The sequence below is a fragment of the Dama dama genome, chromosome 19 (assembly GCF_033118175.1).
Source record: "Dama dama isolate Ldn47 chromosome 19, ASM3311817v1, whole genome shotgun sequence".
NCBI lineage: Eukaryota > Metazoa > Chordata > Mammalia > Artiodactyla > Cervidae > Dama > Dama dama.
The window spans coordinates 54,400,898-54,689,255 of NC_083699.1; the positions used below are offsets into that span (position 1 = coordinate 54,400,898).

The 288,358-nt window shown below is 42.0% G+C and overlaps 5 protein-coding genes across 8 annotated transcripts; 2 read left to right on the forward strand and 3 right to left on the reverse strand.

Moving 5' to 3' along the window:
- The first annotated feature begins 2,928 nt into the window (after nucleotides 1-2,928).
- On the forward strand, nucleotides 2,929-31,340 carry TMEM39A (transmembrane protein 39A). The gene is made up of 9 exons (XM_061167103.1): nucleotides 2,929-3,233; nucleotides 4,384-4,570; nucleotides 11,996-12,218; nucleotides 16,352-16,435; nucleotides 20,516-20,670; nucleotides 24,959-25,307; nucleotides 26,096-26,283; nucleotides 28,259-28,379; nucleotides 30,856-31,340. Exons 2-9 carry the CDS (start codon nucleotides 4,458-4,460, stop codon nucleotides 31,087-31,089), a joined length of 1,467 nt encoding a protein of 488 aa, XP_061023086.1. The 5' UTR covers nucleotides 2,929-3,233; nucleotides 4,384-4,457; the 3' UTR covers nucleotides 31,090-31,340.
- A 5,841-nt stretch (nucleotides 31,341-37,181) lies between these two features.
- Nucleotides 37,182-158,616, reverse strand: ARHGAP31 (Rho GTPase activating protein 31). The gene is made up of 12 exons (XM_061167102.1): nucleotides 158,396-158,616; nucleotides 91,071-91,173; nucleotides 88,488-88,632; nucleotides 80,023-80,105; nucleotides 78,754-78,861; nucleotides 77,733-77,875; nucleotides 72,926-73,124; nucleotides 66,161-66,285; nucleotides 56,299-56,361; nucleotides 53,223-53,798; nucleotides 46,602-46,882; nucleotides 37,182-44,231 (listed from the first exon to the last, which is right to left on the reverse strand). Exons 1-12 carry the CDS (start codon nucleotides 158,493-158,495, stop codon nucleotides 41,802-41,804), a joined length of 4,356 nt encoding a protein of 1,451 aa, XP_061023085.1. The 5' UTR covers nucleotides 158,496-158,616; the 3' UTR covers nucleotides 37,182-41,801.
- A 30,253-nt stretch (nucleotides 158,617-188,869) lies between these two features.
- B4GALT4 (beta-1,4-galactosyltransferase 4) lies at nucleotides 188,870-216,377 on the forward strand. Of its 3 annotated transcripts, XM_061167104.1 has the most exons (9): nucleotides 188,939-189,005; nucleotides 190,742-190,810; nucleotides 191,704-191,745; nucleotides 199,263-199,658; nucleotides 202,967-203,199; nucleotides 205,468-205,655; nucleotides 211,609-211,731; nucleotides 213,586-213,690; nucleotides 215,455-216,377. In XM_061167104.1, exons 4-9 carry the CDS (start codon nucleotides 199,406-199,408, stop codon nucleotides 215,585-215,587), a joined length of 1,035 nt encoding a protein of 344 aa, XP_061023087.1. In that variant the 5' UTR covers nucleotides 188,939-189,005; nucleotides 190,742-190,810; nucleotides 191,704-191,745; nucleotides 199,263-199,405; the 3' UTR covers nucleotides 215,588-216,377. The 3 variants fall into 3 exon arrangements, with proteins under 3 accessions (XP_061023089.1, XP_061023088.1, XP_061023087.1); XM_061167105.1 differs by lacking the exon at nucleotides 191,704-191,745 and having other exon boundaries at nucleotides 188,929-189,005; XM_061167106.1 differs by lacking the exons at nucleotides 190,742-190,810; nucleotides 191,704-191,745 and having other exon boundaries at nucleotides 188,870-189,005.
- An 8,633-nt stretch (nucleotides 216,378-225,010) lies between these two features.
- UPK1B (uroplakin 1B) lies at nucleotides 225,011-254,312 on the reverse strand. Of its 2 annotated transcripts, XM_061167109.1 has the most exons (8): nucleotides 254,223-254,312; nucleotides 240,120-240,207; nucleotides 238,687-238,887; nucleotides 236,358-236,432; nucleotides 235,554-235,676; nucleotides 232,590-232,769; nucleotides 227,409-227,492; nucleotides 225,011-225,932 (listed from the first exon to the last, which is right to left on the reverse strand). In XM_061167109.1, the coding sequence occupies exons 2-8, from the start codon at nucleotides 240,186-240,188 to the stop codon at nucleotides 225,882-225,884; spliced, it is 783 nt and encodes a 260-aa protein (XP_061023092.1). In that variant the 5' UTR covers nucleotides 240,189-240,207; nucleotides 254,223-254,312; the 3' UTR covers nucleotides 225,011-225,881. The 2 variants fall into 2 exon arrangements, with proteins under 2 accessions (XP_061023092.1, XP_061023090.1); XM_061167107.1 differs by lacking the exons at nucleotides 225,011-225,932; nucleotides 227,409-227,492 and adding an exon at nucleotides 230,986-231,612.
- TEX55 (testis expressed 55) lies at nucleotides 252,728-276,243 on the reverse strand. Its single transcript, XM_061168033.1, has 4 exons — nucleotides 275,023-276,243; nucleotides 274,342-274,485; nucleotides 270,564-270,626; nucleotides 252,728-252,832 (listed from the first exon to the last, which is right to left on the reverse strand). Exons 1-4 carry the CDS (start codon nucleotides 276,241-276,243, stop codon nucleotides 252,728-252,730), a joined length of 1,533 nt encoding a protein of 510 aa, XP_061024016.1.
- Nucleotides 276,244-288,358: the final 12,115 nt, after the last annotated feature.

Consider the following 288,358-nt stretch of genomic DNA (forward strand, 5'->3'; position numbering starts at 1 on the left):
TCTGTGGAAATACAAGATGAGATCTGTGTCCTGAAGAAATTTAGATCTAGTAGGGAGAAAAATATTCTTCCCGGGAGCTTATTTACAATTTAAGGCAATAACTAAATGCTACTGGTTTCAGTGAAGGGAAAGATCAATATGGAAATCTGTAGAAAGAGGCAGGAAGGGTATATTGTATTCCAGGCCGAGGAAAAGGTAATGTTGCAGTTCATGAATATTGTGCTAGAGATGCTGAAAGGGGGGAGGCCATAATTTGCAGGTGGGAGTAGAACCTGGGTTGATGGTAGTGAAGCATTTAGGATGTATGTTGAGGAATGGTGGAAGATAAAATAATGTTGATTAGTTAGGAATGGCTATGTAACTCATTTTGGGTGAGTGGGGAAGAGGAGAAAATGAATCCTTAATGCTGTATCTTACAAGCCTTTAGGAATCTAAATGAAAATGAGTCAGTTTCTTCTACTTCCAGGAAAGTGTGCAATACTTCAAAGTGGATAATTAATCAAAAGCCCACCGAGCAAGGTACTACATAGATGAACACAATAAACTTCCCTTCAAAGTTAGTTTAAAGTGAATACAGTGGAAAACAAATATCCTTCCCTTCAAAGTTAGTTTAAAATGAATATAGTGGAGAACAATTATAGAAACTCTAATAAAGTAGCTTAGTTTCCACAATTACAGTTTTCTGTGATGATGGAAATCACTTCATTCTGTAAGGTCTTTGAAATGAAAATAAATCATATTTTCTGCAACTTTACAATGTTTATATTTGAAGTGAGAGATCAAGAGTAAGTGAGCCCTCTACACAGGAGGAATAAGGTACACATGAATTTAAATATTACTTGTTTCATTTCCTTAACTGGTAAGATTTTATTTCCAGTGGTTGCTATATGTGAATGAGTGCTAGAAGTCTCCTGTGAATTAAGAAAACCACAGATCAAAAAAAAAAAAAAAAAGAAAACCACAGATTTCTAGGCCTTTGCCATGGTCATTAATTTAAAATGCAAACACTGTAGTTTAATAAAAGACCCTCCATGTTCAAGCTCATTGTGTCTTCAAAGTCATTTCATGCTCACCATAATCTGGCTGTACAGCTTTACACTGAATTTCTCACACATGCCAAGTTCTAACCCACCTTAGAATCTCTGCCTAAGTTTTGTTTTCCATCTGGATTGTTTTTCTCTCTCATCCTGGCATCTCTGGTTCCTTCCCAACATTCAAGTTTCTGCTGAAATGGCATTCCTTCAGACAGATTCCCCTCAAAACAGCACCCTAATTTTCTACCTTACCCCCTTATTTGTCTAGTTCATAATACTTAAAAACAGTATTTTATTGATATTAAGTAAATGTGTCTCTCAGAATATAAGCTTCATGAGGGAAGTTACATATCTTATTCAGAAGCACAATGTTTGGAACATAGTAGGCACTAAATAAATAATTGCTGAATGAAAGATGAACGCTGGTGAGCCAATGGAAAGCGGCAAAGAGTTTCAGAGTAGCAAGCAGTAGTTGATATACTGAAAAGAAATGTATCATAAGCCTACAGGTGAATAAAATGAAAATATGTAATCATCTATATTGCATGAAAGAAAGCTCTGTGGTACACAAGGACAGTAAGAATACTTGCGAATATTACTAACTTTAGTGGTTCCAATATTGGTCATTCTGGCTGTAAACTCGGTCTGTCACTTACTAGCTGGATATTAGCTAGGTTTCAACAAGTTATTTTTCTTACCTTCAGTTTTCCCTGTAAAAAACAGGAATACTATCAAAACATTGAGCTTTAAATCAAATATGTAAAGCTCTTAGTCTAGTGTCTGACACCAAACAAAAAAACCTCTCAATAAAGGTTAATCATATACTGGATAATGTTTTCTCTTAAGATGCTTAAAATCTGCAAAGCGAGAGATCTCACGCCAAGAGTTCCGTTGATACTCTTCTGCTAACACCAAACTATAGACAAGTTTCTGAATTCACCACTGATGTTGCCCTCTTTCTTACCTTTCTGTCGAACACTTCCTTTACTAGTAATAGGAAGTTATTCTCCCACAAACTCCCTATTCATCCTTGCTGTCTTGTCTTTTAAACCCCAAGCTCTCTGTGAAGATTTTCTTGGGACTGACACCAGCACCACTGCACAGAACTTATTAACCTGTCTTGCCTGTTATCTGGACCTTGGACATACTTTTGATGTTGCATTTATTGTAATAAATTGTAATTTTCCTGGTGTCTTGTCTCTTCCACTAGATTGTGAGCCCTTTGCGGTATTCACTTTTGTAACTCCAGCATTCATTTAGTACTTTCTCAACATACAACATACTGGCTGCTGAAGCACAACTGCGTCTTGATCGCCTTCGCTAAGCGTTGACTTTAAATGACGTCTCCTAACCTTCCCCAGGGGATTCCCTGGTGGCTCAGACAGTAAAGCGTCTGCCCGCAATGCGGAAGACCCGGGTTCGACCGCCAGGTCGGGAAGATCCCCTGGAGAAAGAAATGGCAACCCACTCCAGTGCTCTTGCCTAGAAAATTCCATGGATGGAGGAGCCTGGTGGGCTACAGTCCATGGGGTCGCAGACTCGGACACGACTGAGCGACTTTTCACTTCGCTTCACTTTTCACAACCTTCCCCATCTGTAAAAAGGGAATTGATAATTTGAACACGGTTGTTACTAGGAGTCCATGAGATAATAACAGGAAGGACCCTAGCATGCTGTCCGCATATCGTCGGGGCTTGGTGACCGAGGCTCGGGGAGGAAATACTTTCTTCATCGCTGGCTGGGGAACGAGAGATCGCGAGACCCCCGGAGAAGGCGAATTCCACTGCGCAGCTGCACGCAAGAGAGGGCGGGGTGCTCACTCCTCGGACTCCTGTGTAGTTCCGGGGGCCTGTTTGCCGTTCCTGGGGCGGGCGGCCGTCGCCGAGCTGACGTCATCGGCGTGCGCTGCCACGTCTGCTCAGCTCCGCGGTAATGGAGGCTGAGGATGAGTGCTGACGGGGCCGGCCTCTGCCTCTAGCTTTGGCTCTGGCTCTGACTCTGGTACTGACTTGGGGTCTGGGTCTGGCAGCCCGAAGCCGGGACACCTTTTCTCGACTCTCCGGGAGGGGACAACCCACAGACAAGCAACTGGTTTGCAGCGCCTCAACGTGGGCTGGGAGTTCTGTTGCTTGGGGTCTGTCTGTAAAACCGCCGCCTCCTCCCAGGGATCCCGCCCCGCTGGCCTGGCCTCCTCCATGCGTGAGTATTTCCGAGCTGCCGCGCTGTCCGATTGTCCCGGGCCTGCTTCGGCCCTCCAGGTTGCGCGGCGGGGACCGCTTTGTCCCCTCATAGAGGCCAGTCTGTTGAAGTATGTGTTCTCTCGCTGCTCACCTTCCACCACCCCATCCTCTCGCCTTCTTCCGTCCCAGTTTTTTGCTCTACACTTTTCTTTTCCTTTGCTCGTTAATTGAGCAAGGACCAGCTGCCCTTACATCCAGCGGTTTGAATGCTTTGTCTCACCTGGCGTTTGTTAGTCTGCAGCCGAGAGCTGTTAGGAATAGGGAACAGAATATCTGCTGTAACGTTTTGAAAACCAGGGTTTTTCCACGGTGTCATTCTTCAGTTTTTAAGTTGTATTGTTCAGGAAGCAGATTCTTGGTATTCATATTGACAGAACCATAATTTTTCCATAGATTAATGAAAACAGTTTCTTTTTACTGAGGGTCTTTATGTATTACTTTTAATCCTGCAGTTTCAGTAATTTCTAAACGATTTTACATCAGTTTTTCTGGAGTGGGCATCCCTTTGATCTCTTTACAATATTTTCACTCTAACATATGGAGATAGCACTTGAACAGTTTTACTGTTAAAGAGTTAAAAGACCTTCTGATGTACTTTAACCCGTCTCTGTCAGTTCTGACCACCGCCTCTGTAGGACAAGGAATGCTTTTTTTTCCTGATGAGGAAACAGACTCAGAGGTTAAATGCCTCAGAGTCAGGTAATAAATGATAACAGCTGATCTCAGAATCTAGATACCCTGATAACATAAGCTAACATTTTGGACAGTGCTGACTCTCTTTTATTTCAAGGGCCTGAATGTGAAATACCACGTCTGTGTTGGAACTGTATATATTCAGTGTTTCTTGTAAACTGATGGTAAAATCTTTCCTGTAGAACAAGTCTGCTGATGAAAGACACAAATGTGACTTCCCTAATGCTGAACAAAGCTTGGAACTTAGGCTTCTGACCCACTGTAGTCTTGAGTAGTCCTTTCATTAGAATGAAGTCAGTGATAGACATTGGGAGCATTCTTTTACATGGTCTGCTTACTCAGTTTTTCTGGTTGTTTTGTTACATTGCCTACTTTAAAGATAGCAAACTGATATTTAAATGTCTCTTTTTGTTCAGCGCTGAAACAGGCTGACAGCCATTAACCTGGGTTGCAACTATAGGTGGCACTGGAAGCAGACTGGTTCCCGGACATGCCCGGTGGAAGGAGGGGCCCTAGTCGGCAGCAGCTAAGCCGTTCAGCTTTACCTTCTTTACAGACTTTGGTTGGAGGGGGCTGTGGCAATGGAACAGGCCTGAGGAACAGGTAAAGAAGAAATAAGACAAACAATTTGTAATATTCTATGATTAGTAAGGCTAATACAGAAGTCATCATACTATTCAGATATTTGCTTATCAGGATTATTTTTTGACACTGAAGTAGAAACCCTGACCCTAAACACTGGAAGCTGAGTATTTCAGAATACTTTGGAGGTAGAAAGTTGTGATGCCCACAAAATAAGAAAAAGGCTGATTCATACTTACGGCCAGTAATCCAAATTCTAGTTGTCATCTTTTTTTTTTAGCTATTAAAAGAAGGTGGAAGTGAATTACAGTTCAAGATGAATGTGATGATTTACTTTCTAGGATTCTTTTTCAAGGAGGGCAAATTAAAGCTATTAGTTAACATGAGATTCTAAAATTGTCATATCCCAACAGGGGTCTTAAAAATTACTTTGTTCCAAAAGTTGAAATGAATAAACTTATCAGCTCTAGCCTAAACATCTTAAGATTAGTGTCATATTGCATGAGAATAAAGAATTTTATTTTCTTAATGGAAATGTATTTCTGTTCCTAATTTTCAAAAGTTAGAATGAATTATTTTTAAAATTATCCTGAATAATGTATCAGGAGGTTCGATCATGTCGCAGTAGAAAGATGGTTTTTACTAGATTGTTTGGTCAAGATAATTTTTTTTTCCCCTATTTCCTATCTGAATAGCATTTTCTCTGGCCTGGATTCTAATGTTCACAGCTAGCAGTCAGTACTACTCTTGTCTTTTTAGGCTCTCCTGATGTTATTTGTTTACCTCTTTCTTTCTGACCTTCCACCCCAAGCTCTACTCAGTCTTCAGAGTCAGTTCTGATCTTGTCATTTCAGTGGGGCTCTCCCTGAAGTTCCAGTTTGAAGGGATTTTTCCAGTCTCTGATTCTCATTATATTAATTTTCAATCCAAATTTTGTACTCATTTTAAAAATGATAATACTTTCTGTTTCATAAATACTTTCTGCTTGGAAATAAATGAAGTAGTAAATTGCAGTAACTTTTAAAAACTTTACTCTGAATTTTCCAAAATTTCTACAAATAACACATTTTTTTTTTAATAAAGAAAAATTTTAAAATGAGGATATGTGAAAATGCTCTTAAGGAAAGGTGCTATCCAACATAGAGACTGAGATGAAGGATGTTTCCTATTTGAAGTTCATGGCTCAATTTTACTAATATGTACTGACTACTTATTTAGTGATTCAGTGCTTTCAAATTGCCATAGAAAATTATAGCTGTGCCTATCTTGGCTTTCAGGGTTTTTGTTAGGATTGCCTTGATTCTCATTTAACATATATTTCAGCTTTCCTCCTTTAACATATATTTCTTTAGCAATTAATTGGAATGGTGGGGAGAAGGACTTATTTTTCAACAGATTAGAATAAAGTGAAAAATAACAATTGCTCATGGTTTGAAGTCACTGAAACTGTTATTGAGGGATTATTTTGTGACATTTTTACCTAAAGGGGTTATTTGGGAAGAAGACAGTTCTGTGTTTCTTTTTCTTTTTTTCCCCTGATTTTATTTATTTATTATTTTTAATTGAAGGGTAATTGCTTTACAGAATTTTGTTCTTTTCTGCCAAATATCAACATAAATCAGCCATAGGTATACATATGTCCCCTCTCTTTTGAACTCTCCCACTCCCTCCCCTCCCACCCCTCTAGGTTGATACAGAGCCCCTGTTTGAGTTCCCTGAGACATACAGCAAATTCCCATTGGCTATCTGTTTTACAGATGGTATTGTAAGTTTCCACGTTACTGTCTCCATACATCTCACCCTCTCCTTCCTCCTTCTTGCTCCCCATTGTCCATAAGTCTGTTCTCTATGTCTGTTTCTTCAATGCTGCCCTGCAAATAAATTCATTGGTACTATCTTTCTAGATTCCATATATATGCATTTATATACCATATTTATCTTTCTCTTTCTGATTTACTGTTTGTGTTTCTCGATGGGAAAGAAGCAGCCTGGAATAGGTTGTTTTATAAGACATGGGGAAAGGGTATAAAAAGTGTGGATAAAACCAGTGTTAAATAGCCTACAATATAGTTTGAGGAGGTGTGTTTCTAAAGAAAAGCAATGTCCACATGTGGAGAACTCATGGAGTGTCTGTATTGAGGAGAGAAATAAGTAATTGCTTGAGTTTTGGATAATGTATTTGATTCTGCAAAGCAGAGATCAGCTGAAAAAACGTTTGCCTCGGTTAGATGTTTATGACCTGTTTGGTGAAATTAAACTTGAGAATGTCAAAAGAGCTTGTTTGGTGACACAATCAAAATTGAAATCCATCCTGTCCTGCTTTCCACCTATGGGGAGCAGGAATTTGTTCTTGGAACTATGTGCTTAGATGATTGCCTTCTAAGGAAGGAGAATATACTGTGAACTTCTGAGTGTTCTGCTGCTGCTGCTAAGTCGCTTCAGTTGTGTCCGACTCTGTGTGACCCCATAGACAGCAGCCCACCAGGCTCCCCTGTCCCTGGGAGTTTCCAGGCAAGAACACTGGAGTGGGTTGCCATTTCCTTCTCTAATTCTGAGTTTTCTAGAGATCTTTTAGTTGAGGGAGACTCTTACTTGAGAAGGACTAAGAGTGATTTTGTTTTGTTTTGTTCTTGCATACTTAGTTAATATCACCTGAGCATGTTCAGATGATCACTGCTTTCTCTGTCCCTTTTAGTTCTTTTTTATTCCTTTAAATTTTTCTAGACTTACCTGTTTTCTTACCTAAAATCTGCTGCTTGCTAGTTCCATAAAGGCTAGTCTTAGGTCTGCAGTGTTAACTCTTTCCTGCATACAAGGACAAAATGGAGTTCAGCATGATTCATATTGTTTGCACAGACAGTTTAGGGACAGTAAGCCACTCTTACTATTTAGAGAAACTTTTGTGTCAGTGGGGGAAACTATTTACCAGTTAAGTTCCCAGATGCCAGTCTAGTAGCCAGTCCTTTCTACAAATTGTTACACTGAACACCTGCTTTCCTCTCAAGAGTCTGGAATTTTGTTAGTGCTAGCTAAAGAGTGTTTGCGAGGTGAGGCAGGCCTCCAGTAAAAACGCTGCTTGCTTAGTAATGAACCTCCCTGGTAGAAGGACTTTACACATGTTGTCATAACTAGTTGCTAAACTAGTTAAGTGCATCCTATATGACTCCATTGAGAAACCCTTGGAAGTTTGCACTTGGTTTCCTCCAGACTTTGCTTGTTACCTTTTCCATCTGCTGGTTTTGATTTGTATCCTTCTGCTGTTATAAATTGTAGCTGTGAACACTGCTACATGCCTGGTCCTCTGAGTCCTCCTAGCAAATCATCAGCTTAGGCATGATTGTTGGGACTGCAGCCCTGTTTGAAAGAGAATATTCAGTGTGCATTGAGAAAATTTCTTTAAAGAGAATCTTTTCCAACCCTTGTATTGTAGATGAAGAGACTGAGGCTCAGGGATGTAAAGTTTTTGTCTCAAAAACCACAATTGGGGGACTTCCCTCATGGTCCAGTAGTTAAAAATCTGCCTTCCAAAAACAGAGGACATGGATTCGATCCCTGGTCAGGGAACTGAGATCCCATGTACCCCAGGGCACGTAAGCACGCACACTTCAACAAAGACCCAGCATAGCCAAAAACAAACAAAAACAACAAAAAACCCACAACTGGTTAATGGGAAATCTGGGACTGGAACTCTCCCACATTGTATCTCAAACCTTTGTGTCACTTTGCTTTTCTTGAATCTATTTTATATTATTTCAGAGGAACAATGCTTTTAACTTTTCTTAAGTGATTTGTCTCTAAAGTTTCTCAAATTTTTCTCTAATTAATTTTCTGAGATGTATTGACTAAGTCTATTTATTTTAGCTCTTTTTTGTTTGTTTTTGGTTTTAAAATGCTTTGATCATATACCCTCTCAAATTTTCAATGTATGCAAATACTTTGCTCTTTTCCTCTGGTGCTCTGGATCACTTTATTTGATGTTTGTCTCTGTCTTTTGGCTTGAAGTATAATAGTCAAGTTTGTATAGGATATCACAAATACAGATCTTTAAGAAAAATTTTTTTTAACTGACAAAGCAAAAGACTTTATTGGGAAGGGGCACCCAGGTGGAGAGCAGCAAGGTAAGGGAAGCCCAGAGAACTGCTCTGCCGTGTGGCTTGCAGGCTCAGGGTTAGCTTTCCAAGTTGTCTCTGGCCAGTCATCTTGCTCTGCCCATATTTGGTCTGACTCAGAGTACTTCCTGGTGGCACACTCCATTCTTCAGCCAGGATGGATACTAGCATGAAGGTTTCTGGGAGGTTAGAGGACATATTATGAACTCCATCTCCTTCCTCCTTTCGGCCCTTCCCAAATTCTTCCAGTTAGTTTTCAGCAGCAGTACTATTTTCCTTATTGGGATTTCTTGTTATGAGACAACTCATGCAAGCAGTTATTATTATGCCAAAGTGGGTGGTTTCGATCAATGGTTCCCTAACATCTTGATTTCTGATTACAAGTGGCTTACTGCCCAACAGGGGTGAAAATATTTCAGTGTTAAATGATAAATGCGATAAGGGAACTAGGGACCAAATTTTAATGGGCATTCAGATGAGTGGCACTTCTCCAAATAGAGGGGAGAAGGATTGAGTGAATCCTTTTTTTAAAAAAATTTTTTTGGAGAGTAGTTGATTTACAAAGTTGTGTTAATTTCTGCTGTACAGCAAAGTGAATCAGTTCTATATACACATATATCCACTCCATAGCCATATAGATCATTATCGAGTATTGAGTAGAGTTTCCAGTGGTGTACAGTAGGTCCTTATTAGTTAGTTCTTTTATAAATAGTAGTGTATATATGTCAATCCTAATTTCCCAATTCTCCCTCCCCTACACTTCCCCCTGACAGCCATGTTTGTTTTCTACATCTGTGGTTTTATTTCTGTTTTGTAAATAAGTTCATTTATAGCTTTTTAAGATTCCACATATAAGCTCTCTATCATACAGTACTTGTTTTTCTTTTTTTTTTTTTAAGACTTGTCTTTTCTGTGTCTGACTTAATATGATAATCTCTGGGTCTGTTCATGTTGTTGCAAATAGTATTATTTCATTTTCTTTTTTTGTGGCTGAGTAGTATCCCATGGTATTTATGTACTACATCTTCTTTATCCATTCCTTTGTCGGTGGACATTTAATTGCTTCCATATCTTGGCTGTTGTAAATGGTGCTGCACTGAGCATTGGGATGCTTGTATCTTTTTGGATTATAGTTTTCTCTGGATATATGTCCTGGGGTGGGATTGCTGGATCATATGGTAGTTTCACAGATATCGATCTTTTGTACTTTGTTTTGAATATTTTTCTTGAAGCCCGGAGTGTTAATAACTTTGTTAACGGCAGAAGCACATTAGTCTGCTTTATTTAGGGAAATTCTATGAAAACCATTTTAACCTTTAAATCATAACAAATAGTTTAGCATATACTTTTGACTGAACAGGAATAGGAAATTTTATTTGTTCTAGAGAATATTTAGCTTGTTCTAGAGTAGAGACTCTTCAGAATTTTTTTCCCTTATTTTCTGATTAAATGGGGTGAGGGAGTAGAACAGTTGCTGGCATTAATTCTCTCCAGTCAAGTCCACCAACTTGAACAATTCCAGAGAGAATCTTTCATGTCCTATTCTTTATGAATAGCACTTCCTGGAGTTGCATAGTGCTGTGGCTCAGCTCCCAGAACAGATCAGAGGGCATTGGTGTATTAATGATTAATTTATAATTGAGCAGATGAGGTTTTGAGACCTACTGGTAGATCACAACCCACTCCTTGGTAAGCTTGCTCTATTGCAATGTACTCTGAGATTGAGGGGAAGGAACTTTTAAAATTTTTTCCAACCCTCGCCCATCCCTGTTCTTCCCTTCTAGCTCTCTTCCCCTCTGGTTTCTGCCATGGTATTCTTAACTATTCAGAATGGTTCAGAATGAGCAGAGTTTGTAGTCCATGAGTCACTCTAAGTGCTGTCAGTGTCACATCCTAATGCTAGAATTCTATATTTGGAAATTTTAGAGTAGAATGTTAACACTAATGTTATTCCCTCTTTAGAATCTTCTTTGGAAATAGCCAAATGAAGCCTCTTTTCCTTGTTCTATTAACAGCATAGACCCTTAGATCTCTCACTGTTCACAGGCATACAGATAATGGGAAATTTAATTCTTTAGCCTTATCTTATCATTTTAGATAGTCCAGCTAGTTGTGACCTATAAGAGAGTGTAAAAGAAAGAATAAGATAGGGATTAAAATTTCTACATTTTAATCTGTGTTTTGAGAGATCTCCCTCTTTTTCATGACTATATTGGTATACTGTCTTCTCAACCTAAAGGTATATAATTGCAGTGAACTAGGAGAAGTACTGTCTCCATCATTAAGATTATGATGATATACAGAAAGATGTATACAAAAAGTTACATAACAGTATGAAAAAATTGTATAACAATTTTTTGAAAATTGAACAATTGAGAAGTGCAATAAAGGCATTGTTTAGGTGTAATAGTGGCACATAGGAGAGATGAATTGATTTTGATTGAGTCAGAGTAATCTTTTAGAGGTTTTGTTTGATTATTTAAAACAGTCTCGAAAAATTTTCTCTGTAAGTGTATATGTGAAGGGTTAAGGAAGGTGGTTTTAGAGGACATTGCTGGTAAAAGGAATATTGTGTACAAAGCATATATATATTCACAGATAGCAAATAGCATGGGTAGTGTTTAGGGTGCATGTGGAGGAGTGATAAGAGATGAGACTAGTCTGTTAAGCAGAGAGCCTCATAGGAATAAACATTTTTGGGTATTATGCTAACAGCAGTAGAGAGCATTGAAGAGTTTTAGGCAAGAGAGTATACTATCAGAGTTTCACTTTAGAAAGATGTTTAAAGGCAGGTTGGAGGATTTGGTGAAAATAGACTTGAATTTAGAGGGATTACTACAGTAGTTCAGGTGAAAAATGGCAACTCCTTGAACTAAGGCTATGTGTTTAGAGAGGAGAGTGCAATTTGGAAAAAGATTTATGAAGTGGAGTATATATGATTTAGAGAGAGATCTAGAGAAGATTCCTAATATGACTCCCAGGTTTCTGATTTGGGCAGCTAACTAGGTGGGCCATAGACTATGATCAGGATTTTAGGAAGAGAAACACAGAGATGTCCAGAAGACAGCTTGATGACGTGGATCTAAAATGCAGCAATGAGCTTTATGGAGAGAAATTTTAGTTTTCAGCATGTAGGAGATAGCGGAAGCCATGACCATGTATTACATGACTGAGAGAGTGTTGTAGAGGGAAAAGAGAAGAGCGAAAGGTCCCAGAGTAGAGTCTTGAGGAAGGCCAACAGTTAAAAGTGTAGGTGACTAAGGAAGCAGGACTCCTTTATGCTCTTTGACACTGAAAGGTATCACCATTTGATTTAACTGTAGTTTTCTCTTTTCAGGAATGGTAGTGCTATTGGCCTTCCGGTCCCACCTATCACAGCCTTAATTACCCCAGGTCCTGTTCGTCATTGCCAAATTCCTGATTTGCCTGTGGATGGGAGCCTGCTCTTTGAATTTCTGTTTTTCATCTACTTGCTGGTTGCTCTTTTCATTCAGTACATCAACATCTATAAAACAGTGTGGTGGTATCCTTACAATCATCCTGCCTCTTGTACTTCATTGGTAAGTCTTAATAGGCCTCTAAGTTCTTCATGTTACTTAGCCAAGAAACTAGTTGGAAAACTTTCATGTAGAAATTATTTTTATTGGAATAAAATGTTTTTATATTAAAGCACAGATTACTTTCATAATGTAATGTCATAAAATTGTTAAATATCTGGCTTTGGTCCATAACCAGAGATAGTAAAAATATAAATGAAAATGTGGAAAACATTTAAGTAATTTATTATAACAGTATCACAAAAAGGTTTTGATATTTAGCTTTTTCTACATCCAAGGTGGATGTGATCTGTCCCTGATTACCAGAAAGAGAAAAGAACATAGGGAAACATAAAGGAGAGTGCTTTCATTTAGACCAGGTTCATATCATTTTGACATGTATCTGCTCCTAACTGTAAGAGAAGCTGGACAATATAGCCCCTTAGCTGGGTTCATTAACTGTGGATAAAATTGGGTTCTGTTACAAATATAAAATAGAGGCAAGAACTAGCTATCTCTGCTGAAGTACATCAAAATATATTGTAGGTTTCTTCTGCCATCTTTCCAGTTTTTAGGAACACTGTGGTAATGTTCCAGTTCAGGGTAGTCAGGTGACCTGATAGTTAAGTGGTTGGCAATGGCAGATTTGGATGGATGATAGAGATGTGCTTTAGGAGAAAGACTATTGTCCTGGTAGATTATATGTGTCTAAGACTTGTAAATGATTATAAAATCTCCCTGGTCTGGTGAACATAGTAAATGTGGACCAAAATATTCAAGACTGTATGAGAAGGAAATAAACAATTTTATTTTAAATATTTGTATTACTTGGTTGCTCCTAAAATTAACTGTTAAGAATTTTCTTTCCGTATTGACCATCTCTCTGCTTAATACCAGGTGAAGAAAAGTTTAGTTTCTTTATTTTAAGAATTATAATGATTTAGTGCCAAATAATATGCTTTTTTTAAAATAGCTTTTTTTTTTTTCCTACCTGGATTATGAGTTTATTGAGTATAGGAACCCTACTTTATTCATCCTTCTTTGGCCATGGTGTCACAGAATGAGAAGGTTGGATTAGATGATCTTAAGGCTTCTTCCACTATGTAGTTCTATACTCTAAATACCTGTATCATAACAGTGACATTGACAAATACTTATTAATATATTTACTATGCTATTTGCAAGTATTATTTATTTGTTCTAAAAACAGATAGGTATTATTCTATGATTCCCATTTTATAAATGAGAAATACAAAACCTAGAAATTATGAAACTGGCTTAAAATCACGTGTGATCAAGTGAGCACTCAAATCCAGATCTATCTGCTATGCTCTACTCCCTGTATTTATTCTTTATTTACTCCATGAGTACCGTTGGTTAGTTCATTATACTGTTTCCACCTTGACATCCTATGGAAACTTCTCACTTACTGAATTTTCAGGTTAATCACAGAACTCTTCCCAGTCAACTTCTGACAACTTCCCAGTCAACTTCTGACAAGAGTCTTGTAAAAGTCCGTTACAAATGTTGCCTTGAAATGAAGGGAGCCAGTGCTCCTGTTATGATTGGGAAACTGCTGACTCTAGAATTATGCTTCCTTTGCTGTGACTCACACCACCAAGAGGGGCCTTTTACTCTGCCCCTCTCCCCACTTCACTCAGTTTTTGTGGTGCCTGGTGGCTGGCAGATACTAAATCTAGTAAGTTCAGTTACAAGAAAGTTTGGGCATGTAGTTTTTAGCTTTCCAGTCTCTACAGTAGAGGAAGGCACTCTTAAAGGAGAGTGTCATGTGAACTGGCTAACTTATCTGTCACGTGTGATTCTTGATCACACAAAGCTTAAAATTTAATTGTGGAACTATAAGTAGCATATGTGGAATAGCAAATAAGATTTTAGCTCATGAATCTGAGGGCCTGCATCAGTGAACTGTTAAAGATGAATGGACTGCCAGAGATCTGATTCCTTCGTGCCACTGAAGGAATTCAAGCCTAGCCCATAACAGCTTGACTGGGACATTCGCCATGGGATTTACATTTCAGCTAGTGATTTGTCTCTTTTAAGCTTTCTTCCATTAGGCATGCCTGACTCAGATGCTTGTCAGATTTATATGTTAGGTTTTCCTTTTTCCTTTTCAAGATCTTAATAATTATCAGAAAGAAAATGTGGGCACCCAAATATGTAAAATATCATTCTAACTATCAAACAATTATCTGAGTGAGTCTTAACCCTAAGAAAAATACAAGCTAGTAGTAGTATAGGAAGTTATTCAGAATATTCAGGATTGGAGTGCTCTGATTAATCAAATATTCTGGTTTGTAAAGGTTAACCAAATGTAAATTACTATTTTTCAATGATTTAGAATATAAGTGTGTTTAACAATGAAATATCCTAGGCACTTAAATTTTTTTTATAATAAAAATGTCTCAGATGGACTGGTGATACATATAAATAAGACCCCCAGACATTAGCTAGGGGATGTAGTAAATTTGCTTGCATTATTTTAAAGGAGTAGGATGAGCACGGAGGAGTCTCAAGAGGGGATAAATAATTGTTAGGATCTAAACACTTCCCTGGTGACTCAGATGGTAAAGCATCTGCCTACAATGCGGGAGACCTGGGTTCGATCCTTGGGTCGGGAAGATCCCCTGGAGAAGGAAATGGCAACCCACTCCAGTACTCTTGCCTGGAAAATCCCATGGATGGAGGAGCCTGGTAGGCTACAATCCATGGGGTCGCAAAGAATCGGACACGACTGAGTGACTTCACTTTCTTTCTTTCTAAACACTTAGAGATAGAGAAAAGGAAATAGTGTGAGAAGCAGTAAGCCATTCATTCTCTTGGCATTCTGACTGCTTTACCTTTAAAATGTATCCCAGATCTGACAACTCCCAATTGCTGCTGACCCTGTTTGAGTGATCATGTTCTCTCACCTGAATTTAAAGCAATAGCTTCTTAACTGATCTTTCCCCAATACAGTATATTTTCCACACAGCAATCAGTGTGAGAATTTTAAAATACAAATAGAATCATGGCACCTTTTGCCTGAAACACTCCTGTAACTCCCCCTTAGGAAAAAAAAGTAAACTCAGTCTTTATTGCTCATTACCTCATTTCAGCCTTCTTACTGATTTTGAGACATACCAGGCGTATATTTTCCTGCCTTAGAGCTATGTGATTACTTTTTCCTTGCTTGGAGTGCTCAGCACCTGATCTTCTCTTGGCTGGTGCATTTTTGTCATTCAGCTGTCAGCCTAAATGCTGCCTTCAGCCAAATGCTGCCTTCTTAGAGATATCCTTCCTAATTAGCAGTTTAAATTGGTTCTACACTTCCCTTCCCAGTCATTATTGTTTTTTTTCTTACCAGCATCGTAACTGTTTGAAATGCTTTTGCTTGTTAGCTTGTTTATTGTTATTGCCCTCCCCTCCTAAGCAAACTGGGTGCCCAGCTCATATTTATTGAATGAGTTGAGAAATTCTGGAAGGAGAACAGTAGAACAGAAACTTAGAGACCTTTTGATCATCAAAATTAAAATATATCCTATTTTTTTGTCACTAATGACTTTTTATTTTATTATTACAGTTAAATATACAGACTTAGAACTAGAAGGAACGTACACAGCATCTAGGTAATGCTGTCATTTTATAGGAAGAAGAGATCAACATAAGACATGTTTCTAAATCAAGTTAAGGGGAAAGACTGAATGTGTTGATGTATCAGTAAGTTAGGGAGTTTAGGTTAATAGATGCCCCTTTAGATTAATTTAAGTTTTCTTAAAGAGAAACCAACAACAGTAGCTCTTGTAGACCGGGAATTTAAATTTGACACTCATTATAAGTATGGCATTTTAGATAAGTTATTCTTGTCATAATTCTGCAGGTTGGTGCTTGTTAACCCAAAACTGCAGTCATTTCCTTTTAATACAGTAAACTTTCAAGAACAGAGAAGATTATATTCCAGATAGTTTAAAATAGTGTTTTAGAAGTTAAAGCAATTTGCCATGAAAGAAGGAGAAGGTCTTTAAGGTCTCCCAAATTCCTGTGGTCTGTAAATGTAAGGTGATATAAGAAGACCTTTTGAGGGGGCAAGCTTCTTCATGTAGTAGTTACAGCTGGATATCCATATTTCTTTCTGATGTAGTTATTTGTTTCTCTTACAGAATTTTCATCTCATTGATTACCACCTGGCAGCATTCATCACAGTGATGCTTGCAAGGAGGCTTGTATGGGCCCTCATCTCAGAGGTAACTGCTCATTGACTGTATTCTATCACTTGTAGCTAGAGCTAGTCACTAGGATGTGTTCAGGTTGAAAATGTGAAGTGTCAAAGTATAATTTAAATGCTGTAATAAATAATTTCTTTACTCTCACATGAACTGTGCTAGTTTTTTAAAAAAGGTTTTCTCATAATATATTCAAAATTCAAGTGTGATATACTAATTCAGCTGTTAGAAATTTTATTTGCCCAGTAGGAGCTTGATTCTAACTTCTGAGTCCTTCAGTATAATCTTTCTAATTTTGATAGTTATAGTAAAAATAGGATGGATTTTAGGTAACTGTTACTAGGGAAAGTTGCGTCTAAAACTGTGATTCAAGTAACATTCACTTGGAATTATTTATATATCATTTTGGAGTTGCTAGCAAGAGACATTTGAGTTTATTAAAACTTAGAATTTTTAAAAGATAGCATTCACATTTGCATAGGACTAATCTTGAAGATTAGAACCTAATTAATTAAAAAGACCATGTTAACGTTAATATGATCTTTTTATGAAATGGCCATTGTTAAAATAATTTTTTTATATTTGTAAACCCCAGTGAAGAAGGTAATTGTGTTTTTTAAAAATTTATCTTGTGCCCTATAAATGAATACAAAAACAAAAAATGTTAACTAAAATGGCTAATAATTTTAATTTGTTTTTAACTGTGAAATTTTGAATAAATCATTGCTATAATCACAGCTAACTTAGGGTCAACTCTTTTCTTCTAAAACGTACATGGGAAGTCTGTGTCTGCAGGCTCTTGATTTTCAGGAACCTTATTTCTGTGAGCACAGAATAATTGCAGATAATTAAGTCATAATCTGAAAGCTATTTGAAGTTAACTTTAAAACTTTGATAGTAAGAGTACAAGAGTGCAGTAAGAGTTGAGAAAGGCTGTCTATAATTTTTTAATCCCAAGGTCTTTATTTAGGTCATGGAATTAAGTTCTTGCTTTTGGATGTTTGAGAAAGTCTCTTCTTTCTTCAGAGGAACTCAGTGGGATTTTATGTTTACATCCGTTAAAAGCAGCAAAGATTGATTTTGTTTCATCTTTTCAGTTACTTAGAGATGGTGCTTGTGTATGTCAAGTTAGTATGTAAACCCTTCTAGTTAGTGTGTAAGTCCTTCATAAACAGAGGTTTCTACTTTGGAGCTACAACAGCTATAACTCGAAAAACTCTATTGTTTCTTTTACTTAAGAATAGTTTTAACAGTTTTGCATGACTTTAGAGAGTTTATTGTTGTTTAGTCGCTAAGTAGTGTCCAACTCTGCGACCTCATGGATTGAAGCACTACAGGCTTCCCTGTCCTTCACTGTCCCTGGAGCTTGCTCAAACACATGTCCATTGTGTCAGTGATGCCACCCAACCGTCTTGTCCTCCGTTGCCCCCTTCTCCTCTTGCCCTCAGTCTTCCCTAGCATCAGAGTCTTTTCCAGTGAGTAGGCTCTTTGCATAAGTTGGCCAAAGTGTTGGAGGTTTAGTTTCTGCATCAGTCCTTCCAATGAACATTCAGGGTTGATTTCCTTTAGGATTGACTGGTTTGTTCTCCTTGCAGTCCACGGGACTCTCAAGAGTCTTCTCCAGCACCACAGTTCGAAAGCATCAATTCTTTGGCGCTCAGCCTTTTTTATGGTCCAACTCTCAACATCCATGCATTGACCACCGGAAGAACCATAGCTTTGACTATGTGGACCTTTATTAGCAAAGTGGTATCCCTGCTTTTTAATATGTTATCTAGATTGGTCATAGCTTGCCTTCCAAGGAAAAAAAATATCATGGGTGAAGTCACCTTCCACAGTGGTTTTGGAGCCCCCCCAAATTAACTCTGTCGATGCTTCCTCTTTTTCCCCATCTATTTGCCCTGAAGTAATGGGACCAGATGCCATGATCTTGGTTTTTTGTGTTGAGTTTTAAGCCAGCCTCTTTACTCTGCTCTTTCACCCTCATCAGGAGGTTCTTTAGTTCCTCTTCACTTTCTGCCATTAGAGTGGTGTTATTTGCTTATCTGAGGTTGTTGATCTTTCTCTCGGCAGTCTTGATTCCAACTTGTGCTTCATCCAGCCCAGAATTTTGCATGATGTACTCTGCATAGAAGTTAAATAAGCAGGGTGGCAATATACAGCCTTGACAAGCTCCTTTCTCAATTTTGAACCAGTCTGTTGTTCCATGTCTGGTTCTAACTGTTGCTTCTTGACCTGCATACAGTTTTCTCAGGAGACAGATAAGATGGTCTGGTATTCCCACCTCTAAAAAATTTTCCACAGTTTGTTATGATCCACACAGTTAAAGTCTTTAGAGTAATTAATGAAGCAAAAGTAGATGTTTTTCTGGGATTCCCTTGCTTTTTCTATGATCCAGTGGATGTTGGTAATTTGATCTCTGGTTCCTCTGCCTTTTCTAAAACCAACTTGTACATCTGGAAGTTCTCAGTTCATGTACTGTTGAAGCCTAGCTTGAAGGATTTTGAGCATTACCTTGCTAGCATGTGAAATGAACACAGTTGTACAGTACTTTGAACATTCTTTGGCATTGCCCTTCTTTCGGATTAGAATAAAAAGACTAGTCCTGTGGCCTCTGCTAAGTTTTCCAAATATGTTGACGTATTGAGTGCAGCACTTTAACAGCATCATATTTTAGGATTTGAAATTGCTCCGCTGGAATTCCATCACCTCCACTAGCTTTGTGGTTAAGAGCTTGGGCTCTGGAATATGGCAGAAATGATAAACACATTCAGGTTCTGCTGCTATGGTGACACTAGGCAGAAACAGCCTTTTTTTTTTTTAACTAACCATAAACATTTGAGAGTGGAGGCACTGAAGTAATTCCAGTGACTTAAATGCCTTCTCTTGACTGACACATGAGGTACACTGGCATGAAGTATGTATCGGGAATGATATGCAACTATTTGCCATGCTATTACTGAGAACAACTTGAGCCTACTCCACAATTTTGAGGCTCAGGCAGTAGTATTAATTAACTGCTTCTATGCTTTTGTAAGTAACTACACAAACAGCATATATTGTGTGTATATTATTTATGCTGTGTATTGATAGCATGTGGTTGAACTAAGAAATGGATACATAGAAGGTACCTGGAAAACTCCTCCTTTTCTATGTGCTATTGACTCCAGAGAATTGTTTTTCTGAGTTCTGACATTGCTTTTTCAGAGCTTATAAGAATCTGTCATTTTCCCCTGCATTTCACTCATTCTCTCCTTTCTGGTTCAGTTTGTAAGAAAATTACCTTGCAGAGCCTCATGTTTAGACAACTGTGGTTTCTTACTGTATTTAATCAGTTTTAAAGATTCAGGATTAAAGAAGAGTATTTGAACAGCTGTGATGTGAAGAACTAGAAGTAAGGACCATGCGTTATTTTCATGTTTGCTAAAGTAAAACAACAACAGCAATAAAAACTTCTGTTTATATAGGGATTTATCAAAGAAGATCTCATTATTTTTTGAAGTTTCCATAATTTATTAAACATTAATTCAGCAAGCATATTGGGGGGAAGATTCAAAGAAAAATAGAAACACTGTTGCTGCTGTTGAGGCCATTGCAGTCTAGTCTGGAGTCAGACTAGTGGCTCACAATTTTTATGTATATCAAAATCACTTGATAGGTTGTTAAAATACAGATTCCTTAACTTGTGAGTTTGTTCACTATACCTGATAATGAAAGCAAGTAGGAATTTGCATGTGCAGTGAGCAGCCCCAGTGATTCTGATGAGTATGGTTAATGGAACATACTTCAAGAAGCCCCAATGTAAATAAATTAGACAATTTCATAAGAACGTGTGTGGAGGTCTGTGTGAGGCACTATGGGAATGCAAGGAGGAAACAGCTAACTACCTGGAGTGATCTGAATCTTCAAGAAAGAGGAAAATAAGGCAGGATGGACAGTTTTTCTTCTGTTCTTTTCTCCTTTCCTTCCTTCCTTCCCCCCCAACCCCCCCCCCCCCCCAAGTTTATCTTCCTCTAAATTTACTAAGTCCTTACTGAAGTCACATTGCTTTTAAGTAAGGTCATTTATAAACTTTTATTTTTGGTGCTTCCAAACTTATAGGCCACTAAGGCGGGTGCATCATCAATGATTCACTACATGGTTCTGATATCAGCTCGCTTGGTGCTACTTACTTTGTGTGGATGGGTACTTTGTTGGACCCTCGTCAATCTCTTCCGAAGCCATTCAGTCCTCAATCTCCTTTTCCTTGGCTACCCGTGAGTACTCCAGTTTTACTTATTTTATTAGTAAGTCTTAAGAAATTATTTGGGTCATGCCAGATGATGGTATAAAAGGGAGGGAAATGAAATTCTTCAATGCAAATCTGAAGTTTAGGCAATTCAAAAAAATCAGTGGGTAGGGTGACCATATAATTTATTTTCTAAACTGGAATACAGTTGGGGCAATAGATATAAACTAAGATTGTTCCTGAGTGGTACCAATGGAGAAGATTTTCATGAGCTTTATTTGCCATATAAAATTCGTATACAGTAAAATTCACAAATCTTGTATACATTTACTGAGTTTTGATAAATGCATATACCTGTGTAAATCAAAACCTCATCCCAGTGTGGAATGTCGCCATTACTCCAGAGATTCCTTCATGTCCCTTTCCAGTCAAACCCCACCCTCTGCATCCCAGAGGCAACCACTGTTTTGATGATTTTTTTCCCCCACCATAGATTAGGTTGCCAGTTGTAGAATGTCATATAAATGGAATTGTTCAGTATGTACTCTTTCAAACCATCCTTGACTCAGCATGTTGTTTTTGAGATTTGTCTGTGTTTACATATTATCAGTAATAGTTCATTGCATGAATATACCATAATTTATTTTCCTTCTGTTCGACATCAGGGTTGTTTCTATTTTTTGACTACTCTTTTAAAAAAAAACAAACTATTATACACATTCTCATACACGTCTTTTATTGTAAAGCTACCTTTACATTCTCTTGGGAGAATTATATGTAGGAGTGGCATTGCTAGGCCACAAGGTAAGAGTATGTTTAGTTTAATAAGAGCCTATCAGACTTTTTCCCAAAGAAGTGGTATCATTTTATCCTTTCACCAATACCGTAAGAGTCTGACAGCTACACAGTTTTGTCAGCATTTGATGTTTTCCATTTAAAAAATTTTAGCCATTCTGATGGTTGAATTGTGGTGTTTTATTGTAGATATTAGCTTATTAAACTAAATATCTTGCATAGTTTTTTAATTTGTATACCTGTATTTGGCTAAAACCTTCTTCATTAGATGTTAACAGATAGCTATCATTTATTCAACTCTTATTATGTGTTAAGTGTTGGGCTAGGTGGTGCTTACAAACATCACCTCATGAAATCATTACAATCACCCAGGAAGTAGTATATTTAATCTGCTGTAACAGATCCAATATACTAGAGGCTTTAAAAAGTTAGAAATTTATTCCTCTCTCCTGTACAGTGTGTATTTTAAGTTATGGTGGATAGTTGTAGTAACTCCATGGTGTCAGGACCCAAGCTTCTGTTATCTTTTTGCTCCACTTTCCCTAGTAGAATACATTGTAAGGGAGTCTGGAAAACTGAATCTTTAGCAGGGGAGCTGTATCTCGACTAAAATTTCTCTTGCTATGAAAGAACAGGAGAACAGTAGCTATTGGCAGACAATTAGCAATTTTTGACATAGGTAAAGACAGATTAAGCAGTTGAAATTTTTTCCAGTGGTTAGACAATTAATTAGAAAGACCCAGGTCTTTTTGATTCCAGAGCCATTGTCTTAACCATTACTCTAAATTCAGTAGTTCTCAAAATGTGGCTCCCAGAACAAGAGCATCACTATCTCCTAGAAATTTGTTAGAAAAAGAAATTCTCGGAATCAACCCCAAACTGAAACAGAAACGTTAGAAAGTATGGCCCAGCAATTTGTCTTTTAACACAAGTCCTCCAGATGATTCTGATGCTAGGTCAAATTTGAGAATCATTGCTTTATACCATTTATGATGCTATAACATAAGCATGAATTTATATGCGTTGTGAGTGTATAAAATAAAGGTATACTCAGAGACTGTTCGGCCAAGTCTGACTTTGTGGCAGGAAGAGTCTTTCTATTGGTTGTACTCTGTTAGGTTCTAATTATAATACTTAAACAATTATTTAAAGCACTCATCAACTTGGTTCATACAGAATGAATTTTCTTTGTTATAAACTTCATTTTTCATGATTCAGATTCTTTATGAGGTGTATATTTTACATCAGTTGTTTCTGTATTTCTAGATTAGCATTTCACCTGTCTGAGTTGAAAACAAATTATTTATTCTGTTTACCAGCAATATCTGATTGAATCATTTAGAAGATTAACCATATCTAACTTGAAAGGCTAATTATGGATATATCAACGAATATTTTGGCTAGACTGAAGAGAGTTACCATCATCAGAATGACTAGCAAACCTTTTCATTTCTTTTTAAATATGTAAAGAAGCTTATTTTGGGAGGCTATCCATACCCTTGTAAAACAATGAAATAAGCATGTAATTCAAACAAATTTTATGTCTAAATATATTTAGTAACCCTCTTTAAAATTCTTGAATGAATCATTTTTGTACTTCACAAAACTCTCCACGCTCTAAGCCTTTGATGCTACTCTGTATGAGTTATCTCTTGACATATGATGCTCTAACAAACATCCGCAGAGCTGTGGTAGCGTACATACCTCTCTCTGTAGTTATTGTGCACATGTTGGGATCAACTAGACGTTAAGAGGCTCTCCCAATCTTATCTTAGCTGGGTTCAGTCACATGTTTGAGATTGATGACTGTCTATTTAGGCAGCTAGGACAAGTAAGCTCTGTTCCATGAGTCTCTCATGCTCTGGCAACCTTCTTTGGACATGGTCACATGAAACTGACAGAGTGGCAAAAGAACAGGCCTGAATGTACAAGCCCATCTAAAGCTTCCCATCCTAGCGTGTCTGCTGACATCCCATTGGCCAAAACAGATCACATTGTTGAACCCAGCACGGAGATTAGGCAGGGTCACTGCACACGTGGAAGGAGGGCTGTGCAGTTACGTGACAGTGGGTGAAACTACTGGGAAGGGTAAAGAGATGGGGCCATCGTTGCAATCTACTACACACCCCAGCTCTCACCCCCACTCCTGCATGTGTGGTTTCAGCAGTATTGAACTTGCAGCCTTCTCTAGTTTTTGCAGTTTTGCACATGTGTGAGTTCTGCCTGATACTTTTGCATTTACTCCCCTCCCATTCTGCTATTCCAGGGCACATTCACTTTGGATCCCAGAGCCGCTGCTCATCGTCCTCTTAATTAATAATAAACTCATCCTCTCTCCCTCTACAGGGAACTATGAACAAGTGACATTTGTTAATTTTTTAAAAATAAAATTTACTAAATAAAATGTCTTTTTATTTGCTATTTTTAATATCTAAATTTATATCACTGAAATGACCGCTTTATAATACAGACTAGGTTACAATGTGGAAGTTTCTTAAGACTTAGGGAAGTGTTTAACATGTTTTTAAGGAACCAAAGTTTGTAGTAACTATAAGAAGTTATGAAAAGTCTCACAAATTTTTAGTCCTCTAGCCAAGTAATTTTACCTGTAAAAATTTATCTATTGTACTTCTGAATTGTTTTTATTAATCTTATCAGGTATTTATTTAGTGCCTACTATGTTTCAGCCTCTATTATAAGTATCAAAGATTTGTATAGCAGTGAACTAATAAACAGATTAAAATCTCTGGTTCCTGGAGCTTTTTACATTGTAGTAAGGGGAGGTCAGACCAACGGAAAAAAACCCCAAATAAAAAACCTAATAAACATGTAAAATACGTGATCTTACCAGTTCAGTGGAGAAAAATAACCAAGGGGAACTAGGATGGTGATATGGGTGATGTTGTGGGGAGGCAGGGGAGCCCTGTCACTAAGAAGAGAAAACGGGAAGTAAAAGGCAACCCTTCAAAAAATACCAGATGTACACAAAGATGTGTGTGGGAAATTATTTACTCCATTGGTAATTACGATAGTGGAAAATAAGAAATAGTATGTTACTAACAAGAGAGAAGTAGGTAAAGTATGGTGTAGCTATATGAGAATACTGTAGTACCTTTTAGAATTGTTAACAAAAACATTTAATGACATGAGAAAATACTCAGTACATACAAGCTACATAATCACACACCCAAAGTTAAAACAGTAGTATACAAAAGTTTATACTGTGTGAAGCTAAACATAGAAAAAATATAAAGCCTATGCACCCAATTGTAAAAATTATAAAAATGGTGATTTCTAGGTAATTGTCACAATTTTTTTGTAGTTTCTTATCCTACAGTGAATATATATTGCCTTTGTGGGAAGAAATTAAAGAGCTTCCCAGATAATGAATTTACCATCAGCCAAGTCCCCATTACATTAGGTTCATTCTGAAGAGTCATGACTATTTTACTAACATAGTTATGAGATCTGATATTAGGTGGCATCTGTGGTCTCATTTTCATACTCGTGTTTTTCTACAGGTTTGGTGTTTATGTTCCTCTCTGCTGTTTCCACCAAGATAGTAGAGCTCATCTCCTCCTCACAGACTTTCCCTACGTGGTTCAGCACCAGGCGGTAGAGGAAAGTGCCTCAACTGTGGGTGGCTTGGCGAAGTCCAAGGACTTCCTCTCCTTATTGCTGGAGTCTCTAAAAGAACAGTTTAATAATGCCACGCCCATCCCCACCCACAGCTGCCCACTGTCTCCTGACCTCATTCGCAATGAAGTAGAATGTCTGAAAGCAGATTTCAACCACAGAATCAAGGAAGTTCTCTTCAACTCTCTCTTCAGTGCCTACTACGTTGCATTTCTTCCCCTGTGTTTTGTGAAGGTAAGTGGTTACGTGCTTTTCTGTGCTTCCTGGATTTGTGTGTGGATGACGTAAACTGGGTATTTCTTATTTAATCCCCCTTTTCTCTGTCTCCCCTTTGGCAGCCTGGATGGTGGAGTTCGGCTGCATCTGGAGTGCACTAATACCTGGTTGGTGGATAGATATTTCCATATCTGTGACGCACCCGTGGTGGTCCCCTCTTGTTTTCTTTCTTTCTTTCTTTCTTTTTTTTTTTTTTTTTTTAAGATTTCCCCCACCCCCAGTTTCTGGAGAGAATAAACTTGTACTTAGAATCAGTATATGGTAGCGTAAGAGGACTGAAGTTTCAGTAAAATACAGCCTACCATGGTTGATCTTAACATGGTCATCAGGAGTTTCCTTGAATTTAATCTAACCTTTATTTAAACTTTATTTTGGTAGAAGAGAAAAATGGTCTGGATGTCACTTGGGCCCAGAATCTTTTGGGTCATTTTAGTGCCCTTCCTTCACCCATTGAGAAGCACGTCTGCAGCTGGAGTGGTCATTCACAGAGAGCATTCACTTCTTCTAGAAAGGAAGGACTTAAAGTATAATTGCCTCTCCCTCCCAACCCTAACTCATGCAACCAGAAAGTCAGGTTGAAGGATTTTGGAGGACTCTGCTCTTGAACTTTCTGCACGGACAGCAGGACAACAAATGCATGTGTGACTCAGAGTGGCATTGTCTGCAGGGCGTATGTACACGCACCCATCCCTGCCTTCCTGCTCACCAGTACATGGATCATTTCTCTCTCTTCTCATCTCTTCCAGAGTACCCAGTACTATGACATGCGCTGGTCATGTGAGCACCTCATTATGGTGTGGATCAATGCTTTTGTCATGCTCACCACACAGCTGCTGCCATCCAAGTACTGTGACTTGCTGCATAAATCAGCTGCTCACCTGGGCAAGTGGCAGAAGCTTGAACATGGCTCCTACAGCAATGCTCCCCAGCACATGTAAGTAGGTTAGAGGGTCAAACCATTTAACACCTTTTTACATGCTGCTGACCATGTTTATTTGCTTTGTATGTCATTCTTGTTCTTGGCTTTGAACATTTAATTTTTAGTTTTTGCCCACATGGGTGCTTGTCATCACTCTAAACTGAAAGCAGGGAACATTAACTCATTTCCACCACCATCCCCAGTCCCTCCTCAAATGCCTTCTGCCTTTCAGCTGCCCAGTCACTCTAGAGTGTGTAATTTGTTTCCCAAACTATCATCTTGGAGTTTTCTTTCAGTCCTAACCATTTGCCCAAATTCAAAGACTCATGATATATTTTTAATTTTCTTTATTGTGAGAGTCATCTTCTTGTTTTCATTGCCACAGTTAAATAGCTGCTAGCTAATTGTCTTAGGCAGCTGGCCTTTGCTTCTCTCATCTTTTCTTTCTAATAAATGTAGATTTGCTCTAGTAATTTTCCTAGCCAGCATCTTTGTTTACTTATTTTTGTTTCTTTGTTTTGTTGCTGTATTAGCCTGCATCTTTGTGCATTTCTTTTCCTAAACTCACTAATGAATGTTGCTCTGCTTTTCCTATATTCAAATGAAAACTGTCCCTAATTGAGTTCTTTTTGAGTATTCCTTTCATTGTGTCCCCCTGTCAGTCATTTCTCTGCATGGTCCTTATGGTCCAAAATGACTTGACTTTAGAATCCTTTTATTGTCTTGCTTCTGAGCCCTTCATCATGCCTTTCTCTCAGACCTGGACCATCTTCATCTTCCTCCCTTTTATAATTTGAACATTTCACAAATTTCATCACCTAGAAATTCTTTCCTAATTAAATTAGGAAATTAAAGGTGTCCTAATTAAAGGTGACATTCCCTTCCCCTCTTCCCCTCAGAGTGCTCCCTTCAATTATTTGCCTTGATGTCTGATACAGATTAGCACAGGCCTTCAAGCCCAGGAACTGAAAGAGATTGGGCCAGGCTGAAAAGAAACCTGACTGTGGGCAAAGGACAGATTTCAATAAAAATTGAAAATCCAATGCACAGTGCTAGTACTGTACATCTTCAGGCTCCTGATGGCACATGGCCATGAGGTGTGTCTTCACTTTAATGCTGGTAAGTGTGAGCAAGGCTGATGGAACATTTTCTGAACTGGGAAAGCTTCAGGGTGCTAGACTTTTTTTTTTCTTTAACATATTTAAAATGCTGTCCCAGTTCTTACCCTAGGAAACTAACCTTTCCAAAATCAGGAAGAGATGAATTAACTTAGATTTTTTTTAAAAAAGTTTAACCTGAAGATCCCCCATCCCCACCCCAACTCCATTATGTTGGTGCTGGAAAGAGTGAAGCTTCTTCCTTAACTTCTTTTTCCTAGAGAAACCTCTATAAAAATAAACCAGGAAAGCAGTAAAAAGAAAAGTGTGTGTTGGTACCTTGTGTGTCTCTATATTCTTCTGTATAGCTTCTCACAATATGAAGCACTTGAAATGTGTGATAAATGAATAGATTTTCTGTAGCTTGTGGGATGTAATTCTGCAGTAAATGTCATGCTAGTTTGATAATGTGTTAATTTCTCCATTCGTCTTGTTACCATCCACTTTTCTCTTCTTTGTTTCCTCTAGCATTTCCACCAGTGGACTCTGCTCACTTGGGATTGAGGTGACAGTCCACCTGCTTATACTCGATTTTCTGGCTCATAGATGCCTTACTTACACATTTGTTTCTGCTTGTTCTCCTAAGCCTCTTAAGTCCTTTGACACTGAGTTAACTTTGCAGTTAACTTTTCTCTCTATTATATAGCAATGAAGTTATAATAAATCCTTTCTAATTCCTTCCAGTCTGACCACGGAATTACTATCTTTTCAGAATTCAGGCAGATGAAGACTTGAATACTTAATCCTTTCCATAGAAACATAACTGGTTTTGCCAGACACTAATCTTATCTGTAATTGCCAATATGCTAACATTGCATTTCTTTCTCCCTTAGTTGGTCAGAAAATACAATATGGCCTCAAGGGGTGTTGGTGCGACACAGCAGATGCTTGTATAGAGCTGTGGGGCCTTACAACGTGGCGGTGCCTTCAGATGTATCCCATGCCCGCTTTTATGCAAGTACCGCTTATTTCTTTTCAAACATAAGCTTAGGAGTATTAGGAGGCCACTCTGTGTGTAAACATTTAGCACAGAGTATAACATTTAGCACAGGACATTAATACAGGGTAATTATTTTACTACTATAATGGCCTCTGTCCTTTGGGAATACTTCTGAAAGGCAGATTGAAGGTGAAATGCCAGTATGTCAATTTTAATAACTTGACTGGTTTCTCTAGTTACAGTGGAATTTGTTGAGTTTAATATTACTTGAAAGAAGTACACAATTATTTAAGACTTCCATTTTCATCTTACAGTCTTTAATTTTGTAATAGCTTGGTTTAGCGGTATCCCTATTATATCTGTGTATCATTAAGCAATATTTAATATAGTAATAATGTGATGATTTTATTTTTTGATATTTCTCATGTATATCATCTCCTTCAAATACTTAGACTTCCTCTTTGAAACACAGGCAGATGGCATGATCTGTGGTCTTTTACCTTTTTTCAAATTAAAAGGAAAAAAGGCTTAAAAGTTTGAAAGGAAAAAAGCCATAGATGCCCACTAAACCTAGTTTTGTCCCATTTGATTTATGTCTTGGGTTATGTTCAGTTTGATCTTTCAGTTTCCCAGAAATTCTGGCTCTAGGAGGGAGAAATATTTACTTATTAAAGAAAGACAAACTGATTAATGGGAGTGGGGAATAGAAGGTACATGCAGGGAACTGTTTTCAGTAAAAATGCACAAAGTGCAGTGCATTGCCTTTGAATGGAGATCATATTCTGAAAAAGAATTGGGAGATTTTATTCATTCATTCATTCATTTGATACTTGAATCCCATTCTCGCTCCCATCCCTCCCTTCATCCCTCCCAGTTCCTTATGAGGGTACTTGGACATTCTGGTTCTGCGAGTGTTCAGTACTAAGGACTTTTTCATTGAATACTGGAAACTTGCATCAGGGCAGGATGCTTATAAATAGGGGTGGGTGGGCTGAGATGGAGGGCCTTTGAATGAGGGAACTACAACAATTTCTTTGACTCCTGTGGGATTGGCCTTAAGATGGAGGAGTGGACTTAGGTTATAACTGCACAAACATCTGGTTTCTACACAGAATATTTCATTCAGCCAGCTGAATTCCACAGGCTGTTAACGGCATCTCTTGGCCATTGTGGTCCCCTGGAAGCTGACAGTAACCAGATAGTTTATTAAAGTTTTCTGCTTCAAAGATAAATATTTTCCTTGCTAGTGTTGGACAGCTGAAGAATCAGGTGGAAACCATAGAAGAAAGATTAAGGAACTTATTACTGATTTTGTGTGACCAAACAGGTAAATCAGTGCTTCTCAGAGTGGTGGTTGGGTCCCTTAGAGTCAGATCTCTGAAGAATCCTAGGAATTTGCATCATTTACATATTTGGAAATAATTCTTAAGGCACACTGAAGTTTAGAATGGGCCTGCTACCTGTAACTGTGGCTGTCCTCACATTTCTACTCAGTTTATAGCCTACCTACACATTTAATTATATTTGGTATAATTGCCACAGAATCTGAAATTGCCTGGTTTTTTTTTTTAAGAATGTTAATTCTGAGCCAGTATTATACATGGTATTACTGGGGATCATGTAATAAAATCCAGGGTAAGCATGTTCTTTCTCCTGCAGAAGAATCCTGAGAACCCAGACCCAGTTAAACCTTTCAGAGCTGTTGTGATGATTTATTTGGCTTTATTCTCAGATTTGAGCCCCGAGGTCTGACTTATTCTTTTAGATCTGATATACTACCATTAGCACAGTTTGCAGTCTGTGACCACTGTCTTCTATTCATAATCCATTTTTATTAGTCAACTAGGATTCAGCCTCTTAGAGTGATGAATTTGGAGCCCTGTATTTAGCCAATCTCTTTAATTCTAGCTAATTTTTCCTTCCTTCTTCACTGTTCTGCCTTTGTATACCCTACTTCTCAATATCCCCTACTTCTCAATATCCAGAAAAACTGGGCAAAAGAAAACAGCTTGGTGGGTAACAGTTTAAGAAAAAAATTAAGAAATTACTGTATTGATATTTCAACTTATATTACCACCCTCCCTCCAGACTTGTTTAGTGTAGGTGTTTATGTCTTAGATCAGCCCACAAACCACGATTTTTACATTTTTAAGCAGTTACATTTTAAGTGGTTATCTTAAATAAAATATTTGAGATAAGACATAATCTAGGAAAAACTTTTTTTTTTTTTTTTTTGAGAAAGAGTTCTTTTGGACAAATCTGTTTCTATGTCTCAGGGGTATTGAAATAAAATGTATTTCATTATACCTTAAGCAAAAAAGAATGGGTTTGGATCTCTATAGCAAGAAATAGCCTGATTGACATTCAATAAGCAGATCTACTTGTTAGTGTACATAGGAGCCTATAACTGTAAAATGATTTTTGAAAAAAAGTGAGAATAAATTCCGTCTTTTCTATGAAATAACATTTTGCTTTTTAACTTCCTTACAGTTCCTGTTTCATCGTCCATTAAGGCTGTTAAATCTGCTTATCCTTATTGAGGGCAGTGTTGTCTTCTACCAGCTGTATTCCTTGCTGCGGTCAGAGAAGTGGAACCACACACTTTCCATGGCTCTCATCCTCTTCTGCAACTACTATGTTTTATTTAAGCTCCTCCGGGACAGAATAGTATTAGGCAGGGCATACTCCTATCCGCTCAACAGTTATGAACTCAAGGCAAACTAAGCTGCCTCTCAACAATGAGGGAGAACTCAGATAAAAATATTTTCATACGTTCTATTTTTTTCTTGCGATTTTTATAAATATTTAAGATATTTTATATTTTGTATACTATTATGTTTTGAAAGGTGGGAAGGGCAAGGGATATTAAATGTATCCATAAACAAGGTGATGTGATCTTTCATGTGTTAGTATATTTGAATAATATACAGAGGAGAGGTGCACCTCTCTAGTAAAGAGATTGCTTTGTTTGTTTGGCCCTGGAATAACTCATTCATTTCTGAAAACATCTCATATATCACTTGACATGGTACCTTTTGTGTGTATGCTTTCCTTCCAGTCCTCCTCATCTTTAGTCTTTGGTTGGCCTTATTGTTACAGAGAGATCAGTGGAGTTGCCTGACAGCACTCATCATCTTTTGTTTGGTGTTTTTTTTTGACTGGCAGATAGTATTGGAGTGCCCGGGGCAAGAGTGGGTTTAAGTCCTGGTGGGGTTTTCTTTGTTGCCTGCTGGGAAGAAGCATTTCTGAGGTAGGAACTCAGTGTTCTGCCTGCCCTATGACCTTTAAATATACTTTTGTGAAAGCTCTTATCCTGAAACAGGATATTACACTCATTTTCCCTGTTCTTCTACTTTTGCTTGAAAAGATTTTCCTTTTCTTGTTAGCTGTTTTGAAATAATGCTTTTAAGGACAGGATAGAGTGCCCAAACTTATGAAGAAGTTGGGTGTGACTGGATCAGTGGGAGAAGATGAGCACAGATCCCCTGGCCTGGGGTCTGGCAGGTTGAACACACCCACGTAACTGGAGGAATGGATGCAGTCTAGCAGCAACCCCCCTATCATGGCGTATTTGGAGTTATGAGTGGAAGGAAAATAGGAGAAGTTACCTCTTTGTCCTCAAGTAGTTTGATCTTGTGTGTGTTCTTAATTTCCTACTCCAGAACCTTTATGTCTGTGAGTATTAACCCCTTTTAGTCCATTTTCTTGAAAGGGAATATACCTAGTCAATTGATGTTACTAGTCAACTAAATTTCTGAGCATTGTCTTGAGAGCCTGAAATACATTTTCATGTGTTTTCTATGTTCCTTTTGACCTTTTTACACTGTGAAGCTTTTGGTGAAACACAATATGGCTTATGAAGTAAAAACAAACGTAATCATATAATTCCTATACTGGCTCTGTAAACAGTTCCCAGCAGGTTTCAGCAAAGACAGCTGAAATACAATATGGCTTATGAAATAAAAACAAATAATCATACAATTCCTATACTGACTCTGAAAGTTCCCAACAGGTTTCAGCAAAGACAGCACTGTGAGGAATAGGTGTATATATAGCTACCCAAAGTGACTGCTGCCTGTGACCATTGTTTCCTTAAATTTTGATGGATATACTTTTTTTTAAAAGTTACATTATTTGGAATTCGTTCTGAGTCAGTTCAGTCATTCAACAAATATGTGTTGACCACCAGGCACTATTTTAGGCACTGGGGATATAGCAGCAAATAAGAAAAGTAAAGGCCCTACCTCATAGAGCTTACAGTATGCAGAACGGGAGGTGTGAAATATGCTGTAAACAAACATATCTAATGTCTCTTGCTAGTAGTGATAAGGGTGGTAAAGAGAAAATAAGTCAGGATAAGGAAATAGTGCTAGCAATGGCACCAATGGAAGGCATCCTCGAGGAGACAGTCCCTCAGGTAGGAGCAATTTTGTGTGCTATGTGCTAAGTCGCTTCAGCCGTGTCCAACTCTCTGTGACCCCATAGCCTATAGCCCACCAGACTCCTCTGTCCATGGGATTCTCCAGGCAAGAATACTGGGGTGGGTTGCCGTGCTCTCCTTCAGGGGATCTTCCCGACCCAGGGTTGAACCGACGTCTCTTAAGTCTCCTGCGTTGGCAAGTGGATTCTTTACCACTAGTGCCACCCGGGAAGCCTGAGCAATTTTGGTACACTGGAAAAATAACCACCAGTGTGTTGGTGGTTTTTTGTAAAGTGGTTCAGCCTACATATGGTGGTTCTTGTAGTGGGGGAAGGTGGCAAAGCTGCCATTTCAGTGTACTTTCCTTAGACTCTTGATGATACGCTTTTTTTAATTTTTAAAATTTTATTATTATTTCTGGCCACACTGCATAACATGTGGGATCTTAATTCCCAACCAGGGATTGAACTCATGCCCCCTGCATTGGAAAATGGAGTCTTAACCACTGGACCACTGGGGGAGTCCCAAGATATGCTTCTTTTGACTAACATTTTGATGAGATTACTTGACAACTAGGAGTAAAATGGGTGGCCGAGGCACAAAGATGTTTCATCACAATGATCCCAAATTGGTTCTGTCACTGTGAAGTAGCCCAGATAACTGATTATAGAGATTAATAGACTGGTCTTGAAAGCTGACATGATTCCTCCTTCCGGTTTGACTTGGCTGTGTTCTAAAGAAGTAGCACAGAAGGACCAGATGCCAGCCTGGCCAAACAAATGAGCGAATATAATAAATAAAAATAAATTTTGACTGACGGAATTGCACGGTACCCCCCTTCTCCTTCCAGATACGATAGCATCAGAGGTAAAACCTTTCAGTTTTGTCTACCTATTTCAGCTGACATTTTCAGGTGTCACATTCAGAGGAGAGAATTACTAGTTACTTGTGTATCCTGTTTCTTAGGGATCATGTGAAAGGACACCATCTTTATTTAGTGATGGGGGAGATGCATGCCCATTAAATAGCTTTTTAAAAATTGTTAAATATCGGGAAATGGTGTGTGAAAAAAATGGTATAGGTTAGGTGAACTTGGGATACTGCAAAAGGGAAGATTCTTGACCAGTTGTCTGGATGGCTTAAGGTGAGTAAAAGTGTCTGAGTGAAAGAGGGTGGGTAACATGCATTAGCATGATGGTAACATGCATTAGCAATATGTTTCCTGTGATTCCATGTTTCCTAAGCTGCTTTCCGTTCCCTCCCTATCAATTACCTCTACACAATCCCTCTCATTTCTATTTATTGAGCAATTACTATATGCTAAATATTGTTGAGTACCAGAGATGCTGATGTTCAGAGTGCATTAACTAGAAGGCAGAGAAGTCAGTCAATTATAACACAAAGGTGCTTAGTCAAGGAAGTACATGCAAGAGAGTGCAGAAAAGTGATCAACTTTGCTGGGGAGCTGTAGTGTCAGGGGATGCTACAGTGCATCAGTCACACACGTGATGCCTTTTGAAGGAGCTCTAGTTTACTATAGAGATGAGGGAGGGAGGGCTTATGCAGTGTGAACAGTATATACAAAAACTCACATAGATTTTTAAGGAAGAGTTCAGTAATGCTAAAGAGCTAGGCAAGGAATAGATTGCAGAGGAACTTGAATTCCACATTAAGTGGTTCAGATTTTTATTATCTTCTAGGTCACAGATTGTCAAAGGAGTGATTCTTGGGCTGCATCAGATCTACTAAGGATCTTGAGGGTGAATCCCAGTAATAAACACTTTTCACAAGCACTTAAGATAATTCTTAAGTGGACAGAAGGACATCTAATGAGAGATTTTAAGCTGAGGACTTAGGATGACCCAAAGAGTTCTCAGGCCAAGGGTTCTGGAAGTGTAATTTCTGGACCAGCAGCGTAAGGATCACCTACCTGGGAACTTGTTAGAAATGGAAATTATCAAGTCCTACCCCTGAACTGAGTCAGAAACTCTGGATGAATACAACGGTCTGAATACACCCTCCAGGGGATTTTGATGAGAACCACTATCTTAGATAACTTTAGCAGCTGTACATAGGCTAGGCTTGGAGAATGGGGGGATGTGAGACTTAAAGCAGGAAGATCAGTTAGCCAACCACTTTGGAAGTCCATGTAAGAGAAAACAGGAAAAGTGAGGGTGGGGTGTCACCACTACTGGGTGATAGAAAAAGCTATGGACATACATACAGTAATGTAGGGAAAGTATGTGGAGTGAAAAGAGGACAGAATTCTGATGAATAACAACACTCAAGAGGAAGCTTTCAAATGAATCAAAGGGAATGGAAGTCCAAGAGATAAGATGGAATCGAGAGGTTCCACAGAATCATGATTACAGTATCGAATATGAGGTAAGTCAAGAATTGACTTGGCTTTGGTGTGATACCACTGGTAACTTTAGCAAGAGAAGTTTAATGGAGCACGAGGGTGGACTGCTTCCTCTCAGAAGTTTAGGTATACACATGAATAAGGAGACAAGCATTGTGTGAGGTAGAGGAAACATATCTTAAGCATAAACTTGTGAAAGTCGCTCAGTCCTGTCTGACTCTGTGACCCCACTATAGAGTCATGGAATTCTCCAGGCCAGAATACCGGAGTGGGTAGCCTTTCCGTTCTCCAGGGGATCTTCCCAACCCAGGGATCGAACCCAGGTCTCCCACATTGCAGGTGGATTCTTTATCAGCTGAGCCACAAGGGAAGCCCAAGAATACTGGAGTGGGTGGCCTATCCTTTCTCCAGCAGATCTTCCCAACCCAGGAATCGAACCAGGGTCTCCTGCATTGCAGGTGGATTCTTTTACCAACTGAGCCATCAGGGAAGCCTGTATAAACTTGTGAAGTAAGAAGCCATTAGGTTTCGAAAGGAGCAGTCCATCTAGAATACTGTGTCAGTTTTGAGAATGAGGCCACCCTGAGGTGATAAACCATAAACTTACAATGGCTTTCATCATGGTTTTATGATTTTCTCTAGTTGAACTCAATAGACACAGTAAAAGAGTAGAGAAGTTGGGTGGTAAGAGTCCTGCTCCTGGTTTTGAGTTTTGCCGTGCAGGTATAGCTGAAGGATGAGTGGCCAAGGAATTTATGAGAATAACTGAGATGATGGAATGATGTACTTGGGGGTCTGGAAAGGCTAAGGATGAAGGATGAAGTCTGGTGGGGGTAATGGCCATCAGATAGAGGCAGGCTGGGGCATGCATTCATGATCTTGAGCAAGTAGAAGAAATGAAGCAAAGACAGAAGTTCTGAGAAAGGAATATGGGAGTTTAAGATCACAGACTTCTGTGTTATGAAACAGCCTGATGTGTAACTGTGGAAGCAATAGTTGAGGCAAAAGCTGTAAGCAGTTGGGGCAAATTTTCCTCAGGAACATTGAAGTCATCCAGGATGATGATGGGACATGAGGTAGAAGGGAAATGGAGCCTGGTACCAAAGACTGGAAATCTGGGACAAGGATTACATCAGGGCCACAGAGAATGGAAAAATTAATAGCTGGATGCCATAAATTCTAGTAGTGAGACTTTTGTATGAGATGGGAAGAAATGGTGCAGAAGCAGGAGTGGGAAACTATAAATTTTCTGGGCTTTTCCTAGTCTGTGTAATTTGTGGGAGAAATGGGCAGAGAAAGAATTGTCCTCAGGTGAATGCCAAGGTTTTATTGAAGTCGAAGAAGTGGAGGCAACATTCAGTGAAGAGGCTGCAAGGAGGGGAGGACCCTGGAATTGGAGGAAAGATTAGGAATGAGGGGAACTGTTGTTGCCAGACTGGAGATGGGGAAGGGTGGTGGGCTCACTCAGGAGAGAGAAACAGGAGTGTGGGGATCTGGGAGTGCATAAGAAAAAAAGGCATTTATAACAGTAATGAAGGAAGAGGAGCAGGCCTGACTGGTGTAAAGTTCTAAATAGGATATTGCCAAAATGCTTGAATTTTAATCCTCTTGGTAACTACTTTTCACTGCAAATATCACCAAGTTGTGAGCCTAGGCAGTATCTTTTTTTTTTTTTAAGCCCTACATTTAAACTCATTGAGTGCCTTTCCCTCGTCCCTGCAACCCCCTTTTGAGGTAGTATATGCCAGAATAGCAAACTTTTGCTTTTTTTCCTTCAGAGCACCATTAACAAAAATCACTGAAACAAATAGTCCTCCCTAACTCAAGTAATAGAAAAACTTGAATGTGAGTTCACGTTTCTGTAGGTAGATCCACACAACTCCTTAAGCTGTGGAGTTCTGAGAATAACTTTTTTTTCTTCTCATTTTTCATTATAACATCCATTGATTTATACTGGGTATCTTGGGTGACATGTATGACTGCAACAGTAAGAGAGTGAAGTTGTAAATATTTGACAATTATTAAAATGCAAGATAACAAAAGCAAGAAAATTTTACTGAAGCAAATCATCAGGATTTTTGCCTTGTGGAGACCAAACCTTGAAGTAATTAAAAAAACCAAACAAAACAAACTAGAACAATGAGCCAGAAGGCATATAATCCATTTTTCCTATTATCGATGTAGATGACCCATGTCCTCTAGTTCATAGTGCCATCATGAGCATTATATAGCATTTATTAGAGTACACTTTAAAGCATAACAATCTTAATTACACTTAAATGTCTCTATGGATAGGTTTAATATTTATGCTTCTTTAATCAATAGAAAAACATTTTGATTATATCTTTGGAAACATTTATCAAGCTCAACAAACAGCTGAAATCATGTGGCTTTCCGATAGACTCCTTTGAGAAAGTGCTTTACCTTACAGAATTACAAGCCAGGAAGTACTATGGCATTAAGTTAATGCAAAGCATTTTGATTCATCCAGTAAAACACATGACTCTGTATTTCATGGGTTTCTTATATTTAACTACACCCTCCATCCTCCTAGAAGTGATCCCTGTATTGCTCATAAACTTCAGTGCTACTAGATGATTTACCATGTGTCAGTCAAATCAGTGGTGGCCCCAGCTTGACACCATCTGGACCGACCCTGATCTTAAACCATCATGCTTCCACCATCTCCCATGTCTCTCCATGCTTGGAAAGGTACTGGCTCCCTCTTCTACCTTTATTAGGAAGGTGTTGACAAAGGAGGACACATTCTTTATCATTCCACATTTTGAACTGATCTTCCTGCTGGAGATGCCTAAGATCACACTCCTGGCAACACTTAACCCCAAGATTCACATGGTAGAATGTGACTCTAATCAGTCCCTGGGGGGAAATGGACCTTCCCTGAACCTCTCCCATTACAATCCCAGACAAATTAATCCCAAGTTTCCCAACAGCTTTTCAAGCAGAACAGGCCTGTGTAGACAAATGACTGTTTCACCCAACTTGAGGCAAATGTTATTACCATGTGTTAAACATTAGACATGAAAGTAATATATCTTGGACCTATGACTTCATCACCAACAGGAGTTAACCCATTTTGTGATGAATGGAAGTGTCTAAAACCCCCTCTCAAGGAGTATGGAACCCTGATGTTACCTGGTTCATCTGCAAAGATCCAAGAGGATTTCACAGCCAAACTAATTAAGACCATGCAAAACCTCAGAATTATTTATTCTTAGTCACCACTCTAATTGTGTTAATTGACCAAAGCAGAATTCTCAACACCTGAATGTCTTCCTAGTAGCTTCTACTGGATTTGTAATTGTGTTTCATTTGAGTAGAGTCAGTGGGTAACTTGCGCACTATTAGCAATCATCCCCCTTCTGCTTTCATTTGGTAACTTAATGGGTCTAAATCTTGCTACTAGTTGCTTATAGGCCATTTCATTTGCTACCATCCTTCTCCCCCTTTTCACTAGAGTCTTCAAGAATTTCAGAGTTCTAAAGTGCCCAATTATTACTAAGTTCTTGCCAAATATTGTCTGTTGAGGATGATGTTTACATTTTTAATCTCCCCAGAATACGGAATTTTGCCTTGGCCAATATTTTGAATTTTAAGGCTTAGATTAGGCTAACAGTGTCTTAATGGGGTTTTTGGTCAGGCCTCTTCATATTCCATTTGAAGCAGAGAATAAAAGCCAAATTCCTTCTACCTGGTACATTTTGGCAAAAAAGTGGGGGGGAAAGGTTGGCTTGCGAGGGCCATTTTGCCAAAATATAGGTTATCATCCTCTTAAGCAGCCATTAACACTGAAAGAAACATTAGAATATGCATGTTTTCCACTTTAAATTCAAGTTTTAAATCAGTCACCCCCATGTTCAGGACCAATAGTTGAATTTGAGCCACCCCCATATTGAGGACCAATAGCCCTTTGAGAATCTGTTTCTGTAGCCCTTTCTCGGGCACCATGTAGATCCTCCTATAAACAGCAGCACCTCTTCTCTTCCTTCCCCTGGATAGAATCAGGCAGTCTAATTTCCATCCAGCCATTCTCAGAGGGGTTCATTTTTCAGCCCCAAGTGGATATCCAAATAGATAATCTCAGATTTGGGGGGAACAATTTCAAGAGAGAAATGTAATGAGTTTTCCCTGTCATGCAATGGAATGTCATCAGTGCCAGGCCTGCCCCAGGAAGCTTATGAAGATGGAGAGGTCCACACTGTAGCAGCAGGACACTGACCAAGAAGGTGAGTCAGCTTCCAAGGCCTTCTGGATTGATTGGCCAGGAAAACTCAGAGTAGAGAATATCTTCAGCTGTTATTTCATGATGACATCCACACATAAAAGCCCCTGAAGATGCTACAAATGAAAGATGTCACAATCTAAGCAACAATGGCAGTCATTTAATAAATCTACATGGGTGCCTCAAGTTGAACTCACTTGTTAATGGTGACTTCTCAGTCTATCCCCAAATTAAAATATATCGTCTAAGTGTTACAAACAAAAATTTAAAATCATCATAAACTTGGCTCAGAGTTCTGATGGTGAAGCAAAGTGCAGTTCCCTCCTTCTCTCACCTCCTAACTGGAACATGATCTTTATCAAAACGTAGATACCACGGTGTACGGAGATTGACATACAGCCTACTGGCCACATTTGATAAGGCAGAAATGTCCTTTTCAAATCTGAATGTGGCCTTTCTCATCTGATATCACTATACTCCTTCACCTTGCTTGCCTAGGGGGAAAAATGCTATGCTTGAAGGACTTTTCTTATGGGTTTACATCTCACTAGCTGTTGGTCCGACATCTTGCTCACCCAATGAGAATGCAAAAAACACAGACCAAAGGCCTATTAACTGTTCCCCTTACTCACTCAGTGCCCTCTGAGAGCAGAGCTCATTGGCTGGCCTGCCAGTTATCTCTGCCATAGATACTGATTTTAAAAGTATAGGACAAGGTTTCAAAACTCAATAAGACTTATCAGGGAAGAAGGGAAAGAGCAATATGTAACTGTTGGAGGGCATCAGCTTCCAATTTCTCACTTGAGGAGGTAACTTCAGTTCAGCCCCTAATCCAGCCCAGTACCAGCCTCGGTGGTGAGGTCAGCCCAGAGGTACTGCTAGCTCTTAAGAGAAATATGTGCAGTGACTGAGCTTCTGGACAGAGTTCAGCCAGCCTTGAACCTGAGAAGAGGTGCACAGGGCTAAAAATAGGTCCTATGCTTTCTTTGTTTCTCAAACAAGATAGTTGTCCTTGAAGGTCTGAAAGTGTTGATACCTTGATGGGTTTTGCCTTGAGCAGGGCTCCTGTGAAGATGCCCTTTTTGGAAAAAGCACCAAAAATCTGTCAGCAGGTTATGTTAATCCTCCTTTCTCTCTCCAGTTGGAAAGAACCACTTGATGTTCTAAATAACTGAAATAAGATCAGATTGGTTTATTGCTTCTGCTTGCGTACAGACAGGAGAAGAGCAAGGCTGAGCACTGGGGTGGGTGGTGGATGAGGAGGACTATGGAAAGGGGAGGAGTGCCTCAAAGCTGCTGTTCAGCAGTGGAGGGACAATGAGGAAGGCAGGCATCAAGAAGCGCAGCGGTCAAGTGGGCATGATGGCCGCCCTACATGGGTCCTTCTCTCTCCTCCTGGGATTCCCCCCTTATCTTCTCTATACTCTGGCCCCAGCTGAAGAAGGAGAGTGAAGCTAAGCTAGAGGTGTTTTTTACGAATGTCCCACTGACTTAAGTACTGCAAGTTTAGAATGTAGTTCTGCCTATGTGTGAGGCTTTTCTCTATGATGACATCCTGTTCATGAACTCTGACACTGGAAGGAGAGCAGATCACTATCACACACCTAAATGAATATTCAGCACATTTCACTGAGGTAACCCTCAGCTCAGCTCCCATCCTCCCCAACTACTGAATTTATAAATCAGAGGCAGGACAGTGGAGTCCCAAATTAATAAAAGCCAGACCCAGAAAGTCGTCTTGAATTGTGCCAGTCTCAGAGTTTGCTCTTGAGAATACATTCTGATTTTCTATGCTGGTGTACGGAGCCATCTGGGACAGGTCTACAGGGATTCAGGGAAAGCATGGGTAAATTTACCCACTTGGATATCTAAGTGTACGTTAGTTTGCATTTCCAAACCTGCTTCTACTCTGGATAGTACACTTTTACAAAGCTTATCAGAAAACTGGTCTAAAAGAACACATGCTTTAAAGAGCATTAAAAAGCATGAAGTAAATAGGAGGCCTTCAAACCTCAATAGCAACATTTGTCAACATTGGCAAAAGGTTTCTCTTTCAAAAGATATTCTCACATCCGCCTCTTAACAGCACTAGATAATGGCAGTGGGGGAGTGATGCAACATGTTTAAGCCCCACATATCACTGGAGGCCAGCATTTCATCCTTTTCCCTTACCTGAACTTTCCCTGCCTGCTCAAGTAGGCTTATTTAAATGTCAGCTCTTGTCCTTCCCCTGACCTCTCTTCTGGAAAATGGCCTAATTAATAAATGGTCAAAAGGCTAAAGAAAGAGAAGAAGAGGCCAAAATAAGCCCAAACTTGGATAATCTCTGCCTGGAATATAGGCAAGGAGCCTTTGTAATAACTTCCAGATGAATCATGACATTTTCTCAGGTACCAGCAGGCGAACTGATGTCATTCTATTTGCCTTCCACTTCTTCCATCCAGAATCACTGATCTCCGCTGGGGCTGGTAAAAACAGCTTGTTGAGGTCTCCAGTCTCTGGCCATTCTTAGGGATGGTCATTTTATTCCTAAGTGTAACCCCTTCTGGTGTGACCCATGTGTTTTCTGCCAACTCCCCGCAAAGCAGGCCAGGGGAAATTGTCTGCGTGGGACTTCTGATAGGGGACAGCAGGACCTTGGAATCTGTCCCTGTAGATGAGGGGGGTGGGTGGTCCATAATGGGGAAAGGAGGACTGAATAAGATTAGGCTCTGAGGTCTTCCTGGTCTAGACCTATGGAAAGGCTTAGAACCCCCTGATGAGCGCTCTATTTTTGAAGAAAGAAGGTTGTCCCCAGATGGCTCTGTCTCTGATGTGCGCTTTCTACACTGCACTACTGCATCCTGAGTGGTCAGCAGGTTGGTCAAACCTGGTTCTGGAGAAAGGGTGGGTCCCTCGCACACATGAGATGCAGTGGTATCCACTGGCAAGGACTCAATGGCTCCTGTATCTTGCTTTGGCTTTTCTTCCTTTGGGCTTTCCAAGGAGGAAAGAGAATCATCTTTGCTAAGTCTCTGAGAGGTCCCACCAGTGGAGCCAGGTTCCTCTTGGTTCCTCTCCAGGGGCTGAGCCCCACTCTCCTCTGAGCTCTGAGAGGGCAGGGGCTGTGGGATCTGAGTGTACTGAATCTTGGGTGGGATGACTGGGACTGCCCTGGCCTGGCACATTTTGACCATGAAGGAGGTTCTCACAGCTGACACACTCACAGGAGCTGAGTTACGGCGGCCCGTCAGGGCATGAGCAACCATGTCCAGGTCCTGAGAGTCCTGGGAGTAAACCCTCCAGGGGTCTACTTTACCATGAGATGAGGTCAGCCATGTGACCTTTGGGTCTCCTGGCTCAGAGAGTTGCACTTCAGGTGACCCAAATGAGGCTGCATTCTCAAACCGGAAGAGGTCAGTGATGGGAACGGTGGAGTCCAAGTTGAGAGACGAAGGCCTATTTTTCCCCTTCGCGGCCCCACCCTCACTGCTCTTGAGCTGGAACTTAGGGGGATGCTCTCCAGGTGAGGTGTGGTCCTGCACACCAGGTGAGTTCTCCTTGCTGCTTTCTGGCTCAGGATCACCACCATGCTCAACCTGAGGGTTGTGTGGCCCCAAGTGTGTCCCCAGTTGCTTTCCTTCTGCTAGACTGACAGGGCTGGATTCTGCTGATGTGGGCTGCAAACCACCTGGTGCCTGCTGCTTAGGAGGAACCTCTGTCCTTTTCAGGCCAGAAAACTCTTGAAAGGACCTCATGGCTTTCTCATTCCACCCAGTAATCTCACTCCTGGGTGCCAAGGGCTGCAGGGGGTTGGAATTCCTCTCTGCTTCAAGATCAGCACAACTGCTGGAGGAGGAACCCTTGAGAGTCCACTGGCTCTTAACCATGGTTTTGCCATCTAGAGAATGACTCTGGCGAAGGCTGGGTCTGTGAGAAAGCCTCTTTTCTAGTCGGTGGCCCTGGGGGCCCTGCATTTGGGTCTCTTGTATATCTTTAAGGGTGGGTGAGTGCAGGGGGCTTGTCACCCACTGGGGCTCCTCCCAGGGCTCCACCATCTCCAGGCCATGCTGGGCAATGTCTGTCACAGTGTCATCGTCATCACAGTCTGAGGGCTCCTGTACTGAGTGGGCAGCATCCTCCTCTCCTTGTGGGGAAATCTCAGCCTCCCTGGTTGGGCTAGGAGAACTAGAGCCTTTGCTCTCAGGAGCAGCACTCTTTGAATTTTGCTTTTCACTTTCTTCTGAAGAGGCCTTGTCTCCCTGACAAAGACTGGGGATCCCAGTGCTGCCTTTGGGCTTCAGCTGGTCTGCATATGGATTGGTTCTCAAATTCCCAGATGAGTCTTCTCTCTCAGGGCCACTCTTCAATAGCTGGACTCGAGGTTCCTCCTCTAAAGGTGTTGGAGGGGGAGCAGCAGGTGGGAGCAGAGGAGACAGATTCCCTGGGACTCCCACTTCCATCCTTGCTTGTGGAGAAGACTTCTCCAGTGGAACTATTTCCAGAGGAGTCAGGCTGGCAGGGTCTGGGCGCTGGCCCTTTTCCGGCTCTGGCTCAGATCTAGGGAGGATGCTGGCTGTCTCCAGCTTTTCTCTATTGGCTGCTGTGGAAGGGCCCGGTGTGCTCTGATTGGTTGGATTCTTAGTCCACTCCTCCAGAGGGGTGGAGACTGGAGCTGGGGTGGAGCTCCCAGGGGGCTCCGGGGAAGCAAAAGGCCCTGGACTAGATTCAAGAATAGGCTGAGTTGGGCTGATCTTTAGAGCAGGTGGTGCCAAGGAGGAGAGTTCCTCCTCAGATTCAATAATTTTCAGCTCCTGTTGAATCTCAGGCCAGATCAGGGCGTTGACCAGATCATCTTCATCCTGAAAAACATCAAGGAACTGATTACTTTAGAACCAAAGACACTGGGCGCAGTTTCCCAGGGACAGAAGGGACTGCACTACGAGCGGCGCTACCCCAGCACACAAAGGATACAGCATTAATGGTAACTGAGGATGTTTATTCATGCTTACGGTGCACCACAACACACATTAAACGTATCTTCTTAATTGTCCCAAGAACCCTAAAAGATAAATGCTACGGTAATTACTCCCATTTTGGAGATGAGGCAACCTATGTTCAAACAGATAGACATTTTGCCAAAGTCACATAGCAGCAGATCAGGATTGAAATCCAGGTTAGTCTACACCAGAACATAAGCACTTAATCCCTGTTGATTGTTGCCTTGTGAAACCAACCCAATCCCTGATCTCATATAACTTCAGATTGATCCAATGGCTCATAAGAATGAGGTTCTCCCAATGGAATGAAATGTTAACTCTTGCCCTGACACCTGATTTCCAAATAAATACAGCTATCCCTTCTCACTACTGAAAAAATACATATTTCACATGGAAAAAAGATATGGTACATATTAAGAATGAAAAACAGCAAAATGGGACTTCCTGGTGGTACAGTGGTTAAGAACCCACCTGCCAATGTAGGGGACATAGGTTTAATTCCTGGTATGGGAAGATTCCACATGCCATGGGCAACTAACACCTGTGTGCCACAGCTACTGAGCCCAAGCACTGCAACTACCAAGGCCCCTATGCCTAGAGCCTGTGCGCCACAAAAAGAGATGCCACCGCAGTGAGAAGCCATAATGAAGAGGAGCCCCTACTCACCATGATTAGGGAAAGCCCAGGTGCCGCAACAAAAAATAGATAATAATAAAATAGTTGTTCTTTTTTAAGCTATAAAATTCTGAGCAAATCAGAAGAGTTTCCATTGCCCTTAGGTTAAGCTCCAAATCCCTTCCAAGCAACCCTGCATGACGTGACCCACACTTTGCTCTGAGCCTCACTTTCTCTAGTCCATGTTCCCATTCTCCAGCCTTGTTTTTGTTCCTTGAATGTTCTGTGCTCTTTCCCATTTCAGATTCACGGCACATCTTACTCTTCTGCCTGGGAGTCTCTCCCTCCCTATTCTGCTCCCTACCCCTTTCTCCTAGCTTAAGCTTTGAATAGAAACATCTATTCTTCAGAGATGCCTTCCCTGAGCCCCCTCCTCCCTCTGACTAGGTTGGGCCCTCCTGTGACATGCTCCCACAGAAGCCATATCTCCATAGCATCCCAGAAAAGACATGGTTCATGATCTTTCTATCTATTAAGCTGTCAGCTCCAAGAAGACAGAGATGGTGATCATCTTGTACACTGCAGTGATCCCAGTGCTCAGCAGTGTGTCTCACACAATATAGGTATTTAATACATGTTTTTAAATGAATGAATTGTTGCTTTCACTTGTTCTCATGAATCCAGCCTGGTTCTCCTAGCATAAACTTCATCTGCTTCTCAAAGCAATGTCATTCGTACTTTATCCCTCCCAGAATTCAATCCCCAAAATAATCTTTGCATCTTTCTGCTTCTATAAATACAAACATAACTTACAGGAACCCTTAATCAGCCCTCCGGAGGCCACTGTGGTAGCCCTGCACTGCCCTAACTTCTAGCCCATAAGCCTTTTATACCCGTCCCAGAGACCAAGTTCCTGAAAGCTACTTAAAAGGCAAAGTTCTTTTCTCCTCTGGCATACTTCTCCAGGTCACACTCAGGTCACCAGAGCTATTTCCCAAATGCAAGACTCCTCTCTCGGTGTCCCTGGAAAACCTCCTCAACTTCAGCATGAGCAATGATATCCCTTCCCCCAGAACCTTGGAAAATCCCACCTCTGAAAGGTGGAAAAGGTTCAGCATGCTCTGACATCATGCTTAAAGTTCTCCAGAGCCATAGGAGGAAGGAATAGATCCTGAAAATATTACAGAAGATTTTTATAAACAAGCATAGATAACTGTCTATCCAGAATGTCTGGAAGAGAGTTGGCTCCCATGAGTGGTCATCATGTTTGGGACCAGGACATGACAAGCAGGTTTTATCCTGATTTCTGGATTGAATGTCATTACATTCCCAGGACAAATTACTGATTTATGGTGACTTCAGGTCAGAAATATTTAGAGCTGAGTTTGTCCTAGGGAATTTGAGCTGAATGGTTACTTATTATCACCACAGGACCCCTGAAAAGTTCACTGCAGGAAAAAGAAAAAATCCCAGACCTGATCAGAATGCTGTGCTCTTTGGCAGAAACTGGTTCTTCAAACAAATAAACAAACAGCAACAAAAAACTTTAAACTGTACCAAGAGCCCTTGAGAAAAAGAAAACCCTACTGACTGGACCAGGCCATGAGTCTACCTTACCATCTCATGGAGAAACACTGCTTCGGCTCTGGCCCCGGGGTTCTCTTGAAGAGCACTGGCCGCCACCTGGCTGGTCTCTCCCCTCTCCTCCACCACCTTCTCTGCATCCAGCTTCTTCTCTAGTTCACTTGAATTCTGAGAGCCTAGGGGGCTTTCTGAGGTTTTCTTCTCCTCCACTTGGGTGCCTTGCTCCAGGGGAAGGTCTTTGCTGCATTCCACTGTTCTCACCGTGTCTGGTCCTGGCTTGGTATTCTCGAGAGCTGCCTTCTTAGGTACAGATGCTGCAATGAGGATAAGAGTTATCAGCTGAAGGAGACTCCATGTCAAGAGAGGCCATTCCCAGCACAGTCATAGTCTTGGACTAGCTCTGCTACACAAGGATGGAAGGGATTCTCCCAGCTCACTACTCCCCTCACATTCTTTACTCTTTCCTCCTATCAATGATCTGTCCTCATATCCCAGAGTCTCAGACTGCTGGAAGTGGGAGGGACCTCGAAGATCATCTAGTCCAGTTGTTTTCAACTGGGAACCATTTACTCCTCCCCTCTCGAGGGGACATTTGGCAATGTCTGGAGACACTTCTTGTTGTTGCAACCAGGTGGGGGAAGTGGCTACTGACATCTAGTGGGTGGAAGCCAGGAACACTTCTAAATATCCTACAAAGCATAAGACAAACCCCCACAAAGAGTTACCCAGTCCAAAATGTCAATAGTGTTGAGGATGAGAAACCTGGTACTAATCCAATCTTTTGCTTGCTGTCTAAGGTCACAGAAATCTTATCTACACTAAGCTACAAAGATGTATTATGATTATAACTGCAGCTTCCTATGTGACTCTTTTCAGGGATTACATGCACAGTCACTTGGATATATATTTACATCTAAAGTGATTAAGCTCTGATCTTAAACAGTAGAGAGAGACAGTAGAGGCAGCAGATCTCATGTTTGGCCGCTACTGCCTTTCATGAAGAAGGTCCTATTTCACCATACAAGGCTGTTTCCACAGTGTAGGATAAAGTCTCCATGCCTTGCATGTGCTGGTTATACAGAAGATGCTCAGTGATATTATTTGCATTGGAATTAAAGAAGTCTGAGTTCAAATGTTAATTTTTCAATGAATCTTGTAATCTGGGTACATGGCATAATACTATATAATAATATATTACAGGACTGTTGTGAAGATAAAGAAGATTAGGGAGGCAAAGCACCCAGTATAGAGTCTGACATAGAGTACAAGCTCAGAAAAGTTTATTGATTAAGAACAAATTCTTTTCATTGCCACTAGTTATGCTGGTGACTTAACTCAAGGCTTCTGACCACATGATGGCCTTGAAGCTCAGTCAGACCCAGTAACAGCATCCTGATGTTGGAACTAATAACACTTCAGACCTGACAACAGTGCTATCTTCTCCTGCCCATCACTTAGCAGACTTGTTTTTTGAAATTTAATTTAGTCTTTGAATATGTAAAACAACTACAGAGTTGAAAAGTTAAAATTATATGAATCAATGACCTCAGAAAAGTTTAGCTTTCATTCCTGTGTTGCTTCCAGTCTGTTCCACACCCTGTCTCCTGTGGATAACCATTTTTATTAGTTTCTAGTTTATTCTGCCATAGTTCATTTCTGCATAGATAAGCAAATACTTGTACCATCTATTTTTTATTCCCCACCTTTATTACACAAATGTGTAATATGATCTATATTACACATGTGATCTATACTGTTCTTGCTTTGCATTTTTTTACTTAAGAACCTATCTTGAAGTCTATGCCATGTTAGTACATAATGAAATTGACTGTTCTTTAGGATGTGGGCTTCCCTTGTGGCTCAGCTGGTAAAGAATCCACCTGCAATGCAGGAGACCTGGGTTTGATCCCTGGGTTGGGAAAACCCCCTGGAGAAGGGAAAGACTACCTACTCCAGTATTCTGGCCTAGAGAATCCCATGGACTGCATAGTCCATGGGGTCACGAAGAGATGGGCATGACTGAGCAACTTTCACTTTCTTTAGGATGTGGCTGAGTTTGAGTTCCCCTCAAAATAGAGCCTTAGTCAAGGTCCTGGCAGCAGGCAGCTTATTTGAAAGGTGGTCCCTGGAAACAGGAGTGAGGAGGTGAGACAGAGATGGAGGAAATGGCAATAAAGTGGTTACCACAACCAGAGCAACCAGAATGCAGTCCTTGGTGACCCTCTGAAGAACCGTGAGTAAACGTGCCACATAGTTATTCCACCAAGGGTGGGCAGCAGGCTCATTAGTCCACTGACTCCCATTGCCTACTGGTTGACAGCTGCCTTAGTTAAACTCCACACTTCTGGGTTTGCTTGAGCAAGGGCTGGGTAAGAGTCTCCCTTCAGAAAAAGCCCTGAGGCAGAAAACCAGAAACACAAGGCAGACACTTGAGACAGAATACCATCTGTGTGCAAAGAAACTATCCCTCACAGATGCATAAGAGTCTGAGGAAGTGGTGCAGGGCTCACAAAGCTATGAACCGCATGGAATTCAACAATGGGAATGCATCCTAGTTATTCAATCCATCCCCTAAAGATGACATTTGAGGTGTATCCTGTCTTTTGCTATTATAAATAATGCCATGATATGCATACACATTTTGTGCTTGTGCAGCTACTTATTTAGGACAAATTCTTGGAAGTGAAACTTCTTGATAAAAGGGTAATGTATCAGTGATTTTAAGAAAATATTTTCTTCCCCTTTTACTAAGATCTCTTGGTTGGATGTTGGCCAGTGTCTCTTTCTGCAAAGCTTGGGATCTTCCATTTGTTGACCGTAGACTCTTAAAGTGAGGGGTGGAAGAAAGGCCTGCATTTCATGTGAGCTTGTTCAGGTCACTCTCTGTCCTGCTCAGAGCCCTCCTCAGTCTGGCCCAGCCACATGTCCACTCCCCTCCCACCCCCTGGGGTAGACGCTGAGCAGACCCAGTACCCCTGACCGGCCTTATACTCCCCTGCTCTGGTCCTTCCTGAGATTCAAACCTTCCCCATTTCAAGACATTAACCTAATAACATATCTTTTGGAGCATCCCCAGACCATGCTCTCCTTCTCCACTTCCTGCAGCATTCACTGTTATTACCTGTGTGTGGCTAAGCCATCAGGTTACCATTTTCTTTCCACTCGTATGTGACACCCATCCCTGGGTTAAGCTTCTTAGCACAGAGGCAGTACCTATGTCAAGAAACTATCATGTAAGGGACTAGGAGTCCAGGTCTTGTTGTGGCTGGATACCTGTAAGCAATAAAGGAGTCTCTGTAGCTCAAAAGAGGAGGAGAGGCATCGTCAGATTGCCAGCATGGGATGCTTTATATATGAAGTGGGTGACCATGGAGATAGAGACTTCTAATGTCCCCTAGTGTCCTTTCTCTTGCTTATTTTGAAATAGAACCATCTCAGCCACTCAAGTTTAGCTAGGTACCTGACCATCCACTCAGCCACGCTTCTCAGCCTCCCTTGAAAGTCAGCGTGGCCATGAGAGTTTTGAGATGAAAGTAGAAGTTTGGCCAAAAGTAGAGGAATGGGTTTGAGCAGAGTGACTAAAACTTTGAATCAGGTTACCTGGAAAATTGTCTTAATTCTTTTTCTTTTATCTATTGCTATTGCACAGAAGAAATAAAAAATAATGTATTAAGGAAGGTGGAGTTCTTCATTTGGAATAATTATGAAAGAAAGTAATTAGAATCGATGTTAACCTAACCCCACCAGAGACAAAGGTGAGCCCGCCACCCGCCCCACAATGTCCTTGAAACTTTTGGCATCTCCCTCTGGCCACTGGTCCTAGATTCACATGGCTGCCTCCTATAAGGTCCCTCATTCTGCCCTGGCTGTCACTAATCACAGTCAGGGAAGCAGGCTGGAGCCTCCATCAGTGTCTTTCCAAGACCAATTTGATACAGACTGGGTATTCTGATTTACAGAGAGATGGAAGGAGAGGGGGAAAAAGGTAATAGATTGTCTGCCAAAGACCCCTTGGGGTCTGGGGACCCTCTCTTTTAAGAAGGACAACCAGTCACATAAAAGCCTTTAGAAACATTTTTTTCCTCAAAGGTTTCACTTCCTCTTCTAGCCCTCACCCTGTTCCACCCACACCAACCCATAGAGCATTCTCCAGACAGGGTATCACTTAACACCCCTAAGTTTTTACTCCTCTTATGCCCCATCCTGAAGGGAAGGGGGAGGAGAATGTTTACTGAGCATCCTGAGGGCCACACTCTAAGCAGGCATTTCATGAACAGTCTCCTGTGCAGAACTCATCCCAGCCCTTGAGACGAGAGCCATCTCCGCTCTGCAGAAGAGAAACAGGCTCAGAGATACCAACCAGCTCTCATGTTGCCCCAAAGTGGTGAAGCTCAAATCTGGACCCTTCCAGCTGGAGTCCAAAATCTATACACTTCTCATAACGGTCCAGTGCCTCTCAGCCCAGAACACCCTTTTCCATATCTTCTGAATTAAAAAGTTCTACACGTTAATGAAGGGCCAAATGTCACCACTTCTGAGAAGGATTTCTGGAATCCTCCTGAGAGGACTGCTTCAGGCTATCTTTTCTGAACCCCTCTTTCATAATACTTTGGGAACTTATGCACTCCCTCATTCAAAAAGCCCAATGGAGCATATATCCAGACAAAACTACAATTAAAAAAGATACATGCACCCCTACATTCATAGCAGCACTATTCATAATAGCCAAGATATGGAAAAACCTAAATGCCCATCAACAGATGAATGGATAAAGGAGATGTGATACATATGTACAATGGAATACTACTCAGCCATAAAAAAGAATGAAATAATGCCATTTGCAGCAACACGGATGCAACTAGAGATTATCATCCTAAGTGAAGTAAGTCAGAAAGAGAAAGACAAATACCATCTGATATCACTTGTATGTGGATATTACTTGAATACAGAATCTAAAATATGACACAAATGGGAACGTCCCTGGCAGTCCAGTGGTTAATACTTCACCTTGCATGGTAGGGGGTATGGGTTCAATCCCTGGTTGGGGAACTAAGATCCCACATGACTTGTGGCCAAAAAACCAAAACATAATACAGAGACAATATTGTAACAATTCAGTAAAGACTTTAAAAATGGTCCATGTAAAAAAAAAAAATCTTCAAAATATGACACAAATGAACCTATCTACAAAACAGAAACAGACTCATGGGCATAGAGAACAGACTTGTGCCTGCCAAGTGGGAGGAGTTTCGGGAGGATGGGGTTAGCAGATATAAATTTTCATTTATGGAATGGATAAACAACAAGGTCCCACTGTATAGCACAGATAACTATATTCAACATCCTATGACAAACTTTAATGAGAGAGAATATTAAAAATGTATATGTATGTATAACTGAATCACTTTGCTGTACAGTGAAAATTAACACAACACTATAAATCAACTATACTTTAATTTAAAAAATAAAATCTCAAAAAAGAAAAAAAAAAAAGCCCAAGAAGGGTGTTAGGCTACTTCTACCAGTTGACCCTGTGTTGCAGGAGGGTGCAGGGTTTCAGTTTCCCTTCCTAGCCTGTGAGCTTGCTAGGGGAAGGGACTGCATTTTAAGAATCTTTGTAACCCTACAGCCCGTGGCAAACATGAGAGGGAGCATGGCAGAATGCTTGGATTTTTTAAAAGTCTGGATTAAAATCCTGACTTTTATATGTCCTTGCTAGGAGCCCTCAGGCAAGTTAACAATTTCCTCTCTTAGCAAACAGGGATAATGGTAACTATATAATAACCTCAAGGAGTTGTTGTGAGGAGAAATGAGATAACACATGTAGAACATTTAGGACAGTGCCTGACATCATGATAAGTAATCAGAAAAAGTTAGCTAATATTAATTGAAATAGAAATATTCTTAAACCACAATGAGAATCTGTTGGTTTGTCTCTCAGTCATCCTTTCCTCTGAGGTTCTTATTATTTCCCTTCTGTGTTGCTCACAGTTGGTTGTTGGTTCTCATTCCAGAGAAGGCCTGGAGACTCAAGCTTGGCCAATCTTAGAATCCTATTCATCCAGCCACAGTGACTGGCCCAAGGTTGGGGGCGTGACCCAAGCAGACCCAATCAGAATCCTTGCTGTGTCTGATACAAGGAAATTGAGAGGTAGATGCTCCTTCTCATTGCTAAGTCTGCTAGCCATGTTCCCGGCAGACATGAGGTAGAAATTTGGGATGGGTGGATGGAGAGATTGTGTCTGAAAGAGCTGAATCCTCATTTCCAGCTCTGCATTCCATTCCGTGAGTTTCCCTCCCCTTCCTTCTCACTATGTGAATGAATAAAATAATAATAACAAGTAACATTTACATAGTACTTGTTACGTACTAGACCCTGTTCTGAGGGCTTTACATGTATTAACTAATATTCACAATTTAATATTCATTAACATTATTCCCATTTTACAGATCAAGAAGCTGAGGCATGGAGTGGTTATGTAAACTTGTTGAAGACTGTACACCAAAATGGCTGAGCCTGGACTTATAACCAGGCAGTCTGGCTCCAGAGCCCATGGTCCTAACCACTTCACTACATTGTCTTGCAACAAGACAATGTTTAAGTCTGGTTTTTCCTCTCTTGCAATGGAAAGAGACCCTCTCCTCTCTTTTTACCTGTAGAAGTCTCAGCGCTCAGTGGCTTCTCCTCTTCGGGCCACTCTCCACTCTCTGAGCCCTGGAAAGAAAACTCTTCCAGGCTGGAAAGAGACTGTAGCTCCTTTGGGGGGGTTCTGCATGGGGTGCTGTTGGTGCTGATGACAGCTGACACGCGGAGTGGCACAGACACAGCGAAGGGCTTGGAAATGTTCAGGGCCTTGCGCTGGTGACGGGGAGAAGGCTCCATTTGGAAGAGGCTGCTAGTAAAGACAGATCTGCTGGGGCTGTCGTTTGAGGTGTAGAACATACCCAGCATCTTCGGGGCTGTTTGCTCGCTCTCGGGATCTTCGATGGGTCGGAACACCTTTAGCTGCTCAGGCGGGGCCCGGGCCTGAGCGCCCTGCAGCTGGCTTCGGTCTCCACTCACATCAAAGCCGCCCTCCGCCCCTGCCGGCATCCCCTCCTGGCCCCATTCACCCTCCTGCTTGCTGAGGTCACAGGAGCTGCCAGTGCTAGTCGAGTGCATTTTCGCTGCTGGGATGAAAAATCCACCAGTGGTGACGGTTCGACCAAAATTTCCTTTGGTTTCTTTCCCTAGTGGAAAAGCAAACAAACCTGGTCAGCAGCCTGAGTACAGGCATCACTGCAGAGACTTCCAGGAAGGGCCGGCACACAATATTTGAATATTGGACAGACTGAAAAGACACAGCATGCTAATAAGGGTATGTTGTTGTTGTTCAGTCACTGAGTCGTGTCCGACTCTTTTGTGACCCATGGACTGTAGCCCACCAGGCTCCTCTGTCAAAGGGATTTCCCAGGCGAGAATACTGCAGTGGGTTGCCATTTCCTTCCGCTGGGGATCTTCCTGACCCAGGGATGGAACCTGTGTCTCCTGCATTGGCAGGCAGATTCTTTACCACTGAGCCAGCAGGGAAGCTCATCAGTAAGGGTATAGCTATCCTAATAAAGACAGGTACATAACATTTAGTTGACAAGAGGAAACATGTGCACAGAATTCTGTTATGATATCTTGATAGAACCTTCTTCTGTTGCATCACATGTATCATATTCAAACCTATGATTTTTCCAGTAGTCATATACGGATGTAAGAGTTGGATCATAAAGAACACTGAAAGTTGCCGAATAGATGCTTTCTAATTGTGTGCAGGAGAAGACTCTCTTAAGAGTCCCTTGGACTGCAAGGAGATTAAACTAGTCAATTCTAAAGGAAATCAACCCTGAATATTCACTAGAAGGACTGATGCTGAAGCTGAAGTTCCAATACTTTGGCCACCTGATGTGAAGAGTCGACTCACTGGAAAAGGACCCTGATGCTGGGAAAAGTGGAGGGCAGGAGGAGAAGGGGATGACAGAGGATGAGATGGTTGGATGGCATCAACAACTCAATGGACATGAATTTGAGCAAACTGTGGGACAGGGAAGGATAATGGAGGGCAGGGAAGCCTGGCGTGCTGCAGTCCAAGGGGTCGAAAAGAGTCAGACACAACTGAGCAACTGAACAACAACACATGTATCTGAATTAAACCTTGCAGGTAGAGCAGTTTCCAAAAGAAAGATACTGCTGAAATGGCTAAATGGAACAGTCATCCACCAAGCATTAAATGTAGATCATGAAAAAATAAAAAGATGATGGGAGATAACAAAATGATGTTTGCTCAAAATGAAGGTGAAGACAAAAAGGCCAAAATAATAGGAGTCTTATTTCACTTTAAAACTTTAAAACTTATTGTTTTAAGTTTTCTCTGGCAGATGGACCCAGACAGGGGTTGGATTTCCCAGCAAGGAAAGAGATGCTGTGTTCAGCTAGACCTTTCTGCCTTTTGCCAGGCTTCTTCCTGCTGATTCAGAGGCTCAGAAACTAGAAATGTAAATTAACTAAATGTTAGAAATCACAGTTGTGAGGAGTGAGTTCCTGACTGACTTAGAAGTGAAGGCAAAGAAAAGTCTGTATGGGAAATAACGAAGCTGAGGCAACAACAACCGAATTGCCAGGGATCTGGAAAAGAATTCTCACAAAGTGCTACATCTTGGATAACACTGGATTTAAAATTCTTAAAAACACTCTGTGGGAGAAGTGTAATTATCTCCCTGAACACATGAGGAAATGAGAGGTTAGATAACCTCCCCAACGCCCACAGAAGTGGTGACCTAGCTTTTGAAATATTAAAATTCTGCAAAACTAGGCAAGAACTGCCCCCAAGAGGTTTCAGAACCAAGCAAACTGATGAATATAAAGGTGAGAAAATGCTAAAAGGATCATGTCTGCTTAAGAAGACCTCATTGAATATTTTACAAGTTTAGAATTATTTTTTGAAAGTCGTTTCTAAAGATTTTTTGTTTTGTTTCACGCTGCCTCATTTATCAAAGAGCAAAATATCTTGTATTAAAGGGATTGGGGAGTTATGGTTTAAGTATGGGGGAGTTTAAACAGCCTGCTGCTAGGGAAGCCCTGGGTCTCACATGTAGCAATGCTTGCTAGCTACAAAACTGCTTGTTAGCTTGTTAGTTAACAAAAACAGAAGTGAAGGCGACAGCACGTCAGTCTTTTAAGGCTGAAGCTGTAAGAACCAACACGGTGAGGTGCTGCTTTGGTGATGGGTGTCAGCTGGCATGCAACTGTATGCGCATCTATTCCAATAAGCGAGGACCAGCTATGTCCCAGGCTGGTGCCATCGGTGTTTATTAATGAATGAAGGAATGAATCTCCCAAATCAAAATCCTGAATTGACAAGCACAATGAAGCCAATGCCTATGTAAACACCTAAATTCAAAACTCTTCTTTATGCCCCAAGAGGGAGCCACTTCTGCCTTAGTTTTCAGGTGCTGATCTATTATCTGCTTCAGGATTGAATGTAAAGAGGCTGTTGTCTCCAGCTACGGTTGGAGCAAGGCTGGAGAAAGGGGCTATGTGGGCGTCTGAAGTTCAGGGTCAGGGAGGAATCTGGGCCTGGGGGATTGCGTGTGAGCAAAACTGGAGATGAGCAGCTTCTGGGGTTGATGAAGCAAGTCCTGTGTGGGGGCAGCTCTCCTCCAGCTGTAATCCCCAGTTCCCAATCCAGCTGTGAGATCTTACCTTCCACAGGCACTGAGCACAGTGAGTCCATGCTTTTAGCTGGTCGGATGGTAGCCTTTTCCACTAAAGACAAAAGAAAAAAACATCCCTGATGAATGCACTTTCGGAGGAAGTGTTTAGAACAATAGGTCAGGCTGTAAGTACAAAAGAGAAATTTCTTTGGGAAAATTTTTCAAGTATTTATAAATTTCCCCTTTGGAAAACATTACCCATGCCACCTTAGATGTTCTCACTTTCTTTGGGGGACTGACCTTATAAAAATAGGGCAATTATAGATCAAAGGTTTATTAACATTTTACAGATAAAGGTAGATTACAATTTTGTCACAAAGCTTTGAGCCGATGAGGAGTCCTGAACCCAATTTTACTTTACAGAAAAGATTCAAAGATTCGTCCATGGGGTAGAACCCATGGGGCTCCAGGTAATGCCTCCTAGATGATGGGCCAGGCAGCAGGATTCTTGACTGTAGCCACATTGTTCAACAACCAGAAATTTAGTACAACAGGTGAGAGGGGTCAGGGAACTTTCCCCTCTGTCTCTCATGAGTCACCTTTTCTCTGTGGGTCACCCTTCTCCCACAAGCAGCTCTGCTCCTTGAGGTCCACAGTCTGGTTGCTCCCCTAAAGCTCTCACCCACCAACCTCACCCTGGAGCAGATCCCAACCAAACAAACTTTTTTTGAGCACCTGCTATGTGCCTGAAGGATTCTATGCATCTTTGTAAGTCACTTAAGCAGGTTTTCAGAAGAGTGTGAAATTTTATTAGTCCATTTATAGGCATAGGCATTTTCACAAAATCATCTCTTTTCAGGAAGACAAACTGGCTGGAAGGTAGTTCCCTCCAGGTCAAACTTGCTAGGATGGGAGAAAGGGCAATTTAGAAGCTGGCCAGGGCTTCTAAAGTAACTCTTTAGAAGTGGCTTTAAGGTAACTCTGGATCCAGACACATCTGACTTTGAATCCCGATTCTCCACTGTTGGGCTCAGATAAGCAGCTTACCTTTTAGAACTTTCATTTTTTTGGCATGAAAAGGAAGAAAAGTAGAGCTGTTATGAGGATGAAATGAGTAATGCATATAAAGTAGATTGTATTAATCTAGACTCAAGTAAATGCTGAAGAAGTCATTATTGTTTATTGTTGTTGTTGATGTTATTCAAGATAAACCAGGGTTCAGCAACAAAGGAGAACCCAGGAGACGGTTCTAAAAGAAGCACTCAGAGTTGCCGTAGCCCCAGTTGGATCCTAACTCACACTAGTTTAATCCCTCTCTCAAAGTTCCTTTTTTCCTTCTTGCTTCTTTTTTCCACATCCTGCTTCTTTTGAGAGGTTCTGAATTAACCCCTTAGCCTCCCAGGCTCGGAGCTTCTCTGCCTGGGGCCCACTGGGCTCTGGAAGGACTTAGCAATGGTGATGCCAAGACTGCCTTCCACCTCCTTCCTTTCAGAAGTAAGAAGAATTCTCATCCTTGGAAGATCAACTATTCCCACACGTTTACAAAATGACTTCTAAAACTGCCTGGCCATTGGGACTTCCCTGGTGGTCCAGTGGTTAAGAATTCACCATCAAATGTAGGAGACATGGGTTCAATCCCTGGTGGGGGAACTAAGATCCATATGCTGTGGGGCAACGAAGCCTGCTTGCTGCAACAAAAAGCCTATACACTACAACAACCAAGACTCGACACAGCCAAATAAATAAATATTTAGAAACAAACAAAAAATCTTGCCTGGCCAGCCTCCTTTCATTCATGTATTCGTTTTTTCTTTTGGCTACACTATACAGTTTGCATGGTAGCTTCTCTGGTAGCTCAGCTGGTAAAGAATCCGCCTGCGATGTGGGAGACCTGGGTTCGATCTCTGGGTTGGGAAGATCCCCTGGAGGAGGGCATGGCAACCCACTCTAGTATTCTTGTCTGGAGAATCCCATGGACAGAGCCTGGCGGGCTACAGTCCATGGGGTCTCAAAGAGTCAGACACGACTGAGTGATTAAGCACAGCACACATGCAGCTTGCGGGATCTCAGTTCCCTGACCAGCGACTGAACCCCAGCCACGGCAGTGAAAGTGCTGAATCCTAACCACGAGACCCCCAGGAGATCTCCATTCACGGATTCGGAGACAAAATTTTCCCTGGTGACCCTGAGTGTCAGAGAGGACGGACAACAGTTCTAGCTGCAGGGCCATCAGTGTTCAGCTTTCCCTTGGGACCCTCTGTCTGACCATGAAGCTCCCTGTGGCCCTGGTGGACACAGAGGTGAACAGTCTCCAACAATTCCCTGGCTCCTTGTCTGGACAGTGACTAAGCACTCAGGGCTCTGTGGTCTATGACTATAGAGTTGTCCCTCAGTATTTGCAGGGGATTGGTTCCAGGACCTCCACAGGTACCATAATCCACTGGATGCTCAAGAGCCTTATATAAATGGTGAACTACAATCAGCCTTGTCTACCCATACATCCCACATATGCAGATACGAAGGCCTAACTGTAGATATTTATTTATTCATTCAAAGACCTGAATTCCCCTGGGCTTTCAGGCAAGGGCTTTGTTTGTTTGTTTTGTTTACTTATTTCTTTTTGGCTGCACTAGGTCTTTATGGCAGTGTGCAGGCTTCTCATTGCATGGCTTCTCTTGTTGCAGAGCACAGGGTGTAAGCACACGGGCTTAGCTGCTCTCCGGCAAGTGGGATCTTCCCAAACCAGGGATTGAATCCATGCCCCTTTCATTGGCAGGTGGGTTCTTAACCACTGGACCACCAGGAAAGTCTGGCTAACTGTATTTAGATTATTTTTTTCTGCCTGGGACCTTGGCCTCATGGAAATGCACTCACCCATTTTCTTTGGGTCCTTGAGTCCCCTCTTAGATTATCTCTGTGGCTTTATTTCCCTGCTCAAAGGAGTTCACTTTAGAGAGTTCCCTGGAATCTTCCTGTTTGATAATATATTGACACAAATTCCAGTACACGTGTGTCTGGGAAACTCCAGACTTTATGTGTCTCCATTCAGTCAGTACCCAAGTTTTTCGTACCTTTTCAGTCAGCTCAGTTCAGTTGCTCAGTTGTGTCCAACTCTTTTTGACCCCATGGACTGCACCATGCAAGGCTTCCCTGTCCATCGCCAACTCCCAGAGCTTGCTTAAACTCATGTCCATCGAGTTGGTGATGCCATCCAACCATCTCATCCTCTGTCATCCCCTTCTCCTCCTGACTTGAATCTTTCCCAGCATCAGGGTCTTTTCCAGTGAGTCAGTTCTTCACATTAGGTAGCCAAAGTATTGGAGTTTCAGCTTCAGCATCAGTCGTTCCAATGAATATTCAGGACTGATTTCCTTTAGGATGGACTGGTTGGATCTCCTTGCACTCCAAGGGACTCTCAAAGAGTCACCACAGTTCAAAAGCATCAATTCTTTAGTGCTCAGCTTTCTTTATAGTCCGGCTCTCACATCCATACGTGACTACTGGAAAAACCATAGCTTTGACTAGACAGACCTTTGTTGGCAAAGTAATGTCTCTGCTTTTAAATATGCTGTCTAGGTTGGTCATAGCTTTTCTTCCAAGGAGCAACTGTCTTTTAATTTCATGGCTGCAGTTACCGTCTGCAGTGATTTTGGAGCCCAAAAAAATAAAGTCTGTCACTGTTTCCATTGTTTCCCCATCTATTTGCCATGAAGTGATGGGACCAGATGCCATGATCTTCGTTTTTTGAATGTTGAGTTTTAAGCCAGCTTTTTCACTTTCCTCTTTCACTTTCATCAAGAGACTCTCTAGTTCCTCCTCAGTTTCTGCCATAGGGTGGTGTCATCTGGATATCTGAGGTTATTGCTATTTCTCCCGGCAATCTTGATTTCAGTTTGTGCTTCATTCAGCCCGGCATTTCACATAATGTACTCTGCATATAAGTTAAATAAGTAGGGTGACAATATACAGCCTTGACATACTCCTTTCCCAATTTGGAACCACTCTGTTGTTCCATGTCCATTTCTTACTGTTGCTTCTTGACCTGCATACAGATTTCTCAGGAGGCAGGTCAGGTGGTCTGGTATTTCCATCTCTTTAAGAATTTTCCACAGTATGTTGTGATCCACATTGTCAAAGGCTTTGGCATAGTCAATAAAGCAGAAGTACATGGAACTCTCTTGCTTTTTCTATGATCCAAAGCATGTGGGCAGTTTGATCTCTGGTTCCTCTGCCTTTTCTAAATCCAGCTTGTACATCTGGAAGTTCACCGTTCACATACTGTTGAAGCCTGGCTTGGAGAATTTTGTATATTACTTTGCTAGTGTGTGAGATGAGTGCAATTGTGTGGTAGTTTGAACTTTCTTTGGCATTGGCCTTCTTTGGGATTGGAATGAAAACTGACCTTTTCCAGTCCTGTGGCCACTGCTGAGTTTTCCAAATTTGCTGGCATATTGAGTGCAGCACGTTCACAGCATCATCTTTTAGGATTTGAAATAGCTCAACTGGAATTCCATCACTTCTACTAGCTTTGTTCATAGTGATGCTTCCTAAGGCCCACTTGACTTCACGTTCCAGGATGTCTGGCTCTAGGTAAGTGATTACACCATCATGGTTATTTGGGTCATGACGATCTTTTTGTATAGTTCTTCTGTGTAGTCTTGCCACCTCTTCTTAATATTTTCTGCTTCTGTTAGGCCCATACCATTTATGTCCTTTATTGTGCCCATCTTTGAATGAAAATTCCCTTGGAATCTCTAATTTTCTTGAAGAGATCTCTAGTCTTTTTCATTCTATTGTTTTCCTCTATTTCTTTGCATTGATCACTGAGGAAGGCTTTCTTATCTCTCCATGCTATTCTTTGGAACTCTGATTCAGATGAGTGTATCTTTCCTTTTCTCCTTTGCCTTTAGCTTCTCTTCTTTTCTCAGCTATTTGTAAGGCCTCATCAGACAACCATTTTGCCTTTTTGCATTTCTTTTCCTTGGGGATGGTCTTGATCCCTGCCTCCTGTATAATGTCATGAACCTCTGTCCATAATTTTTCAGGCACTCTATCAGATCTAATCCCTTGAATCTATTTGTCACTTCCACTGTATAAACATAAGGGATTTGCTGTATGTAGGTCATACCTGAATGGTGTAGTGGTTTTCCCTACTTTCTTCAATTTAAGTCTGAATTTTACAGTAAGGAGTTCATGATCTGAGCCACAATCAGCTCCTGGTCTTTTCACTGGCTGTATAGAACTTCTCCATCTTTGGGTGCAAAGAATATCATCAATCTGATTTTGGTGTTGACCATCTAGTGATGCCCCTGTGTAGAGTCTTCTCTTGTGTTGTTGGAAGAGGGTGTTTGCTATGACCAGTGCGTTCTCTTGGCAAAACTCTGTTAGCCTTTTCCCTGCTTCATTTTGTGCTCCAAGGCCAAAGTTGCCTGTTACTCCAGGTATCTCTTGACTTCCTACTTTTGCATTCCAGTCCCCTCTGATGAAAAGGACATCTTTTTTGGGTGTTAGTTCTAGAAGGTCTTGTAGGTCTTCATAGAACTGTTCAACTTCAGCTTCTTCAGCATTACTGGTTGGGGCATAGACTTGGATTACTGTGATACTGAATGGCTTGCCTTGGAAACAAACAGAGACCATTCTGTTGTTTTTGAGATTGCACCCAGGTACTGCATTTCGGGCTCTTCTGTTGACTATGAGGGCTACTCCATTTCTTCTAAGGGATTCTTGCCCACAGTAGTAGATATAATCATCAGCTGAATTAAATTCACCCATTCCAGTCCATTTTAGTTCACTCTTGCCATCTCCTGTTTGACCACTTCTAATTTACCTTGGTTCATGGACCTAACATTCCAGGTTCCTATGCAGTATTTCTCTTTAGTATCTCCTATTTCTGTTCCATTTTCTAAACATGGTTAAACATCCCTTCACCTGCACCCCCCACAAAAAACTCCAGTACTATAAACATGGTGAATGAACTTTTAAAATGTTTTTAATTATGAAACTTGAAAAAAAAGATTTAAAAAATTATTTAAATATGTTAATCCACTGATTTCCTTTTTTCACAAGTATATGTCAACAAATAATCAGGCTATTACAGGGTTATGACACCCCCTATCCACCGCCCACCCAGTTTTTAATTTTTAGGGTTTCAACAACACTCTTCTGGTGAAACATGGCCACTCAGGCAATAGTCAAGGTCACAGAGAGCTACTTATATTGACACTGATGGTTCTTTAATTTCACCTCTGCACCCCATCAAAAGCCAGCCAGTTTGACGAACTATTTCTGGCTAGCTTGTTCATGAGGTAGCAGTGGTTTTCAACTCTGGCTGTATATCAGAATCTCCTGGGGAGCCTGTAAAAAGTTACCAATACTCTGACTTTATCACAGTCCTCCTGATACAGAGCTGCTGTGGGTGTGAACCACATCCTGTGGGTGATTCTGAGGTGCAGCTGAGCTGAGAAGCCAGCCAGGGACATCCTGTACATTCTATGAATTTACCACTGTTTGATCCATCACCTGGAGCTTCTTCCTTTTGAAAACCACATGGGGGTGGAACTCCTCCTAAGTCAAGATCAAAGCAAATCATTTATTCTATTTTTATTCAATTGTTTTGTTCTTTTAACTTTTTGGTACTTGGTGAACCTCTTACATTGTGGCACTAATTCTGTAACTGAAGTTCTCGCTGATGTGCTTCAGCAAATCTATTATTAGATCAGGAGTTTCTTGCCAGGTACACCCCTTAAATTCTCCTTTGAGAATCCTAACTTCTAACTTGTATCGGGCCTTCCATACCTATGGCGACCTGTCCTCTTCACCTGGTTATCTTGCCATTTTGTAAAAGACATTTTCCCCCATAAAATGGATATTACAGATGCCTATCCAGAATCCATTTCCCTTCCCCTTCTCACAGAGCCCTGTCCAGCTGGGTTTACCTCATTCCTCACCCAATGGGTGTAATGCCATTCCTCATGCCAGTGATTGGTTCAGGAATCCAGTCCTAAGCTGGTCAGCCATAAGGATCCTGGCCATAAGGATCGACCCATGTGACTAAGTGAAGGCTACTATTGTGGGGTGGGGGGTGGCGAGGGTGACAGACACTTAATGCGGAGGTTTTGGGAAAGAAGGGTCCCTGCACCAAGAAGCAAGCTACCAGAAATGATGTTCTTTCTCCTTCTGGTCATAATGATAGTCAAAGGTAAAACCTAGAACTATTAATACTATACCCACTTTGTTGCTGTCAAGGGAGCCAGTGTGAGGATAAAGCTGACCCTCATAGGAGGGCATAGCTGAGGAAAACATGGAGAAATGGAAACACAGTCATTAGACTAAATGGTCCCTGAAGCTTTCCCTACATCTGGGTGTCCCAATAAGTTACCTCCTTGCATAAGCCAATAGAGTTGGATTTCCCCTTCTTGCAGCTGAAACCGAGCTTCCCAGGTAGTGCAGTGGTAAAGAATCTACCTGCCAATGCAGGAGACACAGATGTGGGTTCAATCCCTGGTTCGGGAAGACCCCCTGAAGTAGGAAATGGCAATTTGCTCCAGTATTCTTGCCTGGAAAATTCCATGGACAGACGAGCCTGGCGGGCTACAGTCCATGGGGTCACAAGGAGTCGGACACAACTGAGCACACACACACAGCCTAAACCACTATACCCACTATACCTGGTGAAATCCCTCATTACTCCAATAGGACAACATGATGACTTCTAACATCTATGCTTTATGATCCTTGGCATACAATTATAACCAGTGTTGAGGAAGGTTCTTAAACATATTCTCTAAATTTCCTCTACAGATATTAGTTTTTTTCCCCAAAAATCTTTGTTGTTAAGAATTTCAAACATTCAGAACCGTTGAAGACCTCTAAACCTACCATCTAGGTTCACATTTTGCCATGTTTGTTTCATCTATTTCTAATCAATTTATCTACCTACATACTTATATTTTGAAGAATCATTTAAAAGTGAGTTTCAGTATTTTGACACTTCATCTTTAAATACTTAATTTCAGCATATGTCTCTTAAGCACCAGCAAACTTTAAAAATTTACTATTTTTACTATCATCTAAAATCTAGCCTATTTGTCCTCAAAATTATCTTTTGTAGCCCTTTAAAAAATTTTTTAAAATTGATTTTTGGCTGCACTGGGTCTTCCTTGCTGTTTGTGGATTTTCTCTAGTTTTGGCAAGCAGGGGCCACTCTTCATTGCAGTGTGGAGGCCTCTCACTATGTGGCTTCCCTGGTTGCCGAGCATGTGCTCCAAAGCGTGGGCTTTAGGAGTTGTGGCACACAGGCTTAGTTGCTCTGCAGCATGTGGGATCTTCCTGGACCAGGGATTGAACTCATGTTCCCTGCATTGGCAGGTGGATTCTTAACCACTGGACAACCCGGGAAGCCCTGTAGTGCTTTTTATTTTTTCAAACTAAGATTCACTCAAGGTTTGCTCATTGCATTTGTATGTTTACCTTTTACTACTTGTTTTCATAACTATTGCTCTCATTTTAAAAAGAAATCATGCTTTCAGTCTATAATACTAAATGCCACTGTGGCAAATTTCTTTGGCCTTCCCTTTCTGATATAATATTCAGCTTGATTGATTATATTCCCCATTTTATAGTGGTTCCCTTGGTTCCCTCCTGCATCAGTTCTACTTACTGCTGAGATATAATTCCCACAGGGCAGCATCCTTATTTAAATGTCAGATCTTCCTTACAGTAAAGTTCATTAATAAATATAGAAAGAATGATGGAAATGGAAAATTACCATATGGTAAATACCACAGTTATAACTGTTATAGGCAAGAACCACTGAAGGATATTAAAACTCATGGATGAAAGTATGATGAGGAAAAGGATATTTGCATGGTCTGAAAGTATCTCCCACAAGACACTTATTAATTGCAAAGGAAAAAAATAGTAACTTCACAGGAACAAACCTTGTAGACAGCATTTTAACCAAGTGATCAAAGTTGACATCACCAACAATAAAACACTGACCTCTCATGTGCTCTCTGAAATGATGACTGTGACAGGCACAGAATTTGTAACCTCAATCTAACCATGAGAAAACATCAGACAATCCCAAACTGAGGTATATTCTACAAAATATATGGCCAAAACTCTTCCAAAGTGTCAAAAGTCAGAAAGACGGAGGAGCTGCCTAGGTTGGAAGATTAAGGAGGCATGACATCTAAATGCAATGTGGGTTCCTGGACTAGATCCTGGCCCCGTGGGGCCTGGACATTAGTAGGACAAAGGGCCAAATACAAATAACATCTGTAAATTATTTAATAGTATTACATTGATAGTAACATTATGGTTTTGATCACTGTATTACAGTTATTTAATACATTAGCTTTTGGGGAAGCTGCATGAAGGGTATATGGATTCTCTGTGTACTATTTTTGAAAACTTTTTGTAAATCCAAAGTTATTTTTTAAAAAGAAGGACTTCCAAGGTGGTCCAGTGGTTGGGAATCCACCTGTCAAGGCAGGGGACATGGGTTCCATCCCTGCTCTGGGAAGAGCCCACATGCCTCAAAGCACCGAGGCCCGTGCGCCACAACTACTGAGCTTGTGCTCCAAAGCCCACGTGCCACGACTCCTGAAGCCCGGACACCTAGAGCTAGAGCTCCGCAACAAGAGCAGCCACTGCAATGAAAAGCCAGCGCACCGCAGCGAAGAGCAGCACCTGCTCACTGCAACAGAGAAAAGCCCATGGGGCAGAGAAGACCCAGTGCAGCCAAAATAAACAAAGAAACTTAATAAAAACCAAACACGGCTCTTCAGTTAATTTATAAGTTTCTCTTCTAGGATTAGCGAGCCTGACCTAATCAAACCAAAGACTTAAGAAACAGAAACATATATATCTATATCTCTCTTATAAACATAAACATTGTTGATTCTTACCTGAGAGCCTCTGTCCTCTCACAAATACACTCCCGTTTCTACTCAGCTTTGATTTGGAGTCTGATCCAGAACGTCCCAGGTTAAATATTGATTTCCACTTCTTGGATTTACTGGAGAGCTTTCTTCTAAAAGAGCCAAGCCACAGGGGGTAAGTCGGATAACTAGCCATTTCAATGGGACTCTGAACTATAGAAGGAATATCCCAAACATGTTCTTCATTATGAATGACTCTGACATGGTAAGAAATTCTTCTAAAAAACCCAAGTTAAGCCTGACTCTCACCCTGTCCAAGGATGCCTTTGATGACCAAGCCAGGTTTTCATGAGTCAGAGTGAAGGACCACATTTTTCAGACGTGCTCTTAAAAGCAGGAAAGTGAAAGTGGCTTAATTGTATTCGACTCTTAGTGACCCCATGGATTGTAGCCCACCAGGCTCCTCACTCCAGGGAATTCTCCAGGCCAGATACTGGAGTGGGTTGCCATTTCCTCCTCCAGGGGATCTGACCCAGGGACTGAACCCAGGTCTCCCACATGGAAGGCAGATTCTTTACCATTTAAGCCACGAGGGAAGCCCATTAAAAGCAGGCGTTGGGGGCAAACAGAGGCAGGCGTCCGTGGGAGACTCAGAGGTCACAAGCAACCACAGTTCTGTGAATTCTGGTAGAAATTCTGATGAGCACTTTCCTCCTGGGTTTTCAAAGATATCTATTTCTTACAGGAGTAAACACTAAAGACCAGAGTCCTCAGTCCTTTTAAGCTCCCTGCACTGCAGCCACACTTCTGGGACATACACAGGTGAGGAGAAGGTTAGAGAAGACTTCAGTGGGCTGGACAGGGGGTGGATGAGAAAGCAACTTGAAAGAGAGCCTGGCCTGGGAGAGTTGCAGACTGCTGGGTGTGGTCAGTGGTCACTGCAGAGAAATGCAGAAGGTGGTCACTGTGTCTCTGGCTTTGTCTCTCATTTCCCTGATGAAGCAAGGATAGTTGAGTGCTAGACTTAAATTGAAGAAAATGGGGAAAACCACTAGACCATTCAGGTATGACCTAAAGCAAATCCCTTACGATTATACAGTGGAAGTGAGAAATAGATTCGAGGGATAAGACCTGATAGACAGTTCAGTTCAGTTGCTCAGTCATGTCCGACTCTTTGCAACCCTAGGAACTACAGCATACCAGGCCTCCCTGTCCATCACCAACTCCTGGAGTCCACCCAAACCCATGTCCATTGAATCGTTGATACCATCCAAGCATCTCATCCTCTGTCATCCCCTTTTCCTCCTGCCCTCAATCAATCCCAGCAGCAGGGTCTTTTCAAATGAGTCAGTTCTTTGCATCAGGTGACCAAAGTATTGGAGTTTCAGCTTCAACACAAGTCCTTCCAATGAACATCCAGGACTTATCTCCTTTAGGATGGACTGGTTGGATCTCCTTGTGGGCCAAGGGACTCTCAAGAGTCTTCTCCAACACCACAGTTCAAAAGCATCAATTCTTCAGTGTTGAGCTTTCTTTATACTCCAACTCTCACATCCATACATGACCACTGGAAAAACCATAGCCTAGACTAGATGGACCTTTCTTGACAAAGTAATGTCTCTGCTTTTTAATATAGACAGCTTTTTAATATGCTGTCTAGGTTGGTCATAACTTTTCTCCCAAGGAGCAAGTGTCTTTTAATTTCATGGCTGCAGTCACTATCATGCAGTGATTTTGGAGCCCCCCAAAATAAAGTCAGCCACTGTTTCCACTGTTTCCTCATCTATTTGCCATGAAGTGATGGGACCGGATGCCATGATCTTAGTTTTCTGAACATTGAGCTTTAAGCCAAATTTTTCACCCTCCTCTTTCACTTTCATCAAGAGGCTCTTTAGTTCTCCTTCACTTTCTGCCTTAAGGGTAGTGTCATCTGCATATCTGAGGTGATTGATATTTCTCCCAGCAATCTTGATTCCAGCTTGTGCTTCCTCCAGCCCAGCTTTTCTCATGATGTACTCTGCATATAAGTTAAATAAGCAGGGTGACAATATACAGCCTTGACATACTCCTTTTCCTATTTGGAACCAGTCTGTTGTTCAACGTCCAGTTCTAAATGTTGCTTCCTGACCTGCATACAGGTTCCTCAAGAGGCGGTCAGGTGGTCTGGTATTCCCATCTCTTTCAGAATTTTCCACAGTTTATTGTGATCCACACAGTCAAAGGCTTTGGCATAGTCAATAAAGCAGTAATAGATGGTTTTCTGGAACTCTCTTGCTTTTTCGATGATCCACTGGATGTTGGCAATTTGATCTCTGATTCCTCTGCCTTTTCTAAAACCAGCTTGAACATCTGGAAGTTCTCGGTTCACGTATTGCTGAAGCCTGGCTTGGAGAATTTTGAGCATTACTTCACTAGTGTGTGAGATGAGTGCAGTTGTGCGGTAGTTTGAGCATTCTTTGGCATTACCTTTCTTTGGGATTGGAATGAAAACTCACCTTTTCCAGTCCTGTGGCCACTGCTGAGTTTTCCAAATTTGCTGGCATATTGAGTGCAGCACTTTCACAGCATCATCTTTTAGGATTTGAAATAGCTCAACTGGAATTCCATCACTTCTACTAGCTTTGTTCATAGTGATGCTTCCTAAGGCCCACCTGACTTCACAGTCCAGGATGTCTGGCTCTAGGTGAGGCATCACACCATCATGATTATCTGGGTTATGAAGATCTTTTTGTATAGTTCTTCTGTGTGTTCTTGCCATCACTTCTTAATATCTTCTACTTCTGTTAGGTCCATACCATTTCTGTCCTTTATTGTGCCCATCTTTGCATGAAATGTTTCCTTGGTGTCTCTAATTTTCTTGAAGAGATCTCTAGTCTTTCCCATCCTATTGTTTTCCTCTATTTCTTTGCATTGATCACTGAGGAAGGCTTTCTTATCTCTCCTTCCTATTCTTTGGAACTCTGCATTCAAATGAGTATATCTTTCCTTTTCTCCTTTGCCTTTTGCTTCTTTTCTTTACACAGCTATTTGTAAGGCCTCCTGAGACAACCATTTTGCCTTTTTGCATTTCTTTTTCTTGGGGATGGTCTTCATCCCTGCCTTCCAAACAATGTCGCAAACCTCTGTCCATAATTCTTCAGGCATTCTGTCTTATTGCCAAATTCAGACTTAAATTGAAGAAAGTGGGGAAAACCACTAGACATTCAGCTATGACCTAAATCAAATCCCTTATGACATAAATCAAATCCTTACACTGGAAGTGAGAAATAGATTTAAGGGACTAGATCTGATAGACAGAGTGCCTGATGAACTATGGACGGAGGTTCTTGACATTGTACAGGAAACAGGAATTAAGACCATCCCCAAGAAAAAGAAATGCAAAAAAGCAAAATGGCTGTCTGAGGAGGTCTTACAAATAGCTGTGAAAAGAAGAGACGCAAAAGGCAAAGGAGAAAAGGAAAGATATACCCATTTGAATGCAGAGTTCCAAAGAATAGGAAGGAGAGATAAGAAAGCCTTCCTCAGTGATCAATGCAAAGAAATAGAGGAAAACAATAGGATGGGAAAAACTAGAGTTCTCTTCAAGAAAATTAGGGATTCCAAGGGAAATTTTCATGCAAAGATGGGCACAATAAAGGACAGAAATGGTATGGACCTAACAGAAGTAGAAGATATTAAGAAGTGATGGCAAGAACACACAGAAGAACTATACAAAAAGATCTTCATAACCCAGATAATCATGATGGTGTGATGCCTCACCTAGAGCCAGACATCCTGGACTGTGAAGTCAGGTGGGCCTTAGGAAGCATCACTATGAACAAAGCTAGTAGAAGTGATGGAATTCCAGTTGAGCTATTTCAAATCCTAAAAGATGATGCTGTGAAAGTGCTGCACTCAATATGCCAGCAAATTTGGAAAACTCAGCAGTGGCCACAGGACTGGAAAAGGTGAGTTTTCATTCCAATCCCAAAGAAAGGTAATGCCAAAGAATGCTCAAACTACCGCACAACTGCACTCATCTCACACACTAGTGAAGTAATGCTCAAAATTCTCCAAGCCAGGCTTCAGCAATACGTGAACCGAGAACTTCCAGATGTTCAAGCTGGTTTTAGAAAAGGCAGAGGAATCAGAGATCAAATTGCCAACATCCAGTGGATCATCGAAAAAGCAAGAGAGTTCCAGAAAACCATCTATTACTGCTTTATTGACTATGCCAAAGCCTTTGACTGTGTGGATCACAATAAACTGTGGAAAATTCTGAAAGAGATGGGAATACCAGACCACCTGACCGCCTCTTGAGGAACCTGTATGCAGGTCAGGAAGCAACATTTAGAACTGGACGTTGAACAACAGACTGGTTCCAAATAGGAAAAGGAGTACGTCAAGGCTGTATATTGTCACCCTGCTTATTTAACTTATATGCAGAGTACATCATGAGAAAAGCTGGGCTGGAGGAAGCACAAGCTGGAATCAAGATTGCTGGGAGAAATATCAATCACCTCAGATATGCAGATGACACTACCCTTAAGGCAGAAAGTGAAGGAGAACTAAAGAGCCTCTTGATGAAAGTGAAAGAGGAGGGTGAAAAATTTGGCTTAAAGCTCAATGTTCAGAAAACTAAGATCATGGCATCCGGTCCCATCACTTCATGGCAAATAGATGAGGAAACAGTGGAAACAGTGGCTGACTTTATTTTGGGGGGCTCCAAAATCACTGCATGATAGTGACTGCAGCCATGAAATTAAAAGACACTTGCTCCTTGGGAGAAAAGTTATGACCAACCTAGACAGCATATTAAAAAGCTGTCTATATTAAAAAGCAGAGACATTACTTTGTCACACAAAGTACAGCCTTGACATACCCCTTTCCTGATTTGGAACCAGTCTGTTTTCCCAAGATTGGTTCTAGCTGTTGCTTCCCGACCTGTGTAGATATTTCCCAGGAGGTAGGTCAGGTGGTCTGTTTTTCCCATCTCTTGAAGAATTTTCCACAGTTGTGATCCATTTAATGTCTGCATTAAAAGCAGAGGTATTACTTTGCCAACAAAAGTCCATCTAGTCAAAGCTATGGTTTTTCCAGTAGTCATGTATGGATGTGAGAGTTGGCCTATAAAGAAAGCTGAGCGTCAAAGAATTGATGCTTTTGAACTGTGGTGCTGGAGAAGACTCTTGAGAGTCCCTTGGACAGCAAGGAGATCCAACCAGTCCATACTAAAGAAAATCAGTCCTGAATTTTCATTGGAAGGACTGATGCTGAAGCTGAAACTCCAATACTTTGGCCAACTGATGTGAAGAACTGACTCATTGGAAAAGACCCTGATGGTGAGAAACATTGAAGGTAGGAAGAGAAGGGAACGACAGAGGATGAGATGGTTGGATGGCATCACTGACTACTCAATGGACATGAGTTTGAGTAAATTCTGGGTATTGGTGATGGACAGGGAGGCCTGGCGTGCTGCAGTCCATGGGGTCACAAAGGGTCAGACACGACTGAGCGATTGAACTGAACTGAACTCAGATGGGGCCCAGGGAACCTGGTGCCACCAGAGGTCACCACAGAGGCCTTGCCGGGCTCTGGCTGGCCTAGCCATTATATTTCATAAAGTCCTGGGATGAAACCCTGCAAACTGTAGGCTCCACAGAGGACCTCTTCTCCACAGGGTCTCATAGAACACATGCTTCTACCATCAGAGATAGACCTGCAGTGCTTCATGGTTTCTCTCAGATCTAGCCTAATGTTGACAACTTGGCCTTGGGGTAGATTTTACAGTATCGCCTATTCCTTGAGGTATGGTGCACCCCAGGTGTGGTTGACAGCGCAGAGTAGGTATACTCGATTGTCCTTCAGAGGTATCCTTCTTCCTGATCCCTGGATGAAAGTCTCATCCTCCAGGGATTTGGGGGAGGGGCAGTGCCATCCGTGCCTTCCAGGAAATGGAGGATTTCCTGCTGAGATCCTGTCAACCTTCCCAGGCACCCAGCACGCTCTCCCTCCCCAGAGGGAAACAGCCGTGCCATCATGTGGAGGACACTGGCAAGAGGTCTGAGGGGTCTGCTTTTACACCTCCTTTCACTGAGCAAACAGCAAGGACGATACTCTTCAAGGGAAAGATTGCCTTTCGGCTCCTCCACTTACTGTCTCCCTAGACTTTAGGACTCCTGCTTCCATAACTGAGGAATGTGTGGAGACCAGGGTTACAACAGAAGAAATGAAAAGGAGAAATGAGGAAAGACATGAGTGAAAATCGTGTGTGTTTTGTTTTTGGAGGGAAGGGGCTCTGATAGGTAAAAAAGGAGGAACAGAAGCCAGGATGCACGTCCTCAAGTGCCGTGTCCTCAGAGTTTTCAGTCCAGAGTGGTGCTTTGTCAACTTGTCTTCCGTCCACCTCCACGCCTTTTATGATGTGCCGTGAAGGTGAAGGGTGGGAGGAGGCAGCCAAATTTTTCCATTTAGCAACCTTCCTTTTGAAAACATCAAGGCTATTTTGTCTAAGCTAGGAAATAAGGGATTTTAGTTATGATTCTTGACATCTATGAGCCATATCCCCACCACAGTACTAGGGATCTCTGGTGGGAGATCAAGGTCTCAAAGACTTTGGGGCAGTGAGGGAATGCACCAGTCGCTGGTGGATGTCGTGGCATCAGCTCCCATCTCTTCTGGAAGGCTTCCTTACCCCCCAAACTAGACCACAACCCCAGCCCATGCTGCCATTATAGCCCTGAGACTCTACCGCTTCCTCCTCTATCCCCCGCCACCCAAACATCTCCCAGAATTTGAAAGGAGGCCACTTACTTGTTGTCTGGTAACTCAAGGACAGTGTGGAAGAGGGTGCCCATGGGGGGAACAATCTCAGGCAGGCTATTCTCTCTTCTTTCCTTCCTGGCAGGATGATTAGTAGCCAGGCTCCGGGCCTGAGCTTCCTCCAGACTCACCAACTTCATGGGCAGGGAGAGGGCGGGCAGGGTCAGGCTCTTCATGATCGGCCGGTTTTCTGTAAAGAGAAGAGAAGAGCTTGTAGACCTTCTGGGAGTGGACCTGTTCACCAGTTCCAGCCAGATGCCCACAGCCACAGCTCGCCCATTCCTAACCTCCTAGCAGGGGCTTCTCTTGGGCATGGTGGAGTCTGTGGCAAAGACTACACATAGGAATGTGATAGCAATCCTGGCCAGCCCAGCCAGAGGGCACACAGAGGCTTCAGAAGGTGACCTGCATTCCTGTACTTTTCAGAGGCAGACTGTTCATTCACAAAACAACATATTGAACACTTACTATGGGCCAGAGTAACAACTGAGGGTATTTGCCCCTGGGTACTGCCTAGTCCTTCGGTCAGGTGAGAATGTGTGTTCAGGCACAAAGGTGGTCTAACTTAGCTAGGGTGGGGAGGAGACGACCACCTTCTCTCTGCAGCTGTGGGCATATACAGATGTGAGAGCTGGATCATAAACAAGGCTAAGGGCTGAAGAATGCTTTCGAACTGTGGTGCTAGAGGAGACTCTTGAGAGTCCCTTGGACTGCAAGGAGATCAAACTAGCCAATCCTAAAGGAAATCAGCCCTGAATATTCAGCCCTGAATATTCATTGGAAGGACTGATGTTGAAGCTGAAGCTATAATACTTTGGCCACCTGATGCGAAGAGCTGACTCACTGGAAAAGACCCTGATGCTGGGAAAGATTGAGGGCAGGAAGAGAATGGGGCAGCAGAGGATGAAATAGTTAAATAGTATTACTGACTCAATGGACATGAATTTAAGCAAACTCCGGGAGATAGTGAAGGACAGGGGAGCCTGGCATGCAGTCCATGGGGTTGGAAAGAGTTGGATATGAACGACTTAGTGACTGAACAATGACAACAAATGACTTATTCCATTTTGTGTAAACGTTAAGTATGGTACCAAAGTCAGTAAGAATTCATAATTTAAGTGGAATGCACTGAATAATATGGAGGCATAATAATAATAATATTGGAGGCAGTCAAGAATTAAAGGCTCGGAGGAAACTAAATTTCAATATGTGGGACAAAAGCTGATTAAGGCAACAGTCATAAAAAGGCATTTTATGGCATTTCCAGGTTGGAATTAGGAACACCCTTAATACTAACAGTCATGGGTGGAATTTGCTGTCAAGAAGAACATTTCCCAAAGTCATTAATTCTCTACAGTGGTTTATTTATTTGTTTTCTTATTTTTTTTCCTCTCAGAGGCATCAATGGGTAAGGAAAAATCACAGGCTGGAAGATTTAGGTTCCATGTTCAGTCCTATAAGTTGCTAAGTTTTTCTGGTTCTCTGGTTCTTCATGTATAAAATAAGGTTGATAACTTTAGGATGGTTGTTGTGATAAGACAAAGAGATGATATATGTGGAGGGTCCGCCATAGTTCCTGGCATACAATAAGTCCCCAGTGAATTACTGATTGATTCAAAAGGATGAATGAATGAAAGCATACTATTTCTCATTCCCAGGTGGCGCTAGCGGTAAAGAATCCACTGGAGACATAAGAGTTGTGGGTTCAATCCCTGCATCGGGAAGATCCCCTGGAGAAGGAAATGGCTGCCCACCCGGGTATTCTTGCCTGGGGGATCCCATGGACAGAGGAGCCTGGCAAGCTACAGTCCATGGGGTCACAAAGAGTCAGACAGGTCTGAAGCAACTTAGCACAAAGTGCAAGTTAAAATAAAGATAAAAGAAACATCAGCCATTCCTAGGTATATAGTCAAGACAATTAAAAACATACGTTCACACAAAAACTTGTACATGATTGTTCACAGTAGCATCATAATAACCAAAATGCAGAAACAACCCAAATGTCCATCAACTGATAAGTGGATACATAAAATACGGTATATCCATACAATAGACTATCATTCAGCTATTAAAAAAATGAAATGCTGATCTATGAGAACATGTGCTAAGTGAAAGAAGTAGGTCATTAAAAGCCATATATTGTATGATTCCACTTATATGAAATGTGCAAAAGAAGCAAAATCCATAGCAACAGGAAGCAGATGACTGGTTGCCAGACTCTGGTGGGAAGGGAGGACAAAACGTGGAGTGACTACTGGGTGTGAGGTTTCTTTCTGGAGTGATGAAAACATCCTGGAATTAGACAGTGGTGATGGTTGAACAATTCTGTGAATACACTAAAAACCACTGAAATGCACACTATAAAATGATTAAAGCGGTGAATTGTATGGTATGTGAATTTTAAAAGAAAGATCATAAACCACATAGAGGACAGGATGGGGGTAAGAATTATTATACCAGGAATCAAAATTTGATATTAATTGCAATTGATTACTTTGATGGTTATAATTGATTTTCCCAAGCTTATTAGCCAAACTAGAAAAGAATGCTTTGATCAACTCATACAAATATTTTACAGTTATAGTTCTCACACACACTGGTTCTTGAGGTATGAACCTGGGCCAGTAGCAGCAGCATCACCTGGAAACTTGTTAGAAATACAGATTTTCGGCAGCACTCCAGACAAGCTGAATCAGAAATTCTGGGTATGAGGTCCAGTAAACTGTGTTTCAACAAGCCTTCCCAGTTATGTGATGTATGCTAATGCTGGAAATGGTACCCTCACACAAATAGTAGTTATCAGGTTTACTGATCAGCTGGATTTTTTATTTTTACAAACTAGGCTCATATGAGTTCAAGCAGCATAAACCAATACCAATGCATCCCTGGGGTTCATTATGCTATTACGAGAACTGGAACATCATGTCTTGCATCTCATTACATCCAACCTGAAATACTATATGTTTCTCACATATAGTGGGTTTCAATGCTAGCTAGTCTCTGTATACATGCACCCACAAACACACACGCATTGCAGTATGCCCAGTGTCCAGCACAGTGCAGAACAAAGCAAGTGCTCAAGAAAGGCCTGCAAGAAATCAAAACCACAGTGAGGTACCATCACACGCCAGTCAGGATGACTGCTACCCAAAAGTCTAAAAGCAATAAATGCTGGAGAGGGTGTGGAGAAAAGGGAACCCTCTTACAGTGTTGGTGGGAATGCAAACTAGTACAGCCACTATGGAAAACAGTGTGGAGAATTCTTAAAAAACTGGAAATAGAACTGCCATATGACCCAGCAATACCACTCCTGGGCATACACACTGAGGAAACCAGATCTGAAAGAGACACGTGCACCCCAGTGTTCATCGCAGCACTGTTTATAATAGCCAGGACATGGAAGCAACCTAGATGCCCATCAGCAGATGAATGGATAAGGAAGCTGTGGTACATATACACCATGGAATATTACTCAGCCATTAAAAAGAATTCATTTGAATCAGTTCTAATGAGATGGATGAAACTGGAGCCCACTATACAGAGTGAAGTCAGCCAGAAAGATAAAGAACATTACAGCATACTAACACATATATATGGAATTTAGAAAGATGGTAATGATAACCCTATATGCAAAACAGAAAAAGAGACACAGATGTACAGAACAGACATTTGGACTCTGTGGGAGAAGGCGAGGGTAGGATGTTTCGAGAGAACATTGAAACATGTATATTATCTATGGTGAAACAGATCACCAGCCCAGGTTGGATGCATGAGACAAGTGCTCGGGCCTGGTGCACTGGGAAGACCCAGAGGAATCGGGTGGAGAGGGAGGTGGGAGGGGGGATTGGGATGGGGAATACAGTGTAACTCCATGGCTGATTCATGTCAATGTATGACAAAACCCACTACAATACTGTAAAGTAATTAGCCTCCAACTAATAAAAATAAATGAAAAAAAAAACAACAAAAAAAGAAATGCTTGCAAGAAAGACAAGTATTATATGATACAGCTTACATGTGGAATCTAAAAAATAGTACAAATGAAGTTATTTATAAAACAGAAACAGACTCACAGAGATAGAAAACAAACTTATGGCAACCTAAGGGGAAGTAGGGGATGGATAAACTGGGAATATGGTATTACACAGATACACACTACCATATGTAAAACAGACAATAAAGATTTAGGGTGTAGCACAGAGAATTATATTCAATCTCTTATAATAAACTATAATGGAAAAGAACCAAAAAAAGAATATAGGTGTGTGTGTGTATAAATGTAATTTATATTGTAAATATAAATATTCACAATATTGTAAATCAATTATATTTCAATTTAAAAAAGAAATGCTTGCAAAGAGAAGGCATTCTGAACATATATGCAAGCATGAACAGGATGCTTCTTAACTCACTCACTTAAGCCTTCTGCAATATCATACTGGAAGTAAAAATAAAAGCTAATAGTTGGGGGGATATTGCCAGTGCCTCTGGATAACAACTGGAAGAGTTTAAGAAACTCACTAAAAACAACAGAACAGTAGTCAAAGTCACCACACCACGTTCATGGGATAGGCCATGTATGCAACTGATCAGAAACATACTAGAGCCACATCTGCACACACCACACCTTTGTTGCATAGGCATACACGTACATATGCACGATCCTCAGACATTTGACACAGTGTTGTCAGCGCACACACACAGCTGACACTGAGAGCTAGATCCCAACCCACTCTAACTTATTCTTGGGTCCCGTGCCTCAGGCAAAGAAGAAGTGTCTGCCAGGAGGAGCCATTACCATCGTTCTCCAGTGACCCGGGTGTACCGTTGTTAAAGATTTGATCCACATGATTCAGTATGAATTCAATCACCACCTGCTGGACCCGGACTGCAAGGAAGGCTGCATCTCCATTGCAACCAGTGGCTTCAATTTCTTTAGACCTGAACCGCAAAAGAAACACATTCAGTGAATGAGTCTGCCCTACCGACTGAAGCATAAACGGGGAGCCAGCGGGCCTTTGCACAGGCCCTAATTCCTAAATGTATACAGCTTGTTAATTTGTATTAATATAACTATTTAAGATCAATTGAAGAGACTCTTCAAAGGCTGTGAAGCCCAACACACTGGACAAATTGGAAATAGTCACCAGGTACTATAAACTGCAAAGCTATAAACACTGTATTACTCAGTACATAGGAATTGATTTTGTTTTTTTCATAGGATCTCCTTCAAGCTCCAAAGAATTGTTCTAAGGGCAGGTCGTCATTTACAAAGTCATGTGAAGCAGTTAATTCAGGTTCTATCTACCTCTGTTCAGTTCAGTTCAGTCGCTCAGTCGTGTCCGACTTTGCGACCCCATGAATCGCAGCACGCCAGGCCTCCCTGTCCATCACCAACTCCTGGAGTCTCCTCAAACTCATGTCCATCGAGTTGGTGATGCCATCCAGCCATCTCATCCTTTGTCATCCCCTTCTCCCCCTGCCCCCAATCCCTCCCAGCATCAACCTAGGACCCCACCAAAACCAACAAAAGCCAAGGAACCCCAAAGACCCAGAAAGACCTTTCCAGGAAATTATAACATACAATCCATCACACTGGCCACATCATGATTGTAGCCAGAATATACTTCTGGGTTCCAGAGTTTCCAAGGTTAGCAGGCAAGGGCTGTTAAAATCACCTTTAATTCCCCTGTGTGACAAATAACCACTTAGCCAAAGGTTTGTCTACCAGGGGGCTCAGTTTTGAGGAATCCAGGCTTTGTTTGAATTGGGGGCTGCTTGGAGCCCACTGGGGCAGTGAGGTGAGGGGAGGTAGTTACCTGAGGAGGTTTGGTGCCCACACCAGGGCCAGGTTCCTGGCATGCATGTTGGTCTTGCTGCTGAAGGATGCAATGTGGGCCAGGTGTCGAATCAGGTATTCCAAGGTCCTATAATGGTTCATTGAAAAAAAGAAAAAGTAGGAAACTTCAGAGTCTGTGTGAAACCTGACATCTGGAGATAATTTCTAAGGTTGAGTTAAGAGACTCTAAATATGTCTATTTCATGAATTTTGGAAGGTTATCAGGAAGATATCAAGATAGATGGAAGTAATTTTCTTGGCCCTGGGAACACTGGCCATGGGTGGGGAGGAGACAGTCTCGACAGAAGTCAGCTGAGGATGCCAGTGCAGCCAGAGATGGGTCCTGGGACTCACAGTGCTTGGAGCCTGTGCCTCCAGTTAACCAGGGCAGCATGGCCTCCACACAGTCTGGAAACTGGCCCTCATCTCAGCTTTTATTGTAATTCTTCCAGCTATGGGCACCCTGGTACTGGTTAAGGAACTCATTTGACAGATGAATAACATCTGTTATTTCTGGGATGTTCTTATACTACATCAAAATCTGCCCTCTTATAAAGACCTGGGTAGGTTTAAGAACCACTGGGATTCCCTGGTGGCTCAGATGGTAAAGAATCTGCCTGCAATGCTGGAGGCTGGAGTTTGATCCCTGGGTAGGGAAGATTCCCTGGAGAAGAGAATGACAATCCACTCTAGTATTCTCATCTGGAGAATTCCATGGACAGAGGAGCCTGACAGGCTATAGTCCATAGGGTCACAAAGAGTCGAACATGACTGCGTGACTTTCACGGGGAAAGGTGGCCCAGTTAGGGACTGAACTGTGAGGAGACGAGAGGATGACAGGATGTAAGGGCTGCTACTGATGAGCATACAGAGACAGCAGTCAGCCAAACGCTCAAGAGTGATAGTCAAACCCTGTTTAGAAACCATCTTGGCTTCCACTGATTTGGTTAAGCTATGAACCTGGGTAAGAATCTAGACTGTCTCTGTGAGACTGGCCTGTACAATCAGAAATTATTCTTATGGGACTCTGAGGTATACTCTGAAAGTAATTTGACATGGGCTGTCCCTTCCCATCAGGGTCTCTGGTCAGGCACCAACACGCTCTGATACAACTGACCTTTTCGCCTACCTCAACCTACTCCAGAAAGCCACTGTCCACTGAATTTGTCCCCTTTTATGATGCCAGCCTGCATCTGTGGTATTACATCACATTGAGAGACTGTGAATTTCTTTTACCAAGAATTCTTACCTGTAATGGGATGGGGGGAGCTCCTGGATAACATTTTGGATTCGGGCCAGTTGGCCTTCTTCCGGGCAATGAGACACCGCCTCCTGTGGACAGGAAATGAAGCAATCCAGTGAGCACTCAAGAAGGGGGACACTCCCCTGGATCTGCGGGTTTTATTCAGGCTTCTGGCACTCCAGCCTCTCAGCCATGCCTAGAGACCATCCTCCCAGGAGGCACGCTTTTCTAGAAAAAACAAACCACTAAAATCTCCGAGGGTTCATGATGGAAAGCGTCTCTAACAATGTGGGCACACAGGGTCTCTGTGTGTCCTCAGATGGTAGATAGGTGTCTGGTAAAGATGGTATGGAATCTTGGGTGTGTCCTGCGTGGCAGACAGAGTCCTCACACTGGGAGAGAGAAACAGAGACAGAGACCGAGAGAGGTGGAGATGACAGGGTGGCTGCATGTTTATTCAGCCAGTTGTCTTTTTGGGTGCAAACAGCCACTCCCATCTAGCCTGAGACTGTCCTGTGACCAGGCAGCCTGTCACTGATTCCAGGAAGTGGGGACCACGTGAAGACGTGCCTTCTCAGCAGGATAAGAGCTTTGTCCCTGAGACCCGGTGGCCTTGTCCGGACTTGCTCTCTGGTTGTTTCCTGTGTGGGTATGTGGTTCCCAGCTCAGCCCAGGCCCTCAGGAGAGGCAAGGGCTTCAGTACATGCAGTGTGATTCCAGGCCTGCCTGGGGCTCCTGCACGATACAGGTGCCCCCGACAGATTCCCCTATACCCTGTCCTGTGAATCTGTCCTGCCTGTGCTCAGGCTCATGGGCCCCTCCCAGTGGCTGAGTACTCAAGACTGACCACATGGGAGCAGTACCTAAGTTCAAAGTCAGTAGTCACATTTTTTTTTGCTCTACGTTATAGTTTACTACACTAAAAATGTACAAATCTTCCGCTACAAAAGCTTCCCGAGTCCTTTCATATGCATAATAACCGTGTAACCCCACTCAGATCAAGACACTTTAAAACGGCTCAACTACTGGCTCCATTTTCCTAAGTGGCTTTGGCCACCAACCTATTTTTGTTTGACTTTTTTATTTAATTGAAGTAAAGCACTCACAGAAGCTAACCATTTTCAAAGGCAATCAAAAATATCTACGTGGGAAAACTCTACTTCATTTCCTACTCAGAAGTGGGGAGAAACTTGGGGCTCAGAGGGTCACAGTTGTCTCAGTCTTCTGCTGGGTTTGGAAGCCTCAAAACAGAGCCAGCATAAATATGATCTCTGTCTCAATTCTTGCTTTTTGAGATGTGCAGATGTAGAGGGTGAGGACCAGAATGGGGCCTGAAGTAAGCATCTGATACCTCTGCCCTCTCCCTGGGCTCTGTCACTTAGAAAACAAATTTGTGAGGGAGACCCTGACTCTCAAGACAGGGAGAATCTCATAAAGCGAGTGAAGGGAGAAAGCCTCAGAGGAAGGAGTGGCGAAGGAATGAGGCGTGGACCCTCCCACCTTCTATCCTGTGAAGGGTGGGTGGGGAGGCCTCTCTTCCTCTCTTGGCAAAGAGAGGATGAGCTTTGCAAAGCTTTACACCCACCCCCTTCCCAAGCCCCCCACCCACCCCCACTTTCTAAAAGTGTGTCTTAGGAATAAAGGTGTAGGTCAGTTTAACAGAGTTCATGGAAAGTTTCTTTAATATTTTAGGAAGCTGTTAGTCACCTCTGTTCTGAGAGACTGGGCGGGCTCACCCCTGATGCCTGCAGGTCCCATATGGGATCATTTTATTATTCACAGCTTCTCCCCTTCACACCCCAATCCTATTTGGAAGCTCTCTAGATCTTCATTGTTTTCCCAGAGGGTCTGCTCACTGCAAAGCTATTTTTCCATCTCTTTGTGTTCCCACATTAGGACAGCACAGAGTTCATCACTGGGGAATTGAAGGAAGGGAGTTGAAACTTTGCCCATCCCAGTCTTTTGCCTAAAAGAGAATTTCACTCAACATTACCCAAGACAATCTTGCTGACAGTTAAACTTTAAAAAATCCAGGTTGAATCTGTGACCATTTGTTCTCTTCCAGTCAGTATCAATAAGACCAGCTTCCTGAACTTTGAGGACTCTGGCAAGGGCTGGTCTCCCATCCCCTCTGGCCAGGCCCCGGCTCTAGTTTCCTCTGTATATCTGAACACCACCTGAGCCCCTGAGCCTGGGCAGCCGCATCCCCAGGATGGATAAGCAACCCGGGTCTGTCCCTTCTAATTGCACCCCAGCTGCAACTCAGTTTTTACCTTTTATTTTGTATTAATTATTTAAAAGTTATTATAAAGCCACTTTTGTTATTTTTAATTACTTTAAGTGATTAGGTTAAAAAGTTATTCATGCACATGATTTAAAAAATGTAACGCATTCAAAGGAATACACAGAAGAAAGTGTCTTCCTTCCAACATCGGACCCTCAGTCTCCAGAGACAACAACCACCATTGTCTTCCAGACATTTTTTTTTTTTTTAATTAGTTGGAGGCTAAGTACTTCACATAGACAGTTGTTATACCTCCCTGTCTTTGTCACACCTGTAGCAGCAGGCACCTGGCCCATCTGCAAATTCCTCATCACCCATCATTTCCTCCTTGCTTGCTCCCTATGGGCCGTGCTGGCCTCCATATATTCCCTCAAACAAGCTTGGCATGTCCTTGACAAGGGCCTTGGCACCTGTTATTTCTTCTCAGCACCCTCTTCCACCAGATATTTGCACAATTTGTTCCCTTTCTTCATCTTTGTCTCTGTTCAAATATCACCTCATAGAAGACCTTTGATTATCAGTCCCCAGCATTCTCTGACTTGTGCACACGTGCGTGCTCAGTTGCTCAGTCGTCTCTGACTCTTTGTGACCCCATGGACTGCAGCCCAACAGGTTCCTCTCTCCTTGGAAATTTCCCAGGCAAGAATACTGGGGGGAATTACCATTTCCTACTCCAGGAGATCTTCCTAACTCAGGGATCAAATCTGTGTCTCTGCATTTGCAGGTGGATTCTTTACCACTAAGCTACTGGGGAAGCCCTCTCTGACCTGTATCCTGCATTTATTGTCTTCATAGTGCTAATCAACAGTTCTCACTATCGAGTTATGCTTTGGATTTATTTGTCATCCATCTCTTTAATTAAAATGTAAGTTTCATGAGAACCTAGTGGCTCAGCTGGTAAAGAATCCATCTGCAATACGGAAGACCTAGGTTTGATCCCTGATTTGGGAAGATCCCCTGGAGAAGGGAAAAGCTATCCACTCCAGTATTCTGATCTGGAGAATTCCATGGACTTCTATGGGGTCGCAAAGAGTAGGACACAACTAAGTGATTTTCACTTTTCATGAAAACAAGGATTTTGTCTGACTTGCTTACCTAGCACCTGGAACTGTGCCTGCCTAGTATATATGGCAGGTGCTCAGGAGATGTTAGTTGCATGAAGTGAGTAAGTGAATGAATCTGTATTTTGCTTTGCATTTAAAAATGCCAGAAAGCCCCACTTTGGGCCACTCTTCCAGGGCAATACCATCCGAGGACCAAACCTCCATCGTGGGGAGCATCAGCTTTACTGAGATAACTCCCCTCAACTTTCAGCCCCTTGAGAAGTGACCAATCAGCCTGGTTTGCCCGAGATTGAGGAGGAGTGCCTTGGAACTCAGGACTTTTCTGAGTTAAAAGTGGGCGAGTCCCTGGCAAACCAGGTCAGTTGGCTGCTGCCATGTTGGCAGACATCTTGAGCTCACAGCCAGGCAGCCTCTACCTGACGCCACACACCTGTGGCCCATCCCCATCGACACTTCAGATGACGCGTGTGGGCCAACCAACCTGCCAGCAAATGTTTACTAGGCAAGAGTCACAACATTCTCCAGTAGCTGGAAAGCAGGGAAAGGAAGCAAAAAAATCAGTAAAATAAATATGCTTTCTGTCCTTAGGAGGCTTACAGTTTAATGAGGGAGACAGATACGCAAAGATGTTATTTCAATATAAAATGTAATGCCTCTTTAAACTGCCTTCTCTAAAAATCCTAAATCAGCGAGCAACTTTTCTCTATCTTGGGTTTAATTATTTTAGCTGAATCAATCTGATCCAAATTGAATTTTTCCTAAAATGAACTTTTTTCTGATAAAAATAAAATGCAGTAGGTCGAACAGTTGCTTCCAAAGATATCAGGTCCTAATCTCAAAAACCTGTAAATGTTACCTTATTTGGAAAAAGAGTTTTTGCAGGTGTGATTAAGTTAAGGCTTTTGAAATAAGGAGAGTCTCATAGATTATCCAATATGTGTGTATGCATTCAGTTGTGTTCGACTCTTTGCGACCCCATGAGCTGTATAGCCCACCAGGCTCCTCTGTCCATTGCTTTCTCCAGACAAGAATACAGGAGTGCATTGCCATTTCCTTCTCCAGAGGATCTTCCTGACCCTGGGATCTAACCCTCATTTCTTGGGTCTCCGGCATTGGCAGGCAGATTCTTTACCACTAGCGCCACCTGGTGGGCCCTTAGAAGAGGGAGGCGGAAGGAGATTTGACATAGACCATGGTGGCTCAGAGGATAAAGCGTCTGCCTGCAATGAGGGAGACCTGGGTTCAATCCCTGGGTTGGGAAGATCCCCTGGAGAAGGAAATGGCAACCCACTCCAGTGCTCTTGCCTGGAGAATCCTATGGACAGAGGAGCCTGCCTGGCTACAGTTCATGGGGTCATGTCCATGGAGGCAGAGACGTGGCCACAAGCCAAGGCATGCCAGCAGCCACCAGAAGCTGGAGGAGGCAAGAAACAGGTTTCCCCCTACAGTCTCTGTAATGATCCATGGCCCTGCTGACACCTTGACATCAGCCCAGTGAAACTGATTTCAGATTTCTGGACTCTGGAACTGTGAGAGAATAACTTTCTGTTGTTTAAGCCACTAAGCTTGTGGTTTGTTATGCAGCCACATAAAACTAATACATGTACTTAAAGGACATAAAAATCACATGCTAACTCATCACTCAGACATAACTACTGTTAACCTACTCACATTGAACCCTAAAAGAAGCAATCTGCCCGGGGCTTCCCAGCACCAAAGATGAACACTGCCATCATTTCCTATTTATTGCATATACTGCTTTTTTCCATTTAACTTTGTACTGTGGCCAGCAAATAGTCTTCAAAAATATGACTTTTCATGGCTACACAGGATTTAAAACAATAGATTTATTATCATTTATTTAACCCTTCCCTTATTGTTGGACATGTAGATACTCCCTAATTTTGTTACTGTTACTACAGCAGTGAAATATTGGTAAATCAATTATTCATGTGCACATCTGATTATTATCTTAGAATGGAGTCTGGGAATAGAATAACTATTTAAAAAATATGAGCATTTTAGGACTCTTGATAGTAATTTCAAATGACTTGCTGAATGTCCAGCCAATTTACACTTGCAATAGAAAACTATGACAGTGTCACCACAGGCTTGGCAACATGAAATACTAACATTAAAAAAACATTTTTTTAATATGAAAATACATTTTTTCTAATACATTTATACTTTTAAAATAACTATGTTTCTTTACAAATTGTCTGTTGAGGTTTTTGCTCATTTGTTTAGCAGGGTGTTGTGGGTTTTTTCTTTTTTATTGATATGTAGGAGTTTTATATAATTAAAAAATATTCATCTCCTGTCATCCTTATTGTAAATGTTTTCCATAGTTGGCCATTCACCTTTTAATTTTCTTAATGTATTTTTAATGTATAAAAATCTAATATTTATGTAGTTGAGTTTGTTAAATTTGTCTTTGGTGATTTTTTTCCTTTGCTTTTGTTCTTAGAAAATCTTTCACCCTGAAATCTGTTAAATGGTACGAATGTAACTTGACTTCTCCCCCTCCCAGCACTTAGCCAATTTTCCTAACATTGTTTATTGAATTGTTCCTTCATTAGTTTGGGATGTTTTCTGTATATCATATTAAGTTATTTAATACCTGAGCCTATTTAAGGGCTGTTAAATCTATTTTAAAAACAGTGTGGCAGGTCTGAGACAGAATGTTAAATCTTTACTTTCATTTACTATCTGTATAAACCCAGGCAAGAGTCACTTCAGCCTCAATTACTCATCTGTAAGAGACAGTAAAAACTGTTTCACAGAGTTATTTTGAAGATTGAATGAAATAATATTTGTAATAAGCTCATCATATAGTAAGCACTAAGTAGCAGATATCATCATCCTCATTACTTCATTAATATTTTTCTAATTCTATTATATTCCACTGAAATATTATTCCACTTCATCTGTGCAAGTAAGTTTAAATAAATCATTGTAAGAATGTGTGACAATGTAATAGAGCTGTTCCCATGTCCCTGGAAAAGGTTTGCTTATATTTTCATAATTCATCACTGTGATTTAGAGAAATGTACTCAACTATAAATTCAATGATAGTTAGTCACGAGATCCTACCTATGTAGAGTTCACCTGTCACCACAAAACATCTTTCATTTCTTAGTGTCCTTAAACTATGTTTAAATACAATGTTAAGTTCTCTTGAGATCTGATGACAAGTGGACAGTAACATTGCTTTGATATTTTCTGTTGCTGTGGAAGAAAGAATGATTAGCAATGTCAGGGAACAAAGGCAGAGAGAGATAAACATGGATTTTGTTTTGACCCTATAAACAAGATCTGAGAAGAAACTTCTATTTCTGAAGTTTCTAGACAAGAATTCCTATCTATCCCTAACTATCATAGAATTAAATTTAATTAAAATAGGTTGGACTCATTCAGCTATTTAACATGTGCCGTTGTAGTCTTATTTAAGGATGAAACTATTATACTGTACTAAGATTAAAACTATGTAGAAAACAATAAAATCTTATGCACAAATTAAAACAATAAGATTTTTTTGGTTGATTGAGATTGGCAAACAATTTAGCAAATTAAGAATATTCAGTGTTGGCAAGGCTGCAGGAAAAAGAACATTCTTGTGTCTCTGCAGAACTTGGCAACATGTGACAAAATTTTAAATAAGATCCTTTTACTTAGTAAATGTACTTCTGTGATTTAAACAGAATAAAGTATAAGGATATATGTACAAAAATGTTTACTATAATGTTGCTTATAAAAGCAAAGTGTTAAGAAACAAAATGTTTAAATATCCATCACTAGGAATCTGGTTTAAGAAATCACTGTGTATATGAGAGAATACCCTGTAAAAATAGTGTCTCTCTGTATTTTTTACCATGGAAGGATGGTCAAGTTGTTGAATTAGCACTGTTTCATAACATCAGAATGTATTGAATAGTACTGAGGAACAAATGTAGGGAGAGAGAAAGGGAGATAGAGACAGACAGACAGACAGACAGATCTGTAAGGGTATCTTCTGAAATGTGAATAGCACTCATTAACTCCTATATAATTTCAAATTAAAGAATATTTATATGTCCAAAATAGGTTTATTACAAGAGATATAAGAAAGATTCTTTCCCATGGTTAGAGCCTTGGTCTGGTCCTTACCAATAATTGCAAGTCTTCCATAAACTTAATTTCAAACATCCCCTCTGACCACCCTACTCCAACAGTTTACTGATTTCACTGGGATGAATGATCCATTGATCTATTTTTTCATTGTTACCTGCCTTAGGCCCTCCTTTCTCTTCTTATCCAGACAAAATTCTATGGTCAATTATTTCAATCACTCGCTTGCACACACTCTGATCTCCCTCCCCCTCTTTTTCTAGCTGAGCCTCAACCTTGGTTAAACCCAACTCTTGACCTACTCGGCACCTCCCCCACCCACATCACAGCCAAATGTTCAAGCCCTATTTTTAAGGTTGACACTACAGACATGCTCTAAGCATTTATTCTCCCTTTCCTGTGGGGGTGGGATTTGGTGATGATGCAACTGCTAGGTAGGCGTTCTGCTCTTGCCCATTCGTCTTGCACCACCCAACTCACTGGCCCAAGCTATACTCCCTCTTAGCTGCTTTTTCCAGAATCTTCTCTCTCCTCAGCTTTCTGACCTCTCTCTTGATTTCTGTTTGTTCTCTCTCCCCTCTCTACCCACCCACCTCTTTATACAGCTCCCAACAGAAACACAGAAGGAATAGCCTGAAATGAATTAACCATGGGGGTAGCATCTGAAGTCTCAGGTTTCTGTTCTGTTTGGGGATAGAGCGTGACATTGGGCCAGTCACTTCATTCTCTGCTTCTTTGTTTCCTTCTTATCTGCTGACACACATTTGGTTACATAAATATGGAGATGGTTTAAGCTAGCTCATGCAAGCAAACAAACATGATTCTGAAAATTTAAGATAGGAAAGATATAGCAAACAGTCCCACCACCCTGCTTTCCTCACTATACCATCCAATTCCATCACCAAGATAATGGCAACCAGCTGGTAAGTATTATTATTGTAATTTTAGTGCTGAAACTTTCTTTGGCTCATCCATGCATCCCACCCAGTAACCATAATGGAAATCCAAACACTTACCGTGAATTTCTCATAGAGCTCATAAGTCAGGAGGGGGTTGGGCAGCTCCCGAAAGTAGAGCTTGCAGAGGGAGCCCACACAGTGGATGTCCTGGAGGTACACTTCCCTTGTCAGATCTGGACATTGATCTGAGCCAAACTCCTGCCTGAAACAACACAGACAGAGACATAACAATCCCAGGAACATGTGTTCCATGTCAGCAGCTACTTGGGCTGCTTAGAGGGTAAAAAGACCCTAAACTGCTGATCTGACCATATTTTTGACCTTGATTCAAAAAGACCTTCTATTCCAGGCCTAAGAAAGCTACAAAAGATTTCCACTTCAGGTCTGGATCTTCCCTGCAGAAGCTGCTGTAATGAGAAAGACATAATCCCATTTACGAATGGATTTCTCATGGCATTATGTCTGTAGTTTCAATCGTGAACAGTGAAGAAATATGAAAACAATTTTCCAAAAACCCTGTTGAGATTTCAGTTTTCCAAAATATTGTTCTAAATGAACTTCTCTCTCTTGGAGGAGAAACCAAACCCAGGGTGAGTCAGATTGTTATCATTCATGTCCACATATTCATGTCAGCCAACTTGTTTTATCTGGGGACTCAAACTCAAGGTCTGAGAACTTCAATCAACTCTCTCTTTGATACTGAGTGGAAACTTCTAGGCTGCCTGACAGTGATTCCCACAGGGAAAATAAGCTTATAAATATCTTCTTAAACAATCTATAGTGGGCTGTTTGAGAACATCATCAGATTCCGGGCCTCATTTTGAACTGAAAAAACATTTCCTAGCATGATTAATGAATATACTGCCTCAAATGGTATATACTTGCTATTTAAAAGATGATAAATCTGAGCGTTAATACAGAAGAGAAGTTAGGTTTTTTGAGAGTATTCATTTGGTCAGACAAGAGGTGACAACGGCAACTGGACTCTCAAAATCAGCATCTGGAAACAGCTTGCTGCCCCTTCTCCTGTAGTCTGGTTCTGCCCCTTTAACAAAGAGAAGGGAAATCCCTGATGCTGTCAGAACCTGAAAAGAACTCTGTGAGGCCTTGAAAAGAAAACCATGCAATGGCCTCGTAAATTCATAGGCATGTGTTTTTTTTACAAGGGCAGAACACAAACAACTTACAGCTTATTCATTTAGTTAGCCAAAAATTTCCCTTGTCAAGGCTAAGGTCAGTCCTTAAGTGAAAAGAATTGGCCATTGTCCAAGTGTCCTTCCACAATACCAACTACTGTGCAGTATGTTTCAGAGCTGGAGTAAACCAACACTTGCTGTTGAAACTCTGAAAAATATCACGTGAGTAAATTAGTGAACTGACGTAAGCACACAGATCTGTTAAAATCTACGGCTGCAAAAAACCAGTCATTTTTTAAATAGTTATCACTTCGCCAGGAGTAAAAAGGATGTTTTATTCCTGTGGTATAGTTTTATGACAATTGAGATTTGAGGAGGAGGGGCAAAAAACAAAACAGGAGGAAGAAGATAAAAATGAATTACCTGCACAATGTAAAATTTATATATTAATCTTGTAACAAGAATGTTTTATTTTAAAAGTCTACATTTGTAACTAAAAATATGTAATAAATATATTAAAATGTATTCTTTTGTATTAAAGAACAATATCTAAAATACATAAACCTACTATTTTAGTCCTAGAACAGTATATATATTATATATAAAGTATATATTCTATATATATACCTATGTGTGTGTGCTAAGTCGCTTCAGTCGTGTCCAGCTCTTTGTGATGCTATGGACTAGGCTACTCTGTCCATAGGCTTCTCCAGGCAAGAATACTGGAGTGGGTTGCCATGCCTTCCTCCAGGGAATCCTCCAAACTCAGGGATCGAAGCCACATCTCTTATGTCTCCTGCACTGGCAGGCAAGTTCTTTACCATTAGTGCCCATATTGTATATAATGGATATATTCTATATATAAACTACATATACTACTTTTATTTTACAGCTATAATATCAATACATATTTGAAGATTACTGTCCTTTTAATTAAAAAAATTCTAGGATACATTTTAGAATTGTTTAGGATAAATCCATAGAATTGGAGATAGTTCCTCTATCAGTGATTTAAAAAATACAGGCATCAATTAGAGAAATGCACAATCATGCAGACTTCTGATTTTTCAACCAGATGAAATTATCAAATGTTGAGTGTGTGTCAACAGAAAAACTCATATTGACCTCTAAATTCTGAATACCATGTAACAGGGATCTGAGCTTTGGATAGGCAAGTGAGTAATAATAAATCATTTTTTCCCAACTTGTAATTTAAATCATTTGAGTTCAGCTGAATCCACCTAAGAAGAATAAATCTGGTGCAAGACATAGGAACAGATTAAAAGCCCTCAGGAGTTTCTGTTGGAAGGAATTACATCAGATTGGAGAGCTTCCTGATTAGATTAAGAATAGTTAGGCATCTGAAAACATTAGCACTTGATCTTGTGCCCTGACATCCTTCCCTCAATCCCTTTAGTTTTTAGTACTCCCAACACCTGCAGATAGACGTATGGACAGAGCAAGGACCATGGGAGAATTCTCTGGGGGCGATTCTTGGACTTACCTTAGCCGTTGTATGTTTGAGGTGACTCCTGAAAGCCGATAAATTCCATCCACGATGCCGTGAGTCTCTATAAATTCTGCACAGCTCTTCAATACATATGGAACTATGCAAAGGAAAAGAAAAAAGCACTAGGTTTAAGTCTGTCTTTTAGAGATAGGCTTTTAAAAATCCAGGTAACTTCAAAGAGAAGTATGGAACGCATATGAGTTACAAGTGGAAACAATTACATTTAAATGGAAGATGATGTTCTTTGGTATTTAAAAAAAAAATCATACGGTTTTGTTAAAGTTGGAAAATGCGTGTGTTTTAAGAGTTAGGTCTTAAAGAATTTGAAAAATATGCAAACACTTGGATTTTTGAAACCAGCAGTGACCTTGGAAATCCCACAACTCAGTCTCATTTCACTGATTCTCCCAGTGTGGTCTCCTGACCAACAGCACCAGCCTCTCTTCGGAACTTGTTGGGAGTGCAGATTCCCAGGCCCCACTCCAGACCTACTGAATTGGAAATTCTGGAGGTGGTGCTCAGCAAACTGTGTTTTAAAAAGCCTTCCAGGTGACCTCTGTGATAAAATTAGAGAACTCTTGCCTATTCTACACATGAGGAAGCCAAGGGGCAGGTAAATTTATTTACCTCACTTAAGAGTTCTTGTTGCTTGCAAAACGTAATCAACATATGGAAAAATGCTTATGATCTACCTATTTACCTATGACGTAGATAGGTGAAAGAAAAACAAGGCACAAAATCAAATATATGTTGTGAATTCAGCTATATTTAGAAAACTGCAAAAGAAAAAAAGACTGGAAGAATATTTGCCAGAATGTTAAAGGTGATTTAAAAGTTAAAGTGTTTTTTTTTTTTTTAAGGTAAAAACCACCCCCTACTTCACCACCACCAAATGGGTCAAAGACTCATTGATTGAATGGACCTCATAAAAGGGACCAACATGGCCTGTTGAGTTCCTGCCACTCTGTAAGTCCAGTGTCTGGGTAGAAGGGTCTGGCTGTGCTGTTCTCCCCTCAGGGCTGGACCTGATCAGCCCAGCCAGCTCAGTGACCTAGAATGGAAGCCACAGGCCCTCTGGATGGCATGGAGAGAGTGGCAAGTCACTTGCCACTTTGGTCCTTGGGTAGATCCACCTGAGGTCCCTCTGTGAGCGTGCTGTGGATGGTATGGAACTACTAAAGCCTTGGATGCTGAAGTCTTCTGGCACAGAGGTAGGGTGGAAATTCCATTACTGTGCTGTGCTCACTCCCCCAAAACATACACAATCCATTAATATCTTAGATTAGACTAATACCAATCTATCAGTGCTTAATGCACTTGATCACACCTGCACACAATTCCAAGCTGGACTGAACCTTTACATGAGTAGATACTAGGCATTCAGACTCAACATTCTTCTTGGATTCTCTGCTACAACACTTTACACACAACTCCCCCACCATTTCAACTACTAATCATTTTAGGTGCTAAGTAAAACTCATCATACTTACCATATCCCACCCATCTTTCAAAGACCATGCATCTCTAGAGGCTTTCCCCTCCAGGATACACACATGTTTTGTCCCTGTCAATCATGACCAACTTACCTCAGGTGGAAAGAGGGCAGGGAGTGAACTTGCGGTTGGAACTATTTTTTTTTTTTTAAGTTGTTTCAAAGTAGTTTATTTAGGGGTTCTATTTTCATTCCTCAAGTGATTTTTGCCATATACCGACATGAATCAGCCATGGATTTACATGTGTTCCCCATCCCGATCCCCCCTCCCGCCTCCCTCCCCATCCCATCCCTCTGGGTCTTCCCAGTGCACCAGCCCTGAGCATTGTCTCATGCATCCAACCTGAGCTGGTGATCTGTTTCACCCTTGATAGTATACTTGTTTCAATGCTATTCTCTCAGAACATCCCACCCTCACATTCTCCCACAGAGTCTAAAAGTCTGTTCTGTACATCTGTGTCTCTTTTCCTGTTTTGCATATAGGATTATCGTTACCATCTTTTTTTTTTTTTCCGTTACCATCTTTTTAAATTCCATATATATGCGTTAGTATACTGTATTGGTCTTTTTCTTTCTGGCTTACTTCACTCTGTATAATAGGCTCCAGTTTCATCCATCTCATTAGAACTGATTGAGGCCGGAGACCACAGAGGTGGAACTACTCCCTATGAATGAATACAGGGTGGGAGTGGGGTGTGGTACATGAGGGGCTGTGAGTGTGGGCAGGGGTCCAGAGTCCCTGCCTGGCTTCAAGCTGAAGAGCTTTACTTTCATGTATTTTATGAAAAAGGTTCTTGGTGAGATTTTTGTCTCCTACCCTTGTGCCTCTAAATATATTTTATAAATAAATAAGTAAACGGCAAACAGAGTTCCAATGCTTAAAAAATTTGTCTTGTTTAAAAACAGATCCCTATTGTGCACAACAGGTTGACTCTTTTTCCACCACACCAAGCTGCTGTTCGATAACCTGCCACAGGTGGTCATGATGGAGAGTCCAGGTTTGGACTCCTATGTGCCTTTTGTAACCTTGGGCAAAATATGCAGTAACTCTGTTTCTTAATTTCCACATCTGCAAAATGAGGATAACAGTGATATTAACCTCATAGCTAGGACTGAAATAATACTTGTTAACACTTAGCACAGACCCTGGAATAAAGTATGCATTCGACAATGACAGTTGTTTCTGTTTGAAGTTTTTGTATGATGTAAGTTTATCATTTGTAAGATGCAGTCTTGGTGAAAATAGTGTACTACCCTCCCATCTGGTAGACAGTGGGGCAGAGCTGACCAACTGCTGTACAAGTTCACATTCACCTCCATTATGCGGAATGGGTTTTGCATCTGTCTATGGTTCAGTGTTTCTATTTGAAGTGATTCTGCTCACCTGATGCCACTTTTCTTTGCACTGAGGTGTATCTTCATAAAATAAAGGCAGGGGCACCCAACAGGGTACAGACTTCGTTAGATTTCTGAACTATGCTTGCCCTTGATGTGTTTCTCGGTGTGCGTCCGTACCAAGGAATATGGCTGTTGCAGGGCACAGGTGGACTTGAGAGCTTGGGGACAGTCCCAAGGAGGACTCAAAGACAAAAGCCTCAGCCTCGAAGGGCCTTTATACAGAAGGGCGGGACAGGGTCACAAGTCTGTCCTATCCCCTTCTCCAAGAGCCACCTCCCAGCACCAGGGCACTCCGCCGCAGCCCCTCAGGCTCTGCTTGTTTTCAAGGTGAGGGAAACACGTTCCCGGATGTAGCCTCTGCCATAAATTTACTCTGGCTTCGGTACAGAGGCCCTAGAACCTCTCGTCCACAGCTCTGTTTAAACAGGAGGCAATTTTAAAACAATCCGAGGGAAAAGGTCCCAGTCACTGAGGAGTGTTGGCCTTCCTGGATTCTCGCCTCAGGTCAAGTTGGAAGACGCACGAATTCTCCATCATGCACAGTGAATGGAAAGGAGCCACTTGATCTCTGTAACCATCCAGCTCTAGAGCCAGAGCAGAGCACTTCTCAGACTGTGGTCCCGAAGAGGGCCAGCAGCAGTAGCTGCCTCCCAAGTGACTCAACGCTGAAGCTGAAAGAATCACTGTCTAGACCAGTGATCCTCATTTTTTAACACTGATACAACCCCCTGGGATCTTGTGAACATGCAGATTCCAACGGGAGGGTGGGAGTCAAGAATCTGCCTTTCTGACAAATTCCCAGGTGATTCAGATACAGCCAATCTGTAGCCCTTGCTCAGGGTAGCAATGCTCTAAAGGTAATACTGACCAGTGATATTTCAGGGGCTTACTAAGAGTTTAGTCTCAAAGTCTCAGAATTCTTTAGACTATTGTTCCTGGGGTCCAATAAAATTGGGGACAACCTAGGATTCTGGACAGGATAAAAGCTTGAAACAAAATAACTGAGTAGTTAGAGATGGAAAGAAAGCGTCCATTGTCTATTTAGGTTGCCGTTGGAGGTTGGAGTCACAGAGCTAGTTTTGTGGGATTTACCATGGACCCAAAGAACTTCAAGTCTCCTCCTACAGAGGGGCACACAGTTGCTGATTATGATATAATGCTGTAACTTCTTCTAATTGTTGCACTGATGGTTCTCTAAGTCCTTTTCTTGTTTTGTTTTTCCTGGATCAGCGATCTTAAACGTTAAATTTTAATCTGAGTACAAAATAAATCTTGAGGTGGTTTTTTATGATGGAAAAGAGCACTTTGATTTACGCTTTACAGTTTACAAAATGTTTTAAAGTCCTTTGTTTCATTCGATCCAACTTGGTATAACTAAAAGACATTGTGTACTTGTAAATAAATGTGGGGGTACTTTCCTCAATTCTCAACCTCTTCAAGGGTTTAGGGAAGAAAAAGCCAGCAGTCAAATCATTTCTTTGAATCGCCCCCAGAGGGAATGTCTGCTAAGCTACCCCAGCTCCCTGCATGGCCAGGATCTAACCAGATCTGGCGATGGAAATTGGAAAAAGCACAGTTTTATTTGGTCAGTTATGTGGTCTTGGCAGCCACATTCTTTCATAATGCAAACTGCATTGGTGTTTTAGAGAAACATGGCACTTCTCCCTCCCCATTCTGGATTTTTGTTAAGGTCTTGGGCTGCTCAGATTTCATTTCCTCTCTGGGTGCTGCATCCTTAATCTTCAAAGTGAAGTCTAGTGGTGCAAACACACAATGGACTACTACTCAACAATAACTAAGAATGATATAGCATATGGGTGACAGAAACCAGACTACAGAAGAGTACATACTATATGATTCCATCCACACAGAACTGGAGAAAATGCAAACCAATTTCTAGTGGGAGAAAGCAGGGAAGAGGCAGGACTGCAGAGGGGCTGAGAACACTTGGGGCATGATGGATACATTCATCATCTTGACTGAAGTAATAGAAAAGACCAAGGATCACTGGCGGATGAAGAACTGATACTTGCAAAGGGAAAGGCAAAGAGAGACAAGCCGCTAAACAGGGAAGAAAGCTTTGAGACGCTTCTGCTGGGCACGGGGGAGGAAGGGAGGGAGGGCTTCAAGTAGTTCTGCTGTGCTGTGAATTAGCCCGCTCTACAAGGGCAGTTTTTCAAGAGATGAAATAAAGATTTAAATCACTTTTCTATTATTCTTGGTAGTCAGCAGAGAACTTCCTAGCTTTCCATCCCCCAGGAATCCCAAAGGTGTCACAGTGGCTCCCGTACTTCTCCCCCTGCCAGCTCCCACTCCGTATTTCTGTTCCCTCCTTCTTCAGTCCTGCGACCCCATCTCTCCTGCACTGTGTTCCTCCCAGCCTCTGTGGGTCTTGGCTTGGCTAAGAGGTCTCTGTCCCCTTGCAATTCTCCCTCTTTGATTCTCCCCCCCTCTTTAGTTCTTATTCTTCCTCTCTGTTTTAACCTCTTTCTACTCCTTTCCTCCTGGCCTAATGTAGAATTATAGAATTTGTGGTGTTTATTTTTTAAAGTACAATGTTTTCTGTTTTTTACAAAAAGCAAATTAACTGCTTTCTAATTTTCCAAGGGAAAAAAAATTTAAGTATGCCCTGTCTTCCTTGGAGTAGTTTCTTTTTTGTTCTTTTAACCTTAAACAAAATTTGAGTTACAAATCAAATGTCATAAAGTTCACCCTTTTCAAGCACACAATTAAGTGGTTTTCAGTATATTGACAGAGTTAAGCAACCATCACATTTCAGAACATTTTCATTACTCCAATTCCAGAACATTTCTCTACGTACAAGGTTATTCACTGCAGCAATATTTGTAATAGCATGAGATACTCCATCAATAGGAAGCTATTTATATGAATTATGGAATAGCCATATATTGGAATACTAGATAGTCATCAAAAGAATGAGGAAACCTTCATGTACTGATATCCAGCAGTCTCCAAGATAAATTGTTCAGCAAAAAGAATGAGGTACAGAGCAGTGTAGTAGTATGCTAACATTTGTTTTTTAAAAAGAGAGAATAAAAGAACAGCTATAAAATACCTTGTACATACATTAAATATCTATGGAAGGACACATAAAAAAGTGATAACTTTAGTTGCCTGCAGGAAAATGAACTGGGAAGCTGGAGTCAGGGCTATGAGTAAGAGGGAGACTCTTCATTATATACGTCTTATACTTTTGAATTTTGAACTATCAGAATATATTACCTTTCCCCAAATTTTTTCATAAAAACCCAATTCAACAAATACTTACTGCAAGTCTGTTCTTACCCAGCACTAGGTGCTGGGTGTTGCCTGAAACTCTGTCATCTCTGTCACTAAGTTGTGAGCTCTCTAAGGACAGTAAAGATAGCACTGTCTTTTTCACCTAAAATAGCCTTGAAAACACAAGTACTTAAAATGTTTTGCTAAACAAGGGATTGGTCATTACTCTCCAGATAAGTTTTCAGTGCTCCATTGATATCTGGGTCCTTCGAAGAAGAAAACACTTTTTATGTGTTATGAGATAATAGTACTGCATAAGGTGCTATTTTTCTCTTTCAGTAGCCTTCTCCATAATCATAGCCAATCCACAAAACAGGTAAAATTCTTGATTTTGAAAATGTGAATATGATTCTCAGAGAGGTTATGTAAGTTGCCCAACATCACACAGCTAGTAGGTGCCAAGTACACCTATCTGATTCAAACCCTCCTTGTCAGGAGGATAGGTTCCATGAGTTAGTGGCCAGGTATAGAGGCACCGTTTAACCATTTAAGGAGAGCTGTTTGATTCCTTGCCCTCGACTACCAAAATGTCTGAAATTCTACCATCGCAGTCCCTACCTTATGGTGGTGATGGCTTTTAGGTCAATTGTATTTGACAAGGAAGCCAAGAAGACTCAATGGAGAAAAGACAGTCTGGGAAAATTGGCAATGGGAAAATTGGATACTCACATGTAGAAAATCAAACTAGACTTGTATCTTATACCACTCACAAACATTAACTTAAAATGGACTAAAGACATGAAACCATGAAACTCCTAGAAGAAGACATAGGAAAAAAACTCCTTGATATGGGTCTTGGTAATGACGTTTTTGGCTATAACATCTAAAGCACAAGCAACAAAATAAAAAACAAACAGGCAGGACTACATCAAACTAAAAAGGCTCTGCACAGCAAAGGAAACACCCAACAAAGTGAAAAGACAACCTATGGAATGGGAAAAATATTTGTAAACCACGTATCTGATAAAAGGTTAATATCCAAAAATTAAAAAGAACTCAAACAACTCAATAGCAAAAAACTAAATAATACAATCAAAAAATGGGGAAAAGATCTGGATAGACACTTTTCCAAAGAAAATATACAAAAGGCCAACAGATACATGAAAAACGCTCAACATCACTAGCCATTAGAAAAATGCTAATTAAAACCACAATGAGATGTCACCTCATGTTAGAATGACCATCATCAAAAAGATAAGAGATAGATGCTGACAAGGATGTGGAGAAAAGGGAATGCTTGTGCACTGTTACTGAGATTATAACCTGCTATAGCCACTATGAAAAACAGTATGGATCTTCAGAAAATTACAAATATTAACAAAACTGCCATATGATCTAGTAATTACACTTATGGAAATATATCCAAAGGAAACAAAACCACTAACTTGAAAATATATCTGCACCACTCAGTTCACAGCAGCATTATTAACAACAGTCAAGACGTGGAAACAACATGTGTCTCTCAAGATGATTCGATAAATAAGTTGTGGCATACATAGATAACAGAATAATATTCAGCCATAAAAATAAGGAAATTCTGCCATTTGTGACAACATGGATGGACCTTGAGGGCATTATGCTGAGTGAAATAAGTCAGACAGAGAAAGACAAATACTGTATGATCTCACTTATATGTGGATTCTAAGGGAAAAAAAAGAAACTCATAGAAAAAGAGATCAGATTTGTGGCTACCAGAGGCAGGGATGGGGGCGGTGGAGAGAAGGGATTGGAGAAAGGTGGTCAAAAGGTACAAATTTCCAATTACAAGATACATAGGTACTAGAGTTATAATGTACAGTATAAAGATTATAGTTAACATTGCTGTACATTATATATGAAAATTAAGAGAGTAAACCCCAAGTGTTTTCATCATAAGGAAAAAATTTTTTCTTTTCTTTCTCTTTATATTATATTTATAAGAGATGATGAGTGCTAACTAAACTTAGCATGGTAATCATTTCTCAATATATGTAAGTCAAACCACTATGCTGTACACCTTAAACTTAAATATGGTGGAGTATGTCAATTACTGGCTTCCCAGATGGCTTATTGGTAAAGAATCGAACTGCTAATGTAGGAGACACGGGTTCAACCCTGGTTTGGGAAGATCCCGTGGAGGAGGAAATGGCAACCTGCTCCAGTACTCTTGCCTGGAAAATTCCATGGACAGAGGAGCCTGGCAGGCTACAGTCCATGGGGTTGCAAAGAGTCGGACACAACTAAGCACAGATACACACATATCAATTATATCTCAATAAAACCTGGGGAAACGAATAAAAAAATGAAAAAGATACACAAATATAAAGAGCAAAGAGTGACTGTGCAGTCCCTTTTACACAACATTCCCCAATATCTTAAACAGTAAAAGAGACACACAGTGAAAAGTTAATAGCATGTTTTTACTTTTCTATATTCTTAATTTTGCTTTTCTGAATTTTTTGTAGTGAGGATGAGGTACAAATAATTTTTTTAAAGAATAGGTTTAAAAAAAAAATAAGTTTCAGTAAAGAAGCCAAAGGGCTTTCTAAAGTTAGTGAGACAATTTCTGTATGTTTGTTGAAGTCCTTTCCAATGACCCTGGGAGGTAATTACTCCTGGTTAAATAGAAGTATTTGCCTAACCTGCTGGCCTGGTGTGGCAGGACGAACTCTGCCCCACTGCAAGGCGAGGCTGCTGACGTCAGACTGCATTCTGGAGGCCCCTCCTCTCCTCCCCTCCAGACTCTCAGCTCCCAAGTCAAGATGGTTCTTTCCCACAAAAGTGTCCAGGCCCTCCCTCTGGCCCACACCCTCACTCATCCCGCCTGAGCCCTCTGGTCTCTACTATCCATATGCCCACTGCTCCCAGTGACAGTGATTCTCCTTCCATCAAAAACATGTACTGAGAGTCTATCTAGCCTAAGGGACAAAAAGGCAAATAAGATCTTTGCTCATGAGAAACCAAGAAGGAAGAGACAATTCCTGTGCACCTACTATGTGCTGACCCCTGGGCTCACCACTTTCATGCATTATTTATACTCAGTGCAATCCTCCCAACCACTTTCTGAGGAAGGTATGTCCTTGTTTTATGGAAACTGAAGTTCAGAGGCGTTGAGCAACTCAGCCAGTAGGAAAAGACCAAGCAAAATATCTTAAGTGCCCTTGAGAGGCACAAAAATGTGACAGTGTTTCTTCTAAAAAGATTACACAAAGATGGGGGAAGTCAGGCAGGGTTTCTAGCTGTTGATCAAGAACAGGAAATTGTGTGCATTACAGAGAGCTGACAGTAGCAGAGGACCTTTGTTAGAGAGGACTGAGGCAGGGCCTCACCCCGGGGCCTCACGATGCTGTGAGATCACTGGATAAAGAACGACCTACAAGGCTATGCAATAAGAACTCTGACATTGGTTCCCAGAGGGTAATTTGAGATGCTGTGATGTGATAAGATACAGTGTGATGCAATATATACTGCGATACACGCAGAAAGCTTAAGTAAGCTTCCAGCGTATAATAAGCACTTTGTAAACATTATCCACTTTCTGATGGGAGCTAGGGCAAGGAATGGTATAAACAAGGTAGGAAAACAAGAAATAATGTGGTGAATTCCAGGAATGCTGACTAGACCTGTCCGGTGGAGGGGAAGGTAAATTCAGGTAAACTGGGGGAGTTTTGACAGCTAAGGAAGACTGTGTTCTGTCTTGAGCTTCACTGCCAGACACACCTTTCTAAAACACTATGATAAAGCCCCCCCTACTCTGAAACCATCACTGGCTCCCCACTGCCTATAGAATAATGTCCAATCTAGACAGTTGCCTACTCAGAGGTAACCCTGGAATTCTTCCCTTCAAGGAACAGGCTTTTGAGAAAGTTGGGTCAGGGAGTGGGTAATACAAAGGGAAAGTGAAGGTCGCTCAGTCGTGTCTGACTCTTCACAACCCCATGGACTGTATAGAATTCTCCAGGCCAGAATACTAGAGTGGGTAGCCTTTCCCTTCTCCAAGGGATCATCTCAACCCAGGGATTGAACCACTCAGGTCTCCCACATTGCAGGTGGATTTTTTACCAGCTGAGCTACCAGCAAAGTCCTATGAAGGGAAAGATTTGCCACAAACATATCACTCCAACAAGAGAAAATAAGGTGTCCCTTTAGGGTCAGTGTAGAGGACCTCTTAAACTTTGCATAAGATGAAAGGGGAGGTGAGAGGGCCCACTCTTTTCTGGTTGCTCCTGAAAATTCCTTTAAGAAAGATCAGTGCTTTTGTGACTCAAAGATAAAAGGCTGGTTGAGGGCAGCCAAACACCTGGGGCGACACATCATCAGTTAATGAGCAACTGAAGACTGCCGACCAGGGCCTCACAGTGGCCTCCGGGGTGTGTTTTGGTTTCGGTGAGGGGAGGGTTGTGACCATGAGGAAGGGTGGAGCTGGCCAGAGAACCTGGGTGAGGTGGGATGAGGCCACATGGAGAACAAACCTGGAGCAGCCCCCACACGGTCTCGGGCTCAGAGCGGGCCCTGCCCGCCTTGTACATAGGAACTGTGCAGGGAATGTCACTCTTGTCCCTTGCTGAATATGGGGGTTGCTAGGCTTGCATAATTTATGAAGACTTTTTTTGGCTCATCTTTCCTACTGTCTGACTTTGCTCTCAGGGGAGTGTGGAGCAGACATCACTCACTCCATAAGGCTGCTCACAGATGCCAGAAAAGTTCTTCCGGGCATGCCCCAGCACACTCCCAGGCCCAGCTGGGAGCATCAATTCCCTTCTTATTGCCAACGAATCACTGAACTCCTCAGTTTAACTGCATCCAGACCAGTCAGCTTGGCCTACCCGATCAAGATTTTATTTCCTGGACTAAAGCAGACCTTCTCTTTCTTCCCACCTGCTCCTTGAGATGCCATGGATGGAGGCTCTTCACAGTGATGGATAAAGAGGATGGCCACGTCTGCCTACAGGGAGAGTCCCAGAAGGGGGAAAGACGGAGCTGAGTAGGTTAATGAGACAGAAATAGGGAAACCAAACCAGCTTCTTGAACTGCATGCTCACTTATACCAGTCATCTTAAGAATGAGGACAATGTAAGCTTTCTTTCTCATCTGAGTATCTCTAGGCCATCTTTTTTTTTTCTGCATGCCTTAGTAGGTGATCATGGGATGCACTAACCAAATGCTCTGTGGGGACTCATGCTTAACAGTCATTAGTTCATTTAATTCTCACAACTCTGAGGTGTAGGCATTGCTATTCCTATCATACAGATAGAATACTAAGGTTTGTTGTGGTTAGATGGCTTGCCCAAGGTCAAACTGCTAGTGGCAAAGCTGGGGTGCAATTATGAGTCTGTCTGGATTCCAAGTTCATGCACTTTCCAGTACATTGTATAAGCCTAACATCTATACCAGGGAAACCCAGGCATAGACCAGGTATGGGGAAGACCAGAAAGCTGCAGAAAATTGAGGTGATTGGGTTTTCCCTAGTGGCTCAGACGGTAAAGAATCCCCCTGTAATGCCGGAGACCCTGGTTTGATCCCTGGATTGAAAAGATCCCCTGGAGAAGGAAGAGGCTACCCACTCCAGTATTCTTGCCTGGAGAATTCCATGGACAGAGGAGTCTGGCATAAAGTCCATGGAGTCGCAGAGTCGGACATGACTGAGCAACTAACATTTTCACTTTCATGTCCGAAAGCAACTTGATGAGAAAGGACCTATGACAAGGAATTAAGAAACCTGGGTTCTAGTCCTGACCTCCAGGTACTAGATTTCAGACCTTTGAGGAGAGTATCCACTATGTTCCTCTTTGAGTTGCCCCCAGCTGACTCACAAGTACTAGGTGCTAGGTACATATTAGTTAAAACAACATGACCAGTTGTATATCTGGAGCAAAACTATAGCTACTCCCAGCCTCGGGCTTTCATCTGCACAGGTTCAAGTTCTGGATCTAGATGATGGCTAATGTTCCTTCCAGGTCTAACATCCCATGACCTGTAAACTTCCTGGATGAAGCTGGGGAGAAGCTGGGCTAGAAATTAAGAAGCCAGATTTGACCTTTACCTTCGATATTCAGGTCCTCATCCTACTGGTTCTGGTTTATATCTAGGACTTCCATGATAAAACACTTTAGTTCTTGTTAGTTTTGTTTTTGTTTCTTATTTGTATTGTTCATTGACTCCCCAACTTGCCCAATCCATAAGAACAGAAATTTGTATTAAATAAATTTCAATCTCAGCAGGTTTACATGTATCTCCTTTGCAATGGCTGGACTCCTATTAATCCCAGTGCTATTCTGATTATTATGGAGCCTGGGATCCTCCAGGGACTTGGTTTTAAATGGTGCTGAGCTCATTTGAAGGTCCCCCTCGACTGATGGGACCATGTCCTGAGAGCAAGAAGTATCTTCTCTTGCTTGTTGTACCTTCTGGTTTCCTGGGAGCCTCAGCTTCCTAATGGCTTCCAGGTCTCTGGCATCATATTTCTAGATTTTCCCCAAATCATCTTTGCTAATGAAAAATGGGGAGCATTTAGAAAAAACAACTTCATCGTTGGCCCGCTGTGTCTAAGGGAAGAACAGCCAGGTAGCTCTTATCAGCTTCTCCGGGCACACCCTCTCCTAGCATCCTTCCATTTCCTGCCCAGTACTCCCGAGCCACAGGCAGCCATTGTTTCCAGAACTGCTCTGCTTGGAAGCGCTGGTACCCCAGCCTCCCAGAGCTTCCTGTTGTTACAAGGCCTCTCCTTCCTGCTGAAAACAACAGCATTTCCCTGCCTATGTAACCCTTCTGAGGCAACTCATTTCTACCACGAGCCTGTTTTGTGCTTGCTAATACTGGGTGCTCATTAGACTTATTTAGCTTTTTTCCCCCCTTATTATACAAGGGCTACAAGTAAAAAAGAAATTAATACAGATAAGCAAAAGAAAAAAAAGTCACTAAATCTCATGCCTTGCTATTGGCACTTGAGACCTCTTTGGTGTTCAAGGTTTAAGACTATGCATTTACATATGCAGAATTTACCCTGGACCCAGGGCCACCCATTCCCAAAGGCTGAAACACAGGCAGGGAGGCTTGCCTAGAAACCAGCCTCTTGGAGGTTCTCATACATTTGTTTGCAAAAGAGGCTCTGAGGAGCTTAAGGAAAGTGCAGATTCCCAGAGATGCCCCTGCAAATTCTCAGCACTATTCCTAGAGAAACTCTGAAAGATATCCTCTTCAAAACTCCACTAAAAAATATGGCAGGAAGGCTTCCCTGGTGGTCCAGTGGCTAAGACTCTGCACTCCCCAGTACTGGGGGCCCAGGTTCAATCCTTGTTCAGGAAACTAGACGCCACATGTTGCTACTAAGACCCAGTGCAGCCAAATAAATAAATAAATAAAAATTTAAAAATATGGCAGGAGCTCATGCAGCAACTGAACATGAAAAGGTTGGGGAAGTGTCAGAATGGTGATATTGTTAGGACTTCAAGGGCTAGAAGTGAAAGAAAGAAAGTGGAAGTCGCTCAGTTGTGTTTGAATCTTTGCAACCCCAGGGACTGTAGCCCTCCAGTTCCTCTGTCCATGGAATTCTGTAGGCAAGACTACTGGAGTGGGTTGCCATTCCCTTCTTCAGGAGATCCTCCCCACCAAGGGGTCAAACCTGGGTCTCCCAGATTGCAGGCAGATTCTTTACCATCTAAGCCACCAGGGAAGCCCTTAAGGGTTAGGAGATTCCCCAATCCATCTCCCTGCAGGCTGCCATGATGAACTTTCAAAGACAGAGATCTGATTGTGTTTGTCCCCAGTGAAGACCAAGAACCACAGTGGGGGTATGCTCGGTTCTTTGTGATCTTTTCCTCCGCGCTAACCTCTCTAGTCACAGCACACTCCCCGTCGGTCCTGAAGCCCACCCCTCATGCTGCACTCTTCTTCTTCTGACTGAGATACACTCCTCAGCCAGATGCTTCATGGTTCTTCAGATTACTTCTCTGGAGCCTTTCCGGTAACCTCAAAGAGAGTAAATCACCAAAAAACAAGATCCAAAGCTCTGTTATTTGGTCTAAAACTCTGGACACCATTTTATGAAGCAATGAAGATCGTCTAACTTCTTTGAGCTTCTGTGTTTTGGCCTCGGGAAACATAGTTGTGGGATATGATGTAGAGCATTTTGGAGACTAGCATCCCTCCCTTCCCCACTTTTCTCTCTGAATCTCTGACACATCACAACAAAAAGATATGCTCTCCAGAGACTGCACCTTTATCTTGGCAGGGAGAGCATTATTCTCTACACAAAATCAGGCAAAATTAACAGCGATCTGCAGTTTGTTGAAAGGTCGAGGGAAGATGATATCCAAGGTTTTATCCTGGTTTTGCAGCTCATGAATTACTTAGTATTCTCTGAGTGTCTCTTACACAGAACCAGCTTCACGCAGAGGCCAGATACTATAATTCTCCGAACCTGGTCACTCCTTTCCTTACTCACCACCCTTAGACCCTTTCTCTCAACTCTGTCTTTAGAAGTGATCCTCACCAGATATGTTTAAGGCTAAGGCTCAAAGATAAAGATGGCATGAAGGATTACTGTCAAAGTTCTGGGCACCTTCTTAGAGGAGGAGGCAGTCAGAAATAATACCTAAAGAACGTAGGCAATTAATAAAGAAAATACTAGTTTAACATGCAGACTTATTTCTAGAGTTAGAGAGGCTGAAAATCAAATATTAATACTTCTCTATACTTTAAATTTATAACTTTTGTTCTCTTCACTTTTTCCTTAGCAGTTCCCAAACTGGAATTTTCTAGGATTTCTCTGAAAATCCAGTGATGGAGGCTCAGTGCTTCTGCAGGAGGCACGGTTCTATCTGATCCCTGGTTAGGGAATTATGATCCTGCATGCCTCATGGCAAGGCCAAAAAAAAAAAGGAATTATCTGCTGCTTTCTTTTTGTTATAGAAAATGTCAGCAGTCAGATTCTGATCCAAGGGTAGCCCAAGGATGACAGCTTTTAAATGGTAAGGCTCAGATTCTGGTCCATTTCCTTGGGTACACAGAAGGGCTCAGGGAAGCCCCGGGGTCCTCTGGCAGACGGCAACAGCCTGTGCTGGAAGTTACAGCCTAAAGAGGCTCCAAGTGGAGACTGAGTCTCTGCCCAAGCTTGCACATAAGGAGGCCACTGTAAAGCTTCCATGAAGAGAAAAATGACAAGAAACCGGTGTTGTGAAAGATTTGTTAATCAACTATGCTCCAATATTTAAAAAAAAAAAAATCTGTCAGTATCAATCACAGTGAGGAGAAGCCAGAAGCAGAGAAGTCTTCTGGGAGAGAGTCCGGGCACAGGGTAACTCACCTCCAGACCGCCTCCTGTGGTAAGCCATCCTTGATCTCCAAAAGGAGTGAGTGGTCTTAGAGCGACCAGTGCAAAATTCGTACTTGATTGAGTGGGTTTTGTTTAGGTGTTTTTTAAAACATCTTTTTTCTATTCCATAAACTCTATAAGGAGCTAGGTCTATCTTGCTCAACTTGTATCACCCATGATCTTGGCTTACAGTCTAGTCTTCAAGCAGCACGTGGAACAAGACAAAGCTCACACATGGATAGATGATGAAAAGAAGGCTTGGCCAGGTACATGAATGTCATCTGGACCTTACGCAGGACATGATGAGATGACACTGTCCTAGCAAGGACCAGATTAGATGCAAAGTATGCATCTGTCTTCAGGGCTCTTTTCCTTCCCAACTCCATATTTATTTTCTCCTTCCCAACTGCCCCATCCTTATCTACAAGCATCTGCTCGATACCTCATTCCTGTTTTCCATGCTTGGTCAACCAGAATCTTTAGAATTTTGGAATGTCAGAACTGGAAGGGACCTTAAGATCACCCGCTTGATTCAGTGTCAGGAAACTGAGGTTCCAGGAATTTGGAGACTTATCCAAGGTCACTCGGCTGGACAGCAGTAAAGCCTTAGCATTAGAGGGAGACTGAGAAAAGGGTATCGGAGTGTTGAAAAGTGATTAGGACTTCCCTTCTTTCAGATTTGGTAGATTAGGGTTTAAATGCCTGCTAGGCCTCTCTCTGGCCCAGACTGACTAACATTTTGGTGTCAGAAGTAATTTAGGATATTTAAGTTGAGGCACACCCTTAGCAGTCAAATCAAATTAAGTATGTTTATTGGATCTTCACGTGTAAAACCGTGTGCCAGATTCTGTGGATTCAAAGAAGTATCCTGGACTTACAAGACCCTGCCCATGGCCTCAGCTTACAGTCTAGTTAGTCCAATTACACGCGGTTAAATTGTGGGTAGAACAAAAAAGTCAGGAAGAGCCCTTTCTTGTTCGTGCTACAGCTGTCAGGCAGGAGTCAGCTGGGTTTAATGATATCTTTCTGCAGACAGAGGAAAGGGAGTCAGCTGCCAGAGGCTGACTCTTCCTTCTATAAATTTGCTTTCTCTGCTTAAAAAGTGACTAGCTAATCCTGAGCAAGGAGGAGGGATTTGCTTATTGTTTTAAAGACTCCACAATTCCTGTTTAAAGAGGGTGTGGGCTTTCAATGGCTTAAATCCCCTGAAGACAGAGAGACAGAATAGCAGCCTTTGAGGCTGCTCTCAGAGCAGAGTGGCAGGTAAGGCCAGGGGACACAGAGGAAAGCAGGCCTGAGCCGGTAGAGGAGATGGGAGACCTGCCAGGAGGATCAGCTCTGTACAGAGAAAGGAGCAGTTCTGGTGCCCCAGGACCCAGCGGAGGGCAGCTGACTGCCCAGGACGCAGGCCATGTGACTGACTCTCCATCCAGGGGATCTGAGAGGGATTGAGGGGGCAGGCAGCAGGTGCCTGGGTGTCCACACAAAGGAGGTGGGCAAGGGCTGATGGACCCTTCATGACTCAGTCTTGAGTGCAAACTTCACGACGTGTGTCCTGCTGTCTTGGTTTGGAGCCACTTGCTTATTAGCTCACCCAGTGGTCCTCTCTTGCTTACTGTCTCTCAAGCATCCGAGAAGAGAGGCACATCAGGGAAGAGAAGCAGGTCCTGCTTTGGAGAAGGAAATGGCAGCCCACGCCAGTATTCTTGCCTGGAGAATCCCATGGACAAAGGAGCCTGGCACTTACAGTCCCTGGGGTCGCAAAGAGTCGGACCCAACTGACGAATATCACACTCTCTCAGTGGTCCTCTCTTGCTTACCTTCCTCTCAAGCATCTGGGAAGAGAGACACATCAGGGAAGAAAGAAAGGTCCCTGCCTTAGTTGTCTACATTGTTCAAGCTGTGCTCACGTCCCACCCCCTTCACAGACTTGTCTGTCCATCAAGTATGTTTTGGCACCCACTCTACGCTTTGGGGGCTGCACACTAGTTGCCAAGGATGCCATGGAAACAACAGGCCCCCTCTTCAAGGAGCTTAGAGTCTATGCTCCTGCTGCTAGTCACTCAGTTGTACCTGACTCTGTGTGACCCTATGGACTGTAGCCTGCCAGGCTCCTCTGTTCATGGGATTCTCCAGGCAAGGATACTGGAGTGGGTTGCCATGCCCTTGTCCAGGGGATCTTCCCGACCCAGGGATGGAACCTGGTTCTCCTGCATTGCAGGTGGATTCTTTACCACGGAAGTGAGTCACCAGGGAAGCCCTTAGAGTCTATGGAGTGGGGAGGGCAGTTCATCTAAATGAATCTCCTCCTGTACTATGCCTGCTTAAGAGCACGGTGTCTGGAGATTTTAGGCCTGGATTCAAATCCTCCCACTGACACTTCTGGCCGGTGAGATGGGCATGTCTTCTGGAGGCGGATGCCATAATCCTGGTGTGACTGCTGGCTTTCAGGTTCTGCCTCCCTTTATGTGTAATTATCGATAGTAATCCCTTTCACTTTAAAATGTTCCCCAATTTGGGTCAAGAACTATATGGTTAGTTCAGTTTCCTGAACTATATGGAAGGTTCAGTTTCCTTATTGGTAAACTGGAGTTAATAATAAAGCCTATCTCACAGAGTGGGATTTAAATATACTTATCTGAAAAGTACTTGTAACAGTATCTCAATAAACTTCCAGTACATATTAATAATCTCCATTGTTATTCACATAGTGACTATCATGCCATCGGACTTGGTCCTTCCTCCACCATGAATGGATCCTTACATCCAGGGCTGTTTTAGTCCTCTCTGGATCCCTAGCACCCAGCACACTGGTGATTCTGACTCTACATCTGCCCAAAGGCTCACAGGCTTTAGCCACACCAGGGTGCACTTGCAAAACAGCTGATTGGTGACCTACCCCAAAATGTTGCTTCCTACTTTGCATAAGACTGAATCACGGGAGAAGAGTAGAAGGATATTCTTCTAATTCCCTTTCTGAGTAGGGTTGCTGGGGAAAATACAGAACACCACTTAACTTTGAATTTCAGATAAGCAACAAATAATTTTTAGTGTAAGTATATTCCCAACAATGCATGAAACATATATGAAACATGATTTGTAATTCACCTGAAACTCAAATTGAGTGTCTTACTTTTTTTTATTTGCTAATCATGGTGACCTTATGTCTGAGTCCATCTCCTCCTGTTTGCTGTCCCTTCCCCTCCAACAGTGTTCTCTTTAAGCCTCATACTCACAAAGTCACATCCATAAATCTTCCCTGACCAACCTGCAGAGTACATCATGAGAAACTCTGGACTGGATGAAGCACAAGCTGGAATCAAGATTGCCAGGAGAAATATCAGTAACCTCAGATATGTGGATGACACCACCCTTATGGCAGAAAGTGAAGAACTAAAGAGCCTCTTGATGAAAGAGGAGAGTGAAAAAGTTGGCTTAAAACTCAACATTCAGAAAACTAAGATCATGGCATCTAGTCCCATCACTTCATGGCAAACAGATGGGGAAACAGTAGAAATAGTGACAGAATTTATTTTGGGGGGCTCCCTAATCACGGCAGACAGTGACTGCAGTCATGAAATTAAAAGACACTTGTTCCTTGGAAGAAAAGCTATGACCAACCTACACAGCATATTAAAAAGTATAGATGTCACTTTGCTGACAAAGGTCCATCTAGTCAATGCTATGGTTTTTCCAGTAGTCACATATAGATGTGAGAGTTGGACTATAAAGAAAGCTGAGCGCCAAAGAATTGATGCTTTTGAGCTGTGATGTTGGAGAAGACTCTTGAGAGTCCCTTGGGCAGCAAGAAGATCCAACCAGTCCATCCTAAAGGAAATCAGTCCTGAATATTCATTGGAAGGACTGATGCTGAAGCTGAAACTCCAATACTTTGGCCACCTGATGCAAAGAACTGACTCATTGGAAAAGACCCTGATGCTGGGCAAGATTGAAGGCAGGAGGAGAAGGGGATGACACAGGATTAGATGGTTGGATGGCATCACTGATTCAATGGACATGAGTTTGAGTAAACTCCCGGAGTTGGTAACGGACAGGGAGGCCTGGCATGCTGCAGTCCATGGGGTCGCAAAGAGTCGGACACGACTGAGTGACTGAACTGAACAGAACTGAGGCCTATCCATGGGACACCTCTCACAATTTAGCTTCCCCCAACAAGAAGAGGAACTGAGAAAGGGGTGGGGATATGTCAGTGGGCCAGAATCCTTGTTGGGTCAGAGGCATCTGAATGTCCAGCAGTGTTGGTGGGCTCCCCTCCCTGTAGAGATAAGGTGAGCTATTTCCCCACCTGGTCTCTGGGGGGAAAAAGGAGAGAGAACAAGGATGAAGCCAGTCTTGACATCCTGATCAGGGTTTCTCTTCCCATAGGTTTCTTTGTCTTCAAAGCCTGCCTCTGCATGTTCCCACCTCCTGGTGGCCCTTCCCTTGGCTACCAAGTATATTTTTGATTATATGAATATGTGGATGGGTAAGAATATTTTTGAGCACTCTTTTAGAAAAGGAAGGAGCAAGATACCAGGGTATCCTCTGACTTTAGGGAGTGTGAATTTTGGGAGTACCACGTACTTTTTTCTTAGAACATTTACTGTGTGCCAGGTACTGGGCTAATCTGGTATGTATTATTTCATCCAATCCATACAACACTTCAAGGCAAGTATAACTATCCTCATTTTACAGTGAGAAATGAGGATCTGAGAGAAGTTTACTGCCTTGCTGAACATCATTTGGTTAGAAAGTGGTAGAACTGGTACTGAAGCTGAATCTCTCTGAGACTAAATCACCCTCCTAATTAGCTTCCCACTTCTCTCTTTTTTCAGAATACACCTTGGCACCTACTAGGTACTCAATTACTATTTCCTGAACAAAGGCTTGATTGAATGTGTAAATGAATGTATCTAGACCCAAGAAGGGAGAAAGAAATGGCAACCTACTCCAGTGTTCTTGCCTGGAGAATCCCAGGGATGGGGGAGCCTGGTGGGCTGCCGTCTCTGGGGTCACACAGAGTCGGACACGACTGAAGCGACTTAGCAGCAGCAAACCCAAGGAGACACACTTACTTCTGTAAACTTCACCAGGCAATGATCTTCAAAAGAATGATTTGCCATGATGTGTCTATATATTTTTTATTTTAAAAATTCATCAATGTATAATTCATGATCAAATACTTCATGTCTACTAATTTCATTACAATATTTGGCGTACTTGTTTTTAAATGAAAATGTTTTGGTGGTAGGTCCTGAGTCCCACAGACTTCGATGCTCCTAGTTATAGTCTGCATTTATTACAGTGTTTTGGGGAAGCATATCCCTGTGTAATTCAGGAGTCAGCTGGCTTTTTGAGGAATCATCCTTGTGGGATTCTCAAATCATAGCCTCTGGCTGGTCACTGCCTTTTTAAGAACTTTACTGAAACATGCTCTGACCTTCAATTTTATGTGAACCAGCAGTAACCAACTCTCTGCATAACTCTGAGTATTCTACTGAGAAATTTATTTTTCTTTTGATCTGGATGTACATTTGGAATTAATTTTTTTCTTGGTGTGTTTCCATTTACACATGAATGACCTCAGTCTGTTTCTAGCAGAGCACTGCTACAGCTGGCTGAAGATGCAGAGCTTATTGAACAGAAAAAAATCCTTGAAGCTGCTGGCCTAGGATAGAACTGTTTTCTCAAAGCACATACAGTCGCAGCACACATTCTGTTACATGCAAATACACACACACTTTCTGAATCACAGGACATCAGGCTCTGAAACACAGATGGACTTGACTTTGAGGAATGTGACAATGAATATAAAAAAGTGAAACAGTGATCATCTTAAGAAAAAAGTGGTGGGGACTAGGTTGGGTACAAGCTGTGATATGCAGTCTGATATGGTTTAGATCAACATTTTGGGAGAGCCCAGAGCTTCTAAGTCTTGTGTCGGAAAGTGAGAGGACAGCTGGGAGACTCCTGAGAGGTGGCAGGAATGTCCTGGGCATGGATTTCTGGTTCTCACATAACATCAACGATGGGTTTTTCAATCCAGATATGGGTTTGGGCAAGCATTAGCTTACTTAAGAGAAGAGCTAGGCAGAATAATAAAAATGGGATTGTCTCCTGTTCTTGGCCACATGGTCAACAGCAATAAACTGCTCCAGAAAGAGTCATTTAAATTTCTCCTGGAGGCTGCAGCCTTGACCAGTGTGTGAAAACGATACCCATATTCACACTGAGAGAATGAGGCTGGATACCTCATGTCTGCGTGTTTTGATCTGATCCTCAGAACACCCTCATATCATCATTCTCATTTCCAGAGAAGGAAACTGAGTTTCCAAAAAAGAGGTCCCTTGTCACATCACGCAGTTGGTAAGTGACCCAGACTCCATCCACCTCACCAAGCTGCTACTATTTTGATGGCTAATGGGATCAAATGGTGCTGATTTGAGCTACTCCTATAACTAACTAGTCATTAAGTTCTACTGGAAGTATAAACTGAATTTGGAAGAGCTGGATCTGGAGACCTTTGAGGAGCTCCAAATTTGGGGATACAACTAGAGCACCGAATTTACATGATAAAATGAAAAGAGAACAAGTCACCTTAAGGGACGGCCACTGGGGTGAACTATGCTCTTCTGCTGGCTAAATTACTAATTTCTGCACATCAGACCCTCAGTGTCTGCCATAAATGTGTGCCTCAGCAAAATTAGAAGTGACCACATGACAAGTATCTCATTGTAGTTTTTAAGCTGCATTTCCCAAGTGGCTAATGTTGGTAAATACTTTTCATGTACTTATCCATCTGTATATCCTCTTCAATGAAATGTCTGCTCATATCTTTGGTCTATTTTCTAATTGGATTGTTCTAGGTTTTCTTTTTTTTATTGCCAAGTTTTGAGAATTCTTTATATATTCTATATACTAGTCCTTAGTCAGATATGTTTGGAAATATCTTTTCCCCTTCCATAGCTTTTCTCTTCTCTGTTAACCAGGATCTTTGCAAAGCAAAAGTTTAGAAACATTTTTTTTGGCCATGTGGCACAGTATGTGAGATCAGAGATCCCCAACCAGAGAGAGAACCTGTGCCCCCTGGAATGGCAGCACAGAGTCTTAACTACTGGGCTGCCAGTGAAGTTTCAAAGTTCTTAATTTTGGTGAGCTCCAATTTATCAATATTTTTTCTTTTAAGGATCATGCTTTTGGTGTAAAGTCTAGGAACTCTTTACCTAGTCCCAGATCCCAAAGATTTTAATTGTTTTTCTAAAAGTTCTGTAGTTTTGCATTTTACATGTAAGTTCATGATCCATTCTGAGTTAACTTTTATTTTTTTGCCACTCAGCACAGCATGTGGGACCTTAGCTCTCCAACCAGTGACTGAACCTAGGCCCCCTCCATTAGAAGTGCAGAGTCTTAACCACTAGAACACCAGGGAAGTCCTGATTTTGAGTTAACTTTTGTGTAAGGTTTAGGTAGAGGTTTATTTTTCGACCTGTGAATATCCAATTGCTCCAGTACTATTTTTTTAAAAGGTTATCCCTCCTCCGCTGTATTGCCTTTGTATCTTTGTCAAAAACAAGTTGGGTGCACTCATGTGGGGCTATTATTGGGTCTCTATTCTGTTCCATTGGTCTGTGTGTCTATCCCTTTGCCAGTACCACACTCTCTTTCTACTGTAGCTATGTATTGGGCCTTAATATTGGGTAGAGTGATTTTTCCCATTTTCTTCTTCTTTTTCTCAAGATTGCTCTATTTTAGGACCTGTGTCTTTCCATGTATATTTTAGAATAACCTCGTGTTTGTCTACCAAAAAACCTTGCTGGGATTTTGATAGGAATTACATTCAACATATAGGTCAATCTCGGGGGAAACTTACATCATTTCCTGTGGTGAGGCTATAAGAACCTTTTGATTTGTTCCCTTCTCTATTCCTATAACTGCCACCCACAGGAGAATGTCATTAGTTCATGTCTGAATTACTTGACTAAACTTATAACTTGCCTTTGGATTATTCTCCTCTGTTGCTTCCCCATTCATCCGGCATATTGCTGCTGAAATGATGGACCTCGAACCCTCCTCCACAAAGTTCTTGTCTGGGAGTCTCAAAGGGCTCTCTACTCAAGTTTACCCTCTTTGCAGACTCCCGAAACGTCCACTTGTCATTCATTCTTGATATACCCAGTAACTCATGACTCTGGACTTTTCCCTATTCCTAGAACTTAGTTAGGAAGTTCTGCCAAGCTAAGCTGCCAAGCTAATCTGTTTCCATTTGCTTCTACCAAGTCAAGCTCACTCCATGCAAGAAATATTCCCTAAATAATCCAGTCATCTTGCACATGCTCATATAGTGGCAACCCAGCATATCCGACATCCGTAGCAGGTCCTTTTTAATAACATCTTCCTTTATGTAATGGAATTACTTTCAGTGATAAACATGTAATAGTAATACAGTAATAATTATTTTCATATTTTATTCTTTAATTTTACATCAATTTACCTGCAAAGGAAAACAGAATTCTATTTTTAAAATATTCATGTTCAGTAAAGCTTTTCATGTATGAACTACAATTTGCACTTATGAAACAAAAAATAATACCTTGCCATAAATTTTAATATAAATATTAAACAAAAATACACTCTACTTTCCTATTTTAAATTTTGACCACAAGTATAAACCTCAAGTGCTCATATAATGAATTAAGTTTGGTTTCCCCCTATTTGTAATCACTGTGCTGTTGTTGTTTATAAGACATCTGCTGTTTAAATGCAGGGATGTGTAGAACCACTGGGGCTGAAGACATAAATTGCACCTGAAACAAGCTCAAGCTATTCAAACCAATATAAACTGTTAAAATGAGCACCTGTAGTTGAATCCTCCTGTGTTAGGGGAAGGCTGTAAAAGTTAGTGGTCTCCAAGTCAACATCCACATAGAATACAATATTTACTAAGTGATAGGTATTAAAAATGTACTAACATACTAAATATGCTTGCATATGTATTATTAAAACTCATGGTCCCTCAAAATGTTAAACATAGAATCACAGCATGATTCAGCAATTCCACTCCAAGATATATATATATACCCGAGAAATAAAAACATACATCTGCTCAAAACCTCATACATGAACGTTCACAGCAGCATTATTCACAACAGCCGAAAAAGTGGAAACAACTCAAATGTCCGTTAACTGATGGACAGATAAGTAAATGGTGGCGTGTCCACACAAAGGAATATTACATGACAATAAAAGGAATGAAGTACTAATACATGCTACAACTGAGTAGTCCCTGAAAACAGCCTGTTAAAAACAGGCTGAGATAAAACTTTATATAGTTAAATGAGTTTTCTGTAGACTTTTTGTTCAGAAAGCACTGTTTTTAAACTCAACCCCAGGATTCAGATTTGCTATGCAGTTGATCAGCTGAACAATTCATAAATGTCTGCTGCTCTTTCCAAACTCCACACCAGTAAGAGTTCCCTATTCCCACGGCTTTGGAGACTCTGATCCCCGGATTATCCCACCTCCAACACCAGCCATGGCCCCGTGACCCTGGTCCTGAGTCCAGATGCCCGTGGAGCATGGCTACCACATACCATCAGTATTATATAGAGGAGTAAACCACAAGCCCCTCTCTTGACTGCGCCCCAAGTCTGAGGGAGCCTATGTGTTCGCCCCGCCCACACTCTTCTCCTCTGGTATTCCTCAGCCCCCTACTCACAGTGCCACCAGCTCCAGCTCAGGATGACACACTTCCCCAGAGGCTCCCAGACCTACCCACTACTCACCAGCTCAAAAGAGATTTTGTCTCCACTTTAAGGGTCAGGGTTAGCTAGCGTTTTTGGAATCCTGATTTGCCTCCTGTCAATGTCATGAATGGTTGTCGGTTCTTACAGTGCTATAAGTGCTATTTTTAAATGACTTTCATGTACACTGCCTCCTGTGATTCTTGCACTTTTTAGGAGCTACACATTTTTCTAGCTCCTAGAACACTTTCTAGACACTTTTTCAATGTTGATGATAAAACTCAGGTTCAGAGAGGTTAACTAACTTATCCCAAATCACACAACCAAAAAGTTAAGGAGCTATGATAGAAACCTATGGTTTCTGCTTCCTATTCCAGTTCAGTATTATATAGAGGAGTAAACCACAATGAAATTATAAGTCTGCATAACTTTTGTTGATTGGTCTTGGAGCCTAACCACCATTTTAGACCCCCTTTTATTTTTTCTCTCATGGGAAAATGCATTTCAAATTCCAAGCATTCAAAGTACAAGTGTTCCTCTAGAGCATAAGTCATTTTTAATTTGAGGGCTGACTATCGTCTCTACAGCAAAGTTTCGTTTTTATTGATTTCATTATTACACTAGTCAGGACCCAAATGGAAGATTCAAGACAAAGACTCTCGAGTCAGACTTGGGCCTGCCACTTATTAGATGTCACTTCAAACAAGTTATTTAACTTTTTGAGCTTCAGTTTCCTCCTCTGCACGGTGGGTTAACATTACACACATATGATTATCAGGAGAATTAATGAACAGGCAGGCAAGTAAAGTGCCTTCTGCAGTGTTTGGCACTGAGTCCATCTGCAATAAATGTGTAATATTGTTTTAAGCATGGAGTCAGGCTCACCACAACCCAGAATATATCCCCATTGGCCAGGAAGGGCCCTTGTTTATCCTGATGTGCAGGCGGAATTAGTAAAGATGCCTCCTTTCACTCTTAAGATGCCCCAATATGGATGATAAATTATATGATCACTTTACCTGCAAATGGCTGGCCAGTGGGGCCCAGGAACGGTGACATCACAGGATCATACAACCCCAAGGCCAGAGCTCCATAATTATACGAAAGTTGGGCCTCTGTCAGGAGCATCTCACCAGGGAGCTGAGAGCTACTGTTTGGATGTTTCCAGAAGCAAAGTTGAGGCTCTGAAGCCAGGAAGAGAGCTCACAGGGATTAAGGAGCCCAGCCAAAATAACCGACAGTCACGCAAATGTCTGGTCAGCCAGGAGTCCTGCCAAGGAGCCAGGCCACAAGGGCAGGGTGGGGGCTGGAGAGGAGGCCAAGACAGCAAGCCAAACAGGAGGTGAGGGTGAGCCAGGAGACAAAGTGTCAGAGATATCAGTATGGGAGGTCAGCAAGGTGCCGGAATGGGTCTCACTGTGCATGGAGGGGGGTACCTGGGCATTAGGCCCCCATGGTATCTGGCTCCATCCTTCCTCATCTTTGAAGGAGCTGAGGCATTGTCTAGGGCACATCCGGGTTGTACCCTCCATGACATCACATATGTGCCAGGGTTGATCAGTGATTCTGAGACTGCCAGAGGTAACAAAGACTAAACAAAATGTAGGGGGACTTCCCTGGTGGTCCAGTGGCTAAGACTCTCCTCTCCCAATTCAAGGGGCCAGAGGTTGATCCCTGGTCAGGGACCTAGATCCCACATACTGCAACTAAAAATTCTCATGCTACAACTAAAAAGATCCCATGTGCTGCAACAAAGACTTGGCACTGCCAAATACATAAATACATACTAAAAAATAAAAAAATAAACATAATGTAGGCAGCGTCATTTAAATCTCCCAAGGCAATGTTTCCTCCATCTGCTCATGTCAATTTGCCACATTCAGTAAACAGAATTGGCAGCATATTTTAATTTTACCTGAGTACTACTCACAAAGTACTGACTTCTCATGAAGTAGCTATCTCGTAAATGAGGAGTCATGATTGAAAGCCCTACTGATCAAGCTTGATTAGAGAGAGGAATAACAGGGTGGGGGTCAGAATCAGCTTCTATCCTGGTTCTGCCTCTTTGTGACATTCATTTTATTTATTTTTTTCTTTTGAACATTTTATCTTGCATTGGGGTATAGCTGATTAGGGTTTCCCAGGTGGTGCTAGTGGTAGACAACCTGCCTGCCAGTGCAGGAGATGTAAAAGACTCGGGTTTGATCCCTGGGTTGGGAAGATTCCCTGGAGGAGGGCAAGACAACCCACCCCAGTATTCTTGCCTAGAGAATCCCACAGACAGAGGGGCCTGGTGGGCTATAGTCCATGAAGTCACAAAGAGCTGGACACAACTGAAGCAACTCGGCACACACACATAGCTGATTAACAATATTGTGATAGTTTCAGGTGAACAACGAAGGGTCTCTCTTTGTGACACTGATTCTTGAGATGAGTCATTTCATCTTCCTGGGCTCATTTCCCCCCATTGTCAACGAAGAAATAATTGTTGTGAAGGTAAACAGAGAGTCCTGCAATGGGAGACCTTGGTTCGAACCCTGGGTTGGCAAGATCCCTGGAGGAGGAAATGACAACCCACTCCAGTATTCTTGCCTGGAGAATCCCCATGGACAGAGGAGCCTGATGGGCTACAGTCCATGAGGTTGCAAAGAGTCGGACACGACTGGGTGACTAAGCACATAGGTAGTCAAGCACTACAAAGACTGTGGAGTGCTACACAAACACAAGTTAGACATAGAAAGATAATTATGTGGCAATTTTTTTTTAAAGCAGATGTTCATGATATGTATTTAAGAAAGAAGCTCAGAAACATACCACATTTAAATAATAAGGCTGAAAGTGAAACTGTTAGTCGCTCAGTCTTGCCTGACTCTTTGCGACCCCATGGATTGTAGCCTGCTAGGCCCCTCTGTCTGTGGAATTCTCCAGGCAAGAATACTGGAATGGGTTGCCATTCCCTTCTCCAGGGGAACTTCCCAACCCAGGAATCAAACCCGGGTCTCCTGCATCGCAGGCAGGTTCCTTACTGTCTGCGCTACTATGGAAGTCCCAAATAGTAGGGGAGGGTGTCCCTGGGTGGGCTTGAACCACCAACATTTCTATTAACAGCCGAATTTGCTAACTGCTCGCATCACAGACTCTCTTAGTGAGCACAAGGTCATAATGAACAAGTTCTGTTATATTATAATCAGGACAATTTCAAACACCAAAGAAATGCTTATTGAATAAGTTACTGGGAGTTGCTAACCACACCTACCTTTGGAAACAGAAAACATAATATTGTTCCCCAAAGTTGGGGTAGATACAGGGTAATAGGCCCATACTAGAATATTAATACTAATGGAATTTTAGAGTTCAGTTTTGAAGAAGGACGATCTTTTCCTTCCACACTTGGTTTGAACCAGAATGCTGAGTTGATCTGTTCTGGCCCACTATTTCAACAGATGGAACAAGCAACACCTTTGATCAAAGCACCATAGTGTTATAGAAAGTGTGTGGGCCCTGGAATCTGAAGAGCCTGGGCTCCTTTCCAAGCTGGTCCTGACTGCTTTTCTACGACTTTAGGCAAGTTATTCAGCCTCACTGAGTCTCAGTGCTCTCACCTGGAAAATGGAAGTGGTGGTAGCCACCTAATCTAGTTGCTATAACTGAACTAAGTAACATCTACAATTCAAGTATAGTGCCTGGCACAGGGCAACGGGGGGGTGGGGGGGGAAGAGATGGGGGGAACTCACTGTCACTGTGAAAACACTTTGACCTCTGCCTTGCACTGCCAGGAAGTCTGGGACCAGGACCACGGTAATTGTCTGCTACTAGTTAATGTGAGTGAGTGGTGAGACAAGGCTGCCAAAAAAGCTAACCCATGCCAGGCCTTGCAAATGGAAACATAGGGTCTGGAACATGTGTGTGTGTGTGTGTGTGTGTGTGTGTTGTATGTTGTGTGTGTGTGTGCATGTGTATGGGGAGCAGGGAAAGGGGGAGAGAGAGACCCATGTATTCTGCTTCAATTAGACCACATCCCACATGTGGAGCTCCAGATGTAGCTTACAAATGCCCTTCTTAAAATACAGAGCATCCAGAGGAAGGTGATGAGGAGTCCAGCAGGTGTAAACACTGCCTCATTTGGAGAGTGGCTGGAAGAGTTGGAGGGTTGAACCCTGAAAAGACAAGTCTTAGGACAAAATGAGAACTGTCTCCAACTAGGTAAAGGGTTTCCTGCAGAAGTAGGTGAAGACATATTCCCGGTGAGTCTGAAGAGCAAATCAGGACCCAGAGGTAGTAATGACAGATGCACTGTGTGGCTGAAACGCAGGAGTGACTCCCGATCACCAGGAGCTCTTCACTCAGGGGAATGTCACCTGGCCAACCTAGGGTAGAGGACTCCTGCCCTGGGCATCGGGGTGATTAACTGCCCTTCCAGGGCCCATCTGAGTCAACTGGCCCTTAACAGAGTCCTGGATCTTATAATTCTGTTATAATTTATTTTGGTCTTATGAAATCATATTTTATAAACCTTGAATTTTTAAAAATGGTTAATTAAGGTGGTTATGCCTGAAGACATGTTAAAAGTCAGAGGAATAGTGAATATGTTGAGCTGTTTTCCTTTCATTATCAGATTCAGAACACTTTTGATGATTTCCATTCCAGTCTGGAATTAGAGAATAAATATTTCCTGAAGTTTCCAGGCACTATATACATACCTCTCCTGACTCCTCCTTCCCACTCAAAAATCCATCCTGGAGTCAGAGACCTATTTGTTTGGGTTTTCTTTGTTTTTTGGCCGCACTCTGAGACATGGGATCTTAGTTTCCAACCAGGGATCAAACCCATGCCCCCTGCAGTGGAAGCACAGTCTTAACCACTGGACCTCCAAGTCAGAGTACTATTTATTACTGCTTCATCTGAAAGTTAAATTATTTTTAAATTTAAAATCTAAAAATAGTGTATATCACTATCCTTAAGCCATTTTAGTTTTAGTCTTCTTTCTCCAATTGTTCTAAAGTTTAGAACATATTTGTACAGAACACTATACACACACACATAGAAGGAAACTGATTAAAGGGTCAATTCTGACCCTCTTTTCTCCCCCCAAATACAACAGTTTTTTAATCTCATCTCAAGCATGGACTGCTACACAGGTTCAATTTAGTGCTCACACAACGTTCAACTATTCGGCATGGGACCCTGGGGCTAAAGGCAATCTGGGAACCCTGAGTTTCTAGCCAAGCACCCCTTGAACTCATTTGAGCAGGGGCAGACCATCAGAAGTGGACGTTTGAAACATGTCAGCAGTTTCAGAGGAGCACCCAATGACATTTTAATCTGAAAAATTATAAACAACCCCACTCCCACCACTAACCCAGCCACCTCCCAAGGAATGTGCAGCGTGGCGGATCTGAAGGAGCCATTGATAAGCAGAGCAGCTTTAAAATGCCCTGGTGAGGCGAAACTTTGACAGCAGAGATTATTTCTGATGCTTTCAAAGGCGCACACTTTGTAAGTGTATTGCGCATACATGGCACAGATCTGTTTCTATGCATGGTATATATGCACAACTGCTGTTTAAAAGCATTTCAAAGCTCATTTAGCAATGGCTTCTCCTAAGTGCTGTGGGGTGAAAGATGAAGAGATAGGGAAGGCCAGGCCTTTCCCCAAAGTATCATACTATAGATGCCCTATCTGCCAGTGACTTCCACACCATCTCCATCCTCCTCATTTGACAGATGAGGAAACTGGGATTCCAAGAGAGGAAGTGTTAAGGTTGTCAGAAAGTTAAGGCTAGGCCCAGTTTTCTGATTCTAAGACTAGAGTTTATTATGTGATGGTGGAAAGAAAATATCCATACTGTAAACCACAAGGCAATGCTAAAAACAGGCAAAGCCACTGGGGACCGGGAGCCCTGGTTTTCATCCCCAGAGGCACACCCTGCCCCATTTTTTGGCTGCTGCAATACAGACCACGGGGTTCTCAGCCGGGTCACAGCAACAGTCATGCTGCTGGCATGCAATACAGGGTCATTCCTGTGAAGCCAGCAGGCTGAGCTGCTGGCATCACCCTGCCTGCAGAGTAGAATGAGCCCTACATCACTCAACCTCTGGGGCAGCCTCGGGTTCTCTATGATTGCTGTTTCCATCCACTAAGGATATGAAGAGGCAAATGGGAAAAGACACAAACCCCATTCCCTACATTTTGCGTGTGTAGTCTTGCCTTCCAGCTCAGTTTACTTCTTTCCTGAAGGCTCGGCCCAGAGTACTAAACAGAGCGGTTATTAGATCAGTTCAAACATCAGTCAGTTGAGTGGAAATACCCAGCAAACCAGTTGGGTTTATGAAGCAAGTGGCAGAGTCGCTGATGACAGTGGAAAAGCCACTGGCCTTAGACACAGCCTCACTCTCTTCTCCACTTCGATTCCCTCAGTGTCTATGTTTGTTTATGCAGATAGGGTCTTCATGTACCGGCTTCTGGGCCCCAGCAAGGACCCACACAATGAAGCTTGGGGACACTGTGGACACGGTGCAGTCCCAGAACAGTCTGTCCTTTCACTGTCTGTGGTGGAATGAGCACAGCTCTGTGAGCGGGCATGCAGGGCATCCTCTGACTGCTAGCCAAGCCCGGCTTCCAAGTTCCCCACTGTAACCTTGGATACGGCAGGGTGGGGGTGGCAAGGCCCTGTGAGGGGCCTTTGTTTGTCACTGGAGGCTCCTCAGAAGGCGGGTATGGATGGCTGGGTTCTGGGCCCGGCAAAGAAGGAGGGAAAAGAATGGAAAAAAGGAGACGGAATTGCTGCAGGCCGATGAAAAAAGGACCCCGGTGGGGATAGATCCACTGCATGAAGCTCTCCGTGTCTCCAGCTCCCCCTTAACGCCTTTTGATTCCTCTTAGCTGCTGCCGCACACACAAGCTGCGAAGACTTTACACAGGGGGACCAGGAGGAGCCTGTGGTGTTTGCTCAGCACATGCACTTGGTTCTGGCCTGCGGTAGCACCTCAGGCAACCCTGGGGTACTCAACACAGGCTCCAGTGGCTCCAGAGACTAAGCAGCAGAGAATGGTGAACTTGGTGACCATCTGCCATCATCATCTTAAAAGGCACTGAAATGGCAGGGACCCTGAAGTCTTGAGCTCAGGGTAACTTTCAGGGACTCTATACCCTGGGCCCAGATTCTCAGACAAACTTCCTTGTCATAGGGTTTTAAGTGCCTTCCAAGGTGCTGAGGCGCGCAGTGATCATGTCATGATGTCCCATCATGGGTGATTAAGTTGTCCAACAGAAATTTCTTAGAATAATGATGATCATTATTTTTCCAGAAGCCATCATTTCAAGCATCTATATATGCCAGACATCTACATACATGATTTTATTTTCTCTCCCCAACCATCCTGAAAAGTGGGTATTATAATCCTCTTTAATAAATGAGAACACAAGAGGTTCAGAGGTTAAGCCTGCACAACTAGGAAGGGGCAATGGTAGCTTGTCTGTCTGATCTCAAAGCTTGTATCTTTTTTTTTTTTAGCTTGTATCTTTATGATGATAAACATAGATGAGAAAGTAATGAGCAAATGCCACATTCAATTTTAAAACATCTTACACATTGTCGAGGGGCTTCCCTGGTGACTCAGTTGGTAAAGAATCTGCCTGCAATATAGGAGACTGCCCACAATGCAGGAGATCCAGGTTCAATCCCTGGTTCTGGAAGATCCCTTGAAGGAGGAAATGGCAACCCACTCCAGTATTTTTGCTTGGGAAATCCCATGGACAGTGGAGCCTGGTGGCCTAAAGTCCATGGGACTGCAAAGAGTTGGACACGACTTAGCAACTAAACCACTATGCATTGTCTATTGCCATAAAATGTGTATTTAATTTAGAGTATCGCTTTTTCATTGCCAAGGGCACAACTCATTTCCCTGCTGCTTATACCAGCCAGGGAGCACAAGATGTCCAAAGTGTGATGTGGACACTGAAATCTCTCCAGCAGCATTGCTAGAAGCACAGTGTCTAGAAAGAGGGAGAACACCACTCCAGGCTCCTCAGTTGACACCTGGCACATCAAGTCTCTTTTGGGGCAACACCGTATAAGAGGGGTACAAGCAAACTGGGCCAGATTCAAGAAAATCTACTTTGAAGGACCCGAAATAATGTCCTATGCAGAAAAACAGAGGATCTGAGCTCTGTTGGCTTGGGAAAGATTTGGCATTTCTGGCAACATGTAGGAATTGGGGTGGTGGGGAGGAGAAGGGATAGAGTAGAGATCTTTACAGAGAAGGCAATGGCACCCCACTCTAGTACTCTTGCCCGGAAAATCCCATGGACGGAGGAGCCTGGTAGGCTGCAGTCCATGGGGTCATGAAGAGTCAGACATGACTGAGCGACTTCACTTTCATTTTTCACTTTTATGCATTGGAGAAGGAAATGGCAACCCACTCCAGTGTTCTTGCCTGGAGAATCCCAGGGATGGGGTCGCACATGACTGAAGTGACTTAGCAGAGATCTTCAAACTTTGCAGTGCTGTGCAGAAGGCGGCAGTTCTCCAGTGTGATGGTAACAGGCACTCAGTTCTTTATGCTTGTAAAACTAGTGTGAGGATATTGCCGACTGCCCGACAGAAGGCAGGGTTTCCAATCTGCAGCACTGTTCACAGATAGAAGCGTCTGTTTTGTGAGGTAGTAAGTTTACCACCACCGGAGAAAATGAGCATCCATGACCTTCAAAGTAATTTATTTAGTCACTCAGTCGTGTCTGACTCTTTGCGATACCATGGACTGTAGTCCACCAGCCTCCTCTGTCCATGGAATTTTCCAGGCCTGATTACTGGAGTGGATTTAAAGTCACTTTGTACCCCTAAATCCCACAATTAATTCATAAATATCATCTCAGATCTTATATTTATTCCTCCTAATATTTCATTGGCATTTAATCTGTTATATTTGGTGGACTTTACTTGAATTAATTGTATTTTTAAATACTTTGACATGAAATTAATAATTGATGGTTTTATGAAGAATCTTTAAAGAAATTTTTTTCCCAGATACTTGACCTTTTTAAATCAGTCAAACATTTAATCCTATATTCATAATCCAGGGCATCGGAAACACATCTCTTGTCTACCAGGGAGTGCAATTTATCTTTATGAGCACATTATTCCAAATTTTCCTACCTAGTGACCATCATTTCAAATACCATCATCATTTTCCCTTCTAAAAAGGAACAGTAGCAAGATAGACTCTTTTGGCTTTTTCTGCCCTTGAACGTTGAATTTACTGTTTTGGCAATAGCATTGTATACACATTCAATTCAATGCAGTTCATTCATTCATTCAATAAATATTTCTGGAGTGTCTAATATTGTTCCAGGCCCTGATGAGACAACAATGAATAACACAGATGAAATTCTCTGTTACTGTGGAGCTCCCTTTTAATGGAGGAGATAGACACTAGGCAAGATAAAAAAGTAAATATGTACATGATAAAATATATCTTACATGGTTCTCTTTAGATGTACTAAGTGAAGGTGAGAGTTGCTCAGTCTTGCCCAACTCTTTGTGACCCCAGCAACTATATAGTCCATGGAATTCTCCAGGCCAGAATACTGGAGTGGGTAGCCTTTCCCTTCTCCAGGGGATCTTCCCAACCCAGGGATCAAACCCAGGTATCCCACATTGCAGGTGGATTCTTTACAGGCTAAAGAAAAGAATAAAGCAGGAAGAGGTGTGTGGGTTGTTGTTGTTTAGTCGCTAAGTTGTGTCCGACTCTTCTGTGACCCATGGGCTGTAGCCCACCAGGCTCTTCTGTCCATGGGACTTTCAAGACAAGAATACTGGAGTGGGTTGCCATTTCCTTCTCCAGGGGATCTTCCCAACCCAGGGATTGAACCCACATCTGCTTGTCAGCCAGATTCTTTGCCACTGAGTCACCTAGGCAGCCTGAAGTGTGTGGGAGGGGTGAGTAAAGGAGGATATTTCAGTTTAAATAGATGGCCAAGTCCCTTTACATATTATTTAAACAGTGGGAGCCCCACTAAGGAAGGTGACAGTCGAGTTTAAAGTCTCAAAGGAAGTGAGTGAGTGAGCAGGGTAAGTATGTCGGAAGAACACTTCAGGCAGAGGGAATAATAGCATGCAGAGATGCAAACCCTCAGTCATGCTCTGGACACCTGCTGAGGGCTTAGCATCATGTGAGACAAAAAGAAGTACAATACAGGGCTCTGCACAAGGATGCTGAAGAGGAAAGAACACATCTGCACCTGAAACAATAAGCAGTCAACTGCCAAGGGCTAAACTGCAAGTATCTGAAAAACTTCCCTTTAGTTACACTGGACCAGCCATTGTCCCCCAAAGTACCCTCACATGCCTCCACCTGCAGGCCGCTGACGGTCCACCACCCAGGCCAAGTGCTCTTCCCAGCCCAGCCTGAACTCATCCTCCAAGGAGCTCTTCCGGGCCTTTAGACTGTCTGACTCTTAAACAATAGCAGGCCTCGTCCTCCACCTAACTGAATCGGAACTCCCAGCTTCACAAGACCCACAGGTGATTCCTGCACACACTGAAGTCTGATGAGCTCTCAGCCACTCATCTTCAAATGGGGCTGCACCCTGTAAAACCCTGAGGAAATTTAAAAAAATACCAGTGCCTGCTTCCACCTTCAGAGATGCTGATTTAGTCAGCACGGGGCGAGAGCAGGCCACTGAGAATTTTTTAAACGTCCCAGGTTTGATGCTAATAAGCAGCAAAGTTTGAGAATTACTGGTAGCTCTTCTCTCATTTCCCTCAACGTCCTCTCCCCACTGTTTCTCAGTCTTGAGGTGGCTTCTTAGGCATGTGGCACCAGAAGTGGCTTCCCTTCTACCCGTTATCCCCTGGCTCAAGTGCCCTGTACTCGCCTCCCTTCTGGAAGACTGCAAAGAGTGAAGAAGACAGCTGAAGGAGGCAAGGGGGCAGTGGGAGGGGAAACTGAGCAGACTCCCCACCCAGCAATGTGGCCTTGGGCAAGCCGCTTAAATTCCTTCTCTGTATAGTGTGAGCAACAGTACTCTCCGGTTTGCCTCCTGGAGTCACAGGATCTTGGGGAATGTCAACAGAGGTCATGTGTTAAAGTGTTTTTAAAATTGGAGGGTACTAATATGCTTGAATGAGCATCAAAGAATTGATGCCTTTGAACTGTGGTGCTGGAGAAGACTTGAGAGTCCCTTGGCCTGCAAGGAGATCAAACCAGTCCATCCTAAAGGAGATCAACCTGAATATTCATCGGAAGGACTGATGCTGAAGCTGAAACTCCAATACTTGGCCACCTGATGCAAAGAGCTGACTCATTAGAAAAGACCCTGATGCTGGGAAAGATTGAAGGCAGGAGGAGAAGGGGACAACAGAAAATGAGACAGTCGGATGGCATCACCAACTCAATGGACATGAGTTTGAGCAGGCTCTGGGAGATGGTGTGGAGAAGGCAATGGCAACCCACTCCAGTACTCTCGCCTGGGAAATCCCATGGACGGAGGAGCCTGGTGGGCTGCAGTCTATGGGGTTGCACAGAGTCGGACATGACTGACGCGACTTAGCAGCAGCAGCAGCAGTTGGGAGATGGTGAGGGACAGGGAGGCCTGGCGTGCTGCAGTCCATGGGGTTGCAAAGAGTCTGACACGACTGAGCAACTGAACAATGTGCCTGAGAACAGGTGGGGCATCCCGGCAAGGAGTCTTAGGATGTTCATTTCCAACTTAAAAATCTGCCTTTCCCCTACTTTCCAAATCTAAGCAAGCAATTTTAAGCAAAATTTGATCTTTAACATCCCAAAGGAATGGGTATGACCGTGCAGTGTCTGTACTGACGTGGCTAAGTGCCATTCAATAGATCTCAACAGACCTCACTGCACCATCGGTGACCAGAAAGCAGTAATTCTGTGGCTTGAGAATATTTTGTCACCAAACACCCTGTGAGTGTTCGATAAATATTAACCAATGAGGCCCAATTTAAGATGGTACGACGTAAGATCACAATACGCTACTACTGAAGAGTATTACTTATTGTTTACCCACATGCCCTATTTTCACCTTTTAAGGAAAAGCATAGCATCTTCATTAGTCATTCTGCTAATGTGTAAACTGAAAGACCAAAAGACCCTGGCACGTTCGAAATAGGTTCTCTGTTTTACTGAAAGGAGTGGTCCACCAAAAGTCAGGTTAATTGCCAAATGCCAGAAGTTAAGAACAGATACAACTGTAGTGCCTTTAACCAGACCAAGCGCTAGCTGTGGAGAGAGTCCAGAAAGGCCTCTTTGCCCACATAGATTTTCCTCACATCCCTCCTTAGAAATTCTTTGAGGACTTCCCTAGAGGTGCAGTGGATAAGAATCTGCCTGCCAATGCCAGGGACATGGGTTCCACCCCTGGTCCGGGAAGATTCCACATGCTGAGTAACAACTGAGCCTGTACCACAGCTACTGAAGCCTGTGTACTCTAGGGCCTGCAAGCCACAACTAATGAGCTCCCGTGCCGTAACTATGGAAGGCCACTGGCCCTAGAGCCAGCAAGTTGCAGCGACTGAAGTCCGTGCACCTAGAGCCTGTGCTCCGCAACAAGAGAAGCCACCACAGTGAGAAGCCTGTGCACTGCAAGGAGGAGAAGGCCCTGCTCGCGGCAACTAGAGAAAGCCCCCATGCAGCAACGAAGACCCAACACAACCAAAAATAAAGCAGTGTGTACATGTCAAAAAAAAAAAAATAAGAGAGAGAGAGAGAAAGAAATTCTTTGAGGTTCTCATTCTGGCAGTTTCTTTGAATAGATACAAATGCCCAAGGGAGGGGCAATAAGAAGGCCCTACCCTCTTGGTGTGAACCAGATGTTGAACAGAACAATGGTGCCCAATTTCTGGTTTGCACAAATCAATTTTAAATTATTTCGGAGGACTCACAAAGGTTCACTGATTCTGTATTTTTCTGAGAGAGAACAAATAAAACAATAATAAAACATTATTATTCCATAGTAGAATGGACAGTTCAAAGTAAATAAAGTTCTAAAGAACATAATTTCAGAATAAAGGACTGTTCTCAAGAAAGGCCAGTTGAAGTCTTAAAACTGTGATGATACCACAGATAAATATGTTACATAGTCCATACTTTCCCTAGGGCTTTGCCTGTGTGCTAGGAGGATATGAAGTAAATTAAGAATATTTAATGTCCTGAAGATGGATAGGGGCTAAAGAAGGTGGCATGTTCTTAAAAGGTGGAAAAAAAGAACAGAAAAAACTCTACAACATTCATTTTGCCTCAGACTACATACAGGTAACAGAGAAGATAGCAGATAACAGAGTCCAACCACATTGGACTTGCATGGAACCTGATCACTTTTAAAAAGCAAGGAAGGCAGGAACCTCACACATCATATTTGAAGAAAGGTGGCTAACAGTAGTAGAATGTCCCTGGTGTCAACTTTTCTTTTTCATTCATGAGGGTACCTTCTCTGTCTCTTCGGGGGTCCCACCTGGAGGGAAGGGCAAGGATGGAGAGGGCATGTGGAAAAAACACCATCAATAGTCCAAACCTACATTGTTGTTTGTTGGTCAGCTGCTCAGTCATATCTGACTCTTTGCGACCCCATGGACTGCAGCATACCAGGCTTCCTTGTCCTTCACTATCTCTCGGAGTTTGCTCAAATTCACTTTCATCAAGTTGGTCATGCTACCCAACCATCCTCTGTTGCCTTCTTCTCCTCCTGCCCTCAGCCTTTCCGAGCATCAGGATCTTTTCCAGTGAACTGGCTCTTTGCATCAGGTGGCCAAAGTATTGGAGTTTCACTTCAGCATCAGTCCTTCCAATGAATATTCAGGTTGATTTCCTTTAGGACTGACTGGTTTGATCTCCTTGCTGTCCGAGAGACTCTCAAGAGTCTTCCCCAGCACCATAGTTCAAAAGCATCAATTCTTAGGTGCTCAGCCTTCTTTCCAGTCTAGCTCTCACATCCATACATGACTACTGGAAAATCCATAGCTTTGACTATATTAATCTTTGTTGGCAAAGGGCTGTCTTTGCTTTTTAATACACTGTCTAGGTTCGTCATAGTTTTTCTTCCGAGGAGCAAGCCTCTTTTAATCTCATGGCTGCAGTCACCATCTGTAGTGATTTTCGAGCCAAACTACATACATTAATATGTATTAAAATGCCAAGCTAGGAGAGCAAAAGAAAATCTCTCACTATAGCTGAAGACTTTCATAAAAAGTTAGTCCCTCCCTTTGATAGGAAGGATAGGAATCACAGAAGTGATGTAAACAAAATTTTCTGGTAAAGATTCGCTCCATTTTGCCCGACACCCTGAAGCCCAGAGGACCTGCCCAAGACCCTCCAGCCACTGAGATCCAGCCTGGACCCCTGCCCCGCCCCAGATGGCCAGGCCAGGCCTTGGACCAGCCCCCCACTGGTGTTTCCACCATCTTCCCTCTCTCAACTGATAGTATGTCACATGAGGCAATTAAAACAATTTCCTAAAGTTCTGATGCATCTCCTCTCATTTTTCCTTTCCTGTTATCTGACAGGCTTTCCTTCTTCCTGGGTGTGGTTAAGAAAACAAACAAATAAAAGGCCATTTTGGTGTTCAGGGCGCCCCCCCGCCCCGTTCTTGCTCTGTGTGCGGGTCGGCTCCATGGCCCTGGGGGTGAGGACCCCACCGTCTGCCGAGGCCGCACCGACCCGACGTGAGCTCCGGAGAGGTAGGCAGAGATGGGGCCTCGAGTTGCCCGGGGGATCCCCGCTTCGTCTAGGGAAGGCGGCGGTGCCCAGGAGTCCGCCGGGCGTCGGGTGACTCAGTGAGGTTCAAGGCGTCCGGGAAGCTTGGAGAGGCGCGCGGGGGCCCAGGGCCTTCCCCGCAGCCGCAGGGGGCCAGGTTCCCGACGCAAAAGAGGATCAGAAACCCGTGGGCGGAGTGGCGGGAGAGGAAGTCGTGGCACAGGGAGGAGGCAGCGTCACTGTTCCTTTTGAGAGGGATCCGAAGGAACGTGGCCTTAACTATAAAGATGACGATGCCGCCCGAAGGGGGACCGAGCGGCTGTGCGCTCTCGGGTCCCAAGGGCTTTTAGGGCGGTGTCTCCGTCTCTCCGGCTGGCAGGGCGTGGAGGAGGGGCAGGGCTGCGATGCGGCTTGGAGAAGGGGGGGCAGGGGCAGGGGAGGGGGTCGCTGGACCCAGCTGCCTGGGGCCGGCTGGGCCAGTCCCACCCCAGACAAGGTGCCCGGCGCGGGTCTCACCTAAACCCAGGTGAGCCAGTAAACGACAGAGGGGCAGGCAGAGAGGGAAAGGAGTGAAGTGAGTGTTCCGCCGAAAAAGAACCCCCTCGTATATCCCCTTCTCGGCCTGTCCTTCCCAGACTAGCGGGTTTTCCATCAGAGATTCCTTTGTCTTCCACGTCGGCCTCCCAGCACTGTGGTGGGCGGCTGGGGTCGGAGATGGTTGGGCAGGACGGTCGGTCGGAGTGGAAACAAAGATGGGGGTGTGAGGTGCAGGAGCTGGCCGGCACGGGGTGGGGGGCATCTAGGGAACACAGCCTGCCAGAAGGAGAACGGGGACCAGGAGGGGTGATGGGTGAAAAGCTCAACCACCAAGCAAGACAAGTTCATAAACAAAGTGTTACCCCCGCTCCCCCAAACGTGTAAGATGCGGCAGGGTTGTCACTGTGGGTTAGGCACTTGAATTGCATTATCTCTATTTACACTTATCTCCGAAAGATAAATGCTATTAGGCCATTACAGAGACAGGGAAAATCCTGGGTCTCAGGCCCCAGCCTCCCGAGGTCAAGCACCCCCACCTCCACCCTTGCCTTTGCTCAAGTATGAATCAGTAACCACTGGCCTGCCCCCCACCCCCCACCTTTTTTCAGTAGTTTGAGTTCCTTTACTCCCAACCAAAAAAGTGATTAATAATACACCCTATAATCCAGTAACTTTACTTCTAGGAATTTTCTCCAAAGAAATATTATAATATAATCAAAGAGCCATATGCCTCCAAATATTCACCATGGCCTTTTTAATTATATATATATATATATATACATATATATATATGCTAAATGTCAGTATGGGGAGGAGTAAATAAACTGGTACATTTATATGATAAAATATTAGAGCCTTAAAATAATGTTAAAAGTACAGTTTGATAACTAGAATAAAGACAAGTTATAATGCTAAGGGAGAATGCAAGATACAACATTAGGTATATGCAATGTACAATTATGTGGAAAATATACATTGAAAAAAAAAATCCTGGAAGGATTTGTATGGTAAAATTAACTCAAGCACTTTTTTCTTTCTAAAACAAATATTTTCCGGTTTCTGTACAATGAGGATAAGCATGTATCATTAATTATAATGTTGAATATTTCAAAAACTTTTATCTCTGTAAGATATATATATATAATGTATGTTTTATGGATATATTCTTAAATATAAATATATATATACGGTAGCAATTTCATTTATATATATATGAATAGGAAGTCACCAGACCTGGGTGAAAGAAGGTAAGAGGTACTTGAGCAATTTTTCTATTAAATGAAAGATTTTCCATAATTTAAAGGGTATGTGGGAGTTAAAGGGGATGGGCAATTTTAAAAAAGATTTTATTGAAATATAGTTATTTACAATTTTGTACCAATCTCTATAGCAAAGTGACTCAGTTATACCCATTTAACATTCTTTTTTAAACATATTCTTTTCCATTATGGTTTATCACAGGATATTGAATATAGTTCCCTGTGCTATACTGTAGGACCCTATTGTTTATCCATCCTGTATATAATAGTTTACATCTGCTAATCCTAAATTGCCAGTCCTTCCCTTCCTGACCTCTCCCCCTTGGCAACCACAAGTCTGTTCTCTGTGAGTCTGTTTCTGTTTTGTAGTTAGGTTCATTCATGCCATAGTTAGATTCCACATATAAGTGATATCATACGGTATTTGTCTTTTTCTTTCTGACTTCGCTTAGTATGATAATCTCTAGTTGTGTCGTGTTACTGCAAATGGCATTATTTCATTCTTTTTCATGACTGAGTAGTATTCCATTGTATATATGTACCACATCTTCTTTATCCATTCATCTATCGATGGGCATTTAGGTTGTTTTCATGTCTTCTTCCACTGGAGAAGGAAATGGCAACCCATTCAAGTATTCTTGCCTAGAGAATCCCATGGACAGAGGAGCCTGGTAGACTACAGTCCGTGGGGTCGAAAGAGTCGGACATGACTTACCAACTAAACCACCACCACGTCTTGGCTATTGTGAATAGTGCCGCTATGAACATAGGGGTCGTGTATCTTTTTGAGTTACAGTTTTGTCCAACAATATGCCCAGCAATGGGATTGCTGGATCATATGGTAATTCTATTTTTAGTTTTCTGAGGAACCTCCACACTCTTTTCCATAGTGGCTGCATAGCTGCACCAACTTACATTCCCACCAACAGTGTAGGAGGGTTAGGTTGTGGGGATATATAGCTCAGGGGTAGAGAATCTGACTGCAGTGTAGGAGGGTTGGGGAATGGACAATTTTTATGCATCCAATACACTAATGAAAGGGAAGGGCATGCCTTTGGTGGACGAGAGGAGGGACAAATATCTGAGTATTAGAATACACAAAAAGGAAATGATGTGATTGTAGCTGATTCCTGATTGGCAAGGACATGCTGATTCATGGGCGGAAGGGAGCAAGATTGGAATACAACTTTTAATGGCAAAGGAAAGAATACATTCTAAACATACTTAGGAAAGGAGATAAGGGAGTCAATGGTAAGGTAATGGCACCACAAAAATTTCTTTTAACAATAAATGTACTTATCAGGAGAATAGTTTCTAATCATGGAGATTAAATGTTCAAAAGGAACTCAACATGTTTCTGTTTAGTCCATGGCTGTTGATAGCAGTATTTTATATCTCAACTCAAGCAGATGATTATGGATTGGGAAATGCTTTTTAAAAGGCTTAACAAATTAGGAGCCCATTCCTTTTCTATAGGGAGAGGAGTAGGAGACAACCAAGAAGACTTCATGTCTATGTGCTGTGTGTTCCTGAGATCTTTATGCAGCAATGAAAATTTACACTAATTAATAAAAGCAGGTTTCTTTTGGTTTTGTGTGAGGATATAGTAGAATGAAGAATACAGAAGTATCCTTCAAGTAATTTAACACTAGATATTGTGTGAAAGCAATTGATGGAGCTGAAATTATATTAGGTAGAAGGCAAAGCTCTTGTTCAGAGATGGAAATGTAGGATTCCCTGAGTGGTGAACACAGAATTTACCAAACCATACATAGAAAGCTCTCTGTCTGGGCTTAATGATGCCCTTGGATGATTCTAGTTCCCTTCCCTTGATTTTCTCCGTCAGGGGAGATTCCTTGCTGATCTCATCGTGTGGACTATTTCTCACTTTCCCTCCCCATCTAATGAGGTGGGAAGACCCACTCGGTTGAGGGCTAGAAATCTGAACCTTCATGGATTGACTCTTCCTCTAACAACACTCTAATCTCCCCATTATCATCACCCTCCAGCCTCCCCAGCTGAATCACTCTGTCTCCATTAATCTGATCTAGTGGACCAGATTATAGTAGGCAGGAAGAGCCAATCATGGTTCTTCTCAAACTTTTACAATTAAAGGCTAACTAAAGATAGGAGACAGGATGTTTTGGCACTAGGAAAATGTTAGAATATCTACAAACATTTGTTGGTTAAATGAAGAAACAGGGAACATGATGTTTGTGTTGCATATGACTTTGTATGGGGACTTAGAAGGTAGGAACTGTCTTCTTTGCTATCCTGCAATTCACATAATATAGCAAAATTCCTCATCTTAAAAAGCCTTATGCTACAACATACAGCAATTTCTTAATACTGTCCATCAAAAAAAAAAAGCAGCAGAGAAATCATCTTATTTAAAAAATATAATAGTGGAACAGAAAGTGTTTCTGTTTACTTTGGTGTTTAAAATCCAAACACCAAACATAAGCACTAGTATGATACTTGGGCTCACAAAATGGAAGAACGTTTTGACCCAGTCCTTAAAACAAACAAGAAAACCTTTTAGAGTCAGTTCAGTTCAGCTCAGTCACTCAGTCATGTCCAACTCTTTGCGACTCCATGGACTGCAACATGCCATGCCTCCCTGTCCATCACTAACTCCTGGAGTTTATGCAAACTCATGTCCATTGAGTCGGTGATACCATCCAACCATCTCATACTCTGTCATCCCCTTCTCCTCCTGCCTTCAATCTTTTCCAACATCAGGGTCTTTTCAGTCCTTAAAACAAACAAAAAAAACTTCTAGAGTATGTTTTATAAAAATATGTGCTAAAATCCAGAAGGTGCTTTTATCTCATAGCACCCATACCAGAAGATTAATCTCTGTGGTTGGTGTCTTGTTCTGGTCGGGATATGTCTGAGCCCAGCTTTGGAATCTTCTTCAGTTAAAACATCTGCTCCACAGTTGTTAATGTTTGTTTGGTATTGCCCCAAAGAAGGGAAGAATTTTTTAACAATGAGTCCCAAGATAGACTAGATCAGCAGCATAGCTTATTTTGAAAAGGCATTTTTGGGGGAGCAATGTGACCTGTATGTAAAAAAATAAAAAATAAAAACAGGCATGTTGCTGGATCAAGAGATGGATGTCCATCCAATACTGGAATGTAGCTTAGCTTGTTTTAATCACGTCTCACATTTATTTCCCAGAAATATTTGTTCATTGAATTTACTACTCCACACCAGCTGAGCTTAGAGATTTGAATGTTTAACTCAAAGTAAGTCATAAATGAGAGACAACATTTAATTAAGAGTACGCAAGTATAAAAAAAGTCCTAGTTGTCTTAAGAAGTCTAAATAAAATCTGTAAATAACCTGTTTCATTTGGAAATTTGGTGTGTTAGCCAAGAAAAAAGGAAACTATCATTTCTTTAGGCCCTGTGAAATGAAATTAGTTAATCGTGAAGTAAAATGTTTCATTTTTCTAAATAATGCAAGGTTCATGAAAAATCAATCTTACCTGCATTGGCAGAGTGGAAAAGTTACATTCAAGGCAAAATTCAAATTATTAGGTGATGTATTTTTTTAAAAGATTAGAGTGAAACCCCCCTGTCAGTAGTGTTATCTTTATTCTCATCATTATTCAAGAGTTCCAATGGAGGGAGTTTATATCAATTTTAAATTCTACCTGGTGAAAAACCATGGAGACGTAGCATTTGAAAACTGTAGAAACAGCTGGGTTTAGTTTCAAGCTCCAAAATTAAAATGAAAGAGGGAAAGACCCTAATCCTTCAAACCATCTGTTCAAAGAACACTGAAAAAAAAATGATGATAGAATCTTCAACTGGGGAAAAACAATGGCCTCTTAACTGAAATCTGAAAGTCCCTTCCTATTCATGGTTTCAGTCATACGCATGGCATCCCTGTGAGGTCTATGAAACAAATATTTTTATCCTCATGAAACAGATACGGGCTTCCCTAGTGGCTCAATGGTAAAGAATCCTCCCGCAATGCAGAAGACGTGGGTTCGATCCCTAGGTCAGGAAGATCCCCTGGAGAAGGAAATGACAATCCACTCCAGTATTCTTGCCTGGAAAATCTCACAGACAGAGGAGCCTGGCAAGCTATAGGCCATGGGGTCACAAAAGAGTCGGATGTGACTTAGCGACTAAACAAAAACAGATATACTGGGCTTCCCTGGTGGTGGCTCAGTGGTAAAGAATCCACCTGCTAATGCAAGAGACATGGGTTTGGTCCCTGGTCTGGGAAGATCCCACATGCAGAGAAGGAACTAAGCCCATGTGCCACAGCTACTGAGCTTGTGGCCTAGAGCTGGGAAGCCACAACTACTGAGCCCATACACTGCGACTAGTGAAGCCCACGTGCCTAGAGCCTATGTTCAGCAACAAGAGAAGCTGCTGCAATGAGAAGCCTGCAAACCACAGCTAGAGAAAACCAGAGCAGCAATGAAGACCCAGTACAGCCAAAAATAAAATGTTAAAACAAAACAAAACTGATATATGTTATTCCATGTCACACAAAACATCATTGGCAAAAACAGGACTTCAGCCTAGGTTGGCCACTTCAGAAATTCTAAAGTTACTTTTCTGTACCAACTTCCAATTTCATTCTTCCTTCCTATCACCCTTCCTTTTTTCCTCTCTTTTCTTCTCTTTCATTGAACATTCACTTGGATGCACCTGTAGTATCAGAAAGTATTCTATGTTGCCAGTGTTCACATAAGAAACATTTATATCCACAATGGAGAAAAAGTGAAGAAAAGTGAAGTGAAAGTTGCTCAGTCGTGTCTGACTCTCTGCAACCCCATGGACAGGTTCCTCTGTTCATGGAATTCTCCATGCAATTCTACTGGAGTAGGTAGCCATTCCCTTCTCCAGGGGATCTTCCCAATCCAGAGACTGAGCCCCAGTCTCCCTCACGGCAGGCAGATTCTTTACCGTCTGAGCCACTAGGGAAGTCCCACGATGACAAAAAGGCCAAGGATTACTCATAGAAATTTAGAGAAGTGTCAATAAGGCCAGCCCTTCAGCTCCACCTCATTTCTTTACTGTTTCCATTGAAAATATAAAATATAAAACAGCACATTACCTATCAGAGTTGACCCCCCTCTCAGAACTGGCTTTGCATATGTATTCTGCAGGCTCTGTGAAACGTCTTATCTCCAGACAAAACAAGACACAACACAACACCTGGACTGCCCAGAGGAAGGGCTCCAGAGCAAACCCAGGGCAGAGGACCTCAGAGAGGAGATATTAGTGAGGTCAGGAGGCGGCATGGGAGATAAATAGTTGGCTGGGTGGGTGACCATGAGACAAAGTTTGGTGATTTGCAGATTTAAGTAGTAGTGGTTTTCAGACTTTTTTTTTTCTTTAAGCATGAAGTGCTTTGTTTAGATAAATTTCACCCTGAAGCATAGCAAAAAAGGGCAATGAAAAAAGCAGTGTGTTCTGGCTTAAGCAGTATTGGTGGGAGGGAGTCTCCCCTCCCTCCAGTAGCCCCTGCTATGTGAAAAGCACAGCACAGATTTAAAGTTATTTGTACTTAAATACCCTTTGAAATAAGTAGGCAAGTTCAATCTCTTAGGATTAAACATGGTCCTCCAGGCAACTATTTCTGGAAGAGCCCCTAACTCAAGCCCACTCTAACCCAGGGGATCCAGAGAGAAGCAGCAGCTGGCCAAGGATGCCTCTCTTTCCTGGAAACCTGATTACTTTATCTTAAAAGCTGAGAATCTACCCAAAGCAGGTCAAGGGGTGGGAAAATAGAAGGTTTGGGTTCCTAGGGAGCTGGCTGGGGGTTACTGGATTGTTGTGGGCTGTATTAAGCTTATCCAGTCCTAAAATAACAATTTTGTTTAGAAAAAGTTACTCACAAACGCATATCCCTCAGTACCACACTGGGAAATTAATCATACTTTACAATTGCCTTTCCCTTCTCCAGGCGATCTTCCCAACCCAGGGATTGAACCCAGGTCTCCTGCATTGCATGCAGATTCTTTACCAGCTGAGCCACAAGGGAAGCCCTTACAATCCTTTAGCAATTCACTATTTTCAAAGCACACTATTTTCATGTCCATTGTCTTGTCATATCCCCACCCCATGGGGCAAGTTGAACAGGTATTATTATTCCCAAATTACAGATGAGGAAGCTAACATTCAGCAAGATGAAGGGAATCCCACAAGGTCACATGACAAATACCTAGATCTTCTGATACCCAAGCCATAGCTTTAAACATGAACTTGATGTACATAAACCTTGCATCTTAGTGAGTAGTAAGTAAAGGCCACAGATTTGGGATGACTAGTTTTGTGTCCTTGGAGAAAGCAGGTGTAACAATGACCTGCTTCATTTCACTCTCAGGGTTGTGAAGGATAAGAGATGATTTGGTGCAATCACTTTGTAAGGTGCCATCTAGGGGTTAGTTACTCCCCAACCCCCAGTCCCCTGCAATCTCCGCAGGTTCTCTGTCCTCTGGTAGCTCGAACTTCACTTTTACAACCCCCCCACCAAATTTATCCCACACTCTTTTGGTATCATGTAAGTCTCTTGGGAGTGTCAGCCTGTGGCCAGAGCAGCCAGCTATGCTTTTACACAACCTCAAACTGAAGCTGTCTCCCCATGTTGGAGATTCAGGGATTCACTGCCAAAGGTTCCCAAGACTGCTTTACCCTGAAGCCCAAGCAGTGGCTATAAGGACTGTGGGTCCAGCTGATGTGTAGGAAGGGCCTCAAAGGGTGTGTGCGTGGGCCTCTGTGGAGTCATCATAGGTGGGGCTCTTTGTCTTCTTGGCAGAATCAGAACCTGAATTCGGCCAGTTCACCTGAGAGTGATCTGTTCTCTGAAACCAAGTTCTGAGGGGACGACTTTGTAAAGTCAAAGGGCAATTTCACCATTTTTCATAGGAATTCAGAATTAGGCCTAGGCTCTATGTAGATGAGGGCCTCGCACAGGAGAGCAAGCTACAGATGACAAAAGATGTCTGATGAACACATTCAGAGTAAAGCTGAAATAATTTAGATAATATGTATGTTCTTACAAAAATGAAAATACTTTATTGTTTTATCAAAGTATAGACATTATACGTGTTTATCATTAAAAAAACAAACAAAAAACCTCAGACAACACAGCAAACCAGCAAAGTATGCAGAAGAAAGAGAAAAGGATTCATCTAGAGAAAGCCATTGTTAATGTTTTGAGCGTATTCCTCCACAATTTTTCTTGCATACATAGTTACCAAAATGGAATTACATATATTTCATATGCTGTTTTGTAAACTTTTAAACTTAAATATTGACACCATTCTATGACAGTAATTATGTGTTATTCTTTTAACCAGCTATATAATAAGAGGTATTTTCCTCAGGCTGTGAGGTGGTCTTATGAATCCTCCTTCTCTCCTAAAGGCATCACCATCTTCGCCTCTTCTCCCATCTCAGATCCCGGACGCTGGATGGTTCTGAGAAACACACTGACCCATGATTTGTGGCCAACACCAATAAGTAGCCAGAAAACCTCACTGGGCCAGCTGTATCTTTTGGGGCAAATGACCGTATTCCCCAGGGTCCCAGGTTCTCTATGAGTTAAATGAGAGGTTTGGATAGCGATTTCCTAAGATTCTTTCAGCTCAAACATGACGTGCTAGCATCTGGTTCACTTATCTCTGTGTTTGCCTTGGTCCAGGCTGATCCTGGTGCTGAGTGACCAGAGTGCCACCGGAGCCCCGGGTGTGCACCCACACGACATACTTCAAGGTCGTGAAGCACCTCTGCTGGGGGTGGATGACGGAAGCTGGCAGGGCTGGGGAGGCACAGGCTGTGGGGGAGGGTCATGTAAGGCAAACAGCTCTTCTGATTGTTCCTTCCAATATGGCTGTGGGTGAGGTCTACGAGGCGGCATCAGATTCACAGTGTATCATAAATACAGCCTTTGGGGCCAATCAGCCCTTTCTGAGCACCAGTGTCTAAACTGCAGGATAATTACAGTATTTGTTTTCCATTTTAAAAGACCTTTGCATATATTATCTCATCAAATTCTCAGTCCTGTCTTTAGATGAGGAAACTGAGATTCGGTGAGTGTTATGACTTGCCGAAAACCGGAGGACATCATTTGTCAAATCATTGACAAATTGATTGACAAAGACTTGATTCTAAACTCCACCAGAGCTCAAGCCACTCCTCCTCCACCTCCACAGTCTCCACTTTGATCCACAGACATATGACAGATGTACACACATGCAAAATACCCAGGTGGAACACACCCTCCATCCTCACCCCATCAGCACACGCACCCAAGACACATTGCCTTTCCCTGATCCATCCACTCATTCAACACACATTGATAAGCATCGTGCTAGGGGCTGGAGGTAAAATAATGAACGAGGAGACATGGTTCCCGGCCTCAGAGTTGATCCAGGGTCAGCTAGAGTCTAGAATGAGGCGAGGATACGGCAGGGGTGAGAGGGGACACTCAGTGTGATAAGAACAGTGCTGGGCAGTACAGGGCACAGTGGGAGCAAGTGGGAGGGGCACCGAACCCCTCAGAGGGAGGAGGGAGGCGTCATGGAGGATGAGACAACTAGCAGAGCCCCAGAGGATGGGCTAGAGCTGGCAAAACTGAACTGGCGCTAAAAAGAGGAGCTACACAGAGGGCGGAGCATGCACACACACCTGAGGGAAGAGGTGCACAGCACTTCTGAGGAACCACGAGAAGTACAACGTGGCCCGGGGACCTGCTCAGGTCGGGAGGTGGTGTCCATTGAGGCCTCAGAGGACACAGGTGTCTGAGGTGATGGGCTGGTAAACCCTGCTGGTATTTATGGAGTTGATGTCTGTCTGGAGGGCACTGGGAAGTCACTGAAAGGTTTAGTGAGTGACACTGTTGACAAGCTTTCATCAAGACATTCTCTTTTTGCCCACTGTAAGAATCTATAGTCATAACTAATTTCAATCCTACTTTAAGATATCCTCTGGTCTTAGTTTCTGCAAAACTATAGATGGTCAACTTTAGGCTGCTTCTGTTTAGGCTGCTACCTCCCTTTCACCTGGCTCCTCCTGGGTCTCTGCAGCCTGGGCCAGCTTGGCTTGATGACCAGAGCACTGTGATCAAGACACCATGAATATGCCAGCAAACAGCTTCTCACTGTCCCTACTCCCAGCCTCAGCCTTAACCTGGGGCCTGGACTCCTAAGCGAAAGAATATGGGCTGACCAACCAACGTCCCTCAGGAAGACTGGAAAACAAGTTTAAAGTGTAATCAGAAATAACTGAGCTAGGAAATTCTACCTTCATCGTAAGCAAATGGAAGCAGTATTAATATTCAATAAGTTATAGATAATAGAAATGGTCAATGAAAATGATGCATAGCCCATACAACATATTCAATAAATACTAAATCAATCCATCAGTATTTAGACAGTAAGAGAAGCCTTACAGGAACTTGTAAAAAGAGGGAGATTTCTATATAAAGAAATGGTCAAATAAATAATGATATTTTAATGTATTTATAAATGGAACATAAAATATGACACAAACGAAACCATCTATAAAACAGAATCACAGACATAGAGGGCAGACTAGTGGTTGCCAAGGGGGAGAGGGTTGGGAGAGAGATGGACATGGGGGTTGTGGTTAGCAGATGTAAGTTTTTATATACAGAATGGAAAACAAGGTTCTACTGAATAGCACAAATAACTGTATTCAATATCCTATAACAAACATAATGGAAAAGAATATTTTAAAAGAATGTATATATATATGTAACTAACAAGACTGTAAAGGAACTACAATAAAAAATAAATTAGAAAAATTAATTATGGTATTTTATTAAAAGTATGTATATTTGCTTATATATGCACAGAATATCTATGAAAGATTTCCAAGAAAATTAACACTAGTTGCTTCTCATGTGAGAAACAGAAAGGATGAGGACAAGAATAGGAGGAAGATTTTTTTTGTTACATCCTTTATATACTTTTGGGCTTCCTTTGTGGCTCAGCTGGTAAAGAATCTGCCTGCAATGTGGGGGACCTGAGTTTGATCCCTGGGTTGAGAAGATCCCCTGGAGAAGGGAAAGGCTACCCACTCCAGTATTCTGGCCTGGAGAATTCCATGGACTGTACAGTCCGTGGGGATCACAAAGAGTTGGATGTGACTAAGCGACTTTCGCTTTCACTTTATATACTTTCACATTTTGAACCACAGAAATATGATACCTGATTTTTTCAAAAATTAACTTTAGGGCTTCCCTGGGGGCTCAGTGGTAAGTAACCTGCCTGACATGGAGGAGACATGGGTTTAATCCCTGGTCTGGGAAGATCCTACATGCCATGGAGCAACTAAGCCTGTGGGCCACAACTATTGACCCTGTGCTTTAGAGCCCAGGAACCGCAACTACTGAACCTGCATGCCCTAGAGCCTGTGCTCTGCAACAAGAGAAGCCCCACAATGAGAAGCCGGCACACTGCAGCTAGAGAGTAGCCCCTGTTCGCTGCAACTACAGAAAAGCTTGTGCAGCAATGAAGACCCAGCACAGCCAAAAAAAATAACTTTAAAAACCATCCATTCTGCAGAATCCCATGCAGTGATTTAAAAGAGTGAGATCGAACTATAATTACAAAAATGGATAGTTCTCCAAGATCTACTGTTGTTTAAAACAGCACATTTTCAGGACATCTATATGTTGCAACTTTGTGGGAAAATAATCAAAGAGAATCATTCAATGTGTGTATTTTTTGGTATGTACACAAAGAAAGGTCTCTGTGCTGTTTGATACAGTAGTATGAGCCACATGTGGCTAAAGTTCAGTTCCTTGGTAGCACTAGCCACATTCACGTGCTAACAGCCAGATGGGGCCAGTGGCTGCCATATTGGATAGTGTAGACCGAGCACATTTCCCTCAGTGAGAAAGTTCTCCAGACAGAACTAGTCTAGAGGAACCCAGCCCAGACTGTGAACTGATGAATGGAACTGCAACGATGTAGGAAGGGACTCTGTACTTCATAAATCTCTGCATCATTTGAATTTTTTAAACAATTATCTTTCTAATTTTAGGAGAAAAGGATAGCTCGCACCTGTGTGAGGTATTTATTCCTCATGAAAATCGCGTCCTGCATTTTTTTTTTTCATGACTCCTGCCATTCCACTCAGGAGCCGGGGTGTGGCAGAGCACGGCTAGAGGAGTTAGCCCAGGGAAAGAATGGAGATGCCCCCAGTCCACGGTGAACACAAGTCTGGGAGGAACCTCTCAGGCAGCGGCTGACCACGCACGTCTTACTCCCTTCTAGGACCCTGCTTTTCAGTCACAAGGGACAAAATCAGTTTGAGCGCTGGCTGGCAGGGGAAGCAAAGACTGAAGTATATTTTTAGTGCTTGGAGTTTGGGAATCTGGCAAGGGCAAGGCGGGCATGAGACAGGGAGGCCCACCTCCAAGGGACGCTTAGGTCTCCGATTCAGGGACCCAGGCGGGTGGGAGAAGACACCACTCTGAGTCGGGGCACCCAGCCAGGAAGGGAATGGGAGCTCAGGGGCCAAGCTCAAGATGCCACCTGGGAGTAGAACTGGTTTGAATGACAGATCTGCTGTCTGCTCTGTGGTTTCCTACACTGGGGGAAGACAAAGATGAAGAGAAAGCTGGAGGAAAAAGAGATGGGATCCAGTAGAGGTGTGACCAGGAGGCAGGTGGGAACAAATGTTACAAAAACTTTCACATCAAATAAAACTTGGATTTGAAATGTTAGACATCACTCTGGTTATCATCCACAAGACAGAGAAGTGAAATTTCCCAAGATGGAAAATAAATAGATGATATAAACTAAGAAAGCCTGAGTTACAGCTGCTTGGTGCACCTCACTTTTCCTCCACCTGGAGGAAGTTTATTCCTAGTCTGGGGCCCAATTTTTTCTCAACAGCAACAGAAACAGCAAAAAGGACACACACTTTAAGTGAGGCTTGAGATTCTTCTTCCTTTCTCATTCTGGAATTTACACACTGGCACATTTGTTTATCACTTGTTTTTTTTCCTTATCACTCTTTTTTTCCCTGGAAGATTTAAACTTATTATTGAATAAGCCATTTGTTCCTATAAACCTCATCCTGGCAGGTAGGTGGCTCAGGCTTCAACCTGTTCTCTTTGTTCTTTTCAGAATGTTGATCCTGCCACCGTTTTACACCTCAACACCTTTGCTTATGTTGTTCCTCCTGTCTGGGACAGGCAGAGACTACTTAGATTCCATTCATCTTAGAAGATCTAGCTTCTCTGAGTCAGAATTAATGACCTCCACTTCCTCCGGTGGTTTGTGTGAGACTCAGTAGAGGATGTGTCCGCCTCCTGCATCGGGACTGTGAGCCCCAAAGGGACAGACAATGCCTGTTCATCCCTTGTCCCAGCTGACCCTTTGCCTGGTGCGTGGTAAATGCTGAGAAATGCTGATGTCCATCTCTCCCTCCATTCTCGCAATCAGTACCCTATTCCCTTCATTCACATTATTAACATCTGTGGAGCCGACCATGTGTTGTGGGGATAAAAGATTGTGGTAAGTTGAGTAATGGTTCCTCAAAGAAGTTCAAGTCCTCATTCCTGGAATCTGTAAATGTTGCCTCATATGGCAAAAGGGGTTTTAATAGATGTGATCAAACTAAAGATCTTGAGATGAGATTATTCTGGTTTATCCGATGTAGTAACAAGGTCTTTATAAGAGAGAGGCAGGAAATCAGACAGAAGGCCAGGTGAGGATGGAGCAGAGGGAGCAAAGGTAACGTGATAAGAGGCCATAAGCTAAAGGATGAAGTCAGCCTCTCAAAGCTGGAGAAGTTAAGGAAACAGAGTCTTCCTGAGAGCCTCCAGAAAGGAACCAGCCCTGCAAACATCTAACACACAGATAAACAGAGAATAGTCAGTTTTCAGGGAGCTCATTTTCTTTCTATTCAAAGATGGAGACAATTTAGGAAACTATGATAGCTATTGGACTTGAAAGTCAGACTCAGTCGTGTCTGACTCTTTTCGACCCCATGAACTGTAGCCCGCTAGGCTCCTCTGTCCATGGAATTCTCCAGGTAAGAATACTGGAGTGGGTAGCCATTCTCTTCTCCAGGGGATCTTCCCAATCCAGGGATCGAACCTGGGTCTCCTGCAGTACAGGCAGATTCTTTACTCTCTGAGCTACCAGGGAAGCCCTGTTGGACATGAGCGGTAATAACATCTAAACTTTACCATCCTGATCACCTTCCTCAATATACATCTGTGTATCAGACGTATACATCTGTGTTTCCATCTTCAAATGGAGCACTGAGAAATGAAGTACAGATGAAAAGTAGAAGGTCAGAGGGTTGTCACTATGATTACAGCCATTTGCCATAACCCATAACCCTCATTTTATTTCTTTCCAGTTTTGTTTTTAAATTGTTTTCTTTTTCTGATTACTAAAGAAATGTTCAATTTAGAAATTTTACCACATTCTCATTCTAGAAATATTTATCAACCGATAAGAATTTAAAAACTAGCATTTTTATGCATTCAACCAAAGAAAATAAATAATTATCCATATATCTGTTTGTTGCTATTTGGTCACTAAGTTGTGTCAGACTCTGCCACTCCATGGACTATAGCCCGCCAGGCTCCTCTGTGCATGGGATTTCCCAGGCAAGAATACTTGAGTGGGCTGCCATTTCCTTCTCCATATGTGTATATAATAGAATTTTTAAAAAAGAAGCAGCAGCCCCTAGGGGCATGTGGGGGCCTTGGAGTATTTGTTCTCAGCTCCTTCTCAACTTGAATGTCTATAGCATTACTCAGGAACCACATTCTGAGTAATGAGGCTGAAACAGGTTAAGATTTCTAATCATCAAGGAAATAACTGTAGTTAATGCTTACGGAAGGCTAACTAAATTCCAGGCAGTACACTAGCCTATTTAATCCTCACAATGACCCTGTGTGATGCGCACTTTTATTCTCACAACCCCATTTTATAGATGAGGAAACCTGAGGCACAGAGAGTTTTGGTAACCTATCCATAATCACAAAACTAGCATGGGGTAGAGCTGAGATTTGAACCAAGGCAGACTCGCAGCATAAAAGCCACACACTAACCACTTTGCTACATGCTTTGCTTCTCAGAGAGGTTAACTGATTTCATGAGCCTGCATCTATCAAGGCAGGAAACCAAACTGAGACTTTATGAAGATTATTCTTTTAAATAAGGAGTAGAACAAAATGGCTTCATGAAAAATTCAATGAATCAAGACACCCCATTCCCTTCCTAGTTTTAAAAGATTTTTCCTCTCAATTTAAGTAGTAAAAAATACATGTTCACTGTTGAAATTTGGGGCAATATAAAAAGTGTAACAAGAAAAAAATAAAAATCATGTGGTTTCACTTAGCTGCTGCTTTTTACAAGCTAGTCAGAATGAGATCAGTAGGCCAAAGATACCACAATCAACTGGAGCTCATCTTCAAAAATGTGGATTCCTAGGGCCCGTCTCAGACCTCCAAGAGCAGAGTCTCTGAGGGGCTGACCTCAGAACACCGACCTGCAGGCACACTTGCAGCTGGCAGCCCTGTCTCTGCAGAACTCATTCCGAGGAATCACATGCTCTCCACAGACCCAGATACTGCAGGACCCACACAAACACCCATCTGAAACTTTTGCTACAAGTCTATTTTGTTTCAAGGAGCTCAAACGGGAATTAAAGGAGTATCTCTAACACTCTTTATAGTGTCCTAACAGTGCACTAAAATTTGACCAATATTTTTAAACTTTTTGATTAAAATTTTAATTAAATTTTAAATGAAATTAAACTTTAAAAGTAAACACTACAATTTTAGTCAAACTTAACGCCAGGTACTGTTTGAGTATCATTGCCAGAGCCTTAAAAAGAGAGGTCCAGAACTCCTGAACCCAGAATTCACAACTCACACTCTTCCCTCCCACCTGCCTCCAGCGCCCCCATTCCCTTCTGAAACAAAGTTGACTTTAGGGGCAGTAAAAAAAAATGGGGGAACTGAAGAAACCAAGTCTTGTTTGGGTGAGGGAATACAGATTACTCAGTGGGTATGTTCAGCTGCAGGCTCTGTGCCCAGGGTCCAACAGCTAAATGCAGCCCCCGAGAGCCCCTGAGTGGGGTCTGCGCCCTCGGCTCTGAACCAGATTCAGAGCCCTGCATCCAGCTTTTGCTTTTCCAGAAAGCAAAATGGCTTCTCTTCACTAACAACAGGCCCATACTCTAGCTGTTAGCCAAACAAAGGCTTTTCCAAATATGGACCCAAGAAAGCATGTGCACTTTGAAGGCCACAATGCAGCTTAAATAGCTAAAACTTATTAAAAAGAAAGCCAACAATCGACGCCAAAAAGCGTGAGTCTTAAAGAACAGAACAGTAAGACAAAAGCCAGAAAGAGGAACAAAAATATGCATTGTAGGGGAGGGGCGATCAGGGAGGTGTAGATTTATATGGAAGAGTTGACATCATTGTTTCCCAATAATACTCAGCATGCAGGAAACAGATGGGAAAGCAGTGGTGGAAGGGGCTACTTATGGTAACAGGGCATGCTCTCTGTTTAGAATCCTGCCATTTGGAACCTACATGTTTGACTTTGAAAAACTGGGGATGCCAGCAGTTTTAGTAAAGTCGAACTAAATCCTACTGAACTTATCACCTTGACAGTGCATGGGTAAATGAACTCTGCATATCAGACGGATTTACTGCTAGCATAACTGCAGCGGTTTGGTTCCAGAGGAGACAAAGCCCTGGAAAGGGAATTGAATGTCGGACAGAGGTGGTTTGAGTTCTGGTTCTCCCAATTCCTAGCTTGGTGATGTTAGGCAAGTTGCTTCACTTCTCTGAGTTGGTCCTCATATATAAAATGGGGGAGGGTGAGTTTCCTGGGGGCCGAGTGGTTAGGATTCCAAGCTTTCACTGCCATGGCCAGGGTTCAATCCCTGGTTGGGGAACCGAGATCCCACGAGGTGCATGGCTTAGCCAAAAAATAAGAAGATAAAATGGGGGCAAAACAGAACTTTGACACACAGCAGGGAGAGACTAAGGTTGCACATTTATGTCACATTGTTAGATTAAGCAGGAAACATAATTAGGGTGGTCAGTTAACATTATTTTATGAGTTTTCCCTTTAAACAGAATTTTCCATTCTCCTGCTCTTGGGCAGGGCACAGACACAGCCAAACCAGCTGCCACGCTTGTGATCAGCCATAGTGCCTTCTCCTGATGGTAGATCACTCACTGCCACTGAAGACAGCTTGACACCCCAGCCAGGGTCTCCCCTTCCAACCCTGGCCATTAGAAGTCACTCTCAACTACCTTTCCCACAGTTTCAGCATCTTCTCCCCCAGGGCTCAGGAGGGTGTGACCAATTACAAGTATCAGGCAAAACCATGTGGTTTCCTGTCTACAGAAACCAACCGCTCTATCTCCCCACATCTCCGTCATTCCTCAGGGGTCAGATGATGTTTATTGTTTTATTGATTTTTTTCCCCCCTTACAAACAACCCACTCATAGTTTTCTTTCACTCAGCTGCCTCGCATGTTAACATCTCCTCTTGCACTTTCTATAGAGCTCTCATTTCATTTTCAGTATGTTTTATTTTGGTAAAAATTTTTTAAATTTATTTTAATTGGAGGATAAGTACTTTACAATATTGTGATAATTACTTTACAATACGTCAATATGAATCAGCCACAGGTATACACATGTCCCCCCATCCTGAACCCCCCTCCCACCACCCTCCCCACCCTTCTGCGTTCTCCCAGAGCACCAGCTTTGGCTGCCTTGCTTCATGCATCGAACTTGGACTGGTCATCTATTTTACATATCATAATATACATGTTTCAATGCTATTCTCTCAAATCACATCCCATTGAGTCCAAAAGTCTGTTCTTTACATCCTCCATACTCGGTTGTTTCCCCATCTTATACAACCCACTAGGCTGACAGCAACTTGAGACCATCTTTGTGAACCCCAGAGCGTCCAGCATATTAGAGTCCCATTAAATATTTGTTGCATTGAATTGAAAGCCCCATATAAGAGGGCTTCTGAATAAAAACATGAAAAGAGCTAGGGAAAGAAATATGCGTAATTACACAAATTAGCTCAATTTTTGAAAGCTGCAGATTTGTAGTCTGCCAGACTGCTGCTTTATATGTCAAACAGTTTTCTGCTGTCTGTAACAGCAAGGGCTGGTATAAGCTGCTTTTGGGGAGGGTGACCGTCCCCCCTCTCCCTCTGGGGGTAGTGGTGAGGAGCCCTCAGAGGCAAGTTGGTCATGGGCATCATACTGGCCAGCATCAGGTCATGGGCATGGCCCCAAGGTCTGGTATGCATCAACCACACTTGAACTAGAACAAAGAGTGCCTGAGACTCGATCCCACAAACTCAGTTGGTTCTGAGACCCCACCAAGTAGGTGGTTCATATCAGTGAGTGACTGGCAAGGCATTAGGGAAAGGTGGTGTTTCCGAGGTGCCCTGCACAAAGCCTGGGTCTGTTTCTATTTGCAAGGGGCTTTGCGCCCTTGTGGGGAACCTTGGACAGTCTTGGATTCCTGATATTCCAGCACAGCAGGCATGGCCCAGGTCCTGAGCTTCCTAGAAGGGCTCTCCCTCCAGCTTCCTGAGGAGGAAACCAATCATCAGCGGCGTGCTGGCCTGGGGGAGGCCAGCGAGCTCCTCAGTCTGCATGAGCTGCCCGAGGCCCCACCTTTAGCAGAGCTCACGGCCACTTGTAAACACAAAGCCAGCGAGAAAACAGGGTAACGAGAATTAGGACTAAATTGGGTGCCTCTGAGTCTCAGGCAAGGGCTGTTCCAAGAAGGAAGGAGGACTGTGGCTGCAGTGGTCAGGGAGGGGCCTGGGAGGAAAAGGTGGGGCCTGGCTGGACTTGAAAGCAAGTAGGTAGGGGTGAAGTGCTGTGCAAACGTTAGTCGTTATTATTACTATTCCAGACCTAGGCTGGGGGAAGAACAATGCAAGGGAGAAAAGGCCACTTTTCGCAGGTTTTTTTTTTTTTTTGGACAAAACTATGACATAAATGTCAAATTATGAAATCTGCTATTTTGGGAAATTGTGTTTGTGTCTAAGACCATGCGTGGCTTTAGGAGTCAGATAGATCTTGATTTAAATTCTGCTTTTCTTATTTCAATAATCTTGGCAAGTGATTTAACCTCTCGGATCTCAGTTTTCTCCTCTATAAAAAGGGGGAAAATGTCCGAATTCGTACAGATTTTGAAAATATTACTTTGTATGTATCAAGTGACTTGCACATAGTAAACAAACAATGCAGATTGTAATTCTACTAATAAAAATAACAAGTAGCTGTGATTTGGGGCCCAGCATTCATTTTCGGGTTCCTTCTCTCCTTTCTCCTCCTCCCTTTAGTATCCTAACATTCTCATCTTTCTCCATCAAAAAGCTGCTCTTAACAACCCAGCACCAGTATCTATTCTCTTCTGAATTGAAATCAGCATGTTTCCTCAGGGGTCCTTTATTTTAAGCCTGACCTAAAATTGCATCGGGTCGGGGGTGGGGGGGGTGGGGCGGCGGCACAGATTAGAGGGACAAGGGCGGGGGTGCGATCTAGACGGCCTAAAGTTCCATCAGGCTGTGGCCCCACCTCAATTAGGACTCAAGGATGGTCCTTTGAGGGAGAAACACCAAAACCCATTAACCTGACACATGACAGTTGTAGGAGCATAAAAAAGAAACAGAAGATCAGGTGGGACATGCACCCGCCAAGTAAAAAGAAAATTAACTAGAAGTGTGATGACGAGTTGGAGAGAAAATGCCACCTTGGCTTCAATACAGGGAAAGCAATAAGCAAAAAAGAAAACAAAACAGAAAACCAAAGGAGCGAGCATAGCCATGTTCCTGGGCCTCAAGACTGGTGTGAAGGAACCACACAGAGGGAAGTGCAGTCCTGAGACCAGGGATGGGGTACAACTCACCCTGAGCAGCCTGCTCTGGAGGAAGCACCAGGAAGTCCCAACCTGAGGGTCTATCGATACTTTGTTCCAGACATTTTTACCTGCAATATCTAATGAAGAGGAGTTGGGCATCACCTCTCATCCCCAGACGGAGTCCTGGGCCTCTGAGCCCTGTCCTCCTCTTGCACCCTCTGCCACAAAATCCCAGGAAACTTTCTGCAGTGAGGTGACTCCTGGGGACAACTCGTCCTCAACAAGTGATTCAGAACTGCCTTGGTCGCTCAGCTTCTGGAATTTATGTGTTTTTCCCCAGGCCCCACTCCCACAGAAGAAAGTTTCCAGGCTAGCCCACAGATGCCTAATGGACTAAGGGGGTAAAGAAAAAGAATGCATCAAAAACCACAGCTCTAATGGCACTGGGGAGATAATCCACCACCCACAGCATCATCTAAGGGAAAATGTGTTTCTAGTTTCAACCTGTTTCCCTCTGCCCCAGCAGATGGTCCACTGGGCTCCCGGGCAGGTCTGGGACAACAGGACCAAGGGTTTCCTTAGCTGTCTAAAGGCCTGGGGTTAGAAGACATCTAGGCAGCTGCCAGTGGTGATGGGGTGGAGGAAGGGCAAGGCTATGCCTGTGGTCAAGGGGCTCTTGGCAGAGGTCTGGAGAGTGGGCTGGAGGGAGGGATGTGCGTAGGTGGAATGGCTGTTTCCATCCTCTGGGTGGGTTGTTTGCCACATCCAGACCATACAGAGTTACTTACAGTTTGGCTTCACGCTGTCAGTTAGTTTGCTTCAGGTTTAAAAGCCTTAATTCTCCTCTTTTAGTTCTTCCTGTTTCACTGTGAGAGCCCAGATTTGGGGATGCCTCTCCAAACACAAGCCCAGGAGGTGGCTGTTCTGTCTCCACAAGCTCCACCTCCAGGACTGGACTTCTCTTTCAGTTCCCTGCAGGTCCGGAAGTGACAGGGTATCTTTCTCAGATATTTCTCAGGGCCCTATAGTTTCAGGTTGACGTTTTGCTCCCCCGCCACTGTCTATTGACACTCTACTCCCAGTGGCGCTGGGAAATCCCTCTGTGAACTCCGCTTAGTGGGGCAACCAATCTGCTTCCTGTCCCTCTTGGTAATTAATTAACCCATCTGAAAGTGAAGTGAAAGTCGCTCAGTCGTGTCCAACTCTTTGCAGCCCCATGAACTATAGAGTCCATGGAATTCTCTAGGCCAGAATACTGGAGTGGGTAGCCTATCCCTTTTCCAGTGGATCTTCCCGACCCAGGAATCGAACCGGGGTCTCCTGAATTGCGGGCGGATTCTTTACCAGGCCATATCATTTATTCGTTTCATGGGAGCCCTCATGCATTCATTTGGTCATGGCATAGATAATATGTGGTTATTTTAGGGCACATCCAGAATGTTATGATGACAATAGCTACATTTGTTGTTGTTGTTGTTTAGTTGCTCAGTCGCATCATGGATTGCAGCCTGCCAGGCTCCTTTGTTCACGGGATTTCCCAGGCAAGAATACTGGTGTGGGTTGCCATTTCCTTCTCCATGGTATCATCCCGACCCAGGAATCGAACCTGAGTCTCCTGCATTGGCAGGCAGATTCTCTACACTGAGCCACCAGGGAAGCTACATTTAGAGCTTACCTTATTATGCATGCCCTCTTCTATGTGCTTTGCTCGTAGTAACTCATTTCTCTTCACGTCAGTCCCCTTCTCCCCATTTCACAAACGAGGAAAGGAAGAACCAGAGAGGGTAAGTAGCCTGCTCCACAGTCACTCAGCTGGGAACAGGCAAAGTCTGGATTCTGCTCCAGGCAGCATGCTTCCAGAACTCCTAATGGAAGCCCCCAGCAGGGGGCACCTGACTTGGGAGGATCAAGGAAGGTTTCCAGAAGCAGCTGAGACCCAAAGGATGGACAGTTAGCTAGGGAAGGTGTGATAATGATGTGCCAGGCAAGACGCTGGGAAGGAAACCACTAAGCCAATGGAATTCCCTTGCCCTGGTTTTCCATTCAGTGTTAAATCTTCTAGTGAACAGAAAAACATTCACCTTCCTTGCTCAGACTTTGTCCTGTTTATGTTTGGGTTTCTTGTCTGTTTAATCAAAGATAAGAGCTTTTGCATTTTCTCCTTCAGTTATAACAACTAACTTCAAAGTTAAATTGAGCCACTGGTTTCCGAAAGTTTGTTCACATCCCTTAGACTGTAAATTTCTTGAGTCTGGGGTGCCTGTTTTTCTCTTCCACCATACCTCTACAGCACCTTATAGCTATTTGTCAAATAAATGAATGAACAAAGTAAGAGAATGACTTAGCCTAAGAAGTACACTTAGAATAACTACACCTCCAAGTTCTTGTTGCCTTATCCTTGTTCTTTGAGATACTAGGGCCATCTTACTTTCATCAAGCTTGAAAATTTTATTTCATAATGGGTGTTGATTTATTCATTATGAACCTTCTAGAATTCCTCAAATACACACACATACATATTGTTGTTGTTTAGTCATTAAGTTGTGCCCGACTCTTTGCAACCCATGGACTGCAGCACACCAGGCTTCCCTGTCTTTCACTATCTCCTGGAGTTTGCTCAAACTCACATCCATTAAATCAGTACATATTCTTTTTCAACGTGATAAGAACTCAAAAAACCTTCATGAACAATGTTCTTATCAAACACTCAGAGGGCACCTTCTGAATAGTCAAGGCTGCTTATCAAAGAGTAAATGATCTGTAAATCCCTGCACTATAAGCAGTGGTTCTCAACTTTTCCTGCATAAGAATCATCTAGGAAGCTTTTAAAACATACCCATGCACCAAGAGATTCTGATTTAATTGTTCTGAGAGAAGGCCCAGACATCAACTTCTCTTAATGCTCCCCAAATAGTTCCATTGTGCTGCCATCATGGCAAACCACCACCCCGACAGTGGTTACCCAGGAGTGAGTCAGAGGACAGAGATTGTTGGGTAGGGTGAGGAAGCCCTCAGCTCTGAGAGTGTGACCAGCATAGTGGCAGAAGACAGCTTTCCTGTAATGCTCTCTTCCTGGTCCCTTGACTCCTGGCCACAGCATTTCCAGGCACTGTGAGAAGACCCAAGGCACTCGGCCCAGAGGGGAGAGGTAGGAAATGCTCTTGGATGCGTGCTGGTCTCACAAGGCTTCACCCACAGCCTCCCAACTGCAGGCGATACGATGCTGGGGTTTTCATGACATAGCTGCAAGCAAGGGTCTTCTTAGTCAGTGGTCAAAAAGAAGAAAAATAAAACTACTATTTTCAGCATCAGCAGTGAGGAAGGGATGATCTTCTCCCTCTATTCCAGACAGGAAGAGAAAGTTATCTGTTTCCCAGGGGAGAGCTGGGGGTTGGAGCAGCAGCCACTGTGCTGGAGGGGAGGTGAGAGAAAAGCTGGCCAGGTTGGCCAGGAGCAACTTCATCCCATTCTTGGGTGTTCTCACCAGGCTGGAGAAAAGTGGCCACAGAAGCAAAAGGGGGAAATTGGTCATTTGCATCAGCTCTGTCTGCAGCTGGGGACGGTCAACAGCAAGATCTGAACCCGGCATCTGCGTGGATGCCCACAGAAACTGTACACAGGATATGGTGTGTGTGTGTGTGTCTCTGTGAGTGTTTTCTAAGAAAAGGTTTCTGTTTTTCATCAGCGTCCTAAAGATTAAAGACGAAACTGGCCCCAAGCATCTTGAGCATCCTGCTCAAAGATGAACACCTATATGTCACCTAAACATCTTGCCCCATCAGATTTGTTTAACTGGATGCAGCAGGACTCAGCTACAGCAAATTGCAGACGTGAATGACATTTTTCCTCTGTGCTCAGTCCAGGGGTGTAAATTCCCCATGTTCAGGTGACCTGAGAACATTTAATTGTCACCAACCAGCTTTGTCTTATACCCCAGCTCAGACATTTCCCTCCCTCTCCCACCGACACAGGGGTTTTCTTGGATCCCCCACATCTCTGTTCTTTCCTTCTGCCCTGTGCAACCAGACCTGAATCCATTTTTTTCTGTCTCATTCCATCCTTGAACTCCAAAGTTTGAGGAACTGTGATATTAGTCTTGGGGCTCCCAGGTGGCACTAGTGCTAAAGAACCCGCCTGACAATGCAAGAGACAGGAGACTGGGGTTCGATTCCTGGGTTGGGAAGAACCTCTGGAGGAGAGAATGGCAACCCACTCCAGTATTCTTACCTGAAGAATCCCATGGACCGAGGAGCCTGGCGGGCTACTGACCACTGGTTCGCACAGAGTCTGATATGACTGAAGTGATTTAGCACGCACAATGTTAGTTTTGTGACAGCCTTCTAGATCCTAGTTACTTGTCACCCTCAGCATTCTGGGCTGAACTTCCAAGGTCATGGGCAAAGGAGCACTGCCTAAGTCAGTTTTTCCTCCCTGGGGGCAGATCAATGCATGTTTTGGAACAGTCATGAGGAGGACACATTGTTTTAGAGAAAACCATTAGCCTTAATGCTATTTATTGATGCTACCCTCTAAAGAAAATGAGACAACTGCCTAACTAGTTCTAGATATGAGAGAGAAGAAATCCTAATTATTCTCATTTTACGTAAGCGCCTATTAGGCAAGCCTAATTCCTACGTGGCACAATTAAGGTGGGTCATTAAGCGGGTCAGTTTCCTTCTCTTTCAAAGCTGAACTTTATTCAGGTATGTCAGCCTCGAAAGCTTGCTGATTCTGGGGCAGGACCGTCTGCTTTCAATTTAGGGGGGAAAAAAAATCATTAGAGGAGAATGTTGGCCTAGACAAGGAAGCCAAGGAGGGGAAAGGAGCCAAGTGGGCCAGAGACCTCTGCTTCCTTCATGATTGACTGTATGACCTTAGGCAGGTCAGTTTACCTCTCTGGACTTCCCCCCTTCTCCCCAGGGCAGGATGCATTGGGTACTGGTTTTAACATTTTTTTTTTCTTTAAGCAGTATCCCCCTCTTTTTTTTTTTTCCCCCATACAAAACATATATAAAAACTCAAAATATAAATCAGGTGAAAGAGGAACTGTTTAAGGCTGCCTTTGAGGTGTTTTCACAGAACCCTGGGATTCTTTCCTCATCCTAGGATCTGTGACATGGTCAGAAAAGGGCAGGGCTAAGAAGTACCTCCATGTACCTCTCAGCTTTGGACGAGGGCCCAGAGTTTAACATCCACTTGGTGGGAACATTCATAAGTGAACCCGGACAAGACCCTGAAGCCCCCTTGCTAAAAAACAGGTGGAGGAAAACATTTCATTCTGAATGCCTGATGGTAGTGGTTAAGATGCATACTTGGAGTTCTCAAAAAAAAAAAAAAAAAAAAATCAATTCAAGGATGTTATTTCAAATCTACCTCTCTAGATTGCTGGATGGGATTAAATGAATTGACTCAGTTGTGTCCCAGTTTTAAAAGAGGCAGTTTTGAAACCTGTGGTCTCTCAAGCTGTAAAATACTAAGCCATTCATTTGTCCTAAAGACACGGCAGCCTCTGAACTCAAGAATACCACAGGAATATCACACCACTGCAAATTACAAGGTGGTGCTGAGTCTTTAAAAAAAAAAAAGAAATAGAAACAAAAGCACTGCTCTGTTTTTGAGATGCACATTTGATATGAGCTAATCAAATAGTTTTTGAGATTCCTTTCCTGGAGGCAGAATTATTCTGCCCAGCTAGCCCTTCAGTTCCCCCCCTTTGTTGTATCTATCTATGTATAAACAGAAGGCGCATATAGTGATTTCTTCTTACTGAAGTTTCTGAAGACAAGGCCTTTTTGTCATGGATAAATGCAGGGCCAGTCAACCTTACAAAAGGAGTCATTTAATGCTCAATTTCCCCAACTTTCCTATGATTAAAAACTTCTAACCTCAAATGCCATTACTCTGTTCTAGATTGTTTTCTTTCACCCTCCCCCCAACAAATGTTTAAATTGTCTCTACTCTGGAGGATTCCCTTTTCTCCAATCTGACCTTGAAAACAGAGCGACTCTCCTATTCACTTACATGCCCTAAACTATTTTAAAATCAAGGCCCTCTGACCTTTTCACAACACTCTTCTTGTCTGACACACCAAATGCTCCTCTGAAAGCCCAGAGGAGGTAAAGGGTCTGAAGGGTTGGAAAGGGGGAGGGAGGGATGTACTATATATTTGGCATCAGTTCAGAAATTCAGAAAATGTTTGTGCAACCACTCCCCCAGCCAGGATCCACCGCACCCCCTGCCTTCCAGCACATTAATAAAAAAAGATGTGAGCGGACGAAATTGGAGAGCCCTGGAGGGACACCTAAGGCGGTCATAATTACGTGCCCAGAGAAGCCCACTGAACAGCATCCTTCAGGTCCAGCCCTCATCCTTCCCCTCCAACATCCAAAGTTGGGAGCGGGACCTCTCGCGCCCTCACCCCCCACCCTCCAGAGCAGCCGGTCAGACGTGTGGCAGCACCGCCCATTAACGGCTAGTGTGACACAAACGGAAGGAGTGACATAACCTCTGCACGTCGGGGTGGCAGCGTTATGCACCTTAAGATCATATATGTTTTTTGTTTAAAAAAAGTACCACGAGCGCACAGGCCTGGAATACATTAACTTGTGAACTGAATGCAACACGCCCTGCGAGAGTCTCCCTCTCTCTCGCTCTGAAACAAAAAGAAGCGGTGGGGGGTGGGGGGTGGGGAGAAGGCACTTTACCATCCTGTCCCGAGCTCTCCAGATACTCCGTCAGGTCACAGCCGAAGGCGCTGGCGGCTCCCTTTCGTTTCAGCTTCTGCTTGGCACCCTTGTTCTTCATGAGTTAGTCCCAAAGAGGTTGCCCCCCCGTCTCGCCCTCCCCTCTCTGCTTGGCACCGCGCCTACGATGGTCTCCGGGGGGAGGTTAGATCAGCGGCTGCGGCGCGGCGCTGGGGGGCCGCAGGGGCGTGGGGGCGAGCCTGGGCCCCGGGGCAGCGCGCATGGAGCCCGCGGGGCGCGGAGCCTGAACTCCACGGCGCGCTCCTCCAGGGCCGCGGTGCCGCAGGCCGTGCGGAGCTGGCAGCGGCGGCGGGCCGGCGCGCTGGGAGTGCCACTTCCCCACTTGGAGTCCCCGGGACTTTCACGGCCTCCCGCGGTGTCTTCTTCGGGTGTTTTCCTCCCCTTCGGAGGGAGGGCGAGCTCTCCGGAGTCCGCCTTCTCGAAGCCCGGGGAGTGGCCGAGAGCGCAGGGCAGCCGGCGGCGGCGAGGGGCGCGGAGACCGCCCGGGGGGGCTGCCGTGGGTCCTCCGCCCGGCGCGCGCTGTCCAGTCTTCAGACGGCGTGGGGAGGACGAAAATCCAGCATCCTGTCTCTCTCGCCCGCCCTCACGCCTTCCTTTTTTCCTGTCTTACAAATCCTAGGATCATCCAGCTCAGGAAATGCTGGAAGGAAGTTAGCTAGGGAGGGGGGCGGAGGGTGGAAATTTTTGGCAGCTCCGCTCTGGTGTGTGTATGGAGCCGGAGGAAGTAGGTGGGTGGGTTGAGGAGGACCGGGTGGGGGAGAGAACGCGCTCTTAGGAGAGCTGCTCGGCGGCTCTGGAGATAACTGGGCGGCTCGGAGGAAATCGCCGCGCTCCTAGGAGCACCCGCAGCCCGAACCGCCCGCTTCCTGCCCCACCGACGGCTCTTTGAAGACGCCAGAGGAGGCGCGCTGGCTTTCTGGTTGGAAGGGGCTAGGTGGGACTGAAAAAAATGTCCTGCCTTGTTTTTATCTTCACTGTCATCATCTCTTTGACACTTTCTATTTCGGTGCCTGTCTCCTCCTACATAAACACTTAAAGAGTAATGACAGAAACAAAGACAGGGATTCCAGCGGAGAAACCTGACGGAAAGCGGGTTTCCGCCTGCCACTCCCACCCTCCTCTGCCGGCGCCCAGGTACCCCCAACCCAGCTAAGTCCCTCCCAAGCGGAGGGAGGAATGGATGCCGTCGCTTTGCAACCACTGCTGAGGAAATCAGATTTCTGGTTAGAGAATCAAGCATACCACACACACACACACACACACACACACACACACACGTTATTGCAAAGTTTGCTAAATGGAAGTGATTTTGGGGGGTAGTCTCGGATTTAAGGTGACTCAGATATTCTAACCTAATATGGAGAAAGCAGTCTCCCAGGTTATTTCATAATTTGTCTCACGGTTTCAGGAGGGCATGTGTTTTCTTCTGTATTTAATTTGAAATTCTTTGACTTCTGTGTACTCAGCACACAGTAAGCACTCAAATTCTTATTATTTAACCATCTGAGGATTAGATTAGACTTCCTGTGTAAATTCAAACCCATATATAGACTTGAAGGGTAGGGACATTCATACAGCTCAGAAGGCTGGAAAAACTTTAGGTATAGTATTTTAGTTACTGGATCCCTTTACAGTCTCTTATCTTCCTATGTATCACCAAGATAGTTTATGAACTTTGACCCTTGACCTTCTCTCTTTGTCAGAGCTTACAGTTGATAGATTGCCTGCCTGCCAAATCTGGCCCACAGATGTGTTTGGTTTAGCACATGCCATGTTTTAAAGTTTTAAAAAATTAATTGCCAACATTAAAGAGTTAATATTTTTCACATATGAGATCTGGATTTCTGGCTTCCCCTGAAGAAATTGAAGATCTGGTAACATCAAAAGTGCATTCCCACATAGCAAGGACCTCTGATGCCAAGCTGTATCAACCCCCATGGACCACCACCCTGTTTAGAGAGATCAGTTGTCCAGTTTCAAAGCCACCACGGCCTGTCGTCCCCACTTTGCACCTGCCTGGCCTCTGGAGCCACTGGAGTTTGCGCCCCAAGCTCTGTGTGTGATCTTTCCTTCCATTTTCCATCAGTCTCTCAGTGACACCAGCATTGTGCCAGTCATCTTGGTGAGACATCTTCAAGTAACCACTGACTCATTTCTCTCTTTCCAGCCCCACCTCCAGTCTAATCCCGCCCAGACTGATGAGTCCTTCAAAATGCCTGTCCTCTGGGCTTCTTCCTTCCAGGCCCATTTGGTGAGGACCATTCACTCCTAAATTGTTAGAATAACTTCTAGTGGGGTTTGCTGAGGGCTGTCTCTTTCCACTTCATCCTGTGCACTAAAGGCCTGTTGAATCTTCCTGAACTGTTGCTGTTGTAGTTTGCCTGCTTTGCTCAAAATTTGTCAATGACTCCCTGTTTTCTTTTTCTAGGACAGCAGTTTCTAAGCTTCTTGTAAGCTACTTGGAGAATATTTGGTAGGGTATTTAGTATAATGACTTGTTCCTTTATTTATAGAGAGGCATCTCCACATGAGACTATAATTATTACTATTAGTATTTATTTAGGAGTTTACTGTATCAAAGACCTCCATATCTGACCTACAGTGCGTTTTATCATCTTGGCAGCAAAGGAGAGATGCTGAAGTGTTGTTCTTTTCCTGGGTCCAGCCCCTAAACACAAGTTTTTTAATAAATTGTCAAGTCCTGTGAATTATCTTTCTAAAGTTTTAAAAATACTCTTTTTTAATTTTTTATGTTGAAATAATTTCAGCTTATAAAAAATTCTACAAAAAATAGTCAAAGAATTCCTATATACCTTCATTCAGCTTTCCCAAATATTAGTGTCATATAAGCAGAGTATAAAGTTAGGAAATTTATATTGATACAGTAATATTGACTAATCAGCAGACCTTAATCAATATCAATTAATTTTTAATTGCATAATATTTTTATTAAATATGATCTTTCTGACAGTAAAGTCCACCAGTTAAATAAACAGTAATTTACAAATAATTCTAAAACACTTCCCATGATAATATTAGCTATGTACCAGATCCCATTAAGCACCATCAAACCCAGCAGGTGTAGGTTGTCACAAAACAAGTTTTCCTAGATGAATTATAAAGCTAATGACTGACTCAGCCCAAAGATTCTTCTGTGCTTTACTGAGGACTCCCCAAAGGGACTCCACAAGCACAGAATTTTCCTTTTTGGAACAGCCTGAGACCTTTCCACGCCTGCTTCATGATAAGCTGGGTTTGTGGATTGTTTAGGATTCAGGGTCAAGGTAATACTGAGCACTGGACAAGGCATCCATTATGTCTGGACCAACTGAACAAAACCTTATTTGAAATGTGTACATGGTGATTCTCTGTCTCTGATAGCTGTTAACTGTCTACGCCTCATGGTGGGAAGAACTCACAATTTATCAAGTTGGATAATGAAGCTACATGGTGCCAGGCTGACCCAGGGAGCTAGAAAGTCATCCTCTCCCCATTTGCTCTCTCCCCAGTGGTGAGTAAGCCCTATGATAGGTGCTGAATTTACATCTAGCCCTTGTTCTGGACATTCACTATGTTTCTTTCTCTTCCCATTGTTCTTTTCCCTCTTCCTTACTCTAAGATATGTAGCTTTTTCTGGATCTGTGGAAGGAAGTCAGATTTGGGTTCCAATGGGTTTTTCCACTGGACTAAGGATTTCCCAGAAAGTTACAAGCAGACAGTGTAGGAATGTTAACAGGAGGACTAATTAAGCTATTTGGTGATAATACAAATTATGCTTTTAGCAGATTATCATGATGTAAAAAGCACTTTACTCACATATAACTCCCAAGGAAGAGTTCTGTCCTTTTCTGTGATTTAGCTTGGGCTTCCCAGGTGGCACAGTGGTAAACAATCCACCTGCCAACGCAGGAGATGCAAGAGACATGGGTTTGATCCCTGGGTTACAGTCCATGGGGTTGCAAAGAGTTGGACACAACTGAGTGACTGAGCACTTGTTATTTATCTTATCTGCAGTTGGTTAAGACTGATGCTTATCAAACTGTGCCATCTGCTTCTTTGACTCACCAAGCTTGGAAGCAATCTTCTCTGCTGTATATAAACAGATGAGAGTGAGAGTGAGTATTAGAAGTGAGTGAGTATTAATACTCACTGAGAATGAGTATTAGAAGATTTTTAAAAATTGAAGTCTAGTTGATTTACAGTGTTGTCTTAATTTCGGCTGTACAGCAGAGTAATTCAGTTATACATATACACATTCTTTTTTAAGATTCTTTTCCATTATGGTATATCACAGGATATTGAATATAGTTCCCTGTGCTGCACAGTAGGACCTTGTAGCTTTTCATTATTTATATAATAGTTTGCATCTGCTGATCCCAAACTCCCACTCCATCCCTCCCCCATCCCACCCAGTACTGGGAGATTTTAATGTCACCTGTGATTTAGCCTTTCTTTTACCCAGGTGGCCCATAAAACTAGACTTGTATACTGTTACTCAGTCATGTCCAACACCTTGCAAGCCCATGGACTGTAGCCCACCAGGCTCCTCTGTTTGTAGGATTTTCCAGGCAAGAATACTAGAGTAGGTTGGCATTTCCTTCTCCAGGGGGAAAAAAAAACTAAGAGTTAGAAATCAGCAATTTTAGAGCTCTCCCTCCTATCCTCATGCTCAACCAATTAAATACTCTTATAATTCCTTGTTCATGGGCTCTGGTTAATATGCTCTGAATTCTTTGTTCTAGGGTACAAGTGTTAGCTCATCCTTCTGCTAGGTACATTTTCTGTCCCACTTTCTTCTCCCCCTTTCCAGGTTAAGGATTGGGACTTGCCTGGCAGTCCAGTGGCAGTCCTTGCTTCCAGTTCAAGGGGCACATGTTCCACCCCTGGTCACAGAACTAGGGTCTTGCATGCCATGCAGCACAGCCAAAAATAAATAATAAAAAATGAAGATGCTAGTGTTGTCATGACTGTTGAGTGTGGTGGGTTAAATTGTGCCCCCTCCATGTCCATATGTTGAAGTCCCAATCCCTAGTCCCTCAGAATCTGACTGTATTTGGAGATAGGGCCTTTAAAGATGTGCTTAAGTTAAAATGGGACTTCCCTTGTGGCTCAGACAGTAAAAGCGTCTGCCTATAATGTTGGAGACCCAGGTTCGATCCCTGGGTCAGGAAGATCCCCCTGGAGAAGGAAATGGCAACCCACTCCAATACTCTTGCCTGGAAAATCCCATAGATGGACAGAGGAGCCTGGTAGGCTACAGTCCATGGGTTCGCAAAGATTGGGACACGACTGAGCGACTTCACTTTCACTTAAGTTAAAATGAGGCTATTTGATTTGGCCATGATCCAATTTGAGTGGCTTCCTTGTGAGAAGAGATTAGGACACTGAGATCAGGAACGTGTACCACAAAGAAAAGACCATGTGAGGAAACAATGAGAAGGTGGTCTTCTGCAAGGCAGGGAGAAAGGCCTCAGGAGAAATCAAACCTACTAACATCTTGATCTTGGACTTCCAGCCTCCGGAACTGTGAGAAACTAAATTTCTGTTATTTAAGCCACCTTCTTATGGTATTTTGATATGACAGCCCTAGCAGACTGATATATAATATTCAGTGAGTTTCTTCCATGCGAGAAGTCTGAGCCCAACTACCCCTGAGCATCTGAAGCCAATAGAGGATGAGGATGGCCAGAGCAAAAGGACTTCTAGAAAGTTTTGTATCCCAAGCTCTGTTATTGCACCCCCAAGTGCTAGGGGGATGTATTCCCAGATGTAAGTTATAATGCAAATTGTTGCTTCTAATTGTCCAAGTGAGATGGGATATACATCTTTGGTGGAGTTGAGGGAGATCCACATTACCAATCTCTATTAAAACAAGGGGGCTTCCCTGGTGGCTTAGCAGTAAAGAATCCACCTGCAATGCAGGAAAACGCGGGTTCGATCCCTGGGTGGGGAAGATCCCTTGGAGAAGAAAATGGCAACCCACTCCCAGTATTCTTGCCTGGGAAATCCCATGGGCAGAGGAACTTGGTGGGCTACAGTCCATGGGGTCACAAAAGAGTCAGACATGACTTAGCAACTAAACAACAGCAACAATAATCAAACAGGACAGAGTGGGGGAGAGAAGGAATGAGAACTAGAGTAAGTCTTCCCAGCCTAGAAGTAGGAGTAGCCTTTAGCATGCGAGCGGTACATCCTGAAACATGGCCGCTGACCTCCCATAGTTCCACCACCTCTGCAACCATAAAAGCCAGTTTTGCTTCGAAATGGGCTTCTAAGAACAAGCAGATGAGGTGATATGAAGGGAGGAAGAAGGTTTTAAACGGTCCCACTCCCAGCTTAAAAGTTGAAAGACAGACATAGTTATTATTATAAATGATATTCTCTCTCCCTCTCTTTGTCTCTGAAGTATTGGATATTTTAGTTCCCTTTCAATTCCTAAAGTTGCTGAACTGTATTGCTCAGGGAAAAAAATAAATATATAAATAAGAAAGCACTGGGGAGCACAGCTTCACAGTCACTTCCCCAGCTGAGAGTGTGATTCAGTTGCTTCTCCATCAGCTAGATATTTTGGAGTAGAAAGGGCAGAAGGCAGGGGACCCTGGCCTCCCGGATCTAATGCCTGATGATCTGAGGAGGAGCCGATGTAATAATTACAGAAATAAAATGCACAATAAATGTATTGTGCCTGAATCATCCCCAAACCACCCCCTACCCCTGCTCCCTGGTCTGTGGGGAAATAGTCTTTCATGAAATGCATCCCTGATGCTGAAAAGGTTGGCGTGCTGCCAGAAGGTGAGGGTATAATGAGAAAGAAATAGACTTTACCCTTACCAGCCCCCAATCTGATAAACTTGGAGTCATCTTGGACTCTACCTTCTCCTACAGCTAGTCTTTTTAATAAAAGTCTGAGGTTCTGAATTAGCAGGTAGGGGCACTGATCAATGCAATTTAATTTTTTTTTAAAGTAAAACTTTCTCTTTTATAACCGTTCTGTCTCCTCCAGCTCCATCCAGAGCCCAGGATGGGAGGAGAAACAATGTCACAACAGGCACAAACCCAGATCCGCTCCCTTCTTGGCCAAGGGGCCCTCCCATCTCGTCTCAGTCCTGACCCCCCCTTCCCAGCCTCACTCAAGATCTCACACAGGAATGACTTGAGGGTTTCTCCCAAAGTCCTGATCCCAAGCTGGGCCGCCCCACCCTGAACTGATGTATGGGCTCCACCGGCAAAGCCTCAGTTATAAAAAAGAAAGTCCTACTTTTTTTTTAAAGTCTTACTTTTTAAAAAAAATAAAATGACATTGATCAGTGCCCCTACCTGCTAATTCAGAACCTCAGACTTTTATTTAAAAGATTAGCTGCAGGAGAAGATAGAGTCCAAGATGACTCCAAGTTTATCAGCTTGGGGGCTGCTAAGGGTAAAGGCTGTTTTTCAGTGAAAGATGAAACGTAATTGCCAAGGGCCATGTCGGAGCTTTCAGGAGGAAAAGCCCTTTGATGGTGTAAAATGCAGGACTGGGTAGAAGTTAAAACTAGAGATTAGATGAGATATTTGCACACAGTATTTGAAATTATTTGAGAAATAAGTTTTCCTCCTCCAATATTTTATTACATTCTAATTTCTTTGCAATGAATGTCATTCAAAAACAAGAGGTTTGGAGATCTTTTGTGTCCTGCGCAGTGTTTTAGAAACTGTATTTGTCCCATAATGCAGTGTGGCACTAAATGAATCTTCAGTTTCAGAAAGATGAACAAACCAGGCCGCACAAGACCCTCTTGTCCCGCTCCACACGGGCACTGGACGCTGCCAAACAGCAGCGGGAGACTTCCTTCCTAGAGTCACCAAGCAGAGAAAAGACTTCACAAGGCCAGAGGGAGGGCCAAGTGCCCCGGACTGAATCACCATTATACTGACTTCAAACTTTCTGCAGGGTCTGGCCTTCGTTTCTTGCTCTCTCTCTCTTTTCTTGAAGTTATTTTATATTGAAGTAGAGTTGATTTACAATGTAGTGTTAGTCTCAGGTGTAAAGCAAAGTGATTCAGTTATACATATATCTATTCTTTTTCAAATTCTTTTCCCATTTAGGTTATTACGGAATATTTAGTAGAGTTCCCCATGCTATAGAGTAGGTCCTTGTTGATTATTTCATACAGAGTAGTGGCCTTCGTTTCTAAGTCTGAATTTGACTCCATTTGGATGGAGGTGTCTGTTTAGTGTCCCAGAGGGACAGATGTCTGGGTTGGGAGGCGTTGCTGGAAGCGGCAGCCGCTGGAGGCCTGGCTGGGTTTGCCCTGAGAACCTAGCAGTAGGTTCTGCGATCCCTTATAGCGACTCGATTTGGGGTCACTTTTCTCACTCTCTGCTCTGTACCTTGGGAGTTCCTCAACAGACTGAACAGAGACTTTGGGAAGGAAAAACTAGACTCATAGAATTCGGGAGCCCTCGGGAGAGGTGATGACTTGGCTATCTGGCTGATTTCATGTGTCTTGGTGTCTTGTTTGGTTTTGCTGCCTCGCATTCTGCCTCTGCTTCCCGCTTTGCTCTGTTCTGCACCCCTTTGGGAACACTGCCTTCTTTCAGTAAAAGGAGCAGAGATGTGGCTCCAGCTCCATCCGTCTCCCCCAGGGTCTCTGACTACTGAAACAAGCGATTTTCTTAGGTGGGTGGGGATCTGTCTCCGCCCGCGCATTGTGTTCCAGAGTTTCCTGTGCATTGCCTGTAAGCCTTTACCAATCTGCCAGGAGCCTTTTAACACAAAAGGGAGGAGATGGGGGAAGGGAGTACTGAGGAAAAACATCCCTATAAATAACCCTGTTGAACAAAATTGTTTTCCCCATACACAGTTGTTGTCAGGCCCCGACGCCCCGTGATCTCCCTCCGCGCTCTCCTCCCTGTCCGTTCCAGCCTTCCTCAACACGTCCGGTGCTCCTACTCGGTCCTCCCTGGATGAGCATGTTCCAGAGGCACAGGGGAGCAGCTTCAGGTCCCCCACAGGCCCCTCGCCAGCTCTACAGCCTGGGCTGTGGGCTGGGGCTGAGCTGGACTGGACAAATGACTTCACCTCTCTGAGCCTCAGTTCCTCCACCTGTTAAATCAAAGGGATAATTACCTTGTAGGGTTGTGAGGATTAAGTAAGATAAGGAAATAGCCTAGAACTTGGCCTTTGTCTAGGGTGGTGCACAATACACAAAGGAGAGTGATTTATTTTTTTTAAAAATTGAGGTATAGTTGATTTACATTGTGTTATTTCAGGTGTCTTTCTGCAGGGTCTGTATATTCACGTGGGTGCATGCGTGCTAAGTCGCTTCAGTTGTGTCCTACTCTTTGCAACCCTGTGGACTGTAGCCCACTAGGCTCCTCTGTTCATGGGCTTGTCCGGGCGAGAATACTAGAGTGGGGCTGTGCTCCAATCTGTGTCTTCTGCAACTCCTGCATTGCAGGCAGATTGTTTACCCCTGGGCAAACAGAGAAGCCTGTATATGCACACACATACACGTACACATGTATATATATATACTGAATCTTTTTCAGATTTTTTTCCTTACAGATTATTACAAAATATTGAGTATAGTTCCCTGTGTTATACAGTAGGTTCCTCTTGGTTATCTATTTTTATATAGTAGTGTGTTTATGTTATTCCCAAACTCCTAATTGATCCCTCCTTCCTCTTTCCTCTTTGGTAGGCATAAGTTTGTTTTCTATGTCTTTGAATCTCCTTTCTGTTTGTAAATAAGTTCATTTGTAGCTTTTTTAAGACTCCTCATATAAGCAGTATCATGCGATCTTTGGTTTACATCACTTAGTATGACAATCTCTATGTTGTCCATCTATGTTGCTGCAAATGGCATCATTTCATTCTTTTGTATGACTGATATTCCATTGTTGAGAATGATTTTTATTATCTTCTCATTGAGCAATATTTCTGTTTCCTCCATTATTACACAGTTTCTTGGGATTTTTCCTCAATTTCCCCATCCTGGCCTTTTGCTGTTGTTGTTCAGTTACTCAGTTGTGTCCAACTCTTTGCAACCCAATGTACTGCAGCACGCCAGGCCTCGCTGTCCCTCACCATCTCCCGAAGTTTGTCCAAGTTCATGTCCATTACACCTTATCCTCTGTACCCTCTTCTCCTTCTGCCCTCAATCTTTCCCAGCATCAGGGACTTTTCCAATTAGTCAGCTGTTCACATCAGATGACCAAAATACTGGAGCTTCAGCTTCAGCATCAGTCCCTCCAGTGATTTTCAAGGTTGATCTCCCTTAAGATTCATTGGTTTTATCTCCTTGCTGTCCAAGGGACTTGGAGGAGTCTTCTCCAACACCACAGTTCAAAAGCATCAATCCTTTGGTGCTCAGCCTTCTTTATGGTGCAACTCTAACATCCATACATGACTACTGGAAAAACCATAGCTTTGACTAAACGGACCTTAGTTGGCAGATGTCTTTGCTTTTGAATATGCTGTCTAGGTTGGTCATAGCTTTTCTTCCAAGGAGCAAACATCTTTTAATTTCATGGCTGCAGTCACCATCTGCAGTGATTTTGGAGCCCAAGAAAAGAAGGTCTGTCACTGTTTCCATTGTTTCTCCATCTATTTGCCATGAAGTGATGGGACTGGATGCCATGATCTTCATTTTTGAATGCTGGGTTTTAAGTCAGCTTTTTCACTCTCCTCTTTCACTTTCATCAAGAGGCTCTTTAGTTCTTCTTCACTTTCTGCCATAAGGGTGGTGTCATCTGGGTATCTGAGCTTATTGACATTTCTCCCAGAAATCTTGATTCCAGCTTGTGCTTCATCCAGCTGGGCATTTCCCATCATGTACTCTGCATATAAGTTAAATAAACAGGGTGACAATATACAGCCTTGATGTACTCCTTTCCCAATTTGGAACCAGTCTGTTGTTCCATATCCAGTTCTAACTATTACTTCTTCATCTGCATACATGTTTCTGAGGACACAGGTAAGGTGGTCTGGTATTCCCATCTTTTGAAGAATTTTCCACAGTTTGTTGTGATCCACACAGTCAAAGGCTTTAGTGTAATTGATGAAGAAAAAGTGGATGTTTTTCTAGAATTCTCTTGCTTGTTCTATGATCCAACAGCTGTTGGCAATTTGATCTCTGGTTCCTCTGCCACTTCTAAATCCAGCTTGAACATCTAGAAGTTCTTGGTTCACGTACTGTTGAAGCCTAGCTTGGAGAATTTTGCGCATTACTTTGCTAGTGTGTGAAATGAGTGCAATTGTGAGGTAGTTTGAATATTCTTTGGCATTGCCTTTCTTTGGGATTGTAATGAAAACTGACTTTTTCCAGTCCTGGAAAACTGCTGAGTTTTCTAAATTTCCTGTCCCCTTGTCCCATGTAAAACACAGTTATCCTGAGAAACCTGTAGGAGGGTCAACAAGCCAGTCAGAACCCTGTATGGAACAACTGATTGGCTTAGGATTGAGAAAGGAGTACAATAGGGCTGTCTGCTGTCACCCTGCTTGTTTAACCTGTATGCTGAGCACATCATGAGAAATGCCAGGCTGGATGAGTTACAAGCTGGAATCAAGATAGGCAGGAGAAATATCAGCAACCTCAGATATGTGGATGATACCACTCTAATGGCAGAAAACAAAGAGGAACTGAAGAGCCTCTTGATGTGAGTGAAAGAGAGTGAAAGAGCTGGCTTAAAACTAAATATTAAAAAAAACTAAGATCATGGCATCTGGCCCTATTACTTCATGGCAAATGGAAAGGGAAAAGGTGAAAGTAGTGACAGAAGACATTCGTCTTCTTGGGCTCTAAAATCACCGCAGATGGTGACTGCAGCCATGAAATCAGAAGACGTTTGTTTCTCGGTGGGAAAGCTCTCACAAACCTAGACAGTGTGTTGAAAAGCAGAGACATTACTCTGCCAACAAAGGTCTGTATAGTTAAGACTATGGTCTTCCCAGTTGTCATGTACGGTTGTGAGAGCTGGACCGTAAAGAAGGTAGAACGGAACACCAAAGCATTGATGCCTTTGAACTGTGCTGCTAGAGAAGACTCCTGCAAGTCCCTTGGACAGCAAGGAGATCAAACCAGTCAATCTTAAGGGAGATCCACCCTGAATATTCACTGGAAAGACTGATGCTGCAGCTGAAGCTCCTGTGTTTTGGTCATCTGATGAGAACTGCCAACTAATTGGAAAAGTCCCTGATGCTGGGAAAGATTGAGGGCAGAAGGAGAAGACGGTGCAGAGGATGAGATGGCTGGATGGCAACACTGATGCAATGGACATGAACTTGGGCAAATGGACATGAACTTCAGGAGATGGTGAGGGACGGGGAGGCCTGGCTGCAGCCCGTGGGGTTGCAGAGTCGGATATGACCGGGCAACTGAACAACAAGTTTATTCATTTTCACATATTCATTTAATATCTTACCCATTGGTTTGAGTTCCCACATGGTTTGAGATGATTTACTTTACATTTAAATGTTTTGAACCTGGAAACATTTTCAGAAAAAGTAGAATAGCCTCTCATTAAATAGCTTTCTAATACTGAAGATATATTGCCCTTAGAGGGGAATTGGGAAAGCAGTTTTGATTGTGGTTCACATTTCTGGTGTCCCCAGAGCTGTTTTTCCTCCTATCTTGAAAGTAAATATGCAGAAATTAGTTTGAGGACAGGAATTATCATACGTTACAGATACAAATTACCTCAACATATAATTGTATCCCTCAAATTGTAAACATTTTTAAGTTGGACAATATATTTTTATTGTTTTTTATTATACCTTTTGGAAATGTTTCCAAGGTTGTGAAGGTTGGTGGTGGTGAGGAAATGGTACCAATTTGTAATAAGAATTACATTTGAAAAATATTGTATATATTTCAGGGAACATTCTGCTTTTCTCAATCCTCAATGCACAGTTATTTAATTCTCCATGCTGATCCTAAAAGAACCTAGTCAAATGCACACAAATCTCATTTAATCGTGTACTATTTTTCAAAGTAAGATTGTGTGTGTGTATCTATCTGTTTATCTCCCATTAAGTTAATTTCATGGCGAGTCCTTTCAGATTTTGTGGGACCTGATTATTTAAAGCAGCTGCAGATTTCTGCTCTTAATTCTGTGTATTTCGAACTTTTAAAATTGAATGTCTATTTTGTGGGGTCTTAAAACCTTTCAGACTATCATGCGCATACCTGGATTTAGTCTTAAAATATCCTCCCTAAACCCCTATATTTCCCAGACAGTCCCAATTTCAAGCATTCTGCCCCTTTGTCAAACACCATGTCAAAGGATGTGTACTGATCTTTGCTTTAGAATCTACAGCCAGTGTTATAGGTTGAATTGTGTCCCCCCAAATTCATATGTTGAAGTTCTAACTCCAGTATCTCAGAACTTGAACTTCCTTTGGAAGCAGAGTGGTTGTGATGCAATGAATTAAGATGTGATCAAACTGGAGTAGAATGGGTCCTTCATCCAAGATGAAAGATATCTGTAGACAAGGGGAAAATCTGAACACAGACATGCACACAGAACTAATGGCATGAGAAGAGAAAGGCAGAGATTGGAGTGATGCTTCTACATACCAAGGAACACCAAGTGTTGGCCAGAAGTGACCAGGAAGTCTGGGAGAGGCATGGAACAAATTCTTCCTCACAGGCCTTAGAAGAAACCAACCAGGTCAACACCTTGATCTTGACTTTTAGCCTCCAGGACTGTGAGATAATACATTTCTGGTGTTTAAGCCACCCAATTTGTAGTATTTTGTTACAACTGCCTTAGGAAACTAATATATCCAATATAGTAAAGAGGCAGAGCTAGGCAGTCCTGCATTGGAAACTGACTGTAATAATCAGAGTGGTAAGAGTCTTAAGCGAACTCGGAAGTCTCTTGGTGAAAATATCTGTATATTTAGCTGGCACTAACATTGTGTGTGTTTAGTTGCTAAGTCATGTCCAACTGTTTTGCGACTACATGGACTTTAACCCACCAGGCTCCTCTGTCCTTGGAATTCTCCAGGCAGAAATACTGGAGTGGGTTGCCATTTCCTTCTCCAGGGGATCTTCCTGATCCAGGGATCAAACCCACATCTCCTGCACTGCAGGCAGATTCTTTATCACTGAGCCCAGCACTTTTATACAATGAATGCTCACTTCAACTGAGGAGTTCCAATGGAGGTTAAGAAGAATAGTTACAAAAGTAGACAAGATTACACCAGATTGTAGAGGATGGGTGGGATATGGGAGATGGGGACGGAGGCTCCTTTTTGCATACTTTACTGTTGGGAAGCATGTTGATGGGGTACCAGAGAAAGGCAGCTCTGTGAGGCCACTGTGACTGTGGGGTTACTATGATGGTGCTGTGGCCTCATGAGTGGGCTGCTCTGGCCCTTTGCTCTTCCATCCCTTCCCATACCTCAACCAGGGATCCGGGATGGAATTGCCTTCCTGAAGGCTGGAAGTTTTGAGAGTCTGAGAAGTCTGTTTACACTCAACTTTTACTCATTATTCAGCCAGTCAAATTTACTGAGTGCTCTCTCCATGCCAGATACTGCGTTTGATGCTGAGGACACAAAGTTGAAAAGACTCCATGCACGCCTTCACGGAGCACTCACCTAGTGTCAAGAGAGCCAGGCACATTGGCAACTGCAATACCATGCGATAGATGTCGCTATGGGAGCCCTGAAGTCAGAGTGCCCCGACTATCTTAAAGGAGGTGATTCTGGTGGAGGCTTGAAGAGTGACTATTGCTCCTGCAGATAGTAGGGGAGAGGAATTTTCAGGATCATAGGATAGCATTTCCAGAGACACAGACTTGTGTGAGACCAGGACTTGTGCAGCGAGTGGAAAGCATCACATGGTGGGGTGTGGGAGAGAGCTGGGCTAGTCCGGAATTGATTCTGCCGTGGGAAGTCACTAAAGAACTTGGAGCAAGGCGGTATCAGCCAAGCCTGGCAGAGATGTGGGGGTCAAGACAGGGACAGAGGTGGGCGGCAGACTAGCGGGAAGGACACCAAAGCTTTCTTCCTTGCCTACTCGTTCACCCTACAGCTAGGTGGAGATGCTTCCTGGTTAATACCTAGTTTCTGCAGTTAAACCACATGGGGTCAGATCCTGGCCTTATCACTTGCTTTAGTCCCACAGTTAGTTTGCCCTGAACCTAAATGTGAAACCAGATGGTCTAGTAAGGGAATTTAATTTATCTTCATTAATAGAACATCTTGCATGAAAAATAAGTCACAGTAGATTCTAGAAACTGAGGATCTATAAGTTTAGCCTCTATCCCTGGAAATTGTTTGTAAGAACATCATCACAAAGTTAATTTGCATGCTCCTTAACCCATATATTGTATTGTGGGCTTAGAGGAATTTAGCTTGAATTATTAAAATGCCCAGAAGGGGCATCCTAGTAACCGTTAATGTCTGAGATGTAGGTTTGCCATCTAGTGGGCATTTGTGAGTGTGTATGCATTAAAGATTGAAAGCAAAGAAGGGGGAGACAGAGGACGAGATGGTTAGATAAGCACTTCTGACTCAATTGGACATGAATTTGAGCAACCTCCAGGAGATAGTGGAGGACAGATGAGGCTGGCATGCTGTAGTCCATGGGGTGACAAAGAGTTGGATGTGAATTATCGACTGAACAACAACACACAGCACACATGCACACACAGCGTCCATCAGCGGTTCTTAATCTTTCTCCTTTACCCTCAATACTTAAAGGTCAAATGGTGTTTTGGACATATGGCTATTTGTAAAGTATCTTAGTTTCTACGTATCAAGGATATGAGAATGTTTTATGATATGTGTGCCTGCACAGACAGAGGGGAGTAATAGCTTCACATGTAGGTTATTTCAAACTACCCATACTCATATGAAGTGAAGTGAAGTGAAGTTGCTCAGTCGTGTCCGACTCTTTGTGACCCCATGGACTGTAGCCCACAAGTCTCCTTGGTCCAAGGGATTTTCCAGGCAAGAACACTGGAGTGGGCTGCCATTTCCTTCTCCAGGGGATCTTCCCAACCCAGAGATCGAACCGGGGTCTCCTGCATTGCAGACAGACGCTTTACCGTCTGAGTCACACGGGAATTCCCACCCATGCTCGTATAGATATACACATATATGTGTATAACTGAATCACTTTGCTGTACATCTGAACCTAACACAGTATTGTAAATCAATTTCAATTAAAAGAAAAACCACTGTTTGTTAATGTATATACTTTATCCAAGGTCTGTTAACGTCAAGCTGTGAATGATAATAAACTTAATTCATTGAAACTATCTCTCTATTTCTTTCCCCTTCATGTGCTCTGTTAATGATAGTATTTCCCATTTATCTTTTGGTTATCATTATAAATTTAAATGCCATCCTTAGCCTTTGAATTCTTCCTCCATCAATGTAGGCAGTAACTCTTGATTCTCTATTTGACATTAAGAGAGAAATAACACCCTCACACTACTCTTCACCTCTCCCCATCCCCTCACTTCCATCCAACCTCAATCTGTACCTCTCAATTTTAATCTTTTCTATCTTTGCATTTACAACATTAGGGCTTATAACATTTGCATTTTGTTCTGTAAATATAATTAATATTTCTGTATTTTATTTGTCCATCAATTCTAAAAATTGAAATCAATAAATTACTTTGTGACTTACAGTTTATGCTTAGGCAAATATAATTTGCCAAAGAATTTTGAGTGAAGATTAACAATCAATATCTCTAAATCTGAGTAATTAAAAAAAGAATGAAACAAGTATCAAGACCAAGTGGATTCTTCTTTCTTACATTATATAACTTGTTTAAATCGCATCATATTTCATGCTCCCTTTTTTAAAACTTTCTTTTTTTGGTTTTACTTAGCATTTGTAATTGTTTTTTTTTTTTAAATTATTTTTCAGAGTCCTAGGTCTGTTGCATTTTTGGATAATTTCTAGAATTAGCTTTTCAACACTGAAGGAAAACAATCTGCTGGGATTTTGATTGGAAATGCATTGAATCTAACAGGTCAATTTGGGGAGAAAGAACATCTTGAAAATATTGAGTCTTCTGACCCATGAGCAAAGTATGTATCTTTATCCATTTAGGTCTCTTGAATTTCTCTTAGCAACGTTTTGTTATTTTCAGTGTAAGACCTTTCACATCTTTTGTCACATTTCTCCCTAAGAAATGTGAAAATATGAAAGCGTTTCATCTTTTTGATGCTTTTTTATGCTACTTTCATCTTTTTGATGCTACTATAAGTGGTATTTTAACATTTCAAGTTCCAGTCGTTCATTGCTAGTATACAGAAATTCATTTCTGAATACTGACGTTATTATTCAGTTCAGTTCAGTCACTCAGTCGTGTCCAACTCTCTGCGACCCCATGGACTGCAGCGCGCCAAGCTTCCCTGTTCATCACCAATTCTCGGAGCTTGCTCAAACTCATGTCCATCGAGTTGGTTATGCCATCCAACCATCTCATCCTCTGTTATCCCCTTCTCCTCCTGCCTTCAATCTTTCCCAGCATCAGGGTCTTTTCCAAAGAGTCAGTTCTTTGCATTAGGTGGCCGAAGTATTGGAGTTTCAACTTCAACATCACTCCTTCCAATGAATATTCAGATTGATTTCCTTTAGGATGGACTGGTTTGATCTTGCAGTCCAAAGGACTCTCAAGAGTATTCTCCCACATCACACTTCAAAAGCATCAATTCTTCTGTGCTCAGCTTTCTTTATAGTCCAACTCTCACATCCATACATGACTACAGGAAAAACCATAGCTTTGACTAAACGGACCTTTGTCGGCAAAGTGACGTCTATGCTTTTTAATATGCTGTCTAGGTTGGTCATAGCTTTTCTTCCAAGGAGCAAGTGTCTTTTAATTTCATGGTTGCAGTCACCATCTGCAGTGATTTTGGAGCCTAAGAAAATAAAGTCTGTCACTGTTTCCATTGTTTCCCCATCTATTTGTCATGAAGTGATGGGACTGGATGCCATGATCTTCGTTTTTTGAATGTTGGGTTTTAAGCCAACTTTTTCACTCTCCTCTTTCACTTTCCTCAAGAGGCTCTTTGATTCTTCTTCACTTTCTGCCATAAGGGTGGTGTCATCTATCTATCTGAGATTATTGCAAACTCTCAAAACTCATAAGGTTTTGTAACAATTTGTGTGTTCCATTGGAATTTTTACAGAAACAATCCCATTATCTATGAAAAGACTTTTTCCCCCTTTCTTTCCAATATGGATTCATTTTATTACCTTTTTAGAAATATTAATTCATCTGATTTTTCTTTTTGCTAATATGATTAATTATGGTGATTTTTATGTTACACTGATTGAATGAATTATAGTGATCGATTTTTTTTTTAATCCCTGAGGTGAATCCCATTTGGTCATGATGTAGTATCCTTTCTACATATAGTTGAATTTGATCATTAAAATGTTTTGAGTTTTGGTATCTACATACAATATTGAATATAAGTGGTGACAGAAGACAACCCTCTTTTGTTCCTGATCTTAGTGGGAAAGCATTGTCTTTCATCAATGAACTTGTTGCTAGCTATAGATTTTTTGTAAATGTCTTTTATCACATTGAGGGTGTTCACATTCCTAGTTTGCTAAGAATATTTTTTAATTAGTAATGGATATTGATATCAAGTGCAGTTTTTGCATCTGTTGAGGTGATTGTGTGTTTTTTCTCCTTTGGTTTGCTAACATAGTGAATTACTATTTTATTTGTTAACATAAAGCAATCCTGCATTCTTAGAATAAACTCACCCCTCTTTGTCATGTTGCATTATTCTTTTTATATGGTTGAATTCAATATGCTAAAATTTTGTTTAAAATTTTTGCTGTAATGTATATTTCAGATATTCATCTGTTATTTCATTTGTTGTAATATTTTTGTCTGGGTTTTGTATGAGGGTAATGTTGGCCTTATAGAATGAGTTGGGAAGTATTCTCTCTTCAAGTTTTTGGAAAATCTTGTGTAGAATTAGTATTATTTCTTCCCAGTGTAAAATTGGTATTAGTAAGAATACTAATTTATGTAGAATTTATGTATTATATCTTGAGGTCTCTTCAAGAAAATTAGAGATACCAAGGGAACATTTCATGCACAGATGGGCTCAATAAAGGACAGAAATGGTATGTACCTAACAGAAGCAGAAAATATTAAGAAGAGGTGGCAAGAATACACAGAACTGTACAAAAAAGATCTTCACAACCCAGATAATCACAATGGTGTGATCACTCAGCTAGAGCCAGACATCCTGAAATGTGAAGTCAAGTGGGCCTTAGGAAGCATCACTTCAAACAAAGCTAGTGAAGGTAATGGGATTCCAGTTGAGCTATTTCAAATTCTAAAAGATGATGCTGTAAAAGTGCTGCACTCAATATGTCAGCAAATTTGGAAAACTCAGCAGTGGCCACAGGACTGGAAAAGGTCAGTTTTCATTCCAATCCCAAAGAAAGGCAATGCCAAAGAATGCTAAAACTACCACACAATTGCACTCATCTCACACACTAGTAAAGTAATGCTCAAAATTCTCCAAGCCAGGCTTCAACAGTTTGTGAACCGTGAACTTGCAGATGTTCAAGCTGGTTTTAGAAAAGGCAGAGGAACCAGAGATCAAATTGCCAGCATCCACTGGATCATCGAAAAAGCAAGAGAGTTCCAGAAAAACATCTATTTCTGCTTTATTGACTATGGCAAAGCCTTTGACTGTGTGGATCACAATAAACTGTGGAAAATTCTGAAAGAGATGGAAATACCAGACCACCTGACCTGCCACCTGAGAAATCTGTATGCAGGTTAGGAAGCAACAGTTAGAACTGGACATGGAACAACAGACTGCTTCCAAATAGGAAAAGGAGTACGTCAAGGCTGTATATTGTCACCCTGCTTATTTAACTCATATGCAGAGTACATCATGAGAAATGCTGGGCTGGATGAAGCATAAGCTGGAATCAAGATTGCTGGGAAAAATATCGATAAACTCAGATATGCAGATGACACCACCCTTATGGCAGAAAGAAGTGAAGAAGAACTACAGAGCCTCTTGATGAAAATGAAAGAGGAGAGTGAAAAAGTTGGCTTAAAACCCAACATTCAGAAAACTAAGATCATGGCATCTGGTCCCATCACTTCATGGCAAATAGATGGGGAAACAGTGGAAAGAGTGACTGACTTTATTTTTCTGGGCTCCAAAATCACTGCAGATAGTGACTGCAGCCATGAAATTAAGACACTTGCTCCTTGGAAGAAAAGCTATGACCAACCTAGACAGCATATTAAAAAGCATAGACGTCATTTTGCCGACAAAGGTCCATCTAGTCAAGGCTATGGTTTTGCCTGTATTCATGTATGGATGTGAGAGTTGGACTGTAACGAAAGCTGAGCACAGAAGAATTGATGCTTTTGAAGTGTGATGTGGGAGAATACTCTTGAGAGTCCCTTGGACAGCAAGGAGTTCCAACCAGTTCATCCTAAAGGAGATCAGTCCTGGGTGTTCATTGGAAGGACTGATGTTGAAGCTGAAACTCCAATACTTTGGCCACCTGAATGTGAAGAGCTGACTTATTTGAAAAGATCCTGTTGCTGGGAAAGATTGAAGGCGGAAGGAGAAGGGGATGACAGAAGATGAGATGGTTGGATGGCATCACCTACTCAATGGACATGAGTTTGGGTAAACCCCAGGAGTTGGTGATGGATAGGGAGGCCTGGTGTGCTGCAGTCCATGGGTTGTAAAGAGTTGGTCACGACTCTGACTGAACTGAACTGACTGATGCATTATTTCTAATCCTGTGCAGAATTAGTATTATGTCTTCTAACTAGTGAATCTGGCCCTTGGGTTTTCTATATGGGAAGGCTTTTAAGTACTGTTTCAATATTTTAAAGGGCTTCCCTGGTGGCGCAGCTATTAAAGAATTTACCTGCAATGCAGGGAGACTTGGGTTCAATCCCTCAGTTACAAAGAACCCATGGAGATGGGAAAGGCTACCCACTCCAGTATTCTTTCCCCCCCCCCCGCCAGTATTCTTGCCTAGAGAATTCCATGGACAGAGGAGCCTGATGAGTTACAGTCATTAGGGTAGCAAATAGTCAGACACAACTGAGTGACTAACACTTTCACTTTCTCATTTCCATTTCTTTAATAGATACAGAGTTGTTTTTGTCATCTATTTCTTCTGTGGCATTTGTCTATTTTACCTAAGTTGTGAAATTTATTGGCATAAAGTTATTTATAAAAATTTACTTTTATCCTTTTAATACCTATAGTATACATAGTGATGTCACGTCTCTAATTCTTTATACTGAGAATTTTTGTGTCTTTTTTCTTTTTTCTGACTAGTCCAGCTAGAGTTTAATCTCTTTTGTTTATCTCAAATAACCAGCCTTTGCTTAGATTCTCTGTATTGTTTTCTTCTTTTCTGTTTCATTGATTTCTACCTTGATCTTTATTATTTTTTCTCCTGTTTACTCTATACTTTATTTGCTCTTCCTTTTCTAGTTTTGTGAAGTAGAAGCTGAGATTATTGATCTGAGACATTTCTTCATTTCTAATATAGACATTTAGTCCTAAGTTTTCACTTAAGCACTACATTAATGGTATCTACAGACCCTATATATTGTATTATCATTTCCATTCAGTTTAAAATACTTTTCAATTTCTTCTTTGATTTCTTCTTTGATGTCCGCCTTATTTAGAAGGGTGTTGTTTAGTTTTCAAATACTTGGGGATTTTCCAAGGATCTTTTCATTATTGCTTTCTAGTTTAACTCCTCTTTGGTCAGAGAACATATTTTGTGTGACTTGAATCCTATTGAATTTTCTTGTCTGGTTTTAGGGCCCAGAATAGCGCTTTGTGTACTTGAGAGAAATGTGTGTTTTCCAGTTGTTGGGTAGAGTGTTCTGTAAATGTCGATCAGGTCAAGTAGTTAATAGTGTTGTTCAAATCATCTATATTCTTACTGACTTATTGCAGAACTGGTCTAGCAAATATTGAGAGAAGAGTGTTGAAATCTCTGGCTATAATTGTACAGTTCTATCATTTTCTACTTAATGTATTTTGAAGCACTATATTAGGTTCATAAATGTTTAGGATTGTTATTTCCTGTTGATGAATTGACCCCCTTTATCCCCCTTTTTTTTTTTTTTTTTTGACCACAACACAGCACAGCATGTGGAATCTTAATTTCCTGGTCAGGAATCAAACCTGTGCCCCCTGCATTGGAAGCATGGAGTCTTTACCACTGGACCATCAGGGAAGTCCCAACTCCTTTATCCTTATAATGATAAAATAACCTTCTTTTCCCTGTTACCATTCTTTGCTCTGAAATTTATTTTGTCTGATTCAAAAGTAGCTACTCTTGTTTTTTTTTGACTAGTGTTAACTTGGTGTATCTCTTTCTGTCTTTTAATTTTAACCTATTTATTGGTTTGTTTAAAAATGTGCATGCATACTAAGTCACTTCAGTCGTGTCCAACTCTTGGCAACTCTATGGACTGTAGCCTGCCAGGGTCCTCTGTCCATGGGATTCTCCCAGCAAGAATACTGGAGTGGGTTGCCATGCCCTTCTTCAGGGGATCTTCCTGACTGGGATCAAACCCAGGTCTCTTACCTCTCTTGCATTGGCAGGCAGGTTCTTTACCACTAGCACCACCTAGGAAGCCCATATTTAAATATAAAGATATATAAAACTGTCTACAGTTTATATTTAAAGATAAAGTATATTTGTAGGCAGTCTTATGTTTGTAGACAGCTTATAGTAGAGTCTTGTTTTTTTTTTTAATCCAACCTGACCATTTCTACTTTTTAATCAAGGTGTTTACACCGTTTATATTTAATGTGATTATTAATGTTAGATTGTTAATGTAGATTATTGCAGCTAGATTGCTATTTACCCCATCTGTTATTATTTTCCCTTTTCATGGTTTTTACCTTCTTTTGGACTAATTTTCTTTTTAAATTTGACTTAATCTCCTTTGTTGCTTTATTAGTTATAATTATTTTGTTATTCTAGTGGTCACTTAAGTATTTATGGGCTTCCCTGATAGCTCAATTGGTAGAGAATCGCCTGAAATGCAGGAGACCCTAGTTCAATTCCTGGGTCAGGAAGATCTGTTGGAGAAGGGAAAGGCTACCCACTCCAGTATTCTTAGGCTTCCCTTGTGCCTCAGCTGGTAAAGAATCCACCTGCAATGAGGGAGACCTGGGTTTGATCCCTGGGTTGGGAAGATCCCCTGGAGAAGGGAAAGGCTACCCACTCCAGTATTCTGGCCTGGAGAAGTCCACGGACCATAGAGTCCATGGGGTGGCGAAGAGTCAGACATGACTGAGTGACTTGCATTTCACTTTCACTAAGGGTTTATAGTATGCATATTTATCTCTTAAAGTCTACCTTAAAGTAATACCGTCCTACTTCACGTGTAATCTAAGAATCTTACAAAAGTATAGTTCATTTATCCCCTTCTGGTCTAGATGCTATTGTTGTCATGTATTTATTTTACTTTTAATTTCTACAAGTTCAGTTTAGAGTTTTCTCTGTATCTTCCATCTCTCTAACTTTTTAAATATATGGAGTACAATATAATAACTGTCTTAATGTTCTTCTGTGTTAATTCTAACACCTGTGTCAGTATTGAGTTTCTTTTGACTAATTATCCTGCCTTCCATCAGTTGTGTATCTTCATGTCTTTGTAAACCTGGCTATTTTTGTTTGAATGCCAAGCATTGTGAATTTTACCTTATTCAGCGATGGATATTTTTATAGCTCTATAAATCTTGAACTTGTTCTAGGAGAGACACATTACTTGGATAGAGTTTTGTCCTTTTGGTTTTGTTTTTACTATATAATAGGCAGGTCTGGAGCAGTGCTCATTATAGAGCTACTTCTTTATTATTGAGCAAAACTTTCCTGAGTACTCTACCCAATAGCTTGCGAATTATGAGTTTTTCCAGCCTGGCTGGTGGAAACAGGCACTGTGTGAGTGCATAGAATTGTTCCTGCTAATCATTACAGATGGTTCTTTCCCTGGCTTAGGACAGTTTTCCTACATCAACCCACTGACCATGAACACTTGGGGATTCTTTGCAGACCTCCAGTATTCTGTTTCTGTGCTTCGTTTCTCTCTGATTTCTGTCCTGTGAAATGAAACTGCTTTGATTTTCCTGGACTCTACAGTCTGTCTCCTCAACTCAGGGAGTCTTCCAGGCTCTCTCTCAGCTTTTCTGTCATTCTGTGATGCTTGGAAACTCTCAAGGTAGTAAACTGGGGCAATTGTGGGGCTAATTTTGTTCATTTCCTGTCTCTCAGAGATGACTGCCCTTTGTTGCCTCTTACAGGGTATCTTAAAAACTGTGGCTTATGTATTTTGTCTGTTTCTTTTTTTTTTTAAATGGATGCTTCAGGTGGTATAGAAATCTGGTTCCTGTTACTTCTTGTTGACCAGAATGGAAAGTCTAGTCCTTGCTTTTTCCACTTTGAGATTTAATCTTTTCTTTTTTATTTCAACTTAAAAAAATTTTCAAGGCTTAGAAAAGCTGTAATTTATTCAAGGAACATCTGTGCACACTTTGTCTAGATTGATCAATTGTTAACATTTTGCCACACTTATGCCCCCCGCCCTTTTCTCTGTCACTCTCTCACATACACAAATTTTAACTGAGTCATTTGAGAGAAACTGCAGACATCATGATACTTCATCATTAAATAATTTTAAAGAATAAAGTCACTGTCCTGGAGAAAAGAGATTCCTCTTACATTGTTGGTGGGAACATAAGTTAGTGCAATCACCATGGACAACAGTATGGAGGTTCCTCGAAAAACTAAAAATAAAGTTACCATATGATCCAACAACCCCATTCCTGGTCATACATCCAGTCAAAACTATAATTAAAAAAGATATATGCACCCCTATACTCATACCAGTACTATTCATAATAGCTAAGACATAGAAACATCTGTCCATTGACAAATGATTAGATAAGGAAGATATGGTATGTATGTACAATGGAATAATGCTCAGCCATATAAAGGATGAAATAATACATTTGCAGCAATATGGATGGACCTAGAGATTATCATACTAAAGTGAAGTAAGTCAGAAAGAAACAGACAAGCACCATATGATATCACTTATATGTGGAATCTAAAATGTGGCACAGATGAACTTATCTATGAAACAGAAACAAACACAGACATAGAGAACCGATTTGTGGTTGCCAAGGGGAAGGGAGGTAGGGGAGGGAGGGTTTGGGAGTTTGGGATTGGAAGATGCAAGCTATTATATACAGGATGGATAAATAATACGGTCCTACTGTGTAGCACAGAGAATAATATTCAATATCCTGTGATGAACCACAATAGAAAAGAGTATGAAAAAGGATATATATTTATATGTATAGTTGACTTACGATGTATTAATTTCTTCTGTACAGCAAAGTGATTGTCAGAAATTAATATATTGTAAATCAACTATACTTCAATAAAATAAATTTAAAAAAGAATAAACTCATTCTCTTATATAATCACAATAGCCTTTTCCTCCTCCTGGGAATCTCCCTGACCCAGAGATCGAACCCGCATCTCCACATGGCAGGTAGATTCTTTACCAACTGCGCCACCTGGGAAGCCCGTAACCACAATATAAGGATCAAATGCAAGGAATTTAACATTGATAGAACATTATCATATAACATATGGTTTTTCTGATTATCTATTGCTTTGTAACAAATGATCCCAAAACTTAGAGGCTGAAAATAACAATGTATTAACTATTATATCTCATGATTCTGTGGGTCAGGAATTCAGATATGGCAGAGTGAGGAGGGCTCATTTTTGCTTTATAATGCTTAAGCCTCAGCTTGAGGTGACCCTGAGTGGTTGGTGGCTTATTCACATGGTTAGTGTGGGCTTCTTCATAGCGTGGTAGCATCAGGGTAGCCAGGCTACTTCCATGGTGGTTCAGGGTTCCAATAAAAAGTGATTCTAGTAGTCATGTATGGATGTGAGAGTTGGACTATAAAGAAAGCTGAGTGCCAAAAAATTGATGCTTTTGAATTGTGGTGTTGGAGAAGATTCTTGAGAGTCCCTTGGACTGCAAGGAGATCAAACCAGTCTATCCTAAAGAAAATCAGTCCTGAATATTCATTGGAAGGACTGATGCTGAAGCTGAAACTCCAATACTTTGGCCACCTCATGCGAAGAATTGACTCATTAGAAAAGACCATGATGCTGGGAAGGATTGGGGGCAGGAGGAGAAGGGGACGATAGAGGATGAGATGGTTGGATGGCATGGACAGACTCGATGCACACGAGTTCGAGTAAACTCCAGTAGTTGGTGATGGACAGGGAAGGCTGGCATGCTGCAGTCCATGGGGTTGCAGAGTCAGACACGACTGAACCAATGATCTGACTGAGAGATCTCCAATAATACAATTGGTATCATACAGAAGATGATGCTTGAGGACATAATATCATTTTTTAAATCATATTTCTTTTTAGTGGAAACAATTTTTTTAAAATTTTAAATTGAAGGGTAATTGCTTTACAGAATTTTGTGGTTTTCTATCATACATCAACAAGAATCAGCCACAGGTATACCCATGTCCCCTTCCTCCTGATAGTGGAAACAATTTTTTAATGCCATTTAAAAATTATTCATTCATTTATTTTTGGTTGTACTGGGTCTTTACTGTGGTGCTTGGCCTCTTTGTTGCTGGGTGCAGGCTTTCTCTAGTTGCTGTGAGTGGGGACTACTCTCTAATAGTGGCTCTTGTTGTGGAGCTTGGGCTCTAGGGCACTTGGGCTTAAGTAGTTGTGACTCATGGGCTTAGTTGCCACATGGCATGTGGGATCTTAGTTCTCAGACCAGGGACTGAACCCGTGTGTCCTGCATTGGCAGGCGAATTCTTTACCACTGAGTCATAGGAAACAATCAGACAAACCCAAATTAAAGAATATTCTATAAAACAACTGGCCTGTAAACTTCAAAAATGTCAAGGTCATGAAAGACAAGGACAGATGAGAAACTATTTCAGATTAATGGAGAATGTATTAGTCAGCTTGAGTTGCTAATATAAATATTAATACCACAGACTGTGTGGATTAAACAACCGAAATGGGGTTTCTCATAATTCTGGAGGTTGGGAGGCCAAGATGAAGGTGTTAACAGGTTGGTTTCTTCTGAAGTCTCTCTCCTTGACTTGCAGGTGGCCACCTTCTACTTGTGTTCTCACATGGTCATCCCCCACCTATGCTGGCTCTGACCTCATCTCTTCTTCTTTATAAAGACATGGGTCATGTTGGATTATTACCTACCCTAAAAACCCAGTGTTAACTTAATGACCTCTTTAAAGGCCCAGTTTCCAAATAGAGTCACATTCTGAGATACTGGGAGCCAGGGCTTCCACATCTGATTTCAGGAGATTCAGTGCTGTCCATAACAGAGGCTAAGGAGAGTTCTTTATATGTGGTCTTAGATTGGAAAAAATTGTTTCAAGGTATATTATTGAGACAACAGGAAATGAGTATGTACAGCATGACAAATTAAAAACAGCTTCAAATTCTTTGACAGTCCTCTTACTGAAGAATGGGGCTATACTGACCAAGCCTTTAAATCTGGACTGGCCTATAACTGCTTTGTCACATAGGAGAGAGCAAAAGTGGAAGCAGAAACTGCCTTTAAAAGGCTGGACTCAGAATTGACATAGCTTCACTTCCTTTTTTTCAATCTACCATGCTTAATATACTCATTTCCAGTCGTCTCAGTAATATGTTGCTGCTGTTGCTACGTTGCTTCAGTCGCGTCCGACTCTGTGCGACCCCATAGACGGCAGCCCACCAGGCTCCCCCGTCCCTGGGATTCTCCAGGCAAGAACACTGGAGTGGGTTGCCATTTCCTTCTCCATCTCAGTAATATACCTTGTAACAAAAATTTTTTTTCCAACCCAGGAATTTAGATGTCAGATCTAACGTTCCTCATCTATCCTTGTCTTTCATGACATTGACATTTTTTTAAGTGCACAGGTCAGTTGTTTTGTAGCACATCCTTTAATTTGGGCTTGTCTGACTGCTTCTTCATGATTAAATTCCAATGATGCATTTTTGGCAGGAATACAATAATGGTGATTTTATGTCCTCAGAGCATCATCTCATGTGTGATGTCACTTTGAACTATTGCTGAAATTAATTTGGAGTACTAGGTTAAGGTGGTGTCTGCCAGATTTCTCCAATGAGTACTATCTTTTCTTTGTAACTGGTAAGTAACCTCTAGGGATATTGTTTTTTCTTTAAAAATTTAAAAAAGAGCTTTCCTGTATCCTGTTTCAGACAATTCCAGTATCTGATGTCCTTGGGGGATCAGGAGGGTCTAAATCTTTTGGGTATTCCTGCTAACTATTCTTATATGCGGCTTCCAGTGCTTAAGATTTTTTTAAATTTATGAACTTGAATTTGAGTCCTATAGGACTAAATTGAGGATGCATCCTCTAAAGTGTGCTTCCATTGCTCAGCACACAAATAACTCAGTGCTCGTCTGCAGCCTTGGCTTGACAAGGAAGGCACGGTTTGGCTCTTCTCATTTGGATCCCAAATCAGTGTCAGCAGAGACTTTTATTTGCTTCAGTCGTGTCTGACTCTTTGCCACCCTTTGGATTGTAGCCCACCAGGCTCCTCTTTCCATGGGATTCTCCAGGCAAGATTCAGTTCAGTCGCTCAGTCGTGTCCGACTCTTTGTGACCCCATGGACTGCAGCACTCTAGGTCTCCCTGTCCATCACCAACTCTCAGAGTTTACTCAAACTCATGTCCATTGAGTCAGTGATGCCATCCAACCATCTCATCCTCTGTCGTCCCCTTCTCCTCCCACCTTCAATCTTTCCCAGCGTCAGGGTCTTTTCCAATGAGTCAGTTCTTCCCATCAGGTGGCGAAAGTATTGGAGTTTCAGCTTCAGCATCAGTCCTTCCAATGAATATTCAGGACTGATTTCCTTTAGGATGGACTGGTTGGGTCTCCTTGCAGTCCAAGGGACTCTCAGAGTCTTCTCCAACACCACAGTTCAAAAGCATCAATTCTTCAGCGCTCAGCTTTCTTTATAATCCAACTCTCACATTCATATGTGACTACTGGAAAAACCATAGCCTTGACTAGATGGACCTTTGTTGGCAAAGTAATGTCTCTGCTTTTTAATATCCTGTCTAGGTTGGTCATAACTTTTCTTCCAAGGAGTAAGTGCCTTTTAATTTCATGGCTGCAGTCACCATCTGCAGTGATTTTGGAGCCCCCCAAAATAAAGTCTGCCACTGTTTCCACTGTTTCTCCATCTATTTGCCATGAAGTGATGGGACCGGATGCCAAGATCTTTGTTTTCTGAATGTTGACTTTAAACCAACTTTTTTGAATCTCCTCTTTCACTTTCATCAAGAGGCTCTTTAGTTCTTCTTCACTTTCTGCCATAACGGTGGTGTCATCTGCATATCTGAGGTCATTGATATTTCTCCTGGCAATCTTGATTCCAGTTTGTGCTTCATCCATGGTCTTCCCATCTCTTGGAGTGGATTGCCATGCCCTACTCCAGGGGATTTTACCGACCCAGGCATCTCTTTTGTCTGTTGAATTGGCAGTTGAGTTCTTCACCACCAGCACCACCTGGAAAGCCCGCTTCTTCCTATGGTTTGTTCCTTTTGGGGTGGGGTGGTTCTTGGAAACATCTACTTCCCCATCAGTAGAAGGGTGACTTGGATAATCTAGTCTGCTATCTTGCCTGCCTAAGCAGAACCCACTTTAATGATTTTCCACTCTAATCTTTAGTATAAATATGATTCTGCTTGGCTTTTTGTAATGATATCTTCGAAGAAATTTGGATTTTTCACAACTTTTTAATATTCTCAATAATCCTGTGAAATGAGGAAGTCAGTTACTTTGGTACATTGTGCAGCTGGGGTGGTGCTAGTGTTAAAGAACACGCCTGCCAATGCAGGAGAGTAAAGAAACACGGGTTTTATCCCTGGATCAGGAAGATCCCCTGGAGAAGGAAATGGCAACCCACTCCAGTATTCTTGCCTGGAGAATCCCATGAGCAGAGGAGCCTAGAGGGCTCCATAGGGTCGCAAAGAGTCGGGCACGACTACAGCGGCTTAACACAGGGTGATGTAAGGTAAATTTATTAACTTGTAAAACCTCAGTTTTCTACTCCGGAAAATGGATAAGTTCCTATCTCCTTCCCAAAGCTTTATGAATATTTACAAGGATGTAATTTGGGAAGTGCCCAGACCCTCGCGCAGTATTGGCACAGGGCTTTATTAAGATCACCCAAAGAACAAGCGGTCCTTTTCCCTCCAGCTTCCCCTTCGGTCGCCGCGGGGCGCGGAGCGGGGAGGAGACCGAGGGTAGGGGGTGGAGGGCTGGCATCCGTCGGGCCCGCCCAGCGGAGGACCGCGCAGACCCGCCCGGGGCCTGGCCGTAGCGACTCCCGACGCGGGCGGGGGCGGAGCAGACGAGTGGAGCCTCCTCCCGGCGGCGAGGGCGGTCCCCACAGCCTTTGCTCCGCGTCTCCGCTTTCTGCGGGCGGTGCTCGTCGCCGCGGCGTCTGGGGTGAGTTCGTGGGGCCTCCGCTCCACCGGTGCCCGGGACGGAAGGTTTCACGCGGAGGGCGACGGGCGCCGTGTGGGCATCGCCGGGCGGCAGGGCGGGTCGGTCCCCGGGTTGCGGCTAGGCGCGCGCGAGCCGGGCCTCGAAGGGCTGTCCTGCCTCCTCCCGGGCGGCGGGGCCGGGCAGGGGGCCTGCGGAGGCCGAGCCCAGCGGGAGGCACCCGCTTAGGTGAGGGCACCACTGCGGCGCTCTCTCTGCTGCCGGAGGGATGGCCAAGCGAGATGCTGCCAGGTAGGAATCCAGGGGTCATCCCCCGAGGCCCCGCGTCACGGTTCTGGGGTCGCCACCAGCACCTCTGTCCGTGCGGGGAGCATCAGCGTGAAGATGCCCCTTCCTCTTTGGAGCTCTCTTTCCCCGGGTTTCTGCTGGGAAACCCACCCGCTGATCCCAGCCTGTGGCCTGCAGGAGGGGCCGGCTAGTGGTGAGGATCGACTGAATAGTGAAGTGTATCAGCTCTCTACTCTTAGTCTGGCTCTGCGTCCATCCACTGTCTGTTGATCCAAAGCCCATGAGGATGGGGGCTGAGGAAGGGCCTTTGGGTTGGTGGCCTCGGGAGAGCAGTTATCGATAGCGTGGGCCTGTGCCGGGTTGCACGGTGTTCAAGAGTTGGTGAGCGATGAGGACGCGGAGGCGGCCCGGGCACAGCCGTCGGGTGATGAAAGGGAGCAGGAAGAACACAGTCCTTTGAAGGTTGGGGGTGCTGTTTGTTTGTTTAACTTCTAAATTTCTGTTAAAAAAGAAAAATAACATTGAGGATGCGAGAAAGTCAAGGAATCTCGGATAGAGATGGCTAAGATTCAGGGTCCAGGCTGAGAAAGTGGGCTTCAAAAGAGGGATGGAGGGCTGTCCTAGGCACCCGGGCTGAACAAGGGGGCTGGAGTGCTGGAATATCACTCTGGAGATAATGCTTAATAGGACCATAGTTTTCCTTTTGGAATTTTATCTTCTAGAGCTGGGTTGGCCTTTAAACCCTATGAAAGTGCAAAATTTGCACGTGCCTGTTCGTGTTGTAGGGGAGAAAAACTTTTCTTCTTGACCCCTTCTAGGTTCTTTGGCTAGACTAATAATTAAATTGGACTGACATATAACAAATTAACAGGAGAAAACCAAATTTAATTTCATGCCAGTGGGATCCCTTAAAAATATGAGGCTCAAAGAAGTAACCAAAGCAGGCAGCCTTTATATCTTTTAGACAAAGAAACACCACATATGTGAAGAATTGGTAAGACAAAGAAGTTTGGGTTTGGGGTAGTAAATTAATGAAAAAGTATTAAGGTTTGTTGTACTTAGCTCTCCACCTTGCTTCTTATCTCTGATAATAAGGATGCCTGATCCTGGTGCCCTCCTGTTATAGAAAAGGCATCTTTCACGTGGGATTTATTTCTGCTTTTAGGGGAAGAAAGAAGGGTTAAGTGTCCTTACACAGGCTGTTAAGTAACTTTAATTCAAAATAATCAGTATGTCAAAGTGGCCTATTTTGGTGTGGCATATCTTGCTTCCCTTCAGCGTGCATTTTTAATCTGATTAAAAACATCTGTTAAAGAGCAGTCCTGAGCTGTTTGACTACACAATGTTGCAGGGGGCAATAAAACTCTTAGTATATTTTAGGTGCCACTTGATAGAATAAGCTTTTGGTATCTAGTTTAAACTGAGCTATTAATAATGTGTGTTTTTTCCAGAAATGCATGCAAGACTTGAGAACTGTTTCTTAGAAGATCTTTAATTCAAAGTGGAAACATTCAAAGCAAGTCAGTGGTGGTTTTCTTCTCTTTTTTTTTTTTAGAAAAGCCATCGATGAACAATGGTTTCTCAAACCCAAAATATTGATTACCTGGCCCCACCTTGGGCCTTGGAAATAAAGATCTCCTGGGGATGGAGCCTAGGAATAGGAATTGCAAAGAGAGACCACAAGGTTCTCTGGCATGGGAGATTATTGACCCCTTCTGAAGTTTTTTAAGATTTGGGCTCATTGAGGCCTCTTTAAAACAGATTTCCTTACTAGTTATGTTAATAAATTGCTAATAAACCTAGGTAAATTATAATCCTTGTCTATTGTGTCATCTCTAAATTTTAATATATTTTAAAGAAAAACTACATAGTCATCAGAAAAAAAAACTTCGTTTCTGATTATAACCCTATTTTTAAAAAAATAGATTGTGAAGAAATAATATTTCTCTATTATTAAGAGACAGTCACCAGTAATTCTTTCTGGCGTTTTATATATAAAAGGCATGTACACCACACATACGTAGCATAATGTGGATTGTATTCTACGTACATTTTTTTTTTTTTCTATGTACATTTTTATGTTCTGTTTTTTTTTTCTCTTAGCTATCTTGAGTATTTTCCTGTGTAGCTAAATTTTTAAGTGCCATTTTAAGGAAAGCATGTGTGCCATCATATGTAGGTATTATAATTAATTCAATCAGCTTCCCTGGTGGCTCAGATGGTAAAGAATCTGCCTGCAATGCTGGAGACCCAGGTTTGATCCCTGGGTTGATAAAATTCCCTGAAAAAGGAAATGACAGCCCACTTTAGTATTCTTGCCTGGAAAACCCCATGGACGAAGGACCCTGGTAGGCCATAGTCCATGGGGTTGCAGAGTCAGACACAACTGAGCGACTTCACTTTCACTTTCTAGCATTCTTGCTTGGAGAATCCCATGGACAGAGGAGCCTAATGGGTGAGTCTGTGGGGTCGCAAAGAGTCGGACACTACCAAGCAAATCTCTGTCTGTTGTCCCTATTGTTAGCATTTTGATTCTTTTGAATTTTTGGTTGTTTTAAGTAATGTTGGTTTGAGTATCATGGTTTACCTGTCTGATTATTTCTTAGAATAATTTTCTAAATGATGGAGTCGAAAGCTATTCAAATGCATTTTAAACATCTTCTTTTCACATATCTTCTTACTGCTTTGCCTCACCAGAAGGAAAATGGAATGTTTCTGAAGATCTATTGCATTACAGGTCCAATCTCTTATTTCATCAGTTCTCAAACTTTAATGCGTATAAGAATCACCTGGGGAGCTTGTTAAAAATTCATTTTCCTGAGTCCCAGGCCCAGGTGTTCTAATCCATTAGCTCTGGAGCAGGGCCCAGGAATCTGCAATCTTAACATATTTCCCTCTGCATTTGATATAGGCACTCTTGAAATCACACTGTGAAAAATGTTTTTAAAATAAATGGCAAAACAGACTCAGCTTTAGGTCACTTGCGCAGCACCATTCATGCATCTGGTAACCAGATTTGAATTAGCTTTCGTGGCTTCAAAACCCTTGTTTTTTCCATTACCTCAGACCTTCTTCAGCCTCTCATTGATGTGCTTCTAATAATGGCAGAAAGGGAACTTCAGCTGACCGCACTGTAGCGTTTTCTGGGATAACTCAGAGTGACGCACAAATACACAAAGAGCCACCATTAAAATCCCCCATTGGAAATTCTTATGAATCCTTTCATGCTGCATAACATAGACTAAATGAAACAATTTCAGTCCTTTCCCGGTTGAATTTATTTCCTGTTTCCTGACTGTTTCATGCCAACCCTTGTAAAATAGGTGATGCCGTACCATCAGGCCCTTCTTGCCCAGGAGGCAGGGACACTGCTCTGGTGTGCTCCGTGGGTTCAGGGAGGTAGTGGCAGGCTAAACAGCAATCTCCTCCTAGAGTCAGATAAGAGAAGTACTGCTTTTGAAAAGTCAGTGGTAGAGGAGCAAAAGGTGGTGGGCATGACTAAGAGAAAGCGTCATTTATTAGAGATAGGGCCTGTACCCTTAGAAAAGCATTGGTGTTAGTAAACCAAAGAAAGCTAGCATGGGGTTGAGCCTTTTTCAGTTTTAAAAATCTTCCCTAAATGGAATTTTATGCCCAGTTAATTTTTCCCCTTCTTTATTAATCTTTATTTTTTTTCCTTTTATACTATGTCACATTTATTTTAGTAGTAGTTGGGGATTATTGTATGTTCTTATGTATTTCAACTAGTGTATCCTAGAAAGTCATTCAATATTTACCAAATTTAGCACCTATTATGTGTCAGGTCAGTGTGAGGCACTAGGAATACAAAGAAATAGTAATTCTCCTTGAGAATTAAGTTAACCTCACTGCTGTGTGTTGACTTGGATTATACACAGCCTTTGACTTTTTAGCTTTAGTTGTAATTAATTTTAGACTTAGAGAAAAGTTGCAAATATTGTACAGAGAATTCACTCAACTTCCTTATATTGATCCTTTACAGAACCATTGTTCAGTTATCAATACTATTAACGATAGACTTTATTTGAATTTCATCAGTTTTCCTGCCAATGAATTTTTTTCTGTTTCCATATGCTGTCAAGGATCCTACCTTGCATTTAGTTATTTCCCCTTAGTCTCCTTCAGTCTAAGTAATTCCTCAGTTTTGCCTTATTCTTCATTATCTTGATCCTTTTGAAGAGTACCAGTTGTTTTGTAGAATGAAGATATTTTGTAGAAAAGTACTGATTAGTTATTTGGTAGAGTGCAATTAGTCACTGATTCATGAGGTTGATAGGTCTTATCACTGATGATGTTAACGTTGATTGCTAGTTAAGGTGATATCTGCTAGGTTTCTTCACTGTAAAGTTACTCTTTCCCTTTGTTGTTTGTTTTTTAGTCGCTCAGTCTTGTCTGACTCTTTGCGATCCCATGGACTGCCTCATGCCAGGCTTCCCTGTCCTTAACTATCCCCTGGAGCTTGCTCGAACTCATGCCCATTGAGTCGGTGATGCCACCCAACCATCTCGTCTTCTGTCATCCCCTTCTCCTGCCCCCAGTTTTTCTCAGCATCAGGGTCTTTTCCAGTGAGTTGGCTCTTCCCATCAGGTGGCCAAAGTATTGGAACTTCAGCATCAGTCCTTCCAATGAATATTCAGGGTTGATTTCCTTTAGGACTGAGTGGTTTGGTCTCCTTGCAGCCCACGGTACTTTCAAGTGTCTTCTCTAGCATCACAGTTTGAAAGCATCAGTTCTTTGGTGTTCAACCTTGTTTATGGTCCAACTCTCCCATCCGTCAATGACTACTGGAAAAACCACATCTTGGACTATATTATTTGAGAGGAGATACTTTGAGACTATGTAAACTGTTTATCCTCAAATTTTTACCTACTAATTTTAGCACCAATTGGGGGATCTTGTCTGCCACAATTATTTACAGTGATGTCTGCCTAATGGTGATTCCCCCCCCCCCCATTTCCTGCTTCTTTATTAATTGAAAGTTTATTGTAAGAAAGAGCTGCCCTTTCCCATTTATTTATTTGATCGTTTATATCAGTATGGACTAATGGATATTCATTTTATTCTGTGGATTAAAATACAATGTTATCATTATTTTCTTGCTCAGATGCTTCCAGTTTTGTCCATTAGGAGCACAGTCTGAGTTTAAATGACCTGTATGTGTAAATGGCTGTTATCATTTCTATCCTTCCCTTGCCAGTAAAACAGCCAGTTACTTTACAAGCAAAATGGGTTTATTCAGGAGAAGTAAAGAATTGCAATTTGGAACATACAACTGTGTCAAACCACATGCAAGTCTGATAAGCAAAGGAAAGGAAACTCTTTTATAGAGGAGAGGGGGAAATTGGGAGGGGCTGTTATTGAAAAAAAAAAAAAAAGTCCATTGGACGAAACTGGGAGTTTGAAGTATGGTGGCTTTTCACTGGCTCAGTTGTGACAGTCTCTCATTGGCTGAGGTGTCACCAGACTAGGAGAAAAGCTTCCTCCTCCTGCTAGTGGTAGTAGTTGCAACACTTCCTGTCAGAGATGCAAGAAGTCTGTACTGATGTGATCTGTATCTCCCCTTCTGGCCTCCCAATTCCACTTCAGTTGGGTTTCTCTTCATTAATTTTCACAGAACCATTGCTTGTTTAGGGTCTGGGCAATGATAACTGAAAAGCCAGGTAAAGGAGCTTTAATTCTGAGGAAAGTAGGACAATATGTGTGCAAGTAGTCTGCTCTGAGGAACTCTGCAGTAGTAAAAGGAGTAGCGAAATACTAGCCTTTCCATTGGTGCTATCCCAGAGAAACTCAAAGGAGTAGGACCATGTGCCTGGTGCCCCATTTTGCGCACTCTAGACATCCTGTGTGTGCAGGATTACCAGATGGATTTAGAGACACTGGAATGCTGATTTTAGTGTTCTTGGCTCCTGAATGAAAACCACACGCCTTCTCCCTGGGTGCATAAGTGCTCAGTGAGTATTTATGGAGTGACACTTGGTGTCTTCCCCTGGTCTCCCATGGTGCTATAAAAATGTGTGCATGTAGAGATTCTCTAAGAATGATAATGATACTTAGCATTTATGCTGATTTGACCTTTGTTATAGCTTGTCTTCGGAGAAGGCAATGACACCCCACTCCAGTACTCTTGCCTAGAAAATCCCATGGACGGAGGAGCCTGGTAGGCTGCAGCCCATGGGGTCGCGAAGAGTCAGACATGACTGAGCGACTTCACTTTCACTTTTCACTTTCATGCATTGGAGAAGGAAATGGCAACCCACTCCAGTGTTCTTGCCTGGAGAATCCCAGGGATGGGGTCGCACAGAGTCGGACACAACTGAAGTGATTTAGCAGCAGTAGCATAGCTTGTCTTCTGTGCTAGATTTTTTTTAAATGGAAAATTCCAAGCCTTCAAAAAAGTAGGGTGAAAAAGAAAATGAAACTCTCAGGCACCTGTCACCTTACTCAATACTTTTCAATGTTTTGCCAGTCTTATTTCATCTGTTTCCCTGTTTTCAGGGTTGGGGTGGCATATTTGAAAATGAATTGCAGACATTAAAATCGAAAGAAAGGTTGAAAATAAACTCTGAGTACAAAGACTATATCTTAATTCTTTTGGTGCCTAGCACTGTGCCTGAAAATAGCGGGTGCTCAGAAAAGACTGGTTAAATTGAGAGGAGAAAGAACAAAATTATGAGAACATCATCATTTTGAGCTAACTCTAGGGCAGACCTAAGAAGGAAAAAGGTGGTGAGACTTGCCCTAAAATAACTTCTTTCACATTACCTGAATTTGTTCTCTATAACTATGGTCCTCCTGTCACGTTAAGATAGCCTTAATTGAAAGAGAAATTAAGGGAGAGTTCAGGGACTCTCCTTTATTTAAGTATTTTTACAGGTCACTCCAATCTGATGACATTTTCCCAAACACCAACCAGAAATGACTTGCCCTAAAAAGGACTTTCTTTAGAAAAGATCGTTTAAAAAAAATTACAAACATAGTATATACTCATTGAAAGAAAATAGGAAATAACAGAGAAATAGAAAATAAAATTATTCAATATGTATTTCAATATGTAATTCCAGAGATAACATTACCTTGGTTAGCATTCTGATAAAATTTAAGCATGAATCACATTGGTAATCAGAGTCAATAACTATTTATTATGTCTGTGAGAATGTGCTAGGTGTGACTGATGCATCATCTCATTAAATTCTTACAGCAGTGTTGTAAGATAAGTTAATTTTTTATAATTGTTTTGTAGCTGAGGAAATGGAAATGTGGTAAGAGTATTTGCCTTCGATCACTTAGCTGATAAGCAGGCTGGGCAGATCTCTATTGAAACACTGTTCCTCTATAGGCATAGAAGCTCTTAGAAAAACAATGTTCCCTGACTAAGTTTTCCAAGACTGAGATTTTATCAAAAACATTAACGATGGCCATTCAAGCCTTCTGCAGTTAAGTCTGTGAGAGAGTCTGGCTCCAGGAACCTGCAGACTTACTGTTACCTGGAGGGAAGGAAACAGACCTCCAGGAAACCATTTCAAAGACAGTCTCAAACAGAGGGACGGGAGGAGAGAGGTAGAAGACTGCATATTTCAAGGGTTTGTGCTGGGCACACCCAGGCACCAAGGGGAGGAGAGAGATAGCAACATCCATGTGAAGGATGTGGCAGAAGCCCAGGCTTTGGAACTGAACACATGGGCTCATACCCCAGCTCCACTAGTTACTATTAATAGTTTTGTGGTCTCTGGCAAGTTCCGTAATCTCTAAACCTTTGTTTTCTCCTCTTTAAAATGAGGAGACTAATAATTCTAAACTCACAAAGTTGAGAAATAAGTTAATATAAGTGATTGAACTCCCAGTACATGACACAGAATAAATGCACAAGTGAATCACTCCTCTTTTTAACGATTAATCTAATGAGTTATTACTGTCTTCAGCATTTACTTGTGATGCCTTTACAAGACCCTAAGCACAGGCCATACTGTTTAATTGCTTCCTGGGTCAGATCTTCTCTTTTGTGGTTTGATCCAGGAACCTAACCACCATTTATAACATTGTGTCTAGAGAGGAATGCTTCCTAGGTTTCCCTCAAACTCATCTAGGCTGAAATTTTGGAATACTACCCTTCAGTAAGTATGAGGCTGTCTTGAAAGTTGCTAGGGTTGTTTTGTTTTTCACAGTAAATTACCACATCCCCACACCTCATTTAAAAAATCAAATTTGTTTTCATTACAGAAGGACAAAAGTGTGTTATACTTTTTCAACAATGAAAGAAAAAAGGAAAAAAAGCACCCCTGGCTAATCCCATATTCCTAATAGAATCATTGCTAACTTTTGGTTCTGTTTCTTTCTAGAGTTTTCTTATTTCTATCATTTTAGTGGTAATCATATTCACAGATAGACTTTTTCTGCTTTTCTTTTTATTACTTAAGATTTAACTGTACATGTTTTTGTGTTATTTTGGCAGGGAATATAGTTTGGTCTCTATCCTCTCCATTTAATTGAGGGTATGTTTGCTGTGGAGATTATCAGCATCCTGGCTATAGCATTTTCCACACTCTTACGACGACACACTTAGGATTTGAGAAGGGACGTGGTTTCAGTAATGCAGAGAAGATGTGGGGCCTTGCCAAGTAGCTTTCATCACCTTAGTGTAGTTACCATGGTCCAGGGAGGGCCCTCAACTATGTGGCCTCAGAAACTGAATTTTTGTTAGTAACGAAGAGCATAGCCATCTCTCATACTATCCTAGTACATGCAATTGAAGTATGAAATGAGAAAGGCAATTTCATACTGACAGAAATGCAGCATAGCAGAGTGGTGATTCTGGCAGCCACCAGCGGTCATCCTGCAGGTCATCCCTAGTCTAGAGTCATTCATGTAAATAATGTAACACAGCAGTGACAGTCACCACTTAGTGGGTCTTCAGGGCGTTCTAGTGGTGAAGAACCCGCCTGCCAGTGCAGGAGATGTAAGAGATGCAGGTATGATCCCTGAGTCGGGAAGATACTCTGGAGGAGGGCATGCCTACCCACTCCAGTATTCTTACCTGGAGAATCCAATGAACAGAGGAGCCTGGCGGACTGCAGTCCATGGGGTCGCAAAGAGTTGGACACGACTGAAGCGACCGAGCATGTATGCATGCACTGTGCATCAGGAGGTGGGCTGACACTTTTTGTATTTATGTGTTAGGTCATCCAGTCCCTCAGTAACTCTCTAGGAAGGTACAGTTTTTATCCCCATTTTACAGGTAAGGAGACCAAGGCCCAGTGAAGTAATGGGTGTGAGGTCTCATACTTTCTGTCTAAACCCAAACCCCAGATCTGAAATGCTGTGCTGTAGTCTGTCATTCTTGCAGATTCTGGCCTCCTGTGTTGGCATCCTTTTGTGTCCTCTGCCCTCTTCCCCAGCTGTTGGGGTGTGCCTTGTACTTTATCATGGCTGTAACATTTATAACTGAAAAACCGTTGATTTTTCATCTCTGTTTCAAGAAACAAGTTTTTCCAGCTCTTCATAGGGAAGAGCTTTTGTCTTTTCCCTTACTTTCTCTTTGAGTCAAAATATGCCCTGGAACAAGAGTTCACCTTCTCTTAAAGCTGTGCCAAGAAGGGACAACCAAGGCAGAGAGAACCATTAGGGCTGAACTTGGGGCTGTGCCAGCTCAGAACTGAGGAGGCAATGATCGGCTCTCCTTTGCCTTCTCCACCTGTGTGACATTTGGAAATGGCTTTTCTTCTGGAGTGAATGACAGCTGGGGTGATAACCTAGAGAGAGAACTCCTGTGATGTATAGATGGCTGGAACCTTCTACCTCCAAAATCTCTGGTTTTCTGATCTTTAAGCTCTCACTGGAGAACTCCTTTCCTGTTACAGTCAAGATCAGTTGGGGACAGGTTTTCAGTGTGTGCTGGTGAGTATTATTTCAGGTTAGGATTTCCATCTGAAACAGCACATCTTTGTGATTGCATTTCAGGGATTGTTGGAGCAGAACGCCCAAACAAAAGCAGGCATCTCACAATCAGTTGTCATCAAGTTTGCAGATTGGAATAGCTGAACTTGAAGCTTCCTGCCTGCAGTGGAGGCTGAGAGATACCTGTTGCTCACATAATCAAAGACATGAACTTCAACGTGACTTTCCACCTTTCCTACAGATTCCGATTGCTGTTGCTTTTTACGTTATGCCTGACAGTGGTTGGGTGGGCCACCAGTAACTACTTTGTGGGTGCTATTCAAGAGATTCCTAAAGCAAAGGATCTCGTGGCTAGTTTGAGCAAGGGTGTCGTTTTAGGGAAGAAAGGAACTGTGACGGATGAAGCATTTGTGGAAAAAGCAAAACTTGACAATTGCCCTTCTGTGTCTCCATATCTCAGTAAGTATTTGTTTTTCCTTTTTTACAAGTAGTACATACACTTTTTATTTAAATATAACAAATGTACAGAAAAGTACAAAAAGCAGAAGTGTACACTCAAGATTCACAAAATGAACATACCTGTGGAACCAGGATATAAATTAAGAAATGGACTCTTCCCAGAATCCCAGAAGCTCCCATGCTTCTTTTTGTCACTACCCTTACTCCAAGTTTATAATACCAGCCATTAGATTTTTCCTATTTTTGAAACTGTATGTAATTGGAAACATAGTATGTACTCCATACAGTAAATATGCTATGTACTCTTTTATGTCTGGCTTTTGTTGCTCAGCATTATGTTTTTGAGCTGTATTCATATTGTGGACATATTATATTTATTATATGAATATCCCCAGTTTGATCATCCAGCCGCAGAAATCTCAGCAGGCATGTCAGTAGGCACGTGTGATGAGCTGGGGGTCAGTTGCCCTAGGCTGGTGGCTCTGCTCCATGTGTTCCTTACCCTCCTGGATCAGCAGGCTAACCTGGACTTATTCTCCTGGCATCCAAAGAACAAGGGTGGAGAAATTCCAGCACATCCAAGCCTCCATTCATATCACATCTGTTAGCACTCCCTTGGCCCTCGGTATCAGTGACAGGATAGTACTTTTTCAGCGTTGTCTTAGTTTATTACTTAAATATGTTGTATGTGTGGATTCTCCTCTAATGCCTTGCCTTTCACTTTAAATGAACAGTAAGTTGGTTTTAGGAAGCACATTAATTAGGAAAAACTCCACAGCAACATTCTGTCTAACCCACAGAGGTTATATCAGACCCCGCCTAGAACATCTAAGACCTTGTAGTTCTCCAGATAATCCTCAGAGTATCTTTCCAGAATGCCTTTCCTCAACCCATGTGGGTCTGGCGGATTCATGTTTAGTCATCAGATGTGTGGTTTAGATCACTTCTCTCCCAGAAAGTTTTCTGGGACTGTCCCGGAGTTAATGTCAGGCTCCCTGTGTGCCTGCCTTTGTTTCTGTTGTTGTGTTGGCCAGCGTATTGTCTCATGTTTGACTTTCTTTCCCAGGAGACAGTGTGCAGGCAGGATGAAGGCAGGGTGATCCTTTCTAGCTCTGTCAAGTTCAGAGTCTTTCAGAGGTGGCTCTCTGCATACACCCACTTAGCACGCTGTGGTCAGTCTTGGGCTCTTCAGAGGCTTCTTGCACGTAGTTACACAAAACCAGTAGACCCTTTTCCTGAGTGACTCCCAGACTCATACTGTGCCCATACTGGCATGCCGCTTCCCTTTACTCAGTCACAGAAAAGCGAAAACATTTTTCCTGATTGTTTGAGGGAACTCATTCTGCTCACAAATTACCCAAGTTGAGATGGAAAAATGAGTTATTGAAACACAGATCTGACTGCATCATGCCCCTTGTTCAAAATCCTCTCAACATACTTAAGCATCAGATACATTCATGAAAACAGATGGGCAGTGACACAATAGTGCGTATGGATCCAAAGGGTGATGCAGTAGTAATGAATCAGGATAGACCATTAGTGACCCAGGGAGGGACAGAACTTGAGAAAATATCATGGGGGCGCTAAGGGAGAACGCCAGAGCTAGTGAAACCAGGTACTCAAGATTAGGTACGTTGAAAGTGGTGACCATGAGAGAGTGAGCAGGGGCACTGGTTTTCATCAAACCTGTTGCTTGGTGTTCTCTCAGGGGCCAGGAACTGAGACATGGTCCAGTTAGCCCAGATGATGGGAGTTATGAACAGGCTACGTAGGAAAACATCGCAGCGGCCATCCATCGCATCGTCTCCCAGCAGCTCTGGTAGCTTGCTTTTCCTTATAACTCCTTTTCTTACTGTTTGTTTTTAGGGCATTATTGCCTGCTGACCCTGTCGCATGTGTAGACCCTTCTGAAAAGGGTCTTGTAGGTCAGTTATTTTCTCTAGGTGTCTGGAAGCAGTTACCTGCTCTTAGTGCTATTGTCTTTTGGCCATGGCCAGCGTGGAGGATGGTCACATGAAGCAAGGCATAGTGACATACATGGGAAAAGCAGGCGACTGCTTTGCTCAGAAGAGGATAGTGCAGTTGCAAGCATCTTGAGATTTTACAGCCTGACCAGGATATGAGGAGTTTTAAAATGTGTGGCTCTGTTCCCTAACCAGAGCCCTGCCTCCTCCCTTACCAGTCGGTATTTCCTGTTCATTCAGATCTGAGGGTAGGGTCAGTGGCTTCAGCTGTATCTTTAAAGACTTGTGTGAGATTGGTTACCGTGGATGGTCTTGGGTTTCATCCAGCCAGGCTGTGTCCAGACTTGCTGAGCAAATGCCCCATTGGGGATATCTGCCGTGTGAAACAGTGGGAGGGTTCTTAACGGTGTTGCACATACCTGTTATTGTTGAGTTAGGGAGGGAGGCTAGTTTCTCTTTCTTTTCACTGTTTTACCTTCAAGGAGTTAGTATGGCTCTTAAGAGCTTAGGGAAGGACTTTAGGGAAAAGGTCTTTGTCCATGAGCTTGATTCCATGGAATGCTTTTAATTTTTAAAAAATTATTTTTGGCCGTGTTGGGTCTTTGTTGCTGCATGCAGGTTTTCTCTAGTTGCAGCAAGTGGGGACCTCCTCTCTAGTTGCGGTGTGAGGGCTTCTCATTGTGGTGGCTTCTCTTGTTGCAGAGCATGGGCTTTGGTGCACGGGCTTCAGTAGGTGTAGCCTTCAGGCTTAGTTGGCTCTGTGGAATCTTCCCAATCTGGTTATCTAACCCCTGCATCGGCAAGTGGACTGTTAACCACCAGACCACCAGGGAAGTCCTGGAATGCCTTGATTTTTAGGAGACTTCACCCTCCTTTGGAGCTTTTTTTAATGACAACCAAAAAGTTGGATTTATTATTCATTCGTGTATTCATTCATTCCATGGGTGAGGCTTCCTGTTATTTTTTCCCCCTCCTTTGGAATTTTGAGAAGGAAAAGAGATTAGAGCAAATTTGAAGTTATTTAGTCTGTCCCTGATCTCTGCTCTTCACCAGGGTCATTAGGACAGAGTATATTTCCTCGTATGGATGAATCAGAGAACCAGAACTGGTTACTCTGCCACAGGGGACTGCTTTTGTATGTCATTTGCTTTTTTTTTGCCAATAACCTGAGTCATAGATTCTGTGGTTCTGTGGTTTATATTTTGTGACCAAAGGAGGCTTTACAATAGTGCTTATGGTGTGCCAGGCAATGTTCAAAGTGTGTGGCATGTACTAGCTCCTGCAAGGCTATCAACACGTGATAAGCTTGCTCCTGTTAGTTCCTGTGTCCTGTGTTTATTGTAGAAGGCCAGACCAAGCTCGTGTTCAAGCCAGATCTCACTCTGGAGGAAGTCCAGGCAGAGAACCCCAAGGTGCACAGAGGCCGGTATCGCCCTGAGGAGTGCAGGGCTTTGCAGCGGGTTGCCATCCTCATCCCTCACCGGCACAGGGAGAAGCACCTGCTGTACCTGCTGGAACACCTTCACCCCTTCTTGCAGAGGCAGCAGCTGGACTATGGCATCTACGTCATCCACCAGGTGAGTCTGGGGGGGTGGACAAGGCCTCTGCCCTCCAGACTCCCCTCTCTTTGTGGCTCTTTGTCTGTCTTGGGTAAAAGAGCGTCTAACCATCATTAAAAGTGAGGTCTCTTAACTCATTTATCCTTGACAGGAGTAAAGGAGTTTCTTGTCCCAGATTTTGGAATAATGGGATAAGTGCTGAGAAATTTTACTTGGTCTTTAGTGAACATCTGGAGGAAGCCTGTTTTCTTTTGTGAGCCCTTCCATGTTAGCCAATGACTGCCCTGAGATATTCCCCTGGTCTTGACCTTACATTGCCTTCTGCATTTGCTCTTCATTACATGGTGAGATGTTGGAACCATGCTTTATTACTGAGCTTGGCTCTTTGAGGGGGAACTAGACAGAGGAGTTGACTGCTTTGTGCTAATCACCATGGAATTCTATAACTCTCTCTACCTCTCCGCCTTTAACTTTGCCACTATCTATTACATAAAACGTTATGTTTAGTTTTCATTTTTTGATTCAGTTTTGTGACTTCCAGAAGCATGAGTTAGTAGGAACACAGTAAGTATAAGTATAGGCTGCTTTTGAAGAGTTTTGCTCTAAATGGAGCAGGTGATTTAAGATGCCTCTATTTGGTTTTAACATATATTGAAAGAAAAATAAGACATCAACTTAAATATCTCTTTTATGGCTATCTTTTCAAAATTATCCTGGGCCATCCAAATAATTCCTCCTCAAATCCTTACAAATGCTATGAAGGCAAGTGCTCAGTTGTGTCTGACTTTTTGTGACCCCATGGACTGTAGCCCACCAGGCTCCCCTGTCCCTGAAATTTTCCAGGTAAGAATACTGGAGTGGGTTGCCATTTCTTCCTCCATTGAATATAGGGAAAATAATTAACTACATGCCTAATATCAGTTATAACTGGTAACATTTGTCTTAGGAAAACTTTTGACAGATCAGAAGATGTTATTCTGCAGTATATACATTGTAATAAACTGGGACTCTTAGAAATTGTATATATATATATATAAAACATCTATGCCCATTTTCTGAGGATTTGAAAAAAATTAACTGTTATACTGGTTTGTCATTATTTTTGTTTTTAGCACTGTTAGTCATTCAGAGTTCTTACTCAAATCAGCAGCCCCCAGCATATAATATTTTTATGAGTAGAAAAATATGTCTGCTTTATGTTATTCTTTTCAGGGAAGTACTGTGGTGAGTTTTGAGAATTGCCTGTACTTTTGTTATGATAAACTGTTTACTGAACTGGAATCTATTCTTAAGGAATTTGATTCAAGTAGCCATGAAAAAATTACTAGTGTAAATTTTTTTTAATACTATAGCTTTGATTATGTTACTGTTGATTTATGTTCTTTTCTTACCTGGTAATGAATCCCCTCTGTCAGGCCACTGTGAGGATTAGCGTCTGACATTAACTGTTAAAACAGGATTCTTTCACAGTGATTCCATGAGACTTTTAAGTAGCTTAGGAATATTAGCAGTAGACCTCTCTATTTATAGATCAAGATTTCTTTTCCTCTTTTTTTTGTGGACCTCACCGTGCGGCATGTGGGATCTTTATTCCCTAACCAGGGATTGAACCCAACCCCCCTGCAGTGGAAGTTCAGAGTTATAACCATCAGATCAGCAGAGAAGTCCCTAGGTTAAGATTTTTTGATCCTTTCTGGCCAGCTGTATTTTTGGGGAGCTTAGTATAGATTTGTTACATGGGCTATGATTGGGATTAGCTGAGAGTTGAACAGTGAAGCAGTGATACTACTTGTCATGACTAGTATATAAGAAAGGTTTTTTAGTTTTACATGGAATAAATAAAGGTATGTTTAAAGATTTTTTGAGTTTCTTTATTAGTAAAAACTTTTAAAAAATATGTTTTTTTAAAAATTGTTATAAAACACATAAAATATACCATCTTAACCATTTTTATTGTACAGTTCAGGAGTGTTTAGTATATTCATATTATTGTGCAATTGATCTCAGCTCATCTTTTTTCCTGCAAAACTGAAACTCTAAACCCATTAAACAACAGTCTTTCATTTTAAGGTGCTTTTAGTTATGGGATATAAGTATGTATGAAGCATAAAGAAAAACACAAAGGGTCCGTTATTGTTAATTCAGTCTACTGTGTCAGATTTTCATGTCATGTGTATATTCTTATGCAGTAGAGAATAATGCCTACTCCTGCATGTGAAATGAAGAGGGACACAGTGTGAAATCTTGTCTTAGGAACTTTTCAAGTTGTAATTTCCATATCTACAGGCTGGAAGTAAGAAGTTTAATCGTGCCAAACTCCTGAATGTGGGCTATATAGAAGCTCTCAAGGATGAAATTTGGGACTGTTTCATATTCCACGATGTGGACCTGGTACCTGAGAATGATTTGAACCTTTACAGGTGTGAGGATCAGCCCAGGCATCTGGTGGTTGGCAGGAACAGCACGGGGTACAGGTAAAGTGGCTTTGCTCATGGCTGGCTGGGGTCAGGATGCCTGGCCTGTTGTCATCAAGGCTGTGGAGACATAGTGTCTGGGGGTGTCTGCAGAAAATGAGAAATAGGAAGAATGGTTCATGACAGCTCCTTCAAAGTTTAAAACAGGAATTAGAGAAATTAGATTTTTTTTTCTAATTAGGAAAAAGTCCTACAAACGATTTGGCAGAAGATCACAAAGATAAAGGGGGAGAGAACAGGAGAGGGAAAATAATCTAAACATTGCACATGGTGGCCAGACTTGCCTGCAGGGCCCGCCTGGTAGAACTTTGCTAAACGCTCCCACACTGAGTAGGGCTACAGTAACTTATCTATCTGTCCCTGACTTCTGTCTCTAGGAGGCAAAGAGAGGGAGCATCCAGGTCAGCTTTTAGGCCTCTTTTGTGAGACTGTGATGTCTCTTTCCAGACTGTGGAGTCTTTCTAGAGTCCAGGGGGAGCCTGGGAGGGGCATGTGCACCGAGTGGTCTGCCCGGGAGCCGGGACACCCAGGACAAGTCCCTTTCTCTTTAAAACCACTGTGGGAAGAGCTAGACACCGTCATTTCTGCTTCCATTCCCCACCCCACCCCTTCCCTCAGGAGAGGCATAGGTGCTTTTCAGTCTTAGTTTATTAATAAGTTCCTCTTTGAAAACAACTGAGAGGAAATAGTGAGCAGGAAGCTTTCCCAAAAGTGAAACTACATTTTCACTTACATGTGTGCACACTTATCTGTCAGCCTTCCCCAAGCCCTTCCTGTCACATGTGCTCACATATGGGGTGCTTACTATGCTGGGGCCAGGAGACCAGTCTGAAGAAAGGAGAGTGCCTGCCCTCACAGTGCTTCCTGGTGTGTGTGGGGAGACGGGCATGTGGAGTGGGGCTGTGTCAGCTTTGCACTTCTCTTGTGCAAATTCAACTAGAAGCGCTTGTTAATGAGGGGGAGAGTATGGGAGTGGTGAGGCAGAGGAAGAGACAGCTATAATAAGGGAAATTCCACCAGGGTCTACTCCAGGAAGTGAGCACAATCTCTTGACGCCTCCCTTGGTCTTGGTTTCCATGTTGTTCTTAGTATGTAGGTTTATCACTTTGGACTATTTAAGAGTTTTCCAGGAGTAACATTGACTGCAGGGAATTTTTGCCTCAGCTAAGACTGTACAGACAGAGGATGAGATAGTTGGATGGCATCACTGACTCGATGGACATGAGTTTGAGTAAGCTCTGGGAGTTGGTCATGGACAGGGAAGTCTGGCGTGCTGCAGTCCATGGAGTCTCAAAGAGTGGGACACGACTGAGTGACTGAACTGAACTGATAGACTGTAAATCCAGTCCCTGTTTAAAGTATGGGATTTAAATAAACGCCTGGAGTAAACTACAGTGGGTGAGAGCACACTGACTTTAAGAAACACCTAGGGAAGGGTTTAAAGCTGTTGTTCAGGAAACGTGGCACCTTTATCTTGTGGAATCAATGGGAGCTTCCCAGCAGAGTTCCCGGACATGGAAGCAAGAGAGAATGTGGCACAGGTTAGGAGGAAAGGCAGGTGGCTAATTAGTGCTGGAGAATGAATGTCTGGGATGGTGGAAGGAGGAGAGGCTAGAGATGAGACTGGGCAGGGGCCAGGTTAGGCAGGCCTTATTCAGTCTGGTAAGGCATTTGGAGTTCCTGTGGAAGGTATCAGAGTGCTGCTGACACATGGTTAGAACCGGAGAATGACAGGAGAAAGCTCAATTCAGCTGGCCTTTGGTGTGTGGGATGGAGCCAGAGGATGAAGGAGAAAGCTCAGTTCAGCTGGCCTTTGGTGTGCGGGATGGAGCCACGCAGGAGGGGAGAAGATGAGGGCAAAGGCCCACTCCTGCCTCCAGGCTCCAGGGACAGTGGGGCAGGAGGGCAGGGGAAGGTCCGGAAGAGAATCCCAGGATTTTTTCTTTTGGGAAACTTGATCATTTTCTGGAGGTTTTGGTGTCTGGTCTCTGAGCCACCTCTGCGTTGAAGAAAGCAGTGTATCATATCCGGGTACCTTGGTATTTTCAGAAGCATGGCAATTATCTGCTCACTTACTGGTAATGAGATGTCACTTTCTACAATATAGAATACTATACTTCAGACCCTTGACATGGATGATAACTTCCCATTGCCCAGTCTTTCTAAACACTGTGGTGAGAAATTATAGTCACACAGGATTGTTCTTTTGTTTGTTTTTGGAGTATGGATACGCTGGATTATTTCAAGGACAGCCCTTTTGTTGGGATTCTAGATTTTATCTCTGCTTTAAGCTGGACCATAAGAAAATGAGCTCTTGGGCATTCCTGCTGGGAACCGATCTGGAGTATAACTTTGGTATGATGATTGTGGGTTTTATCAGATGCCACGTGGTCTAAAAACAGCCCCTTATGAATCTTGCTGTTTTTTGGCCAAATGTTTCTTTTATAACTAGATATCTGGCAGTCTTTGTCTTCCTTGAATAACTGACAGTTTTCCTAATGTAAATCATGTGGTTGAATGTGTCTCCTCTTTTGATCTGGATGCAAGAAGCTGGGAGCCAAATCTATGACCTTCTTGTAGAAGCTGAAAGAGTCTTATTTCAGGTCAGAGTTCTAATGTATTATTTCCTGTTCTAATTTTCTGATTTAAGTTTTCCTCTGGTCCTGGTTTGTCCTTTATATTTTTCAGTTTTTCTGTATGTATCATGTAAACGGCCTCATCTCTTGTGGTCCAGGGAGGCTTGCATACAATACAGGAGTTGTCTTCATCCCTCTTACTTCCTGCCTTTCCTCTTTTGGGCAGAATCTCTCTAGTTGCTGGCAGTTGCTGGCAGTTGCAGTCAGTTGTGGGCAACTAAGTGTCTGCCCCCTGCTGGTAACTATGTGTCCATGCACCATAGAGCTTAAATCTGCACAGCATTGTCACAACTGCCCGTTGAGTACAAAGAGAAGTGCAAGAAATGTTTTCACTTTACACACGTGCAGAGGAAAGAAGTTTAAGTAACTTGTCTCAACTATCTCAGTGTCTGTGAAGATAGAAATAAATCTTGTTTCTCCCCATGATTATGTTGGTGATAAAGATCTCTTCTAGGCCGTGTGACATTTTGTTGCCAAGAATTCCTTTGATACCTTCCTGCTTTCTACAAGGACTCTATTATTATTTTATGACTGCATTTCCCCCACCCTTGGGCCTTTAAAAATAAGTAAAACTGTCTCTGGACCAATCAAACATTTATGCTTTTCTAGGTAAGAAGAAACGGAGAAGGCAATGGCACCCCACTCCAGTACTCTTGCCTGGAAAATCCCATGGACGGAGGAGCCTGGTAGGCTGCAGCCCATGGGATCGCGAAGAGTCAGACACGACTGAACTACTTCACTTTCACTTTTCACTTTTATGCATTGGAGAAGGAAATGGCAACCCACTCCAGTGTTCTTGCTTGGAGAATCCCAGGGATGGGGTCGCACAGAGTCAGACATGACTGAAGTGACTTAGCAGCAGTAGCAGGTAAGAAGAAAAACCAGGAGCAATGAACAATAAACATGTAGATGTTTGGCACTTGAGAGGCAACTGAGAAACTGATAATTCTTGAACCTTTCTTTCCAGTTGGTCTCCTGCTGCACCTCCTACTGCAGCTGAACAGGTCTCAGATTCTCCGCAGACAGCCTGTACCTTTCTCCCTCTCTGCTTTTCCTGATGGAGTTTGGGTCACCAGATGTTAGTCATTCACCCGTGTCTGACTCTTTGTGATCCTGTGAACTGTAGCCCTCCAGGCTCTTCTGTCCATGGAATTCTTCAGGCAGGAATATGGGAGTGGGTAGCCATTCCCTTCTTCAGGGGATTTTCCCAACTCAGGGATTGAACCTGGTCTCCCGCATCGCAGGCAGATTCTTTACCATCTGAGCCACCAGGGAAGCCCCTGATTGCCAGGAGTTCCCCCCATTGTTCTACCTTTCTGAATCCTTCCAGGCCCACTTGCCCTGATGTTGTCGTCTCCTTCCTCAGAACCCCAAGAACAGTCACCTCTCTTGTTGGACTGTCAACCGTGTGTGAGGCTGGGCCCACTTATTCCAGTGTTCAGCCAGCTGCTCTGAACCCAGTGGACAATAGTTACTTAATAGATGACTCCAGGTCATCTGTGCTGTTCCCTCCTGGTGACCCCTTGTTGGTGCTCTGCAGGTTATGCCTGAGCAGTGATTCTACTCAGGGTCCTGATGAAGCTGCTGGTCTTAAGGTAGTTTAGAAATCCCTTCCCAGCCAAACAGTGCCCAGTCACCATGGCAACAAGTCACTGTAGTTGATGTCTTGGTCAATAACACCTGTCTTCTGAGCACTTTGTTCTTTTTGTTTGTTTTAGGTTGGGGGTGTATAAGTAAATCTGTTTCCATTGTGGGTTAAGCAGGGTCCATCCCATCTGTACTCAGAGCATAGAAACAAACAGCTGAGCTACAAATTAACTTTTGGGACTTCATCTGTTAGATGGCAAGTGTCAACATCAGGGGTCCCTGACCGCTGGGATCTAATGCCTGGTGGTCTGAGGTGGACCTGATGTAGTAATAATTAGTAATGAAGTGCACAATAAATGTAATGCGCTTGAATCACCTCCAAACCATCCTCCTCTCACCTGCATTGTCCACGGAAAAACTGTCTTCCACTAAACTGGTCCCTGGTGCCAAAAAGATTGCGGACTGCTGGTCTACATGATGATTGATCTTTCCTTTTGGTTTTCCTTCTTATGTGGAAAAGCAGAAATATTTCATTGGTCCTGGAATACTTTGAACTGACATTAATTAAAGTAAGAAGTCCTCCATATATTCATGTTCTCTTATTCGGTAACATCCAAGTTGTTAAGCTGCTTTCATTTGCGTTTCTAAATGGTTGCCGTGTTCTAAGGGATGTCTTTATTTCTCAGATTTGCTAGTCTGTCTGCCAATAATCCATTAGTCCTAAATGAGTGGGACGTGCTCTCTGGCCAGTGCCTCTGTTCTTTCCCTTTTCCTTGTTGGTATCCCCACAGCTCCGCCCTCTACACTCTTCTCTCTTTACTTATTGCATTGTCTTCAGGCAACTTTTGCTACTCTTTTGCCCTCAGGTACCACCTCTTAACAGCTTATTTCCGAAGCTATCTCTGTAACTACTCTTCCGTATTGAACTTGGACCCTGTATCCTTTTTCCCCCTGGCAGAAGTCCCATGAGAACCTCAAATTCAGCTTATCCAAATCATAATTTGTCTCCTTCTCCAAACCCAATTATTGGTTTGTATACCCTGTTTCTGTGGCAGGTGTTGTCATCTACCTAGTTGCCCACGCTGGAGCCCTCAGGGTTGGTAAGGTATGTCGGGTTCTCCAGGAGACAGGCTCTGAGATGGAGATTTGCATAAAAGCGGAGGTTTGCATGCAAAGTGTGTTCAGGAGCTGTCTCCCGCCCTCCACCCCACTCCCTAAAAAGAGTAAAAATGAAAAACCATTCTATTGTTGTTCAGTCATGTCTTCGTCGTTGTTCAGTCGCTCGGTCATGTCTTGACTCTTTGCAACCCCATGAACTATAGCACACCAGGCTTCCCTGTCCTTCGCAAAATTTAATGCCTAACCTGGACCCAGCCTTAGAGTTCTTCTTAACCCACAACTGTTTGTCACAAAACTATTTACTGGATTTACACGTGAGATGAAGTCTATCATCCAGGTCTGATGTTACAATGGACATGTACAGGTACCTGTGTAGACCTCTGCACACAACCATGAACAACCAAAGGTGGGTGGCACCTTGCTTAGAGAGCCTGTCTAGACAGAGGTTGGAAGGCCAGGAGTGTGGGGAGGTGGCTCTGGAGCAGGAGTGGACAGGTTAGAGAGCACAGTCTTCAGAATACGCCTGCCCTGCAGTCCGAGAGTCTGGAGCAGCTGTAGAGAACGAAAGAACTTGCTGCTAACCTTCTCACCTTCTCTCTCCTCTCTTTCAGGTTACGTTACAGTGGATATTTTGGGGGTGTTACTGCCCTAAGTCGAGAGCAATTTTTCAAGGTGAATGGATTCTCTAACAACTACTGGGGATGGGGAGGCGAAGACGATGACCTCAGACTCAGGTGAACAACAGAGACATGTCCCCTTCATGGGGTCTGCTAGCTGTAGTTGCGTGTGGTCCCTGTGGATGCCAGGCCAGCAGGTCATGAGGCTTGAACTTGTCCTAGAAGGGTGGCAGGGGGTGGGGAGGGGGGTGAACAAGGTGGCCCAAATTGCTCTTTGCCACTGGCAGTTTAGAAATGACAGAGGATGGTCCAGTTCTGGCTTATGGATGTCTGGGGGAGTGTTGATGGAGGTGTCTGTGGACTTGTCAGCAGGTCTTAGCTACTGAGAAAGGGTCTCACCAGTGAATGGGAAGTCCCCGACTAGAGTGTCTGTAAAGCTACAATCTGAGGAAAGTGGCCAGAAGTCTCCTCTAAGCCTCTGCCTTCTCTCAGACCCCAGGTGACAATGGAGGTTCCCAGTGTTGTGCACAGCAGGGAGTGCCAGTCACACACCCTGGAGTAAACCAGGATGCCCTCTCCCACGCTCTGCGGGAGCAGCTGCTGGCATAACCTGGAGCTGCTGGCATGACCTCAGATTCTCTTGGACTTTTTCCCACTCTGGAGGATTCACAGGGAATATGCCTGGTCTCCTCTCTCAGCCCCTTTTCCTGAACTTGGGTTTCGTGGCCAGATAATTATGGGTATCCCTAACTCCCAGAATTAAGTAATTTTTATCAAGAGCCTGGGGCCAGTATATTCAGACTTGTATTAACAAGGTCTTTCTGTTAGGATACCCCCCATCCTCCTATTGTTGCCTCTTAGAAAGAAAACCTCTCAGCTGGGGTTCTGAATTAATAGATGTGTGGCTTCCAGCAGTTTTCCTTTGCTTTTCCATTGCTTCAGCATGAGGAAGCCATGGCTCCAGGTTGGTCTTGTTCCCAAATCTAGGCTGAGAGTCTCTGCAGTGTTTTTGGCAGGAGGGAACGGATCTCTCTGACCAAAGGCTGCTTAGGAATGGCTGTAGTGATGGGCAGCGTACTTCATGGCCCAGCCCATCAGCAACCTGTGTGGCCATGGCTTATGAAGTGGACAGAAGATGCCTGCTAGATTGCAGGGCAGGAATAGCAAGGGCTCAGCCAACGTATCCATCATATTCCCCAGCTCCTTTTTACTTCCCAGATGGGATGGTTAGTAGAATTTTACATTGGTGATGGATTTTCATTCTGTTTTTCCTGTTGCTCTTTGGCTTCAATGTAAAAGGGAGCCCCCAAGTTTGCTTTCAACATCATAGCCTCCAGAGTGGTTCTTGATTAATGCTATGAATAAACCAACTGATTTGAGCATAAAAATTTTGTGGAAATTTCTTTAATACTTATTTACTCACCTGTGCAACAGGCACCACCCTCTTTATGCTTATAGAGTACACATTTTGCAAAGGATCTTCCACATGGATTGTCTTGTTTGAGCCTGTCAGATCAACTGTATGTACCATTGCTATTTTACAGTTGAGGAAACCCAGGTCTGGAATAGTGAACTGACTTCCCAAGGTTGTAAATAATAAAGTCTAGTTTTGAATCTAGGTTTGTGACCTTTAGCAGTTGTACTTTCCCTAAAGAAGAAAACACTAGGTAAATTAGGGATCCTGAGAGACTTGGCCTTTTAAAGATCTATTTTCTCAGCTATTTTTGGAAAACAACAAACTGTGTATTGATACATCTTTGCACCTCATTAGTAAATGTTAAGTGTGATTCTTTTATGGATTTATTGCCTGAGTTCAACATAAGAAAATTCTTTTTTTAAAATACCAGAAATAATCAAGATATATGTATGGGCACATGTATATAAATTTTTGCAAGTGATTTTTTTCTTAAGTGCCTAGTGGCGGATAAGTGGAACAGAATTTTTCTTTAAACATCTCTGTTATTTTTCCAGGGTTGAACTTCATAGAATGAAAATAACCCGGCCACTGCCTGAAGTGGGTAAATATACTATGATCTTCCACAAGAGAGACCAAGGCAATGAGGTGAATATAGAACGGTAAGTCCTGGAGTCATGTGCCTGACAGGCTACCTGTTTAGTCTCTTCAGTCCATAGTCGTATGCCAGATTTGATCAGATAAACCAGTTTATTTTATTCAGAGCTTTTTCTTAAGGTAATTTTTCAAACAGACCCAAAAGCAAAGGGAATAGTCTATTGAATTCTCACATAGACGTACCCCATATCCAGTTTCAATAGTTATCAATTCATAGCCTCTCTTTTTTCTCTCACTTTCTTTTCCTCACCCACTGGATTGTTTAGAAGCAAATCAGATATCACAGCATTTCATATGTAAATAATTCAATATGTATCCTTAAAATAAAAGAAGTACTAAAAAAACAAATTGCAGTACCATTATCATGTGCGTGCATGCTCAGTTGTGTCCGACTCTTTGCAACCCCTGGAGAAGGCAATAGTACCTTACTCTAGTACTCTTGCCTGGAGTATCCCGTGGACAGAAGAGCCTGGTAGGCTGCAGTCCATGGGGTCGCTAAGAGTCGGACACAACTGAGCTACTTCACTTTCACTTTCACTTTCATGCATTGGAGAAGGAAATGGCAACCCACTCCAGTGTCCTTGCCTGGAGAATCCCAGGGACGGGGGAGCCTGATGGGCTGCCGTCTACGGGGTCGCACAGAGTTGGACATGACTGAAGCGACTTAGCAACAGCAGCAGCTTTGCGACCCCATGGACTGCAGCCTGCCAGGCTCCTTTGTCTTTCGGATTTTCCTGGCAAGAATACTGGACTGGGTTGCCATTTCCTACTCCAAGAGATCTTCCCGACCCAGGGATTGAACCTATGTCTCCTGCTATGGTAGGCGGATTCTTTACCACTGTGCCACCTAGGAAGCCACCTTTATCATACCTAAAATAAAATTAGCAGTATTTCTTTACTGTTATCAGATGTCCAATTAATGTGCAGAATTTCCCTGATTATCTCATAAGTGCTTAAAAATTTGTTTAAACAGTTGGTTTATTCAGGTGAGGATTCTAGACAAGTTCGGCACATTACATTTGAATAATCTCTTTGAAATTACTTTTAATTTGTAGGTTCCCCCTTCCTTTTTTTCTCCATTGTAAGTTATTTGAACAAGCCAGGTCATTTGTCTGATGGAATTTTCACATCGTGGGATAAAGGGAAAAAATTGGCATTGGTTTATCATTTCAAAATGATGAGTGTATGCTACCTACATCCTTCCAAATGTAGTTGATATTCTTTTTGATACTCGGATTGTCTTTGGCAAACGTTATCTTTTCCTAGCTGTTCCTGAATCCTTTGACATAGCTCTAGTTGTTTTGAAAGCTTCTTTCCCTTTGCTCTGGTGTGATGAGCTGTTTTAGGTTCATCTTGTGTTTCTGCCCCAGGAATTAACTCTTTCACCAAGGAATCCTGGCGGAGAAACCAGTTCTTATGGGTGCTATGACTGAGGATTCATAGATTCTCTGAAGCTTATCCAAGGGCCTGTCAGCAGTGGATGACATGTATCATTGTACATCCTTCTGTCCTGTAGACCAGGGGCTCACCACTTGCAGGACTGTCCTCATCATTGGTTCTCAAAGTCTTCCATGGGGTCTTCCATGGGAACACATGGCTGTCATTGGTGTCTGTTACCTTAATGAGAAAATACAACTTCTTTTACAGTAGGAAGCCCAGCAGGTGCAATAATTTAGTAAGATGCCTTTGCCAAACTTTATGGCAAGGCAAAAAGCAATGGAAATAGATGTTAAATTCTTATCATTCATGTTTGTTCTTTTTGTCTTTAGGATGAATCTCTTACATCAGGTGTCACGTGTCTGGAGAACAGATGGGTTGAGCAGCTGTGATTATAAATTACTCTCTGTGAATTACAATCCTTTATATGTCAACATCACAGTGGATTTCTGGTCTGATCCATGACCCTGGCTCTTCTGGTGACATTTGGAGGGACTGAATATTTGATTGCAGTAATCTAGAGACTTCCCCTTGTAGCACATGTTAAGAACTTGTTGTGGCCAATCTTTGAGCTGATTTTCCCTCTTTGCTATTTTCTTAGCAGAGTTCCTGGTGATGTGGAATGTAAAACAATTGTAGAAGACATCTTTCTTAGTTGTTTTGATCATGAAGGTTAACTATGGTACTGTAGATAACTTGAAGGAATACGTATGAAAGGACCACTCAAAAGATACCATGAAGACTACTTGAGAACTCTGATTGGAGAAGATTTATTTTTGTTTGAAGTGATACATATTTTCTGGAATGAAAAAGGCCATGGGAGATAAGAGGCTGAGTGTCCCAGAGAATCAGAATTCTTCTCGTCCCAGGGGGAAAGGGTTGAAGATAAGTTTCTCTTACTCGTTTATCATGTGTGGTTGTCTGTGAAGAGGTGGGTCCCATGTGAGAGGAAGGCTGAAGAGGAGGAGAGAGAGGTGAAGAATCAAGATACCATGAACTTGGGGCCGAAGAGGTGGCAGAAGGACCACGTCAGGCAGAGGGCAGAGAGCAGCTGCGGCTGTGGCCCTGCATCAAGTGTCCCCTGCCCAGGTACCCCTTCCAGCCCCAGTTCAGCAGAGGACACATTTTATCTACTAGTTTTTAGGGCATTTTTGTAAAATCATTTTGTATGTGTAGGGTATGATGTAGCAGTTTACAAATTGCATATTAACTAATAATACGTTGGAAATACCTCTGTAGTAAAATATGAAGAAGCTTTGGTTGTTCATTCTTGTTGTTTTTTTCAACTGTTCTTTTGTTACCAAACCAAACTTGGGTGTGCTTTCCCACATGCAGTACAGCCAGTCTCCTGAAAGCAGTCTGTGGTGAAGCACTTATTGTGGCACCAAGCAAGGAATCCAGGCAGCTAGTGCTTAAGAGGTTCAAGCACTTAAAAAAAAAATTATTTATTCATTTTAGTTGGAGGCTGATTACTTTACAATATTGTAGTGGTTTGCCATACACTGACCTGAATCAGCCATGGGTGTACATGTGTCCCCCGTCCTGAACCCCCCTGCCTCCCCATCCCATCCCTCAGGGTCGTCCCAGTGCACCAGCCCTGAGCACCCTGTCTCATGCATCAAACCTGGACTGGTGATCTGTTTCACATATGGTGATATACATGTTTCAGTACTATTCTCTCAAATCATCCCACCCTCGCCTTGTCCCACAGAGTCCAAAAATCTTTCTTTACATCTGTGTCTCTTTTACTGTCTTGTGTATAGGGTCATTGTTACCATCTTTCTAAATTCCATATATATGCATTAATATACTGTATTGGTGTTTTTCTTTCTGACTTACATCACTCTGTATAATAGGCTCCAGTTTCATCCACCTCATTAGAACTGATTCAAATGCATTCTTTTTAATAGCTGAGTAATATTCCAGTGTGTATATGTACCACAGCTTTCTTATCCATTCGTCAGTCGATGGACATCTAGTGTGCTTCCATGTCTTAGCTATTGTAAACAATGCTGCAGTGAACATTGGGGTACATGTGTCTCTTTCACTTCTGGTTTCCTTGGTGTGTATGCCCAGCAGTGGGATTGCTGGGTTGTATGGCAGTTCTATTTGCAGTTTTTTAAGGAATCTTAAAAAACTGTTCACATTGTTCTCCATAGTGGCTGTACTAGTTTGCATTCCCACCAACAGTGTAAGAGAGTTCCCTTTTCTCCATACCCTCAACAGCATTTATTGTTTGTAGACTTTTTGATACCTGCCATGCTGACCAGCGTGAGATGGTACCTCATTGTGGTTTTGATTTGCATTTCTCTGATATTGACTGATGTTGAGCATCTTTTCATGTGTTTGTTAGCCATCTGTATGTCTTCTTTGGAGAAATGTCTGTTTAGTTCTTTGGCCCGTTGTTTGATTGGGTCGTTTATTTTTCTGGTATTGAGCTGCATGAGCTGCTTGTATATTTTTGAGATTAATTCTTTGTCAGTTGCTTCATTTGCTATTATTTTCTCCCATTCTGAAGGCTGTCTTTTCACCTTGCTCAAACACTTTTAGGGAAAAGTTTTTAAAGACAGGATGAGAGAGAGGGGTTGCAGTGTGTGATCAGTTCATGGACATCCTTCTGATTGGTTGTTGGTAAGGTAATCAGGAGTCAGCATCAACAAGCTTCTGGTTCCAACACATCCAACACATCTGGTGTCTAGGTGTTTGTGGGCAGCATAGAGTTAACTTCTTCCACCTGGTGAGCTTCAGTATCTGCAAAACAGCTCAAAGGACATGGCTCAGAATATTATCTATATAGTGCTTGAGAAGGAACTAAAACTCCTTGACTTCTTTTAATAGCTAAACTCTTATAATTTTATCTTTTTTTTTCTCCCATTCTGTCTGTAGTTCTTCACTTCTCTGATTAAATTTTCTCTTTGGAACTTAGGGGAGACTTAGGAGGCTATAATTTCTGTACACATAAGAGGCAGGTGGAGGATATGGAGGTGGGTTTCCTCCAGGAAGGCTGCATAGGGTCCTCCTTGGTTCCAGTTTGAGGCCTTCAGATGTGTTCATGTCGGTAATCCTACTGCTTAAAAACAAACAGGCGAGGCTCAGTCCTCTCCCTCCCTCCTGTCTTCATCCTCTGTCACTCTGAGCTGTTACGTGCACGTTCTTGTGAACCAGCTCCAGGCCTGTGCAGGCGCCTCTGCATCTCGGTTCCTGGGCTGTGTCGTGTTTTTGTCTTCATCCTCCTGGGGTTGCTTGTGATCAGTGATGTGCACGGAAGGGCTGCCTCAGGGGCACACCTGGTTGGTGAGAGGATGGGAAGGGCTAAAGCCAGAGCCCACGGCTCCTGAGGCTTTGATTTTGGAAGGAAGTTGGGGCCGTGGCACTGATTTGGTACTGCTGAGCTTCCTGGGAGCGGGGTTGTGGTGTGGGAGGAACATCTAAGGAAGGTAATTGGAGATGGATGCTGGCTCAGAACACAAATAAGAATATTTTGTTCTCCTAGGACAATGGGCACAAATAGTGCCGATGTTGGTGTTCTTGAGCACGTATTATGCACCTGTGCCTGAGGGTTTCTCAATCCATCATCAGATTATGACACTTAGTTGTTAAACTTCTACATGAGTGTGCGCCACCCAGTTAGTGTAAATAATATCCTTCCCAAGTAAGGAGAAGGAAGGGAGTAGGAGGACTGGGGGCTTCCGATAAAGACAGCAGTCACCACCCAGGTGGGCTTCCCTGGTAGCTCAGTGGTAAAGCATCCACCTGCCAATGAGGGAGATGCAAATTCAATCCCTGGCTTAGGAGGATACCCTGGAAGAGGAAATGGCAACCCACTCCAGTATTCTTGCCTGGGAACATCCCATCAGCAGAGGAGCCTGGCAGGCTACAGTTCATGGGGTTGCAAAAACTTGGACACAATTTAGCAACTAAACAACAAACACCACCACCCAAGTTGGGAAGGAGAATTTGAAAGGAAGGTGCATTCTGTGGACATGACAAGTTTAGCCCGGGCTGGCCTGGCTTAGCTTTAACCCAATAGGGGAAAGCAAAAGCTGTGTTTTTTCTTTATTTAGAAAAGAAATATTGTAATAATGGTTTTATTCCCCCCACACTCTCTTGTCTCTTCTGAAGAATCTTCCTCTAGCATTCCATCCTGATTTTTAAAAACTGAAGTATAGTTGATTTACAATATTGTGTTAGTTTCAGGTGCACAGTAGTTCTTTTATTTTGCAGATTATATTCATTATGGGTTATTACAAGATACAGGAATCTTGTGCGATACAGTAAATCTTTGTTGCTTATCTGTTTTATTTATAGTAGTTTGTTAATGATCCTGATTTTCTCAATTATAATCTTGAGCACGCTGAACCTTTGCAATTGCCAGCAGCCTATGTCAGGGCCCTCCAGTTTGGAGGCTGTGGGTCTCTGGTCATGGTTGGGGAAGGTAGAGGAAGAGAATGGTGTATGCAAGGAATTTGAAGACCCCGACTGAGAACAATCTCTCATTCAATGGAAACAAAATACAATAGGTACTACGAGGAAACTCCCTATGTATTTTCAGCTATTAACAAGGCATCTGCATTTTTTTAAAGGTTGGAAACCATGCCTATTGATGTTCTTCAGGTAGTTCTTTCAACTAAGATAACATGCAAGTCATTTGAAGGACTCGCTATGAAATTTGTTGAGGTGGAAGATAGTTTTTTAAGACCTTTCTTTTCCCACTCTGCCTCTGTACCTGCACCGGGGGCTGAAGCTCATGACCCTGGAGGCGTGTGGCTGCCCACTTGCTCTGCTGGGAAGTTTGGCCTCAGAGGAACCCAGCTTTCCCAGTTGTCTGCCCTTTGTTGTCATTTGTCACAAAGATGCCAAGCTTTTTGAGTTTTGTAGATAAAACTACTATACTTGCTGGGAATTATATGGGTGCAGTCTGTTTGGACACCACAAATACTTAACATGAAGAATGTACTGCTATAAAAGTTTTTATTGATTTTTTCTCACTTATACTACCACTCCTTTTTATAGTGCTTTATGGTTTATAACATTTTTACACAAACTTTATTGATGCTCTTGAGTCAAGAGAAGTAGGGTAGAAGAGGATGTGGAGGTCCCTTGGTACAATATTGTCTCCATCTGGGCCTCTCTTATTCTTTTTTTTTTTTTTCCCCTCTCTGGCCATGCCGCATGGCTTGTGAGATCTTTGTTCTCTGACCAGGGATTGAATCCAGGCCCCAGCAGTGAAAGCACTAGGTCCTAACCACTGAAAATTCAGGGAATTCTCTGGACTTCTCTCATTCTTCAAGGAAGGTTTCTTATCTCTACATCCTTGGCCTAGCTCCTAGAGAAGTTTGGTTTCTTCTGGACTCGAAAGTATATTCCATTCTCATCTAGTCTCTAAACTTTTTTCCCTGATTCCCTCCCTGATTTTTCTGCCCTTTTCCCCCTCACTTCCATTCAAGCCCCAAGGGGGCTTACTTTTTCCTGGGGCCCCAACTGCTCTGTTAATGGACTCTTGGGAGAGAGGAAAGACATTTTCTGCTAGACTAACAACGTCCACTTTCCTCAAGTCCTATGTGTATATAGTGTCTCTCAAAAGCCATTAAGATGTCTCACAAAATGGAGCATATTCAGAAACACTTGATAAGTTCTTCACTCATCACATTCCAAAATTTTTTTTCAAGATACTATTCCTTAGTGTCTTAAATGTTTAGGCTATTGCCACCTTCATTAGCTTCAAATACAGTTTGAAGGCCATCTTAAACCTGCTGAGAGAGCCAGACCAGTCTCTCACAAAGGAGGGGGCCTATTGGCCCCCAGGAAGTGCACTTTACAGGTAAGCCTCCATTATTCCACTGACAGCTGCTGAAGTAAAAAACTCAAATAAGATTGAATCTTATGTACGTATGTGGGGAGTGTGATGTGTGTGTGTGTGTGTGTGTGTGTGTGTGTGTGTGTGTGTGAGATTTGGGGCCTTGGGCCGAGAGGTTGGTGAAGGTTGGGATGCAATAATTGAATGCTGGCTCTTTGTTTCAATTTTCCTCAGTTTTTAAATTTTAACTTTCCAATAATCTTATAGGTAAATATGTAGTACTGTAAAGAAAATGCAGATTCAAGTAACTTCCCAAAGTTGGCAAGAGGAAGAGATAAGATTTGAACCCAGGTTTCTTGACTCCACTGTCTAGTCCCCCCCACCCCCGCCCCAGAACACTCAGGAGATTATGAGATTTCTCTGTGAAGGCAGAAAGGGCAGAGATCTTTGTGTTAATGAGACTCTGGAATAATAATACACAATAATACAAGACTCTGGAAATAATATACAAAACTTGAGATGAACCCATTAAAATGCCTTATCTTGATGTCCTAGTACATTCTTTTACTATTGAGCAGAGTTTTGCTGAAAAACTCTTACTCACAGCTATTGTTTGAGGGCCAGTGAATTTAGACCAGTATGTTTGGTCATTAAGCTTATCGCAGTGAATTGAAGTAACATGATATTAGTTCGCATGTGGGATTATGGGCCAGAGATCTTCAGACCAGATTTATGGTATAACTTCCTGTTGGTATTTCTTACAGGCTGTTAGCTGTTCAAACACATACTTCTCGCTGAATCCTCCCAGTCCCCCGTGAGACCTGTCTTTCTGAAGCAGGTTTTAAGAGGCTGACTTGCCAGAGTCATGAAGTGCTGGGGTTGGGTGTCAGGTTTTTGACTCCAGGGCTCGTGTTCTTCACCACTTCATGGTAACAAAACAACAAATACACAGAGAGAGGAAATAAGGCTAGGCAGAGTTATTTGGAGACTGTCTATCTAAAGAAGCCCAGGGACACATCTGCAGATAAGTAAGTGGGATGCTGACTCATTGCAAAAGCTCTCGAGAACACACCATGGGGAACCTCGAGGTGTCTCAGGAAAAGGGAGTCAGACCCAGTCTTATCAGAGCATTTGGGTTTGGGGTGGGTCATTTGGGGAGGGTTTAAGCCAGCTGGACGTGCTCTGTAGTGGACGTTCTCAGAAAGCAGGGGCAGTTCTATGATTGTGTATCAACACATTTTACCCACAGGGAAGGACTAGTGGAAGAATAGGGCTGTAATTACAAACACGTAGCAGTCACTTACTTTAGCCAAAAAAGGGTGTGTTTGGCATTTTGTGAGTGGCACAGTGACCTTATCTTTGTGCTTGGACAGAATTATGAAGTGGCCTTGATTTGTCTCATTTCATGGGAGATTATCTGAAGCTGATATTCTGTGAATTGTTTAGGTCTAGCAGAAGAATAGCAAGGTGTGGTAGTGAGTGCCAGGCTGGCTTCTGGAAGTCAGGGACTGTCTTTTTTGAGAGAGCCTCAGGGTGGATACCACTAGAAAGTAGGACATGGCAGCAACCTTCTGTCTAACCCCAGAAGTTTGCAATTTATCTTATTTATAAAAGAAGGTGTTTGCATCTGTTTTTGGAATTGTTTGGGGTCTCCGGGGAGGGTGGTTTGGGAAGGGGTCTGGTAGTTATACATTTCTCAGCAATGTGCCTTTTCCCAAGATGTTTTGGCTCTACTCAGTAGATGTGGCCATTTGAGCTTTGTGATAAAAATGTCACATGTGAAAGCAAACTCAGTAGCTCACAACTAGTCTCCTCTGTGTTTCTTCTTTCTTTTAAAATTTTTATAATTTTTAATTTTTTGGCCACATTTGTAGCATGTAGGATCTTAGTTCCCTCAGCCTGGGATCAAACCTGGGCCCCCTGCAGTGAAAGAGTGAGTCCTAACCACCAGGCTGCCAGGGAATTCCCTCTGTGTTTCTTCTTTGATTGAGTCTCACATACAGGAGGTGATAAGGATCTGAGTGAGGTGGAGCAGAGAAGAAAAACTAGGCACAGGAGAGAGGAGACTGTTCATTCTATAGAAATGAGAAAGCAGCTCAGCTTCCAATTCCTCAACCACAGCCTGGCTTGTCGGTCAGTCTGGTGGGGCTAGGAATTGGAGTGAGGTTAAGAGGAGGTTAAGAGGAGATTCAACTTTCAAACCCATATGACTGTTGCTATTTCTTTTTTCCTTTATGGGTAGCCAGAAACTACCTGGTCTGCTGCATAGATTAGGAGCAGTCCCTGCTTATTCCAGCTGATGTGGGAAAAACTTACAGTGCTAAAAAAAAAAAATGAGCTTCCTAATGTTCAGGGCGAACAGCCTGCTAGAAGCCTGAGTAACAGTCTGGGGAGGAGACAGCCAACCGAGGAGCGTGATGACCCGTCCAGTATTGCAATTGGGTAAGACCTACCCCAAGGTCAGCCTGACACATTTTCAGTGTCAGTCTGGTGGTAATTGTTCTTCACCCTACCCGATAAGCAGGCCTGTTGAAGCAGGAGGTTTCTCGAGATGGTTTTGTCTGCGTGTGTCTCCAGCCAGCAATCCAGAGCCCAGCTCTCCTGCTGTCATCCCTCTCCCTGGACTGGTGGGGTGGGTGGGGGCCTTAATGAGGCTGGGTCTAAGTCCCCCCTGAACAGTGTGGCTTGGGTCTTGCTGTGAGCCCCACTTCCATCCCAGAAGGAAGAGGGGTAGGGCTTGGCTTCCAGGGCAGGTGGAGAGGGTGGACGCAGGAACTGGGTAGAGGAGCTGCTCTGAGGTTAAACTACAGAACCCGGTAGCAGGAAGTGCGGAGTCCTGAATGGCTGGACTCTCTGCAGGGAAGCCCTCAGGCCCGGGTCTGTCTCAGCTGAAAGATGTGTCCTACCCAACTGCCAGGGGCTGAACACATTGATTACCTGGGGTCAGGGTCTTACGTGGTAGGAGGCTATCTGGAGAGGGGTTGGTGGGTAGTGACCAACTGAAGCCCATTCTTTTTCTAGTTACTTCTTGATAGAGAAGGCAGGGGGTAAAATTTAACCAGCAGTCAGTGGGCCATCTTCCTCCACAATAGCTCTTTCCAGCTCACATTCCTGCACTGGATTCTACCAATGAAGATCCATTTCAGTTATTCAGGAAAAAATCTACAGAGAAGATTAAGAGAGTATAGACTAGCTGTCACTCACACTTTAGTATGAATTAGTTTACAAAAACGCTTTCCCTTAACCCAGCTGAGATCAAGTCACAAGGAGAATGGAATTTTGTAGGGAAAGAGCTCTGAAGCCTTCGAGATGGAAGGCAGGAGTGGGTCCGAGACAGGATTTGCTCAGGCTTGAGGGCACTGGGAAATCCAGTTAGCGGCAAAAGAAAAAGACACCGGAACACATGAGAGAGGATGGAAAGGGAGGTGGGAGAGGCATCTCAAAGCTTTGCCCAGAAAGCTTCTTTCTCTTCCTTTCTTCAAAAAGACCACAGAGAAACTTCTCAGCCATGTGCAGGTGTCATTTATCTTACACCAAGCTCTATCCTAGAGAGGCAGGTGAGGCCAGGGAGGGGCAAGCTGGTGGTGTGTCATAACAGGAACCTTTGACCCCTGTCCGGGGAATAGGGTCCTCCTCCAGCTTTACCACCCAGGTGCGGGCCAAGGTGCCATCCCAGCCTGCTTTGTCCCTCCCTGCCTGGGTCTCAGTCTGATGCACAAGAAAGTCGAGGCCTGGGACCCGGCTATTGCGTGGGAGTACCTGAAATGCCAGGTACATTTTCTTCATGGAGGGTGCGGCTGAGCAGTTGGAGTCAGAGATGCAGGGGGAAAGGATTTGAGGAGCAGCAGCCCCATTCCCACTTCTGGGTGAAGTGTAGCGGGAGCAAAACATTAACAGAAACTTGGAAGTTCCAACCATTTAAATGTACAGTCAGATTACCCAGTATCCACCGGAAGCCACACCTTACTGCACTTTCCATCTCCTAAACTTTAATTCCCGTGAGCCTCCTAAGCTCTTCTGTCGGAAAACCCATTTTGCTAGACTCATACATGACCGATTATGACAGTGCTAAAAAGAAAAGGAAGTGAACATATTTAAAACCCTCTTTATTTATATAAAGACAAATGTTGTTACAAGAAATTCCTTCAGGATCACAAAAGGAAACATATCAGAAGAAAGGTATTTTGCAGTGCACAAATCACCCTAAACCACCTAAATAACAGCTGGCTTGCTTCTTCCCTGTTGGAAAGCAGTTTTAGGTTGAAGGTGGTAAATATGTAACAGGTCTCTCCTTTGTCCCAAAACTTCACAAACTTTTAATTAGTGGGAGAATTGAGGTTACCAGCATGAATCACTCTGCAGTGTCTGAGAGGAGACTTCAACCACTGTTTGCTCAAAATCAGGCCTTGTCTTGGATAATAAAGGGTTCCCAAGGTAGCTTTAAGAGAATCACTTGAGTCTGTAGGTGGGAGCTACCATAGAACAAAGGCAAAATTTCTCCTTAGTTAAGATAAGCAATCTTCTCCTTAATTCTCTCACTGGGACAACACTGACACAGTGAAAGCCTTTGAAGGGTACTTTTAGAAAGCAGTGAGAAATACAGGCAGATTTGCTATCCCAATACAGACTTGGCTTGCAGTATAACATAGGTTCCTAGAAATGTCTTTATGCCCCCACATTAAAAATAAACAAAGATGGGAACAGTTATTATCTACTATCCTAAATCCTCCCTTTCCTACAGTCTATAACAGTGTTGCAGACTCCTAGATCAGGGTGAAAACACATGTGCTGAAAATTTCAGGAGTCTGAGAGCCTAAAGGAACTCCCTATCAACTGACTTGGCAATTTGAGGAAGAATGCCTAAGTTCCCGGGCAGCACAAAGGTAGAACATTAGGAGAGAGCATTTCCAGCACCAAATCCAAAGTCACTGTGGGGAGTGGTATGGTGGGTACACTTCATTCTTAATAGTCAATTCTGCTCCAGTAGAACATGGTACCCAGGAGAACCCAGAACTAGAATACAAGAAAAATAAAAATAAATAAGGAATGGTTCTAGAAACATTGTAGTTGGGGGGAAAATTATGTTAGGTTCATTCAAGCTTAGGTGACATTGGATTTTTAAGAATAATCTTGCCTTAAGTATCACAGGGGCAGAGGTGACTGAGTCCATCCTGTTACATGCATTGCAGGTGGATTCTTTACCGACTGAGCCACCATGGAAGCTTATCCTGTCACACAGTGAACCAGTATTTTCCCAAATGAATGGGTAAAAGATTTGTGCAAATTGCAAGACACATCAATGTAATGTACTTTAATGTAACAGAGCCCTAAAAGTCCTCTGATGAAGTTTCAGATTCCATATTACAACTAACCTTTAAGAAACTACTACTACTTGACCAGTTTTATGTAGTGCCAAAGAAGAATATTCAGTTATTTTCAGATAAGATTACCAAAATATTCCTCTTTGTTTTTCAATTACATATCAGTGTGTAGGATGGATCTCCTTCAAATCTTTCAGTGTAAGCAACATATTATAACAGATTAAATGAAGATGAAAAATGGGAAGCCAACTGTCTTCAGTAAAAGCCAGACATTGAAGAGACTTCCAAAAATGTAAAAAAAATGAATGCTACTTTTCTCGCTTTCTTTTTGTTTGAGAAAATAGTCTTTTTTTCCCACAGAAATATATTGTTCATAGTAACATGTAATAGTTTGTTATTGTTATTTTAAATGAATTAACACATATTTTTAAAAATTCTGTGTTAATTTGTAACAGGGTTAGTTGGTTAATTTCCCTCATAGATAAAAATCTTTTTGGAGTCCTCAGTAATTTTTGAGAAAGTGAAAATGCGTTCTGAAACCAAAAGTTTGAGACTGCTTTCTGAATGCAATGGGTCTTAATCCTGACAACAAATTAGAATCATCTGGAAAATTAAAAAACAAAAACAAAAACGAAAGACCTGGGTCTTGCCCCTAAATCAACTGAAATCTGAATCTCAGAGGTTGGGGCTCAGGTATGTTCCCCTCCGGCTCCTCCATGAGGTTTTAATGTGCAGTTAGGACTGAGACCCACTGTTACACCCTCCTAGCTGCATGTGGATCAAATAAAGTGGGCAGAAGGACCAGGGGAGACTGGTGAAGGCAGCCCTTTGTAAGGAGGGAGGCAGGTGAGAGTTGGGCAGGAGGCATCTAGAGAAATGACAGTCTTTGATATCTACTTGTAATGAATTTATAAGATCTAGAGAGATGGAGAAGACACAAGTGTACCCGTCAGCCAGAGAAGAACCTGGTTGGTAGGGGAGGTTCAAGCCTACCTCCCCCCGGAAATCCACTGTCCTTCCCCTGGTGCCAGCACCCTGCTGACAAGCTCCCAGGTCTGAGCTTCTGTTTCTAGACAGTCTAGTGTGGTTGAGTTAACCAGGGACAGTCTCGAGGTCTCTCCTCATCACAATCCTCTCAGAAATAAAACATGCGATGGGTAATACTCACAGTCCAACAGAGAATGGCAAATCCAAACCACGCAACTCCCCAGGCATGTCGGTTCATTGGTCCAGAGATCAGCTCATAGCAGCCCTGGAGAGGAGTGGGCGATTCCACATCCGCATGAAAGGGACCAGAAAAAAGAGGTAAAAGATGGTGGGAAGGTGATTTGAATCAACGCCAGCCCAAAGTCCAGTTTAACATGACCAGGCTATTTCTATATCCCCGTGGACAGCCAGGTATTAACTATGCTGTACTGAAGAAATAGGAATAATCCTGATGAACAACTATTCTATATCATATTTATTTCTGTTTCTTTTCATTCGATCTAACAAAGGTGCTGCTATTTTAGCAAAACATTTTCATATTGAATATGTGGCAATGTAAAGTATTCTTAATAAAATTTGAGGTTTTTTCCTCTCCCCAAAGATTTTATTGGTGATTTTTTTGAAGGCAGTCATTCTTTGATTTGTTTTTCAATAAAAGTGCTTCTAGCTAATGAGAATTAGGTTTTATTTTTTAATCATTAGAGGAACTCCTATACAGTACTTTCTGAATTCTCATTTGACATTGTACTTAACATATCTTTACAGGATTCTAGAAGAGCCGCCATGTGTTTGCAAAAGAGTGATTCATTTTTTACTCATTGAGTCATTCATTCATTCATGTATGCCATAATCTGGTTAGTTTTATACATAGCGCATTCTGTCCTAGTCTCTATGCAAAGTGCTGGAGTAATACACACGCATAGGGCTAGACCTGCCATCTGAGTGGCCTCTGCTAAAGCCCTTGAAATCACAGGAATGCCTAGGAAATGCAGTGACCAGATTGGTTTTATGAACCACTGAGATCCAGAGAGAAATGTCTCTGAAAGGCCGACCTTGAAGTTTATGCCCTGACCAGTGTCTACCATTGGTCACTTGAAGTTCTGTCCTTTCTGACCCCGCCCCAGTCTCTTGTTCATCCACTCCCATGCCCTGGCTTTGCTATTTATGCCTTGATTTCTCTTCATTTACCCTACTCCATCTACCTGACCCCTCCATTCACCCTGATGCTCAGATGTGTCTTGGAATTATCCTTAATTGTTTTTCTCTTAAGCACATCTGTTTGGATTTAAAATACACTTCAAATCCAAACATGTATCACTTCCTACTACCACCTTGGTCCACCATGGCCTCACTCCAGGGTTCCCACAGTCTCCTCCTCGCTGGTTTCCCTGAGGCCCAAGTCCACCCTTGGTACCCTACTAGTTTTCATACAGTGCCAGAGGGGTCCTAGTAAAACATGTCAGATCACTTCGCCTTCCTGCTCAGAACCCTCTAAAGGTTTCCCACCACCTTAAGATGAAATTCTAAGTCTTCATGATGGCCGATGAGGTGCTGTAGGAAACGGCCCTGCCTCTGTCTGTGGCCCCAGCCACTGCTAGCAGAGGCTATCTTACTGCAAAGCTTGGGCTCAGGGCTCCTTAGTTGCAAGACCGTTTCAAAGCCCTGTACCTAATTTTGTATTCATAGTATGCAAAAACATTTAAATTGTTTTTCCAAAGGAGAATACCTCTCCACAAATCTGAAAAGCTTTAGGCCCTAAGAAATCTACCTTCTTCACTCCTACTGTTCTTTACTTGTTCTGGCCTTGCCGAATGGATTGCCTTGAGAGCCCCCACCTCAGGGCCTTTTCACTTGCTACTTCCTTTGTTCAGAACTCTCTTCAATTTTCTTTAATTGAGGGTCTCCTTTCCTCACTTAATTCAGAACTCTGTGCAAGTATCTTAATAAAGCCTTTCCTGACAACCAGAGAAAAATAACTATCTTCCCATCATCTTCTATATCTTTTTCCTGCTTTATTTCTGCTCATAGCACTTACCACTACCTGGAATTGATTGTGTATTGGTTTGGTAGCTTGTCTGTGGTCTGTCTCCTATACTACAGTGCAAGCTCTATGAGGGCATGGACTTTATCTTGCTCCTTATTGAATCTCTAGAACCTAGAACAAGTGCCTGGCGCAAAGTGGGCACCTGGTTAGGATGAATGGAACATGATAGAAAATAATTACAATGATGTTATTTGTGACCCACTTGATGGTTCACAAACACTCTTCTATCCATCTATCACTTGGTCCCCCTGACAATCCTGGGAGGTGGTCATTTGTCCAGTAATATGTTTAAAAGCCCACTTATGCCAGGTGCCAGGCTCCAGGCTGGGCATTCAACTGTGACAAGGTAGAAATGAGTCTTGCCCTCATGAAGCTTACAGACAAAAGTCCCAGGTTTTCACCCTTTCTCATTTAGTACCTTTCATGATGCCTTTTTCTCATTGTAGCGGTGCTTACCTTCATCTTCCTTAGTTCCATCATAATGTTCTTGAGGTGTAGTGAATCAGAATTTGCACATAGAGTTTTCGGGGCAGATGAACCATGATGTAAGAATGTATGTATTTGCATCTGACATGCTGTGTGACATTTTGGTGGGTTTCTATTATTACTACCCTTTTGATAATGCCCCTTATTTTGTTAACCTTTCTTCATGAATTGTAGATCTCACAAAGCTGTTGGATAGCCTCAAAACTGGGTTGTTCAGTTTTAAGTGAAAATAAAAGATACATTTTTCATCTTCATCAAGAATTTCATTGAACAATGTATTTATTAAGTGAATGAACTTTCTGGCCAGGCCAATACAATGTGGATGAGAAAAAGTCATTCACCTCTTCATTTGACCGTCTAGAAAACATTTATTGATACCTGTTTTGTGCCAGGCATTATGCTAAGTACTGAGATACAGAATTGAATGATGCATGGCCCTCAAGGAGACTAATGGACAAAACAGGCTTGCAAGCAAATACTTGTTTTTCAAGATATCAGCTGCAATAATAGAAGTAAAGTAGTTATGACCAACCTAGACAGCATATTTAAAAGCAGAGACATTACTTTGTCAACAACGGTCCATCTAGTCAAGGCTATGGTTTTTCCAGTGGTCATGTATGGATGTGAGAGTTGGACTGTGAAGAAAGCTGAGTGCTGAAAAATTGATGCTTTTGAACTGTGGTGTTGGAGAAGACTCTTGAGAGTCCCTTGGACTGCAAGGAGATGCAACCAGTCCATCCTAAAGGAGATCAGTCCTGGGTGTTCATTGGAAGGAATGATGTTGAAGCTGAAACTCCAATACTTTGGCTATCTCATGCGAAGAGTTAACTCATTGGAAAAGACCCTGATGCTGGGAGGGATTGGGGGCAGGAGGAGAAGGGGACGACAGAGGATGAGATGGCTGGATGGCATCACCAACCTGATGGACGTGAGTTTGAGTAAACTCCGGGAGTTGGTGATGGACAGGGAGGCCTGGCATGCTGCGGTTCATGGGGTCGCAAAGAGTCAGACATGAATGAGCGACTGAACTGAACTGAACTGATATGAGGTACTGGGGTGACATACTTTGCTTTGTGGAAAGAGAGTGCTATAGGAGAATTAGCAGGACCCGTCACTTGGAGAGAGTGGTGGTGTGTGGGAATCTGGGAGATCAGAGGAGGGAGAATCAGGAGGAAAATGTAGATAAGAGAGTTAGTCAGGGGTGAGTGAGGGGGATTGAGAAAGTAGGAGCACAGGGAGTCAGACAGAGATGAATTTCAGAATGCAGGGTGAGAGAGCATGATTGAGTGACGTGAATTTATAGTTGTGGTGTAGCTAGTCGGTGGAGGAGGTAGTAAGGCCAAGGACTGTTAGGGAGGGCGAGACAAAAGTGTCAAAAGGAGTGTAGAGTTCCCTCATTACTAGAATATTCTGTGTGTAGGGGAAAATGGTGTGGCTATGAAATAAATCAATTTTTTGATGGCAAACATCCTTTTTGGTCTCTTTCAAAGACATAATCAATGTGTATGGAATTACAGTCCAATCAAGATACATCTGCATGGGCTAGTTCCAAGGTTGAAATGTTAAAAGCATTTTATCATTCTTCAAAGTGATCATTATATTGCATATTGTGATTATAGGCAATACATTAATTTTTTTTAGCAGTCTGAATATAATTAAAATGATACCAAAACAATGTTGCTGAAAGGCTAAGTGAGAGTTTCTTTGAACAACTCTACAACATAATCTGTATCATTCCCATGTCCTTTTCTGGGATAATGCAACCAATCCTAGTCCAGGTGCCCTTCCAGAGGCGTGGGTGGAGGGGTGGGTGAGGAGGGGAGGCATGATGAACAGCGGTGCTTTGTCCTTCATTCTGAAAGTACATATTGTATTATTTCTTCTGAGACTGAAGAGTCTGGCATTTCTCAATTATTTAAAGTACTGGCACACAAGTAGCTTTGCTGGAAGTGGTAACTGGCACAGCAGTGTAAGCATTTTAGAGGCTGACTTCAAGTGTATGAGGATTCTCTTCACGGCTTTTTGGGATGATCACCAAGTTCCTTCTTGGCTTAGAGTCTGGGCTCTGCAGCCAGCCTGCTAGCATTTGAGTCCTGACTCTTCTATCTACCAGTCTCATGACTTGGGCAAGGCACTTATTAGTATCTCTATATCTTAGTTCCTCTTCTGTAAAATAGGGATCAAAGTGGCACTACCTGCTGAGCCTTAAATGAATTAATATCTGTATGGCACTTGGAACAGTGTCTGGCATTTGATAAGTACTCAGTAAATGTTAGTTTTCATGATTATCATATCATTCTCATCAAGCTGGAAACACTTTTTCAAAAACCAATTGTATGTAAACCACCTTTTACCCAAATCACCAATCGAATGTTTCAGGAAGACTATCCTAGCTTACCACTGAATAAGGAAGGGGATGCATCATTACTGCATCTACCCTCAGCAATCGCCATTGCTTTGGAACTGGCAAATGTTCCTTTTGTATGTCATCTCTTTCAATTTACATTTTGCAAAAATAGACCAAATCTTTGATGTAAATATTTTTTCAAAATACTAATTCTATACATTGTACAAATAGTTTTCATTTAAATAAATTGGATTTTGCTATTGCAGTTCTCATGTTCTGTTCATTTCATTAAAATGTAAATTTTCCTAAATCAGCCCTGGATTAGCATTTACATTTTATTAACAGAGAAGGAAATAGTTAACATGGGGTTTAGGAAGAAGGATGCAGAATTCCTTAATGAGAGACTATTACCTACAGTTGACTAGTATTTTCTTCATGAAGAACAGATAAACCTTCTGGCAGGTCTTGGGTGGAACAGGACTCACCCGATTGTGGTAGTATCCGGGTACTCCTAGTTTGCAGGCGTCCAGGTTGAGAGGTTCTTTAAGGTTGTTCATAACACAGCACTGACGAGGCCAGGGGTAGTCGGCATCGCTGTTCTCAGTCCGGAAGGCGGAGGTGTATTTCTGCCAGTCTGATGGGCCATTTACACCACAGCAATTGTCCTGTCAGCACACGAGATACAAAATTCTCTCCCATGATCCTTGACAAAATCACCCATGTAGCAACTGAGATTTCATGGAGAAAGAAGAGATGGAAAGTATACCCTATTTACTGTTTACTAAAAATATGCAAATGAAAGCTGATGGTATTTTTTAAGGTATTACATTTTAGAGTTTGCAAAATGTGTTTATATTTACTACTTTACTAGCCATTAATGAGCTCTGTAGCCTTTGACAAGTTAAACTTTCCAAGCCTCATTTTCCTTAACTGCAAAACTGGGACAGATGGAGCACCTAACTCATAAGCTTGTGAAGATTAAATCAGCTAATACCTTTAATGTGTTTACACAGTCCCTGGCCCCTAGTAAACCTTTAATAAGTGTTAATCATTTTTAGTATCTTGATACAATAAGGTGAGAGAGTTATAATTATTCTCATGTTACATATGAGCAAACTGAGAATCATAAAATTAAAATTTTTGTGGTGAAGAAATTATGAGAAATTCTTCTTGTTTTACTTTTCTATTTTTTAAAAACTTTTTCTGGAGCAATTATGTATTATTTTTACAATGGGTGAAAATAAACTAGAAAAAAACAACCAAACCTAGGGGCACATGGTTATGCCTCTACATAGGAAGGAAAGATCACTTAATACATAGCTCATGTCACTCTGGATAGAATTGAGGATAGAGGATAAAACACATTTCATATCACCTTCCTTCCTTTTTATAAAATCTGCAAAAATGTTTCAAGGGAAGGAATTAAAACTATGCCATCTCTCAACTGTTAGGACAAATATATTCAGCAAACTTGGTGAGAAAGCAGCTACCTTAAAAGCATACACATGTAAATCCATGGCTGATTCATGTCAATGTATGGCAAAAACCACTACAATATTGTAAAGTAATTAGCCTCCAACTAATATAAATAAATGAAAAAATAAATAAATTTGGATTTGAAAAAAAAAGAACTATCTCCAAATCACACTATTAATATTAAGGCTAATTATCAGTTATTTGAAATGTTTAAATTATTGATGAAACTTTAATAGCAATAGTTGTTTGGGTATATTATAGGTATAATTTCAATCTTAATATATTGTATTTTTTATCTTAGTAGAGGCAAATATAGGTTTATAGGATGAGCAGTTTATGATTTCACATAGGAGAGATGTTTGACAACCTAAAATTCAGAGGGATTCACAGTGGAATCCATTAGGGGTATAAAATGCAAAGTCTGGTTAACTACTTAGGTAAATCAATAAGTCTGAAAATTATCAATGATGTTTCTATTTGTTAAAGAAATCTTAAAATTAAAAGACTTCTCAACAGAAAAAAAAAGTGTATCCTGTTTTGGCACTGGATTATAGAAAATATCTCACCAAAGATATTCTGTAATTTGACGTGAGAATTTTGAGGAGAAATGGTTAAATTTGAACCAGACTTGTTTCAGACTAGACTTTAAAAAGTTGGTAAGTGGATCTTTCAAATGTGTGACCATTCACATTTTCATTTAAAAAGCTTAGTTCTTTGCTAATTGAGTGGGGGAAAAAAATACTTGACCTCTAGTCAGAATAGTGATAGGAAATGAGAAAGTGACCAAGACACTGGAGGTCGTAATGGGCTAAAAAACTACAGAACAGGAATATTAGACTAAATGAAATTTTAGAAGATAGACTGTGAAGAGAGTTCAAAGAAGGGGTGAAGGCTATAAGGAGTTTGCTGATGATGGACTGGGAAACGTTGGTAGTTGGTTGGGAAGGGGGAGAGGGCTGTACAGAGTTGGGTCAGATAAGGGCGTATGTAGGAGGTAAATATGTACATTCTTATAGCCATGTGGGTATGATAATGGGTATTCTGCAAGACTTGTACTTTTGATGGTATTTGAGGTAACTTTGGATATAAGATTATGACTACCAGTTAGAAAAAACTGGGTGATTGAGTCTAGAATAGGACTAGACCACAGGTGTGAAAAGGCACTCAGTAAGCAACACAGATAATTTCCACTTGAGTTCACTGTGGGGCGGAGGCAACACTTTCTTAATAAGTGATACCTGAGTTCTAAGAAGCAGAACATATGAGTAATCTACATTTCTTTTACTCCTATAAATGGAAGCGAATCAACGTCATGGTTAAACATAAAATATAGATCTAGGGGTCCACTGAGTCATATGTCCCTGCCAGTAAATGAGAGGAAACAGATGACCTTGCTATGTCAAGGTTCTCCTTATTTTTAATTTTCCTTTACTCTGGGGCATCAGATCTTGGTTGCGGCACATGAAGTCTTTGTTGTGTCATGTGGGATCTTTGGTTGCAGGGCACGGACTCTCTAGTTGTGGCACACGGTCTCAGTAGTCACTGCATGCAGGCTCAATTCTTCTGTGGCATGTGGAATCTCAGCTCCCCGACCAGGGATTGGACCTGTGTCCTCCACAATGCAAAGTGAAAGTTGCTCAGTTGTGTCCAACTCTGTGACTCCATGGAATTCTCCAGACCAGAATACTGGAGTGGGTTGCCATGCCCTCCTCCAGGGGGTCTTCCCAACCCAGGGATCAAAGCCAGATCTCCTGCACTGCAGGCAGATTCTTTACCGTCTGAGCCACCAGGGAAGCCCACACATTGCAAGGTGGAGTCTTAACCACTGGAATGCCAGGGAAGTCTCTCAAGTCTTTTTTGAAGGAAGCCCCTTTGGAGGTTGTGGTCCCCATACTTTGACTTCACTCCTAACCACCCATACACCCTTGGATACTGGTTTAGGTACAAAATGGAATCTCCCCAGCAGGTATTACCTGGAGCATGAGTCTGTCCCAGGTCTTGGTGACTCCATTGTTTTTCCATTGGTCATCATTGTTTGGAGGACTGTTGTTTTGGTATCTCTCCAGCATCTGCTTCAGGAAGAGGTTGGGTGTGAACTATGGTGCGAGGAGGCAACACAAGAGGAAGAGTTAGTATATTAATCCTCAAGGAGGCAAAGTGATGCTTAGCCTGTGGCTGGGGGTGCTGAACATTATCTCCTAAATAAAACTGAGCTCAGAGCCTGGGGTGGGGGTCGGGATTGGGTGTGAGGTTGTTCCGGGTGGCGGAAGTGCCTGTGTGGGGAGAAGACTCCCATCTCCAAACACATCCCAGTGAAACCCAGGTGGACAGGCATTGGAGGGTGACCTAAGCCAGGGAACTGAGAAAGGAAAGAAAGCAGGATGCTGAATTAGGAAGATGTCTCAGATCCAGTGGATTACTGATCATCCTGGTGGAAGACCTGTGGCTGTGGCAGAGTGGTGAAGGGCATGGCAGTGCAAGCTTGGGCCCTGGACATGGCCTGGACTCAGGATTCCTCTCTTTCATTTACCAGCTGTGTAACCTTGGACAAATTACTTTTTAAGTCTCATTTTATTTTTATCTATAAAATGACAATAGTGTTAATACCTATTTCAGAGGGTTATCGTGAGGAGAAAAATTATATATTTGTTATTAATGTGCATATTACAATGCCTGGTGCAGGGTAAGGGCTTAATGCATGTCAGTTATTGTATTGTTATCATGGTAATGATGATTCATACAGTCGTTTCTGCTCCTCTTTTGGAGGCTGTACTCACAAAGTCTCGTTGTGTTGCCGCTGTGATACAAGATGCCACTTCAAAAGCATATACAATAAACATCAGGATGAAATACTGGAAAGGAAACAAATGGAATTAAGAAATTATGTCTACCTCCAAAGAGTTTTTAAAAACAAATAATTATTATGTTTTCTGTAGCACATTTGCCTAAATATAATTATGTAATCATTTACACAATTATTCAACAAACCCTCACTGATCAGTGATTGGAGCCAGATTTGGTGCTAGGTTCTAATCAGCTCAAGTCCCTTCTTTCCCCAGAGAATATAAGACTATTGAACACAGAGCTTTCTCAGTTCAGCAGCTTGCATTTCCACTTAAACTGGGGAAAAACATACAAGATAATGAACTGGTGTTTCTGTGTGTTCATTCAATGGCTGACAAGACAGTCTTAGTGTATCAGACTAGGTAGAGCCTCCTAACTTCCCTCTCTTTGGGGAACATCTTTATGGTTTACTGAAGATTTAGGATTACGGGGTCACAAAAAGCTGAATAGGGCCATGTTTAATATCCATCCTGCCTCCTGACAATGTCCAGTCTTATCAGAAAGGAACAGGCTCTACCTAGTGTCTGATACACCCACTGATGTATCTTCTCTGATAGCACCTTCTCTCACCTACTCCCACCCTAGTTGCATCAAGTCAGTTGAGTAAAACAGCATATTGTGTGTTTTGGTGTGTGTGTGTGTGTGTGTGTGTGTGTGTGTGTGGTGGGGTGTGTGTATGCTCATGATGCCTCCACAGTGCACTGCCCCTGTTTGTGGCTGGAGAATAACTGAAGGACAAATGACTTCTGAATGTGGACCAGGGACTACTTTGCCATCCTTAGCCTTGCACAGTCTTACTGTCCTCAGGTTCTTCTGGGAGGGGCGCAGAGAAAACCGTTCTTCCTACCTGGGCAGGGGCGATGGGTTCTCAGAGCTGGACCTCTGCTGCCCTAACCATTCCACCCAGGAAAAGGCTTTGGCTACTGTTCACTCCCAGTTAACAGCCAGAGCCCCTTCAGAGGCGTCATGACAGTGTCCCCCACTGTAATAGCTGTTGCCTTGCTATTTGTCAAGAGCTTTGCTTGCTCCCCTTAAAAAGGCTCAGAACCCCCTTAGAGATGCTCCAGAAAGGAGACACAGGGAGCGGATGTTTCTCCTCCAGTCACATGGAGGGTGCATGGCTCAGTCTCCTTGCCAGGCATGGCCAAGGGTGTTCCCAGCTGTGCCATGCACACACAACTGGCTCAGAGTGAGACCAGGCCGCGGCTGAAGCTCACCTCTAAGGACACCTTTCCCTGCATTCCTTTCCCCACCCTGAAAAGGTGGGTGCTTTTGCCCTGGAACTAACTCACACTAAGGACCCAGAGAATGTAAATATTCTACATTCCTTGGGTACCAGCGTGATGTTAGTCCACAGGAAAAGCAAACCAACAGGCACCTTAGCTTGTTGGACTCGTTCCATGAAGATGGAACTCAGGTCCTGCAGCCTTTGGTTAAGAGAGATAGTTCTGGGTAGGAAGTGGGGCCCCATCTTGGGGTGAGAAACTGCTGTCCTGAACATGGGTAGAGGGAGTGGAAGTTTAGAGCTAGTACCGAGGGTTCTTATCCTGGCTGGCTGAAAATTTGCTTCCACCTGCAAAGTCAGGGCACAACCTGCTGTCTGCAGTTTGGGGCAGAAACGTCCCTATGGGTGCCCAGAATTAGAGCCTTCATAGGCAAGTGGGAGCTGAAACTCATCTCTACCTGGAGCCCAGCAAGTGTTTCCAGGGTCCCTAAAAAGCAGAGTGAATGCACAAGATGGGAAGTGTAGGCCATTCCACAAAATCATCAGCCTTGAGCTAAAAAATGTCTAAGGAGGCTCATGCTTTCTCTTAAAACTTTATGCATATTTTGTGATTTATATCCTAACATATTGACACTTGATTACTACTATAATAAGATTTTAAACTACTTGTTCTCAGGAGAAAAAAAATCTGATCATTGAGTTCTCACTTTGTCTCTCCCTTGGCCTGTGTAGCTCCTGGCTGTATCTGCTGGACACTTGCAGACACCAGTCAGAGAAGCCAAGATCTAAAATGTACTTAGTCGGTGACCCCCCCGGTGTCTCCCCTTCAGCCTCCCTGTACTGGACTTTCTTGGACTTGCGATAGAGGAGAGCATCCTTGCCCCCACATGCAGGGAGGGTCTTCCCCTCTAGTCACCCCTCACCTGGCACCTGCTTCCACCCACCCCACTGGAAACCAAAGCATTGTGCTCAGGGGAGAAGAAGCAGTCCATCAAAATTGGTCCAGGAAAGAAGTGTACAGACTTTTCAGGTCTTACCACCAGAAGAATTTTCCTGTTGGACTTCATGATGCCCACAATGCCCAGGACAGAGAGGCAGAAGAGGCAGATGCCAACAAACATGCCAATCCAGGCTGCCGCATAGATGTCGTCATTGTTGGTGGCTTCAAGCAGCGGGTAGAGGCTGTTTTGGTCTGATACAAAGAAGATGCACTCTGCCATCAGGGCGATGCCACACATCTGTGGGCAGACGGGGTTCTGTCAGGCTGGGGGCCAGGAGAGCAGCGTTGGGAAAGGGATGTGAGGGGGGCAGCCCCTGCATAGGCTGCATAGGCTGTAAGCAGCTGACTTAAACTCCTCACTGCAGGCAACCAAACAGCCCCTTCCATCCTGTGAATTGGTTTCATGCCTCCTTCCACATTTCTCTCTACCTTAGGCTTTGGGAGGAGACCCAGACAATTTCAGACCATCCATAAAACTCTTGGGGGCATGCACCACTCGAACAATGACTTCTTGTAGGAAGATCGTCTCTCACTTCCATTCCCACTGCCCACCACCCTAATTCCTGGACTGTAATAAATACTTAAACTGGTCCTGGTCGTGTTTATCAGTGCCAGAGAACCAGGCAATGTTGGAGGAGGAAGGAACCTTGGTGGTTATCTCTCCTGCTCCCTTGATTTTATAGATGAAGGGTCTTGGCCCAGAAAGACAATGACTTGTCCAGAGTCAGGCAGGGCTGGGCCCAGAGCCAGTGATCTTGACTCCTAAGAGCTCTCACCTCACTGTGCCCATGCAGCCTGGCCTCTGAGCTACTCTCACATCCCAGTCCTGGCCTCCAGTGTGACCAGAACAGGAAGATGCAGACACCTGTCCCCAATAGCAGAGTCCACGGAAATCAAACCAAGGTGGGAAAGGAAAGACACCACCGTGTGTGTGTTGAGGATACTTGGATGCTAACCATGGTAGGCATAGCTCCTTTTTGATTCTGGTGTTCAAAGCTTGGAGGAAAATATCTCTCTTTTTCCACATAGTGTTTTGATATATTACATAGTTGCATGCATACTAAGTCGCTTCAGTCATGTCCGACTCATTGCGACTCTGTGGACTATAGCCCACCAGGCTCTTCTGTCCATGGGATTCTCCAGGCGAAAATACTGGAGTGGGGTGCCATGCCCTTCTCCAAGGGATCTTCCCAACTCCAGGGATTGAACACAAGTCTCCTGCATCTCCTGCACTGCAGGCAGATTCTTTATCACTGAGCCAGCAGGGAAGCTCTATGACATAGTTATATAGGATTATTCATATTGCTAAATTTTAGCTAGCATGTTTTACTGATACATTTCTTAAAAGGGAGAAAAGATGAAGGGAATCAGTCACTGTCTCATTATTTTCCTTTAAAGTCTCACTTTTGTTGGATCTAAAATTATGATTACAGGAAGAGCAGAATTTCCTGGAAAATACTCATTACTTACACCGATAATCACATTTCCAAAAATCAGCAGGCCCTGGAAGCAACGAACTGTGGAGTCGTCTTTGGCCATCTTCAGGATTTTCTCCAAGCTGTGGACACAGTTGAGAACATTACAAGTGGATAGGAGCAGGGAATAAAGACTGCTGCAAGCTCCACAGCAGAGCTAACTCACACCATCGTGCCTCCTTGTGTTCTGAAGCATCCAAACTAAGCCAGGTGGTCATTTAGCAATGGAGGATGTTTCGTTACTACGTTCAGTAATCACTGTAATTTCATAAAGCAGAAAAAAAAGGTAAAGCCGGTCTGAGTCTGATTATCAACTTTAAGGATTATCAATTTCTTTAAGATGTGCAACATACAGACCGCATCCTTCTGAGTGATGAACTGAGGCCCAAAGTCATCCAGGACAGACCTGAGGAGGTGACAAAGCACCCTGAGGTCCTTGATATGGTTCTTCCTGCCCTTGGTCATGGCAAACTGAAGCTCAGAGGAAAAACATGTGGGTGGAGTGGGCAATTGGTTCCCATTTAGACTCTGGGCAGCTGTTAAAAACCATTATTTTCAGGAGGTCTTATTATCTTCAAATATAGCTGGCAAATTATAAATACTCTGTCATGTTGAGCGGGGGGTGGTAGGAGAAAGAAGGGCTAACCGTTCCTTCTATGTGTTACTCTACTAGGGACTTGACATACACATATGTGATTTTCATAACCCAATTAGGTAGAAAAAGAAAACGGTTGAGGAGGCTCCATTTTGCAGATAAAGAAACACAAGCTTAAATTGGTAAATTAAGTTCCCTGGGGTCTCACAGCCAGTAAATGGAAGAGCTGAGCTGGTGGTTTGGTCTACGTGACTCCAGAGCCCAAGTGCTTCTTCTCAGCCCCATGTGGCTCGCAGAAAGTATTTACGAGGTTTAATGCTGTGTCCGACACTTTAAAAAATGGATCTCTCCCTCCGTGAGGATTCTCTGGAAGGAATGCAGGGTAAGTGTTTGGGTGATTTATTTTGGCTTTTACACTGGAATTATAGCTATCCACACCTCTCAGTGTTTTGTTCATTAAATTAATTAACTATCCACTTCATGCACTCAGGCTCTAAATCAAAATGTATTATGTGACACAACTTGCATTTTGAGGTATACAAAGATACATAAAGGAGATTGATGCATTCTAGAGTTTCAGGCTTTAGTAGGGAAGCTGTGTTCCCAAATCATTATAACGCATGTAATAAGATCTTAAGAACATCAGAGTTTTGAGGAGGTAAGAGATAATGCTCACAGGGTCTGTGTGGTTTCCATGCATCAAATAGATGTGGGTGGGTGTGGGAGGAAAGTGGGAGTGACATTCCAGGTAAAAGGAAAGGAAAGATCAGGGAGTAGAGCCTTAGAAGAGTGAAGAGCCCAGGAGATAACAAATGAGCCAGTTTGGCTGAAGTCCTGGTGTGTGTAGTGAATCCGTGGAAATCAAGCCTTCTATCTGACTCAGACCTTGCTAAATTGTAACTTCTTTGTTATACTCTAATGTAAGTATTTACAACCTTACAAGTAATCTTAAACATCTCTAAATATTTCCCCCTACTGGTTGGACTGTGAAGAAAGCTGAGCACTGAAAAATTGATGCTTTTGAACTATGGTGTTGGAGAAGTCTCTTGAGAGTCCCTTGAACTGCAAGGAGATCCAACCAGTCCATCCTAAAGTAGATCAGTCCTGGGTGTTCATTGGAAGGACTGATGTTGAAGCTGAAACTCCAGTACTTTGGCCACCTCATGTGAAGAGTTGACTCATTGGAAAAGACCCTGATGCTGGGAGGGATTGGGGGCAGGAGGAGAAGGGGATGACAGAGGATGAGATGGTTGGATGGCATCACCGACTCGATGGACATGGGTTTGAGTGGACTCTGGGAGTTGGTGATGGACAGGGAGGCCTGGCGTGCTACATACAATTCATGGGATCACAGAGTCAGACATGACTGAGCGACTGAACTGAACTGAACTGAACCTGTTCATTGGCTAGTGGTAGAAGCTGAAGGAGCTGAAATTTATGAGTGGGGCCTATGGTGGATATCACCAGTGTTATCAGTATTGCATGAGTGAATGGAAGAAACGGGGCCATTGTTACAAGATTGCTGTGCGTAGCTTCTGATTAGAATGCCATTCATTTCTTTATGGTTGGAAATGTCATTTCAGGCTTAGAAATGTCATTTCTTCCCTGAGACAGTTGCCCACTAGACAGAGTGGAGCCAGAGTCTGGAGTTAATGCACAACCTCCACAGAGGGGAGCCTCATTCACGTAGCCGGCTCAGCATGTTATGAAGTCTCTCCCTGGAATGTGCAGATACTGCTCCTGACCAGTTGGGTTACCACTTAAACTAGGCACAGATAAACAGACGGTAAAAGGTGGAAGTTCAGGCAACGCAGGTACATATAGAGAGTAGAGGGTAAATGTCCGGAGAGGCCGGAAGCAGCCTCGTGAGCACCCAGCACCCATTTGCAGGGGCAACTGAGTTGTGGTCATTTGTTGGGCTTAAAGAACAGAAAGAAGGCAGTTTGTTCCTTTAAGAAATTTAAAGTGTGATGACAACAATGTGGATTCAAAGCAAAAATGACTGTACCCCCATAGAATAAGGGAGGAAAGTAGAGCTATGGGGAAAAGGGAAGAAGCAGGTAGGTCTCCAAAGAAAGTGGGGAGCTGATGGGACCCTGAACAAAGGACCTGGCCCCAGGGGCCTAAATATATCCCACAAGGTCCCAAAGACAGGTCTGCCACACAGAGTTTTCAAAAAGGGGAAGAGACCCAGGAATGCTTTGTGGGAGAATTGCAAGTCAAAATTAGGGTGGGAAAGTGCTGTTGTAACAAATTACCAAAGACTCAGTGACCTCAAAGAACACCCAGGTTTCATCTTACAGTTCTGGGGGTCAGAAGCATGAAATGAGTCCCAGTGGGCTAAAATCTAGGTATCAGCTGAGCTGATTGTCCCCTGGAGGATCTAGGGGAGAAGCTGTTTTCTTGCCGTTTAGCAGATGCCAAAAAAAAAAAAAAAAAGAGAGACTGAAAGAGATTTGGGCTTTGCCCAAAGCCATGTTGCTAGAATATGCAAAAGCTGAGACTCAAACCCAGATCTGCCCAGCTCCTGATCATTCACTTACCAGGGCAGATTGTAAAGATCTGCCATGTGGCTGACACTTTCAGAAGGAAAAGAAACACCTGGGTTGTTGTCTTGCCTATCCGAGAGCGGAGAGGGTAGATGCTACATTTTCCTGCTCAGATGATCTTGTCTTTGCAAAGGTCAGAATCACTAGGCCTCTCTTCACTCACCTAAGTTTTTGCCTCCTTAACCCCTCAACACTGCACTATTTTTTGCACCTTTTCCCTAAACCCAAGGCTGCACCTGTAAGTTGTTCTAGAAAACCTGTCTAGATGTCAGACCTGAAGTTCTCCCACCACCCTTTGGTACCAGAAGTTTCAGAAGTAAGAGGTGCCAACCTGCAGGTTAATGTGAGAGTCAGCATTTCATAGACTCTCCATGGCCACCTGTAGTTAGACAAGGTTGGTGTCTAGAAGACCTAAAATATTTATTACATCCTCCCAACAGCCACAAATGTCAAGAGGTGTGGCAGTTAGGGGGCCAAGTGCAGGTTTCTAGCAGCTCACAGTGTGATCTACTGGCTGTGGTCTAACGGTGAGCATCCCAGACTTGATGTTAGAAATCCAAGGTTCAAACTCAGTCTTGCCCAGTCCTTACTGTGTAACCCTGGGCGATGCCACTCAGTGTCTACTCAATCCTCATGTAGAAAATGAGTAGAATACAAGTTGTCTGGTGGGATTGTTGTGATTACCGAGATAAAAGATGGGGAAGTGATAGGTAAATACCAAGATTGTTTACTAACATAAGAAGTTATCAACAATAATTGGGCTGTGTCTTTGCTTTATGTACCAGTGACTTCTGGACCCTAGGAAGGAGGTTTCAGTGGTTACCGATGCTACAACCAAAGGCTTCTAGGTTGGGGTAAAGCAGCCTCTTTCACCTCTGCTCAAGGGCTGCTCAAGGATCCTGAAAGCCTTACCCATCTCCCATCTGTGCTCCTTTTTATTTGCCATGGAAGGATTCATGGTGGGGGGTGGAGGGGAGCTCATTTGGAGAGAGAAAAAGCTTCCCGGATGTGCTTGGGGTATGACCAGAGTCAGGTACCAAACTGCACGTCCATATGGGAGGGGCCCTCTGTGCATTCCGCCGGCATTCCTCGGCGGTTAACACCCACCGCAGAGCAGGCCTCGTCCCTCTGGCACTGGGGTGCTCTGGAGCCTCTGGCCAGACTGCGAGGTGATGCAGAGATGACCCTCAGTTTCCTCCTCTGTACGGGGCCGCTTCCTCTCTGACACAGAAGTGACTCACGGAGTACTCTGCTCTGCTGCCCTTGTGCGTGCTTTCCTCTCAGTACCAACCTATGAAGCGCTTCCTGCACTTTTCTGCAAGAGTCTCCAAAGCAAGAGAAGGCCCTGGGAACCCTGTTGTATTTGTCTTTTTCGGTCCTAAGTGGCACAGTGCCTTACACGTGGTAGGCACTTAATAAATTATTTTACTCAGTAAAAGGGTATATGAAGTGAATTTTTAAAATGTGTATTTGGATGAGAAGAATAAATGAGTGAATTATTGGCCTAGAGCTTTACTGCAGAACAGGTTATAGTGAAGGAGAAAAATACGGGCTTTGGTCAGATCTAGGTTTGAATCTTGTTCTACCACTTAGTGATTCTGTGGCCTTTGATAATGACTTAATCTTTTGGAGCTTTCTTTAAAAGGGTAACATAATACTTAACTAAAAAGGTTACTATGAAAATTACGTGAGAGTATGGGTGAAGTTCTAACACAGTATGTTACCCAGCCAATATTTATTTTCTTTATCTTTGCCTCAGTTTCTTGAAGCAGACAGACCAGAACAAATAGTGAATGATTAAGGCAACTAAAACTAGTGATTTAATTTTGTTTTAAAACAGAAGCACATTGGGAATCTAAATTAGTACAGCCACTGTGGAAAGGTTTCTCAAAAAACTAAACTAAACTGTATGACTCAGCAGTTTCACTTTTGGGCATATTCTGAAAAAAAGAAAAAGCCCCACTAATTCAAAAAGATAAATGTACCTCTATGTTCACAGCAGCATTATTTACAATTGATAAGATACGGAAGCAACCTGAGTGTCCATCTACAGATGAATGGATAAAGAAGAAGTAATCTATAAAGAATGGAATTTTGCGATTTACAATGACATGGGTGGACTTGGGGGCTGTTATGCTAAGTGAAAGACAGAGAAAGACAAATATGATATCACGTATATGTGAAATCTAAAAAAATACAACAGACTAGTGAATATAACAAAAAAAGAAGCAAACTCACAGACATATAGGGAACAAATTAGTGGTTACCAGTGGGGAGGGAAGGGGCTTAGGAGGTACAAAGTATTAGGTATAAAATAAGCTATAAGGATATATTGTACATCATGGGGATACAGACAATATTTTATTATACCTATAAGTGGAGTATAATCTTTAAAAATTGTGAATCACTATTATTGTACACATGTAACTTACATAATGTACATCAAGTATATTTCAGTTAAAAACAAACAGCCACACTTTCAAAGGAAATATGAAAATACGACTTCAATATGAAACTCTCATATACAAACTCAGATCAAAATCTGACTGAAGCAAAAGTCGGGAGCCTGAGCTTCCTAGAGCTTCCCAGAGCTTCCCTTCTTCAGCTCTAAACTTCTAACCGCAAGGCTAGCCCCAAATTGGTTGGAAACTGCTGTTTCCAGAACTAAAAGAAAAGAAACATGTAGGCAGATCACTGCTCAAAATGCAGTACCAAAGAAGTTAGAAGGTGTTCAAGAGTGACATTGGAAAACCCTGGTTTAATGTGTAGGCTGATATTACACAATCTATCAAGGGGAAACTCCTAGGAAAACCTCTTAGAAAGTGGTGGCAAGTGAGTTTACTTCCCTAGTAGACTAGCTGCATAAACCCCTTGGAGGGGTTGTGTTCCTGGATCACTTAGAACAAAGGCAACGTGATTTCTATGAAAGAAAAGGATCAGACCTGGTTAATCTGTTGAAGTTCTTGGAAGGCTTGTAAATGCCTGTGCGCAAGGGTAAACTAATAAACTTATTTAGATTGCACAAAGAAAAACTCTGACAAAGTGCCTTGCTGATGGTTATTAAAAAAAAAAAAAAAAGACATTATGAATTTGTTGACCTTTCCATAGAGGTCAGGCATGGAGAGAGACCAAAAGAGAGGGACAAATGGGCCCTTTTCTACATAAGAAATTTAAACTGTGATGGTCTCTGTAGCCTGGAGTAGTTATGCTTTAAGAAGTTAATAAACTTCTTGAGTTTTGTCTCGGCCTGCCTGATAAGGAAGTACCACAATGAATACCTTTCCATGATTAATTTTATGTGTTAACTTGATTTAGGATAGGGCTTCCCTGGTGGCTCAGATGGTAAAGAATCTGCCTGCAATGTGGGAGACCCGGGTTTGATCCCTGGGTCAGGAAGATCCCCCGGAAAAGGAAATGGCAACCTGCTCCGGTAATTTTGCCTGGATAATCCCATGGTCCGAGGAGTCTGGCAGGTTATGTTCCATGGGGTCATAAAGAGCTGGACACAACTGAGGGACTAACACTTTCACTTTGATTAGGATATGGGTCTAGTTGTTTGGTCAAATATAATACCAGTCTAGGTATCACTGTGATGACATTTTATAGATGTAATTAATGGTTAAATAAGTTGATTTTGCATAAAGCACCTCCCATAATGTGGGTGGGCCACATCCAATCAGTTGAAGGGCTTAAGAGCAAAGACTGAGATTTCCCAAAGAAGAAGCAATTCTGCCTCAAGATTGCAGCATAGAAACCCTGTAAAAGTTTTCAGTCTGCAGATTTCAGGCCCAAGACTGCAACACCAGCTTCTTACCTGAATTTTCAGGCTGCTGGTCTGCTCTGCAGATTTCAAACTTGCCAGCTGCCCACCCCCACCCCAGCCACATAAGCCAATTCCTTAAAATAAATATTTTCCCCTATATGTATATCTTATTGGCTCTATTTCTGCAGAGAACTCTAAAAGATGCACTCTCTTGATTTAAACTGATTTATAGTTTTGGTAGAAACACATATGATCATTTTCTGATATTTCCTGAGAACATTTCACCCTTTCTTTCTAGTTTCCACTGCCAGATCCTGACTTCTGGCTCAGACGGATCCACCCGTTTCTGTTTCCTTTCTACACACTGCCTTCAGAGTGAAGTTTCTAGAGCAGAGATTCTCAAATCATCCTACAGAACACAGATGTTCCACCTACTGGGGCAACATTTTTTTGATGCCAGAATTGAATAACTGCAGTCATTTCCTAATCTGAAGAGAGAAGAATGATCAGAATTGGTCATTTTAAGCATTTTCCTCTCACAAATTTTTCCTTCAATCTTGGGTGCCCACTATCACCTGCCTAGCTAAATTAAAATCTAGTTTATAGTATGAACTTAGACCAACATGATTTACTGAGTTATTTTAAATCTTATACATCATCATGTTGTGGTGTTCCACAAAGATTAACATGCCTTCTAAGCACCAGACAAAGGGCTGGCTCTCCGTTCAGGTGAGTTCCATCTCTGAACCTGGCCTCCAGGTTCCCTCCCGCACATCCCTGTGTTGTGCTCACCCTTGGCTTCCCTCCAGGAGTTATCTGGCTGGGCCTCTGTGCTCTCTGGGAGCGGGGCGGGCAGAATTTTGGCAAAGTATAAGAGGAATGTGGAGAAAGCAAGGGCACTCCACTCCAGTACTCTTGCAAAGGGAAGTTATTAGTCTGTCTCTAGAAGTTGAAACAGAGAAGGCAATGGCACCCCACTCCAGTACTCTTGCCTGGAAAATCCCATGGACGGAGGAGCTTGGTAGGCTGCAGTCTATGGGATCGCTAAGAGTCGGACACGACTGAGTGACTTCACTTTCACTTTTCACTTTCATGCATTGGAGAAGGAAATGGCAACCCACCCCAGTGTTCTTGCCTGGAGAATCCCAGGGACGGGGGAGCCTGGTGGGCTGCCGTCTATGGGGTCGCACAGAGTTGGACACGACTGAGTGACTTAGCAGCAGCAGCAGCAGCAGCATAAGAGGAAGTAATAGGGCTTTTTATCAGTAAAATGTTGACACCTACATTTTCAGCTGTTTGGACCCAGAAAACTAAATGACCCTGGTCTTGGGGCTTCCTCCATCAGGAGACAGGAGAGAGTGCTCCCAGGGCAAACGTCTATCCAGGTTAAGACTTTTACTCTTGCTCTTTTTAAATGCTACAATGTTACAATAGCTCTACCTGAGCCAGGCACCTCCTCTCTACAGCTCAGGGGGCCTTCCTCCTGTACCAGCAGGCTGGCCCCAGGTGTGACTGGGCATCACCTCTCACTGTGATCCTGCTCCCATAGTCACAGAACTGGAGATGTGATGAGGCAAAATTGTTCAAACGGGTGCCGGGGGGCTGGCTTAGGGAAAACACACCTGGGATCCCAGGTGGGAAAGGTTGCTATAAAGGATGCTGTTGGGACATTTGGCAAATCTTGGGTCTAGACTGTCCACAGAGGGTGGTGGGGGCGGGGGACATCAATGTCAAAGCTCAAAGCTCCCTGGTTTGATGGCCTGCAGCCATCTCAGACAACGTCCTTGTCATGACAAATGCCTGCTCAGGTCTTCAGGGCCACAGGATCAAGACATCTCAAAGGTTGAGCAAAGAAACAATAACAACAATACACAGACACTGAGTGAGTAACAGCGCAGACCTTGGCAAACCTTCTGTTAAAGGACAGATAATAAGTGCTCTTGGGTTTGTAGTGATAACGTCTCTGTCACGACTCAGCCTAGCCATGACATGCAACAAAGTTAGGGCACAGAAATGAACAAGCATGGCTCTGTGCCAATCAACTTTATTTACCGAAGCAGGCGGTGGGCTGGATTTGGCCAGTAGGTCAATTGGTAAAGAATCTGCCTGCAATGCAGGAGACCTGAGTTCAATCCCTGGGATGGGAATATCCCCTGGAGGAGGGCATGGCAACCCACTCCAGTATTCTGGGCTGGAGAATCCCCATGGACAGAGGAGCCTGGTTGGCTACAGTCTGTGGGGTCACAAAAGATTTGGAAGAAAAAACAAAAAAAGAGGGACGAAGGACAGCACAGCACAAGTGCCAGTCACTTAGTCTTGAGATGCCCTGTCCTAAAACACAACTCTGGTTTTCTATCACTCCCCTGCTTAAACACCTGCAAAGGCTCCCTGCATCTTCAGTTCAAGGTGGGGGTGGGGGTGCAGGTGGGATGGGGAGGGGTGGCGTCCCCACCCCAGCACAAGCTCAGCTGCAGGCTCCTTCTTGCTTCCTAATTCCAGATGGCTTTACTTGTCTACCCATCCTCTCCTGCTCACCAATATCTCCAAATCCAGATTTCTCCTCTCCTACTCTGTTGCACTTGAATTTGAGACCTTTTTGGCTTTTCAACTCCTGCTGCTGCTGCTGCTGCTAAGTCGCTTCAGTCGTGTCCGCCTCTGTGCGACCCCATAGACGGCAGCCCACCAGGCTCCCCCGTCCCCGGGATTCTCCAGGCAAGAACACTGGAGTGGGTTGCCATTTCCTTCTCCAATGCATGAAAGTGAAAAGTGAAAGTGAAGTCACTCAGTCGCGTCCAACTCTTAGCGACGCCATAGACTGCAGCCTACCAAGCTCCTCCGTCCATGGGATTTTCCAGGCAAGAGTACTGGAGTGGGGTGCCATTGCCTTCTCTGTTTCAACTTCTAGAGACAGACTAATAACTTCCCTTTGCCTGTGTCTATGGCTTTGGTCCAGTCCCAGTCATTTTATCCTCCTTCTGGCCCAGGGAAGAGAGGCTGGTCAAACAAAGAGATAAAGCACAAACTCCTCACTTTGTATTCAGTCAGTACCAACCATGTTTCAGATGGCCTACTGCTCACTTTCCTCTGCTCCACTGTGTGGTGTCTCATTTTTGCTTCTTGAACTCTTTACCATCTTCCGAAGCTCAGCTGAAAATCCTTTCCTTTCCTCAAGCTCCCATGCCCAGAATTATCCTCCCTCCCCTACTTCCCTCTCTCTGCGCAGTCAAACAGTTCTCAAGGGCAGCCCGCACTGGGTCCTGTTCGGCGCACTTGCGTGTATCTGTGTGTCGGAGGACTTTGCTTCCCTACTGGCCTCTGCCACGACAATCTAAGCTGGCAACTTGTTCCTGTTTTTCTTTCTTTTTTGTTACTTCTTTTCTTTACCCACATTTGTTAATAAGTTAATTCTGAACCCAAAAAGGAATAGATTGTTGTACATTTTAAAAAGTCAATTGACGAATAATTGCACTAAAGAAACGAAATCAGAAACTTTCAAATCACCTGATGAGTGACACGCTTTAAGGTCAATGACTGCACTCAGTCGTTGTGTGAGTTTTGTCTTACTGAGAAGGTATGTGATTGTGGAGCAATTAAAGTGTCATGTATCCCAGGGTCATTATTGGCTATGTGCCCTTTCATAGTATGATCCAGTATCAGCTCTGGCTGCAAACCGAGAGGCTTTATAGTCAGTCCCGTCATGGTTCAGATGAGGAAACCAAAGCTGATAAGGGAAAGTGACTTGTTCAAGATCACTGATGTGTCATTTTCAGAGTCAAGATCTGAGTCAGATCTCCTGACTCTTAAACCAGGACTTTGTATTAAATTTGTCACTGATCTTTCTTCTTTCTAAAGTAGGGAGATACTACCTCCCTTTATATTTCCTTAAAATGAAGAGAAACTCCTAATGCCCTGCCAGAGGGGAGTCACATAAGCAAAACTGACAAGGTGAGGACTTTCTACCCTTGCTCTCCAGTCAAAGTCTTCCTCACTCTTCATCTTAATTTCCAAATTTTCACAACTTGAGAATCACTCCTTTGCTCCTGGTTAGAATGCAAATGCACCAAAAAGAGGCGCAGTGAGCCTCACAAGCCCTCAATATCAATGCCTCATTGTGAATGATTTGAGTAGAAATCGTTCTCCAAATTTCTAAAGGAAGAGGGAAGACATCATGTGAGGGAAAGAGACCCAAGAAGCGGGAAGAGCCGAACAAATGAACTTCCTACCTCATGATTTGGGGGCTTGGGGCTGTGGGTAGAGACTGACTGCTGATAAGTGGGTGTGTCTGCCCCTCTCCACTTCCCTTTTAGCTCCCAGTATGGGTGAGCTTTTTCAGATAGGGGGTTTCCTGAAACTTTCCTGAGTTATTTCAAAGCAAGTTTCCCTCACATATATTTGAACTTTTTATTTTTCTTCCTTCCCTTTTTTTTTTTTTTCTTTGTTTGTCGTTATTTGGGAGGGCTAGAAAAGGAAGCAGATGAGATGGAGTGAATTTTAGAAAGTGAATCGGTAGCGGGCAGAGGATGGAGTAGCTGCTGTCCTCTTTAGAAATGACATTGCCCCTAACTGAAAGTACTCAGCTCACCTCAAAATATTTTCCACACATAGTAAGGACCCTGTGAGCCCCACCCTGTGGAAGACTGCCCAGTGGCCTGGCACCATGATGATTTATTCCAATTGCACAACATCCTGGGAGTTCCTTTGCTCTGAGGAGTGCAGATTTTTTTAAGAGGCTGGAGTTTTCTGTATGTTTTTTTTTCCCTTGTGTCTTCATTCAGTTTGTTTTCTTCTAAAAATTATTCAGCTACCCAGTGTTGACATTTCCAGACACAATGAATAGGTCTAAAAATCATTGCTCACTAAGCAAACCAATTTTCAAAGCAGGAGAAAAAGGAGAGAGACTCACCCACCAAGCATGAGATCATTTTTTCAAGTTCATTACCTCTTTTCCTCACCCAAGTTTGTTGGACCAGAGAACACACAAACCACACCTCCCACTTTAACTTCTGTTAGTGAAATTTGGACTGACAAAAATAAAAGGAGAAATAGAAGAGGACGAAATAGACAATAGGCCATTGCCTTAGCCCAGATTCTGAAACCCAGAACTATATCAGACACTTGTACGACTCAGAGGTGAGGATAAAGATGTCTGTGGAGATTATATCAGGACAATTGCTGGTCTGCTTACATTTAGGGTATGATGAGTCCCTGGGAATGATGAAATGATGAATGATGAAAGAAGGAACTTGTTCTCATGGCCATGACCCCCATTGTTCAGAGCATCCCTTAGTTTTTCTTGCTTTAAAACTCTAAGCCTGCTCTGACTCATGTAGTAACTAGTAGAGACTTGAAGCTATTTAGATTATAATTAATTCAGTTAAAATTCAATTCTTGGGAGGGGGCTTCAGGATGGTGGGACACATGTACATCCATGGCAAAAACCACCACAATATTGTAAAGCAATTAGCCTCCAATTAAATAAATTAATTTTTTAAAAAGAATAAAGTTCAACCTGTTTAAAAAAAAAATTCAATCCTTATGTTGCACCAGCCACATTTCAAATGCTCAACAGCCGTATGTGGTTAGCGTCTGTTGTATAGAACACTCCATCTTTGCAGAGAGGTCTATGGGACAGTGCGCTCTCGCCCCCTGATGCTTGCTGTGCTGATCTGAGTCACTCTCCAACCTGAAGCCAAGCACTAAGCTGTGAGCAGCGGCTCAGGTGTTCTCAGCCCAGCGCGGGCTTGGGTGCAGGCGATGCGAGCAGCCTGCCCAACCTCAGGGCAGGAACACGATGGAGTTTCCTAGGGGGAGGTGAGGTTAAGGTACCTCCTCATGAACTTGGTCTCTGCCCCAGTTAGGGAACAGTGATGCATCAGGGTTGTGGGTAGCCTGCATGGCCATGAAGCCCAGATTCCAGCATCAGGGTGAAGCATATTCTAGGACTGACCACAGTTTGCCCTGGGTAAGAATGTAAGCAGGAGGGGCCAAAAGAAATTCTCAGATTTCATTTGCTTTTCTTGACTAGATGGTGTTTAAGATCCTATTTGTATTTACAAGTCTGTGAATCTTTCCAGATACCTAAAAACTCCCAGGTGAGTTGATTTTTATGCCCTTTTTTTGCAGAAAGCAAAAAAAAAAAACAAAAACAAAAAAAAAAACAAAAACCTAAAAACTCTGTTGTAACAGAAAGCGAAATAAGAAATACTTCTCCTCCTGGAGAAAGGTTAGTTACTAGAACTAAACAATTCCTTACAAGGTTTGAAAACTGTATAACGCAAGCTACATATATAACTGAAATATGTATTTATATACAATCTAAGTGAGTTCTTTCTGTAGTGCTTAGCAATTTTATTCAGGCAAAAAACATCAAAAAACATGCTCTTTAATTAGAAAAACATTAAAATTCATAAAAATTCAAAATGTCTTAAGTATCTTTAAAGCTATTTGTAAGTGGGATTTTAAGTTCATAAACATAAAGTAGTACTCATGTTATTTGAAACTTAACCTGTATTATGTGTGGAAATGTTAGAACAAAAAAAATACAACCTGCAAACCCTGATGGAACCACCAACTGGTGCAGAGTGTAAATAAGTTATGTAAAAATAACATTGTGTAGATGAAGCTAATTTGTTGACCTGTTTCAACATTTACTAAGCAGAACTGTTTGTAGAGAAGAAACGTGAATAAATTGCCTCACAGATCCCATTATGAATGGACAGGACCAAATGATTTCTGACAAGGAAGCTGGGAAAATTTCTCTCTGCTAGACTAATTTTTCTTTTGCTTTTCTGACTCTACAAGGAAACTGGAAGCCCACAATGGTGCCTGTCTAGCTGAGATTTAGTCAGGAGATAGAGGTTTTCCCAGGGTTCTCAGATTTTTCTTGGTTTTTCTGTGAGGAAATGTGAGGTGGAAATCGGGATGGGTGAATAATACCCGACGGAAGAACTTTATCTCAGTTCTGAGAACTGAACCATATCAAAATAGCTGAGAAAGCAGTTGTACAGTTTAAAGTAAAAGATATTGTGAACAGCCACATGTCCTAACTTACAAAAAAAGTGACAGACTTTATTCGTCAGGAAATGAACTTCTTCCCTCTCCCTTGCAGACAGTTCACTCCCTTCCCAGGAAAGCAACCCAGCTCCAAAGAGTGCAGATATCTTCCCTGCGCAGTGGGATGGGTCTACTCACCTTACCCTCTCCTCCTCCTGGTACTGTGTCGGCTCCCTCTGCACGCTGCTGTGGCCAGAGGTGCTTTTCTACCCTGCACCAGTCCTTTGAACCTCTGGGACCAGGGAAGGGTGGTCTGTGATTGGGAGAAGGCATCTCACATGGGCTGAGCCTGATGCTGCCTAAGCCTGCCTCTCGAGGGCCGGAAGTAACAGGAAACTTTCAGCCAGTAGATTTCTGCTACCCTGGAATGTGTAATTCTGACAGATGGAAGCACCTGGACAGGGTTCAGCTCATCACACGTCTGGATTCCTCGTAGGTCTGGGCTTCCTTGAACACACACTCAGGGCTTCTGTTTTGATTTTGATTTGTTTTGCTTTTATTAGAGTGTTTTAATCCTTAATTCTGCTCTTGGGCATTAAAAAGGCCTTTTTTGTTGTCCTGACTGTTCAGTCATGCTGGTACACATTTATGTGTCCAGGGTCATGTCTAGTTTCAATTTCTGTAACTTCCAGATGCTATGTCTACGGGGATAATTGCCCAAGGAACGCCACACTGAGTTGGTCCAAAGACTGATAAGGGGCAGGAGACCTGGAAACAAAGAGGTCGAGATATAGAGAAAGGGCTCAAACAATCATCCCATGTTATCCAATTAATTTTTCCATTCCTCCTCTCCCCTTCCCTTTTTCTTTCAGCCTTTCCTCTGGAGCCATGTGTCATACACTAGCACCAACAATGTCTGAAGAAAATGTTTATTTCAATGGCTGCATAACACACCATGGATACAGGCATCATAGTTTATTTAGCCTGGTGTGAGTGATGGGTCTTGGCAGTCATGTTAAGATTTACTCAATGCCTTAAACAATAGATTTTCAGGGTTCTCATGGGTCAGGACCGTCCTTCTAACAGGTTAGGTTTTTCAGGAACAGACTTGGAGACTGAGTATAGTGTGCAGTATATTTATTAGTGAGTAAATACCCAGGGAAGAGAGAAGGGAGGGTGACGAAACAACGTTGGGTGGAGAGGGATGTCAATCTGCCATGCGGGTGGGGCAGCCTCAGGAAACTCTGGAGGAAGATGGCCTGTTATAGTCTCTCTGCCTTGGTTCCCTCTATAATCAGTCCTTAGATACAGCTTGCCCTGGGAATGTGGCTTTTTGTGACAAAGGCAGTCCCTGAAGTGGGTGGCAGGGGAGGCAGGAGCTGCGGTACTCTCAGGAGCTGGGCAGCATAGTCCCCCTTGAAGGGGCCGGCACGGGGAATCTCTGTGTCCATCACACGACTTATTCCTCCTCAGCTCTGCAGGGCCTGATTAGGGAGAGCATTTTTCACGCAGTGGAATTCTATGCAATTGTGATAGGAAAAATGAGGTCACAGAAAACCACTTCATTACATGGAAATATGTTCAGTTATTTATTCAATATTTATTTATATAAATATGCATCAAGAACTTATGAAGTGCCAAATACTTCCTAAGTACTACAAATGAAAAAAGCAGGTTACAAAATAGTTTGTACAATTCAACATGCTTTTTTTTTAAAGTATGTATATGTACAAGTTAACTTAAAAGTTAGAAAGAAAAGATTTTAAAAAGTTAGAAAGAAATTAAATATACCAGGATTTTATCTAGATGATGTGATATGAATGACTTTTTGGTAGTTCACATATTTATAAATGATCTATGTTGCAGAGAAATATGTAAGTTATTAAAAATGTGCTCTTTTGGAAATCTTTGTGGTAAAGTAGCAAGGATACAGACAAGGACATATGTTTCCATTCATATCTTAGGGATTATGTGGGGAGAAAACATGAACCTTTTCAAAACAGATTCAGTTTGGTTCAGTTCAGTCACTCAGTCATGTCCAACTCTTGGTGACCCCATGTACTGCAGCACGCCAGGCTTCCCTGTCCATCACCAACTCCCGGAACTTGCTCAGACTCATGTCCATTGAGTCAGTGATGCCATCCAACCATCTCATCCTCTGTCATCCCCTTCTCTTTCCACCTTCAATCTTTCCCAGCATCAGGGTCTTTTCAAATGAATCATTTCTTTGCATCAGGTGGCTAAAGTATTGGAGTTTCAGCTTTAGCATCAGTCCTTCCAATGAATATTCAGGGCTGATCTCCTTTAGGATGGACTAGTCGGATCTCCTTGCAGTCCAAGGGACTCTCAAGAGTCTTCTCCAACACCACAGTTCAAAAGTGTCAATTCTTCAGCACTCAGCTTTCTTTATAGTCCAACTCTCACATCCATACATGACTACTGGAAAAACCAAATCTTTGACTAGATGGAACTTTGTTGGCAAAACAATGTCTCTGCCTTTTAAATGCTGTCTAGTTTGGTCATAACTTTTCTTCCAAGGAGCAAGCATCTTTTAATTTCATGGCTGCAGTCATCATCTGCAGTGATTTTGGAGCCCCCCAAAATAAAGTTTGTCACTCTTTCCATTATTTCCCCATCTATTTGCCATGGAGTGATGGGACCAGATGCCATGATCTTAGTTTTCTGGATGTTGAGTTTTAAACCAAATTTTTCACTCCTCTTTCACTTTCATCAAGAGGCTCTTTAGTTCTTCTTCACTTTCTGCCATAAGTGTGGTGTCAACTGCATATCTGAGGTTATTGATATTTTTCCCGGCAATCTTGATTCCAGCTTGTGCTTCATCCAGTCCAACATTTCTTATGATGTACTCTGCATATAAATTAAATAAGCAGGGTGACAATATACAGCCTTGTCATACTCCTTTCCCTATTTGGAACCAGTCTGTTGTTCCATGTCCAGTTCTAACTGTTGCTTCTTGACCTGCATACAGATTTCTCAGGAGGCAGGTCATGTGGTCTGGTATTCCCATCTCTTTAAGAATTTTCCACAGTTTGTTGTGATCCACATAGTCAAAGGCTTTGGCATAGTCAAAAAAGCAGAAATAGATGTTTTTCTACATATATGGTTTTGTATGTATGTTGTTATATGATATGGGGTAGATCCAAATAATTAAATAATAATTGCAGCAACATTAATTGGACATATGGAATTTCATTGCATGGATAAGCCATAATTTATTTGATCAATTTGTAGTTGGACAATTTTGAGGTTGGACAATTATCCCCACGTTTTTGTCATAAAAATTTGACACAAATCTTCTCTATGAAATTCTCCATGTTCAGTGTCATGGCTGGAAGCACGGTTTGACTACATCATGATTTCACTGTGGGGCAGTTTTGGTGATGACAAGGTGTGGCTCCATTGGTGGGCAACTAAAATAGAGCATTACGGTCACAAGAAAGGAGGAGTCCTTTGTTACTCAGAGCATACTCCTCTCCCCTGTACCTGCCCACTCTGATTCTGAAGCTGTCTGAGGCTCTGCCTGGAGAAATGCCTACAATTAGACACCTCTGTTGGTTTTGAGGTGGGTCAGCTGTCCTGCTTTATCTGTTTTTGGGCCCCATCTGATTTCTGTTTCCAGAAATTATAAAAATCTCAGGTTTCTCTCTCTTTTGCTTTGAGTATTAAAATAGACTTACTTCTTTTGGTAAATACTGACTGTAATTTTAAAAGAGTTTCAGGAGGACTGCTTTGGGCTTTTTAAAAAATTTAAAAACACAGAATTAGGCAGACAACTCAGCTCTATCCCATTGGACTCCTATCTGTTCATAAGAATAAGCCACAATAGCCACTGTCTATCTGGTGTCAACTTACTGAAAATTCTCCTATTAGGAGAAATAAAACAGCCTTTTCAGAGCCTAATAAGATTCTGGCACACATACTATTTGCACCTAAAATGACATAACTCTGTCTGAGTTTTAGCTTTACAATGTTTCCAACCAAATAACTGGCATGAAGTTTCAAGCACAGGTGCACAACCATCAACAACCATACCTGTCCACGTCCCCATTATACAAAAATATATGTGCACACATGTGAGCACAAAAACATCAACAGACATTATTATACTTACATACTCACTTCTCATTCACAAGAAAAGATGGTTTACACAGTGTTAACACAAAAGTTGATGGCATAATAGCAAAAGAAGGTAAGTGGAAGAGATAGGGTGAGTAAAACCGAGTCTGATTAGTTCTGACATATACACACCCATGGAAGCATCATGTCAATCAAATGGTGACAAACCAATCAATCACTCCTGAAAGTGTCCTCCTATGCCTTTGTAATCCTTGCTCCTGCCCCCTTTCCCCCCAGACAACCATTGATCTTCTTCCTGCCACTATAGATTAGTTCACATTATGCAGAATTTAAAATACATGGAATCATACAGTAAAAAAAGAGAGAAAGAAATAATAGGAAGCTTTATTATAGAAAGTATCTCCCAATACATACATATATCAAATCATTACATTGTATACCTTAACCTTATGCAAAGTTATTAATATATGTCAATTATATCTCAGTGAGCTGGAAACACTCACAAACATGAAATAACAGAATGCTAATTTAAAAGAAAATAAAACGCATGCAGGAGACCAGAGTAAAACAAGGGAATTCATAGAGTGGGGGAAATAGAAGAATAATTTCAGAAGCCTGAGTCTTCCTGTTTCTATTGTGTCTGAGCCTCATAGTTATTCTCCTTCACTTTCCTGTGTCATGAAATGGACTTAAAACATTAATCTTCACATTAATTAAAAAAAACTTTATGGATATATAATTCATATACTGCAAACTTTACACTTTTGAGGTGTATAATTCAGTGGTTTTAGGACAGTCAGAATTGCGCAACTGTTACCACTATCTAATTCTAGAACATTTTCAACACCCACAAAAGAAACCTCATTCTCATTGCATTCACTCCCCACCACTTCCTCTCCCCTATCCCTGGCAACCACTTACTTATCTGCTCTCCATCTCTGTGGGTTTGCCTGTTCTGGACATTTCACCTAAATGGGATCACATACTATGTGGCCTTTTGTTACTGGCTTTCTTTCACTTCACAGAATGCTTTTAAGTTTCATCCAAGTCATAGTCATATATCAATACTCCATTCCTTGTTATTACCAAACAATATTCCATTGTATGTATATATATTTTTTTTCATTTTTAACTTTTAAAAATTGTAGTAGAACACATATGGCATTTACTATATTAACCATTTTTAAGTGTAAGTTTCAGTGAAGTGAAGTATAATATATTCGTGTTGCTGTGTAACAGATCTCCTGACTTTTTCTATTTTGCAGAACTGAAACTCTACCTGTGAAAACAATTCCCCATTTCCCCTCCCATAGTCCCTAATAACAACCATCCTACTTTGTCTATATGAATTTGACTATTTTAGATACCTCATAGAAGTAGAATCACACAGTATTTATCCTGTTGTGACTGGCTTATTTCACTTAGTATAATGTCCTCAGTGTTTATCCATGGTGCAGCATGTGTCAGAATTTCATTCCTTTCAAAGCTGAATAACATTCCATTGTATATACAAACCACATTTTTATTTATCCACTCATCTATCAAACATCACATTTAAAAAATCCATTCATCACTTGCTAGGCATTTTTATTGTTTCCACTTTGGGGTTATTATGAACACTGCTATGAATATTCTTGTACAAGTGTTTTTTTTTTAAATTTAAAATTTTAACACTAAAAGCATTTCGTATTGGGGTGTAGCTGATTAAAGGTGGTTTCAGGTGAACAGCAAAGGGGCTCAGCCATACATATACATATATCTATTTTCCCCCAAACCTGTCTCCCATCTAGGCTGGCACATAACATTGAGCAGAGTTGCATTTGGTCTACAATATGTCTTTGCTGGGTATCCATTTTATATTCTGTACAAGTTTTCTTTTTTTTCCCATTTATTTTTATTAGTTGGAGGCTAATTACTTTACATATATTCTGTACAAGTTTTTATATGGCCATATATTTTCAGTTGTCTTAGATATATTCCTAAGAGTGGAATTGCTGAGTCATAGATAATGTTAAAGTTTTTGAAGAATTGCCAAACTGTTTCCAAAACAGCTGCTCTATTTTACATTTCCATTAGCTGTATAACTATTCTAATTTCTCTACAGCTTTGCCAACACTTGTTATTGTCTGTCTTTTTGGTTACAGCCATCTCAGTGGATGTGAAGTAACATCTCATTGTGGTTTGGTTTACATTTCCCTAATGACAAATGATGTCACGTTTATTCTTTAAATGGAAGAGGGAAAGGGATGTGTCTCAGAAAAGTGTTCTAGTAGCTTGATTCTCAATTACTGTGAGGAGTAGAGGAGCACAGTGAGTGAGGGTCAGCAGGATTGCTCAGGGAAAAATCTAATATCAATACTATTGATAATAACATTACAAAAATAATAAGAACTTACAGTACCAGGCACTTTTGTAGGTGCTTTTTCATGTTATCTCATTCAATAACATTTGAGGCTCTCACACTTCATATCTATAGGAATGACGCATCTTTTAGAAGCATTCTTAAGGGATTCATTCCTTCAAGGGAAGTCATACTTATGAACCCTGCTTGTTTTGACATCAACTTTTATTCCCATTACCTTTTTATCCTTATGTGTCATGTCCTCTGTCAGTTTTACTCTGAAAAGGCTGGGACTCCTCTTCCTTTTCTAGTTGACAGCCAGCTCCACCTAGAGTCTCACCTTTCGTGTTTACTCCTGGTCTGGGACTACTTCCTACCACATAGGGACCTAGAACTGAACATACTTTTCGCTGATTGACTCAGTCTGAGTCACTCGAGTGATGCTTGATCTCCATTTTCTCCCTTCTTCTTTCAGTCAAACATATTTAGTCAGGAGCACTGGACCATACCAAGTCCATCCCCTCTGGTCCACTGCCTCATTGTGAAAGGTCAAAAGGACAGCTCTGAAATGCATCACACATTGCCAGTGAGAAGGGCTGAAGTGACTGTGGTGGACTAGTTTGAGGTGTTCTGCCTCATGGAACACAGTAAAGTGTTAGGGCTGAAAATCAGTGGACTAAATTTAGTAATTTCAGATGTTACTGATAACATCCAAGTCTTTGATCACTAATAATATTGTTGATCCTTCAGTATTTGGGTCAATTTTGTTCTACCAGCTGATTAATTATATCTTAGTCATGTCTCTCAAAGTTTTCCCACAGGTTCACTGTAAGTTTATCAGCTTTCACCTAGTTTTGCCAGCCCACAGTCAACAGAAAGACTGCTTATCTGCCTGGAGAATATTTATTGAGTCTGGGCACAGGCACATTTTATGGACAATTGAAGGAAAAACGAAAGAAGTTTGAAGTTCTAAGCATAGATTTTAAAAATATAATTGTTAGACATAAAATTCAGGTATAAAAAAGGGATTTGTGCATGCCTATTCAAACAGGAACTTAATTCATTGTAATACACCACATAGTTACACCAAGTCACCAGGGAAACAATATGAAAAATCAAGTCTGCTTTAATGCTCAAATAGAAATTAAATGAAAGTTTCAGACAATAGTAGTATCATATGATCATCTCAGTTATGATTGCTGGGTACTCTCAGACCATGTACACCTCGTTAAGGCTTTTAGCTTTTAAATACCAGTTTGACTGGTTGCACATTCCACACAATGTAGACACTCTTCAGAGGATAAAGGTAATAAGTGACATTCTGCCTCTCCCACAGGTGTGTACAGAGTAGTATAACATGTTTGAGTTTTGCTGTAGGTTAAAAATCAGAAGACTATCCCAAGGAATAGATTAAATCACATCCACTAATGTCAGACTATAACAGGCAGGGTCAAAGGGGAAAATAGTAAAAATGTCTTGGAGGTATTAAGAAACAAGAAAAGAGATCGTACACCAATTACCTCCTAAAAGTACTGCTACAAGTTATTTTCTGCACATTTTCTGGTTGAAAATTCTATAAACAACTTTGAGACATGATGGATTTGTATGCTTTTGGGAACTGCATATAAATTGCTAATATTCTTTTCTTGATCCTCTTTGGGATTTGTGAACATGTTTCTGTTCAGTGCTTTGGAGGAATGAGTATTGAAATATCAATGCACGGATAAGTATATGTGTATATGTTTTGTATGATTAGCCAGAAGTATCTGTAACTGTTCTATGAATTTTACACAGATACGCAGTAGATTTTTACTTAAAAAATAAAAACATATTTAGGCAGAGTCACTATCAATGACCATTCAAAAATGATTTTTCAGAGTGGGCAACAGAACATAGTGTTGACATTGATGGTTGTAAACAATGTTGAGGAGAGATTCATTCTTTGTAGGTTTCACATTTGTTTCTGTTTTGTATCATTTCCTGTACCTGAGGAGAATGAAAAAAATTTTTTTTTTCCACTTGCAGTTTTGATTTACTTGGTCCTATCATATTTTGTAGGGTTAAAAATATATAGAAAATCAAAATATAGACGTCCTTATACTGACTTGAGTTCCCTGGTGGCTCAGATGGTAAAGTATCTGCCTACAATGTGGGAGACCTGGGTTCAATCCCTGGGTTGGGAAGATCTCCTGGAGAAGGAAATGGCAACCCACTCCAGTATTCTTGCCTGGAAAATCCCATGGATGGAGGAGCCTGGTGGGCTACAGTCCATGGGGTTGCAAAGAGTCGGACATGACTGAGTGACTTCACTTCACTTATACTGACTTGGTACAAATAATTTAGATTTTGATGACTCAAGACTACATGTTGAAAACATCTAGGAGAATGATTAAAAGTATAATATTAAGAAAATTACTAGGGCAGTGACCTTCTTCTGTATGATACTCTAAATACATAGCATATACATTAGTCCAAACCTATAATGTATAACACAAACAGTGAAAGTCACTGAGTTGTGTCTAACTGTTTGCAACCCCATGGGCTATACAGTCCATGGGATTCTCCATACCAGCATACTGGAGTGGGTAGCTGTTCCCTTCTTCAGGGGATCTTCCCAACCCAGGGATCGAACCCAGATCTCCCACATTGCAGGCGGATTCTTTACTGCCTGAACCACCAGGGAAGCCCAAGAATACTGGACTGGTTAGCCTATCCCTTCTCCAGCAGATCTTTCCGACCCAGAAAATGAACAGGGGACTCCTGCATTGCAGGCAGATTCTTTATCAACTGAGCTACCAGGGAAGCCCATACACAAAGAAACTTTATGCAAATCATGAACTTTAGTTAATAATAATGTATCAAACTGGCTGACCAATTGTAAGAAATGTACCACAATAATGCAGAATGTTAATAATAGAGGAAATGGGGGGAGGAGATGAGAGTAAGTGGGAACTCACTATACATTCTGCTTAATTTTTCTGTAGACCTAAAACTATTCTAAAAAACAAAGCATATTAATTAAGAAAATCACCTCAATGTAAAACCAAAAAACAAACTGGGTATAACTTCTAAATAGAAAAATGGAACAATAAAGGAGGACAAAAATAGAGGAAAAGAAACAAAACAGGTGGGACAAATAGCATAGATTCAAACCCAGATATAACTTTAACAACATCAAATATAAAAGGACTACTCTAATTAAAAGCTTGTCAGATTTGAATAATTATAAAAATTATAACATACACAATTAATATTAATAAGAAAGATGTCTAAAATGTAAGGACAGAGAAAAGTTAAAAGTAATAAAGATGGAAAATATATACCATATAAACACTGAGTAAAATAAATCTGGTGTAGCTATAACAATATTGGAAAGAGTAGTTAGAGTTCATGTTATACTCCTTAATAAAGTCCAAGAATATTTACATGAATGCCCTGACCCCCCAAAAAATCCAGTACCTACTAAGGTAACACTCATAATATATTGCACCAATCAAAAATTACCAGGCATGAAAGTGACAGTGTGAAAGTGTTAGTTGCTCAGTTGTGTCCGACTCTTTGTGACCCCAATGACTATAGCCTACCAGGCTTCTCTGTCCATGGGATTTTCCAGGCAAGAATACTGGGTTGCCATTCCCTTTTCCAGGGGATCTTTCCAAACCAGGGATCAAACCTGGGTCTCCTGCACTGCAGGCAGATTTTTTACCATCTGAGCCTCTGGGCCACCTACCTATCACAATGTTATATGTCAATTATATCTCAATAAAAAAATTACCAGGCATAAAAACAAGCAGCAAAAACAATTATTATAACTATATTCTCTATGTTAAAAAAGTTAAGATATTGACACTACAGAAAAGATAAAAACTAAATTGGGGATGAAAAGTATACTGTAGATACTGCACAACAAAAGATCAATACCCTTGAAGACAGCAATAGAAAATTGATATATGGAAAGGGAAAAAAAAAGTTAGAAAACATTAGAAAACATTAATAGAGAATTAGGAAATTGTGAGACAACTTCAATTGCCCTCATATATATGTAATTGGGGCTCCCATAGGAGAGGGACAAGATAGAAAATTGTTTGAAGAAACAGTGGCTGCCAAATTTCCAAATATGCTGAAAACCATAAGCCCATAAGTTCTTAGTTCAAAGCACCACAGCATAAGAAACATGAAGAAAAATACAACAATACCACTTTAAGTGGGAGTGTAAACTTGTCTGAGTACTTTGGAAAACTTTTGGTTAGCCATCTGTTAAAGCTGAACTTATGTTAATAACCTATGACTTAGCAATTACACTTCTAGGTCTGAACCCAATAGAAATTCGTGCACATGTGCACCGAGACAAGTATGTGAATGTTCACCACAGCATTACTCATAATGACCAAAAAAAAAAAAAAAAAAAAGGAAAAAAAATCAAACGTCTAACTCAGAATAGAAAATACAAAAATGAAAAGGAATGAATAATATGCACAAGAAGAGAGAAACCTAGAAACATCAGTTCAGTTCAGTTCAGTCGCTCAATCATGTCTGACTCTCTGTGACCCCATGGACCATGCCAGGCCTCCCTGTCTATCACCAACTACCAGAGTTTACTCAAACTCATGTCCATTGAGTCAGGGATGTCATTCAACCATCCCATCCTCTATCGTCTCCTTCTCCTCCCACCTTCAATCTTTCCCAGCATAAGGGTCTTTTCAAATGAGTCTGCTCTTCACATCAGGTGTCCAAAGTATTGTAGTTTCTGCTTCAGCATCAGTCCTTCCAATGAAGATTTAGGACTGATATCCTTTAGGATGGACTGGTTGGATCTCCTTGCAGTCCAAGGGACTCTCAAGAGTCTTCTCCAACACCACAGTTCAAAAGCATCAATTCTTCGGTGCTCAGCTTTCTTTATAGTCAAACTCTCACATCCATATGTGACTACTGGAAAAGCCATAGCTTTGACTAGACGGACCTTTGTAGGGAAAGTCTTTTCTGCTTTTTAATATGCTGTCTAGGTTGGTCATAACTTTTCTTCCAAGGAACAAGCATCTTTTAATTTCATGGCTGCAGTCACCATTTGCAGTGATTTAGGAGCCACCCCAAAATAAAGTCTGTCACTGTTTCCACTGTTTCCCCATCTATTTGTCATGAAGTGATGGGACTGGATGCTATGATCTTAAGTTTTCTGAATGTTGAGTTTTAAGCCACCTTTTTCACTCTCCTCTTTCACTTTCATCAAGAGGCCCTTTAATTCTTTACTTTCTGCCATAAAGGTGGTGTCATCTGCATATCTGAAGCTATTGATATTTTTCCCGGCAATCTTGATTCCAGCTTGTGCTTCATCCAGCCCAGCATTTCTCATGATGTACTCTGCATATAAGTTAAATGAGCAGGGTGACAATATACAGCCTTGACATACTTCTTTCCCAATTTGGAACCAGTCTGTTGTTCCATGTCCAGTTCTAACTGTTGCTTCCTGACCTGCATACAGATTTCTTAGGAGGTAGGTCATGTGGTCTGGTATTCCCATCTCTTTAAGAATTTTCTATAGTTTGTCATGATCCACACAGTCAAAGCCTTTGGCATAGTCAATAAAGCAGATGTTTTTCTGGAACTCTCTCACTTTTTCGATGATCCAATGGACACTGGCAATTGATCTCTGGTTCCTCTGCCTTTTCTAAATCCAGCTTGAACATCTGCAAGTTCACAGTTCATGAACTGTTGAAGCCTGGCTTGGAGAATTTTGAGCATTACTTTACTAGCGTGTGAGATGAGTGCAATTGTGCAGTAGTTTGAGCATTCTTTGGCATTGTCTTTCTTTAGGATTGGAATGAAAACTGACCTTTTCCAATCCTGTGGCCACTGATAAATTTTTCAAATTTGCTGGCATATTGGGTGCAGCACTTTCACAGCATCATCTTTTAGGATTTGAAATAGTTCAACTGGAATTCCATTACCTCCACTAGCTTTGTTCGTAGTGATGTTTTCTAAGGCCCACTTGACTTCACATTCCAGGATGTCTGGCTCTAGGTGAGTGATCACACCATCGTGATTATCTGGGTCGTGAAGATCTTTTTTGTACAGTTCTTCTGTGTATTCTTGCCACCTCTTCTTAATATCTTCTGCTTTTGTGAGGCTCATACCATTTCTGTCCTTTATTGAGCCCACCTTTGCATGAAAATTTCACTTGGTATCTCTGATTTTCTTGAAGAGATCTCTAGTCTTTCCCATTCTATTGTTTTCCTCTATTTCTTTGCACTGACCACTGAGAAAGGCTTTCTTATCTCTCCTTGCTATTCTTTGGAACTCTGCATTCAAATGGGTATATCTTTCCTTTTCTCCTTTTCCTTTTGCTTCTCTTCTTTTCATAGCTATTTGTAAGGCCTCCTCAGACAACTATTTTGCCTTTTTGCATTTCTTTTCCTTGGGGATGGTCTTGATCACTGCCTCCTGTACAACATCACAAACCTCCGTCCATAGTTCTTCAGGCACTCTATCAGATCTAGTCTTTTGAATCTATTTGTCACTTCCACTGTATAATCATAAGGGATTTGATTTCGATCATACCTGAATGGTCTAGTGATTTTCCCTACTTTCTTTAAGTCGGAATTTGGCAATAAGAAGTTCATGATCTGAGCCACAGTCAGCTCCACAGTCAGCTCAAAAGAAGCCGGCCTGCAAATAGTATGATTATCGGGTTCCATTTATATAAAATCCAAAAGAGTTAAGCTAATCTAGAAGCTAGAATAGTGGTTATTTTCTGGAAAAGAAAGGGTAGTTACTGGAAAATGGTCACCATGTGGTATTCTGAGGAGATGAGAACTTACAGTCTTTTGACCTGACTGGTGATTTCCTGGCTCTGTTCAAGTAGTGATAGTCAAGTTGTGCAGATTTGATCCCTGCAATTTTCTGTATGTATGCTTGAAAAGTTTTAAAAATGAAAATATGTTTTCCCATATTACCAGGAGAAGGAAGAAAAATCATATAATCATCTCAACAGATATAGAACAATAATTTGATAAAACTTAATAATTCATGGCAAAAGTTCTCAGAAAACAGATTATGAAGGGAACTGCCCTAATACTATTAGTAGCATTTATAAAGCACAATAAACACCATAATTAATGGTTAAATAAGGATTTTTTTTTAGATTGAGTGCCAGCAAGGTAAACCATGGTAGCTACTTCTATTCAACATTAATTCTGCTGGAGATTCCTAACCAGTGTTCTGTATCAGTCAGGATTCCAACAGGAAACAGCACTTTCAAAACAGAAAAATTCAAAGAGGTTTATCCATAAAAGTATTGTTTTAAAGAAGTAGGCATTAGGTAGTCACAGGAGATAATGCTATAATCCAAAGCTAGGAAACACTGAACTTTGAGACTGAAAGTCAAGAGGAGGGAACATTACTATAATTCAGGAGAAAAGAGCTGTATAAAGTAAGATGCCTTAAGAGAACCAGTGACTTCCAGAAAACTCAGGACAGATAGATCATGGAGAAAAGGACAGGGGAATAAATCTGATCTCATTCTCTTTTCTCCTTCCCATCTTTCTCCACAGTTTCCTACTGGCTTAACCCACTGTAAATCAAAAGGAATGAGAGCCTATTGATCTAGTCCATGCAGATAGCTTCTCTGCAGGGTAAAGAAGAGATGAAGGTAGATATGAGGGGGTTATAAGACATGCAAAAAGACAGACAGAAAGAAAACATAGGGATTGGAAAGGTTAAATATGATATGATTGTATATGCTGGAATACCCCAAATATCCACAAGTACTTGATTAGAAATATTGAGTTTAACAAGGTTGCTAAAAATAAGATCAACAAAAATTAGTTACATATCTATATGTCAGAAATTAGAACCTGAAGTTTTAAAAGTTTCTAGTTATAATAGCATCAAAATTATAAAATACCTATGAATAAATCCATCAAAAGATATGTAAAATCTTTATGCAAATAATAATGATACTGAAAGAAATTAAAGACCTAGATAAATGAAGAGGATAAAACTTATTATTTCAAGTTGGTATTCAATACTTCTCCCCAAATTGATCAACAGAGCCGAAGCAATCTCCCCACAAAATCCCATCAGTGTGTGCTAGTGTGTGTGTATGTGTGTAACTTCACAAATAATTCTAAATGCTGAAAAGGAAATGCACACCTAAGAAAAGATCCTGATGCTGGGAAAGACTGGGGGCAGGAGGAGAAGGGGACGACAGGGGATGAGATGATTGGATGGCATCACCAACTCAATGGACATGGGTTTGGGTGGACTCCGGGAGTTGGTGATGGACAGGGAGGTCTGGCGTGATGCTGTTCATGGGGTTGCAAAGAGTCAGACACAACTGAGCGACTGAACTGAACTGAACTGAAGAACAACCAAGATATTTTAAAAGAAGAATAAGATGTGAGGACCTGCTCTGGTAGATATTAAAACTTATTATGGGGAATTCTAACTAAGAGATTCTTGTAGTGGAGCAAGGATCAACAAATATACTACAGGAGTCAAATAAAAAAACAGTGTGGAAAGTACTGTCTTTTGCTATAAGGTGAGTCTTCAGTTGGATGTCTGCTTGAAAGGAAATAAAGCTTGACTTCACCTCACATCCTACACAAAATCAATTCCAAACTGATTTGATATAAATGTACAAAGCAGAACAAAACAAAATCCATAAAAAACTTCTACAAGATAATACAGGGACTAAGGTGAGGAGCTTGGGCTAAGAAGACACTTCTAATATAGGACACCAGATGTAATAAAATAAATTTGAATATATAAAAATTAAAAATTCCTGTTCATAAAAAGATATCTTTTTTTTTTAAAAAGATATCTTAAAGAGATAAAATACGAAGGCAAAGAGTCAGAGAATATACAGGTAACAAGCACATCAACAAAGAGCTCACAACCAGAATATATAGAGAACTGTTACAAATGATTTTAAAAAACAATATAATAGAAAAGAAATATTTCCAAATGGCCAATAAACAAATGAAAAAGTATGCAACTGCTTTAGTACTCAGGAGAAATAAGTTGAACCTGCAATGATTTATTACTGTTCATCCATTAAAAAGGCTAATGCTGAAAAGACTGGTAATACTGTTGGGTGTAAGTGGTAAGGATGGAAGACAACCAAAACTCTAATACACACTGCTAGTGGGAGTGTAAATTGGTGAAAATTTCCTTGGAAGATCATTTGATGTAATGTACTAGAGCTGAGCTACTCATACTTTAGAATCCAGCATTCTCTCTTGTGGGTATGTACCCAAGGGAAATGCGTATTTATGTGTACCAAGAGACATGCTCATGAAAGTTCCTAGGAAAAAGTTTTGTAATAGGTTATCCTGAAGGTCCATATTTATCACAGAATGAATAAATTATGGCATTTCAAGTGATGAATGCTATATAGCGATGAAAATAAATGAACTACAGCCACATACAATAGCATGGATTAATTTCACAGACATAGTTTTGAGTAAAAGAATGAACAAATGAATCTCTACTACATGGTTCCCTTTATATAAAGTTTAAAAGGTTGACAAGTCTACACAAATACAGAGAACAAACTAATGGTTACCAGTGTGGGGGCAGAGAGCAAATAATTGGTTGTAAGACAGGCTCGGGCATGTACTGTACAACATGGGGAATATAGACAATGTTTTGTAATAACTGTAAATGGAAAGTAAGCTTTAAAAATTGCATAAAAATTTAAAACTAAAAATATTTTTAAGTCTAAAAAATAAAGCAGTTTGGTTCTAGAAGTCATGTTCTTAACCACTAAATGAAATAAAATAAAAATTTCAAAAATCTGACAAGTCTAAATAAGAGTGTTTTATGGTTCATGTTTCATGGCAAAATTAAAAAGAAAAGTGAGAATGTCATTATCATAAAAGTCAGAATAATAGTCCCTTTGTGGGAAGTGATAACCTTGAGGAAACCGAAGGGGACTTCTCAGACGCTGACGATGTTTAGTTTTTTGTTTTTTAACCTGGCAGTTACAGATATGCTCACTTCATGACCATTGACTGAGTTGCACATGTTTTGTACACTTGTATGTGTGCTATATTTTATAATAAAAAGAATAACAAGGTTGCTCTTTTTCTCCTATTCCATACCTGGCCCAGCATAAAATTCAGGGGATCCTCTGGCTTTTCATAGACTAAGTTTTCAGTGATCTGCTGAGAGAGAGAAAGATATTACATTATGGTTCTGAACTAAACTTATGTGGTCAGGTTATACCTGAAGTAATATGTTGCATTAACCTAACAAGTACCACAGCATTTTTTTTTTTTTTGTATCACAGTATTGAAAAAAAAATTCATATATGCCTACATATTGACAAATTACTTCCTTACTACTGATAAGTTTAGGTAAATTAAGGTAAAATGTGGATGAATAAAGATTTAGTAATAAACAACAGTGGGTATTTTTCTAGTTTTTAAGATCAAAGAGGTAGTGAGAAGGTTTTGGAGTAAGTTTTTATTTTGAGAATTGTGATTTTGCCAGACTGAGAAATCAATAAATAATTTACTTCAAAGAACAGTCAAAGAAACTATTTTGAGTAAAAATTTTAAAACACTATGATTTTTACATAGAAACTTCCTAAGGCATTTGATTCTAAAAGGTTAAAATGATGTTCTGTGTTTGTAATAATAAATGAGAAAGCATATCAAAGACTTCAGAGACTCACTTTCATACATTTTGTTGCTGTTGAATAACAAAAATTATTAATAAAGTAAACAGAATTCTCATTTGCAGGGAATAACAATAGGGCAAATTTCTGGTATAAAGTATTTTGATCTGTTTAATGCATGCATGCTCATTAATCATTTCACATATATTTCTACTGAGCACATTTATAACTAGTTTTACTTATCACAATGTTCAATGCATAAACACTGTTTTTTCTTGACAGGTGAAGAAAATAGCTTACAGAATGATTAAAATTCTACTTCCTAGGGCTTCTGTCCTTCAGTTTAACAATTAGTAGTTCTTTGTTAAAGCCAGAAAGCCCAGCAGTTAGCATTCTTCCACCAAAGGACATTTTAAAGAAAGAAGCGGCATAGAATAACATTAATAAAGTAAATATCACTTATCCCTGTTATATGAGGACACTGAGATTCACAGAAATTAGGTAATCTCCTCCAAATTACAAAGATGAGAAGGAGCAAATTTAGCTTGGAGACTTGGGCTAATAGATTATACAATTTGTACACTTTCCTCTACATCCTACTTCTTTAAACTTAAATTTTTCCAGCTTAAATGTTTTCATGTGAGGTGGGCCATTCTAACCTGGGCTTCCCTGGTGGCTCAAATGGTAAAGAATCCACTTGCAGTGTGAGAGACCTGGGTTCAATTCCTGGGTTGGGAAGGTCCCCTGGAGGAGGGCATGGCAACCCACTCCAGTATTCTTGCCTGGAGAATCCCCATGGACAGAGGAGCCTGGCAGGCTACAGTCCATGGGGTCGCAAAGAGTCGGACATGACTGAGCAACTAAGCATGGATTCTTACTTATAACTTTATAACCACACGATAAAAAGTTACTTCATGTATGTATGTTATTACATACATGTATATGCCTTGCTGGGTAATAATATTAACATTAAAATACACATTCAAGGAAAACAGAAACAAAGCAATCCACAAAGCAACAAAACTTTTAAATGTGATAATATATAATGCTATATTGGTCAAGGAATGTCATACTTTAAAGAAGCTTCCACCTCCATATCCTGAGGTCAGTAAGATTTGTAATTTCAAGAATTAAAAGTAATTTTTTGACAATTGATATAATTTTAATCATAATAGTATATAAGTGGATTATTTATTGACTCTAAGTAATTCTAGATCTTCATTCAGATAGTTGTCATTAGGCATCAACAGATAGGTAAAAGGAGAACTATAGCTTCATTTAATTTTTTAAAATGAATTTATTTATTTTAATTGGAGGCTAATTACTTTACAATATTGTGGTGGTTTTTGCCATACACTGACATGAATCAGCCATGGATGTACATGTGTCCCCCAGACCTGAACCCCCCTGCCACCTCCTTCCCCATCCCATTCCTCTGGGCTGTCCCAGTGCACTGGCTTTGAGTGCCCTGTTTCACATAGATGAAACAGTTCAAATAGATGAACTTGTTCATCTATTTCACATACAGTGATATACATGTTTCAAAGCTATTCTTTCAAATCATCCTATCCTCGCCTTCTCCCACAGAGTCCAAAAGTCTGTTCTTTATATCTGTGTCTCTTTTGCTGTCTTGTATATAGTGTCGTTGTTACCATCTTTCTAAATTCTATATATATGTGTTAATATACTATATTGGTGTTTTTCTTTCTGACTTATGTCACTCTGTATAATTGGCTCCAGTTTCATCCACCTCATTAGAACTGTTTCAAATGCATTCTTTATAATGGCTGAGTAATATTCCATTGTGTATATGTACCACAGATTTCTTATCCATTTGTCTGCTGATGGACACCTAGGTTGCTTCCATGTCCTGGCTGTTGTAAAGGAGAAGGCAATGGCAACCCACTCCAGTACTCTTGCCTGGAAAATTCCCTGGATGGAGGAGCCTGGTGAGCTGCAGTCCATGGGGTCGCTAAGAGTCGGGCACGACTAGAGCGACTTGACTTTCACTTTTCACTTTCATGCATTGGAGATAGAAATGGCAACCCACTCCACTGTTCTCGCCTGGAGAATCCCAGGGATGGTGGAGCCTGGTGGGCTGCTGTCTATGGGGTCGCACAGAGTCGGACATGACTGAAGCGACTTAGCAGCAGCAGCAGCTGTTGTAAACAGTGCTGCGATGAACATTGGGGTACACGTGTGTTTTTCAATTCTGGTTTCCATGGAGTGTATGCCCAGTAGTGGGATTGCTGGGTCATATGGCAGTTCTATTTCCAGTTTTTTAAGGAACCTCCACACTGTTCTCCATAGTAGCTGTACTAGTTTGCATTCCCACCAATAGTGTAAGAGGGTTCCCTTTTCTCCATATCCTCTCTGGCGTTTATTGTTTGTAGACTTTTTGATGGCAGCCATTCTGACTGGCATGAGACGGTACCTCATTGTGGTTTTGAGTTGCATTTCTCTGATAATGAGTGATGTTGAGCATCTTTTCATGTGTGTGTTAGCCATCTGTATGTCTTCTTTGGAGAAATGTCTGTTTAGTTCTTTGGCCGATTTTTTGATTGGGTCATTTATTTTTCTGGAATTGAGCTGCATGAGTTGCTTGTATATTTTTGAGATTATTTCTTGGTCAGTTGTAAAAGCAACTTCTAATTACTTCATTTTTATGTGGTTTCTTGGGACTTTCCTGGTGGTCCAGTGGTTAAGACTTCACCTTCCAATGCAGAGGGGTATGGGTTGGATCCCTGGTGAGGGAGCTAAGATCCCACATGCCTTGTGGCCAAAAAACCAAAAAAATAAATAAAAAGAAGCAATATTGTAACAAATTCAATAAAGAACTTAAAAATGTTCCACACTAAAAAAAATGTGGTCTCTTAGATGGTCACAAGTTGGTCATCTTTTGAAAATATTATATTCCTGCCTGGGAAATCTTTTTCTCTCCTTTTTAATTGCCAATATTTTGTCCCTCCTTCCTCAGTCTGGCTCGAAGTTTAACCCTTGACCAATTTTTTTCCCCTGGCAACCAAACTATCAAATCTCTAATTCCTCTAAAGGGATTCATATTATGGTAAGAATCATTCATTTGGTGTTTATCATTTACTACCTTAGATTAATACTCTTAATGCATTTACTGACTGACACTGAGATTATATCCTTTTTATAGCAAGCACCTTTTCTTGTACCTTTTAAGAGCCAGGTCAGTGTTTGTCTTTTATAATTACTTTAAAACTCACATTTTAAAAAGAGATTGAGAGGTTTACCTGGAATATTTGCAGAATGTGGTGTTTCTCCATGTATCGAAGTGAAACTTGATAAGGATCTTCATATACTATAGGAGGGAATCGCCTCTTAAAAGGTTGACTGTATGCATCAGAAATCCTTTCCTGATATGCTGAAAAATCATCCTAAAATGGAAATATCCCCCAAGAAAGTCTTTAATGAATAGAAAATTCCCAGAAGTTTTGTTGCTACTGTTGATGTTATCAGTGGAATTTGGTATTGACGGGATCTGAACTCTAGAAACTAAACACCTTATGAGAGACCTGGCTGGTCCTCCAGGCAATGTAATGAACCTCAGGTCTTGAGAGGTGCCTTAGACATCACCAGTCTACTTTTCCCTTCACAGAAATATCCAACGGACTCCAAATTCCTTTCCTTTGGCAGAAGCTCAGAGAGGGGAAATGAGTTAGTTTCCCAGGGTTAGCAGCAGAACCAGGACTTGAAACCCAGGGTTCCTGCATCCTGGTTCATTGATCCTCCCTGAATGGCCTACTTAGGGTAGCTGAGAAGGCAACCCATCTCGTTATCTCCCACCCTACTCCTGCCTTTCTGAGTTCTATGGGTTACACATACCACAGCATGTGCCCTCTGCCTGCATTCTCCCAGAACCCTGGCTTGATCTCCAACCTCCCAGGTGGGTATCAAATGTCCGTTTAACCTACAGGCTCGACTTCTGTGGGCTGAGGTTTTTCTCGACTGATGACATAGTCCAGTTTAGATGAAATGGAGGGAAACCTTTCAGAGTAGGCTTGTTCTCTTGTTTGTAAAGTACTGTTATCAAATGGCATGAAGACTCGCAGGTCAGCTACACTTTCAGTGTCAGTTTCATTGGAAGTCTTAGATATGCTGGCATCTGTCTGGCTAGGCTCAAATTTGCAGGGTTGCACTTTGAAGTCATCCTTTTCCTCTTCCATGCCGTAGCCAAGTTGTCTGAATATGTTGTCATCAGACTGTTCTCCGTAGTCAAACAGGTTGTCTTCTGTGTAATCATGCTCTTCGCCCAGTAAGTCATCAGCCTGGTCAGATTCACCACCAGCCTTGTCAGAGTCAGTCTCAGGGTGTTCATCTAGTTTGGTAGCCTGGTCATGTACTTTGCGGTGAGTCTTTGCAGCTCTTCTGTGGTCAACTTGGTCAGATGATCTCTGATCAACTCGTTCATAAGTTTTTGTCTCAATCAGGCCGGACAATCTACTTTCAATTTGTTGAGCAGTTCTTTGGTCAGCTGGTCGGGGCATTCTGTGATCACTCCGCCCATGGGCTCTTTGTAAAGATAGCACAGATGGCTTTCGGTCGAACTGTTCAGAAGCTCTTCTCTCAGCTAGGCTGGACGTTCTCCGTTCAGTTTGCTCATAAGTATCTTGTTCAGGCAGGGCAGACATCTGGTTGTCAGTATGTTCAGACCTGACACCATCAGCTTGGCTAGATGCCTTGCTGTCCATCTGTTCTGACATCCTCTGATCAGCCTGATCAGATGTTTTACGACTGGCAAAATTAGCATGGTCAGATGCTCTGAGGTCAGCCTGATCAGATGTTCTTTCTCCCATGTGTTCATCTACTTTGTAGTCAGCTTGATTACCTATGTTGGGTTCAGCTAGGCCAGACACCATTTGGGCAGTCTGGTCAGCTGCTCTGTCATCAGTCCGGTCATCTGCCTCCACTTCATACTGGTTCTGCCTGCTGTCTTCCTGGCCATCTGTGTGGCTGTCATCTGGGGGCTTGGCTGGTCTTTGGATTTCCGAGGATTCGGTGGGAGCCTCTTCTGGAGGCTTTTCCATTTTCTGCCCGGTACCCGACTGGTCCAGATTGCCAGACTCTGTGGGTGGGGCCGGACCTAGGTCGTCTAGGCAACCGTCAGAGCGTGTGTGAGTGACAACAATGCCCATGGGCTTTATTCCGGGCCTCCGCGCTGGTTCTTCCAGGCGTGCTGGCGAACGCTAGTGAGTGTTGGGCAGTGAGCGGGACTTCCTGCGGCTGCCTGGGGACCAGCTGCCTCTGGGCGCTCAGAGTGGATGCGAGCTCAGGATGTGAGCTCAGCTCACCTTCTCCCAAGAAGAGGGGTGACTACAGGCTCGTGTCGCCACAGCCCAGTGAGCAGGCCTCAGGGCTCTGTGAAACGGTGCCTTAGAGCGCTCCCCTCCTTGCTTTTTTCTTGCAGAGGCCCAGTGTTGTGCGTGAAATTGGATCCTACAGGTATCTCTGGAATCAACAGAACAAGCGTCCAACCACACGAGGGCGGCATACCTGAACAGAGGTTACTGCTGCCATCAAACAGACCCATGATTGATTGGCTATGTGTATAACCACAGTTGTAGTGCAGAGTATGATATTACTACTGGGTACTGTGATTGTAAATGGTCCTTCTAGATGTTATTTTTCTTTATAAACTCTAATTGGTATTGTGGTGATGTTACCAAACTCTTTTTTCTTAAAAAAACAAAACAAAACTTAAAAAATCCTGCCTTTACAAACAATGTCAGTACTGTTTTTGGTGGTACCAGGAAGGCTTTAGTCCTTCTAACACTCAAGGTACCAAAGTCATATATGGTTGGAGGGCTGGAAGGAGGAGAGAAAATGCAGTGTGAATGGGTTCTAAAACTACGCCATCCAATGGTCTTACAGCAGAAGGGAGTGTTAGGGTTAGGAGCCAGAGTTCCAGAAAGAAAAGGAGTAAGAAAGGCTAGGGAGAGATAGGAGAAGGGATATTTAACAGGTGGGGAATTTGCACTTGATGGTGGCCAATGGGGTCTACACTTTGATAGTTGCCCTCCCTTTTTGGAATAGACCTTAAGAATCCACTTCAGGCCAGCTTGCTCTCTATTTGCAGGAGCAGATCAGTACAGAGGTGGTGACTTGGGAGTTTGGCTTTCCAGAGCCTAAATCACTGAGGCAAGCCAAGGATTGGTAATATAATGCCAGATATTCTTTTAATATGGGTTTAATTGCATTTGGTAATTAGAGATAAAACTTAAAATCCAAACGCAAATAGTAGTAATTAAGGAGTGAGAAGGAGAGTGGGTACCTTTGGTGCCATACTTACCAGCAGGAGAATTTAGACACACTGAAATAAAATCATTTACCTAACAGCACCTAGCACATGGGCTTCCCAGGTGGCGCTAGTGGTGAAGAACCCACCTGCCAATGTAGAAGTTATAAGAAACATGGGGGGGGTGGGCCCCGCCCCGGCCCGCAGGCGGGCTCAGGGCTCTGCCCCCCCCCCCAAAAAAAAAAAAAAAAAAGAAACATGGGTTAGATCCCTGGGTTGGGAAGATCCCCTGGAGAAGGAAATGGCAACCCACTCCAGTATTCTTGCCTGGAGAATCTCATGGACAGAGGAGCCTGGTGGGCCACAGTCCATGGGGTCACAAAGAATTGGACATGACTGAGCGACTAACACCCATACACACCTAACACATAGTAGGTGCTCAAGATATGTTTGTTGAATATAAATATATTAAAGATTTGCCTTACTTATTTATCTAAAAGTGTGTGAAGCAAATACATTCTTTGTTTGGAATAAAATAGGTGATGGACTATGGCTTGCAACATTACGGGGATATTGGTTTTGCAGATTTGTTTTTCCATTTATAAATTAAATATAATTATTGCTGAAGCTGAAACTCCAATACTTTGGCCACCTTATGTGAAGAGTTGACTCATTGGAAAAGACCCTGATGCCGGGAGGGGATTGGGGGCAGGAGGAGAAGGGGACGACAGAGGATGAGAAGGCTGGATGGCATCACCGACTCAATGGACATGAGTTTGAGTAAACTCCAGAAGTTGGTGATGGACAGGAGGGCCTGGCATGCTGCGATTCATGGGGTCTCAAAGAGTTGGACATGACTGAGCAGCTGAACTGAACTGAACTGGACTGACTGATTGTAGAAAAGTAAGTAAAACAAGCATAAATTTAAAAGGCTCTCCAAACACTCAGGGATAACCTTTATTAACATTTTGATGTATACCCTTTGAGAATTTTTCCCATGCAAATCTATACGCTTAATATCTATAGACATGTATTTTACAAAATGGAATCAAACCATGTAATTGTTCTATAAACTACATTGTGATTTAAAACTATGGTTTAAATGTTCTTCTATGTCAAGAAACATAATCCAAAGGACATTGGCTTTTGGCATTAGACCAAATTTGTTCCAACTCTGTATCTGTTACTTAATAGATTGTTGTTGAGTTTGAGCAAATCTCTTTATTTTTCTGAACTTCAATTTTCTAATCTGTGGATGAAAATGGGAATAATATAATACTTCTCAGAATTCTTGTGGAAACAAAATGAGATTATATATATATATGTATAGTTCATATATGCTTTATAAAGAGTAGCTATTTTAAAATATATATATAATTTATTATATGCATTAATTTTTTGCTTTTAACAGTGATGCATTGACTGTCATTGTACAAACATTTTACAAGCTTGTTATATTTCTTCCTTGAGATAAATTTTCTGTTGTGGAATTGCCTGGGTAAGGAAATGTGCTCTTTCTGGTTCTTTGAAAGTACTATATTTAAAAATGTCTTCCAGAAAAGTTGGGCCAGTCTCTAGCTGCACCAGTAATTTATCAGAATGCTATACAGAGTCTAGTTCTGTATATACTTTTCATTTTCACTTATCTGATAAGTGAAACATATAATTTTGTTTTAATTTGTATTCTTTTTTACATGTTTAATAACCTTGGATTTTTTGGGTAAATTTTCTAGTCTTACCTTGTCTTTTCCTTTTTGATTTGTGAGAGCTTTTTATGTATTAAAACTTTTAATTCTTCACTATATAAATTGCAAATAAAGTTTTCTGCCTTGTTTGCCACGGAGTTTTATATTTTTGATTATATTGTTTTTGCTGTTGTTGGCTCAGTCTCTTTATGTGTTATAGATCTGTTGAGATTTTCTATTATTTTTGAGTCAGTTTTGATAATATGTTTCTAACAATGTGTCCATTTCGTCTATGTTCTCTCTCTCTCTCTTTTTTTTTTTGCTATGCAGTTGTTCATACTATTCTCTTATCATCCTTTTTACTTCCATAAGGGTGATAGTAATATCCCCACTTTCAATTCTGACTTAAGTTATTCACTACTACTCCATTTTTTGTTCAGTCTAGCTCAAGGTTTGTTAATTTTGTTGATCTTTTCAAGGAATCAAATTTTCATTTTGTTGATTCTCTGTTTTTCTATACACTATTTCATTTATCTCTGCTCAATTCTTTAGAATAGAATTTCCTTCCATCTTCTAGTTTGAGTTTAGTTTGCTCTTCTCCTTATAGTTCTTTAAGGTGTAAAGTTATCAACTGAGATTTCTTCTTTTTTAATGTAGGCATTTTCAGCTCTAAATTTCCTCTGGACCTTAGTGTTCCCTGTATCCCATAAGTTTTGGTATGTTGTGTTTTTATTTCCATCCATCTCAAGGTCTTTTCATCCATCCCAAGGTATACATTTCCCTTGTAATATTTTTTCATCCATTGGTTATTTTAAACTGTATGCTTTAATTTCAAAATATTTGTGAAATTTCCAGTTTTCATTCTGTTACTGATTTCTAGTGTCATTCTATGGCATGTATCAGAGAAGATACTTTTTAGAATTTCAGTCTTTCAAATTCATTGACTTGTTTTGTGACTAACATAAGTTCTGTCTTGGAGAATGTTCCTTGAAAAAGAATATCAGCTATTTTGGGTGGAATGTTCTTTATATATCTGTGGGGTCTAGTTGGTTTATAGTGTTGTTTAAGTCTTTTATTTTCTTATTGATCTTCTGTCTTGATATTCTATCCACTCAGCATCTGTGTCAGTCCTTCAGGTAGCCTTCAGACAAATCACAAAAGACAAACACAGTTCTTTGAGAACAGAGTGCATTCTGCTTCCTGTGGAACCAGGGACTATGGTTCCACACTGTGAACATGGACTACTATCTTCAAAACTGTGGCTGAGTTGAAAAGCTGGGAGCAAGGACAAGTAAAAATGCTGCAATAATTTTCTACTCTTCCTAAAGTTCCCTCTTTCTTGACTAAGCATTCACTTGGTTGCTGAAAAGCTTTGTCTACCTTCCAGAGTCCCAACAAAGTTGACTTACTGTTTTGACTTATTTTCCCATTGTTTCTACAGAAGGACAGGGCCCTGGAGATGTCCATTTCTGTCCATACTCTGCCATTTTCACTGCCATCATTACTCACTACCCCAGCCCTCCTTAAAGTTTTGAAAATGAGACATTGTATACACACATCAGATTTCTAGTTTCTTTTGAAGAACTGGAAAATCTGCCAATACTGGGCTCACAGTTCCACATATCAACAATTGCCTGAGCAGCAGTTGCCCAGTTCAGGGAGGACATACATTCTTGGATTTCCCCACACTATCCTTTCTGCCCCTTAATCATTTAAGTTATCTGATTGGTTCCTCCATCCATTTTAATTTTCAATCCCTTTAGTATTACATGGTGACTAAGAGTTCAGGCCTCGAGCCAGACAAAACTGGGTTTGAATGTTGTCTTCGCCGCTTAAAGCCCATGTGTCTTTAGGTAAATGATGTGTCCTCTGTGATCTGTAGTGTCTTCACTTGTAAAATGAAGAAAAACACAGCTACTCAATGGAGTTGTTGAGATGAATAAATGACATAATAAAGAATTTAGGCCAGTGCCTAACATTCAGCAAGTAAATAGTAGTTTGGTTATGAATTTTAATGTAAGTTTATTAAAGTCATTTTTTATGTCCTTTGGTAATGTTTAGATTTTGCTTTTCTTATATGTTGAGCATATTTGTTAAAAAAAAAGTTATTCTTACAGAGTTTTTGAGTTTTATTGTGAGTTAGATTTTTTTCTGTTGTATTTTCTGAATAGCTAATATGTAGGAAAGGTAATTTCTGTTTCTCTTTTGTACTGCCATCTTTTTTATTATTAAATCAAGTATATTTTCAGATTAATTTGATTTTTCTTAATAGAGGTAATGATAATTTTTCCCTCTTCCTGTATAATATTTATACCTCATTTTTTCTTTTCTAATGTTGAGTAGGACTCCCACACAATGTTTAATAACTATGAAGACTATAGATGTCTTCATTTTATTCCCAAGTATAACAAGAATGTCCCATTAGATGCAATGCTTAGTTTTGATTTCTGATATATACATATATAAAAGGGGCTTCCCAGGTGGCACTAGTGGTAAAGAACCTGCCTGCCAATGTAGGAGACATAAGAGACATCAGTTCAATCCCTGGATTGGGAAGGTCCCCTGGAGGAGGGCATGGCAACCCATTCAGTATTCTTGCCTGAAGAATCCTATGAAGAGAGGAACCTGGCAGGCTACAGTCCATGGGGTCGCACAGAGACAGACATGACTGAAGTGACTTTAGTGTACACACACACACACACACACACACACATGGAAGTTACTTTCTAGTTCTGTTTTATGAGGGATTTTCATTGGCTTTGAATTTTATCAATTTGTAGCATCTATTGAAATAATCATATTATTTTCTTCATTAATTTATTCATGTGATTATATCAAGAGATTTAGAAATGTTAAATTAGTTATCCACTCCTGGAATAAATCTTAGTTGGTTATCCTATTTTTTTTCTTTTAATGCAGTTCTGGAATAAGTTGCTAATATTTTATTTAGGGTGTTTGTACTTTATTAATCAGTAAGATTGCTCTGTTGTTACCTTTTCTTGTTTTATACTTATTAAGTTTTGGTGTCAGGATTATGTTAGATTTACAAAATAATTTTAAAAACTTTATTTTTCTCTACCCTGTAATTGTTTGCATATGATCTATCTGTCCTTTAAAGCTTTGTTAAAGCTCACCTATAAAACCTCATGGTCTGGTCCTTGGAGGGGGCAGGGGTTATGGTTGTGGTGTGTACAAATCTTTTGTAGAATTTCCAGTTTATTCTATGGTATTGGTCTACTTAGATTTTTCTCCTTCTACTTGAAAAAATTTTCGATAATTCAACTTAACTAGGAAATTATTTCTGCTCAAATTTAAAGCTTCTTGAGCATAAAGTATTTTCTTATAATATTATTTCAATCTTCTCTATATTTGCTTATTTTTCCTTTTTAATTTCCAATATTGAGTCTTCTTTCTTTCTTGGTTACTGAGTAATACTTTAATATTTTTTTCAATGTTTCTTTGAACAGAGTTTTAAAATAAGTACCTCTTTTGTTTATTCTATTGTAAGTTCTTTTGGGATATTGTTGTTCAGTTGCTCAGTCATGTCCGACTCTTGGTGATTCCATGGACTGCAACAGGCCAGGCTTCACTGTCCTTCACTAACTCCCAGAGCTGGCTCGAACTCATGTTCAATGAGTTGGTGATGTCATCCAACCATCTCATCTTCTGTCATCCCCTTCTCCTCCTGCCTTCAATTTTTCCCAGCACCAGGGTCTTTTTGAATGAGTCTGCTCTTAGCATCAGGTGGCCAAAGTTTTTGGGGTGTTAAGGCTATAATTGCTTTCTACCAATTATTGTGAAAGTTCTGATTATCATAATTATATGAGCTGGAATATTGATATACATCCAGTAAGTACTCATATTAACATATTATAGCCATTAAAATCCCCTTTCATAAAATATATAAAATACTTCACTGTAAGTAATTTATGTATGTATATATATGAAGTATATATATATACTGCTTTGCCAGAGCAGCTGTGAAGAGATACCCCACGTCCGAGTAAGTAAGTAAGTAAGTAAGATGGTAGGCACTGAGAGATGGCATCAGAGGGTTGACAGACTGAAGCCACATTCACAGACAACTAGCCAATCTGATCACATGGACCACAGCCTTGTCTAACTCCAGGAAACTAAGCCATGCTGTGTGGGGCCACCCAAGATGGAGGGGTCATGGCGGAGGGGTCTGACAGAATGTGGTCCACTGGAGAAGGGAATGGCAAACCACTTCAGTATTCTTGCTTTGAGAAGCCCATGAACAGTGTGAAAAGGCAAAAAGATAGGACTCTGAAAGATGAACTCCGCAGGTCGGTAGGTGTCCAATATGCTGCTGGAGATCAGCGGAGAAATAACTCCAGAAAGAATGAAGGGATGGAGTTAAAGCAAAAACAACACCCAGTTGTGGATGGGACTGGTGATAGAGGCAAGGTCCGATGCTGTAAAGAGCAATGTTGCATAGGAACCTGGAATGTTAGGTCCATGAATCAAGGCAAATTGGAAGTAGCCAAACAGGAGATGGCAAGAGTGAACGTCCGCATTGTAGGAATCAGGGAACTAGGATGGACTGGAATGGGTGAATTTAACTCAGATGACCATTATATATACTACTGTGGGCAGGAATCCCTTAGAAGAAATGGAGTAGCCATCACGATCAACAAAAGAGTCCAAAACGCAGTACTTGGATGCAATCTCAAAAACGACAGAATGATTTCTGTTCGTTTCCAAGGCAAACCATTCAATATCATGGTAATCCAGGTCTATGCCCCGACCAGTAACACTGAAGAAGCTGAAGTTGAATGGTTTTATGAAGACCTATAAGACGTTTTAGAACTTTTAGAACATTTTAGAACACTCCAAAAAGATGTCTTTTTCGTTATAGGGGACTGGAATGAAAAGTAAGAAGTCATGAAACACCTGGAGTAACAGGCAAATTTGGCCTTGGAGTACAGAATGAAGCAGGGCAAAGGCTAATAGAGTTTTACCAAGAGAACACACTGGTCATAGCAAACAGCCTTTCCCAACAACACAAGAGAAGGCTCTACACATGGACATCACCAGATGGTCAACACCAAAATCAGATTGATTATATTCTTTGCAGCCAAAGATGGAGAAGCTCTATACAGTCAGCAAAAACAAGACCAGGAGCTGACTGTGGCTCAGATCATGAACTTCTTATTGCCAAATTCAGACTTAAATTGAAGAAAGTGGGAAAAACCACTAGACCATTCAGGTATGACCTAGATCAAATCCCTTATGACTATACAGTGGAAGTGAGGAATAGATTGAAGGGACTAGATCTGATAGACAGAGTGCCTGATGAACTATGGATGGAGGTTCATGACATTGTACAGGAGACAGGAATCAAGACCATCCCCAAGAAAAAGAAATGCAAAAAAGCAAAATGGCTGTCTGAGGAGGCCTTACAAATAGCTGTGAAAAGAAGAGAAGTGAAAAGCAAAGGAGAAAAGGAAAGTTATACCCATTTGAATGCAGAGTTCCAAGGAATAGGAAGGAGAGATAAGAAAACCTTCCTCAGTGATCAATGCAAAGAAATAGAAGAAAACAAGAGAATGGGAAAGACCAGAGATCTCTTCAAGAAAATCAGAGATACCAAGGGAACATTTCATGCAAAGATGGGCACAATAAAGGACAGAAATGGTATGGGCCAAACAGAAGCAGAAGATATTAAGAAGAGGTGGCAAGAATACACAGAAGAACTGTACAAAAAAAGATCTTCACGACCCACATAATCATGATGTTGTGATCACTCACACTCACCTAGAGCCAGACATCCTGGAATGTGAAGTTGAGTGGGCCTTAGGAAGCATCACTATGAACAAAACTAGTGGAGGTGATGGAATTCCAGTTGAGCTATTTCAAATCCTAAAAGATGATGCTGTGAAAGTGCTGCACTCAATATGTCAGAAAACTTGGAAAACTCCACAGTGGCCACAGGACTGGAAAAGGTCAGTTTTCATTCCAGTCCCAAAGAAAGGCAATGCCAAAGAATGCTCAAACTACTGCACAATTGCACTCATCTCACATGCTAGTAAAGTAATGCTCAAAATTCTCCAAGCCAGGCCACAGCAATACGTGAACTATGAACTTCCAGATGTTCAAGCTGGTTATAGGAAAGGCAGAGGAACCAGAGATCAAATTGCCAACATCCGCTGGATCCTCGAACAAGCAAGAGAGTTCCAGAAAAACGTATATTTCTGCTTTATTGACTATGGCAAAGCCTTTGACTGTGTGGATCACAATAAACTGTGGAAAATTCTGAAAGAGATGGGCATATCAGACCACCTGACCTGCCTCTTGAGCAACCTGTATGCAGGTCAGGAAGCAACAGTTAGAACTGGACATGGAACAACAGACTGGTTCCAAATAGGAAAAGGAGTACATCAAGGCTGTACATCGTCACCCTGCTTGTTTAACTTATATGCAGAGTACATTATGAGAAACGCTGGGCTGGAGGAAGCACAAGGTGGAATCAAGACTGCTGGGGGAAATATCAGTAATGTCAGATATACAGATGACTCAATCCTTACGGCAGAAAGTGAAGAAGAATTAAAGGGCCTCTTGATGAAAGTGAAAGAGGAGAGTGAAAAAGTTGGCTTAAAACTAAACATTCAGAAAACTAAGATCATGGCGTCCAGTCCCATCACTTCATGGCAAATAGATGGGGAAACAGTTACTAACTTTATTTTTTGGGGCTCCAAAAATTACTGCAGGTGGTGATTGAAGCCAGAAATTAGAAGACGCTTACTCCTTGGAAGGAAAGTTATGACCAACCTAGACAGCATATTAAAAAGCAGAGACATTACTTTTCCAACAACAGTCTGTCTAGTCAAGGCTATGGTTTTTCCAGTAGTCATGTACGGATGGAGAGTTGGACTATAAGGAAAGCCGAGTGCTGAAGAATTGATGCTTTTGAACTGTGGTGTTTGAAAAGACTCTTGAGAGTCTGTTGAACTGCAAGGAGATCCAACCAGTCCATCCTAAGGCAGATCAGTCCTGGGTGTTCATTGGAAGGACTGATGTTGAAGCTGAAACTCCAATACTTTGGCCACCTGATGCGAAGAGCTGAGTCATTTGAAAAAACCCTGATGCTGGGAAAGATTGAGGGCAGGAGGAAAAGGGGACGACAGAGGATTAGATGGTTGGATGGCATCACCGACTCAATGGACATGAGTTTGGGTGGACTCTGGTAGTTGGTGATGGACAGGGAGGCCTGGCGTGTTGCGGTTCATGGGGTCACCAAGAGTCAGACATGACTGAGTGACTGAACTGAACTGAACTGATATATGAAGTTGAAATTGACAGGATTAGTCAGAATACAGTGTTGTAACTTGACAAGCAAACAGAATTAATTGTCATATGCTTTAGTCACCAAATTTACATTACTTTATCTTTCAGTGCACACCTCTTTCCAGAAACTATTTTCATTTTAATAATTCTTTTTAATCTTCAATATGCAATCCTAGAATCTCTTGCTTTAATACAACAGTAAAACCAAGACAATTGAAAATGAGTTTAATTTAAATATTTTTTATAGCTTGGAATTCATATTTCACATGATTTAAAAGTTATAAAATTATTATAAAATTTGAGATTAGAACCAAATAATGTTGCAAATCATGAAGTTATGAGTAACTTATGAATTTTCAAGTACAGTAAAACCTTAGTAATTTTGAAAAAACAGTACATCTGCATTAGAAGGTTTAAGTTATTGGAGCACTTTTTATTTTTTATTTTTTTAGCTTTAAATTCTGTTTTTCAAATAAATTTATTTATTATGATGGAGGCTAATTACTTTACAATATTGTAGTGGTTTTGCCATACATTGACATGAATCTGCCATGGGTGTACATGTATTCCCCATCCTGAACTCCCCTCCCACCTCCCTCTCCACCCAATTCCTCTGGGTCATCTCAGTGCACCAGCCCTGAGCACCCTGTCTCATGCATTGAACCTGGACTGGTGATCCATTTCACATATGATAATATACATGTTTCAATGCCATTCTCCCAAATCATCCCATCCTTGCCTTCTCCCACAGAGTCCAAAAGACTGTTCTATACATCTGTGTCTCTTTTGCTGTCTCACATATAGGGTTATTGCTACCATCTTTCTAAATTTCCTATATATGTGTTAGTGTACTGTATTGGTGTTTTCCTTTCTGGCTTACCTCATTCTGTATAATAGGCTCCAGTTTCGTCCACCTCATTAGAACTGATTCAAATGTATTCTTTTTAATGGCTGAGTAATATTCCAGTGTGTATATGTACCACAGCTTTCTTATCCATTCGTCTGCTGATGGACATCTAGGTTGCTTCCATGTACTGGCTATTATAAACAGTGTTGTGATGAACACTGGAGTACACATATCTTTTTCAATTCTGGTTTCCTTGTTGTGTATGCCCAGCAGTGGGATTGCTGGGTCATGTGGCAGTTCCATTTCCAGTTTTTTAAGGCATCTCCACACTGTTCTCTGTAGTGGCTATACTACTTTGCATTCCCACCAACAGTGTAACACCCTCTCCAGCATTTATTGTTTGTAGACTTTTGGATAGCAGCCATTCTGACTGGTGTGAGATGGTACCTCATTGAGGTTTTGATTTGCATTTCTCTGATAATGAGTGATGTTGAGCATCTTTTCATGTGTTTGTTAGCCATCTGTATGTCTTCTTTGGAGAAATGTCTGTTTAGTTCTTTGGCACATTTTTTGATTGGATTGTTTATTTTTCTGGACTTGAGCTGCATGAGCTGCTTGTACATTTTTGAGATTAATTCTTTGTCAGTTGCTTCATTTGTTATTATTTTCTCCTATTCTGAAGGCTGTCTTTTCACCTTGCTTATAGTTTCCTTCGTTGTGCAAAAGCTTTTAAGTTTCATTAGGTCCCAGTTGTTTAGTTTTGCTTTTATTTCCATTACTCTGTGAGGTGGGTCATAGAGGATCCTGCTGTGAATTATGTTGGAGAGTGTTTTGCCTATGTTTTCCTCTAGGAGTTTTATAGTTTCTGGTCTTACATTTATATCTTTAATCCATTTTGAGTTTATTTTTGTGTATGGTGTTAGAAAGTGTTCTAGTTTCATTCTTTTACAAGTGGTCGACCAGTTTTCCCAGCACCACTTATTAAAGAGGGTGTCTTTTCTCCGTTGTATATTCTTGCCTCCTTTGTCAAAGATAAGGTGTCCATAGATGTATGGATTTATCTCTGGGCTTTCTATTTTGTTCCATCGATCTATATTTCTGTCTTTGTGCCAGTACCATACTGTCTTGATGACTGTGGCTTTGTAGTAGAGCCTGAAGTCAGGCAGGTTGATTCC

Coding starts and splice junctions, on each gene's coding strand:
- B4GALT4 (XM_061167106.1), top strand. CDS start 199,406: ATGAACTTCAACGTGACTTTCCACCTTTCCTACAGATTCCGATTGCTG. Junction 203,200..205,467: donor GCATCTACGTCATCCACCAG/GTGAGTCTGGGG, acceptor CCATATCTACAG/GCTGGAAGTAAGAAGTTTAA. Junction 205,656..211,608: donor AGGAACAGCACGGGGTACAG/GTAAAGTGGCTT, acceptor CCTCTCTTTCAG/GTTACGTTACAGTGGATATT.
- UPK1B (XM_061167107.1), bottom strand. CDS start 240,188: ATGGCCAAAGACGACTCCACAGTTCGTTGCTTCCAGGGCCTGCTGATT. Junction 238,888..240,119: donor TTGGAAATGTGATTATCGGT/GTAAGTAATGAG, acceptor GTCTGCCCACAG/ATGTGTGGCATCGCCCTGAT. Junction 235,677..236,357: donor CGGCAACACAACGAGACTTT/GTGAGTACAGCC, acceptor CTCGCACCATAG/TTCACACCCAACCTCTTCCT.
- TMEM39A (XM_061167103.1), top strand. CDS start 4,458: ATGCCCGGTGGAAGGAGGGGCCCTAGTCGGCAGCAGCTAAGCCGTTCA. Junction 25,308..26,095: donor TTCCCCTGTGTTTTGTGAAG/GTAAGTGGTTAC, acceptor CATCTCTTCCAG/AGTACCCAGTACTATGACAT. Junction 26,284..28,258: donor AGCAATGCTCCCCAGCACAT/GTAAGTAGGTTA, acceptor TTTCTCCCTTAG/TTGGTCAGAAAATACAATAT.
- TEX55 (XM_061168033.1), bottom strand. CDS start 276,243: ATGGGCATTGTTGTCACTCACACACGCTCTGACGGTTGCCTAGACGAC. Junction 274,486..275,022: donor AGCCCACAGAAGTCGAGCCT/GTAGGTTAAACG, acceptor TTTCCATTTTAG/GATGATTTTTCAGCATATCA. Junction 270,627..274,341: donor ACATTCTGCAAATATTCCAG/GTAAACCTCTCA, acceptor TCTCTCTCTCAG/CAGATCACTGAAAACTTAGT.
- ARHGAP31 (XM_061167102.1), bottom strand. CDS start 158,495: ATGAAGAACAAGGGTGCCAAGCAGAAGCTGAAACGAAAGGGAGCCGCC. Junction 80,106..88,487: donor AGCTCTATGAGAAATTCACG/GTAAGTGTTTGG, acceptor TCCTGTCCACAG/GAGGCGGTGTCTCATTGCCC. Junction 46,883..53,222: donor GAGCGCTGAGACTTCTACAG/GTAAAAAGAGAG, acceptor TCCTCATTGCAG/CATCTGTACCTAAGAAGGCA.